General features: G+C 40.2%; 2 protein-coding genes, 1 long non-coding RNA gene and 1 pseudogene across 14 annotated transcripts in view; 2 read left to right on the top strand and 2 right to left on the bottom strand.

The window, feature by feature from the left end:
• LOC122559715 (uncharacterized protein C3orf18 homolog) overlaps positions 1-64,523 on the top strand; it is a 93,937-nt gene extending 29,414 nt beyond the window's left edge. Inside the window, exons 2-9 of one of the 11 annotated variants that reach the window (XR_006314514.2) lie at positions 5,972-6,145; positions 29,560-29,737; positions 31,737-32,104; positions 32,200-32,225; positions 44,764-44,869; positions 49,703-49,812; positions 52,699-52,774; positions 55,566-56,509. Coding sequence is in view for 10 of the 11 variants with exons in the window: in XM_087997171.1 (XP_087853297.1) it covers positions 31,991-32,104; positions 32,200-32,225; positions 44,764-44,869; positions 49,703-49,786 (330 nt within the window). In the remaining variant the exon portion in view is untranslated. The other 10 variants (XM_087997171.1, XM_087997172.1, XM_087997170.1 and 7 more) reach the window with 10 other exon arrangements.
• A 29,146-nt stretch (positions 64,524-93,669) lies between these two features.
• On the bottom strand, positions 93,670-254,900 carry hmga2 (high mobility group AT-hook 2). The gene is made up of 5 exons (XM_043709651.2): positions 254,678-254,900; positions 252,798-252,884; positions 249,980-250,030; positions 129,866-129,898; positions 93,670-96,433 (listed from the first exon to the last, which is right to left on the bottom strand). The coding sequence occupies exons 1-5, from the start codon at positions 254,780-254,782 to the stop codon at positions 96,386-96,388; spliced, it is 324 nt and encodes a 107-aa protein (XP_043565586.2). The 5' UTR covers positions 254,783-254,900; the 3' UTR covers positions 93,670-96,385.
• LOC122559719 (small ribosomal subunit protein uS14 pseudogene) lies at positions 138,549-138,719 on the bottom strand (annotated as a pseudogene).
• A 601-nt stretch (positions 254,901-255,501) lies between the features above and the next one.
• Positions 255,502-261,183, top strand: LOC148146742 (uncharacterized). 2 transcript variants are annotated; one of them, XR_015760419.1, is made up of 3 exons: positions 255,502-255,644; positions 257,240-257,344; positions 257,942-261,183. It is a non-coding gene; the product is annotated as an uncharacterized LOC148146742 (long non-coding RNA). The 2 variants fall into 2 exon arrangements; XR_015760418.1 differs by lacking the exon at positions 255,502-255,644 and adding an exon at positions 256,626-256,782.
• Positions 261,184-288,358: the final 27,175 nt, after the last annotated feature.

Here is a 288,358-nt window from a genome sequence, read left to right as displayed (position 1 = left end):
TGATTTCAAGTCACTTCCCTCAGCTGGATCAGCTATCGGATCACTCCAAGTTTCTGCACGATATTCTGCTCTGCAGGCATTTCTTTCACAGCTGCAGCTGCTTCCCCGGTTGCTGTCTCGGGCCTGCCCACTGCTTTTGAGTGTCCTGAGTGTTGAGACTTGGCCATTTGCTTCCCATTTGCTCGAAAAAGGATTTAAATGATTGTTTTACCGTTTAACAGGAAGTCTTTTCCCAAAAAAACTAAGATGAGGGGTGAAAAAGTGTTACTACCGTGGGTTAGGGTGCAGAGGTCAGCAAGGCTGATCTATTCAGATTGCTGCCATTTTGAATCCCCTTGGGTGTGCATTTTATTGACCATTTTAGTTGTATGATTCATAAGGTGCAATGTATTTGGTATTCCTTAACCATTAATTTGAAGGATGATTTAATTCCTATCTTGACAAGAAAGCATTACAATATTTTAAGTTTGAGATAATGAAGCCAAAATGCAATAGTGTTAATTTTACAAAATATCTCATATATCCTCATGAAAATACAAATTTTAACTTTTTTCTTAAAATCATTAGGCAGCTTACATCCTAATCCAAATAGACCGAATTCCATCTAGGGGGCTTAGAATAGTAGTGATTCTTTTATGTGTACTTTCAATATATTGCCTAGAATACTGTCAGACTTCAGCTAGAGGGCATCATGCCTATGTCATGTCACATATTCAACATTCATAGTTTAAACAAATTTTGGAACCATATTAAACTATATAGTCCTGATTTTACAGGAGTCTTTTGGGCCTAGCATAAATGAATGGGGGTGACTATATTTCACCCTCAACTAAAACGAACAAATGCTAATTTTTATAATGTTATAAAAATTGTTATATTGCCAAAAGATTTTCTAGAATTTATGATGACTTATACATGAAGAAAAGCTCAGAGAAATACAAATTGCTAGCAGAGGTTACAGATTTTATATCCATGTGTGCTGGGAGAAGACAAGCAGAAGACCGCTGCAAAGGAGTCTTTACCCATGGGGATTTTCAGGGAGGCATCATGCATCAACTTCACTGAGTATCAAGGTGTAAGGAATCTGCACTTCAAGGAGTCAATTACTGAGCTGCATCACACTACAGTCTCAATAGGTGTCTTAGTGCCAGCATTCAGAGAACATTGCCAATGGTTGTCAATGTCTTTGTGGCCCAACAGTTTGATTGTGAGTTGTTTCTGGCCACAGCAAGCAGCATCCCTCGGTATGATGTGTGCTCCTACAGGCAAGTCACTGAGTATCTCTGTACCAGGAAGAACATATGTATCACATTCCCATTTTCAGATTAAGTGAGATTGGAGAGTGCAAGATTTTGCATATTTCATAAAGTTCTAAAGTATTAAGGACAGCATTCGCCTTAGCTGTTACGCTTTGTATAACTAGCCTAGCATCATTTTTCAATAGAAAGACATTCCACTCTTGAAGTGGATCGATTATTTGCAACACTGGCTGCATGTTTGGTAGGTATGTGCTCAGTTGCTTGGCAGAATTCATGGCTCACTGATTCCACAATTGTCCTCTTCATCACTTTTATCCTAAACAGGCCATCAGGCCACAGGCTGCATACTCAAGAGAAGGGATATCTCTCCCAATGTGGTCAGTGATCCTCTGTGAGGAACCCAAATACAGACACATGCTTATAATAGGAGTAATTAGAAGTCCTATTTTATGCTCCAGTACGGCTCTTATTGCAGCCCCACCAACTGACTAGCTTATGTAACATCAAAAAACATGAGCCTGTTATGCTGCAACCCCCTCCACATCAACCACGAAGTTTATCGTTGAGTTCTGTTTAATCCGTTGCCATTTTTGCATGACATCATCGCTCCCTTCGTCCCACACACACTATGAGCTGGGTGCCTGCCGTGCACACACACTATCTCAACTGCACCCTTTCAGTGCTAGTTGCTGATGCACCCTGCAGTGCGTATCTGTGCTTCCTAAGAGGCCTGCAAACAGATTGGAGAATTGGCATGATGGTTGCGCGGTATGGCAAATGTCTGATGCCAGTGCCTATGGATGAGGGGTAAATGTGCCTTGTGGACATAGGACTGTAATGCAGTTTGATGCTGAGCAACATGAAGACTGTTCGCAGTCAATGGTGAGAGAGAGACATTATTATCAAGTTTAAGGGCTGAGCTTTGCCTCTGTATTTCTAATTATTTGCTGCTAGATGGCAGTATAGCCATTCACAGAAGGAACAGATTATACTTTTATTACATATACATAATTTTTAATTTGACTTGGGTCAATGGGAAGTCTCCAGCTTTAAAATCAGGTTCAATTTATTATAAAAGCGCAATGTAAACTCATTAACTTATTAATTACATTTCAGGATTTTATAAATGTAACAATCAATTTCTGTTGTAATTTTTTTACTTCTCATAAATATATATTTTGTTTCCAAGAGTACTTGTACTGCAGCAATTTCCATTGAAAGATATAAATAACCAGAGAATGAGGCAAATTTTATTTTATAAAACATTTTGTGAACCATGATGCTTTCATTTATTTCACTTCGGTCCAGTCATGAATATATTCTGCAATGAAATAACTCTCATTGAAAAGAGAAAAAGAGTGCATAATCTCTACATTCCATAATTAACTGCTAGGATATATTATCCTTTTAATACAATATGGAATTCTTAGTAAGATGAAGGAGATTCAGTATAACATGCAAGTTCTTTGAAGAATTGGACTGTTTTCAATTTGTTGGATTCTGCTCATAAGTGATTACTTGGCAAGCCATGTGTGGGGTAGCTGTGGTTGAATACAGTCCATTTCACTCATTCAAAAACATTGAGGTTTAATGAGAATGTGGTCATAATTGTGTTTACTGCAGTTTGACTATGGTAAATATCAAATGCCAAAAATAAATCTGTACAGTAATTGATACTTCCAGTTAGTCTTATCTTTCATAGAATGACCTAGAAATTACAATACTGAAATGGACTGTTCCATCCAACCAGTTCATAGAGTTGTGGACTCATAGAGTCATATTGTATAGAAATAGACCTTTTGGCCCACCAAGTCTATGCCGATTAGCAAACACCAAACTACACTAATATTATTTACCTGCACTTGGTCCATAGCCTACCATTTTAAGTGCTCACCCAGCTGTTTCTTAAATACAGAGGAACCTCAATTATCCAAAAGACACGGGTGGGGAGTATTTCGTTGGTTAATCAAATTCCAAATAATTGAACGCTGGATAACATAGTTTAGGAGAGCATCAGGACCTTGTGATCTTGCTGGATAATCGAATGCCTGATAATTGAGGTTCCTCTGTATTGACTGCTTCCATATCCTCCCAGTTAATGAATTCCATATCTCTAAAATTCCCACTCAACCTCCTCACCTTAAATTTATGCCTTCCGGTCTTAAACAGGTCTGTCATGATGAAACAATTCTCATGGTCTACCCTGTCTGGACCTTGCATAATTTTTTATACCTCAATCATACCACCTCAGCTGCCTTTGCTCCAGAGAAAACAAACCAGTCTCCAGACTTTTCATTCCAGACAACATTCTGGCAAATCTCCTCTGTAGTGCAGTCAAGACCTTCCATAGTATGGCAACCAGAACAGCACACAATATTTCATCTGCGGCCTAATCAATGTTTGATAAACTTGCAACAAGACTCTGCTCCTATTTTCTATGCCCTAGCTAATAAAGACCAGCATCTTGTATGCCTTCACCTTATGTATCTGTGTTGACTTGTACACCATGTTCACATGGACTTGTACTATGTTACTATTCAGCTTTGATGCAGCCACTAATTCTAATTATGTTTGTTTACTATATTTCTATAATTTCGTTATTCCATTTTCCACTGCATTAACTGTTCTAAAAATATTCCATGGTCTTCTATAAATTATTAACTCTGGTGCTGCATTTCCAAATCTCAAAACCTTCTGTATCTTTAACTCTGTTTCTAGGTGAATTCAAATACCTTCTATTGTCAACACAAGTACAAACAAGTGTTGTTACTATATGACTGCATCACCTAATTGAGCTGGTGACAGTGAAAATGGATCCCTCAAAAATCAAAAACGGCCCTCAAGAAAACCTGAAGAGCTCTTGGGGAAGAAAAAATGATTCCTGGGCTTGAACCCCAAACTGTTCACAATATTAAACTGTGGTCCTATCAATGTTTTTCAAAAACTGTGTTACATTTCATATTTAAATCCCTTGTAGTAAAGTTCAATCCTCCATAAATGTTGTTGACATGAGACACTATTTTTTAATATTTTTGAACCTGAGCAGTAAAATCACTCTTTTCTTGCGCCAAATATTAGCCTCATCACTTTCACGATGTTTAAATAAAGCTACAACTGGGAAGTTTTGATAAAGTGACACCTCAAACATTATTGTATAGAATAAAAGCTCATGATGTAAGAGGTAGCTTATTGGTATGGATTAAAAAAAAGAGATTGGCGAGGTAATGTGCCACTGAGATCCATGCTGGAACGTTAACTGTTGAAAATTTATATAAATTGCTTGGAAAAATGGATGGAAATTGGTGCGAAATTTGCTGATGACACGAAGGAAAATAAATTGAGAAGAGGAAATGAGGCTACACAAAGTTATAGATAGGTTAAGAAACTAGGCAGTCATCTAGCAAAGAGTATAATGTGGAAATCGTTCGTTTTGGCATGAAGAATTAAAAAAAAGAGCATCTTATCTAAGTGGTAAGAGACTGGGTGTACTAGTTCATGAATCACAGAAAACTAGCACAGAGGTACAGCAAGTAATTAGAAAAGCTAAAAGAATGTTATCAGTTATGTAAGGAGAATTGAATACAAAAGTAGAGAGGTTATACTTCAGTTATACAGGGCACTGGTGAGACCATGTCTCCGTACTGTGTACTGTTTACGCTGTTGGTCACCTTACTTTAGGACTTTTTAAATGTGTTGAAGCAGTTCAGAGAAGGTTTACTAGACTCTCTCCATAGATACTGGCTGACCTGCTGAGCTTGTCCAGCAATTTCTATTTTTATTACTAGACTAATATCTGAAATGGGCAGTTTATCTTAACCAAGTCTTTAATGAACATTGGTGTTTCAATTGAATAAGCGTTTCTGAATGCCATGACACAGAAACAAGCAAGTGAGTAGGCAACTGCATTATCAGATGTCTATCCAGCTATTTTCTTGGATTTGCTTGCAGAGTACCTAACTTAAAAGTGTTACATTACCAGATAAGAAAGTAGCTCCTTAACTTACTCAAGACTTAAAACAAAGCCCGTTGGAACTTTGACTGACATGATACTCTTGCATCAAGTTATCATTAAAAATCTAAGCTACTGTCTAAACAAACTGGAAATCTTTTGGTTCCAATTACAGATAGTGAGTCAATACCTCTGCTGAAACTAATAGCCATGCTTAGGATCATATGTAGTACTTTCATTTCACATCCAGACAAAGGAATGCTTTTAAGAATGTGGTTTATTACATGTATTTTTTAAATTCATGGCATATTAGGTTGGTATCTAATGTTTTCAATTAAATTGGATAGAGAGGTTTTATGGTTTGAGGCAGGGTGGAATTGTTTATCCATCATTATTGAGAACTTGATGATCAACCCTAGGCTGTATTAGCTACTTTGTCAACCAGGAGGCAGGATTAAAATATGTGTGAAGGTGTTTGTGCTTGTAGTTATGTTTCTTTTGTCTTTGTTAGAAGATTTAGTCCAGGTTAGCAAAATTCAGTCTCTATGGAGCTTGTTTGGTCAATTAAGTCTGGAAAATGGCAGTATGTTTTAGCTCAATGTGACTGTGTTCTTTTTAATTGTACTGCAAAGTACTTTGTCACAGATTATTAAAATTAGATATCTGTTTCATTGTACAATACTGATCTAGCATGAACAGAAAATTAATTGTACAAGAATATTAATAGCTTTTGGTATTTGTAACTTGTTACTGCTTTTAACAGGTGAAGTGGAATTTTCCTTCACATTTCCTTCATGTTCCCTGGATGCTTCAGCAAGTTTATAAAGTGAGAAGCTGGTTTAGATGAAGAAGATTCGTTGCCTGTGCTTCATCAGCTGATCTTACCTTTGGTGGTGGCAGAGGTGATGCAATTGCTCAAATTACTTCTGACAGACAGGTACCCCTTCCTGATCATTATTCGTTGATCTTTGCGGAAGTATGAGTTAGTATACATCAGATAAGGGCAGAACTCCGTTCAATTGCCACCTATTTATGATCAAGTAACTTTCAGACACTGACTGAATAATGGCACTTTGGACGATATTATGTCAACACTCAGAAAGGAAGTGGCTTGGATAAATTGGCATGAAGGCAAAAGAAAAATACAGAAAAAAACTGTAAACCAAATTTCAATTAAAAAATTAGTTCTATAAATAGCTGCTTCTGTAACTGTTTAAATAACTTAAAGGACTGGAATTTTATGCCCTATTTATGTTAGCTTGCTGTTGAAAATACTTTAACTGTGGGTAGACAGCTACCTTTGGAAGGTGGCATTTGTGACCAAAATAAGAGATTTCTGTTACCATTGTGGCAGCACTACCTCAGTTGTGAGTCGAATGGATGATATACTTTTGTCAGCCTCTGGACAGATAATGAAACAATTTCATTACAGCTTCCATTTATGGATCAATGTTACACTGGTTAAGGATGGTGACAACATTGAAAATTCATGGAGGACAAACCAGGGGAAAAAAGAGGGTGTCTGATTATAAACTTCGATTGGACTGCTGTAGAAACAGCTTTGTACTATCAATAAGTAGTTTCTAACAGTGGAACTGAGTGCTAATGTTGGATAAAAGTTGAAGAAAACAGTCCTTTAATCTAACGTAAGAAAGTTTAGGAATAGAAAATACCATTAAGGTCCATTGTTTTTAAGCCAGCATCTCTCAACATAGATCTTCTGCAACTGTTCGTTACATTGGCATAAACCTGATGGATATTTATTGGCTTGCTTTTCCCTTCATCTGTCTAACTGTTCCTATTGTCACCAAAAGAGAAAATGCTGGAAAATCTCAGCAAGTCTGGCAGCATCTGTAAGGAGAGAAAAGAGCTGATGTTTCAAGTCCAACTGACCCTTTGTCAAAGCTAAAAAAAGGGAGAAATAGGGAGGTATTTATACTAGGCTGAGAGGTGAGTCATTTTATTTTATTTTATTTCATTTATTTATCTTTATTTTATTTATTTTTTTCACTGCTCTGTACCTCTTATTTCTTGATTGTCTCTTTCTCTCGCTCCCCACTCTCTCATCACCTTTTTCCTCTCCTCTTCCCCCTTTGCTACCCTTCTCCCCTGTTTTCCATTTTGCCTCTGCTTCACCCATTCCTCCACCCCCCCCCCCCCGCCCATCCCCCACATATTTTGTCACATAGCACTGGCTTCAGCCTTGGTCATTCACAGCTCCTAATCTCCCTATAATCTCTCTCTGCACTGTCATTATCACCTCTTTATTGCTACCTTTGCTCCTGGAGCCATGACTCACTTTCCCTCAGCTCTTTTCTCTCCTTACAGATGCTGCCAGACCTGCTGAGATTTTCCAGTATTTTCTCTTTTTTGGTTTCAGATTCCAGCATCCGCAGTAATTTGCTTTGTTCCTATTGTCATATGTCTCAAAGATGATATCGCAGATGAGGATCTGTGTAGCTTTTCTCCAGATCATTTCTGTAATATCACAGCCAACGTGTGTATTGGTGAAATGTTGGGCTTTCACAGTGCATTTGATCTTCAGAAAGACCAGCTGCACATTAATTTAGACATGGGTGACTCAGTACAACTAAGCTACAAGCTAAGTGCAGTTTTAGATTGGCTGGAATTTGATAGGTACTGAAGAAATGAGATGCTAAACTGATTTATGCAGTTGTACAATTGATAAAACAATGTGTTCAAAGCTGGAATCAGCATTGACACGGGAAGAACTTGGAAACTCCACACAGTCACTCTGGAAGACTGGAATCAAACCTGGGTCCCTGGCACTGTGGCAGTAGTGCTAACTACTGAACCACTGTGTTGCCCCAAATGTAAAGCACTTCACACTTACTTAATATCAGCAGCTGTTTTTGAACTTGCTACACACATGTACAGAGCGCTGGAAAGCCACCAAGCCATTCAATCTTGCTTGTAACCTTTATTGTCCATCTCTATTTGCCCTGGAGAAGGTGGCAAGTGAGCAGTCTTCTTGCAGCACTGCAGTCCTTGGGCTATATCCACAGTGCTGTTAGGAAGGGAGTTCCACAGTGAAGGATCAGTAATATAATTCCAAGTCAGGAAAGGGAACTTTGTAGTTACAGGTATCCTGATGAATCTGCTGCCGTTATCCTTCCAGCTAATAAAGGTTGTAGGTTTTGAAATTGCTTCAAAGGAGTTTTGGTGCATTATTGCAGTACACCTTGCAGATGATATACTCTTGAGTGTCAACAGTGAAGAGAGTGAATGTGGAAGGTGGTAGATGTAGTGCCAGTAAAGTGAGCTGCTTTGTCCTGGATGGTATCAGACTTCATTGGAGCTGCACTCATCCAGTGGAGCTGGAGAGTTTTCTATTGAATTGCTGACTTGTGCCTTGTCGATTGTGGCCAGGCATTGAGGAAACAGGAAGCGAGTTATCCGCTACAGAATTCTAAACCTCTCATTTGTTCTTGTAGCCATAGTATTTATAGATTTAAATGCAGAATTTCTAATAAAGGATTAAAAGCAAAATGAAACAATTCCCTGAACCCTCTGCTGTTGGTATTTACATTGCAAGGGTGGATTCTAAGACCAGTGGTGACAGTAAAGCAACATGCACCAGATTTGCCACATACATCCAACTGAATACTTTGGTTTAATAGCTCATCTAAAAATGGTATCCTCCAACAGTGCAGAATTCACTCTGTATTGTGCTGGACTCTTGGATTATATTCTCAAGTCTCTGGATGGGGACTTGATATCAAAAGCTTCTGATTCGGAGGCTAGATCACTTTCACTAAGCCAGATACTTTTCCTTTTGCTCTAAAGTTACTTTTCCTTCTGGCTGTAGACTCATCATAGTGTTAGCATATAAATATCTGTAATGTCCAAATTAGTGTGTTGAAGATTTGTTAAATACATCTACCCAATGCTTAAAAAAGATTTCTGTTACAGATTGATACATTGCCTCAAGAGGCAGTGGTGAACAATTCCTTACATACTTGTCATTATTCCTGGAGTTATATGGTCTGCTTCTTTCAGAGTATAGTGCTGCTTTTGGAGATAGTGTTCTAATATAAGTAAGATATGATGCAGCAGACTGCAATACAAAAATAAAGTTAAGTACAACAAATCAGGAATGTCAGCTTGAATTTATAAGTCTGCTTTAATCTTTGGAAAGGCTGTTAAATTATGTTCCATAATAGCACTATGACATGCAGTAAAACCAGTTGTAATGATGCATTCACTTTGAAGGAAATTTTCCATAAACCAAATGAGGTTATTTCTTAGCCATAGAACATTCTAAAGCTAGTGCCCAGCTCATCTCAAAAATACGTCATATATTCATAAGACCTTGTTCCACAAAATGTTACTTTTAGCACCAGAAGTGCTTTAAGTACTGAGCAATGCACCATGATAGTCTTCAATCTAGTCTTAATCAGTACAGCATAGCAGGCAATATAGGCAAACTTTCACTACTGAGGCAAGTAATTCAAGTGGGAAATTTCTATGGTAGAACCACCACGATATAAAGGCTCCCATTAGTCCCTGTCTTTGCTCCTTGGTGGCAGAGGCGGGATCGAGTTGGACTACCAATTCTGTAAACAGATCCTGGATAGCCATGGGGGCAAGTTGAGGTGGGTTGGTTGGAAGGTCCATCTTGACTGTACCTTTTCTTCTTATAGAAGCTGCTGGGGCCTTTAATCCTCAAGCAACTTCCACCCACTCACTATGTCCTCTCCATGCCAACTAATGCCCTCCCCGTTCCCAAAATTCCAGTGCAAACTCACTGCCATGCCACAGCATTCTTAAAATTTTGATAGGGTAGATGCAGGAAGGCCGTTTCCCCAGACCAGGGTATCTCGAACCTGGGGGCACAAGTCTCAGAACAAGAGTTAGGTTGTTTAAAACAGAGATAAGGATCTTTTTCATTTAGAATGTGATGAATCATTGGGATTCTCTACTCCATAGAGCTATGAATATTCAGTCATTGAGTACATTGTTACGGACTAGGTTAAACCACTCAAAACATTCTTAAGCAGGCAGTCCAGACCATAACTTTGCAATTTGTTTCCGTAAGCGTACAGTGAAAATTACTCTGATTAAGTTAGCGAGGTTGACTACCAGGTTTAAAACAGACAAAAAATTTGTTCACAAAATTACACAAGGAAACACAAAGAACAGAATAAAAAACCCCTGCAGAACTCAGTCAATTCAAACTAGACTTGAGTATGCTGTTCCGGATATACACAACAATCCCAATAAGCAAACCCCCTTTAAAAACCAATATAAACGAAACACATGCTTACAGGTTGAAGTTGAAGGGCAAAAGAGAGAGAGTTCCACACAGCTCACTGTTGAACTCCCCACCAGTGGACTGAACTAAACTGCTCAGCTAGAGAGTTGACCACTCCCCTTTAACTATGCAGGTCACTTCTAAAACATGACCACTTTGGCCTGGAGTCTCATCTGTTTACTTATAAACAAAAGGCCTCTCAAAATTATTTTCATCTCTGTACCAAACCAGACTGATCGGAGCCCGGACTGGTTTATTAGCCCTCTGAAAAAATCAAGGACAGAGTATCCTTGAGCCAAGGAACGGCTTTTAGCAAAAAAAGGCACTAGTTTTGTGACATATTCAAGACTGAGATTGATAGATTTCTAGATGTTTAAGATATCAAAGGATATTAAGATAGTGTGGCAAAACAGCTTAATGGCAGAAGATCAGCCATGATTTAGCTGAATGGTAGAGCAGGTTGATGGGCCAAATGGCCTACTTCTACTCCTATTTCCTATGTTCAATTACTCTTCGCACTAATCCTGGTTGTTTAGTGAATAGTATTACAGACCTGGGAACAGGGTATGCTGCAGTGTACTTAATTGTTAAGAAACGTGTGGTGACACAAGAGGAAGCTGGATTCTTACCTTTAACAGCAAAAAGGTAAAGCTGAAAAGTATTTTCAATGTATATTTTTAATAAGTAAAAGAAGGAGAGAGAACTTTTAACATAGCTTGTGCTGCAACGTAATACTGCAACCTTGCTTGGTATGTGAAAATTACTAAATTGTTGAAGGTTCAGAAAAGATTTACCGGGACGTTGCTGAGCTATAGGGATGAATTGACTGGGGTATTTTTCACTGGAGCATAGGAGGTTGAGGGGCGACCTTATCGAGATTTATAAAATCATGAGGGGCATGTATAAGGTGAACAGCAAAGGTTTTTACCTAGGGTGAAGGAGTAGCAGCAGTGACATTAAATGAGGCCAATCCTGGCCAAAGGCAAAACATTAGCACAATTTCCAAGGGAAGTTGCTGTCGGACTGCACATCATCGCTTCATCATCTGTCAGTTTAACAATGATCTGTATGGAATGGAATGAGATGTTGAGCAGCTGATGTGGGTCTGAGGTGAAGAAAAGTCTGAAAATACTGCAGGCACTTCCTTTTTTATGACTGCTCACTCAGCCAGTATGCCACATTCACCAAGCTGCTGCACATGCTGAGGCTGAAGGCGGTTCAATGACGGTTACATGTTCTTTGTTATCAGGATGTAGCATCTCACTGTATGTTGAAGTGAATGCAGCTCTTATCTGCATGGTATGCCAATGATGTCTCTTCTGAAATATGAGAATCTCTTTGGCTCCTTGAGTTCTCATGTAGATCTACTGAGAGTGCTGAACCCTGCTTTTGATGGCATGCTATTCACTGTGGGTGACTTTGTAAGAAGATAAAGGTAGATGCAGGAAGACCAGGGCTGATGGAAGCTCAGGTACAGCAGCAAGCGGTCATAGAGGATGATGTGCACCTAACTCAAGGAGAGGTCAAACTGCAGGGCCCCTCAGGATGTAAAGGGCCCGCAGGAGGATGAGTTTTCTGGTCCCGACTGAGTTTCCTGAGGAGGAGCAAGCTGCAGTGTTGCACAGGCTCCGTATGTCCCAAAATACTGTGAGGGAACAATGCCGGTTACTGGAGCAGTACCTGTCCACTGTAGGGATGGGAAGCCAATCCTTCTTCGTGCACACGACTGTATACTTCTTCCAGGGAGCATTGAATGACCTGTTGTTAGGCTCTTTTTCATGAGATTCTTTCACACTTTTACAACTGCAATACACCAACTTCTGTGAACAGTCAAAATTTATTGAACAGGTACAAGCTTTGGAGGATCACTTAACACTCTTCACAATGCTTGCGAAGCATGTCAAGCAAGGTTCTCTGAACAAAGGAACAGTCCTTCCTTTATACAAGATCTCTATATCACAGTCAGTAATGCCCACAAGACAATCCCCAGCCACTCCCCCACAGTCACATTGCCACCCAAGACACAATGCAGTAACCTGATCGCCTCCAGAAACAATGTAAATTATCCCTTAATGGCAGGATCTGTTGTAAATCTTCTTTTTAACTACAGGGTGTGGTCAGAATTTTAATTGCAATGTTCTTATTGATTCTGAATAGATGATAATGTAAATTATTTTACTCTGAATAATGGGAGATGATAATCTTTTACATTACTGGCAAGATAGAGAAACGTACCACCCTACTCCTTGGCATCCAAATTCTTACAGGTCAGCAGGCCAAATTAACCCCTTAATATCTCACTGTGTGAGTTCTTTCAATCATCCTCTGGACAGTGACTGAGTTGAAAACTATGCAAGATCACACCAGTTCATTTCATTTTTCCATGATGAGGTCAATGCTACCACCCAGGTAGTAGGATTTAGGAGCATAACCAGCTTCCCTGAGGTGCAGGTGCCAATATCTACACAAACATTGCACACAGAGGGCCGTATCAGAACAATATGGGAAGGGTTCCATTCAATTACTATTCAGATATTTGTAACCGTTGTTATCCCTCCTGGATGTGTTTACCCACTACCGTGGTAGTTGCAAATGCCACTTATGTCCTAGAGCATTTTCATGTACCATTGCATTTGAGGGTCCAGCTGCCTCTCAAGGCTGGCTTCTAAGGAGTAAGGGCTACCCATGGTGACCATTGCTCATGACACCTTTATGCAACTCCCTGACTGATGTGGAATTCCAGACATAATGCCACCTATGCCTTGACCAGGGCCATATTGGAGCAGACAATAGAGCTGATGAAGATGAGGTTCCGTTGTTTGGTTGAACCATCCAGAATATTTTAGACAGAGTGTGCTGTATCATCCTGACTTGCTGTGCTCTGAATAATTGGAGCAGGAAATGAGGCGATGTGCTGCGAAACATAGCAAGTGGCAGCAGTCTTTCAAGGAGAAGGACAAGGACATCGGGGAGGAGGAAGCTGTCCTTATGCATGCCAAAGCTAAGCTGCATTGTATGGCTCGTAGCGCTCAGAAACTTATTGACTCCCATGTCCAATAGGTACTAGCTGGTTGCAGTAGACTAACATGGACTCTAAAATATTCATTGGTCTTGATGCCAGAATCCAGTATGCATTGTTGAACTGCAGTCTCTATGGGTTTGTTTGTATTTGTCCTTGCTGTCTGTAAATAAAAGCTCATGTTTGGAATTGACTGATTGCATGTATGTGATGATTCCCACTGGACAATGACAAGTTGCAGATATGCAATGGGTGTTGGGACAGGATAGTGCTGACTTAGATGGTGTTCAGATGGGATGTACCTATGGACAGATAAAAATGCAAATTATGTAGTTCTGTCAGTTAACCAGCCACTAGTGTGAGAGAATAGGTGGTTTGTGCGAACCATAACAGGTATGTGCTCTGGGCAGCATGGCTTCACTGTTACCCTATCATGACATTGCCAGTAAGTGGCAATGCCATATTACCAGTGCTTGTTTGATTGGACTGCAGCCTTTCAAAGATGACATGGTTGCAAAGAATACCAGAATTTGAGCACATGAATGGCAAGATGAATTGGAGTGCAGGTTCATAGCTCCTTGAAAGTAGAGTCGTAGGTAGTTAGGATAATGAAGAAGGCAGTTGGTAAGGTTTCCTTTATTGGTCAGAGCATTGAGTATAGGAATTGGGAGGTCATGTTGCAGCTGTACAGGACATTGGTTAGGCCACTTTTGGAATTTTGCGTGCAATTCTGGTCTCCTTCCTATCAGAAGGATGTTGCGAAACTTGAAAGGGTTCAGAAAAGATTTGCAAAGATATTGCCAGGGTTAGAGAATTTGAGCTCTCTAGGGAGAGGCTTAATAGGCTGAGGCTGTTTTCCCTGGAGTGTCGGAGGATGAGGGGTGATCTTATAGTGGTTTTTAACATCATGAGGGGCATGGATAGGATAAATAGACAAGGTCTGTTTCCTGGGGCAGGGGAGTTCAGAACTAGAGGGCATAGGTTTAGGGTGAGAAGGGAAAAATTTAAAAGGGTCCTAAGAGGCAATGTTTTCACACAGAGGGTGGTGCGTATATGAAATGAGCTGCCAGAGGAAATGGTGAAGGCTGGTACAATTATAGCATTTAAAAGGCATCTGAATGGGTATATGAATAAGAAAGATTAAGAAAGATATGGGCCAAATGCTATCAATTGGGACAAGATTAGGTTAGGATATCTGGTCAGCATCGACGAGTTGGATCAAAGGGTCTGTTTCAGTGCTGTACATCCATATGACTCTGAGTAAGTCGTTCCAGGAACAGTGAATGCTAAGATGGGATCAGAATTGGACAAGAAGAATGCTACATGAGCCATGTAGATATTCAATTAGTTGGGTTTGGTAATATATGGTAAGAATCCTCCCTAAACACAGCAGGAATACTATTCCTTATCAAAAACATCACTCCCCTTCCTCTCTTGCCTCCCTTTCTATTCTTCCTGTAGTATTTGTTTTTGTATCCTGTAGTATTTGGAACATTAAGCTGCCAGTCCTATCTATCCCTGAGCCACATTTCTGAAATTGCTTTGATATCCCAGTCCCATGTTCCTAACCATGCCCTGAGTTCATCTGCCTTCCCTGTAAGGCCTCTTGCATTGAAGTAAATGCCGTTTAATTTATCATTCCTATCGTGTTCTCTGCTTTGTTCCTTGCTGCCCTGACTGTTCGACTTGCTCCTTTTCCCAACTGTACCAGTCTCAAATTAATCTCTTTCCTCACTCTTTCTTTCTCTGGGTCCCACTCTCCCATCTTACTAGTTTAAATCCTCCCAAGCAGCTGTAGCAAATTTCCCTGCCAGTATTTTAGTCCCCTTCCAATTCAGGTGCAATCTGTCCTTCTTGTACAGGTCACTTCTATCGCAGAAGACATTCCAATGATCCAAAATTGTGAACTCTTCTCCCCTGCACCAACTCCTCAGCCACACATTCATCTGATCTATCCTACCCTCACTAGCCTGTAGCACAGCGAGTAATCCAGATATTACTGACCTTGAGGACCTCCTTTTTAAATTTCTGCCTAACTTTCTATATTCTCTGTTCAGAATCTCATCCTTTTCCCTTCCTGAGTCATTGGTTCCAATGTGTACAATGATCTACTGCTGGCCCCTCTCCCCTTTGAGAATATTCTGCACCCACTCTGAGATATCCTTGATCCTGTCACCAGGGAGGCAATACATCATTTTGATTTTTCGCTGCTGGCTGCAGAAACATCTGTCTGTGCCTCTGACTAGAGAGTCCCCTGTCACACCCCTTATTACATTAGAGTCAGTCTCGATACCTGAAACTTGGCTGTTCATACTACATTTCCCTGAGAGTCCATTACCCCCTACATTTTCCAAAACAGCGTACTTGTTTGAAATGGGGATTGCCACAGAATACTCCTGCTCAACCTGCCTATCCCTCCTACTTTTCCTGGAGGTAACCCATCTACCTGACTGTATCTGTGGCTTTTCTTCCTTCCTTAAGATGACCAGAGGATTGGATAGGGTAGACAGTGAAAGTCTTTTTCCTAGGATGATGATGTCAGCTTGTATGACATAGCTACAAATTGAGGGCTGATGGATTTAAGACAGATGTCAGAGGAAGGTTCTTTACTCAGAGAGTGGTAAGGGCGTGGAACGCCCTGCCTGCCAATGTAGTTAACTCGGCCACATAAGGGACATTTAAACAATCCTTGGATGAGTACACGGATGATGGGATAGTGTAGGGGGATGGGCTTAGATTAGTTCACAGGTCAGCGCAACATCGAGGGCCGAAGGGCCTGTTCTGCGCTGAATTGTTCTATGTTCTAAAAAAAAGTTAGGCTTTACAGCAGAAATCTGCCAAAAAATACCTGGATGCAACTCTGATCAAAAAACACAAGATTCAACCCCTTGTTTTGAAACTATTACATAATACAGATGTGTTATTCTTTAAGGTAGTATTAATTGTAGTGTTTATCTGCAATAGGAGTTGTTTAATAATTATGGCAGATATGCAGTTGACTTTTTTTAAAAATAGTTTTTTTTAAATCACTCTGTGTGTTAACACCTGTTTTGAAAATAAATTTGAAATGATTAGAATGAGCATTTAATTTCTCTTTCCCTACTGCCCTGAGAGTGAACATTTGTTTAAAAATAATTTTTTTGTATGATAGCCTTTTTAGGTAAATAAGTTTTTCTTAGCTATTTTGGCTTAGTAATGTTCAAGTTGGCATACTGCCGCAAATCTGTGGTTTGGGGTTCCTGTACCACACGAGTCTATAATCAGAGCCGCTCTTCAATGGGAAACTCTGGGCTACCCAAGAAATATTTGAGTAGCAAGCAGCTAGAGTAAAACACTCTAATCCTTTTCCCTGAGCAATAAAAAGAAATCCTGTTTACCTGAGAAATAAAGTCTGCCATAGTGAAATCTGTATTGAGCTGTCTGGTGGTGAAACATAAAAAGATTATAAATTATGTGTTTTGTACAGATTTTAATGACAATCACATAAACTTTTATAAATGCATATCATTCATACTTGTTTCTTCTGGCTTTCCTCTCACTTCATGATTAAAAGCCAGATATATTTTTTCAGTAACTCTGTGATGGGTGTCTTCATTTAGTTAAAACCTATGGTGACCTTTGAATTATCTGATTTTGTTAGCTAATATTTGTGGCCATCTGGTTTAAATTTGGTGTTGTATGAGTCATTTTACTTTGATTTAGTCCCCCTTTTATTCTATAGAATGAGGTCTCAGGAAAACATTTTGTAATTGCAATTCATTATGTGTTTTTAAAAAGCAGTCTGGACATTTGAACATACTTAACATAAAATGTGTTTGTGTGGAAATATTGAAGAATATACAAATTGCTATGTGGATATTAGAATACCAGTTTCTGGAAAATAAAAATTACATTCTTTGCAGTGAAGTATTTAACTACATCCCATCATGTCTTCCCTTTGACAAAGTTAAAGTTTGGGGGAGTAGCTTCCGTTTCTAGGGGAGGAAGGATGAGTGATCTTATAGGAAATGATACACAGTATTTCTGGCATTTAGTGTGCAAACAGACAGATTATGCTATTTTTTTGCTCAGCTTTTTTTAAAAACGAACTTATTTTCAATGCAGGAATTTAATAATTGTGGCCAACTTCAAAGATTTTTGATTTCTTACGATACACTACATTCTTTAGAAATCTTTTTTAATTTTATGTTACATAAGAACAATATCCGACTGGTTTCTCTTGATGACTAATTGGCTTACGTGGTACTGAGTCACCTAGACCAAAACGTCTGTTCTGTCTCTGGATTGTACTGAATGATCTGACATTAGTTGGGACAGTAATTAAACAGTAATTATTCTTATTTAGGGAAAGGAAAAATCAACCACACTTTCTGCTCCTGATTACTACCTCTAAAGGACATCCAGATGCCATTAGATGATGACATTAGTTTTTACTTGAAATTTCCCTTGATTTTTACAACCAAATGTAACGTGTAGGGTACGTGTATGGAATGAGCTGCCAGAGGATGTGGTGGAGGCTGGTACAATTGCAACATTTAAGAGTCATTTGGATGGGTATATGAATAGGAAGGATTTGGAGGGATATGGGCTGGGTGCTGGCAAGTGGGACTAGATTGGGTTGAGATATCTGGTCGGTATTGACAGGTTGGACCGAAGGGTCTGTTTCCATGCTGTACATCTCTGACTCCATGACTCTATGTAGGCACTTACCAGTATCTAAGGATTGCCATGCGCATGAATAGATACACTAGAGGATAGTTGCCGCCATCTTGAGGAAAGTGAGAGAAATGTGTCATGAAGTATTGGAACTACGTGCTCCCTGATCAAAAACATTTATACGCACTTCCATCTTTGGGCTGAACTTGTATAGTATCTTCTTGCTACATCAAAATAACTCCAAGAAGTCTTCTACCTTCATCCTATTCTGGACTAAGCTCCACTTACACAGTGCTTTATTTTCTCGAACCTCCATTTGCTCCTTAATCATCATAACTTTGAATTTAAGACCAGTTTTTATTTATTTAGTATAATCAATGTAATAAAACATTCAACAGTTCACAACAGCATTAAATAGAATTTGATTCTGATCCAAATGAGATAGTAAAGCAGTTGACAAAAAACTTGGTCAATGAGTTGAATCTTAAGGAATGTCTGAAAGTAGAAAAGGGAGGTGGAGAAATGGGAGGTGGAAGGAATTCCAGAGCTTAGAACCTAGGTAGCTGAAGACATGGTCACCATGGTGGAGCAACTAAAATTGGAGATGCTCACAATCAAAATTAGAGAATCAGATATACATCTTGGAAGGTGTGAGGCTGGATCAAACCATTGAGGGATTTAAAAATAAGGCTGAGCATTTTAGAGGTTTGATTAGCTAGGAGCCAATTTAGGATACTGAGAGCAGGGATAATGGATGAACATGCTTTTGTGCAAATTAAAACATGGGCACCAGAGTTTTGAATGGCGACATGTTTATGGAGGGTAGAACATGAGAGGCTGAACAGGAATTGATTCAAGTGGTCTAGTGAACAGGTAGCAAAGCCATCAATGAGATTTTTAGTGGTGGGTGAGTGGAGCAAGGCAAATTCTGTGGACATAGACTGTCGCAGTAATGGATGTGTGTGGTTGGAAGCTCATCTCAACCTCCAATGACTCCAAGATTGCAAACTGTTTCAAACTTTTCACCCTTGTACATAAATTTTGCTATAAATTTGCTCTGCTCTATAACAAGAATCTTTTGCTATATCTGGACTCTTGCTCTCCATTACTCTAATTCTCGTTTAGACATTTTTTTCCTCATTTCAATTTTAAATGGTCAGTCTTTTAATTTCAGACTGTTTCCCAAGGAATTTTTAAAACTTTACTGGCTTTAGTGACTATGTTTGTGTATAAAGATATGTTTATGAATAAAGTATAATTTTGAAATAAAAAATTCTGTAGATTTGCTGCATTTGAGTAAGATAATTAAAGATATGTTTTGGGAAATGTTATAATCTTTTGTTTAGTATACTGCATTGGAGACAATGCTTTGTGTTTCCTTGACCAATGTTCATCGATTTATTCAGTGAAGCAATTCATGTAAACCAGTCAATAGTTTCAGTAATAAATGCTGGAAAAGCGCAGGATCTGCAGTCCTCACTTTCTCCTGAAGAAGGGCTTATGCCCGAAACGTCGATTCTCCTGTTCCCTGGATGCTGCCTGACCTGCTGCGCTTTTCCAGCAACACATTTCCAGCTCAGTAATAAATGTACCATGTGTTAAAATTGGAAAATCTGAGATTCAATGACCCTAATTCTTTTACTGAGTAAACTTATTCCAACCAGAATAATTGGGGGAGTGCTGCTCATTTTTGCATTATGGATCTTGGTTCTGTGAAAGAAGGGGCAGATCACCCAAAATTTCTGTTCACGAGTTGGTAGTCTTTTTTTGAAAACTCTACTTTACATTAGGCTAGGACAAGGCTGAACTAATTTGGGATGGCTGTCATAATTGGATAATCTGAGTACGCTCAAGAGTGAAGAATTTCTACCAAGACATTGCAGCAGAGCATTGTACCTATAGAACAGCACATGATTCTCTAGTGCATTGAATAGAAGGGTGAAAGGGGCAAGAGCTGAAAATGTGTTGCTGGAAAAGCACAGCAGGTCAGGCAGCATCCAAGGAGCAGGAGAATCAACGTTTCGGGCATGAGCCCTTCTTTAGAAATTCCTGAAGAAGGGCTCATGTCCGAAACGTTGATTCTCCTGCTCCTTGGATGCTGCCTGACCTGCTGTGCTTTTCCAGCAACACATTTTCAGCTCTGATCTGCAGTCCTCACTTTCTCCTGAAAGGGGCAAGAGTAATAACTTAGCATGGGAAAAATAAATCAGTAGACATAAGCAAGTTCACTAAATGCTGATCAAACTTTTGAAAGATTGCAATGAATGTTTTGTTTTTTCTTGTAGTCTGATTCTTCAAATGAGAAAATTGACTACAAGACAGCCAATAACAGTGGATTTTATTCAATCACAATTTCATGATCTATATCCTATTGGACATTTTGTTCAGATGACTTGAGTACTAAAGAGATTAAAAATGTTGCCAAATTGGTTAATATGCAGTTAGTCATTGAAGAGTCTGGAGATCAAAGTAAGGCAAATTGCTGACTAATCCATAAGTCATCTCTTAAGTTTTTCCTCAATAAACGTCACCAACTTTATATCCAGCCACACCCTGAAATTACCCCATACAAAACGTCTCTAAGACACTTGTAGAGTGTTGTAGCTTTTCTTGGTGCCTGCAGAATTTTCAAACCCACTCATTCTCTACACCTCCACAAGCAGTTTTATGGAGTTTGTTATTGGAAATGTGTGGGAGAGACTCAGTGAAACGAAAAGCAGGACCAAACAATGGAACTTTCATTGCCTCTGTGCAGTAAAGATCCGGAACTAGATGAACTGGTTTTCATCATGAACTTGCGCTTTGTCACGTGGACTCAGATGTTTACTATTTCAAATATGTAGTTGTTCTGCAAGTAATTACATTGTAGCTTCATTTTTCTCTCTCTTGGACTCATTAGCAGTTCTGAATGAGATTTTTGGAGGAGGAGAAATGAAATTGGAATGCATTCATTAGTAGCATTCTTGTTCATCATTCATTAGAAGTAATTGACAAATGGACAAAATATTCTAAAATAGAACAAATAATCTTGCAATTTGTTACGCATTTGAACACATTGTTTATATTCACTGTACGTACAAAGCATGTGCTGACACAGAAGTTCAGTTAAAATGTGCTGTTGATCTTCAGATTGATGAATACTACAAAGCTTCTGTATTCTGTAGTACCCTTCACACTCAGAACTTGCAATTCCTTAACAGAGTTAATAACTTGCATGTGTTTTACTGTGGATCTGTATTTGGTTAAAGCTAACCTTTAATTAGAAGTCTTTGGATTTGTGCACACCAGACACTGGGATGTTATTAGTGAGAACTGAATGCTATATGTGTTACTGCATGCAGATCAAAACAAACCCAGTGTATTCTGACAGCATTAAACCCCATTGAGACCTGATGCAGGATATGGTTTTCACTTCCAAAAGAAATTTATAATCCACAAGAACTTGCCAGATGTTATAGCCTGATGCTTGAACTTCTTTACAGATTTGCAGAGTAGGTGGTCACTGGATATTTATCCACAAAACTATACAAAACCATCTGATAGTAGGATGTGCACTCTTCTTCAATTTTTTTTTGTTTTACTCCCTCGTAAGTTTTTTTAATTGTCATCTTACTATCTGTAAGTTATGGAAATTTAAAGAATTGCTTAATGTGAAAAACAAGGACAACAATTTATTCACAGTCATGTCATAAAGTTGCAGCGGAGATTGATATCATGAAAGAAGCTATAGAAGTAATTTGCAAACTGTAATTGTAACCATTGAAAATAAAACTTAAAGTTCTATGACTAATTCAAATTGGATCTCATTAAAATTCTTATAGCTGTGTGCACAATTTATTGGATGCCAAAAGTGAACTTTATGTTAAGCTAAGATATATACAATTGAATGTAGCCAGATAAGATTTTGCTTGCGCAGATAAGAATTACTGAGACAGGCATAAAAGTAGCCCCAACTGGGAAGCTATAAAATATAGGAACTCAGGATGGAAATTACTCCAGTTTTACAGAGCATCTGTGGCAATAGTTTATCTTACCTTTCTGGTGCTGTCAGCATCAAGTTCCCCGAATGATCTATCCTTAATGTATCCTCATCCTTACCTACAGAGTCAGCTTTTATGCATACTCGAGATACCTCACTGATCTTCACTCCCACCTTTGATCCCATAATGATGCTGTTAAACTGGTTTTCTGGTGTCAAATCACAAATGAGTTGCCACTGTTTGCAGCTCAAGATCAGGATGATTAAAATTGTTGTCAAAGGCCATCTCCATTTCCTTGTTATTGAACTTTGTCTTCCCAGGCATATTATCAAACTAAACCAGATTGTTGGCAGTCTTGGAATCCTGTACAGGTCCACAACTGATAATAAGTTTTGACCTCCATCACCTGTGTCCATTCTTCCTCCAAATTCTTATATAAGGCTTTGTCAGCCTCAAATATGGCTATTCTAATACTTTCCTTGATTGTTTCCCATTTTTTTCCACTTACCATGAATTACAACTTGTCCATAATGCTGCTCCTCACATCTTGTCCCACACTAATTTATACTTGCTTATCATCTCCTCTCTTATTGATACCACCTTTCATAAAGTTAAAAATCACACAACACTAGGTTATAGTCCAACAGGTTTATTTGGAAGCACCAGCTTTCGGAGTGCTTGAATCACCTGATGAAGGAGCAACACTCCAAAAGCAAGTGCTTCCAAATAAACCTGTTGGACTATAACCTGATGTTGTGTGATTTTTAACTTTGTAGACCCTAGTCCAACACTGGCCTCTCCAAAACTCAAGGCAATGCACGATGTCTTTATGCACCTTCATCTTTACATAAACTACTTCATCTTTAAGTATCTTCTCAATAGTCATTTTCTCCACCATTTTCTTATGCCTGTTTATGATGTGCCTAGAAATTTTTTAAGTTTGAGATGCCATATTTATTATCCACTATTACTGATCAATCAACCACTGGAAATCTTTTGTTTCGTATCTTAAAGTCTTTCAAAGTTCACATTCATTTAGATCTTATGTCAATCTAAATTGTTCTGAAGAATACAACCTAAGCTTTTAATATAGCTAATCTTAACTATGGGAAGAATCTTCTGATCCTGGAGGAAGCACGAAGAAAGGCAGCTGGAAGAACTTAATTGAGTAAGAGTCAATAATTCAGAATCTTGTCGAAGGGATGAACTTTAGCAATTAAATTCTCTGATCTTAAAAGATGAGTCAATCTTCCTGATTGTAGATGTTGGGAAGCTTGTCTGCATGTGTTTGCATCTCACTCTCAAATAGGTTCTCACAATTTCAGAAATGCATGCCTTCAGATACCAGACTCTAGGGTAAGGAGCAGCATGGCCTGCTAAGGATGGGACACTATCCATCGAGAACAATTGGGTGGAAGAATCGGGTAGAAGACTTGGCACCATGGCACGTTTCTGTCCTGTTTGGACCTGGCTCAGGATGTTGACTGGGAAGGTTACTTCACAGAGAATTGAGTATCCAGTGCATCATCAACTATGCTCCAACTTCACTGAAGAAAAGCTGAAGCTTGTGTATGGGAAGGTGTACTAATATGCTTTAAGAACCCGAGGCAATGCACAATGTCTTTATGCACATCGATGTTTGGCTGCAAGGAGGTGTCATCTGAGACCACACAGAATGAGGAAAAGGGCAGGGGAGGAAAAAATGTAAGGTAAAGTGTACTTGTCATTGAGCAGGTTTGGAAGGCAAACCTCAGAGAATGCTGACTGTGCATCAATGCACTGTATTTACAGATCTGCTGAAACTGGCAGTGCCGTGGCACAGATGAACCCAGCCCTTCTGACCTTTCCATAGTTGAGGATGAACCAGTGCAGAAGAGCAGCAAAAGCAACCATAAGCTTCAGACCTGCAATTGAAGAAGGGGAAGATGATGGTCACGAAGGAGGTCACTTATGGTCAGGAAGGAACCAGGATAATTCAAGAGCAAAACTGACAAGCATGGGAAGACTTTACTGAGAACAGACTTCAGGCTGAATGAGCTACGGACAACTGTTTGACCTTTTGAATGGTTTTAAAACTGCCTCACGAGAGCTGGTATAACCTGTTTTTGGATATGCATCTCTCAGTTACCTAAGTTTAACTTCTATCTTTCATTGTAAAAAGGGCAATTTTTTAGCTTAAAATGCTAGTACTGTGAACCCTTTGAGGTGTCTAACGGCATAGAACCACCTAGTCTTTCCACACATTGTACAGAACTACTCATGCACATTAATGTATATTCTGATGACTTCAGAGCAAAGCAGGAATATCGGCCTTCATCAACTGAAGCTGGCCTAGTTGCTGAGGTGTCACCATACCATGTTCTCAACATGTTTACTGTGCTTTGCCGAAAACTTTGTAGGTAGACATAGGCACATACCAAGATTCCAAAGTGAAGTCAGGTTATGCCACTTCACAAATATGGATTATGCTCCACAGTTCATCTACATCATAGCTGATATGAATTGTCACTTTATATCCTCAATATTATACTGTCCCAGAGATCTTTCCATTCCTTGACTTTACTATTGTATTAGTTGAGCATCCTCAGTGGCAGTGTCTCAACCACCCTATGGGTAGAACAGTTCCAAACTCTTCCTTCCACTATCCCTCCTTTATATATCAATAGCGTATTCTCCAGTTTCTATTCTGAAAATGTTTTGCCTGACCATGGAGAGACTTAACCAAGGGAAAGATCTTTCCTTTTTCCGCCCTGCTGAGCCTGGTCATACTTCTTCATTACTCATAATTGAGATTGTCTCTGTCTCTGTCTCTGTGTTTGCATTCTCCACAAGGTAGTTAACACAGGGCTATTCCCTCCACTGTTTCCTCACCTAACAAGGCTATTGCCCCTGAAATCAATCTTTTGAATATGGCTGCAATCCACAAAAGATAGCTTACCCTTCACCAGGTAATGACAACAATGTTGGGCACATCTTTGTTGATGATGTGACACAAAAAAATGGACTGTTACTGAATGACAACATTGCATTCTGATGAGACGAATACTTCACTTCTTTCATTTCAGCCAACCATGTCAGCATCTAATGGCATAATAGAACTACAGGAAACTCACATGCAGTATGAGTCAAGGAATGGAAAGATCTCTGGGGCAGTCAAGATATATTTATAGCATTGCAGAGTATGTACATTGAATGAATACCCATGCCACATATGCCCTCAAAATATCATCTCATTTCTTTACCTACCAAGACTACTAGGTGTTGCCCCAATATCCATAACAAAGGTTGCAGGCAGCTTGTTCGGAGCCTCTGTTGACTGTGACCTTGGCAGGCATCTTCTTGGGGTTGAAGGCCTAGAATGCCTCCGCTTACTAAGGGTCTGGACAGACGGTCACTGTCAGCAGAGTGGAGGGGCAGAGCACCTTTTGTGTGTCAGGAGACAAATCTACCTCTCTATGGAAGACTTGAGAATGAGGGATGAGTGGAGGAAGGATGAGATGCTTCACCTAGCTCCCTTTCATCTTGTCATTGGTGCACTGCATCAATGACTACAGGAATGGACTGTAGATCCAGGTGCATATCTGTCTGCTGCACCTGAGTTGAAAAATGTGGTGCTGGAAAAACACAGCAGGCCAGGCAGCATCCGAGGAGCAGGAGAATCGACGTTTTGGGCATAAGCCCTTCTTCAGGAATCACCTGAGTTTCCAAGATGCCTCCAATCCTTTCCATGCCAGACCCACAACTGCTTTGGGCTGAGCAGGAGGCTCAACTCCAGCATTCCCTCAAGTGTCAGAGACGTTAGCCATTGCTTCCGTTGTTGGCTGTGAACCAATCTCTATTGATAGTCAACCAGATTAGGACTTTAAATATAATAATAGTGCACTCATCTAGGTAAATGACTCTGTACTGCTGGAGGGCACAGATGAAAGTCAAGTTGGGCATGCGCTGAGGTTTTGGAAATTTTATCCTCTGAATTGGTGGTGGAAGAGCTGCAGAGGGCAGAGGGGGACTTGGGGGAGGGTGACTCCTCTCTCTCTTGCTCTTTCGATCACTAGTACCTGGAATGGGGAGGAGAAATTTAGCTTGTGAACGTGCACACTCCTCTATCTAAATAATCCCTCTCACTGTTTGCATATCTGACAAGTGTTTTTGGAGCCTTCTCAGTTTCTGTGAGAGTCCTAGCTCTCCATTGCACAGGCAAGATCCCACCCTTCCCTTGCCAGTTCTGCAGCATCTCTTCAAAAAAGGGTGATGTCTGGTACTAAAAATAACAAATGCTGGCGATCACAGCGAGTCAGGCAGCATCCATGGAGAGAAAGCAAGCTAAAATTTCAAGTCAAGATGACTCTTCATCAGAGTTGAAATGAAATGTAGAGGGGGCAGCATTTATGCTAGAGTTGCGGAGGGGGGAGTGGGGGAGGATTGTGGCAGTGGAGAAAAGATGTTGATCGTTCAGATTAAGTGATCTTTTCTCCACCAGCACTCTGCACACTACCACCACTACATCCCCCCCTCCCACAATTATAACATAAATGCTGTCCCTCCACACTTCACTTCAGCTCTGATGAAAAGTCATCTATATTTGAAACTTTAGCTTGTTATTTCTCCACGGATCTGACCCACTGTGACCTCCAGCATTTGTTGTTTTCAGGACTAATTCCAGCATCTGCAGTAATTTGTTCCTATATGATATCTAGTACTCCAGCAATTAGGGAGTCTTTTTCTCTTGTTCAGAGTTCCTGTCCTTCAGACAGATGAAAAGATGGAATGAGAATCATTGCAATGAGTGAATGAGCACTTTGTAAGTGTGCATTGTCATGGCACGTTCTGAGTCCTCCCCTGTAAGTGATTAAAAGCCAATGGATTAATCGAACAGTGTGTGATAGCCATGTCATGCTGTCATTCTTCCCACTGGTGCTAAGGCTTGCATACAATCATCCTATCTGAGGTACCTCTGCCCTGGCACAGATGTTGTGTGTATGTTCACAGTGAATAAATAGTGCCACGTACTCTTGTACAGCATAGGAGATCATTCATATACCTCCTGCACTGGATTCACGTTCCTCTGTGAGGCTCACAGGCGCTGACCTTCACTACCACCTTGGTCTGGTCCATATAGGTCAGGTGGATTGGCGTCCTGTTTGCATCTCTGAGGAAGAAGAACCCTTGCCTTTCCTGGAAGGCCTGCAGGAGAACCTTGAGCGAGGCATCGTTGCCCTGTGGACTAATTTCTGATTGCTGAGCGACATTTCTAGGGAAGGTTGGGGCAACAACACAGGCATCAGTCATCTTCCTGGTTGGAGTGTGTGAATGCCTGCCCAGGTGTCCTTCTAATATAGCGCTCAGACCCTGGCAAGATCTGGTAAAGATGAGGACATCTTGCCTGTCTTCTGCATCATAAAATTTACCATGTCACTCATGTGAAAACTCACGTGCATATGTAATGAACTGAAACTTGTGTGTGAGATATATTAACTCCACCCCTGAGCAGAAGTGACACACACTTCCACGCCTGCTTCGAAACTAAGGCTCCATATGGAAGATTTTATCTTTTGGCTTTTTTTCTGACTGCAATGAGCCCAAAACTTTCCAACAATAGTACTTCTAAACTGTACATATACTAGCATCCATTGCCACTGAACTTGATGGATGAAATTCTTATGGGTCTTAAATTATGTATGGGAATTATGACACAATCTGTCAGTTGAAAATCTTTTAATTATATTATCAAATTTATTCTGATTACAGACTAATAATTATTTTTCTAAGAAGTGACCTATAAGAGAGAACATATTACAATTCTTTTCATTATATCTTAATTATTATAATAAATTATATATCTTAAATAATTTGAAATACAGCAGCATCAAACTATTGTGAATTATGTATTTTTTTTTCAAAATCTTACACCTTACTCAACTGTAACTCATTACAAGATCATTGAGTAAGTCCTCCTTTACCAACTTACATGTTGTATTCAGATTATGGGATGAACAAAATATTATGAAAATGGTTGATACTGAATGCAGATGTGAAGATGGGAATTATCAAAAAATAGTAACAGTATTATTTGCAAGATTAAATCTGTGTGTAGAATTTTGCTATTCCTTATCAAAGTAAATTGATCTCCAATTATTCAGTGCTGCTTTAGCTTGGATAAATAAATATTAACCTCACATCTGATAAGTAGAGAACTTTTTCTTCTTCTTTCAGTTTTAAAACAACCTTCATTTTCACTTGCTCTACACCTCTTGGATTTTTAGCGTTATTTAGATAAAAAGATAAGGTATAAAGATAAAGTAAACAATCCAAAAAGTCAAAAATGTTCAAGTTTCTCACCTGACCTTCTGTAATTCATGGTCAATCTCAACAGAGGTGACTGGTACAAAGCTGGTCCATTTTGATTTTAAAAACTGATGATCCACAAGGTCTAGTTTATCTATCTTACGTACAGGAGACATCACTGGCTGACAAATAGGCCAGGAACACTCATTTGCACACAGGATATGTCTATTGCTACCTCAGCCAATTTATGCTAACCTTTCAGTCAGACTAAAATTAATGTCCATGCGGTCATCAGCTGGAATAATAAATTGTATTGTAGGAAGAAAATGTGTGCAGAATGGGCTGATAGAAATATAAACTATTTTAATATCCAATTAGCTCAATATCAAAGTACATCTTTCTCTGCTTACTTGGAACTGCTCTTGAAACTGAAGCCAACAAGATTAAATGGGTTACTTTAATATCTGACATTAACAAGCTAATTATGTTTAAAGTTTAATGTTGTGGCATTGTCTTTACATTAGGAGTGCAGCTATATTTTACAAAAGCAGCTCACAGTTTAAATGTTTCAAATTGCAATTTTAACCAGTTATAAATGTACATGCTTGAAATATTAATACAGTAACCTGTGATGGTGCAATATGTTGCTGTAAAGGACACTCTGCACACAACCCAGCATACCATGAAGGCATCCATTTCTCTGTAGTTACATACACAGAGTTTCAAAGATTAGTGTGACAACTGGTGCTTTTTTAAAATGTGGATTGCAGAGAAAGCAAATTAAAATTCAATATCCAGAAAGGGATCAGATATAGTTTACATCACAGAAGAATAGCCAAAGTTGATAGGATAGTTTAGAAAACTGGATAAATATGAGATTCTCTAAATTTTCTATATTGAAACATGGTTATTTAAGAAAATAAAGCAATAAATAGCTCACCCCATCCAGACCAGGAAGTTTCATAATTCCAGTCTTGATATGTGCCACATTAGTTTATCACAGTCAGACAGGAGCTGGGTTCTACAACTAGTTTTAAGAGTCCAGATTTCAATGAGAACGTACTTGCAGTGTTTCGTAATATATAACAACAAAACATTGAAAACTGACCTGAGAATCAATATCAATGTTCACACAGGAATAAAAACCACTTGAAAGAGGTACAGGAACGTGATTGGAATTCTTGGAATCATTTCCCAGCAAAACGTAAATTACAGAGAATTTGTATAAAGTCTACAGCACAAAATTAAGCCATTTGGACCACTAGTCTACACTGGTGTTTACATTCCAAATGAGTGGACTACAATGTCTGCATGGTAAGAGCTGTCAAGATGATGGAGAGAATGACTCCCAGCTTTGTATTTCAGTACTTTCGTAAAGTGATGTGAGGAGAAGAATGAAATAGGGCTTTTATTCTGTTTGTGCATGCATGTATTATTTTCTCTTTGAAGATTTACTTTTCATAGCCAGATATTGGTTTCCACTTTTCTCGAGCCCGTTTACCTTAAAAAAAACATTTCCAGAGAGAAAGAAAACATTTGTTTTCATATTATTGTTCTACTAATTTTTTTTTAAATCAGAGGTTTTACTTCATCTATAATATATGGATTTTACTACCTTTGTCAGGCATTAAACTTGTGAAGGAGCAGGAAATCAATGTAACAGTTGCTTACCACTCTGATCCTGTTTTTTTCTTGTCCCTATGTGAACTTGCTCTTTTCAGCTGTTGAGAAGGATACCCATTGGCAGGTTGAAGGCTACTAATTTAGCAATGCAGATTGGGTCTTATTATGTCATCAGGACCAAGTGTGTCATGCAAGCTAAGGATTGGGGGTTTTGGGCACTGTCACCCCTACTATCATGCAAAACTGGTAGGAGCTAGATCCACTACTACAAAAGGCCCAGATTAATTTTATGTTTTTAATTTAGTTTCTTCTGGGGACAGGTCTCATGATTAAACCTCGAGCTTCTTGGCAGAAAGGAGCAGGAGTAAGCCATACTGTCCTTCAAGCCTGTTCTTTTATTCACTAAGGTCAAGGGCTGTTCTGATCTTGTCCTCACCTCCACCTTTTCCCTAACCCTTCCTTCTTTATGGTTCAAATACGTGTCTAACTCAGCCATGAATATTTAATAACTCAGTCTCCACAACTTTCTACGGTAGAAATTCCCTGGAAGGAGAAATATCTCCTCATTTCAATTTTGAACACATAATCCTTCTTTATAAGACCATAAGACATAGGAGCAGATATTAGGTCATTCAGCTCATTGAGTCTGCTCCACCATTCAATCATGGCTGATAAGTTTCTCATCTCCATTCGTCCACTTTTTCCCCATAACCCTTGATCCCCTTAACAATCAAGAACCTGTCTATCTCCATAATTATACTCAATGACTTGGCCTCCGCAGCCTTATGTGGCAATAGGTTCCATAGATTCACCACTCTCTGGCTGACGTTTTTCCTTATCTCCATTCTAAAAGGTCTTCCCTGTACTCTAAGGCTGTGCTCTCGGGTCCTCGTCTCTCCTACCAATGGAAACATTTTGCCAACGTCCATTTTGTCCAGACCATTCAGTATTTGGTAAGTTTCAATTAGATTCCCCACACTCTCACCCCCCCCACCCCACCCCATATCCTTCTAAACTCCATTGAGTGTAGACCCAGAGTCCTCAAACATTCCTCATACGTTAAGCTTTTTATTCGTGGGACCATTCATATGAACCTCTTATCCGCTCCAGAGCCAGTACATCCTTCCTGAGAAATAGGGCCCAAAACTGTGCACAATACATCTGTGATGCACCCTGGGGTATTTTCCTACATAAGCAGGCTGAATAGTTTCAAACTCATTGAATCATCTGTGGATCTGAGCCATAAATGCCATGCAATCTTGATCTGATAACAAAACGAGTTAGAATCTTCAGGTCACTGTAGTTTCTCTTTTCATTCCAGCAGCACTCCCTCCCCAGATTTCATAATTGCTAATCTATCAATATTATCTCAATCAAAGCCATAAGAATACTGACATATTTGTTTAAACTCTACAAGAACAGTAAATGCCATACTTTAAAACCTACCTGCAAGGCAATAATAAACAATGTGACAGCTGATAAATTTTCCTTTCTTGTTTAAGTGAAAACGTGCATCATCGGAATGTGATCTGTCACTAAAATTTACAGTTTCTCTCCACTTATATGATGGCATTTGAAAGATTGAAATGGATTTAGCCTTGCTCGATAGTTTAACTTTGTTTAATAAGGTTTTTCTTCCAAAATCCACATCTTGCACAAGTCTTAAATTATTTCTATCTTTCATTTTTAGCCTATTTGAAGGTGCTGACTGACCACAACAAAATCATGGGTGAAACAGAATAACAAAGAATCTCAGTCGCTCCATGTTCTGTTTGAATTTTTCCTGAAGACCAGATGACGGATGTTCCAGTACTCAACACTCCAAACAATACACCATGAAAAGATTGCAGGACTTAATTTTGAGAAAAACTTTCAGACACACCACCAATCAAGCACAAGTATAAAAGAAAACCTACTTTCAACACATCAGCAAACTAAAGTGTCATGCCCAATCAAACAGCCAGCAGCCCCCCTGACAGTAACCACGGTGCATCAATCTTAGGATTCATGCTGATTCCTGTTACAGTCATAGCAGTCATTGGCATTGCAGTTATAGTGGTAACATTTTTAAAAAATTCTTTTCAACATGTTCTGCAATTTATGGGTTTACCATAATCATTCTTTTAATATATCTTTATTGCTTTTTTTGCCAGATAAAGTATGTTCGAAAGAGACGCAGGTAAGAATATTTTAAAGGGGAAATTTCCTTAAATTTCACTTACAAGAAGATTAGTACTAAAAATGTAAATATTTGGTGACAGGCATGGCAGCAATGGGCAGGTAGAGGGAAGATAAGGACCTTAGCTCTTCAAAGTAATTATTTATGAATGACGAGCAGTCCTGTTTATCTTTCAAGAAACCTGGGATAGTTTCTGCACATATTATGGAAATAGCCTATATATTTCAGCAGGAATTTGATAGTATTTTGTTATTATTTCTGCTCTGTAGGCTTTCATATGCCGATATTAATTCTACTTTTCAGTTGGAAGATACTGACATGGTAATAGGTGAGGGAGGGGTACCCTTTAAATAGATCACTGTGATGCATGGAGACTGTGATTACCACATGTCGGAAGTAGAGGGAGTCAAGAGCCTGGTGCAGTGCTGACAGCAGCTCCTGCCAGCACTTCCTTCCTGCAGGATATGAGGAACTCTGATTTCCTGATGAAAAGTGATTGAGCTAAACGTGCAGTTAATTCATCAAAGACCAAGTTACTGTTTGTCTTGAATAAAAAAAATCCTTAGTGCATTTTTGACAACTTTCCATTTATTTGGAAGAGCAGTAATTTTTACAAAATTCAAAAATATGTGCAAATAAATTCAATGAGCTTAAAATCGATCTAGTAATAGACGGCTTTAAGTATTGTATTGTTAGTTAATACTTTTCTATCCTTAATTAATCATCCTTGGTAAATTGCTATATGTTTTAATGGGCTTGGTTCTGGCTTCTGTCTTTAGATGTAACATGTTTTCATGTTCCTGCCTAATAATTCTATGGACATGACTTCCTTATGAATGAAACAGGAAAGATCTCATCAGCAATTTGGACACACATGAGTCATTACATTGCACAAAGGGGAAGACATGGCCTGTGATTTTCATTTAGGATGTGGAGCATCCTGTTATTAACTAAACTGTTTATACAAATGTCAAAAGATGTGAAACAGTGTACTATCTACAGCAATTTTAAATATTCACGGCCTGTTAAGGGTCTATATTTAGAACGACAATACAATATTTCTCTGTTTTTATGAACTGAAATTCTTTTAATTTAGAGTCGGAGTTCAAAATAGCTAGCTGTATGACTTCATTCACGAAAGTTAGCTAAAGGTGGCACTCTTGAGTGAGAAATTCTGGTTTTGGTTCAATTTTCTATCTTCTTCAAGCATTGCTACCATGGCTTTTTTCAGCTGGAGAGGTGGTCATCCTTCATTGTATGTTAAAAGATGGTTATCAGGGCCTCATTGTGGCACACGTTTGAGAGCTGTGCTCTTTCACAGTGGTCCTTATCTAAAATTGTAAATGCAGAAATGATCATGTTCTGAGGTCAAGTCATTTTGAATAACAGTCTGGTTGTCAAGACTATGATTTCAACTTCTGATGGTGTAAGCTGATGATTTAGTATCTGACTGTAGAAATAAGGGCAACCCTGAAATATCTCTATCTTAAATAAGCAAAACACTAAACATATGAACTGCAGTCATCATAGGTCAGAAGGTGCTCAACTGGTTAACCGTAAATCATTTCTCAACAGATTAGGTGGTATTTCCCAAATAATTGCTATTGTACTCAACTTATACAGCATATAGTTTATTTTTGGATTTTTTTTTATTCATGGGATGAGGGCATCACTGGCGAGGCAGCATTTATTGCTCATCCCTAATTGCCCAGAAGGCAGTTGAAATCAACCACATTGCTGTGGGTCTGGAGTCACATATAGGCCAGAGGAAATGACCTGGGAGTTGCAGTAGGAGAGGGACTCCCTGAGATTCTTGTAGAGAGAGGAGGAAAACTTCTTCAAGGCAGGCATCCTTGCAAGAGGATTTGCAGTAGGGTTAAAATCAATGAGGTAAAAACAATGACTGCAGATGCTGGAAACCAGATTCTGGATTAGTGGTGCTGGAAGAGCCCAGCAGTTCAGGCAGCATCCAAGGAGCTTCGAAATCGACGTTTCGGGCAAAAGCCCTTCATCAGGAATAAATGCCGGGCTTCCCTCCATAAAGGACATCAGTGAACTAGATGGGTTTTTTCCGCAATTGGCAATTGATTTTTAGTAGTCATTAGATTCTTAATTCCACGTAATTATTAGAGTCAAATTCTGCCAGCTGCCATGGCTGATTTCGAACCCAGCTCCCCAGAACTTTACCTGGGTCTCTGGATTAACAGTCCAGTGATAATACCACTAGGCCATCGACTCTGGTTGAGTAATAATTGATTAAAAAAAAAAGAAGCGCAATAAGACTTCAAGAAAAATTATTTTCTAAGGAAAGTGCAGGATTATTGTTGAGCTGTTGTATCATCATCATCTTGTTGCTTACCATTGACTGGAAATTAAACCAGGCCACCTACATAAAATCAGAGATTACCAGAGCAGGTCAGAGGCTAAGTATTCTCGAGCGAGTAACTCGTTACTTTAGTTTCTATCATTCACAAGGCACAATTCAAGTGTTCAATGTGTCATCCTGCCAAAGAAACACAACTAATTGCATGCAAACTGCTTAATCAACAAGTGATAGGCAGAACTGACCTAGGGTCTGCAGTGCTGCAATATTTTGTTGAGAAAGGTGGTGAAGCTCACTGGTGGAGGGTCCACAATCATTCCCATTCTTAATGATAGGGATGGGGGAGGCCAGCATATAAGTACAACACATAAGGCTGAAGAATTTGCAACAGTTGTCAGCCAGAAGTGCCCAGTGGATGATCTATCTCTGCCTGCTCCAGAGATCCCCAGAATCACAGGTGCCAGTCTTCAGCAAATTTAATTCATTCCACATGATGTCAAAAAAACAGCTGGAGACAGGGGATGCTACAAAGGCTATGGCCCAAGCAGTTTCCAGCAATAGTACTGTAGGCATGTATTCCAGAATTTACCTCATCCCTAGCCAAGTTGTTTCTATACAGTTACACGACAATGTGTAAGATTGCCAGGCTACGACCTGTACACACAAAGCAGGACTAATCCAATTACCACACCACCAATCTACTTTTGACCTCATCAATCTAACCATTACCCCTTGACATTCAATGGCAACACTATCACTGAATTCTCCACTATCTACATCCTGGGGGTTACTACTGACCAGAAACTGAACTCACTAGCTACATCAGCTAGCTTCGCCATAGTCGATATCGTTTTATGAGGCGTAAATCATGTTTGCTTAATTTGCTCGAGTTCTTTGAAGATGTAATAGCAATATGGATAATGGGGATCCTGTAGATGCAGTATATCTGGACTTCCAGAAGGCAATTGATAAGGTGTTGCACAAAAGGTTAACATGCAAGGTAAGATTATATGGTGTTAAGGGTAATTTATTTGTTTATAAAAGTTTAGCTAATCAACTGAAAGCAGAGATTCAGGATAAGTGGATCTTTGGCTATGAGAATTTGTTTGCCTGGATGAGGGCAGCTCCACCAACTAGAAACTTGATTCCATTTATAACAAAGGAGCCTGCTTGAGAAGCACCACATTCATAAACTTCACTCACTCCACCACCAATGCTGTAGCAGTGTGTACCATCCAAAAGATACACTGCAGAAATTCACCAAGGCTACTTAGATAGCACATTCCAATCCTGTTACTAATACCATGCAAAAAGATGAGGGCTGCACATATATAGGGACCCTACCACTGTAAGTTCCCCTGCAAGCCATACGCCATCCTGACTTTGGAAATATATCACCTTTCCTTTAGTATCACGGGTCTTAATCCTTGAACTCCCTCTTTAATGACAGTGTGGATGTACTTGCACTAAATGGATTCCAGCGGTTCCACCACCTTCTCAAAGGCAATTAGGGATGGGCAATAAATGCTGGCCCAGACAGCAGTGCCCACATCCCCGAGTTAAAAAATAAATTAGTATTAGGCTCATGTAAACATGAGAATCTGGATGGAAGTGGGCTCAGGATAAGGGCAATATCCAAGGAGACAACTATCAGAAAAGATTAAAGGACAAAGGAGATGGAAGAGGGGAAACTTGATAGAGGTATACAACATGATGGGTATGGACAGAGTGAATAGAAAGCAGCAGTTTCCCTTAGTCATAGGGGGTACCATTTTCACGTGAAAAATAAGAGGTTTAGAGGGGATTTAGGAAAAATGGTTTTGTTCCCATAGGATGATGGGGATCTGGAATGCACTCCTGGGAGGGTAATTGAGGTAAGAAACTTCCCAATCTTTAAAATCTATTTAGATGAGCACTTGAAGTGTCATAACATTCAAAGCAATGGCTAGTTTCGGTGGTAGTATATTTTTGATGGTACAGACTTGCTGAGCTAAAGGGCCTCTTCTGTACTGTATGATTCTATGATCAGTGGTGATGGAAAATGGGGAGGATGGAGAGTGAAAGACTTGAATGAAAAGTTAACAATAACTTATCTTGTAACACAATTTTCCAAAATAATAATTCTGAAAATGTGCAGTGCAAAGGAGAGGAGCTACAGATCTGATTGCCCATGTTAGTGCATGCCAAAATCACATCTAACTGAGGCAATGGAAACTGAAAGATAGAAAATTTACTGCGTGATCACTCAGTTAAGGCATTTGCAGTGAAAGGAAACTCTTGCTGCAAGATTAGGCAAATAAGGTGTTTAAGCTGCAAACAACCACCTCCCACCAGACCCTGTTGGTCATTAATCTTTGACAAGAAGGGCACCTAACAACCACAATGAGCACTGAAGGGTGAGAGTGTGGTGTTGTGAATTAAACTATGGACGACAATTCAGAGACTGTTGCAAAGAAAGATAAGGACATGGACAAAGAATCATTACGTAGGTTGTCCATTGCAAGATTGTATGGCTACCACTCATGATTTTGCAGGACAAGAGTGACATTGTGCTAATTACCACATGCATCAAAAATTAAAGATAAAACACACTAATATTTTGCATGACAGCATTAAGAAGGGTAATCTTCAATTACTGGTTATGGAGGATCTACCTCATCACATAACCTGCCCTGTAGCCATGACTATCACTCTCCACATGAGCAGCCTGATAAGGGCCCAAAGGATATAGTAACTGTATCAACAACTCAAATGGAAACTTCCCGTTTCGTTACAAATATTTCTTCACAGGTAGTATTTCCATGCCACAGGTTTGACCTACTTAATCCAGTAGCATTGATAAGGATGCAAAGGAAGAAAGAGCAATCACAACAAGTAGAGATGGGCTCAGCAGGCTACAGCTATAGATGAGCAAGCAGCAAATAAAGAGAGGTGTGTTTAGGCCTTCTGAGACATTGACCAGTCTACTGAATTTGTTACATGAAAGGTAGTATTCACTTTCTTCTTACTTTCACACAAGTAATTTGTTTAATTAGAGAAGCCATCACCTACACCGTTAGCTTCGTTCCGACCACAGCTGAGGATGTATGGTATCCCCCAATTGGTAGTTCACAAGTGCATTTGAGAGTTCACAAATGACCCTTACAGAAATTAAGTTTGGCCAGATCATCGTAGACCCAGAGAATCAAGGTGCCAGAGATGTCAGGTTTGAATCCAGCACAAGGTTCCCTCAGGTACAAGTGACTATTAACTATGTGCATATGGACCCCTATGCCATTATCCAACCAGATTCTAGAGCAGAAAGGAATTTCATTTCCTCAATTTCTACTTAGTTTGTGACCAAACCTAACAATTCCTGTCAGTGTGCACACATTATCGAACGAAATGTCACAGTACTTAAATTCTGACAAACCCAATTTTGAATATTTGCCATATAGACGCACAAGCACTCAAAGCTTAGCTAATGACCCCAGTGCTCAAACCGATTGCAAACAGTGCGCACCACCTGTGGCCATTATTGAACAGTTAGCCTTCTGAAGATGTGCATCCATTGCCCAGACCATTTCGAAGAGACATTCCAGAAGTCACCAGGCAGGGTCTCCAGAATATCGATTGGTTGCTGTTCCCTGCACAACCTGGCTCTCAGATGGGTTGGGAACTTAGAACAGGTGATGACGGACCAACCAAATGCCTCTTTGGAGATGGAGAAGAAATATATGATGGAGATGCTGAGGATGCCAGAGTTGATGATGAGGATGCTGAAGCAGTCAAGGCAGTAGTGAGATGAGGAGAAAGTGAGGTCTGCAGATGCTGGAGATCAGAGCTGAAAATGTATTGCTGGAAAAGCGCAGCAGCGCAGGCAGCATCCAGGGAACAGGAGAATCGACATTTCGGGCATAAGCCTGTTCCCTGGATGCTGCCTGACCTGCTGCGCTTTTCCATCAACACATTTTCAGCTCAGTAGTGAGATGAGACAGTCAAACACATAAGAACCTGATAGCAGCTGGAATTAAGGTCAAATGACTTCGCATGAACATTTGTAGAGGTTCTGAAGTAACAGGCAATTTGTTGTGCTGAGGAACTCCTGTATTCAAATGAACTCTTGTCTTATAACTGTGAAACTTAAATACTCTCTTTGTTATAATTTTTGTTCTCTTTGCAGCAATAATGTCTTGGCCAGTGCATCAGTACAGAGTTCTGCAGGCTTAGTCCACACAGATCATTCCTCGATCATAGAGATGTTTATTGGCTAACAGTATGCTGAATGACTTTCTAATCTCACCCATCTTGCTTAAATTCTCACTTCTCAGAATTATGTTCTTCCCAAAGCATAGCGGTGAAAAAGAACCTCACTGCTGCAGATGATGCACGTGAGTGTCTAACATGATCACCAATTCTCAAGGTAGTCAATAAAGGAAAATATCATTGATCAGATTTTTTTACCAGAAATAGACTGCATGAGTGTAGTCTGATTTGAAATGCTGTACAAAAGGATAATGCCCAAAGTGACTTCAATATTTTTTCATCTTTATTTTCCTACCAATAGTTTTTGGTGTCATCTCAGCAGCCACAATTTGCCCCCCCCCCCCACCCACCTTGTTGGTGTACAATGGCATCTTACTCACCCTTTTCAGGGAAAAGGATCAGTAAACAAAAGCATCTATTGCGTGTGCAATAGAGTGAATCTCCGAGGACATATCCAACAGATACCGACTGGTCCTGGCTCTCCACTGTGGCCATTACTATGTCTTTAGAGATAACCATGCACTAACTTGTTGGAGCAACAATATCAACGAAAAGTTGAGCAGACTGCTGTTCTTCACTCCAGTCTGCACGTGATCTTAGTCACTACGACCAGATGTTTCTTTGCTTGTCCCAATATCTCTGTAAGATCATTAATGGCCAAGTGCAGAAGTTCATTATTTGTACTGAGTTCAGTTGGGGCTTGTTTTCCAACTATCCTGAATTGTCAGTTATTATTTCTTCTTCCAGTTTGGGTTCATATCAGTACACTGCTCACCAGACTATGGTTCTGAGTCTACTCTGGATGCATTACCCTCCAAGGTGGAAGTCTCTATGCTGGTGCAGGGTGAGGTGGAGCGTCTTGATGACGTTTCCTCTAATGGTTCCAACTGTTCCTCCTCCGTTTTACTGTATGAAACTGAGAGATTTGCCTGCAGACTCTTTCTTCATCTGGATCTTTTTTTAGATCTGGCGATTGCATGGAAAAACATAAAGGTTTGTCAGTGTTATGAGCTGCCACTGTTACCCAAGTTTAATTATTAAGCTTGATGGGCACCTGGGAGATCTGTAAATAGAGATTTTTCTGGCTAGATGCCGCACATATCCAGTCTCCCTTCATCCTCAGCCCAAGTATGTTACCTTCACATGCCTGCATTCTCTGCAGTCTTCTCCTCAAAGTTGGTGAGCAGTCTTATGCCAGGTATTCAGCACTGGCACTCCATCGTGCAGAAGAAGAGAACCATTTAGAACCATGTAAAGATATTAGCATGCGTACATGAGCATTATTCCTGCATTGATGGATGCAGATAGATGTGTCAGTTCTCTCAGCTCTAATTGTCGATGTGCAATACTGGTAAGCATAATGTTGTATGGAAGAAGTTAGAAATTTAAAGGTTCTGATTGATTGGTAGTTCAGTGTTGTCACAGAACTGGAGTTGATGGAAAGCCATAAAGCTGCGTGATGTGTGTTCCTAATATTTCTGTGAGGTTTCATTCTAAATCTTTTCTGGTTGTGTCCTTGTCCCACACAAGCCTTTGGTGAGAAGCTATCAGATAAGTAGGTAAGTTCTGATTGAAGGTCAGTAAGCTATAAAGTGTTGGAGCTCCTTTTCTGTTTTAAGTGTGAAACCTCGCTGATCTGTGAAATGCAGTGGCGTTTTGCTGCTAGTGGTGCAACATGAGTTGGTGCATTGAATTGGAAGGTGTTGATTGCACATCAGTCATCTGATGGAGATGTCTGTCACCAGTCTTCTATGTGACATTCGTGAGTAATGTTACAATGCTTACTCACATTCTCAGCAGTATTAAACAATGAGGAAACATTAACACATAGCCTGGTATATGCAGCAGATCATTCATCCTCGTCCACAGTGTCTCCACTCCCTTCTTTGATTCCCATTGGGTTCCTGGGTCACTCTGGATAGCTTCCTATTGCCATTCCTTGGAAACATTTGGCCTTGCAAGAAGACCTGTAAGGAGGTGTCACCAAAGCATGTGGCTGTCTTCTGGCAGAGCTCTGAAATTTCCAGGAATGGGTGGAGATGATGACTTGTGGTTCCGGGGAGTGAAAGGCTGCCTGGGTACCTTTTTAAATCTCTCAATTGGGTTTTGGAGCCTTTACGATTCTTGTGGGGATGGTGGCAGAACAAATAACTTGGCATTTTACTCACTCATAAATCTAAAATAAATAAGAATATAATTGCATGTGACTCTCGCTCTGCCCCGGAGCATAACTCCTGCTTTTTCGTATACCTCCACAACTTGGTTTCAAAAAAGAAATTTCTACCCTTACCTATGCAATCGTTAAAAATAATTGCATCCTCATTTCTCAGTAACATCCTTGTAAATCTTTACTATATTTTTCCAATGTTTTAAGTTTCTCTTTGTAGTATGGAGACCAGAACTGTATGCTTAACACAAAGTGTAACCTATTCTTCAACTCTGCACATGCTGTAATCTTTAAGATTAATATGTCACCTATTAAAGGCTCTTTGATTGTCCATGTGCACCACATCCACTGCATTCCCCTTGTCTGTTATTTCTTTAGGATCTGTTTTGTCCCTGAAACATGCTTTATTATTTGAAATGGTGAGGAGGCACCTTGAGTAGGTGTAGTAACAGCAGCAGCCACTGCCTTTCCAGTGGTACTGTCATGCAATGAAAAGCTCATGGTAACGAGTTGGCCAGTCCATCTTGGCTGGGTAGACATCTGTTCCTGGGGTCCTTTATCTTGAGGAAGGCCAACCATTTGCAATTCAGATGGCTGATTGGACTTGATTCAGCTGGTTTTCTAAAAATTAAGTGATGCAGAGTCACTGTCAGGCAAGTTCCCATAGCCTCTATTAAATTCTCCCCAATTTTTGCATGCCTATAGAAGACAGTTAGATTCCCTTTTATCTTGTTGCTAGTCTCTTCACATTCTCTCTCTTTTTCCCCTCATATGCTTTTTTAAACGAAGCCTCTAAACTTCCTATTTTTAGCATGATTCTCACTTGTATTATAAACTTGACATCTGTCTTACATTCTCTTTTTCTGTTTAATTTCATTCTTTATTTCTTCAGTCAGGGAAGTCTGGTTTTGGTTGCCCCATCTTTTCCCCTCATTGAAATGTATCTCAACTGTGGTAGATCTATTTCCTATTTAAAAGCAGTTTACCCAGAATTTATCCAGTCTCAATTCACTTCTACAGCTAGGTACTTGTATTCCAGATCTCTCATTGTCCTTTTCTGTAGTTAATCTAAAACATATACTATGATCACTGATTCTGAAATGTTCCCTTATTGACATTTGATCCTCTTGAACATCTAATTCCACAGAATCAACTCTACCCATTATTGTTTTCCTCATTAGTTGGAACCACACTTCATAATTTTTTCCCATCTCTGCTGTCTGAACTATTACTATTTCATTTTATATTATAACAATTAAAGTATATTAGAATAATTAAGGGGGAAAGATTTAAAAGTGACCTGAGCGTGGTGCGTGTATGGAACAAGCTGCCAGAGGAAGTAGTAGAGGCAAGTACGTTTACAACATTTGAAAAGACAAAAGCACATGGATAGGAAAGGTGTAGTGGAATAAGAGCCAAATGCAGGCAAATGTGACAAGTTCAGTTTAGGAAACCTGGTTGGCATGAACAAGTTGGCCAAAGGGTCTGTTTCCATGCTTACGAATGCTGACTCCCACCATATTACTACTTTTCTTTTGCACTTCTCTAATTTTCCTGTAAATACATTCCTGTGTATCTCAATAGTTGATGACTTTTTATGGTACATTTCAGAGTTTAATGGTACCTCTGTTCCTCAGTTATCTCTTACTTGTAACCAAATACACTCTGCCCTTACTCCTCCAAGACTTTGTCTCTCTGCCATCGTAATAGGTTTCTTAATCCACACTGCAGCCTTATTAATGTTTTAGACATCTAAACATTGAAACAGACACAAGTACTATAAGTGGGATAAACACCTTGAAACTAATGTACAATTCATAGGAAGCTGAAAATAAAAGTTTAACCAGGAATTTGTTAAATTTCATATTGTGAAAGAACAAATTGTTGTGAAGGAATGTGACTGACAGATTGTCTGGCCATTATCATATTCCTATTTGTGAGAGGTTGCTGTGCATGTAAAGGGTGCAGCTTTTCTTATGCTACAAAAGTGACTACACCAGAAAAAAATGGTTTCATTGGCTGTACAAAGTTTTGGAATACCTGCTGGTTATGAAATGTGCTGGATAAATACAAGGTTTTCTTTTAACCAACATATTGATATATTCTTTGTGATGCTAAATGTGTCTAGACTGTTTAAAAGAAAAGGAGTGATTTAAAATGACACAGTGCTGCTTCACTACATCAGTCTCCCAACTGATAAGTTTGTTATAATCACTTGTGTTTTTCCGTTATAGCTAAATCACCAACTGACTATGATTAGAACTCCTGTGTCTGTCCACCACACCTTGTAAGGCAAGGACTGTGGTATTATGTTTTGGACTATCTTGTTGTTCCTTTGCTACTTCGTTCGATACTTCAGCTCTGACATAGCTTGCAGATTATGGATGTCATGAGCTAATTCATGGATTAGTTTATCTGCCTTTTGATGCTGCTTCCTTCATTCAAGTTCCCACTACCCAGCTTTAAGACAATCGCTGCTTGGTTCTCAGCAGTATAGGTAGTATGTTCCCAGATTTGTTAACGTGTTAGGAGTCCTGATCTGACTCCTCTAATAAAAACAGTTAAACACATTTGCTAAATATTGTTTATGAAAATTGAAAAGTGACACAGAAAAAGATAAAGCCAATTATAGTGTTGAGCTGATATTGCTGTTTTCATTACACTTACATTTTGAGGATCACAGTTTTGTATTGCTGCCATCTGTCATGTGCTTTCATCACCTATAGAAAAATTGTGTGGTATAGGGCCATAGACTTTTCTTGGGAAACAAATTTATTTCTAATAAAATAATGAACATATTGCACGGTGTAGTCTCAATTCACTAACAAAGGATGGTTGTTCCTCTGCCATAACTTGTGCTGACAGTGAAATGAGAGGATTGCATAATATAAAATGAGGTCTGCTTACCTTGAATGTTAGATCTGGAAGTGCAAAAATAAAATCAACTCTTCTAGAGCTTCTGCTCTGTCATTTCAATCCTGTAAGTGAAAAGAAGAGAGAAATACAGCAGTAAGATTCTGTGATTTAAAGGTTGAATGTAGAAAAATGCAAAGATTATTGTCCTTTAATCTCCTTTAAAGATAGAAAATGGCTTGAGCAAAATTAGCAGATTCAGTGTTTTCAATATACAGAGCAAACATGTGTTTATATACTGCCTTATCACATCCTCAGAATGTCAGAGTTTTACAGCCAGTGAATTCCTTCTAAAATGCAGCCAACACTGATAAATATGTAGACTGGTAGATATTTTCTACATGAACAAAAATGAATAACTTTATTTGATAAGTTTGATAATCTGTTTTTGGTAATTTTGATACATGATTGCTACTTGACTCAGCCACCTAACTTGTCAGCTCTCCTGCTACCTTAAAAATAAATAATGCTTTCCAAAATCTTCAGAGAATATTTATAGTGATTATTATGTATTTCCTCCAATAAAGATTGTTTGTTAATATGTTAAATCTTAACATATTCTCCCATTAAATAACTGCCTTAAAACTAATAACGTAAGTTCCACATAAATCTATTTGAGAATGAGAAGATTGAAATCAATTTCTCCTCTATGATTTGAATGTGCACAGAAGCCAAGTATTTTGGCTGCTGTAGCAAGGTGTTTCCTATGGTAAAGGTAGCATGAAAGAATTGATGACCCAGAGGTCAGTAGTCTTGCTCAAGACAGCATCTTAACTAAGAGAGCTATAATAATGATAGGCTATATATTCATTGAATGTTTATTAAAGTTTTTTATAACTTCAGTTGTTGAAAATTAATCCTTCTTAAAAGGCCTTTATGTTGTTTCAAAGGTTAGAAAAACTACGCAACAAACTAGTGCCAATTTACTCATATGACCCCAGTGAGGATCGTAATGATGTGGAAGAAGAATCTTTAGATCACAGTGGAGAAGTGAAAGTAAGTAAAATCTATTGGGAATGTATATTTTACCAAGATGAGGTTGATCGCTAAAACAGTCAAAACCTTAAAGAATTTTTTTAAAATTTTAAAGCACCAGTGAGGAAAAGCAATATTTAATAAGAGGACAAAACTCAGACTCAGTTTCCAGTTTCTGAATTTAGCCTATTCTCAGGCAGCAGAGAAATTATGCTACTCGAATTGGACCCATTCCCCTGTGAACAAGGAAAATAAAAAGTCAGCCAGGGTTCTTGCTTCTGATTGCTATCAAACAGTTTATGGTGGAAAGTGTGCATGCATGAACTTGGACAGGGATAGATTAAGCTGAGCTTTGATCTCCTCCAAGACTGCTTAGCCTATGAACACTGCGGTTTGGCTTCCATCTGCAGAATAGCCTAATAAAAATGGTAACAGAGAACAGTTCTTGTACATGGAACTATCCTAGAAAGAGTAGGGATTTTCAGGAAATTAGAGAAACAAAGCAAAGAAAAACAAGTCTCAGTAAACATATTCCATATTTCTATCGTTCTTTTCTTTACATATTTCACAAATAATACTTGAAGATGTTGACATTCTACAATTGAGAATTATTAGAATGTGGCACACTGAAAGAAGCCATTTATTTTGTTATGTCAGTACTGATAACTTTCTCCATGAGGTACCAAATCTTTTACTGTACCTCAATTCCAATGCTTTTTTGTCATTTTACATTTTTGTAAATCTCTCTGAAAATTCGAATACAAAGGCAAAGTACTTTGAATGCTGGAAATCTGAAATAAAGATAGAAAAGTTTGGAAATAAACAAGTCTGGCAGCATCTGTGGAGACAAAAGCAGAGTAAACTTTTTCAGTTAATCACCTTTCTTCAGAACCGGGTTAAGTTAGAAATCTGTTAGGTTTTAAGCAGGTGAAAGCAAAAACAAGTTTAAAATAAGAGTAAGACTGAAACATTTTGAATGACAGTTGCTTCTTGTGCATTTCTTCTATTGCCTAACTTATGTCAAGGATCTATCAGGGTCTCGTTCTGATTTTTTTTCTGTTCTCCCTTATCTAGAAAAGATAAATTTAACTAGCTCTGATGTTCTTATGATTTATCCAAAATTCATTTGTCAAAGCATCTTTTTAGGTGAACACGATTTTCCCAATCTGTGCCTGTCACAACAATTTAGAATTGGGTAGAGAAATTTAATATGTCAATGCCATGCCAGTTTTTATGGATCTGGTTTTTATGCTGGCTTTTCCTCGATGCCTTGGTTAATGTATGCTTTAATTAAGTAATCTGTGCTCATTAAATGAAATAGTTATTACCTCATAGTTATTGACTTAATGATTAAAACTCTACTGTATTGTTTTCTTGCACTTTTACATCTGCTGGTCTCCTGGTGTCATGCATTGTTCTTCAGACAAATAGGTGCTTTGATTATAGGCTGCTTCTCATAACTCTCGTAAATGTTATTAGGAACTATGGTGACTCTTTCTAGTTTCAACTCCGTGGGAAACTTTCTAGTCTGTACTTGCTGCCTCCTTATCACTTCATTACAGATTAGAAACAACATATAAGGAATCATGGTTAGATATACCCCACCCACACCCTGGCTCTTAGCCACTGACATGCCTTAAATTGAGCTATACCCAAATTTGTCTATAAACATAGAAGTTTAGTTGGTCCAAATAGTTCCTGTCATTGTTTACCCTCCATGTGAGCAAATAGTTTTAATCACATTTGCCCACACTGTTCCCATATCCCATCACCCCTTTTCCTTCAACAAACTATTCAATCTAATCTTAAATGTTGACATAGTTTCTGTCTCAACTACTGACCCTACAAGTAAATTCCACCAGCTCAACTTTCAGTGTCAGAAGTTTCTCCTGCCCTTTGTTCTAAATCTATTATATTTAATCTTGGGTATGTGGCCCCTCATTCTTAACTCCTCAACTACAGGCAACAATCTGGCAATATCTGTGGAGCGAGAAACAGAGTTGACATTTCGGGTGTGTGACTTTCCATCAGAACTGAGTATTTCAAGCCTTTCTTAGTATTTTCTTCTGCTGGTCTATGATTGTAAAATAAATACAATATGAAGAAAGACTTAGTTTTCAATCCATTATCTAACAATATAACGATTTGTTATAACATTAAAATGTTTGCTTGTTGGTTGGTGATTTAGTGCATCAATTTGTCTTTGCATGTCAATGAAAACAGATTACCCAGTTGTTATCATATTTGCTGCTTGTAGGAATTTGATGTGTGCGATGTATTTCCTACATTACTACAGTGGCTATACTTGAGAGTATTTCATTGCATGTACAACATTTTGATATACCCTGAGTTTGTGAAAGACAATATATAAATTTAAGTTCTTTTTTATGTAAGCTTCCCCATATTCTTCATTCTGGATCTGTCACTCTATGTTGTGTCATACAGACATATGAATTAGGAGCTGAAGTAGGCCATTTGGCCCCTTGAATGGCAGAGCAAACTCAGTATGATCACGGCTGACCTGTATGTGTTTCACATTCTAATCTATTCCTGATAATATTAGTTTATTTGTTAGGCAATGAAATCAATCTACCATCGACTTAAGTATTCAATCATCCCACCCTCACCATTTTCTGTGGCAGAAAATTCCAAAGTTCCGCAGCTCTCAGAGTAAATCTCTCATGACCTATGCTCTTCAAGAGTGACCCCTAATTTTTAAAATAGTGTTGCCCAGTTCTGAACTAACCAATTAGAAGAAACTTCCACTTTGTCAGCGCCTAACAGGTCTTACCTAACAAATTTGATTGAAATTTTTGTGAAGGTGACTTGGTGCATAGATGGGTATTGCAGTTGATGTAGACAACATGAACTTTAGTAAGACTTTTGATAAGGTCTGTCCTGGGAAACAGATTAAGAAGCTAGGAGCCAATGGGATCCAGAGCAATTTGGCAAATTGGATCCAAAGTTGAGTTACTGGCAGGATGATGTGGAGGTGCCAGTGTTGGACTGGGTTGGACAAAATCAAAAATCACATGATACCAGGTTATAGTCCAATGGGTTTATTTGAAATTTGGAGCACTGTTCCTGCGCACTGAAAGCTAGTGTTTTCAAATGAACCTATTGGACAGTAACCTGGTGTCGTGTGATTTTTGACCTGTAGTGGCAGGAGGCAGGGGATGATGATTGAAGGGGCTTTGTGACTGAAAGTTTTTTTCCAGGGTGTTCTGCACGGTTCAGTGCTGGGTCTCTTGTTAATTGTAGTGTACATTAATGATATGGGCATGAATATAGGAGGCATGAACAGTAGGTGTGCAGATACCACAAAAATTCCTGGTGCAATAAATAGCAAGAAGGATGTCTTAGACTGCAGGACAACATAGACAACCTTGTCAGATGGGCAGAATAGTGGCAAATGGAATTCAATCCAGAAAAATGTGAAGTGATACATTTTGGAAAAATCAATGTGGTTAAGGTGGTTAAGAAGGCATATAGGATATTTGCCTTTATTAGTTGAGGCATTGAATACAAGAGCAATGAGGTTATGATGGATCTGTCTAAAACATTAATTATGCCATGGCTATACTGTGCAGTTCTGGTTGCCACACTATCGCAATGACGTGATTACACTAGAGACAATATAGAGGAGATTAACTGCAGTGGTGTCAGGGTAGGAGCTCTTCAGCTATAAAGAGAGTCTAGATAGACTGGTATTGTTTTCCTTAGAGCAGATGGGGGGACTTCTTTGCTATGACAGAAATATGAGGGATATAGGTAGAAAACAACCTTCTCCTTTAGCAGAGGGGACAATAACCAGATGCCATTGATTTAAGGTAGGAGGTTTAAAAACATTTGAGGAAAAATCCTCTCACCCATAGTGTAGTAGGTATCTGGAATTCACCACATGAAAGGATATTAGAGGCAAGAACCCTCATAACATTTAAGAGGTATTAAAATGATACAAGGCTATGAGCCAAGTGCTAGAAAATGGGATTAGAGTAAATAGGAGATCGCTGACCAGCTTGGACATGATAGGCCAAAGAGTCTCTGTAAAACTCCATCACAATCCAAGATCCTGTATATTTCCTTCAATCCACTCCACATTCTTCTAAACGCAAGTCCCTTTGTTGAACCTTTCCCTATAACACAACCTGCTTATTCCAGGTATACATTTAGTAAATTTGCTCTCAGCCATCTCCAACACATTGACATCCTTCCTGAAAAAGGAGACCAAAATTGCAGTATTCAAGATGTGCTCTCATCAATGCCCTAGATAAGTGAAGCGTAATATCCTGCATATACATTCAATTCATCTTGTAATAAAGCATTGCATTCCATTAGCCGCCTTATTTTATAGCTGTTATTGTATAATAACTTTGTAATTCTTGCACTAGAACATTTAGATATCTATGCACTTTGAAGTAAATTTCACTGCTTGCCATACCAACAAATGTCAGTTCCTGCTTTCCATTCCTTTCTCCTCATGGAAAATGAATCTGCATAGAAACAATAGATGTACTGAATTATTTTACAATTACATTTGTTGCCATTGTACAAATGTTGAAATAAATTTACAGCGTTGAAGTCGCACCCACAGTTTTTAAATAGCTCAGTAGTTAGTTCACCAGTGTGTTATGACTCCTGAACTGTTTTAAAACTGTGGATTTTTAAAAATTAATTTAAATTTTCCACATCAACCTTAATGTTTTGCATCCCATCTCTACGAAAACAGTCATTATTGAGCTTGTTCCTTCCCAACTTTCATTTTAAAACTATGTGCTGTCGATTTTTAAAAGTAATTTTTCTATCTTGTCTGTCAACTTTATTTAGTTTCTAAAATCTTTATTTTTGATTTAGGATAGTCAAGAACCTTCAGATGAGAAAGCAAACAGACTGGATGATAGCCATGTCTCCACCTCCAATACTGACATTGTGATTTGAACCAAATATTGGTAACCAAAATGCAGGTGAATCAAAGTTTCTGAATTCATAGTCTAAAAGTATTCACAAGTTATAGAATGATACAGCATGGAAACAGACCCTTCGGTCCAACCAGTTCATGCCGACCGTAATCCTGAACTAAACTAGTCCCACCTGCCTGTGCTTGGCTTGTATCCCTCCAAATATTTCTTATTCATGTGCTTATCCAAATGTCTTTTAAACATTGTAACTATACCTACATTCACCACTTCACCTGGAAGTTCATTCCACATACGAAGCACACTCTGTGTAAAACAAAAATTGCCCTCATGTCTTTTTTAATTCTTTCTCCTCTGACCTTAAAAATATGTCCCCTAGTCTTGCAATTCCCCCTCCCTCGGGAAAATGCATACCTGCTATTCACCATATCTATACCCCTCATAATGCATGGTTTGTGTAAAAATTTGTAGCTTGGCATGGTGCACCTCATAATTTTATCAACCTCTATAAAGTCACTTCTTAATCTCCTACGCTCTAGTGAGAAAAGACCCAGTCTATCCAGCCTCTCCTTATAATTGAAACCTTCCATTCCCGGCAACATTGTGGTGAATTATTTTCTGAACCCTCTCTATCTTAATAACATCCACCCCATAACAGAACGACCAGAACTGCACACAGTACTCCAGAAGTAGCCTCACCAACATCCTGTACAACCTGTACAATGACTTCCCAACTCCTATACTCAAAGAGCTGAGCAATGAAGGCAAGCATGCTAAATGCCTTCTTAACCACCCTGTCTATATGTGATGCAAACTTCAAAGAATTATGTACCTGAACCCCTAGGTCTCTCTGTTCTATAACACTACCCAAGGCCTTCTTTTAATTCTGTAAGTCCTGCCCTTGCTTGTTTTACCAAAATGCAATATCTTGCATTTATCCAAATTAAACTCCATTTGCCACTCCTCAGCCCATTGACCCTACTAATCAAGATCTCTTTGTAACCTTAGGTAGCCTTCTTCACTGTCCACTATACCACCGATTATAGTGTGATCCATAAACTTAAAAACCATGCCTTCTATTTTCTCATCTAAATCATTTATTTAAATGACCAACAACAGTGGACCCAGCACCATACCCTGTGGAACACCATTAGTAATAGACCCTTTACCACCACTCTCTATCTTAATACTTAGGAATACTTGAAAATCTTGTGCTCTTTGTTGCAATTCATACAATTGTTAAATTATTGAATTACTGACACTTCATGCAGGAACTATTGACTTGGCCCTCCTGTCAAGTTGTTCCAAATCAACTATGGCGCAGGAACCTTCCCAATAATGCAGAAAATCATTCAGGTACCTGCAAAAATACAGAACAAATCTGAACTGTCAAATCTCCATCTTATCATCCTCTCCTAATAATTAGCCAATTGATGGTGTCATCAATAGTGCTATTAATTTACACCAATTTGCCAATCAGCTGCTTGGTGATGTTGACTTTAGATTCTTATGGACCTGAAAAGGGGAGCTGTGAGAAAATAGGTTTAGGATGGCAGGAAATGCCAGTGGAGAAAAATATAGGGGGTTTATACAAAAGAGAAATGGTATTAATAGAGAAAACATGGAATATAGGAAGAGAAGAGTTCAGACAAACAATCAAGAAACAACCACGTGAATGAAAAGTTATGTAAGAGAATTTGAAAAGAGAAAAAGAAGAGGAAGGAACTGATGTAGAGGAGGATAAGAATGAATAGGATGGAATGGGAGGAGAGGGGATTGGAAGGAGCAGGGACAAAAACCTGGATGTTTGTTGGGTGAATGAATGGATGGTTGGAGAAGAAGAAAGTGGGAAAGGGAGGGTAAGTGGAAGTGGAAGAGGAAAGATATAGAGAAGAAACATAAGAGATATAAAGGGGGTGCAGAGAGATGAGCTAAGATTGCAAAGCAAGAGAGAAAAAGAAGCGAGGAGCGTAGGAGAAACCAGGGAAAGACTGGAATAGAGAAAAGGGAAAGTCAGCATAGAGAGTGAGAGGTGGTAGTGGCTGGGGTGCTATAATCAGAGGGACATTTGGTTTGGAATTTGGAAAGTTGGGGGCAAGGCTAGTCAAGATTTGGAAAATGTAGAGTGGGAAGGGAATCTTTCAAAATCAAGCTTAGTAGAGCAGATGGTTCACAGAACTAAAGATTTGCTGTTAAGTGCTGGCAAGGAAAAGGAGGGAAAGGCTGATTGAATGTGCAGCATTGCTCAAAATATAGGAGTACAGTCAAACTCTCTCCCGAAAGTGGCCAAGTCAGCCCAAAAACTGAATAATGGAAGTGATTCATCAGAAAAATTTCCTCCCATACAAGAGACGGTAAAGTTTTAAAAGGAGCTGCTGCTGCTGCAAACACAGGCTGGTACAAATGCAAGAGGGAAACAGACAGTGACTGAAGTAGCAGCAAGAGGACAAGTATTGGGGTGAACAAGGCTGGTGAAACTTGGGGAGCTGAGACAGCAAAACAAAGCCAGTGAGAAAGAGTGAGGAGTGGATGGGTCAAGGCCTGGAGGAATGTACTTCTGGACAAGGCCTAAGGGTGGGAGCATCCAGTTTGCTTAGGTGGGAGCATCCTGTTTGCTTGGGTGAGGTCACTATAAGTAAGAGACTGCTAGGCTAGGCATGAAGTAGACAGCTTGAGCGGGCTGAGTTGGGGGGAAATGGGCAGCAAGTAGCTGCCAAGGGAGAGAGAGAGGAAAGCTGATGAGATTCTGTCAACAAAGGAATATCTAGCAAACTGGGATCCAGGAAAATCTGAACTCACTGATTACATATTTATTGCACAGTAACGTGCACAATATGAAATATGTCCGCTATTTAAAAAAACTTGTGTTGCTAGATGTGCCAATTTAAAACTGATATCTATGAAATTGAAGTTTACCTTGTGGTTTAATGGCAGGTTGGTAGTTGAGGATATGGATGAATTCTTCTGCTTCTGAGAGTCCAAATGTCCCATATGTCAACACAAACAGAAGGTAATATTGCTAAAAGCAAAATGCTGCAGATGCTGGAAATCTGAAAGAAAAATAAAATGCTGGAGAAACTCAACAGGGCTGGCACCTTCTGTGGAGAGAGAAAAACAAAGTAATGCTTCAAGTTAGATATGACTGAATTCTGAAAAGGTTATATCGGACGTGAAACATTAACTCTACTTCTCTCCACAGAAGCTGTCAGACCTCCAGCACATTGTTTTTATTTCAGGTAATGTTGCTACCTGACTGCATCTCGCCTAATAAAGGAATTAGTGAGAATAAAATAATAGCTTGAGGAAATCTCAAGAAGACTCCTTAATAATCAATTATTTTGCCCCCTGATGTGCAAAGCATAGGGGAATATAAACCCACAGAGACTCAGTTTAAATGAGGCTAAAAAATACCAATTTGCATTTGGGCAAACACCACCGTAATACTGTGGGTTGAGGCTAGGAATTAATCAAGTAAAATTTGACAGGATGGTGGATATTTAGCAGAGCTTGTAGATTAAAGTGGAGTGATTCCAGGATTTGACTGTCAATTGGCAATAGTTCAAAGTGAAACTCGTTTCTTATTTTTATGGCAGGGATGGACAGCAGAATAAAAGTAATCTTTAACATGATGCACATCTTGCTGCTGTAATTGAACTGGTGTAAAGCTACACAGCAACAAATCTTAGGAGTGACAATGAAAGTTCAATAATGTCAGTCGACTAACAGTCATGCAGTATTAGAGTTCAATTTAACTTAATGATCCACATTCCAGTAGTGACGCTATACTTTTCAGAGCTTCTTCATTCATTGTAAACTGCTTTGGGACATCCTGAGGTGCTCGATAAATGCCGTTTCTTTCTTTGTTTCTTTAACTTCATCTTCATGGACCTACAATTAATTATTAGAAAAATCACTCACCTTTTTTGATACATAATCTCTGGTATATTACTGGGAAAATAAACGTACAGTGCATAGCTGATTATTTTTCGACTGGTATACCTCTATGCTCTGTTACGACCTGTATAGCTGCTTTAGCATCTTTGCCAGCACCTTTTGTAAGATTCCACTATGGTTTAATTGAAGATCACAGCTGGCGTAGCATCAGAACAGCAACATTGGTTTTACTCCCTGGTCTAGGGAGGGAATGTATTAGCCATGGTTTTTGCATCTGGTTATTGTCAAATGGCCATTGCTGGATAGTACACATATGTGAATATCTGGAAAAAATAAGATTTGGCACAGCAGTAATAACCTATTGTCTGGAATAATACATGAGGATTAACTATTCTGCAAAACTTTAATCCTGTATAAATCATCACTTTCAGAAAAGAGTGTACGCAAGTTTAAAACAAAACCACTCTTTGCGGAGAGCTTTTTCCAGAATTGTCTCAGTTGAGGAAGTTTTAGAATTGATAATCCAGAATCCAATATGTGCATTTGGTGTTCTGTTCAGTACAAAAATGTTGTCTAATACTATGTAATTGGATCTGTGAAGAAGTGTTTTAAAAAAAGAGTTGGTTTATGGTAATGCACACTTGGTCATCTAACTGACCAATAATAAAAATAAGTGGGTGCTTTTGAAAACACTAATTCTGATGACATCTTAGGTTAATCTTCTGGGTCGTTAGAAGCTGTTATGGTGATTAATCAAGCTATTAGATTCTGTTTACGTCTATGTTTTACATATTTCAGAATATTGCATACGCGATGGCACATCTAAAGTAAAAAAGGTTTTCTCATTTAATAACAAGATTAAATTACAACTTTTTCAATGGCTCAGTAAGTGAATCCTATGAGTAGCAGAGATCTTCAAGCTACTATCTATAATTGATTTTGTAATTGTGCTGGACATTGGTGAGGTTGCGTTTAGAATACTGTATTCAATTCTGGTCTCCCTGCTATAGGAAAGATGTTGTTCAACTTGAAACGGTTCAGAAAAAATTTAAAAGGATATTGCTGGGATTGGAGGCGTTGAGCTATAGGGAGAGGCTGAATAGGCTGGGGCTTTTTTCCTGGAGCATTGAAGGGGTGACCTTAGAGATTTACAAACTCATGAGGAGTATGGATAGGGTGAATAGCCAAGGTCTTTTTCCCAGCTTCGGGGAGTCCAAAACTAGAGGACATAGGATTAAAGTGAAGGGGAAAATATTTAAAAGGGACCTGAGGGGCAACTTTTTCACACAGAGCATGGTGCATTCATGGAATGAGCTGTCAGAGGAGATGGTGGAAGTGGACACAGTTGCAACATTTAAAAGTTATCTGGATGGGTAGATGAATAGGAAGCGTTTAGGGGATATGTGCTTAGTACAGGCAAATGGGACTAGATTAGTTTAGGATATCTGGTTGTTGCGGACAGTTGGGCCGAAGAGTCTGTTTCTGTGCTGTATGATTCTATAACTGGGAGGAAATAGGAGATGCTACTATTGGTTTTAGCATTGCTGCATTAAGATGGAGAAGTCAGTTGAGGTCTACATTCCCTGTAGGCCTTGTTTCCAGGGCATGAACCTCCAAGGTCCATGTGTGGCAGCTTCCTCAGAAACTGGATGTCAGTCTGTCAGCACGCCACCTTCTTTTGCTGGATGTGTTTGTGTGAATGTCAGATGAAATCAGAATTAAGCTCAATTGACCCAATTGTTTGGCAACACAATTGCTAAGGTTGGACATGTTTAGCAATCATTTTGTATGGCATTAAAGTTGAACGGCAGCTATGGGACTATTTCTGTATGTAAATAGTGTTTGCTTCAGGTAAAATGCCTTTATGTGTGTGTGATATTTTACAATATATTTATCTCATTCCACAGGTGCACTACATGAAAAACAATGTTTGAACATTTGAGGGTTTGAATTTTACTGATGCTGTCGTCACATAACAGATCACCTGTTAGAATCATCTACATACTCCTGGTGTAGAACTAAACAGCCATAAGAATAACTATTTTTACAATGGTTTTTGAATTAAAATTGCCAGATTGTGGCACTATATTTGTTGCAAAGCTGGATCTTTCAACAATATATTTGTGTATTGAAATTATATACAAGTAAACCAAAGGAATGGAGGTTAATTATGTGAGATTTTACTTGTTTTCTTGTGTATATTTGTGTTTGAAAATGTGTGTATTTTTTTTTACTTCAGACAAAGTTTGTGGCAATATTTGGATCAAGTGGAGTGTTTAGAGATCTATCCTGAAGCCATGTGGGTACAATTCATTGAATGAATGTTCCCATTGATATGTTTATATCTGAAACTGTCAAAACTGGTGAAATCTAGTGCTCAGACTAAGAATTTATTTGTAAATATGATTCTAAACCTACACATCTCAGAGTTTCAAAGATGACAAAATAATGAGCAGGAGTGCAAATAGGAAGTGAAAAGTTTTGTGAGGTAGATTATTAATCTTCTGGGTCACAACTGACATAGTTTAGATATGCCATTTATCACTGATATCTAATTTTACTTCCATAAGCCCCTTGCTTGCTCAAATAAGATGTGTGCATTTCAAATCCCTATAAAACATGTCTGTTATGTCATTCAGTGCAGTTTATCTAATGAGATGCACAATTCCCCTAAATTCATGCCAGCCCACTTTTGAATCGGTAAATTTTTTATCGTTTATTCACAATCTAACTAAACACACCTTTGTGCAGAAAAGAGAGATTTTGCATGCCTCAGTGTGGTCTAACTTGCATGGGAATAGAACATGTTCTAAAAGCCACATAAATCCAATAAAGACTGAAATGAAGCATGTTATTGAATCATATGAAATGCTTTATCAAGACGTATAGTAATATAAACAAACAGTACATTGGATGCAGGGTGATGCTTGGGTATTCAATTTGTTAAACTCAGTAATTATGCAGCTCCTGAGTTGTTTCATTTATTACCACATTGAATGTAATCAAAACAAATAACATCTTTTTTTAAATAAATCACCTTTTGTGGTTTTATGTTATTACCAACAGATTTAAATCAAAATATTTATTTTGGAGGTCATTTTCACATTCTTAACTGGAGTCGTAAACATGCTTGATGAGCTGAATGGCCTTCTGTTTCTACATTTCTAATTTCCTGATCTTGACCAAGGTTAGCAAAGGACATTATAGTTGGATTCTCTTCCCCTATACTAGTTACAGCCATGGCTTCTGCTTACTATCCATTTGGTTTACTAGAAAATACTCAAGTGTGAGTATCAGTTAAATAAAGGAACCATCTTTGATTTGAAACTGAAGTGTATCCAATGACCACAGAACAAATCCATAAGATATAACGAAAATTCACTTGAGGTCCACCAATAAAACGCATATGAATTACAGGGATCAGAGAATGGCCAACAGTTGGTATATCTGCATTGACAATGTAAAAAACAGTTAATGCATGACACTAGTGTGAGTCAGTTCTTTCAAAGGAAGGAGCAATTTGAGGTTGGGTGGGCTATAAGGGGACTATCATGTTATGTGATTTGTGAGCAACATTTCAAAAAGCCCGTCGTCATCTTGGGATATATTACTGCTTGCACGATTCCAAGTTCCACTCAGGGTTATTTGAAAGTTATGAGGCGTCCCAGTTATTAATTACTGATGATGGGGAACAAGAAGATGCATGCAGAAAGATCTTACAGGATATACCTAGATATTTATTCAGGTTTATTGGTTTGTTTATCATTTTTTGCTGCACATTGTAGTAAAATCTAATTCTTAGATACATGCCATTTGGTCTACTAAATCTATGCTGGTATTTATGCTCAAAATTAATCTCCTTGCAGCCAACTTCCTCTAACCAACAAGTGGAAATTAATGCCCTTCCCTGTGGCAGGTTTCTTTTTGTGGGGTTATTTAGTCAGGAAAGAAGGTGGCAGGTGGAGACACTGCACTAGTATACAGTTCCAGCATTAGATGCCTGCTTTTGTATGCTAGATCTCCAATAAAGGAAGAAAATCCCTATTGTTGTGGACCAGACCAAATCCCTTCCAACATATCAAGGAGGTAACCTAGACCCTAATGGTTTCTTATTTAAAGGCAAGTGTAAGTTGCTGTGTTCCACTTTATTCTTACCTTATAGCTAAAATCCAAACAAAAGAAAGAAGAATTGGAATAACTTAACTCTATTTGAAAATGTAGCAGAATAATAGATTATTTAACAACTAAATGGCAACTGTTTCAATATAATAACATTTCATAAACACCCACTTGACAAAGGCACATTCAATAAAATAAAGTTAAAATTCACACAACACCAGATCATAGTCTAACAGGTTTATTTGGAAGCACTGGCTTTTGGAGCACTGCTCCTTCATCAGGTGGTTGTCTGACATTGTATTGTTAGAGAGAAAAAGGTTTAGCGGTGACTTAATAGACATGATTTGGAGATGCCGGTGTTGGACTGGCTTTCTAATCTAAAAAATGGATTTACAGAATCTTACATGGATTCATACAGTTTTTGAGCAAAGTAAAATGTAATTCTGCAAGTACACATCACCCCACAAACTTATATGTGTGTTGGGGGGGGTATGAGTGTCTGTGAGAAAGTGTATGTGTGCAAGTGTAAAAGAGTATAAGTGTGTGAGTGTGTGTGTGTGTGTGTGTGTGTCTGTCTGTCTGTCTGTCTGTGTGTATAGTCCAATGGGATCACCTGTAGTGTGACATGAACCCAAGGTCCTGGTTGAGGCCATCCCCATGGGTACTGAACTTAGCTATCAGCCTCTGCTTGGCCACTTTTCGTTGTTGCCTGTCCTGAAGTCCGCCTTGGAGGACGGTTACCCGAAGGTCCGAGTTCGAATGTCCTGGACTGCTGAAGTGTTCTCCGACTGGGAGGGAACACTCCTGTCTGTTGATTGTTGTGCGATGTCTCTGCTTGGTCTTGCCACTGTACCAATCCTTAGGGCATTCTTGTCTGCAGCGTATGAGATAGACGACGTTGGCTGAGTCACATGAGTACCTGCCACCATTACAGGTGACCCCATTGCACTATAGACACATACAGACAAACAGACAGACAGACAGACACACACACACAGACCCTTTCTCATACTCTCACATATACACTCCCACACAAACCCTCTCACAGACTTATATCCCTTTACACTCACACATACACACACTCTCTCACAGACACTCATGATACCCCCCCTCCACAAGCACACATACACATAAGTTTGTGGGGTGAATTTGTACTTGCAGAATTACATTTTATTTTGCTCAAAAACTGCATGAATATTTGCAAGATTCTTTAAATCCATGTTTTAGATTAGAATCAGTCTGACCATTGTGGCATAGACAGCCTCACACAGGGAATCTAACACCTTCAATATATCATCTGGGCTGATATCACACCAATTATTAAAATTCACTTGAGAATGTAACTTTTAAAAAAATGTTTTGCATTTTACCGATGAAAGAACTGAAACCAACATGGTCATTGTAAAAGATGAGAGACTTAACAAACAATCCAGGTCTTTTTCGATATGTAATTTCAGTTACATCACACTGTAAACTTTTGCTATAAGTTCTGTGTCTTACATTCTTATTCTCTAAAACCACCTGATTAAGGAGCAGCGCTCTGAAAGCTAGTGCTTCCAAATAAATCTGTTGGTAAAAACAATGACTGCAGATGTTGGAAACCAGATTCTGGATTAGTGGTGCTGGAAGAGCACAGCAGTTCAGGCAGCATCCAAGGTGCTTCGAAATCGACGTTTCGGGCAAAAGCCCTTCATCAGGAATAAAGGCAGTGAGCCTGAAGCGTGGAGAGATAAGCTAGAGGATGGTGGGGGTGGGGAGAAAGTAGCATAGAGTCCAATGGGTGAGTGGGGGAGGGGATGAAGGTGATAGGTCAGGGAGGAGAGGGTGGAGTGGATAGGTGGAACAGGAGATAGGCAGGTAGGACAAGTCTGGATAAGTCATGGGGACAGTGCTGAGCTGGAAGTTTAGAACTAGGGTGAGGTGGGGGAAGGGGAAATTAGGAAACTGTTGAAGTTCACATTGATGCCCTGGGGTTGAAGTGTTCCGAGGCGGAAGATGAGGCGTTCTTCCTCCAGGCGTCTGGTGGTGAGGGAGCGGCGGTGAAGGAGGCCCAGGACCTCCATGTCCTCGGCAGAGTGGGAGGTGGAGTTGAAATGTTGGGCCACGGGGCGGTGTGGTTGATTGGTGCGGGTGTCCTGGAGATGTTCCCTAAAGCGTTCTGCTAGGAGGCGCCCAGTCTCCCCAATGTAGAGGAGACCGCATCGGGAGCAATGGATACAATAAATGATATTATTGGATGTGCAAGTAAAACTTTGATGGATGTGGAAGGCTCCTTTAGGGCCTTGGATAGAGGTGAGGGAGGAGGTGTGGGCACAGGTTTTACAGTTCCTACGGTGGCCTCAGGATGCCCTCCAACGCATCTCGTCTACATCCCGCACCTCCGCCCTCAGACCCCACCCCTCCAACCGTAACAAGGACAAAATGCCCCTGGTGCTCACCTTCCACCCTACCAACCTTCGCATAACCCAAATCATCCGCCGACATTTCCGCCACCTCCAAACAGACCCGACCACCAGGGATATATTTCCCTCCCCACCCCTTTCCACCTTCCGCAAAGACCGTTTCCTCCGTGACTACCTGGTCAGGTCCACGCCCTGCTACAACCCACCCTCCCATCCTGGCACTTTCCCCTGCCACCGCAGGAACTGTAAAACCTGCGCCCACACCTCCTCCCTTACCTCTATCCAAGGCCCTAAAGGAGCCTTCCACATCCAAAGTTTTACTTGCACATCCACTAATATCATTTATTGTATCCGATGCTCCCGATGCGGTCTCCTCTACATTGGGGAGACTGGGCCCCTCCTAGCAGAGCGCTTTAGGGAACATCTCCGGGACACCCGCACCAATCAACCACACCGCCCCGTGGCCCAACATTTCAACTCCCCCTCCCACTCTGCCGAGGACATGGAGGTCCTGGGCCTCCTTCACCTCCGCTCCCTCACCACCAGACGCCTGGAGGAAGAACGCCTCATCTTCCGCCTCAGAACACTTCAACCCCAGGGCATCAATGTGGACTTCAACAGTTTCCTAATTTCCCCTTCCCCCACCTCACCCTAGTTCTAAACTTCCAGCTCAGCACTGTCCCCATGACTTGTCCGACCTGCCTATCTCCTTTTCCACCTATCCACTCCACCCTCTCCTCCCTGACCTATCACCTTCATCCCCTCCCCCATTCACCCATTGGACTCTATGCTACTTTCTCCCCATCCCCACCCTCCTCTAGCTTATCTCTCCACGCTTCAGGCTCACTGCCTTTATTCCTGATGAAGGGCTTTTGCCTGAAACGTCAATTTCGAAGCTCCTTGGATGCTGCCTGAACTGCTGTGCTCTTCCAGCACCACTAATCCAAAAATAAATCTGTTGGTCTATCACCTGGTATTGTGTGATTTTTAAACTTAGTACACCCCAGTCCAACAACGGTATCTCCAAATCATGGCTTCAATGAAACAGACTGTCTCACATGCAATTCTGGCAAAAGAGAAAACTCCAGCTTTTAACTGTAGCAAAGAGAGGGATGTGATATCTTTTTCAACTAGCTTCCAAAAGCCAGTAACAACTACTGAAAGCTAAACTAAGTCCCTGGTTCTCTGAGAGTCTGACTCCACCCATTCACACTAGTTCTATTGTTCCTACTTTAAAACAAAACCATAGGCCTCACAAGGTGTTTACCTTATTGGCTTGGAACAGATTGCTTACTACCTCTGTCTCAAACTTTCTTCATTTAAAAAAAGGACAAGATACACTTCTTAAAGCCATAGTATTGTCACAATATATTTTCTTTACCACCTTGTCTATCTGCCTTACCTATGGACTGCATGGACATGCACTCTAATTTCTCTAATTTTCCCACCCCTCTCAATGTCCTGCTGTTCATTGTATATTCTATAGCTTTGATTTTTCCTCCCCAATGCACCACCTCATAGTTCTGCAGATTGAATTTCATTTGCCACTTTTCTGCCCTCTCAATCAAACCATTTATATCGTTCTGGGGTCAACTAACTACCCGGCCAATTTTTGTCATCTGCAAATTTCTCAATTCATACTTCCTACATTGAAGTCCAAAACAATAAAATGTACAACAAACAACAAAGGCCACAACAATTAGCCTTGTGAAACATAGCTGGAAACTACTTTTCATTCACAAAACATTGGCTTGGTGACAAGAAACAAAAGATTGATCAAATTTTGATCTAACTTGCCACATTCTCATGTATCCCATGGGCTTTCATTTTTTTGACCAGCCTGCCATGTGAAGTACAGTACAGAGAAGGCAATGGCTTAGTGGTATTATTAAAAGACTGTTAATCCAGAAATTCTAATGGTAGATGGTGGAATATGAATTCAATTTTTTAAAAAATCTGGAATTAAGAATCCCCTGATGACCATGAAACCATGTTGATTGTCAGAAAAATCCACCTGGCTCACTTATGCCTTCCAGGAAAGGAAATTTGCCATCCTCACCTGGTCAGGCCTCTAGGTGACACCAGACCAGCAGTAATGTGGTTGACTCTCACTTCAACAGCTTCCTCATTTCCCCTTCCCCCACCTCATCCTAGTTTCAAACTTCCAGTCCCCTTGACTTGTCCGGACTTGTCCGACCTGCCTAGCTCCTTTTCCATCTATCCACTCCACCCTCTCCTCCCTGACCTATCACCTTCATCTCCTCCCCCACTCACCCATTGTACTCTATGCTACTCTCTCCCCACCCCCACCCTCCTCTAGCTTATCTCTCCACGCTTCAGGCTCTCTGCCTTTATTCCTGATGAAGGGCTTTTGCCCGAAACGTCGATTTTGCTGAAGCTCCTCGATGCTGCCTGAACTGCTGTGCTCTTCCAGCACCATTGATCCAGAATCTGGTTTCCAGCATCTGCAGTCATTGTTTTTATCCTTTGAAATGGTCTTGGAAGCCACTCAGTTGAATTAATCATTACAAAGTCTCAACAAAGAAATGAATCCAAATGGACCATCTGACATTGACTTAGGCATCTGCCATGACTACATCAAAAACCACAGTCTTTCATCATTTCTTCCCTTCCCTAAGGACGTCATAGATCTATTTTCAACACATAGACTACAGTAATTCAAGAAGGTAGTTCACCACGATCTTTTCAAGGGAAACTTCGGATCTAGCAATAAATGCTGTCAAGCAAGTGATGCCCACTCCTGACTAGTGAATTTTAAAAAATGTGCAAAATGGATATATTTTAAGTTAATATTTGAAATTGTTTCCTTAGGTTGTTGTTGAAAGGTTGCTGTGGATATTAAAGATTTATTTAACAAAGCTTCCTAGATGTCACAGAACGAGAGGTAACTGCTTATTCTGCCACAGAGCCCTGCTGAGGCTGTTTGAATAGTAATTGGTTGGAGAGTGCTTGGATATCTGAAAAACTTGTTGGGGAACAATAATCCTGTGATGAAAGGCTACCCCAGTTGATCTTTCCTATTTTAGAAAAAATCTCTTGAGTTTGGGGTGAAACTTGTTTTTCTTCTGAAAGTAACTTCTCAATATTGTAATTTGCTGAATAAGCTGTTTCCCAAGACCGCAGATGAAAGAGATGGTTTTTGACTTCAGGAGGGCATAGAGCAATCACTCTCCGCTGGACATCGACAGCTCCCCCATGAAGAGCACAAATTGTCTTGGTGTCCACCTGGTCGCTCAACACAAGCTCCATAGCCAAGAAAGCCCAGCAGCATCTCTACTTTCTGCATAGGTTGGGGAAAGCCCATCCCCCATTCTCATCACATTTGACAGAGGCATCACTGCCTGGTTCGGGAATTGTACTGTCTCGCATCATAAGACCCTACAACGGATAGTGAGGACAGTTGAGAAGATCATCAGGGTCTCACTTTACTCATTTGCAGACATTTACACCACATGCTGCATCCGCAAGGCTGAGAGCATTGTGGATGACCCACACATCCTTCATTCAAATTCTTCTCCCTCCTGCCATCTAGCAGAAGATAACGGAGCATTCAGTCTCTCATGGTCAGACTGCAATAGCTTCTTCCCCAAGCCATCAGGCTCCTTAATCCTAATGAAGGGTTTCTGCCTGAAACGTCGATTTTCCTGCTACTTGGATGTTATCTGACCTGCTGTGCATTTCCAGCACCAATCTAATCTTGACTGTATGGTCACACTCTATTTGCAGTTTTTGGACCATGGTTTGAATTGTTGCTAAAACAATGTTTTATTAATGATCATTCATTGTTACGTTGTAATTTGTCCACCACTGTGCCTCTTGTCTTGTCAGGAATGACTGTGATGTCTTGCATGCTTTGCACTTTTCTATGCACATTATGCTGCCCTGGGTATGACTGTACTCTCGTGTAGTCAATGTGTTCATATAGCACCTTGGACCTGGAGGAGCGCTGTTTCATTTTTTTTGTACCAGCTGTATATGGTAGAAACGACAAATAACATTACTCTACTCCAAAGAAAACTGTGCATGAATACTGACTTGACCACATGCCAGAATGTCAGAATAGGACTTCAGACACTCTACACCGATCCTTTTTGCCTTTCAAGAATAATCCTAATGGCCAGGTGTTTTATTCCCCTTTTTTCAAAAGAGAATCCCTGCAGGGAGAAATCTTTTTCTTTTTATCCAGAAGTATGTGTGTGTGTTTTTGGGTTCTTTAGAGGTGTAGATGTTTACTTCCATATTACCACCATTGTATGTTAATCAATTATTGCATCCTCATTGACTAAGTTCTATTTTGATAATAAACCAATAATTGTATTTAAAGGAATTTTTAAAGTAATTCTTAATATAGATGAGACACTTAATTTGTATTTTGGAAACTGTGAAACGTATTTTTACTTTGTGCAGTGACCTATAGGACTAGAGCAACAGTATTTCTCCAGGCTTGGTTATAATATAGAAGTGGAGTCTGTAATGAAATATTCAATGCAAATCTTTAATTGGAAGTGGGTAATAATAATCTGAAAGAACACACCATGTTTCTTGTGCATTATATATCAAGTTGGCATTGTCTGTTGCTACAACCTTTGTGGAGGTGGAAAATTTATCCTTGAATGATTTGCAAAGAATAACCAAGGTTAGGCTATTTGAGTGGCAGAGAAGGTAGTTAGGAAAGCAAATGTAACTGAAGTGTTAGGTTTCAAGGATTGCAGAAAATAAAATTTATATATCAGGTTTTGTGGAAATACCTGGCTGATTTCTTTAAAAGTGGGAGTTGGAAAATCACCGACACTATTTGAGATGTTTTTTAAACAAGGCTTTTTAGAAATCACATAATTGGTGATAATTGAAAGAACTGCAGATGCTATAAATCAGAAACAAAAACAGAAGTTTCTGGAAAAGCTCAGCAGGTCTGGCAGCATCTGTGAAAAAAGATCAGAGTTTACATTTCGGGTCTGGTGACTCTTCCTCACTGGATACAATACTTTAGATTAGATTCTCTACTGCGGGGAAACAGGCCCTTTGGCCCAACAAGTCCACACCGTCCCTCTGAAGAGAAACCCACCCAAACCCATTCCCCTACCCTATATTTCCCTCTGACTAACGCATCTAACACTGTGGGCGATTTAGTATGGCCAGTTCACCTGAGCTGCACATCTTTGGATTGTGGGAGGAAACCGGAGCACCCGGAGAAAACCCACGCAGACACGGGGAGAATGTGCAAACTCCACACAGGCGGGAATCGAACCCAGGACCCTGGGGCTGTGAGGCAGCAGTGCTAACCACTGAGCCACCATGCTGCCCCACTTGGGCCAAATGTATCAAAGACTAATGAGGGAGTTCTGAGGAAGGGTCACCGGATCCAAAATGTTAACTCTGATTTCTCTTGACAGATGCTGCCAGAGCTGATGAGCTTTTCCAGCAACTTCTGTTTTTGTAATTGGTGATAATTGTTTATTCTGAAGTAGATCCCTGTTGTTTGAATGGTGATAGGATATCCATTGGCATTTCGAATTAATTGGGAAAAGAGGACACCTATGAGGAAGGGCTGTCCAGCTGATCGCTCCTATTTCTGAAGAGAAACCCCTCTTGTTGAATTCAGGGTGAAACTCATTTGGTCTTCTAAAAGAGTGGTTGAAGGAGCTTCAAAATATTGTATTTACTATTAAGCAAAGCTTGCCAATATTCCAAAGAAAACTGTCCATAAGTAGTGACTCAACATCATATGCCAGAATACATAATGTCTAATCCTTCTTTGCCTTCAAGAATAACATTAATGACTAGAAAGTGAACATAAAATAGAAAATTGGATGCAAGAATATGCTATTCACCATTATGAGGATCATGGCTTTTCCCTCATATCCTTTGGTATGTTTTGCCCTAATTGTTGTATCCAACTCCTTCTCAAAATCATACACTGTTTTGGCCCCCACTGTTTTCTAAGATAACAAATTCCAGAGACTCACCACTCTCTTGATGAAGAAATTTCTCCTTATCTCAGTCTTAAATGAATTACCCAATATCCTTACACTATTCTAAGGATCTCTGTGAGATTACCCCTTAATTGTCTGAACTCCAGCAAAAGCAAACCTAACCTAGTCAATCCCTCCTCATCACAAGTGGCACGGTGGCACAGTGGTTAGCACTGCTGCCTCACAGCGCCAGAGACCTGGGTTCAATTCACGCCTCAGGCGACTGACTGTGTGGAGTTTGCACGTTCTCCCCGTGTCTGTGTGGGTTTCCTCCGGGTGCTCCGGTTTCCTCCCACAGTCCAAAGATGTGCAGGTCAGGTGAATTGGCCATGCTAAATTGCCCGTAGTGTTAGGTAAGGGGTAAACGTAGGGGTATGGGTGGGTTGCGCTTCGGCGGGTCGGTGTGGATTTGTTGGGCCGAAGGGCCTGTTTCCACACTGTAAGTAATCTAATCTAATCAAATTAGTCCCACCATTCCCGGGATCAGCCTGGTAAACCTTCACTGCACTCCCTCAAGAGCACAAGCATCCTTCCTCAGAAAAGGAGAGCAAAACTGTACACAATATTCCTGATTCTGGACACACTCATCATTGGGAACATCCTTCCTGCATCAACCTTGTCTAATTCTGTTAGAATTATCTCCTATTTATTGTGCATAAATGTCAGGTTATTCACTTTGGAAGCAAAGACAAGATTACTACCTGAATGGCTGTAAATTGGGAGAGGGAAGTGTGTAGTGGGACCTGGGTGTCCTTGTGCACCAGTTGCTGAAGGTAAGCATGCAGGTCCAGCAGGCAGTAAAAAAAGGCAAATGGTATGTTGGCCTTCATTGCGAGAAGTTTTCTGTACAGGAGCAAGGATGTGTTGTTGCAGTTATACTGGGCCTTCGTGAGGCCACACCTAGAATATTGTATGCAGTTTTACTCTCCTTTTCTGAGGATAGATGTTTGTGCTCTCAAGGGAGTGCATCAAAGGTTTACCAGGCTGACTCCAGGGATGGCAGGACTGACATATGAGGGGAGAGATTGACTAGGTTAGGATTACTTTTGTTGGAGTTCAGACGAGTGGGGGGATGGGGGGGGGAGCTCATAGAGACTTATAAAGTTCTAACAGGACTAGATGGGGTAGATGCAGGAAGGATATTCCCAGTGGTGGGGTGCTTCCAGAACCAGAGGTCACAGTTGAGTATTCGGGGTCAACCATTTAGAAGAGATGAGGAGTCATTTCTTCACCCAAAGAGTGGTGAGCCTATGGAATCCATTACTAGATGTAGTTGATGCCAAAAGTTTGAATATATTCAAAAGGCAGCTAGTTGTAGCATTTTGGAGCGAACGGAATCAAAGGTTATGGGGAGAAAGCAGGATTAGGCTATTGAGTTGTACAATTAGCCATGATCATGATGAATGGCAGAACAGGCTCAAAGGGCTGAATGGCCTCCTCCTCTCATCTTCTATGTATCAATAGTTTTGGACTACCAATAAGTAGAAAGCCTTTCCTATTCTAAAGACCACTTAGCTAATTCATCAAAGTTCTCTCTTTGACTGGCATGAGCCTTTCCAAAAGTTGTACCTTCTCAGTCTTGGAATCATGCAACAATAAAATACATTGGCCTAATAAGTCATGAGATCCCAATTGTTAGTACAGGTCATGAACCAAAAGCTGACCAGTCTCATAAAAAGAGACCACTGAAATGTATCACAGCATTATGTGTATTTGTTTTACATTTAGAAAAATGAAAATGTGGGTTAAAAATGTAACTTACTGATCAGCAATAAAATTCCTTACTTAGTCTTGTTGGGGAATTAAACTTCAAAGGAGTGTATTCCTACGTCATTTAGGGAGTGCCTTCATTGTACTCAGGCCTTGGTACTTCTAAATGCCATTACTAGAATTTAAATCCTTTGAGTTGATTGACTATGGGGAGAGAAGCCAAGCCTTCGTCACCAGTTGAAATGCAGTTTGGGAGCTGCCTACCATTTAGACCGACTATACTGCCATAATTCAATCAAATGGTTTAAGTCATTCATTCTGTCTTTATTTCTGTATAATGCTTTGATTTGACATTTATAATTAAGTGAATTACAAGAATTTATTCAACAGAGAAATGGCGTTGATTGGGCATAAGATTTTTTTCTGCAATCCAGCTCAGGAATTGGAAGATTCAGTTGCTGCACAACTCTCATTGGAGGTTTGGGGAGGGATGTAATTACAGAGTGACAAGTTTAAGTAGACAGTTGCACTATAAATTAGGACACAAATTTATAATGGAAAAAGTAACATAAAATGTTAAAATAAAGTGTGGTTTTATAATCAGAACATGAGATTCTGATATATTAGATTCTGAATATATTCTATATAAATAATCTAATCATGTATTTTGCAATATCTTTTTAAATTTCTTTCAATTTTTATGTGATTAACAAAATAGAAAATAATCTGTCTGATCAGAACTCATTCTCCCTGTAACTAGAATATAGGTTCAAAAGTGTTTTAAACAAACTGGTATATTACTTTCAAAAGTTGGGTGCTGGAAAAGCACAGCAGGTCAGGCAGCATCTGAGGAGCAGGAAAATCGACGTTTTGGGCAAAAGTCCTTCATCTGGAGTGCTTTTGCCCAAACGTCGATTTTCTTGCTCCTCGGATGCTGCATGAACTGTTGTGCTTTTCCAGCACTACACTTGACTCTATTCTCCAACATCTGCAGTACTCACTTTCACCTGGTATTTTACTTTGACAGCCTGGAGACTTCCATTAATTATAGAACCTCAACAGTTTATATTCTTTGACAGTTCAGAGGTTTCTATTAATTATAGAATTCCTAAAGCATGGAAAGAGGCCATTCAGCTTGCACCAACCCTCTGAACAGCATCCCACCCATCCCTGCATTTACCTGGCTAATCCCTGGACAGAACAGACAATATAGCATGACCACCTTCACCTGACCTGCACATCTTTTGACTGTGGGAGGAAGCCAGAGCATTAAACAGAAACCCACACAAATGGGGAGCACATACAAACTCCTCTCAGACAGACACTTAAGGCTGGAATTGAACCCTGGTACTGTGAGGTAACAGTGCTAAGCACTGAGCTAGCATATATGTGAACAATATAGAGTTGTCATGAGAGTTTGGTCCACTCTTTCATAGAATCCATACAGTGTGGAAACAGGCCCTTTGTCCCAACAAGTCCACACTGACCCTCCAAAGAGTAACCCAACCAGACCCAATCCCCTACCCTATTATCCTCTATTTACCCCTAACTAATGCACCTAACCTACACATCCCTGAACATTATGGGCAATTTAGCATGTCCAATTCACCTAACCTGCACATCTTTGGATTGTGGGAGGAAACCCACGCAGACATGGGGAGAGTGTGCAAACTCCACACTGACAGTCACCTGAGGCTGGAATCAAACCTGGGTCCCTGGCACTGAGGCAGCAGTGCTAACTGCTGAGCCACTGTGCCATCCTACAGATTCAAAAATAATTCCTTTAAATGTTATATGTTACAGCATAGAATATTCATTAAATTAGGAAGAAAAGGGGTTTGAAGCAGAAAAGTAGTTAAGATGCTAATGAATTAACGTCCCGTAGTAAATAATGCATATATCACTAACTGCATCCCCAGTCCTGGGAGTCCAGCAGAAGGCCTTTCTTATCATAACCAAAAAGAAGTAGAAGTGCTAGAGCTTTTAAACCAATAGAAAACTGGGGCAGGGGTGTGAGAATGGGCTTGAAAGATGACATAAGAAAAAAAGAGCACCTGTGAAGATCTGCAAAATCTTTGTTGAAAGGCAAAGTTCTGAGTGTTTCATTGCGGCAAAATATATACTGAAGGATACTTAAAAGTCATCCTAAAATCAGGTCAGCTAGCTAACTGGATAAAGGCTGACATTGAATGATCTTTATTTTGTATCATTTTGCAAGGAACGGTTCAGCAGATTAAAGAAATCAGTACAATATTCTTATTTTGCTGTAATATAAAATGGTTTAATTTAAATACAGACTTGTGAACAAAAGTAAGTCATTTAGCTATTGGGGCCTGGTCCAACATTCAATAAGATTTGTTATCAGTATTTTAGATTGTAACTTAACTTCACACACCTGCCTGTGTCCCTTATCCCTGAAGACATTTAGGTCACTAAAATCTGTCAATCACAAAGTTAAAATTTACAATTAATTCCAACAGTTAAAATTTGAATATTTTAACCAAGAGTTAAGCAGTGCCGCACTTATATGGCAATCTTGTATCTATTTTTACTACCTTAATGTCATTACACACTTTATGATGATTTATTACTGTTGGAAATCCCAGATGGTTTGGAAGTCTTTGAAATACCTTTGGACCTGGCTCATTGATTAAATGGTTCCTACATTCTGAAGTGAATGTCCTAAAAATAATGATGTAATATGATTTAGGTCCCTGAAGTAAAAATCTGTTCTTTTCAAATGTTAAGGGCCATAACTTGGTTGATAAGTTCTTAAAATAGTTTCCTGAAAAAGTTGGCATTTTGACCTCTGTCTTTCTGAATAACCTGCATTTTTATTCTCTCCTTTTCCCAATTCATTCAATTTAGCAGCTACTCTAGCTTTTCCTCCTCAGCAAGATATTCCATCGTGGCCCCCTGCTCAGTAATTCACTGGTCATGCACAGTTAAGGTTTCCTCCAGTCCTATAAATCTTTGTTGGGTCTGTGTCAGCGTGATAGTAAGAACTTGCACATCAGCACATCAGCTCCTAAAATACTAACACTCAAAGGCTGCCTCAGGGATAATATATCCCTGGTGCACACCACCATGAATTTGACTGCTGATCCACACTAAGGAAGATGGCATGCAGCCAACTGGGTAGAAACACGGTTGAGACTACATCATGCTGAGTATTCTGAGTGCTGTTTTTATGCTAGCTGTGCTGTGTTCTGTGGGAATTATCCCTTTTTTCATTGAATAAGCATCTTTGCTACGATTTGTACATTCATATAAACATCAGGAAAGGTAGTTACTTATAAAAAACTAGCAATTCAGTGGCCTTGAATACAGTAAAGCATTAGCAAATGCCAAATCACTTCACTTCTCTAGAAGTCCTTCAAAGCATTATTCAAGGATAGGGAAACACTGTCATATGTTAGGCCACCAATGTACCAATGAATGAGAGAAGTGCTTTGGTAAATTCTCAGTAAGTGAGTTATTTATCTCAGTTATCTTTTTTGGGAATGTACTGAGTCAGGGCTAAAAGTGCATTTTATAGGAAAAGCTGGTTGGACGTAAGCATTATCTCAGATAACAGATGGGGGACTATGGGTGATTATTATAAAATGCCTGTAAATTAACTATATAATAATATTTTACCCAATGTGAAAGCTTTTCCTATTTTCACATCACAGTGTCAAGTGAGCTTGTTGAATGCAATTAAATTTATTATTCAGTTTTGTGAAGATGAACATGCAAATTTGGTGTGGGAACAGGCTCTTACAGCCTGCTCCATCAATTGACAAGATTTTTGGCTGGTCTGATTATGTAAGAACTTAGATGAGATATTTCATAATGTTCAGCAGAGATACATTCCATGAGAATAAAGTGCACTAGGACACCCAATGAATGAAGTCAAAAGGTAGTATCAAATTGAAAGAAGGAGCATACAATTCTGTAAAGATTAGTTACAGGTCAAAGGTTGGACAGACCATAAAAAGCAACAAAGAATGACAAAGTAAGGAGGGCAAATTTAAAGCAAGAATTTAAAGCTATTTCCACTGTTGAAATACAAATAAAATTCTAGAAACGATCAAAGGAAAAGCCAAACATTTTTCATAGTGAAAATGCTAGAATCAATTATTAAGAAGGTTGTAGCAAAGCACTTAGACAATCTTAATGCAATCAGACAAAGTTAACATGATTTTATAAAAGGGAAATCATGTTTTACTAATTTATTACAAAACTTTTAAGAAATAGCATGCAACTTGAAGAAGGGGGAACAATGTGACTTAAAAACATTTGACAGGGTACAACATCAAAATGTTAGTAAACACAATAAGTATGGATAGTGAATTGATTTTCACCAGGAAATGGGGAGTAGGGATAATTAGGTAACTTTCATGCTTGCAATATGTAATTAATAGAGTGCACAAGGATCAGTGCTTGGGGCTCAACTATTTGCAATCTAGATTAACGACTTGAATTAAAGGACAGAAGTAAGAGGCCAGGATTGAAGGAGTGCAAAGATCCTGGAAGGTTTTAATTCTGGAGAAGTTTAAAAAATAAGGAGTGCTGAGATGAAAGAAATATTTGAAAAGCAAAATGAGAGTTCGAAATTAAATTGTAGCCAAATCAGAAGCCAATCCAAGTGAGCAAACACAGAGGAGGGGAGAATGGGTGAACTGGACATGGAACAGAATCTTATCACAAGATTCTGTCCTGCCACTGGAAGAGGGAAACAAGCTAGGTGGAGGAATTGTGCGAGTGGTGAAAAGTCATATTCTGCCAGCAGAATGAGTGTTTGCAATTAATTTCTTGGAATTTTAATGGAAGGCGAGCTTCCTTACAGCAAACATTGGAGAGTGACCATTTACATGTCGCGCATAATCATTAAAAGGTCAGTTTGCCAGAACTAAATTCCACTTCGCAATAAAGTTCTTTATGAGTGACTAACATGTGTCTTCAAATCACTGACTGCAGATAAAGGGCATGCAGCAGACAAGATGCAGTACTTGCTATACTTTGAAGTGAGTTTTGTCTTCTCTGGTGAATGTTCATTCATGTCTTGCAATGATTGAGTTTGGATGGTAGCTGTCACGTTACATAAAGCTCAGAGGTTGATAGAGATTGGAGTGTAATGATCATGGATCAAGGAGGCTGGCTAAGGGTGTAAATCTGCTGGCCAAGAGAGGCTGACTGACTGTGGAAATGTGGAAGATCCAGAAGGTTTAACTGCTGGCATCCACTCAGAACATAAGTCATACTCCAGGTTCGCAATAATTGAATGCCCTTCTTTAAATATGGTGCCAGGATCTTCAACCCTTTAAAGGTAAAGGTGGGAATGCAATTCCAACTCTGTACAGGAAGATTCCGTCAATATTTCAGTTAAGATGTGGGCAACAGGGTTTGGATGAGTTGAACTGTATAGAGAGTAAAAGGTGTGAAGCCAGTTAGGAGTGTATTTCAATAGCCAAGTCGAGAGGCAACAAACATTTTCTGGGTTAGAGAATTCTAATGATTCACAAGTTTGAGTGGAGAAATTTCTCAGAATCAGTCCTAAATAACTGATCTCTTACTCTGAAACTGCGCCCTCTTGCCAAGTAACTCAATAATTTTATGTGCTCTTCTTTTAATTCTGCTAAACTTCAGGCAATATAAAGCTAGTCTATCTAGCCACTCCTCATAGATTCAGTCTTCTCGGAACTAGTCTAGTGAAACAGAAATGCTGGAAATCTCCACCAGGCCCAGCAGCATCTGCATAGTTAATGTTTCATGGTGATAATCTCTCATCACAACTGGCAAAAGTTAGTGATTTAGTATGTTTTAAGCAAGGAGTGGGCAGGACAAAGAAAAAGTAAGAACTGTGATTAGGTGGAATCTAGAAGAGATTAAGTGACGAAGTTTTGCATTATAGAGCCAGAGGGAATGATAATGGGGCAAGAGACAAAACAAAGGATTTAAAGATGGAGAGGAATGCTGCAATCAAAAATGAAAAGTAAAGGAAAACTGAAACATTAAAAGGAAACAAATAGAATGGGGGTGTTGTTTAAGTCTGAAACGGTTGAATTTATGAAGTTGTACTGTGCCAAATCCAATGAAGAGCTGGCGTTGCTTACATTGAATTTCATTGACATCTCTGTCCTTGCTCTACTGCACAGTTTGATAGCCACATGCTTCCAGTTGATTAACTGGTCTGCCCTTAGGGAATGGGATGTCAAATCCCAGAATCTCAAAAGAAATACCCCACGCACCCATCTGACATTGCATTGCATCTAATAGAATGCATTCAACACACTACAAACTTACGACAATCCCAATTCTTGATGGAGCACCTCCAGCAAGATGACAACGTAATCAAGGTGTGAAGTCCCATGTTTCAATCTTCCAAAGAAAGCCGAGATAAGGCTCAACAGCTCGAGTCTGGACCAGGGATGATGTGATCACTTGCTCCACAAGTGCAACATGATGAAGAACTCAAATTGTGATTGTCACCATCTAAGTCAGACCATTGGACACATATGGAACTTCTGCCCAGTAAGAGTCGTTTTTAGTGGTATCACAAGTTTTCATACTAAAATGGATTTTTAACCTAAGCATTGAACCATAAATGTTTTCCCAGCCATACAAAGAAAAAAAAAAGTAGGACATCAGCTGCTGAACCCACCTTGCATCTTAATGAAAGAGTTATCTTCCAACACCATCATTCTCCATTACCAGTAACGATTGTATATTGATGTGATGTAATTTACTGTATGTTAACCCAAATACCATTTCAGCCTGCATCCTTTAACAAAGGATAAAATTGACAGCCACAGGTCATCAGATACATTAGGGATATTTAAGTGACTCTTGGATAGGCACATGGAAGTTAGTACAATGAAAGATATGGAGGTTCATCTGATCTTAGAGTAGGATAAAAGGCAGGCACACCATTCCCAAAGGGCTGTACGGTACTGTACTGTTCTGAGTTCTATGTTACTGTCAGGATAACTACATACTGCATCTGTTCAGAAAAAAAATTGCTAATCTAAATAACCTTACCTGTATGCAGAGATCAGTTGGTTCCACTATTTCATTTCCTCAGTTCGACACTAAAACATCTAGGAAGTCATCACTTCTTATTTGCACAAACTCTCTCTGATGACTGAAACCTGTTACTACAGGCCTGTAAACTTTAAAGACACAGACACATACACACAGAAATGAGGAACAGGAGTAGGCCATTCAGCCCTTCAGGATTAGGAATCGTCAACATAGCCTTGCGCATGAGAAATCGTCTCACCAACTTGATGGAGTTCTTTGAAGAAGTGACAAAGAAGAATGAAGGCAGATGGTAGACGTTGTATATACAGACTTCAGCCAGGTGTTTGACCAGGTTCTGCATGGTAGACTAGTTAGCAAGGTTAGATTACATGGAATCCAAGAGGATCTAGCCAATTGTATACAAAATTGGCTTGAAGGTAGGAGACAGAGTGGTGGTAGAGGGTTGTTTTTTGCACTGGAGGCCTATGACTGGCCATGTGCTGCAAGGATTGGTTTGGGGTCCACTGCTTTTCATCATTTATATAAAAGATTTGGATGTGAATATTGAAGATATGGTTAGTATGTTTGCAGATAACACCAAAATGGTGGTATAGTGGACATTGAAGATGGTTATCTCAGAGTGCAATGGGACCTTGATCAGATAGGCCAATGACCAAGGTGTGGCAGATAGAGTTTAATTTAGAGGAATGTGTGATGTTGCATTTTAGTAAGGCAAACCAAGTCAGGACTTATACAATAAATATAAAATGGTGAGTGTTGCTGAACAAAGAGACCTAGGCGTGCAGGTGCATAGATCCTTGAAAGTGGAGTCAGAGGTAGACAGAGTCGTGAAGAAGACAATTGGCATGTTTGCTTTCATTAGTCAATGTATTGAGTGTAGGAGGTGGGATATCCTGTTGCGGCTGTACAGCCACTTTCAGAATACTGCATGCTATTCTGAACTCCCTGCTAAAGGAAAGGTGTGGTTTAACTTGAAAGGAGATCAGAAATATTGATAAGAATGTTGTCAGGACTGGAGAGTTGGCTATCGGGACAAGCTGAAGAGGCTAGGGAATTTTTCCCTGGAGCATTGGAGGCGGAAAGGTGACAGTATTGAGGTTTAGAAAATCGTAGATTCAGGGCATGAATAAAGAGAATAGCCAAGGTCTTTTCCCCAATGTAGGGGAATTCAAAACTAAAGGCCATAAGTTTAAGGTGAGAGGGGCAAGATATAACAGGAACCTGAGGGTCAACTTTTTCATGCAGAGGGTGATGTATGCATGGAACGAGCTATCAGAGGAAGTGGTGGAGGTGGGCACAATTACAACATTTAAAAGGCATCTTGATGAGTACATGAATAGGAAGGATTTGGGCCAAATGCGACTAGATTAGTTTAAGATATCTTGTTGGCACAGACAGGTTTGACTAGAGGGTCTGTTCCTGTGCTGTATAGAGCTCTATGACTCTACAACTGCTCCGCTATTCAACATGCTCATGGCAGATCATCTGATTCAGTACCCTATTCCTGATTTCACTCCACACCATTTATCTCTAGCCCTCAGAACTATATTTACCTCCTTTTGAAAATATTCAATGTTTTAGTTTCAAATGCTTTTTGTGTCTGAGAAATCCACAGGCACACCACTCTCTGAGTGAAGACATTTCTTCTCATCTCGGTCCTTAATGGTACAGCCCATATCCCTACATTGTGACCTTGGGTTCGAGTTTCCCTGTTCATTGGAAACATCCCTTCCTGCATTTACTCTGTTATACACAGCCACAAAAACTATTATAGTCATGAAAGGAGCTACAGCAGTAAAAAGAAAAATAATACACAAGATGAAGAAGAATAAAACAAAAGAGCAGAACCTTCAACAATGTAAAAGAAAGGAACAAATAAGCCTTGAACTCTACTTCAACAAAGAAATTCATCAATCTTCAACAAGAGATGGAAGGCAAACTTTTAATTATGGATTGTATAGTGAATGCCAAGTTCACTGAATTACTGCTACTGAAGCAACATCAGAAATAAATAAAAGAGCTCTGAAATTCTTACTTCCTTAAGCAAGGAGGGTCTTCACAGAATAAATGCAGTTGGTCTTTCTCCAAGTAATTAAAAAGATCCAGAGAAGATCTTGAGGTTAGTTAAAGACCAGTTCAAGGTACATATCAACTTCTGGATTAAAGACTCCAACCCTGTCATACAGACAGAAACCCCAAGAGTCTATTGATGACTTTGTTACAAGTTGCTGCAGCAAAGGATATGCATGTGATTTCTTGGAAGAATAACTCTCAGAGTGGCTCATCGAATTGATAATCACCTCTACATTGATTAACATCTACAGGAAAGAACATCTGGACAAGGGTCCATGTCTTTGATATATTACTGCAAGATGGATGCCTATGAGGTCAGAGTGGTAGGCCAACATCAATTACATGCCCTAAGTACAAAAACACTTGCTAGTCAGTAAAGTTCACCAAACTGGCAAGGTCTGTCATAGGTGCAGTTTGTCACAACTCCCAATAGTTGTGAAGCATTCTTTCACATCTGCAAAGCATGTGGCATGAAAAGACTTTGGGTATGCATGTGCAGAATATCTGGTTACAAACACCAACCCATACAACAGAATAAAACCTAGGTGACCTACAAGACGGTACAACATTGGTACCAAGTAAAGTACAAAAACACGTACATACCGACAGAGTGTACAGCCATTAAAGTGAAAAGCAAACTTTGGAAAGTGACCAAGCTTTTATCACTGCCAACTTCATACACCATGTTGATGATATAAAGTGAGTGGACCAATAATTTTCCATTGCTAGCAAAAGAACTTTCATATGTCCCCAAAAGGCAGATTAACATACACTGAAAGCCAAAATTAATACAGGCACTAGTGCAAATGTACTTATCCCAATCTACATGCACCTAACAAATGGTATTCTGTGATATAACCTATAAAAGAGCATCGTACAGCATGTAACAAATTACCGATCCATGCAATGGCACAATCACTCTGTAGTGCCGACATGCAAGTTCAATTTGGATGCCTGAAATTCTCTACCTGGTAGATACCAATAGTCCAGCAGTAGCAGCACTAGCAGTATGTTCAGATCCTAGTACAGTTACCATTCATGAGATTCAAACCGCAGTGGTGGAAATTAAAACCAGGGTGGTGGGAATTAAAGAAGTACAGGAGTTATTTCTTCAAGATCAGAGGAGAATAAACAAGATATACCATCAATAACCAGGTAGAGAATGATCTTAGTCACACGCCGGGCAGAGAGTGTGAATCACAATCATAGATATCTGCCTTCCAGCAAAGATATCCAAAACATACTTCCAGCCCAGATTAAATGAAGTCATAGTGCTATCATGTGGACATACAAAAGCCAGCTCAGACCAATATACTTTGTCCTGGTAACACTTTGCCAAATCACAGCTGTCCTGAATCTTTAATAAATTGTCATTTTTTAAACAATTGTGGCCTCATGTACTTTTTTTGAGAGAGAATGAACTGACAATCATTTCTCCACTGTGGTTGCCATGCTTCAGTGTAATTGTAGTACTTGATCTTGGTTGTTAGATGTGAAACTTCACTCTGAACCCAGACAGATGATGGGTGACTGCTAGAAAAAGTACTTTCCACAATTTGCTGCTGTTTTCATCCTTCAGTACTATTATGGCTAGATTCTAGTGCCCACTTACACCATCATGATGTGATATGCTTTGTTTGTTCACATTTCACATACCATGGAGATTCAAGTTCTTGTTGAGAGAGATATCTGGAAAGTAATTAACAATGATGTACACACTAATATGAGATCTCAGAATTACACACAGCCTGGATTCTTGAGTTACTCATTTTACCAATCCATTGACTAGCTTTTGGCTGTCTGTTTATGGATTGACAAACTGGCTGTTAGTCTAACTGTTGATTGTACAGAAAGTAAGTTGTAATTTACATGAGAACATTGCATGTTGTGAAGGCATCTAGCAGTCTGAAAGATGTGGTGCCTTTCTGATACCTGGGCAATAACAGTACACATATCTGGGCTTCAAAAATGGCAAGTCAGTTCATATGTAGGAGCTTCTGCTTGATGATTTCTCCTTAGCAACATACTTTTGAAAGGCTACCACTTTAGTCAAGGGCTTCGCAAAGTTCAGCAAAGCTATAATGAGATGCTGGTACAGCATGGAGCTTGTACACCTTTGGCAAATTCTCAAATCCTAATTGAATGCTCATTCTTCCTTAACGAGCATCATTTCCTGCTTACTGTTTCTGGGTGGGCGATCATCCGCCTTGAGAAACCTGGCAAAATCTACAAAGCCAATTTAATTTTGGGTGGCCATGCACCAGATTTACCAGGCTGCTTGTTGCCAAACTCACCTTTACCACTGAATCAAAACCCAGGCACACGACCTCTGTAAAGCCCATGGATGTAGGTCATATCCAGAGGATTGGATTTCTCCTTAAACTGAATTCTTCAACTGACATTGGAGTTCAGTTTTTCAATTGTTTAGCTTTCTATGTAAATTATATCTGTAACATGGTGAGATCATACCATTGCACCCTACATTTTTGTATTTCTCTCAAGCAGTGGTAATATGCCTTTACTCACTTCCTCCCAGAAGGAGTAACTGAGATAAAGAATACACCACATCTTGCAAACTATTAGAGTTAATATCACTCAATTGATACTTGACATGTAGATATAATGGGGATCAAAACATGTGGTGCTGGAAAAGCAGGTCAGGCAGCATCCGAGGAGCAGGAGTGTCGACGTTTCAGGCATAAGCCCTTCATCAGAAATGCATCTGTAGGCCTCACTTTCTTCATTTGGATATAATGACCTATATTTCACACTTTGAATAACATTAGGGCTATTAGCATCATCATTATGGAAGCTAGTCAGCACCTTCGAGCATCTGCAAGCATGCAATTAAATGTGGGAATCTAGAAGTTGCTGTCTAATTAGCCCTCTACTCCTTAAGCTGCACTATACTGGTTGTTCAGCAATAATCTCAATGGAGAAATACACAAAGTGTTTAATCTTTCCAATTATACACAGAAAAAAACATTATGGCTGATGCACACAGAGGTAATTTTTTTCTCGAATGGCACAACAGGTCATGATTACATTCAAATAATCTCTCTGGTACTGAAATCTTACCTTTACAAATGTGGAGTTTATTTCTTTGATATATTATTATTGTTCATGATTTTAAAAAATTAAACTAACATTTATTTAACCTTTCCTTTGCCTCACTCTAAATCCCATCTTTGTTTTCTTCTTCATTTTGTCTTCTGCTCAGAATGTTCTACTTGATACTGCCTAGTTTAAAGTTGCTGAAGCCCTACTGGAGCAATGGAAGCCAAAAAACTAGCAGAGAATTGCTTTGGCATGGCTCCCTCTTTCTAGGGTCCAGTCCAAGCAATTATCTGGTAACTGTAAGATGCTTGGCCATTGAATCCACTTTGTCATTCAATGAGAAACCAGGTGCCTGCTTCTTTCAGCGAGTTAGCACTGCTTTCTCACAGCACCAGAGACTTGGATTCAATTCTAGCTTTGGGTGACTGTGTGGAGTTTGCATGTTCTCTAGGTGCTGCGTGGGTTTCCTCTGGATGCTCCAGTTTCCTCCCACTGTCCAAAGATGTGCAGCTTGGGTGGATTAGTCATGCTAAATTACCCTGTAGTGTTTGCAGAGATGTGCAAATTAGGTGGATTAGCAAATATGTGCAGAGTTACAGGGATAGGGTGGTGATATTGGTCTAGATGGGATGCCCTTCAGAGGGTTGGTGCAGACTTGATGGGCTGAATGGCCTTCTTCTGCATGGTAAGGATCCTGTGATTCTATGAGGTAGTCGACTTGGAAATCAAGGCCCTGTTTAGGGACCATGTTGCACTGATGTGGATAATTTCCTGACATGGTTTGACCCCAAACCACCAACGATTTGAGGCTGCCAGCTCAATCAAGCCAGCCTCCCAGTGACAGGCTGGGGGTGGGGTCAAAATGGAAAAGCATTCTCCCGGGCTCAATGACAGGCCTAACAACATAAAAGACTGCAAGTGGGGGAGATTCCTCTCCAAGTTGTTCATCTATTAACTTCTAGGCTCTTTGATCAATACCTCAACCTAAACATTGAGTTACCCTTGCTTGTCTGTCTTGGTAGCGCTCATCTCTTCCATTGGGGTTGCCAGTCTGATATTACTGTGGGTCTCTAATTGGACTTGCAGGCTTGCGAACCCTCTCTGCATCCTCAGTAAGAAATTGAGAGTTGAGGGCAACTAGAAGATCACAGTGCCTTAAGTACAGGAGCTGGGAGGTCATATTGCGGCTGTACAGGGCATTGGTTAGGCCACTTTTGGAATACTGTATGCAATTCTGGTCTCCCTGCAATAGGACGGATGTTGTGAAACTTGAAAGGATTCAGAAAAGATTTACAAGTATGTTACCAGGGTTGGAGGGTTTGAGCATTAGGGAGAGGCCGAGTAGGCAGGGGCTATTTTCCTTGGAGCATCGAAGGCTGAGGGGTGACCTTATAGAGGTTTATAAAATCATGAGGGGCATGGATAGGATAAATAGACAAGCTCTTTTCCCCAGGGTTGGGGAGTCCAAAACTAGAGGGCATAGGTTTAAAGGAGAGAGAGTAAAGATTTAAAAGGGACCTAAGTGCAACGTTTTGAGTTGCACCGAAGAGTCTGTTCCAATCTATACATCTCTATGACCTCCATAATATTGTTGAGGCAGAAGAACTGTTGAGGTGGGCAGAATCCTCTGTAGCCTGTGCACACCAGAAAACTTAGCCCTATGTGTCTCAATGAGGATGCCACAATCCATTTCACTGAACTATATACTTATGTTATAATTAGGTTATACCATTATCACATCACAAATCCCCTGTAGAGGGCACTGTGTTGAAAAAGATCAACAATTACTGTATGATTTTGCTGAAAAGACAACATAATGTCTGCAAGTCTTATTCCCTCACCACACAATCTGATAATCCAACCTGCGTCCTTCTGAAGAAGCACTGACATCACTTGTGCTTCTGTCTGGATGGGTTAATAGAATTCAAGCTTCTTTATGAAAGAAAATCATAGAAAATGAATTTCCATCGTTGTTTTGACCAGTAAAATTCAAGCTATAATTTTGAAATGCCAAGCTCTGGTATTACATAGATGCGCTCTCTTATAAGACAACTCATCTTACAGCTATATGGTATAGGGATTTTGTTTTCATGACTGCTTTATAGGTATGTAGTTAGCCCATGCTCCACCTATTCTTTAAGCTTGATATCATTGGGTATATCAAGAGAAGCCATCTTTAAAAATGCATTTACGAGAGATGGATATTGCTGGTTAGGCAAGGTGGTGATGAGCTGCCTTCTCAAGCTACTGCAGTTCATCAAGTGTTTGACACCCTCAATGCTGTTTGGAAGTTCCAGGATTTTGATCCAGCAACAGTGAAGGAATGATATAGTGCTACAATTCCAAGACAGGATGGTGAGTGGCTTGGATGGTACTTGTCAGGTGATGGTGGGTGTTCCCATATATTTGCCTGCTTTGTCCATCGAGGTGGCAGAGGTCATGGTTTTGACCATTGCGGTCAGAGTCACTGTTGTGCATCTTGAAGACAAGGTCTAAATATTCACCACCAGTAAAACCTCCTCGGATTTTGAAGCAGTCTGTGTCCACGTCAACAAGATCTACACAACACCTAAGTTTAAACTGCTGCTACTATGTGGTTGGCGGTGAATAGAATGAATTTTGAAAATGGCAAATAGGGTGCTTATCAAATGGGCTGTTTGTGATCTGGATTGCATCAAATGTCTTGAATGTTATTGGAGTTGCACCTGTCCAGGAAAATGGAGGATATTTCATCACACACCTGACTTGTGCCTTTTAGATGGTGGGCAGGTATTTGGGAGACAGATGGTTAACTATGTAGCACAGAAATCACAGGCACTGACCTGTTCTGATCGATGGAGTATTTAGCTGGCTGGTCCAAAACAAATTCTGGTCAATAACTCCCAAGATATTGACTGTGGGATTCAGAGATGATAATGCCGTTGAACAATTAGCTAATAATAGAGAATAATGGAGAAAATGGTTAGATTCTCTATTACTGGAGACCGTTAAATGGTACTTCTGTGGTGCAAATGTTACTTGCTACTTTTCAGTCCAAAATTGAATTTTCTCCAGATCTGTTGCAAATGGACACGGACTGCTTCAAAATCCGAGGTGGTTTTACTGGTGGTGAGCATTGTACTATCAGTGAGCAGCCTCACTTCTAACTTTATGATGGAAGAAAGGTCATCAATAAGAAAGCTGAAGATAACTGGGCCCAAGACACTCTCATGAGGATTCCTACAGCAATGTCCTGGAGCTGAGAATAACTTCCGACAACCATAACCATCTTTCTTTGTGCTAGGTATGACTTTAACCAATGGAGAGTGCAAACTAAGCATCAGTAAGTAGATCATCCCTTTGCAAATACCACTTAATGTCATCTTTGATGACCCTTCCCATCACTTTGCTGACGTTCAAGAGGAGACTGATGGTATGATAATTGGTACAAAAGACTTTGTCCTAGATCTTGTGTTCAGGGCATACCTGACTATTTTGCAGTGTCATGTAGATGCCAGTGTTGGAACTGTACTGGAACAGTTTGGCTAAGGGCATGTCTAGTTCTGGAGCACATGCATTCAGTACTCCTGCCAGAAAGTTGGCAGAGCCCATCATCTTTTTAGTATCTTGTGCTTTCAGCGTCGTGTGAAGTGAATGTAATTGTACAAAAACTGGCAACTGTAATGCTGAGGACCTCAGGACAATGCCAAGGTTGATCATTCACTTAGCCTTTCTGGCTGAAGATTGATGCAACTGGCTCAGCCTCATGATTTGCATGGATCTGGTAAGCTCCCCAACCATTTGGGTGGGAGACTTTTCTGGAGAATCCTTCTTTTAACTGTTCACCACCATTCACAATTGGATGTGGCAGTACTACAGAGTTCAGATCTGATCTATTTGTAATAGAATTATTGAGCACTTGCTGCTTATGCTATTGGCAGCAAATAGTCCTGTTTTTCAGCTACACCAAGTTTTTTTTAGATTACATTACAGTGTGAAAACAGGCCCTTCGGCCCAACAAGTCCACACCGCCCCGCTGAAGCGCAACCCACTCATGCCCCTCCATTTACCCCTTACCTAACACTACGGGCAATTTAGCATGGCCAATTCACCTGACCTGCACATTTTTGGACTGTGGGAGGAAACCGGAGCACCCGGAGGAAACCCACGCAGACACGGGGAGAATGTGCAAACTCCACCCAGACAGTTGCCTGAGGCGGGAATTGAACCTGGGTCCCCAGTGCATCAGGTAACAGTGCTAACCACTGAGCCACTATGCAGTTGCATACATTTTGTTGGTGTATGATTTTGCTGCTGATAGCCCACAATGCTTCATGGATGTCAGGTTTAGAGCGGTTAGATCTGTTCAAAGTCTTTCTCAGTTAGCATGGTGGTAGTGCTACACAGCACGATGGAGGGCATTGTCAACGTAAATGCAGAACTTTAGCTCCACAATGACTATGTGGTGCTGCGAGAAGTAGATTGATAAAGGGGAGGTTAAATATGCTGATCGCTCCTGTTGGCTCCCTTACTCTCTGCTGTAGAACCAGCCTTCAGCAATGTCTTTTAGGGGTCAGCCAGTTCCATCAGTACTTGTGCTACTGAGTCTCTCTTGGTGATGAATATTAAGGTCCATTACCCAGAGCACATTCTGTGAACTTACCACCCTCAGAGCTTCCTCCAAATGGTGTTCAATAGGAGGTGCATTAGCTCGATAGCCAGTAAGTGGTCATCAGCAGGGGTTGTCCATGCCATATTTGAAACTTCATGGGTTCCAGAAGCAATGCTGAGGATCGCCAGCATAACTCCCTGCTGAGTGTATACCTCAGCGTCACCTTCTCCAGTAGGTCTGTTGGGCTGGTGGGTCAAGGATTGTGTTGTTTGTTCAGACATGTTAATTTGCATGAAATCAACCCTTAAAGACAATATTTGTCTACTTTCATTTGTTTGTTTAAAGTGCAATGGTTAGCAACATAGTTTTCTAAGCCATTTCTGAGGGCACTTGAGCAAACCGTATTACTGTACATTTGGAATCACAAGTAGACTAGATCAGGCAAGAATGGTAAATTTCCTTCCCAAATTATACTTTAGTGGACCAGCTGGGTTTTTATGACAATCAACAATAGTTATATTGTCAACATTAGACTAGCTTTTAATTTCAGATTTTATCAAATTGAAATTTTACCATCTGCTTTGGTGGGATTCCAACTCATGCCCTCAGCCCGTGACTCTGGATTACGAACCCAGTGACACGGTCACTACACCACCACTTCCTCTCAGGAATGTAATCTGATAACAGCAATCCTTACCCATTACAGGTTTTCCTTTAGGCATATTTAATAAGTGACTATATTATCCAGTCACCTTTTAATAGTATCAGAGTTACTTGTGCACTCAAACCCCACGTGAAAAGAAGGGACCCTAAGCTTCTTATCCTCACTGCAGCTGACTGACTCCCAGCCTTTGGGTCAGTAACATACGAGTGAGCTCATCTGCCTCCACCAGAGAACTGTACAGAACAATCTCGATTATCCAAATGAAATGGGTGGGGAGTATTTTGATCGGATAACTGAGTGTTCGGATAATGGACAGCATTTTTAGAGGGACCTTGAGATCTTGTTTGAATAATGCAAAATTCGGATAATTGATGTTCAGATAATCGAGGTTCTGTATTGGTTTTCTGGGGCAGTATTATTGCTGGAGGAGTGTTAATCCAGAGACCCAGGTAATGTTCTGGTGACCCAAATCCTGCCACAGCTAATGATAGAATTTGAATTCAATAAAAATCTGGAGTTAAAAGTCTGATGACAACTATGAAACCATTGTCAATTTGTGGAAAAACCCATCTGGTTCACTAATGTCCTTTAGGGAGGAAATTGTCATGCCTACCTGGTCTAAACCAACAGCAACATGTTTGACTCTTAACTGTCCTATGGGATGGCAACAGCTGCTGCCTTAGTCAGCAACACCCTCATCCCATGAAGGAAAAAGAAATTGTTTTCAGTAAAGCGGCCAAAGGCCTTTGCTACAGCAATGAAAAAAGGGGGTCTATTTATAGTCTGTCAATAGACAGAAGAATTTGATCAAGGTATTCCTATCTGCATGGCCAGATCTGTGTACTACTATGGTCTGAAAGCACTTGCACAGACAGTACTGGAATACAGCTGCTGCCTCAGCTGGTCTCTGGGTGAATCAAAGCACAGAAGCAGGAGTGGGTCATCAGCCCACCTGCGAAACTCCCTCAGAATCATATGCTTCAGTAAGATCACCTTTAATTTTTCTAAACTTCCATGAGTAAAGGCTCAACTCACTCAATGACAATCCTTCATGGACCTTTCGTCAACTGCTTCCAATAAAAAAGTACAATCGTTTCTGAAGTAAGGGGGCCAAACACTTCACAGTATTTGAGTTGTAGTCTCATTAATGTCCTGTACAGTTGTGGCAAGATGTTCCAACTTTTATATTCCATTCCCCTTAAAAAGGACAACACTCCACTTACCTTCCTAATTACTTGAAAAATCTGCACGCTAACATTTTGCAATTCATGTTCAAGGTCATTCAGATTCCTCTGTACCACAGCCTTGTGCAGTCTCTCACCATATAAATAATGCACTGCTTTTCTATTTGTTCTGCCAAAGTGGCTAATCGAGGCATCTGATTTTTTTTTGCCTACTCACTTAACCAATCTACATTCCTTTGCAGACTCTGCTTCTGTCTGACAATTAGCTTGTACCATCAAGAATTTTGTTTCCAATAGAGTTAGCTCATTTATCCACATCATTAACAGATTTTAAAGTCCCCAAAATGATCCTTGTAGCACTTCATACCAACTTGCAAACAAGAAAATGATCCACTTTTCGTGACTGCTTCCTGTGAAGTTAGCCAATGCTATCTTTATGTTAATGTTTCACTTCCAGCTTGCACTTTTATGCAGTAACCTATTAAGTGGCACGTTTCTGACTACCTTTTGACGTTTCAAATACACTACTTCTAGTAGCTGCCCTTTATCCGCCCTGCCTGTTACATCTTCAAAGAATTTTTAAACCATGATCATCTTCTCACAAAACTATGCTAACTCTGTCTGATTGCATTGAGATTTTTGCATTCCACTGCTACACTCCTTAAAGTCACTTGTTCTAGATTTTATCAATGACAGATGTTCAACTAATTGGCTCAGTTTCCGGTTTTGTCTCCATCTTTACTTGATGATTTTCCATTTGTGGTTTTCCAATGTAATGGGAACTTCCCAAACTGATTTTTTGATCCTTTCTCATGACTGCATTGACCTCATCGTTTATAACCAGAGCGCTCTCATCCTCATTTGCTTTGTTTCATACTCCAAAATGTCAACCCCTCTGAATGTTCAGCTCCCAGTTGCGGTCACTTTACAATCAGGGATGGAAACTTCCCTCTGTGTTTGGTGACATGAAGTTTAAGGGCTTCATTCCATTGCCACTGGTATTCACGCAGTAGCAGGGTGAGAATCTGACTGCAGGGTTGTTTGCAGGCTCCCTTGGCCACTTGGCACTGCTCAAAGGTACCAGCATTAGGAAGAGAACCCCACTGACATCCACACCTCTACCTGCACTATTCCCCCTGAATTTAGTGCCTTCTACTGCAACTACATTCCTTTTTGCTCCCTTGCTTGAATGGTCCCCTATGCCACACTGCTGTGGCCAGCTTTCTTTTCCTCCTTGCAGTCTCTGCTCTTTTTCACACAAGCTGTGAGAACATCCAATGTTTTGGATAACTGCAACAGCTCAGGTTCTTCTAATGCTACCTTCTGGACCTCCATTCCAGACTCCATCAACCAATCCTCCCTTCCTTGATCATGGGCCAGATGTGAGAACTGCACCTAAATGGAGTGAATGCCTCCTGTAACAAAATGATCAGGTAATATTCCGCCACTGTGATGCATCAATGTTTGAAACTTGGGACTCCAGTTCAATAACTCCAAGCAGGGACTCCACTAGCTGCAGGTGTTATGATCCCAGCTGATGTTATTAGTGAGCAAGTCAGAACCCAGACAAGAACCTATTTTTATTTGCTTGTGTGTAAACAAAATGATCTCTCACTGAAGCATGATCAGAAATGCTGCAGATTTTGCTTTAACAATAAAATATAAGTTTATTATACAACCAATGGAAATAAAACAGATTAATCTCAACTATCTACCTAGAAGATAAATTCAAAGATTTCCAACCATACAGTAAAAATATAACCACATGAATCCTCAAACAATCCTTTGTAAATTGAAAAGAAACAATATAGTACTTGTATGGTACTCAAAACACCACACCTGAGATTCACACCAGACTCCTCTTCCTAATACCTAGGTACGTTTAAGTCACTTATGACTTAAACTTTTAGACTGGACCTGCAGAAAGATTCTTCCTGCAGCAACCATACATCTCAGCCTCAACGTACCCAGCTTTAAGTAATCTCTTCAGGATTTTATCCCAACATTTCTGCTCCAGGACTTGCACTTATTCTATTGAGGTAACCTACTTTTCTCCATATCCACCCCTTCTCAGGAGCATGGATCTTCTCAGCCATCCTATTTATATGAATTTGCAAGACTGTGCTACTGAAAAGTACAACTAAATCTCTCTCTCGGCTATGGGTGTCTTCCTCAAGTTTAAAATAAACACTCTCCTGATATTTTAACTGGAACCAGTTTACCTTGTTTGGTCACAAAACTCTACCAATGTTCATAAAAAACAACTACAGGTAATTATAAAATTAATTAATCCTCCAAAAATATTTTTAAAATCACCATGGCTACAGAAATATTTACAAGTCATCTCACAAAGCCAGAATCAAGAGCATATATATCAGCTTATATCACAGAAGACCCTTAACCCTTGTGGTTACTATGGATCTAGATATCCACGAGCTCCAACATACTCCTGCTGCAAATTATTTTGATTCTGTTATCCAATTGGATCCAAAAGTATGGAATATCACTCAATGATTATCATAATTGTATTATGGCATTTACCCAATCATAATATGACATTAACATAACACTTTCACCTCCCCAACACAAATTTCAATCAGATGGGAAAGTGGTTGAAAACTGAAAACTTATCACCTGCTTGAGCAACTAATTAACACTTCAAGGGTTCAGCTGTCAGGTCTGTCTCCGCTTTTTGCACTATTTCTTTCTTTGTAAAAGGCCAGAGAACATCTCCCTCGCAGCACCAAATGGACTCATTTATCAATTTCCCAGATAAAAGTAGTCTCCAGCTGTCACCTTTGTACAACTTATTTTACTCCTTATATTCTACGTTCTGTAACTTAACTTCATTTTCTCACCTATTTCCACACCCTTGATTCCAGTGCCAAAAACCTACTGCTTCTGCCCCTGAAGTTTCAATAGTTTCAGCATTCACAGTATTTCAGATACCTACTAATTTTTGTACAAAATAATTCATTCTGGTTTCACTCTCTACCTCTGTTTTGAAGGTTATACCCTCTTATATAGGATTCTCCCATCAGATCAAATGTTTCTGTGTACCTAACCTAACCCTTATCATGTAGAACATGTCGATCAGATCATCCTTTTACTCCTTGACAGTACAGACTACATTTATGCAACATGTCCACTTGACGTAACCTCAGCGCCAATTAAGTAATGGTGAACTTGCATTATATCTAGTTCAAGGTCACTATATATTTTGAGTCTTCTGGTGCCTATAACTGAACAAAATATTCAAAATTGGGGTCGAAAATTCTGCACCATCATTTCCTAATCTTATCATTTTGACCTTCTTGAAATAAAGAAACTATCCGATTAAACAAAAAAACAAAGAAATGTGGTTGCTAGAAATCTGAAACAGAAATTTAACATCTTCTCATAGCTGTGCTTTAGCTTTTAGTAGGTGTCTACACGTACCTTCCTTTGCTCTTCCATAACTTCTGGTAGCACCAGCCAATTCAACTCTGACTCAAAATGGATAAATCCAATTGAATTCCCTATGCCAGAGTTCCACTTCAACCAGTTTACGTTCCCTTGAAACCTCTAGTTACTATCAATGCAATTTATTGTCATCTGCAAACCCAAATATACAATTCTGATTTTTCACCTAAGCCAGTGATGCCGTATCACAGAGGATATGACTTGTCACATACTGCCATTCAGAGATATTCTCTTTATTCTTACTGTCTTCCACGTCCCATCAAATTGCCAAGTTCTGTCACAACATTAACTACAAAGCTGTACTTTGGGAGGTCAGCATCAACACCATTCATGCACATTCCCCTATAAACAATACCAGAGACCACTTTAAACAAAATACAACTTGATTAGTCCGACATGATCTAGCCTTCACAAATCCATGAGAACTCTTCGATCAACCAATGTTTGTTCAAGTGCTCAATCATTCTGTCTCTGATGATGATGTGGCCGAACAAACAACTCCTTGTGTTTCTGTATTCCTGCAGTGCAAACTGCTGAGGTGGTGTTTCCATCATTTACATGTCTTCAGAAAGCACTCACCACCTTATGGAAACTGACTTGCTGGGGAAGTTAGGAACGAAGCAAAGCGTATTCTTTAGAAGCTGTCCGCATTCCCAAACTGGTGAGGGTCAATATTTTCAATATGAAGTGTCCTGTTTTTATACATTACATGATATAAAGCAGCATTGAATAACCTGAAACATACTGATTAAACTGTTACGTTAAATTGAAGGAAGCAAAGTATTTTTTAACAGCTTAGGAATTAGTACAAATATTACTGACAATATCCATGGTGTTCCTCACAGGAGGTCCGAGGAGAGACGAAAATATAAGTAGTATCACAACCTTGTGTGTGCAATGTATTGTTCTGCTGTTAATGAGCTGTGTGTCACCTCCTGTTCCTTTAAAGCTCGAAGGTCACATTGATGTAAATAGGCACATCCTGTGGTTGATTAGAGGCTAATTGCTGGGGCAATTTCTCCCTAGATTGACAGCTGCTTGTAAAACTCCCCAAAGTCAGAAGACAGCAACAGAAAATGATTTCCCTTACTTTCTCTTTTGAATATATTTTCAAAGTGGAACACTGATGCTCATGCATAACCCAGGGCAACAGTCACATCTTGTTGTTAAAACCTTAACTGTAAGATTGCTTTAATGATTTTTACATTGTACCATTGATCTTCTCATGTGTGACATAAGTATGACAAACAGCTATTTGGTATAAAATTCAGCACTAGCTTTTTGAATAACTAAGCTTTAATAGTTTCTGTTAAAAATTTCCAAACATTTCTTCCTAGCAATCAGATCAATGTGGAATTTCAAAACAATTATTATTGTATCTTATTATACCTTATTGTATGAGCGAAAGCTAAACTAGTGGAAGACTTGGGCACAAATCAGAAAATCTAGCAATTTGCATGATTCTATTCACAGGCAATTCATTTCATAGCTGCAATTTGCAGCTAACTTATAGAAAACAAAAACTAATTAAATGCAGTGCATTACTTTCAAGCCCAAAATAATGGAAGAACTTGGTGCACCATTCAGATTTGATGATTCAGGACATTTATATTTATACTGGATGAATTTCTTCATCATGGCTGTGGTGTTAAGGAGAAGACTGAGATTTCCCTGCCAACAGAGATAGAAAATGTGTATAAGCTCCCCAAATGACATTCACATGCTGTAGCATTTGTCGAACCAAGAGAACAACCATGTTGCAATCTCAGTCAGCTATGCAATAGTAAATAGCATTGAAACAGCATGAAGGGAATCTAGAAAACATCCAGCTGCAACCCCAAGGTAGAGTGGCCACATTGGCAATTTCTCATTATTGAATGGAATGGTGGTCTTCCAGAATGTTTCTGCCTCTGCAACCTCCCCCAGCCACCACACACACAAAATGTATATAATTTGCTCCATGCACAGGTTTTCAGAGTTAACTTCCATCTTGAAGCACCTTTGCATTCCCCACACCTTCAGTGGTAGCACTTACCATTTTAAAATTGTCCAGGGACCCACCAATTCCACTTTCAGATTCCCACGTCAAGATAGGACAATGGAACTAACATTTGGCAAATGTGTATCCTTCATTTTTTTCTTTTTTTTGTTTAAAATTTTGTCCTTTCAAATGTTTTGACTCCTTGTTAGGATACCATCTCCTTCAGAAGCATTTCTTCAGGTAGTGATGCAGGATACGAGATTTGTGTATATTTTAATATAGTTTATTTTTATGTTTGGATGGCTGAATTTTGAATTAAATGATATGAGTTTTTCCTGTATGAAGGGTGCAATAACTAACTTGTGAGTATTTCTGCAGCCAAGCATCTAGATGGATACATGAATAGGAAGGATTTAGAGGGATATGGGCTAAATGCTGGCAAATAGGACTAGATCAGTTTAGGATATCTGGTTTACGTGGACAAGTTTCCACACTGTACATCTCGATGCGTCAATAACTTGATAGATAGGTAGTTTCCAGAATGATTGGATTTGTGTGTTCATCAGGAATGCTTATGGCTGAGCAAGATGAACAACAGTACATCAAAGTTTCTGTTAGAAATTTCTGGACTTGGTTCTTTTGAAGATTAGGGAAACACCCATTGCTGCAAAGTCAAGATTTTTCTTTAGTTTCAGTTTGGGGTCATTCTGCAGAAGTTCTTGGATGAAGATGGATATATAAAGCAGTGCTCCTGAGAAAGGGCGAACATGGTTAAAACAGATTACCTTACAGCACGGTATTAGTAATAATTCTACACTAGATATGTTTGAATAAAAGCCGTAAGAGGTTATTTGAAGCTGAGAATGTTTAAACACAGGTGTATGAAAACTCTAGAAAAAGGCCATCAGACTTTCTGGAATGCAAGTTGAAGTCACAGTTAAATCAACCAAGATGTTAACAAAAGGGATTCCCTCTAGTATGAGTACTATGCACCCTTTGAGACCAGTGGGATTAGGATTTATTGTATTTCAAAAATGTCTAAACTTGGGTCATCTATTATTCATTTGAGCTTATTCTATTTAATTTTTGTTTCTTTTATGAAGTAGACTTCCTTTTTTAATTAAACCAAAACAAAGCAATCTATAATCTATCAATCCATAACTGGGATCTGATCTGTCACAATGTTAGAAGCTCAACAGTGAAGGTGGACTGGCAATTTGACGGCCATGGCACTGCAATTGAATGTAATCCTCTGCTAATGCAATATAAATGTCTGCACGTTTAACAGTGATCAGGAGTGAGAAGACTGCCTTAGTTTTCCATCCATTCTCCAGGGAAGATCATTTTTAAGATGGCAGCGTTACATTTAACAGATCTCCTGACCACATGCCAATGTTTAAAATATGAAGAAACATGAATATTTGAGTTCTTTAATAAATTTGATAGTGTATACATTTTTATTGGAACCTCCCCATAAAAAATTAATTTTTTTTTACATTGAATGATTTACTGATAGCTCCAACTATAACTCAGCTTTAATGAACTGTAACATTGATTGTGTCTTGAGTTTATGAAACTAAGGGAGATTATATTCAAAGGCTTTAAATACAAAGGACTTATTTCAGTTTAAAACTGATTATAAGTGCTATTTCAACTAGTTTGAGAAAAACAATACTAAGGTGGAGGTTCAGAGATTTTGTTCACACACTCAAATTGTTTTGCCAGTATTAAAATGACAAAGTCTAAGAATCAACATGGGGATCACAGAGGTTCTTACATTTATTTGTGCTGAACAGACAGTGATAATCCATGAAAGGAACCTTTTCAGCAAGCAAGCATTTCCAAGTACAATCAGACAGTTTCTCTAAGTGAATAGCAAAGCAATAAAGTTAGACATTTAAGGTACAAGGAGAGAAGGTTTTGCTGTCTAACGTTTTCAGACTCTCCTTGCAAACCAAGACTACAATTTGTAAAATAGCAGAATAGTTAAATGTCCAGTCTTATTTTGAGGTGACCAGTAAGGAGAGAACAGTCATATAAAATTTATCTCCCAAAAAAATAAACTATTTATAAAAAATTTATGATGCTCACTCTGGTCTACTGGCCATAAACAATGGAACAGGTTTTCAGCTTGAAATTGAGGTAACAGTAGGCCCCAAGAGGTAGTAGTGTGTAATTGATTGTTCAACGTACAGAGAAATACATGATAAACATCAGCATTTGAGAGGCTTCGCAGGGCAAAATGTCCAACAAGTAACCAAAGGCTTCCTTAATATGCATTAGACAAAAACAAATTTCAGAAGGTTCTCTTAAGTCAAAATTCATGGAATGACATTTTAAACAAATCACAATGTGTGATTTTTAAAATAAAACATAATGCAGTCTTTGTTGGAGGTTACAATTGAAGAAAAGAAATTGGCAAAAATGCAACTTGTTAATAACACAGCTTACAAAGTACAGACGGATATGCACCATATTGTCTGAACAGCCAGCTGAGAATATGTCAAGGTTTTACAAATTCTGATGGAAGCCAGAAGGAATCAGCTTTGGTTGTACTTTGACTCAACACTAAAGCCTTACTGTCAGAGATTCTCCTGAGAAACTACACCCTCCCCATCTCCCTGGCCTAATAAATGTTAAAAGTAGCAATATTGACAAGCAGAAAGCAAGATAAAACTCTACATAAGAAGCATTTTAAAAATACATCTGGTTGAAACATTATAAAAATGAAAGAGAAAATCACATGTGTAAAATATATGAAAATATGAATCAAGTATGTTTCTTACAATCTACTAATTTAAACACATATTCTTGATTGAATTATACAAAAACTGAGCATGTTGCTTCCTACTTACAAAGCTTCAAGTTTGCTTTGAAGGTTTCAGAATAGAAAGTAATTTAAAATGCTTTTGTAGCCAAGGTTAATTTTTTTTTCCTTTTTTTTTACAAAAATACTTTGATTAGGGATTAGTTGCAGTCCTAAAATTTTAATAATATTTTAAAACTGATGCTGATAGTAACAAGTTCATTTCTTTTTTAATGTCAGGAGGTAGGTTTTGGTCAATTGATTAGTCCATTTTCCTTGAATTCATTTGAGGTACAAACCTGGACAGTTATATTTCAAACATTACTGATAAAAATGAAAAAATCAAAGCAATAGAGACATTTGTTAAAATCATTGAATAATTCAGTTAAAAAATTGTATTCAAGTTAAAAGTATGAACAGAAAATGAGTTGTACAAACTGGGATTGAGAAAATTGTAAAGTTCAGCAATTATATTGCAATATAGAAATGCTATCAGGTATTCTTGTCTCCTCTTTTAATATTTAGACTGTAAAAAGTAAAATGAATTTCAACAAAATTCAGGTATCAGTGTTTAACCGTCCATTAAACCAAAAAAAATTATCCTGCATTGTATGTGTATAGCAGCATGCACCCGAGACACTGTCAAACTAATTGATTTAATCAGAGGTAGTTACAGATAATAGGGTAATATTGCAACTGTCACTAAAAGTGCTGGTTTAACTGAGTATTCATATGGATTGATTGGATGGAGGAGGAATGATTTGAAGATCAGTTACACAGCGTGTGTTCCCAAAAATCAAGAAATGTGTTTGCTCGATCCATCCACATGGCAGTGCATCAGAGGTGAAGTCACCTTTATATGTGGTTCTTATTGGCTGACTGATGAGGGAAATCAGTTCCCTTTTCAAGTTTCAGTGACTTACACTGAAGTGGAATTTCTTGATTTCTGTTTGTATCCCTATGGATCTGTAAAAAAAATGTCAATCTTTCATCCTTCCCTTCAGTTAATGAACATATTTTTTCGGTGTTGAGTCAACAGCAGAATTAAATACATATATAAAAAAAAATCAGCCCTAGGAGTCTTCCTGAAATTAGAGTAAGTGAAAATCAATTTAACAAAAAAAAAATCTACTAAAAGGTTTCTAGAAGAGCAGTGCCTAGCCCTCATCTTTGGTGTTTTATCCAGGCTGTGTACTAAGTCAAGGGGTGGGTGTTGGTGCTGTTAAATCTCATTCGCTTTTAAACAGAAAAGCTGTTTCTCATAAAATGCCCATATTATGTGCAATGTGTCTGATGTTTTCCTTTTGCATTATTTTGTGCATTGCAGTGAAAAATAAACTTTTTTTTTGACCCACTCACCCTTACTTAGCAGCTCAATAAACTATAAGTATGTTAAGAATTAAAAAGAAAACGGTAATTAAAGGTTGTATCAATAATCTGTGTCCCCTGTGTTACAGCAGTTTTTTTTATCATTAAACCTGGGACTGTGAAGGGATTACAAAAAGGTGGATAGCAAAAGTCTTTCAGAGGATGCATTTCTCCCCAGAATAAAGTGGACAGACCAATGTTAACTGGGAAAAAAAAAGTGGTCAAGGTAGTGTCTTCTCCCTTCAAAAGACCCAACTGCTGAATGAGGTAGAAGTAAAATAGTGTGGGTTCTTAATCTTCCTCTGTGGATTCTTGCGAGGACGTTCCTTCACCCTCTTCCTGCAAACAAAAACAAATTCGCATTATGTCAGACAGCTCCTTCAAATAATATTCAAGCCCTCCCCTTCCACAATGACTAGTTCTACAAATAATGCTGTTGTTTTTTTAATTGCCAAGTATTTCGGGAGGCCTAAAACCGGACATGCTTAACCACAGACATGAGAGAAAGTGCATTGATTAAATTCCAGTTAAACCACAATAAATCTTCTACAGCTGATGTCATCACCACGTCTGCAGAGCTTAAAAAGCCTTGAATTTATGCTGAAAATAGGTATTCATATAACTGGACATTATAAATTATTGAATCCATTTATCAAATATTTGCAACATTAAATCTAACGAGCACTCAACATTCACCTAAGATCCTTCACCCAACCTAAAATAACCATGTTTCCAAAACAGCTAAATACTTTACTTTTATTTGCTCTGAAAAAATAAAGCAAAAGACTGTATTATGTGGTTTAACATTTGTCACCTCATAAACTGAGAACTGCCAAAGATGACCACCTTAAAATGGCTGCAACAGTTTCATAGTTAAATAGATTTGATTTTCCACATGGCTTCATTTTGTCTGGGCTGCTAGCTGACACAATTTATAACTCTCTTCCTTTCCCAGGCCACTACAGTACACCATTCAGTAAAGCATGCCTTAAAGCTTGTCTGCATTATATGACCAAGCTTCCATTCATTAGTGTTTGAAACACTTCAGCTGTGAAGGGGCTCCTAAATGCTACCATGTGTGACACTGCTGCACAAGAGCAGCATGGAGAAAAACACTAGGTTTTAATCACAGGCCACTGCTCCGCAAACCCTTTTTCAAAGATTTCCATGATCCCAAAGACCAAATGGGTGTAAATCCAGGAAAGAAATACACAGTATTAAATGAATGGAGGACAGTTTCAACATATTACTTTAGCTGCATCCAGCCATCAGATTTCACACCACTTTTGTTTAGTCTGCTTTGGGTTATGTGGGAAATGTGGAGTGCATGAAGTGAAGGCCCCCTGCTAACCTAAGAGCCTCAAATATTTAATGCCAGTAGGCTAATGCCTCTTGACTAGGCTGCAGGCCATGACCTTGAGAGAGTCTCTGGGGGACAAGTAACAGAGAAAGATGTAGCTTGATCAAAGCTTCAGATGGACTAAAAAGGGCAAAGTCAAGTGTCAGCTGCCCTGTGCCCCAGCCTCTTCAATTAACATTTAGGCTCTAAAAAGACATGATTATCCAATACATATGCATATTTCTTGCCAAGTACAAATAAGCCGACAGGCAAGAAACTGGCTAGTTCACTCAAGTGCGATGAAATCAACTTCAGAATTTCCTCTCGAAATGACTGTACTTGACAGTCAGAGTCTGGTTTGTTTGGCAAACTCTCCAAATACAAAGGGATCGAAGGATCTACGATGGGGTTCGGGCTTGAACAATCTGAACGGTCTTGTAGAATGTTTCTCAGGTGAAAACGAAAGTAGAGATTAGTATTTCATTCATATTCTTGAGCCATTACGCAGCATGCGTTATTAGCAATGTTATTAAAGGAATACCTACAGGCTGAAGGTATCAGTTTATCACTAATAATGTTAAGGGTCTGACAGGCTCCTAGTACAGTTTTTTGGCCAAAGGTTTCAGCTACTCAGGTAATATAAAGCCTCTACCTGGAATGGGTGTAACCAATCATTCATTCTGCCCATCTCAAAACACTGCATTTAAAATAGCTGCATAACACGCTAGTGCCTTGAAGTCTCTTCCAGTTGGCAGGCAAATAAATACTAGCACATCATCCGATATCTGTTTGAAAAGTTACGGCATGCCTGTTGGCACCCACATTATGGATGCAAATTACACGCACTATACAGTACAAAATAACCTTCAGCAATGAACAGAAAACTAAATTGGGGGAGATTTGGCCAACGTTACTGGCAAAAATACCTGGAATAGTCTACATTTGAGAAGAAGTGGTTATCTTTCAAGCCATTAATGTTGAACAGTTAGAAATTATCAGAAACTAGATGAGCTAAAATGATAATAATTCAACTGAAAGTAATAATAGGGATCATGACTATCATAGTTAGAAAAGAAAAATGGCAGACAGAATACCTGCTCTTTTGAAACTGGATTACATTTGAAACATGACAACATCCACCACCACCTTATATAAATTTATCTGACCTCTAAAATTCAGAGTTTTAATGTAATGTGAAACCAAGTACTTTGTGAATATATTAAATACATCTTAATACTATTGTAATGGAAAATACACCTAGTCCAGAAAAGGTTCAGAGGAAGGTCAATAGATTATATTTTAAAGGGCCTTCAGTTACCAAAGCTGACAAGAGAGCTGCAGCTTTACACTTCAGAAAAATGTAGACTTTCAAGGGGTGTGATTCAGATCTTTTAAATAATGAAAGGATTAAACCTGCTGCAAGTGAATAGGCTAATTGAGCTTGATAGATAAGGGTGAAGCAAGGGACATCATTAGAAGTTATGAAAATATAGGAGTAGGTTTGCTGCTGGCTTCTATTTCATTTTGCAGAGAGTTGCTGATTTCTACAAAAAGTGGCATTGATAGGCTTTGGGAGTTGGCAAATTTCCCCAAATTGGCAGAATTGTTCAACACACCAGAATGAAGCAAGCCTGAATCAACCTGTATTATCTTGTCCTGCTGTAAGCATTATGGCTGAGCAGTAGGAATCATCCTGGTTTAGAACTCTCAATGCCACGTCTTCTGCTTAACCTACAGGGATTTAATTCAATTTCTATAGTTTTATTTCCAAATATTTCTTTCTTTTTCCACATTATTTTCCTCGCTAGTCTGTCTAGGTGTAGGATGAGGAAAAGATTAATCTATTTTTGGGTGTTCATCAATAACACAGAAACAGCCTGGTTGAGTAGCACACCATCCATTACCTTTGCTTCATCACTGCTTCAGAGTTGCAGCAGTGTGTACCATGTACCATCAGCAACTCCCCAAGGCTTCATCAATAGCACCTACCACATCAGTGATCTTTATCACCTCAAACAGTTTCCCAAAATGAGAGCTGAAATTTTGGGGCCCCAAATTCTGAGGTAGCAATGACTTTCATGGAGCTGCACTATTACTTTAACAGGCATCTGTCCTTCCACAGCTACTTCTCCTGGATCTTGTTGGTTTCCATTGTGCACTTAACAGTTTTCCACCCTCATAGGTCTCTTGTCGTCTACTCTACCACTAGTCCCTACGCTCTCAAATTTCACTGAGGGGCTGTGACAAAGTTCATGGAGGAAAAACACTGGACTTAGATGGAAAAAGGCAGCAGGGCATGTGGGAAGGCCACAGGCTGCAAGGTCCGCCTCAAACCACATACAACCCTGATTTAGAATTATATCATTGGTCCTACAATGTTGCTGTGTCAAAATCCTGAAAATCTCATAACAGCATTGTGGGTGTACCCAAACCAGATGGAGTGCTGCGGTTCAAGACGACAGCTCACCATCACCCTCTCAAGGGCAATAACATGGGTAATAAATACTGCCCTAGCCAGCAATGGCCACCCTCCATGAAATAATTAAATATACCGGGAAGTGTGTTGGACTGGCCCAATGACAACTTACTCACTGATGAAAACCTCTCATTCAGTTGAGAAATATCAAGTCTGTGCTTGCATGACTCTGCCAAAAACCACCCAAGGTTCCAGTGTCTGATAATTATCCAGTGACCTCAGCTGGAAAATGTGCTTGTATGCAACTCTTGAGAGAACAGGATCTAGCTTGGTTAGTTTTGGAACCGGGCTTGGTTAGTTCTCACTATTGCCTGCAGCATCACCTCCTTAATACCATAATGAAGGAAATAAAACCCACTTTCAATCCTCACATTATAATGAGATATGCATGGCACAGCACAATTCCGAACACTTAATGGAAAAAAAAAACTTATCACTAGTCATCAAAAAAGACTTTTCTTAAAAGAAATGCGCTATCTAAAGAAAATGGAAAAAATAAGTAATTATATTATATGCACGATGAGAAAACAAAATGTAGTGATAGGAGTGCAGATTAACAAAGGTTACCTGCTCTGTGCAGATAAAAATTCCTTCAAAATAAATGTGATTAAAAAGAGACATCATCATCAGATATTTGACTGTGGAGATCATTCATCGATCATAGATGATCATTCATAGATCCCCTACAGTGTGTAAACAGGCCATTTGGCCCAACAAGTACACATTGACCCTCCGAAGAGTAACCCACCCAGATGCATTCCCCTACCCTATTACTCTACATTTAGCCCAGACACCTAACCTACACGTCCTGAACACTGCGGTCAATTTAGCATGGCCAGTTCACCTATTCTGCACACCTTTGGACTGTGGGAGGAAACCGGAGCAGCCAGAGGAAACCCACGCAGACACGGGGAGAATATGCAAACACCCCACAGACAATCGCTCGAGGCTGGAATCGAACCTGGGTCCCTAGCGTTGAGGCAGCAGTGCTAACCAGCGAGTCACTGTGCCGCCTTGGGTATAGATCTGGGCGTTTTGGAAAACATCCAATGCTTCACCCAAACAGTCATTGTTCGTATGTGACTCTAGATTGAGAGTGTGGGTGGGCTATTTAACAACAAAAAAATTACAACCAAGCCTGATTATGTCTTCAAACAACGTTCACATACACTCTCTACTAAGTATGGTTAAAATATGACCATAAGAGACTTTCAGTTCCAAACCAAAGTTGCTAAATTATATCTCTAGTTGACATCAAGCAACTGAATATGGAAGAAGAATCAAACCTGGAACAGTCTGGCCAATAAAGTTCCTGTACCATTCAGGCCACCCAAAGAATTTGGATGCGATTATTTAGTAATAAATTTAAATAGCCCAGCTAATCATCTGATGCACAGCTTTGCTAAAGTATTTCATTAATATAACATGCATGTTATAACAACCATTATTATTCGTATTACTACTAATAATGACAGAGTACCTTTAAAGTAGGAAACTATCCCAAATTTCCTCACATGGCCATAGCCAAAAATTAAAGCAGCCTTGTTAAAGATGGGCATGTTAGGTCAGGTGATCAGAAACTCCAACTGAATGATGGATTTTATTATAGATCCAAACGAAAACTAGGGAAATGTAAAAGTAGAAATGTTTAGAGAGGTAATGTTTAGAGCTGAAAGCTGGCAAAGATGGCATGAGACAAAAATGGGAGAAGCTGCTTAGTGTGATTCGATGGGACCTGGAGGAGGATCGCTAAACCAAAGGTGCCTGACAAAGAAGCTTCCATTTGCAATCCTTGAGTGAAGGGAATTAAGATGCAAGGGAATAAACTAAGGTGAAGTGTGATGATTTTAACATTAAAATGGCTTGTTTCTGAGTGTGTGGAGGAGATAGGAGTTGGTGGCAAACGAATGGAATTGGTGGTGGGAGTTGTTGGTGATGGTCCCAGTTTTACCAATATTTAGCAGGATGAAATTGTAGCACATCCAAGACTGAATGATGGATAAACAAACAAACAAACAAACAAACAAACAAACAAACAAACAAACAAACAATCTTATAACAACCCCATGTCACCATGTAAATTTGGAGAGAGGAAGGAAATAAATAATGCATCTTTACATGATTCCTGAAGAAGCAAAGTAGAGATGGCAGGTAAACAATTAGCATCGAGATACTGCAGCTACAGTTGTACAGGTACCAGAAATTGAAACAGTATGGGCAGTATTACCAAGTTGACCTGCTGGAGAGGAGGAGTTCAAAGAGGATATGCTTCCCTTCCCTAAACAACCTTGCCAAATACAGGACAACTCCGATTATCCGAACGAGACAAGCAAGGAATATTTTGTTTGGATAACTGATTTTTCAGATAATAGATTGTTTGGATAATGGATAACATTTTTATGGGACCTTGAGATCTTGTTCGGATAATCTGAAATTTGGATAATCGATGTCCAGATAACTGAGGTTGTTCTGTAATGTAGTCCGGCAGCAATTTCTAGAAAAGCAAAATTTAGGTTTACACATTGAATGCATCAGATAGAAGTAAAGCAAAATTTTGCATTTCCATGTTGTCATTCAGAAATTCTTTAAGTATGTTACAGTCAAGAAGGTTTTGAAATGTAATCACGTTCTAAGAATGTCAGCAGTTACAGCAAAGCCCTAAAATGGTGATGTGAAAAGGTTCAGATAACCTATTTTAATGGAGGGATAAATATTAATTGTAACATTGGAATAACTACCACTCTCTATTTTGAACAGTGGGTCAGGATGACTTAAATCCATCTGAAAACAGCGTCCATTTAATATCTCTATTAAAAGGCATCTAAACACAGTGCAGTTCCCAATTCTGCACATAACACATGGAAGCAGAAGTCGGACATTAAGCCTATCAAGTCGCTTAAACATTCAATAAGATCACAGCTGATCTGATAATCCTCAACTCAATTTTCCTGCCTTGTAGCTATAACCTTTGAGTCCTTTAGTGATTCAAAATCTATCTTGCCTTAAATATTTTTAATATCCAGCCTAGATAGCCCTCTGGGGTAAAGATTAACTACATTCAGAAGAAATGACCCATCACTCTATGACTTCTGGTCCTAGACTCACCCATAAGAGGAAACAACCTTTTCATATCTACCTTGTCAAGCATCTTCAGAATCTTGCATGGTTCAATAGGTCTCCTGTCATTCTTTTAAGCTCCAGTGAGTTCAAGCCCAACTATCCAACCTTTCTTCACAAGATGATCCGCCTCCAATGCCAGTCTGGCTTTCTTTGGATAAGGACTTCACAGTATGCCTCATATAGTTTAAGCAAGACTTCCATTTATTATTACTCCATTTCCTTTGAAATAAAGATCAACATTCCGTTTTTTTTCCTTGTTACCTGCTCACTTTGGATGCTGGTTTTTTGTGATTTATGCATGAAGACACCCAGAATCCTCTGTGCTGCGGTCTTTCCCTACTTACATAATATTCAGCTCCTCTATTCTTCATGCCAATGTACATAACCTCATATTTTCCCATATTATATTCCACCTGCCAATTTTATCCCAGTCAGCCTAGATATATCTGCTGTAGACTCCGTCACTCTCACCATTCACTTTCAGCATCACCTACTGTCTCATCCACAGACCTGGTAATAGTAAATTCACTGGAAATAATTGTGGGCCCAGCACTGACCCCTGTGGCTCTTCATTAGTTACAGGTTGACACCCAACTTGTGGGTGGCACGGTGGCTCAGTGGTTAGCACTGCTGCCTCACAGCGTCAGGAACCCAGGTTCGATTTCAGCCTTGGGTGACTGTCTGTGTGGAGTTTGCGCATTCTCCCCCATGTCTGCGTGGGTTTCCTCCAGGTGCTCCTGTTTCCTCCCACAATCCTCTTTTAACACTGTAGGTATTCTATTCTATATATCTCCAACCCTAAAAATGCCTCCTTTATCTCAACTTTCAAACTGTATTAGTTTTCCAATCCTTTATCCACACTAATATACTGCCTCCATGGTCTTTCTATCTGATTAATTAGCCTTATATCTGGTATACTAGTGAATGCCTTTTGGCGATCCAAATATATTATATCCATTGGCTCCCCTTTACCTTTCCTGCTACTTACCACAGAAAAAACAGCAAGGTCCTGTTTGATATGTTCATATACTCGGTCATTTCCTCTGGGTATCATTACCTAAATAGCAGTTCTAGGTTCTGTTCAGTTTCTAAAGTGGGGTTTGCAGACTTAATGGTCGAAGGGACCAGCATGACACCATTGAGTAACAGGAGAAAGTGAGGACTGCAGATGCTGGAGATCAGAGCTGAAAATGTGTTGCTTGAAAAGCGCAGCAGGTCAGGCGGCATCCAAGGAGCAGGAGAATCGGCGTTTCGGGCATGAGCCCTTTCCTGAAGAAGGTCTCATGCCCGAAACGTCGATTCTCCTGCTCCTTGGATGCTGCCTGACCTGCTGTGCTTTTCCAGCAACACATTTTCACCATTGAGTTACAGTCCAACACCCCAAACAGTTTCAATGTTTCTATGACTAAAGACAATTGTAAAAGTTGAAATTTTAATATTAGTCTTTATGCTGCTTAATGGACAAAACGTACTGGCTTTGCTAGTGGTGCTCATATTTCATGCATAAGAAAAGGATAAAAGTTAACTTAAAAGGAGACTCTCTTATGGAGCAGTGATATCCAAAGTTGAGATAAATAAACATTGTTATTTTGTTAGGAGTACTCATAGCAAAAGGTAGGGTCCTGAAACAGAGATACAATAAAAAACAGGCCTTAAGTTGACTTTTTTTTAAAAATGAGAACATCTTATGATTAGATCACACAAATCTGTTGCATTACTTCATCAGTGAAAACCAGCCTACGGTTGTTTCTCAGTTGTAAAACCATAGATAGCGAGTGTGACTTGGGCTAAATTTTAATCCAATTCACCTTCAAGAAGAAGGGCAAGTTGTTAAAATGGCAGCTGGAGGTTTGCAAAGAGCATAACCAGCCAACTACCTTTATGATTGCAACTCCCATTCAAGACACACATGGGAAGACCACTCAGCCAGGACAGAGTGTGGAATATTTTATATCAGAAAACCCACAGCCCAATGACTGGGAAGCCTGAACAATACTAAAATCATTAGCCAAGACCGGCAGAAATGGCCAAACGAGGCTACACAAAGTATTTTTCTTTCCGGATAAGATGGAACAGAAATACGCCTTACCCCACAGTAGTTACAGCCTCTTTTTACCTCTTCCTCCCATCTCTGCATTCTCATTTCTTCTGCCGGTCTTCAACTTTCAAACTTAGACACCCTACCCCCCCCACTCCCACTAAATTTTCACCTCCTCACCAACCCCAACACTGTCCAGGTTTCAACAGTTAACTCTCAGAAGGTACCTTCCTCTCGCCCAAAATACCAAACCAATCACACTTTAAAGGAGTTAAATCCAGCACAGTGCTGTTTGAATATCTGGTTTTCCAAAACATTGTTTTGGAAGACAGGTTTAAAAATATATAAGAAAGCAATGTCACCATAAATGTAGCAACATTTTTCACAAATGGGTTTCTTTAAATTTATATAGTCTACAGGGGTATATAAATATGTCCAATGAAACATTTGACATTGACCTTTCTTAATGCTGTTGCAGATGTATACTACATTTACTGTCTTTCAGATTGAGTGTCATTCTTCCCATATCTATAAGCCTCTGGGGATTTTGCATCTGAACTTGTATAATCAAATTGGAATTGTGTGTGTCCATAGAGTCAAAGAAATGAGCTGCGTCTCCAATAGTTCAGCCTGTTTTTTTGGGGAGTGGATGAAACAAACAGATCTTGAATGCCTGTTTGACGTCCAGTCTACCCCAACCAACTGCTTTCTTTTCTGTGACTGTGGCCCTATCTGGCCTCAGTCCTTGTTCACAAAGAATAGACTGATGGGGTTAGGCTGGCAGGAAGTCAAGGGATTCTGCTTCAGTTGGCTCTCTCTTAATTGCAGCCACAAGTGTCTGAATGATGCTGGATACAGATAGGATTGTCCTCGGCTGTGAAGCTCCCCAGGGTCAAAGAGACTGCTAACATTTACCATTAAGGTTTACAATTTACAATAAAATCTGACAGAACTGCAGATGCTGTATTGATCAGAAACAAAAACAGAAGTTGCTGGGAAAGCTCAGCAAGTCTGGCAGCATCTGTGAAGAGAAATCAGAGTTAATGTTTTGGGTCTTGCCTCAGAACTGATGGTAGCAAGGAAAGAGTTGGTTATATGCATAAGATACTGTGGGGGGAGGGGGCAAGGAGTAAACAATAGGTCAGTATAGAGCCCATAGAGAGAGAACAGTTGGACAGACAAAGGAATGGATAACAATCTGGCTGGAAGAGTCAATAGCTGTTAGTGGAGACTGTTAGAGGCTACCAACACGTAGTATGTAATGGCAGACTATGTGATAACAAAGCCTGGCATGTAGATTTTGGGGTTAGGACATGGTCAGGCCCTAAAATTATTGAACTCTATATAGAGTCCAGAAGGCTTCAGGGTCCCCAAGTGGAAAATGAGGTGTTGTTCTTCTACCTTGTGCTAAGCTTCACTGGAGCACTGCAGCAAGCCTGAGATGGAGGTGTTGGCCAGGGAACAGGATGGTATGTTAAAGCGACAGGCAACTGGAAGCTCAGGGTCTTTTCTGCAGGCAGAGCATAGGATATTCTGCGAAGTGGTTATCCAGTCTACACTTTATTCCCCCAGTGTAGAGACAACCTCAATGTGAGCAGCAAATGCAGCAGACATGATTGTGTGAAGTGCAGTTAAGTGCTGCTTCATTGGAAGGTCTGTTTGGCCTTTGGACACTGCAATCGCCGAAGGTGTACCAGCCACCCATTTACCTCCTCCCTTCTCAGTACCTATCTACATTCTGCCTATAAAAAAACCCCTGAGGTTCCAGTTGCCCACCACTTTAACAAACCACCCTGTACCCTGGCCAACATCTCAGTCTCAGGCTTGCTGCGGCCTTCCAGAGAAGGTCAGCGAAGCTGAAAGAACAACACCTTATTTTCCGCTTGGGGACCCTGCAACTCTCCAATATAGAGTTCAATAATTTTATGGCCTGATCTCTCCCATGTCCTAGCCCCCAACCCCACACACCAAGCCTTGTTATCACAGTCTGCTATTACATACTACCTATTGTTATCCACTGACAGTCTCCATAACAGCTATTCTCTGTCTGAGCCAGATAGTTATCCATTCCTTTGTCTGTCCAACTGTCCCTCTCTCTCTTTAGGCTCTATCCCCACCTACCATTTACTCTTTACCCCTTCCTCCACCCTATCTTTTGCATATAACCAACATTTTCCAAGCTATCATCAGTTCTGAGGAAGGGTCACTGGATGCAAAATGTTTACTCATACTTCTCTTCATAGATGCTGCTAGACCTGCTTAGCTTTTCCTGCAACTTCTGCTTTTGTTTCACACTTTGTAATGGCTGGTTGGTTAGATTATCAGCCAGGAGTCTTTATGAATATAACCCAGGGAAGGGACTAAAGTTGTAGAGAGAAGCTAGCTGAATTAGGAAATCTGCTATTTCAGAATTGGTTGTAAAAGGCACAGAGTTCATAGAGATGTATAGCACAGAAACAGACCCTTCAGTCCAACTAATCCATGCCGACCAGATATCCCAACTCAATCTAGTCCTATCTGCCAGCACCCTTCCTATTCACATAACCATCCAAATGCCCTTTAAATGCTGCAATTGTACCAGCCTCCACCACTTCCTCTGGCAGCTCATTCCATACACGTACCACCCTCTGTATGAAAAAGTTGCCCCTTAGTTCTCTTTTATATCTTTCCCCTCTAACCCCAAACCTATGCCCTCTAGTTCTGGACTCCCCGACCCCAAATAATAGACTTTGCCTATTTATCCTATCCATGCCCCTCATAATTTTGTAAACCTCTATAAGGTCACCCCTCAGCCTCCGACACTCCAGGGAAAACAGCCCCAGCCTGTTCAGCCTCTCCCGATAGCTCAAATCCTCCAACCCTGGCAACATCCTTGTTAATCTTTTCTGAACCCTTTCAAGTTTCACAACATCTTTCCGATAGGAAGGAGACCAGAATCGCACGTAATATTCCAACAGTGGCCTAACCAATGTCCTATACAGCTACAACATGACCTCCCAACTCCTGTACTCAATACTCTGACCAATAAAAGAAAGCATACTAAACGCTTTCTTCACTATCCTATCTACCTGCAACTCCACTTTCAAGGAGCTATGAACCTGCACTCCAAGATCTCTTTGTTCAGCAACACATCCTAGGACCTTTCTATTAATTGTATAAGTCCTGCTAAGATTTGCTTTCCCAAAATGCAGCATCTTGCACTTATCTGAATTAAACTCCATCTGCCACTTCTCAGCCCATTGGCTCATCTGGTCAAGATCCTGTTGTAATCTGAGGTTACCTTCTTCGCTGTCCACCTCCAATTTTGGTGTTATCTGCAAACTTACTAACTGTACCTCTTATGCTCGCATCCAAACCATTTATGTAAATGACAAAAAGTAGAGGACCCAGCACCAATCCTTGTGGCACTCCACTGGTCACAGGCCTCCAGTCTGAAAATCAACCCTTCTACCTTTGAGCCAGTTCTGTATCCAAATGTCTAGTTCTCCCTGTATTCCGTGAGATCTAATCTTGCTAACTAGTCTCCCATGGGGAACCTTGTCGATCACCTTACTGAAGTCCATATAGATCACATCTACCTCTCTGCCCTCATCAATCCTCTTTGTTACTTCTTCAAAAAACTCAATCAAGTTTGTGAGACCATATTTCCCACGCATAAAGCCATGTTGACTATCCCTAATCAGTCCTTGCCTTTCCAAATATATGTACATCCTGTCCTTCAGGATTCCCTCCAACAACTTGCCCACCACCGACGTCAGGCTCACTGCTCTATAATTCCCTGGCTTATCCTTACCACCCTTCTTAAACAGTGGCACCACGTTTGCCAAGATCCAGTCTGCTAGCACCTTACCTGTGACTATCAATGATACAAACATCTCAGCGAGAGGCCCAGCAATCACTTCTCTAGCTTCCCACAGAGTTCTAGGGTACACCTGATCAGGTCCTGGGGATTTATCCACCTTTATGCGTTTCAAGACATCCAGCACTTCCTCCTCTGTAATGTGGACATTTTGCAAGGTGTCACCATCTATTTCCCTACATTCTATATCCTCCATATCCTCTTCCACAGTAAATACTGATGCAAAATCCCCCATTACCTGCAGCTCCACACAAAGGCTGCCAAGATGCTTGCAATGTTTGCTTTGTGCTGGATGATATTGTTTGCAGATCCTCGATCAATGTGATGTTCAAACCAAGAGCTTTAGCATTTCTCTAGGTTCACAATGCACTTCAGAACAGATGTAATACCTATTTCATCCAATCCTTGGATGAGCTCTCAAAACTAGGATCCAAAGTATAAATGTCAAAAATGTTTCATTTGAAGAAAATAAATGAACAGATGCCCAGGCTAACAGTTTTCCCAAAACCAACGATACCATAAAGAAAACCAACTGGTTATTTATCTCACTATCCATTTTAAGGAATAGTGATTCATTGAATGGCTGCATGTTTGCCTGTTGAATCTTACAGACTTGGAAAGCTTTGGGCAGTCCAGACTTTCTTCAGGTCTCAGTCCTGTTCATAGCAGCAGCAGAACACCTCCTGGGTAATTTTACAGGAGTCAGGATGTGACTTGCAGGATCACTGCCAAATGTGAGGCTGCAGGCCAGGGGTCGAGGTGGGAGGGCAAGTCTACATGGAAGGCACCTTCACTGCAGTGAGTGTAGTGCGCATTAAGAATGAGATGTGAGGGGTGTGGATGAACAGAGGAGTGAATCAGTTGGAGATTATGTCCATCCCATCGTGGAGTTTGGGAGGAAATACCCAACCCCTGACTTCAAAGCAACTCACAGCTTTCCAATGTGATTCTTAAAGCAGGTTGTAGATTTAATTTATTTCTCAAAAGTCTGATCTCTAGTCCTGCACATGCCTCCTGACCAGCTGTAGGGGTCCCCCTAGCTGGCCAGTAAAGTGCCATTTCCACTGAAAAATGGCTGCCAATTGGTTACCAATGAGCCTAAATTGGTTTCCTGCCATGGATGATGGATTGCCATCACTAAAGCAGCTTCCATGAAAAGTGAAAGGAGGGGGGGACATGTTGGTGAATTGGCACAACTGGTTTTCTGAGATTTTCCTGGGCATCCCCACTTCCAAACGCATGAACTCTCCGCACCCATGAATGAAATTGGGAAAAAAGGTCATTAAATTTGGATGGTCTTAGAAATCCAGTTATGCGCTTTCTAAATGCAAATTCGCTCAGATCAAAAATGTTAGAAATACTTTCCTACCTCACTGCACTCTTGTGTGTTTTGGGTGGAGTGAACACAAAGAACTGGAAACACATATCTTACACATATGACATGAATAGTTTGAGGCAACTAAAGAAAAAGATTCGGAATTAAATTATGTCTATTGTGACCGCAAAGTGCTTTCCAATCAATGTATCTTTGAAGTGTGCTGACTGCTCTGATGTGTGAAAGGCAGTGACCAATTAGTGCACAGCAAGCTCCCACAGATGGCAAAATCACGCCAGATGGTGGTGTTTTTAAAAAGATAAAATTGTCTTCAATGTCAGAAAAAACTCGTAACATTGCTTTGAGAATGTTTAAAGTCAACCTGGGGGGGGAAAGTGGGGCCCTGGTCTGACATCATTCCCTGGCTCCTGCACCGAAGAATTAGCCTGAATTATGTGTTCAATCCCTGGAACGGAGGAATTGGTTGAATGAAAGACTACTGAGTTTATAACCAATCCTTTAAGCAGCCTCTGCATGTATTTGCACGCCATCCTAATGCATACTAAAGCTGCTTCTACTTTACTGCTATCATTGGGAGTGTGCATTCAATCACATCTGCACCCAGCATTCCCACTATACTGGAAACTTGAAAGCAGTGAGCTTGAATCCCAAACTGCAGATCTTATGCAACTTAATGCAAAGCACTTCAAGCAGCTGGAGTTACAAACTAGCACTGCTTTTCTCACATAGCCTGGAACATCATGATATTATGATATCATCTTGATCGAGCTTTGCGATAAATAACTCAAAGCAAACGCTGAGAAGCCTGTATAGATTAGCCCTCATTACCTGCTGCTGGAGTGAAGGATGATTTGATAGCAGGTTGTTGTGTGCAATGTAGATGCAATCATTAACCAGCTGATCACCCGATGAAACTTGAGCCTCAGAAAATTCATTCCCCATATTAGGGTCTCTTGTGTCACAGTGGTCGTGTCCCTACCTCTGAGCCACTGCACATTCCAACTATTTTCAATCTAACAATTTATCTGCGTCAAGAGTTGCCATGCTTATAGTGAAATGGGCTTACAAACTCAAACAGACAAGTCTTTGAAAACACAACTTTTTCACGCAGAGGGTGGTACATGTATGGAATGTGTTGCCAGAGGAAGTGGTGGAGGCTAGTACAATTGCAATATTTAAAAGGTATCTGGATGGGCATATAAATAGGAAGGGTTTGGAGGTATATGAGCCAGGTGCTGGCAGGTGGGACGAGACTGGGTTGGGATATCTGGTTGGCATGGAGTTGCACCGAAGGGTCTGTTTCTGTGCTGTACATCTCTACGACTCTATGACTACCAGCTCAATTGTCAGGGTCAACAGGTGGCTGCAGTGACCATCACTACTTTGATGGGGTTCAACACCAGGCAAAATCCCCTTTATTTTACATACCAGCTCAACACATAGGTGGTGTTGATCAATTCCAATTCTTCTATCATTCTCGACAGCTGGATCTGTTACTGACAAGTATTGGAAGAGTCAGCTTTAACCAAAATAATTAAATCCACTAAAAAAAACTCATGCTATGAAGTTAGCCGACACAATTCCTCAAAAACAAAACAGAATACCAAATAATTAATGAATGTGAATGTTTAGGATCTGTGAATGACCAAATGGTGGAGTGGACTCGATGGGCCGAATGACCTGTTTCTGCACCTACATCTTATTCTGTTAGGATCAGTGACATAGTCCTCACACTTAGCCAAACATTCCATCGACAATAATTATTTTTAGACTTTCAAGAGAGGATTAATTGATTATATTCTGTCAGAATGAATTTAGACCAATATTAGTATCATACACATTTATCAAAAGCACACTCCCTGTGCACTGTTACAAAGTTGTTTCCCTCAAAAACAACTTTGAATTGAATTGCTACTGGATCTGGGAGTAGTACATGCTGGTGTAGGAAACCTGATGGGTACACCCAGCTCCGTAGGTCTACTGGAAATGGAAGAGGCTGCAAACGTTGAACAGCCCCAATTATTCACCAACCAGAAAGCCCCTAGATTCTTATGAATGTGATTTTTACTTTAGTCTTGCCAGGCAGTGTGGCCAAGGTCAGCATTTATGTAGATCAGGATTTGAAAATGACACTGCGCTCTGACCGCGATTTTAACTCAGTCAGACTGGAGCAGGAAAGTTGTTGCAACTTTCCCACCAATTGGAAGTCAGGATCAGGACCTGCCAGTAGACGACAAGAGCATTTGCTTTAAACTTTCCTTGCTGGGGTCTGGTGGCTTCCCTCTCTCTTCTTTCTTCACTGGTGTATAGCTCCAAGGGCCCCAGAATGTCACTTGTGTTTTGCCGAAGGAAAGTTGCAGACACCTCTCCGCTAGTCACCAAGCTCACCTCAAGAGAGAAAGACAGACTCATAGAAAGTCCCTCCCCACTTTGTCCTTCTGGAAGGCAGTGAGAGGAGAGCCACCCAACTTTCCTAAGACTGGCAGGAAGTACCCTGACAACATGCTAATGCAAGACCTCATTTTTATTTTGTCGCCCAGAGAATGCAATTTACACTCACCATATCCATCACACCCTGCAATGTCATTCCCACCCACCCACCCATGACTGAAACCAGCCCAGAGGAAAAGTGAGATCCTGGGGTTTTGCCGCATTCCCAAAAAAGCATTTATTTCAGACAGCAAGAGGGTGTGGCAGGTGATTCAAACATCAGCCGTGATGCCTCTACCCTTGTAATAGCCTGCATTTCAAACAATATATCTGCCAGGATTCTTTAGATACAAGTCATGGAACATTTCAAAGAATTATGATTCATTTCCTTCCCTGCCTTTCTGGTTGTGTTTTGACAAGGAGCATTAATGACATAATTGGGGGAAACTGGTTGGGAGCAGTTACTAAAGCAGGCAGTCAGAGGGAGCCAGATCAGCCCGTCCAGTTGGAATGGCACATGTACGGAAATGCCAGGGCTATCTCACTGGATCTCCAGATGTGAATGCAACTCCCTTGCTGCTGGATTCAGTGACATCCCTCTCTCTGAATGATGGCAGAAGCAGCCACAGCGAACAAAGGGGACAGGTAAACAAAAGCAAAAGGCTGCTCAGTTTCATACATACCCTTCCCCCCTGCCTATCTGGGAAAAAGAATGGTTGCTTTTTTCAATCTCACACCCTTGACTTTTCTTAAATATAAGAATTTCTTCAGAGAGGGAGGTGGGCCCATGGATTTTCCTGTCACAGAAAACAGTTGAGGCCAAAATATTAAATGCTTTCAAGGAGTTAGATATAGTTCATATGGCTAAAGGAATCAAAGGTATGGGGAGAAAAGGGTGCTGATTTGGATGATAAGCCATGATCATACTGAATGGCAGAGCAGGCTTGAAGGGTCTAATGGCCTCCTTAGAACATAACAGCACAGTACAGGCCCTTCAGCCCTCAATGTTGCACCGACCTATGAAACCAATCTGAAGCCCATCTAACCTATACCATTCCATTCTCGTCTATATGCCTATCGAATGACCATTTAAATATCCTTAAAATTGGTGAGTCTACAACTGTTGCAGGCAGTGTTCCACTCCCCCATTACTCTGAGTAAAGAAACTACCTCTGACATCTGTCCTATATCCCTCAAACTTTACTTCACTGAAGAGTGTCAAGCAGTATTTCCCACTTGCCACTCTAACCATGCATTAATGCAATGTTCTGCTGTATCAACTTTGCTGCAATTGTCCAAATTTGTTTGCTGACCTTGCGGCTCAAACTCAATTTTTAACCTAAAGAGAAAATGCTGGAAACTCTCAGCAGGTCTGGCAGCATCTGTAAGGAGAGAAAAGAGCTGACGTTTCGAGTCTAACTGACACTTTGTCAAAGCTTGAAACGTCAGCTCTTTTTCTCTCCTTACAGATGCTGCCAGATCTGCTGAGATTTTTCAGCATATTCTCTTTTGGTTTCAGATTCCAGCATCTGCAGTAATTTGCTTTTATCAATTTTTAACCTTCCTGTTCTGGGTTAGATTTGAACTTAGAACTCATGGGATGAGAGGACTATACTATAGTTCACGAGCCAAGATAACACATTCTTTAGAAACATGAGTGGTGTTCTGATGGATGAATGATTGTCCAAACTTCAACGTCCTTGGCAATCATTCCTAATTTGGATGTTGACAAGGAAGGCACCTTGCTGAGTGTTCCTGAAGAAGGGCATGTGCCCGAAACGTCGAATCTTCTGTTCCCTAGATGCTGCCTGACCTGCTGTGCTGTTCCAGCAATAAAGTTTCAGCTTTGATCTCCAGCGTCTGCAGACCTCACTTTCTCCCCTGAGTGTTATCAGTGTCAGTGAATGGACTGTGGATTTTTTCTCCCCCCATGAATGTCAAAATCATCCAAACGTAACAGGACAAAAAGTAGCCATTTGTTGGGTTACCATGAGCAATGTTGGGTTACCATGAGCCATGTCCTTACTTACCAGGAAAAGTACAATGGGTACTGTTAATGTGATTACCACCAGCACAGCCAGATGGACACACAACAGTAACACGTCAAAATTGTATACTTTTGTAAAGGTATGAAGCAACTCTGTTTCAAGTTATTACTTCTGTGCCTATTTTCTGTGTTTCCATTTAAACCTTGATTGGTAATCGTACCCAAATAGTCAGGGCAAAATTGCTTTTACCATTACTTTGTTTCAATATAAGTGCAAGTGTGCTAGGTGGCAACCAACCTTCCAACCCGCCCACCTCTGACAAAACTCATCCAATCACACACCAGTTAGCTTCATTCCCAGCTGATAGTTAGGGCGTGGTTCTCACCAATCACAATCCTCAACACGGGTGACTCTGACTGGTAGAAGTGGGTCTGAAAAGTCCACCAACCCAGGCCTACTCCTTGGGGGGAATCCAACAGTGATAAATGTCTACACTTTTTAGTTTCATTTCAGGTGGGTCAGGGAATTTGGAATTAAGGGCAGGGGCAGTGCCCCCTACCCACAATACCTCCAGTTGCCCCAATTCAAGGAAATTGATGCAGCCCCAGCTAACCCTGAAGGCAGGTCGCCCTGGTTTCCCATGGAAAATTGGATCCTTTCTTGAGCCTTTGGAGGTGGCAAATTGAGGCCTTCAAGCAACCATCAACTGACCATTTAGAGGCCTTAAATTGGTGTCAGGGTGAGAAGATCATCCTTAGAATTGCAGAATTGTTCTGGTGCAGAAGGAAGCTATTTGGCCAATCTTGTCTGCACCAGCCCTCAGAGCATTTTAGCTATTCTCCTGCCTTTCCCCATAACCCGATATATTGCTTCTTTTGAAACAATCATCCAATGCAGTCTTGAACAGCTCAATTGAAACTGCTTCCTCTTCCAGGCAGTGCATTCCAAACCTAGACCACTCACTTTGTGAAATACGTTTTCTCACCTTGCGTTTGCATCTTTTGCAAAACACTTTAAAACTATGCCCACTGGATCTTGATCCTTTTAAATGTGAGAACAATTTCTCCCCTTCTGCTGTATCCAGTTTCCTAAAGATTTTGAAAACCTTTCTAAAATTTCCTCCTCAGCCTTCTCCTTTCCAAGGAAAACAGTCTCAACTTCTCCAAATTATTCTCATAACTGAGGTTTCTCGTCTCTGGAACCATTCACATTCTTGCACTCTGCTTGCATCGTCTCCAATGCATTCATGTCCTTCCTGCAGTGTGGTGCCAAGAACTGATCCAATACTTCAACGGCGGTTTCACCAGTGTCCTATTCAAGTTCAGCATAACTTCTCTACTCACATACTCTATAACCCTTTTAAGAAGCCTAGTATACTGTATGCTTTATTAACAGCACTCCCTACTTGTCCTGCCATGTTTAATAACTTGTGCACATACATACCTAGGTTTCATGGCTCCTGCACATTCTTTAGATTTGCATTATTTCATACTGTCAGTCCACGCTCATTACAATGTGCATCACCTCCACACTTCTTCATATTAAACTTCATCTGCCACTATCTACCTACCCCACCAACGTGATGTCTTTTTTGAAGCTCTGCTGTGACAAAGGAGCAAGTTTCTCTCCAAGGTAAACCCACCCAATTATTTTCCCTTCTCACTACCCCAGGGAGGGGAAAATTGCGCACTTATGCCTAACGAATGCATGGAAACAAATCAAAATTTCATTGACCTTGATAACCAATAGTTTGCAGCTCCAATTGTCTTTATGAATAGCAGACTAATAGTCTATTTTTCTGTCTGATCAGCTTCTAAAATTTCAAGCATAAAACATTTTAAAGGATTAAAGAAAACATTCTGCATTGTTAATTTAAAGAAATATTAATGATGAAAACCAGTGCACAATTGATCAGACAAAGCTAATGAAAAGGAATAGAATTAAGTCAAAAGCTGATGATGCAGGAACTAAGAGAATTTGTGTATGTCTAACTTACCTACAATGAGCAAACAACCCTTAGCTAGTTATGAACACCAACCCATACAGGTCATTCCTTTGTCACTTCTAGCTACTACTATCAAAGTCCTTACACTCCAGCACAAAGTGCCCCATTTCACTGAGGGATTAGTCTCGAAAATATAAGCTTCATTTATATTTCCATCTCATAAAATAATCGTCTATATTATAAAGAAAACATAACTTGTCTTTTATTTAGCTCCAGTAAAACTTGGTATAACTTACATGATAAAGTGGGGGTGACTGTTTCTATTAATTCCCCACTGACTCCCACTGGAAAGTGTGTGCACATACACCTGGATATCGGGCAAGGACAGAAACTTGGATATCGATGGCTCTTATGGTCAAGTTTCGTTGTCTGAACTCCTCTTTGCTCTGACAAGAGGAGAGGATGTTTGGACAGCATTACATCTGCTTCAAAGCCCATCAATAACCTGACATTTCACTGACAAAACCCTGATTCATTCTCCAATACAATCAGATCCCTATAAACTTAATAGGGGGTATGTCACAAAATTAAAGGCTACAACAGATCACAATTATCCAGTTTTTATGGCACACAATAAATCAAGGTTATCCTTTGAAAGGTAGTGCAGCTGATTTTGTTTTAATGAGGTTTTGCTAGGAAAGAATATCTCAGGGGAGAGAGCATATTTACCCTGATCTTGGGCAGTTAGGATCACTCAAGTTACTTAACCTCCACTGCTGTCACCATGTGCTGGATTTTAACCCGCTTCATTAGGTGGCAAGGGTACCTGCCCACAGTTAGCAGGATACTTTTTAAGACTGGCCTGCTCAGTCCCAATGATGGGATCATGTCATTTACTGCAATGTTTATGGGTGGCTTTGTGCCTGAGGTTAGAAATGGTAAGAGTAACGCTTAAAAAAAAAAGCTAAGAAGACTGTTTTGAAAATACCCTTATGGGGCCAGGATGAGCAAACATGCTTTACTGGGTCCTAGAGAAACATCCGAGAGCTCCTTTGTCATAACCCATGGGAGACTGACAGGCAATCCCATACACGTAACTGCTTACCATGTGGCCTAAGGGCCATGAGAATTGTTGCTTTTTCATTATGTTCCCATAGATTTGAAATTTCAAACAAGTGTGCCGTGCTCCAACCTTTCAGATCCAATCAGGGTTTTGAACATCAGAACTTATTTGTTTTAAAAGTGGTGAACTGTATGAGGCAGCAATTTAAGAAATAGATCTACTTTGTAGGAATGAAAAGGAAACAAAAACAGACTTATACTTTTGTTTCATTTGCAGGTGTTAATGCACTTCCTAGCTAACCCTCCTATCCACTGCTGACATTAATGAGTCTCATTTAATTGCTGGTTGGACTGCCGTTTGCCAATAAGGCCATATCAAAGTAAGAAAAACTGTAAGTAATGAAGATTTCGATTCAGCCAGGTTGTAAGTATGCACATGGGACATCGGAAACACATACATTAATAATACAGTTGAAATGATTCTCCAGGCTTTCCTATATCCACACAGGATACTAATCTTCTTTAAATGCACAAGCATCACATTTACATAAGCAATGATTATTCTGTATGGCAGCATGTGACACCCTATTATTCATTGTCAAAAAGTAATTGTTTTTGCACGACTCTCAAGCCCCCAAATGCTGCAAAATCACACAAAGACTAAAAAATCAAAGTACTGGTTGCACTGCTGGATGGATCAAGAATCAGACCACACAGACTTAAGGTGATTACCGCAAGAGCTAAAGGTGACATGAGTTAAAAACTTACGTTCACCAAAAGTGGTTATGATCTGGAATGCACTGTCTGACAGGGTGATGGAAGTGGATTCAATCAAGGCTTTCAAAGGAGAATGAGGTAAGTAGATGAGGGAGCAAGAAATTGCAGGATTACAGGGATAGGGTCAGGGAAATGGCACAAGCTGGACTGCGTGTGCAAATAGTTGGCATAGCATCAATAGGCTGAATGATGGCCTTCTATGTGGTATGTATTCTGTTAAAGCGAGACTAAAAGGATCAGTAATAATCATTAAAAACATCCTCTGTTATAAAGAAATTTCCATCCATGTACAAATGAAAGCAATTATGGGAACAGTTCATTTGTTCCAATATCAATTTCCAGTTCCTTTGGGCACATAATGAGAAGAACAAAAACTCAGGAAATCTGAAATGTCATCTAAATGTAAGTATGCCGATGATTTGAGGCCATGAAGAATCTACGTAATTTCCTGGAATCCAATATATGTGCATCAAAGTCTGGGCAAATCCTTGCACAAACCTAGACCTGTTGGCGATGTTGAAAATGCAAAGAACAATAAAGTTTTCTTTTGTGTGTAATTCCAGTAAACACATTAGTGAATTTGTACATAAATGTGGAAGAAATGATAAAAGTAACCATGGTTTGGTTCCTCACATGGACCTGAAGACAACAGCAATAGCGCTGTTAAGAACAAGAGATTGGAAACAACAGTTTCTGGAAGGAGTTACCTTAAGGCTAGACAGAAGAACAAAATCACAATATATTTACATCTCAAAGTTTACCAGGATTACATTTCAAAAAAAAAGGGCAAGTCATGGTTGCTGCAACTCTGCAGTTCCAACTGCTGAAAACATTACTCAATGCAGTGTAACAGTACATTCATATAATTCTATTATGAGATCTGTTCCTTATTGTGCTTCTCATGAGGAGCTCCTGGTACCAGGAGCCAAAGGTCAAACCTTAAACTGCCAGCTGTCTAATGATCAACAAGTCATCATCTTCCTTGGGAGGATAAGAGGAGGTAAACTAGATTAACTTTGGGGTTAAGATGACACTAAGATGATGGCTACCTGTGAACATTTGGAATCAAGCCAAAGCCCTGAGGCTGACCCAATAATTGAATAACTATTTCTGGGAACAGAAACAAAGATGTATTCAGATGGCACCATTTTTGAAGATGGGTGGGAGCACAGAGTGGGTTTCAAACAATAGAAGGCAGCAATATAGAAAGGACAAAGTTTGAATTTTAGAACATTGAGTAGCACATTATATTTAATAAGATCAAATAGGATTTGAGAAGGGAAATCAATTGTGTAAGCATTATAGTATAATGGACCAGACCAAAACCCCTCAAAACATATTAAGACGATAGGCTTTTTCTTATTTTAAATATAAATATAAGGTGTTGTATTTCAGATGCAATTCAATTGGTCAAACTACCAGGCTTGAAACTAAACACTTTTTATTCATACACTTTGTATTCATTAAATACAAACAAAAGAAAAAGAAAAGAATTGGTGTAACTGTAACTCTATCAAAATGCTTAGAGATATAAACTGCTATCAATTAACTGTTCTACTATCCCACAAACACAACCTTGGCCAAGGCAAATTCAGTAAAATATATATTGTGTCACATGCAATTCTAGCAGCAGGAAGAGAACCACAGCTTTTAGCTGTAAAAAAAGAGAGAAATAAGAGGTTCCACATCTAGCTTCAAGACCCTAACAACTGCTACTGAAGGCAAAAACTGGAAAAAAATCTTGGTTTTGTGGGAGCATGACACCACCCATTCAGGCCTGCTGCTATTGTTCCAACTTTAAAAAAAAAGCCCAAGGCCTCTCAAGCTGTTTACTTTATTGGCTTTGAGCAGATGTTCAAACCCTCCATCTCAACCTTTCTTCATAAAAAAGCCAGGACAAAATACACCTCAATGTCAAAGCATCATCACACCACACCCACTTAAAAAGCCTTTCATCTTACTTTATTAGTTCAATCTAATACATATGCATTACATTGACACTAAGCATGCAAACATTCTCTGCTACAGCCCATTTCATTCTCGCCTCTGTCTTCCTTTATTAAAGTCACGACATCTCATCAGCAATTGCAGTCTCTTGCCCTTATAAATTGTAAATTGAATGGTTGCAATACTAAGGTCCACCTAAACAGTCTGGAATTTTTCTCCTTAAATATTTCCAAATTCTTTAAGGGGCTGCGATCAGTATATACAATTGTCTCTGACACACTACTGGCAATGTTGCAATGCCAACACCAAACTCAAGGTTTCCTTCCCAATTGTGGAGTATATCTGTTGATGATTATTCAATTTTCTGTAAAAATACCCAATAGGTTTTTCTATCTTCTTGTTGTCTTCTTGCAAGAGCACCGCACCGACCCCCACAGCACTTGCAACAACTGCCACTCTGAATGGCTTTGCACAATTAGGTGTGGCTAACACTGGGACAGTGGTTAACAACTTTCAGGCTGTCAAATGCCTTCAGACATTCCTCCATCCACTGAAAAGTTTCTGCACTTCTTCAACGAGTCAGTCAGTGGAGCAACCAGTCTGCTAAAATTCGGTACAAACCTTTTGCTAAAAACCACTCAGTTCCAGGAATCGTAGTACTGCCCTCTTCATCGATGGTATGGGCAACTCCCCAGTAGCGGTTGTTTTCAGATCCCATGGGGCCATCTGTCCATGTCCAATGACATGGCCTAGGAATGTGACTTACGATTTTTCGAACTCACTCTTAGCCAGGTTCATCACCAATCCTGCCTCCCAAAGTCGATAGAAGAATTTCGATAGATCCTCCAAATGTTTCTTCAGTGAGTGACTAAAAATCACAATAAAAATGGGTAATCCTGAAATGACTTTATTAGTTAGTCTTTGAAATGTGGCTGGTGCATTTGTCATACCAAGTGGCACGACTTTAAACAGGTACAGGGAGAAAGTGAGGACTGCAGATGCTGGAGATCAGAGCTTAAAAATGTGTTGCTGGAAAAGCACAGCAGGCCAGGCAGCATCAAAGGAACAGGAGAATCGACGTTTCGGGCATAAGCCCTTCTTCAGGATTCCTGAAGGGCTTATGCCCGAAACGTCGATTCACCTGTTCCTTTGATGCTGCCTGACCTGCTGCGCTTTTCCAGCAACACATTTTTAAGCTTTAAACAGGTACAGTGCATTCAGTGTCACGAAAGCTGAAATTTCCTTCATTCTTTCAGATAAAGGTACCTGCCAGTATTATCTGTGTAAATTCAATTTTGAAATATAAGTTGCTTGACCCACCAACTCAATACAACCTTCCACACACTGAATAGGATCGGAATCAGATTTTGAAACTGCACTGAATTTGTGATAGTCCACACAATCATTTGGCTTTGGTACCATTACTATAGGTGAGCTCCATTCGCTGCAACTCACTTTGGTAATATTGTCTCTCCATATGTAATCAATTTTCTTTTGAACCTGGGCCAACTTTACAGGGTTAAGCCTATATGGATGCTGCTTAATTGGAATAGTGTTTCCTATATCTACATCATGCATAAGTAGATTAGTACTGCTTAGTTTATACACACATCTCTTTATGGAATTGTAATAACTCTTTTCCATTATTTTGATGTTCCTCTGGAACGTGACTCAATAATTTATCCCAACTTTTGAGAAGTTCCTCATTGTCCAATTTAATTTGAGGAATGTTCAATTCAGAACCATCTGAACTTGGTTCTTCACTGGGTGTTGTAACCAGAAACACATTCTCCATTTGTTTTTCTTCTCTATCAGCATACCTTTTGAGCACATTCACTTGACAAAGAGATATTTCTTTCCATCTGGCATTCTTATCAAATAATTCACTTCAATTTCCTTTTGATTTGATAATGATTTGGAGACACTGGTATTGGATTGGGGTGTACAAAGTTAAAAATCACAACACCAGATTATTGTCCAACAGATTTATTTGTCAACGATCTGATGAAGGAGCAATGCTCCGAAAGCTAGTGCTTCCAATTAAACCTGTTGGACTATAACCTGGTGTTGTGTGATTTTTAACTTTGATTTGATAAGGTCACTAAGCCTTGCCTTTAAAAAATTCACTGCTGCTGGGAGCAAAATTGTGAATTTTTGATTTCTTGTCCGCTTCCTGTCTCATCATATGCTGTGCTACTCTCAAATGCTAGCAAGACAATCACCCGCTCTATTTAATCTTTTTCCATAATTCGACACATAATCCAAATATGCATTCTCTGAACTCTGACTTACCAATTTCTCTTCAATTTCAGTGGTCCTCTCACCTCATATCCAAAAACTAATTCAAATGGACTGAATTTAGTTGATTCATTAGATGCATCCTTAATTCCAAAATCTATGAATGGAATTCCTTTATCCCAATTCTCTAGGCAGTTTTAACTATAAGCCCTTAACATGGTCTTTAAAGTGTGATGCACTGTTCTAATGCTCCCTGTATTTCTGGATGGTACACAGTGGATTTGAATTGTTTTATTCCTAAGCTTTCCATAACTTCCTTGATGTAAAACTTGATCCTTGATCTGATTGTATTTCTGTGGGTAGTCTGTTATCTAGTAAAATATTTGAGTAACTCTTCTACAATCCTTTTGCCTGTGATACTGCATAATGGAATGGTCTTTGGAAATCTAGTAGACACATCCAACATTCCCAAAAAATGCTGATTCCCACTTTTTGTTTTAGGTAGGGTTCCTGTGCAATCAGGTAGGTAAAAACAATGACTTCAGATGCTGGAAACCAGATTTCTGGATCAGTGGTGCTGGAAGAGCACAGCAGTTCAGGCAGCATCCGAGGAGCTTCAAAATCGACGTTTCGGGCAAAAGCCCTTCATCAGGAATAAAGGCAGCGAGCCTGAAGCGTGGAGAGATAAGCTAGAGGAGGGTGGGGGTGGGGAGAAAGTAGCATAGAGTACAATGGGTGAGTGGGGGAGGGGATGAAGGTGGTAGGTCAGGGAGGAGAGGGTGGAGTGGATAGGTGGAAAAGGAGATAGGCAGGTCGGACAAGTCCGGACAAGACAAGGGACAGTCCTGAGCTGGAGGTTTGAAACTAGGATGAGGTGGGGGAAGAGGAAATGAGGAAGCTGTTGAAGTCCACATTGATGCCCTGGGGTTGAAGTGTTCTGAGGCGGAAAATGAGGCATTCTTCCTCCAGGCGTCTGGTGGTGAGGGAGCAGTGGTGAAGGAGTCCCAGGACCTCCATGTCCTCGGCAGAGTGGGAGAGGGAGTTGAAATGTTGGGCCACGGGGCGGTTTGGTTGATTGGTGCAGGTGTCTCGGAGATGTTCCCTGAAGCGCTCTGCTAGGAGGCGCCCAGTCTCCCCAATGTAGAGGAGACCGCATCGGGAGCAACAGATACAATAAATGATATTAGTGGATGTGCAGGTAAAGCTTTGATGGATGTGGAAGGCTCCTTTAGGGCCTTGGATAGAGGTGAGGGAGGTGTGGGTGCAGGTTTTACAGTTCCTGCGGTGGCAGGGGAAAGTGCCAGGATGGGAGGATGGGTTGTAGGGGGGCGTGGACCTGACCAGGTAGTCACAGAGGGAACGGTCTTTGCGGAAGGTGGAAAGGGGTGGGGAGGGAAATATATCCCTGGTGGTCCTGTGCAATCAATTAAGACTCTTTCAAAAAGGTCTTCAAATGCTGGAATGGGTATTAAGGGTGCTGGTTTTATCACTGCCTGAGTTTTTCCAATTACCTAACACATATGACATGTGGCAAAATTCAACCACATTTTTATGCAGTCTACACCAATAAAAGGTTTTTGTATTTTGCCTTAAATTTTCTATACTCCCAAATGACCTTAGTTATTAATTCAATTTAGCTGCAACATGTGCTTTCTATAAGGCACTGGACTTGATAAACCTCTGCCCATTTCTCATCCACCTGAATATGTGATGGTCGCCATTTCCTCATCAAGACTTCATTTTTAAGATAGTAATATTCTGGGATACACTCAGGTTCTTCTGCATGCTTTTTGATACAACTGTTTTAGTTTTTCCTCTCTCTGTTGTAATTCAGCAGACTTCACTGAACTAAAAATATATATTTTGTCCTCCATCTTTTCTTGCTTTTTTCTCAACCATTTGATCAAACAGTTTCTGAATTTCAACTTCTCTTTGATTTCACATCCTGTTTTCACCTGTGGCTTTGCGACCTTGTTATCACAGAGTCAGGAAAAATCCCATGATATACTTCCTGTAACACCTCAGTTGTCTGATTTTCCAACCACAGTAGTCATCACTCCCATCTATGATCCAGCAATATCATTATCAAGGATAAACTGGATTTCTGAAACCAAACATTTCTTTGTTACTTCTCCCACCACTTTTCACCAGACTCTGTAACCCTACTTTACATAACGGATCACTGCTCTTCTCACCATGAATTCCACATATTACCACTTTTCTGGCAACTCTTTCTGAATTACATATCTCAACTCTCATCAAAAACTGACTTGTTCCCACATCCTTTAAAACCTTAATTTCTTTACCTGTTCCCCCTGGCATACATGAGTAAACATTACTCATGCAAGTAAATTCTTTAAAGAGATCTTGTACTTTCTTCTCAACTAACCTTTGATCAGGTTGTACATTATTTTGCAGCTTATTAGCCTCCACTATGCTTTCCTTCACCACTTTAACAAAACTCAAGGGTTTATCCCATTTTCTCACATCTGTTTTCCCAGTGCTTTTTTTAACACCAACACCGATTTCATATGGTCCTCTTTATTAGTGAAAACACCTCAGCTTTTCTACCTGTTTACTTTCTCCTCTGTGGTAAATTCTCTTTACTATCTTCAATGAGATCTCCTTTTTCCTCACCATCTGAGGATTTCTCTTTTCCCCCAATTTCTATCCCTCACAGATTGAAATTGATGCTGGAATTGAAACTTTGATTTAAGAGTCAATTTAATTATTTGCAACTTCCGCTGCTAATCTTGCATTCTTAACTCTCTGCTCTTCCACACGAATTGTCACTACTTCAGGAAATGACGTTTTGAGCTCTTCCAAAATAATTGTCTAAGAGCGTCAAATGTTTGATTTTCGATGATCTTATCAACATACCAAAATTACTTACTTTAATTCTTTCAAACTCAATATATGTTTGACCAAGTTCCCTCCTTATATTCTTGAAATGCTGTTCTGATACTGGCTCATATACACTTAAGATGGCGTTCTTCACCTTCTCATGCACCTCAGATACCTCCTCTGTTGCAAGTACCTCACTAACTCTATCTAGCAACTTTGTTTGGATCAACAATACCCACATGGTCATCGGCCATTTCATTTGTTTAACCACTTTTTCAAATTAAATCAAAAAGGGTTCTACATGCTTCTCGTTGAACTTTAACAACACTTGGACATATTTAAACAGATCTCCACCAGGTCTTTGGCTACAATGGGATTGCTCTCCATCACTGTCCTCATCGCAACTGATTTTTCACCTCTACTTCCACCATTTAAGTCAATTTTGAGATTTTCAATTCCAATCCCTCATGTTCAAAAACTCTCTTTCTCCCTTGTTTCTGCTAGGGCCTTCCTTTCCTTTGTTGTTTTTTAAATCTCTGCTTTCAATCATTGTTCAAACTGTTTCATTTTCTTTTCATACTCAAGCGGCGTTATTTACAATAGAATTTTAGCCATTTCCCAAGATTCATATGGCCCCTGGTGATTATGAATATCAAGTTATTGCTGCAATTACCTCCTCTTTTCACACAAACAAGAAGCAACCCCCAACTCCAGTGTGTCTCCCAATTCCACTTTCTGTAAAACTCCCAAAGTGACTTCTTCCACTTCCAGAAAACTCTTCGTGACTGAACGAGCTATTAGTACAAGGGGCACAACCTATTGAATTTAAATAAATTCAACACCTAAAAAGAGAACACCAACACTCACCACTCATTGCCTTCAAGTCTGATAATCCTAAACCCAACCTGGAATGAGAGATTTTGATCCTGACAAGAGTTCCAAGTTTGTTATGGACCAGACCAAAACTTCCTCAAAATATATTAACGACGATAGTCTAGACCCTACCTTTTACCATTTTAAAAGGTATTATAAGGCATTGTGTTCTGGACGCAATTTGATTGGTCAAGCTCACAGGCTTGAAACTAAACACACTTATTCATATACTATAGTTAAAATGCAAACAAAAGAAAAAAAGAATTGGCGTAACTGTAACTCTATCAAAATGCTTAATAAAATATGATTAACTACTACTAATTGACTGTTCCAATATAGTAACATCCCATAAACATAGGGGCAGCACGGTGGCTCAGTGATAAGCACTGCTGTCTCACAGTGCCAGGGACCCAGGTTCAATTCCAGCCTTGGGCAACTGCCTGTGCAGAGTCTGCACGTTCTCCCAGTGTCTGCATGGGTTTCCTCTAGGTACTCCGGTTTCCTCCCACAATGCAAAGATGTGCAGATTAGGTGAATTGGCCATGCTAAATTGCCCAGTGTTCAGGGATGTGTACATTAGGTGCATTAGTAAGGGATAAATATATAGTAGGAGGATAGGGGAATGGGATACTCTTCGGAGGGTTGGTGTGCCCACATTGAGCCGAAGGGTTGTTTCCATACTGTAGGGATTCTATATATAATTCTATATATACTCGTGGCAAAGATAAATTCAGTAAAATACATTTGCCTCACATGCAATTCTAGCAGCAGGAAGCGAACCCTAGCCTTTAGCTGTAACAGAGAGGGGAATAAAAGCTTCTATACCGAGCTTCAAGACCCCAGTCTTGAAGGCTAAAATTAAAATAATACTTGGTTCTGTGGGAACTTGACCCCACCCATTCAGGCTGCTTCTATTGTTCCACTTTTAAAAAAACACCCAAGACCTCAAAGGCTGTTTGCTTTATTAACTTTCAAATAGACTGCTCAAAGCCTCTGTCACAACTTTTCTTCATTAAAACAAACTAGAAAAAATATACCTCTTAAAGCCATGGTATCGTCATAATAGTTCTAGGCTAAAGAAAAGCACAGGCATGGTTTGGGTGTACTGATGGATAACTTATTGAATCTAAGGAGCAACAGCAGAAAGGAAAGGTGACCAGATCTTGGCCTATAGCTAAAGAGCTCAATTGCTATTTCTGTTTGGCAGGATGAAAGTGTACAAGGAACCTGAATGGCAGAGCTATCCAGCCAAACCCCATTTTTAAGCTCTTGGTTAAGATCCTACAGATTTTCTTTTATTCACTCATGGGAGGCCTTGGGGTTTGGATGTCGCTCTGTGTAGCATTTATTGCCCGCTCCTAGTTGCCCTCGAGAAGGTGGTGGTGAGCTGCCTGATGGAACTGCAACATTTCCATGTGCTACAGCTACAGACAAAATCCCATTTGGGAGGGAATTCCAGGATATTATCCCAATGACATCATAACAACAGTGATATATTTCCAAATCAGGATAGTGAGTGGCGTAGAGCTGAATTTGCAAGTGGTGGTGTTCCCATGTGTCTGTCATTCTTGTTCTTCTAGATGGTAATGGTCATGGGTTTCAAAGGAGCATTTGTGAAATGTTGCAGTGCATCTTGTAGATGGGAACACCACTACTGCTGAGTGATAGTGGTGGGGGTAGTAATGTTTGTGGAGCAATTCAAGTATATATCCAAGAATTTTGTTTTAAATGCAATGAGAATTTGTGCCTCTGTTTCCCTTTCAGGCAGTGATTTTAAGACAGTGATTCTGTGTGACACTGTTTCTCCTCGGCTCCACTCTAATCACACTACCAATTACTTCAAATCTATGTCCCCTGCTTATTGATCTCACTGCAATGGAAAATGTGTCTTTCCCCATGTACTCTATCCAGGCCTCATGATTTTATATAGGCTCAAGCTTCGAAGGAAGGCACTTCCAACAGGTTATATTTAAAGGATGTGAACATGTGGAATGGAGTGCCCAGGGAGACCGATAATGTGGGAAAATTAAATACATATTTAAGTGGGATTGAGAAACATTAGGACTTGGGACTTTCCAGATGGACTACAATTCTTTTTTTGACCCTGTAAATAGGTAAATAAGATTTAGGGCACTTTTGATATTTGACCAGCCACACTGGCTCACTAATGGAGCCTTGAGAGAGGCAGGTCTGCCACAGGGGACTTATAATTCTTTGCGTTTAATTCAGATACCTCTGCACGCCAGTGCTCATATGACTAGAATAATCTCTGCTTGTCAAGCTGGGGAAAGATCAATAGTGCACTGGCAAATTGTGTTTCTACAGGGAGTGTGTATGCACTTTGTATCGCACAAACAGAAAATCTAATCTTTGGAGACTCTTGGATGTAGTGATGGGATTTCCATGTGTCAATTTGGCTAAACAAAATTCACAAAGGTGGCAAATCAGTTCTAAACATGCTAAAGGTGAGCACCCCTAATTGTTTAGTTGCAATAAACAGATACTTGCTTCAGTGTGATATATCTTGGGAGGGAAATGCCAGGGTCTCTGCTGCTAAATATCATCGAGCAATGTTTGCTACAAAGTGCATGTGTGGCTTCTGGTTAGGAACAGATGGACTGTAAGGAACATCATAATTGAACAGTTTGCCAGTTCACCAAGTGCGTTAAATAATGCCTACAAAACAACAGCTGTACATTGGTGTGCAGAAATTAGTGATCACTAATACCAGCACAAAATGTTCCATTAAAAAAGACAAGTGAAATTCTCAATATGGCAGACAAATGCTGAGTGTCGATAGAGGCTTTACCAGAATTGCTGGTGCTGGAATATGGCTTATGGCTTATTGCCAAGAAATTGTAGTAATGCTGATGCTTTGAAATTAATGCAGACATTATGCAGCTCGGGTCCTGTGTGCTTCAGACAGATTCTCAACTGAACGTTATGTTCCTTTAGAAGCTGGATACGTTAACTTCAATAAAGAGGCTTCCTGACTTGTCCAGGCATTTGGATAATCATCGCCACACTGACAGGAATGTGAACCTGGTACTACAGTTCTATGGATCAAGTTCTCTCTTTCTACTCCAGTTACCAAGTCTTCCTACATAAGAAAAGGCTCAAGTAATGGGCCATGCATGTGCAACCTCTAGAAACCCCAAAGTCTACTTCAAGATCAGAAGTTTTTAAACTGATCCAGACCACCACATGGTAAAGATATCTGTTAGGAAACAGTAGAGGAAACAGATGGAAAATGAAGAGATTCCTCAGAATGTAGTGTAAGATTTACATTATCCTCCATGAACTTCCATGTAGTCCCCATGTTTATATAATTTATCACTATTTCCTCAGACAGCTGAGATTAGGAAACCCACATGAGCTCATGTCCTTGTTATTAACTCCAACTTTGAAAGCAATGCAGGCTCATCACCTCCCTATTCCTGATATCTCTGGACTTAAATCCTTATTTGAGGATTCATGATACAATAAAAACACACCCTACCTGAGCAGGCTTCTTCTGGACCTCTTGCTGTGGCTGAAAGAAACAAATTACAGTTAGATTCCATCAAGTATTCATGCTGTTTTTCACTCTCCGTAATTGTAAGCATACCAACATGTCAAGTATAACATAATACGGAACGCCCTATACTTAATTTCACAGTAAAATGCTTTTCCTTCACAAACACTTTCCTGCACATCGCTCATTCCTTGCTAACTTACAAATACCTGTATATCCCCATATCTGTTCACATCAGAAGAAATGTTATACTAAGAGAAAGAATGGCTGTGGTTGCGCAGTTTGAATTCATTTGACTTCTGCATGCTGTGGCTAAAAGAAACACTCTGAGAAAGCTGCCAGCTCACTGACTTTTTTTTTCCATGAATTAGGTCCTGACAGTTCAATGAGGGGAAAGACAATGTCTGAATCAAGGCCAGCACTGGCTCGGAGCCCAGTATGTGTCAAAGTAATTTTACCAGCTGCCCTCCAAAAAGCACTCAATCCTCCCATAATCTCAACAAATGGACCATCGATGACTGCATCCACAGAAGAGGGAGGGGGCAAGAGTTTACTGCTGCTTATTCCCAACCCTTCTCACCCCGGCCCAGAAAACTCCTGGCCAGGCTCCGCCATCTGATTTTTATGAATGGCTTCAGGAAAACAGATTGAGTGTGATATACTTCTAATTGTCATTCATGAAAAAAGGCAGGATTTACACATCGCTCAGAAAGCTGGTAACAATTGAAGTCACAGACCTTATTAACAAGTGCCTCAGGTTGTAGTCAGAGTTATTGGCTTTTTGGCTTCTTCCGAAATATTTAACTCTTTAAATACTTTGTTTCCTTGCATCAAAAGGATCTGGATTTGCGCAGACAACCCCCTCTGGTCATTTTGTATTGTTGAAGTATATTGCTTAATACTGTGTGAGACCAAAAATCAAAATGCACGTTGTACTAATTTATATCAAAAACAAAGAAATGCTATGCTTCAGATTGTTTGAACAGTGCTGTTGTGTTACAGTGTGAGCAACAGAGGATGAAATTCAACACCACACAGTGATAGCTGCATTGCCTCAATTTCATTGAAGCAAAGTTTTGGAAGCTCTTCTGATCATACTTAACGGAAAAGGAATTTTCTGTCAGTACAAAATGACCTCAAAGACCAGAGGCTGTGTAGTTAGGATTTATTTAAAATGCCACATATTTTGTTCTCAACACTCTGCCACTTTATTATTCCAACAAATCTGCAAGAAAACTACTTATGTCTTCAGACCTGGAACCAACAACCATGCAACAAGTGGTGGGTATCCAGCCCGAGGCTGCCTTTTATTGACTGCTTGGCATCCCTCTATGGTTGCTGGGCTCACCAACTTTTCCATCTATTGTATGAGTGAGCCTCCACATTTCCTACGCTTGAAATAAGACACCCTTCCAATTTAATGGATCCCGGAGTTGAAACGTTCAATTTAAATAAGAGAAAAAAACCTCACACACAGAAGCAATAAATTGGAGAAATGCATTATGACGGAGAAAAGTGTTGCCTGTTAAACCATTATAACCTTTTGTGCATTATTGCTAAATAGCACTTGTACCAAATGATTGTTAGGTATCCCGCAGTACAGTGGAATAAACATTTCCTCATTATAAACCAGTATTCCCCTTTACAAAAGTGGTTCAGTGGTGCTGGTTGTTGGAGACTTAAGGCTGTGGAAGGATTCTCTGCACTTCCTCACAATTAGTAGCATAGGATCATTAACATAAATCTGAACGAGGAAAACAGGTTTGGCATCTTGACCAAAGGTTGCCACCTTCACAATGCAGCAGTGCCTTAGAACTGTGCTGGAATGCCAATCTAGATTAAGCATTGAATTCCTGTTATGAGAAAAGAAAAGAAAGATATGCATTGATATCTTTGGCCTCATGGCCTTTGATGACCACAGAATATCCTAAAGTGCTTTACCATCAAACTACTTTTGAAGTGTAATCATTGTTGTAATGTTGGAAACGTGGCATCAAATGTGCACACATTAAGCTCCAACAAGCAGCAATATGATAGTGACCAGATTAATCTATTTGTGAAATTGACTGAGGGCCAGTATACCAGGAATAATTCTTCTCCTTTCCTTACAAACTGCGCCATATTTACATACACTTGAGTGTGGGGATGGGGCCTTACGTTAACACTTCATGCGTCAGTGACAGTGTAGCAGTCCCTCATTATTGCACAGGGGCCTCTAGAAATCTGTGTCCAAGATTTGAACCCATAAACCTCTGACTCAGAATCGAGACCACTACCAACTGGTTGCTGAAAGGGTAAAACCCAGAGCTTTTTGAGCTTTGGGAAAGTGCTGCCAAATGTGGACATACAGCTCAGCCTATTCAGCAAGTTGTAACATTTAATAACCAAATAATTCCATTTACTTATTCTTTCCAAGCACTTCAACTTTACACTGTTTCCATCCAAACCTTTCTTGTCAATTTTGCACTCCATTATGGCCATCAAGACCCATTCTATTTGACTTTTTATTCCCTGCTCAGAGACAACAAAGCCTTCACTCAACACTTGACTGCTTGGCCCAGGTCTCACTTTGCACATGATGTAGCGGATTTTAAACATGCATTCATTCTGACAATATGGCACAGGGTGCTATTACGAGTAATTCCAGCCACCATTTTCCTCTCTGTGCATTGTTGAGTCACAAAGGTACTATTTATAAACATGACAGTGTTTTTTGTCACAAGACTGACACGAGTCTTCTTAAAATTTGCCTGGAATACATTTTTGTACGCCTCCGCCTCACCAGATTCCTTCAACTTTATGATTAAACGCAGTTCATGGAGGTCTGTTACAAGATATGTAGCATAAAATTCCACGCTTCGTGGAACAACTGAAGTGCCGAAAAATACACAATTGATACAACGCAAAAGGACAATTGTTTGCCAATGGAGTTAAGGGACGGAATCATACTGAACAGTTGGGGTCTGAACTGGGTAGCTGCATTGTAGGCAAGTGACCCATATTGACTCTTCCAAGAGAAGTTCTCCAAACTACACGCCAATTAGTGCATGGTGAGCCCACGGTGGGCCTTCCCCTGGATGTAGAACCCAGTGGAAGGAAGTGCTGCCCAATGCTGTATGTGCGCATCTGTATGTGTGCCTGTATGCACGCATGTGCATCTATGTATAAGTAAAGGTAATGGACCTCACTGCTCAGTGAGTCCCTTGATCAGGTGCTTACTGCCTTGGAATGACTCACCACCCCACTAGGTGAGAAGCTACCTGGAGGAAATGATGAATGCTGCATACTGCATGGCAACAGGACCACTGACAGCTCCTTTAACCCAAGCGACAGCAGGCTGAAACCTGTAAGAAGTCGTTACCTGACCACTTAGGGATCTCAGCGGTTCAACCATGGGTCTTCTTGCCCAGATGTCAACTCAAGCAGAGGCAGGAAGGCAGCAGGAGTTAGGTACACCACCCAATTAAATGCTCTCTCATGTCCATGCTTGCAATCTGTGAGCAGAAGATTCCACCCAAAGAAAGTAGGGCTTGCAATGAAAGATATGGATTTGTAAACTTCCTCCTTTAAATGATCAACAGGTGGCACAATTCTTCCAATCTGGGCAGAATTCCTAATTCAACACAGACCAAACAAAATGTTGCCTACTTACCTTCAAGGTTTTCCAGACGTCCTGAGATCTCCACCACGCGGCATGGTGGCTCAGTGGTTAGCACTGCTGCCTCACAGCGCCAGGGTCCCAGGTTCGATTCAAGCCTCGGGCGACTGTCTGTGTGAAGTTTGCATATTCTCCCAGAATCTGTGAGGGTTTGCTCCGGTTTCCTCCCACAGTCCAAAGATGTGCAGGGCAGGTGAACTGTCCATGCTAATCGGTGCATTAGTCAGAGGGAAATGGGTCTGGGTGGGTTACTCTTCGGAGGGTTCGGTGTGGATTGGTTGGGTCAAAGGGCCTGTTTCCAAACTGTAGGGAATCTAGTCTAATCTATCCCAACAGATCCAATTCAGTTAACCATACAAGCAGCATTGGAGTGAATCTTCATATAGTTGTGCCTCCTTTTTACACCAATAATTGTTGTATTCCAATTAAGGAACATAGCTTAAAAGGTCTAAACACATGCTGATCTGCTACTGTCAGAAAATGAGGGGTATTAAGGTGCCAAGTGGCAGAGGGGGTATGGTGGCAGGTAACAGAGAGAAAATAGTTTCAAATATAAAATTAAAAAAACAAGACTTAAAAGGGACCTCAGTGATTACTTGACTAGGCAAGAAGCAGTCAAAACTGAAATTAACATTTTTATCAAAACTGACTAAAACCTCCACCTCTCATTCGATTTGCACTTTTATGAGAGGTTTGCATGTTGGAGATATAATGCCTGCAATCATCCAAGCTTAGAAACAATTAGCACATTCACAGGAATACACAAAAGGGCTGCATTTCAAGTATTTGCATTGGGGAGCGAGGAGGTGGATTTGTGACTAACTGAAGGTGGCACTCTCTCTCTATCCCTCTGGTCTCTGAAAGGATAAACCTCAGTGGCAAAGCACATTGATTTCTTGGTGCTTAAATGTTTCTCCAAAGAAGGACAAGACCTAAATGTATTTGGAAAGGCAAGGACTGATTAGGGATAATCAACATGGTTTTTGTGAGAGAAATCATGTTTCAATAACTTGTTTGAGTTTTCTGAAAAAGTGAAAAAGAAGCTTGATGAAGGCAGAGTGGTGGATGTTGTAAATATGGATTTCTGCAAGGGGTTTGACAAGCTTCTACATGGTAGACTGATTAGCAAGGTTAGATCACATGGAATAGAGGGAAACTAGCCATTTGGATACAAAATTGGCGTGAAGGTAGGAGGGTGGTGGAGGAGGGTTGTTTTTCAGACTGGTGGCACGCTGGCCCACTGCTTTTTGTCATTTATACAAATGATTTATATGTTATGGTTAGTAAGTTTGCAGATGACATCCAAATAGATGGTGTAGTGGACAGTGAAGAATGGTATTTCAGAGTACAACAGCACTTTGAACAGATGGGCAAATGGGCTGAGGAGTGGCAGATGGAGTTTAATTTAGATAAATGTGAGGTGCTGCATTTTGAAATGGCATATCAGGGTAGGACTTGTACACTTTATGATGGGGCCCTGGGGATTGTTGCCAAACAAAGAGATCTTGGGATGTGGGTTTATAGTTCCTTGAAGGTGGAGTCACAGGTAGACAGGATAGTGAAGAAGGTGTTTGATATGCTTGTCTTTATTGGTCAGTGCATTGAGTATAGGAGATAGGAGGTCATGTACAGGCCACGTTTGGAGTACTGCATTCAGTTCTGGTCTCTCTGCTATAGAAAAGATGTTGTTAAACTTGAAAGGGTACAGAAAAGATTTACAAGGATGTTGCTAGGGTTGGAGGGTTTCAGCTATAGGGAGAGGCTGTTTGCCTTGGCGCACTGAAGACTGAGGGGTGACCTTACAGGGATTTATAAAATCATGAGGGACATTGGATAAGGTGAATAGCCAAGGTCTTTTCCCCAGGATAAGGAAGTCCAAAACTAGAGGACATAGATTTTAAGGGGAGAGGGGAAAAGATATAAAAGGGGCGACTTTTTCACACAGAGGGTGCTGTGTGTTTGGAAAGAGCTGTCAGAGGAAGTGGTAGAGACTGGCAAAATTACGATGCACACACATCGCACAAGTATGATGATAAATCAATGCAATGAGAAGTGGAATGGTTCATGTAAATCTGGGATCGGAAGGAGGTCAGAATACAGCAAACACTCCTTGTTGATGGATTGTATTGGCCACTCTACCAGCCATTGCAGCACTGTCATCAAGGTGGTTCAACATGCTGTGAAGGGGACTGTAGTGGGACAGACAATAGGACTTAGAGGTCCAGTTCCACAGCATGGACTGGTCAAGGAGAGCTCCAGTATAGTCTGAAGACTATGGGCTGTGTCTTATTGGCTACTGTGTCCTGCACAATTGCAGCAGGCAATGAGGCAATGTGATAGATGCTGAGGAGCCAGTGCAATAGGTGCAGTCTTCTGAGGAGGAGGAAGATGACTTTGAACTTGAGGAAGCTCTCCTTGTGCATGACAGAATTCAGATGCATCAGGCACTACAGGGCAGTCAGGCCCTGATTGACAGTGGGTTCCAACGGGTGTAAGCCAGGCGCACAAGACAGTCACAGACTGTCAAGGTCAAGATGTCAGCATTTAGTTTGCATTGCAGGGCGAACTGCAGCCTGTGCTTATTTCCACTCTTTGCCCTTTAGCTGGCTGTCAATAAGAATGCACAATTAGACTTATCCAAATTCTTGCCTGCCTGTGGTGTTCCTCTACTGAACAGTAACAAGGTATCGGTGACCCCAGGCATTGTGGAAACAGTAGCAGGACTCGGATGAATCTGAGGACAGGTAAACTGTGTGATTAAACAACAACTAGGGCGAAAGAATGGGGTTATATGTGTGAGGGAGTATAAGTCATGTCACCTATATTTTTTTTCTCATGGGAATTGTGCCTTCATGGTTGCAGTGCCAATATGCTGTTGGTGAGGGGCAGCACTGGATTACCAAAGCTTGTCTGGGTGCAATGCACCCTATCAAAGATGGCGCAGGTTCCAGGGATTCTAGACTTTCAGCAGATATCAGCTGGGTGGAGAGTTGGTCTGGGAAAGATGCATGGTAAGATTGGGCTAAAATGGATGTGAGGAATGGCATTGGGATAAGGTAGATAGTTAGTGAAATGCAATTGGTAAGATACAGCAAGAATCTCTCCAAAAGACCTCAATGAAACTTGGACTAGCCAAAACATTCAGCTCCTTTCTCCTGACTGTAATGAGCCACAAATTTAGTGGTCAAGGCACAGCTGCTATTTCTTCAACATGAATGTCACTACACAGCAACATGGGATGACAGTTTCACACAAGCAAATACAAAACCACCCATTTTGACCGTTCAGTCAAAATAACGGATAACCTGCAGCAGCTTCTGGCCATGGTTTAAATATCATCTAAATACCTTAATGAGATCAGTATCTGTACACAGATAGTGGATACCTGGCAATAGACATAACATTTTTCTTTCAGTCTACCAATTTCCTAATAGCTACCTCAATTTTAAGTATACTCTTTTTCTCGCTCCCTTCTCTGCAACAGCCTGGTTGACATGTGCTTTACAATGGCTCTTGATGACAGCTTTTAAAGCTGTGCTAAACAGTAGCAAATACTTTTATGCCACATTATAGATGGAAATGCATTACAAGGCTGCGCTGAGTTGTTTAGATGTCTTCACAGACGAAGACAGTAAAGATTCTGTGGCTGCAGATAACCAAAACTAACAGTTTGTTAATAGTAATCACAGTGATCATTAAAAAAAGTTAACTGAAAAAACCCAACCACAATCTGGATTACGTTATCTCCAACAAGCTGCCATCAATTTTGCCATAGTGATTGTTATCAAACCACTGTTTCCTATCAGATACCTTGTTTAAACTGAGGTGAGAGAAAGTGCACTCTGAGCACCTTTCAGGGTTTTACCATAGAGGCACATGCACCAGAATGCATGTAATGAACTATGGGCTAGGTCAGCCAATATCTCTCAACAGGACAAGTTCACACGGGAAGACTGTAAAATGAAACCTGTCAAGTCACACCTGCGAACTGAAGTGTGCTTTGAAATTTGGACACATGCCAAAACTCTGCATATATTAACTTACTTCAGTTCTTAATTGGAACAGCACTGGAATGCACTAACTGCTGATAAATGAGCAATTTAAAACATTACATTGCAGTTTCATCATTCAAAAGGAAGACCGGTTACAGTAAACTCTCAAGACTTTATGTTTTTAAGGCAGTGTTAAAATTTGACAACGTGATAGATGGGGAGGAGAGAAAACTAGAAAAAAAAGAGGGAGATGCAAACAAAAGTAGAAAGCATTGAAAAAAAAGGAATTTAGAGAAATTGATTATAGACATTTGGGAAGAATGTACTCAAAGTCTACACTCAGTACCCCAGAAAACATATGTTAATATGAGCCCAGCACAATCCAATGTCCTTTATTGCTACAATTTTAAAAGAAATTTCAATGAGCTGCAGCAGACTGAATCATTGGATGCAGTTTGGTCTTAATTTGCCTGGATGGCTGAAATAAAAGAACCCTGCTATCCAGGATCAAGCAATTTACTCGATTGGCTCTGCTGCCGAAACTTCCACATGCTTCAATACCAGTATGCTGTGGTTGCATGTGTATTGTCTATAGTATGCAACTGTTTCGTCACCACAGAATTCACTAAAGGCCAAAGGTATAATATTAACTCTACATTCTCCTCTAAGCTCCCTATACCTATTCAGACAAAAGTAATGAGTAGCCTTGGGTTCAAAGTGATACCCACTCACAACAAAGGTAATATTTTTTTCACAGGGTGAGCAGTGTGGAAAGCATTGCCTTGAAATGTAGTAGTTACCTGACAGAGCAGTGCTCCGAAAGCTTGTACTTTCCAATAAATCTGTTGCAACTATAACCTGGTGTTGTGTGATTTTATTTTCGGCAAATTAATTTTATTTACAGAAATGGAGCATCACAAAAATCAGCTTCTTCGAGCTGAAAGCAGTAGAAGTCCTTCAACATGTTCAGATTTCCAATTTGTCGTGTATTAGAATGCACTCATGCTCCTTTTGTAATTTAGTCCAACTTGACGAAGCCAATGTCTTTGGCATATTGCCTGAAGCACAGGCAGCGTATGTTGAGGCCCTGTTTCCCAATCATGCCGTGGCGATTTGCACACACTCAGCACGAGCGGGAGTCCTGGCCGAATTTCCTGGGGTGGGACCAGTAAAGTTGTTGGTGACCCATGGCAGACAGAGTTTGAGAGAGAAAGGGCATTGTTTGATTTTTAACTTTGAAATGTGGTGGGATCCTCTTCAGAGTTGGTGTGTACTTGATGGGCTGAATGGACTATTTCCACACTGTAGGGATTCTATGAAAATGTGCCTTCTTGCACCAATAATCAAATTCTGTACTAACAAACAACTAGTGCCATTTGTTAAATTTGTTACCTTAGACTTGGCATTGTCTCACGAAAGGCAGAATGTCTCACATTTAATTAACAAGAAAGCACACTTGGAGGTATACAAACGTACAATACACAGATTCTAGAACAAAGGGTTTCCTCTGTTTGTGTCATGCTATTGTTTGAATAGATATTGGGCAACACAGATAAATCTTTTCAGGGGAATGAACATAGGTTTCAATTATGAGAGATCAGTGCCATTGAATTGAAACGATCATGTGAAACATTTTGAACAATGTAATAGCCTCTTAGCTACAACCATCCCCTGGCTGAACACTTTAACTCCCCCTCCCATTCCGCCAAGGACATGCAGGTCCTTGGCCTCCTCCATCACCAGACCCTGACCACATGACACCTGGAGGAAGAGCGCCTCATCTTCTGCCTAGGAACCCTCCAACCACACGGGATGAATGTAGATTTCTCCAGCTTCCTCATTTCTCCTCCCCCCACCTTATCTCAGTCCCAACCCCCGGATTCAGCACCACCCTCTTGACCTGCAATCTTCCCGACCTCTCCGCCCCCACCCCCTCTCCAGCCTATCACCCTCACCCTCACCTCCTCCCACCTATCGTATTCCCAGTATCCCTCCCCCAAATTCCCTCCCCCCTACCTTTTATCTCAGCCCCCCGGCACACCAGCCTCATTCCTGAAGGAGGGCTTATACCCGAAACGTCGATTCTCCTGCTCCTCGGATGCTGCCTGGCTTGCTGTGTTTTTCCAGCACCACATTTTTCGACTCTTAGCCACAAGTTATGAACAATATACTCAGAACAGCATCGACCAATGAAGGCACAACTTTTTGTTCACATGGACAGAACTTTCTATTGTTCCAGAAGAACAAAGACAAAACTCATCCTCTTAGAGTGAAATAAGAAAACATGTATTTTGTTTAAAACAATCCTTTACACTGTTAAACAACAAGTTTGCTGACAAGGTTGATGCAACAAAAACTTTTCAGGACCGAATGGAAAAACAAAGTCCACAAACTGTTTTGGGATCTTTCTCCCACAGTATACAGTACACATACAGCATTTTGTTTTATATTTCAGGACTTTTACTGTAATACCACTCACTGAAAATTACAACACACTAAAAAAAGACTCATTGAAGGAATCCCTTTATCTCAAATAGATAACAAATGTTTCAGTCCACCATCCTTTGTTAGCAGCAATTACATAGAGATAAAGTAGTCCAAACTGACAGATATGAAGATGTGATGTGAAGGTGCCAGTTTTGGACTGGGTTAGAGAAGGTCAAGAATCACACGACACCGGGTTATAGCCTAACAGGTTTATTTGAAAACACCAGCTTTTGGAGTGTTGCTGCTGCGTCAGAACTTCAACACACACAATTGTCATAAAGATGTTCAGTTCTACAATACTTTAGTTCAAAAAACAAACTAAAATTTAAATGAAACTTTTTAAAAATACATATAACTATACAGAACCAAGTTTAGAATATTTTAAACTGCTAAAAAATTAACAAGAGCCTTAACAAGCTCAAGATTGCAAGCTGGTCAGTTCTTGATGTGCAAAAGATGTTTTCAAAAGGTGAACAGACTCAAATACAAGAAGTTACTTTTGAATCCTGTACTTTTTTTATGCAGGCATTAACCTCACTTTCTCTCGTGTTGCATTAAGTCAACAAGACAAAAGCAATTGAGCAGGGGAGTGGAGAAAAATTTTTAAACTGAGAGGGAAGACATGCACACAGAGAAGACTTTTAACAGTAAGTTTTGAGTAAGCAAAGTGGCAAAGGTAAAGGGATTTTGGGGGGGGGGGGGGGGGGAAGGGCGGTGGGGGCATTTCAAAGTATCAGAGTATAGTGGTCAAACGTAGCGCTTCTAATGAATGCCGAGTCGGAGTGGGGAATGAGTTGTAATCCTATGTCAGCCAGAAGAGTCAAGAAGATGTGCAGCTGGAGAGGATTGGTCATGGAGGGTGAAGCAAGACCCTGGAGGGGTTTGAAAATTAGGCTTTGAAGTCAATTCACTTGGGTCCAGGAAGCCATGGGCCAGTGAGTTCTGGCAAGGGTGGACTGGGAAGGTATAAAGAGAACCAGATGTACGGCAAAAACAGACAAATTCAGAAGTCAGTCTTTGAGGTGAAGAAAGTGTGGATTGAGCTTAGCTACTGGTGAGAAAGGGGTATAGCTGCAGACACGCAATATTTCAGAGATCCTGGTAACAGACCATTGCTGTGTAGGAAATCCGGCACTGAATGAGTAGAAAGTCATTAACAGAGGACAGTGGAGCTTTCCTTTTTGGCTATGGCATATTTCCCATCAGATTGTTCCCTTGTATTAATCTAATATACACACTAGGGGCAGGAACCAAAAAATATATAAATATTAAATAGGGCGGCACGATGGCTCAGTGGTTAGCACTGCGGCCTCACAGCACCAGGGTCCCAGGTTCGATTCCAGCCTCAGGTGACTGCTTGTGTGGAGTTTGCACATTCTCCCAGTGTTTGTGTGGATTTCCTCTGGGTGCTCTGGTTTCCTCCCACAGTCCAAAGATGTGCAGGTCAGGTGAACTGGCCATATTAAATTGCCCATAGCGTGAGGTGCATTAGTCAGAGGGAAATGGGTCTGGGTGGGTGGGTGGGTCTTCGGAGGGTCGGTGTGGACTTGTTGGGCCGAAGGGCCTGTTTCCACACTATAGGGAATCTAATCTAGAGAATTTTAGGAAGTGCTGGTTGAGGGAGTAATCTTTGTTTTGAAGCTGAAATAACATCCAACATTTCTACCAAAAGGAAGATCAACAGGGTTTTTACGCCATCCAAAAGCAATGGCACTTTTTCTAAATTATCAGAGAGCCAGGTTTAATGTTTTTTTTGCAGGTGCAAAGCCCTGTGGACCAGCAAAATCTGAAGTGGGCTTGAATTTGCTAGTGACAACAAAAAAATGCTGGAGATCGCAACGGGTCAGGTAGCATCCATGGAGAGAGAGCAAGCAAACACTGAGTTTAGGAGAGTCATCTAGACTCAAAACATTAGCTTGCCTACTCTCCAAGGATACTGCCTGACCCGCAGTGAACTCCAGCTTTCATTGCTTTCAATACAGATTCCAGCATCTGCAGTAATTTGCTCCTACATTAAACTTACTAGTGTTCTTTAAATACAAGGCAAGCTCCTATGGGGAGGATCTTTCCAGTTATATTAATGATGGGATATTGCATCCTCATTCAGCATTGACTATGAGGATCAAAAAACCGTTAACAGAAGCTTTTTTCCAAAATTGGCCTTGGGATTATTTTCTGGTTGGCTCCTTCAGCAGACAGCACAAGTAAAGGTTAATGAAATGATGTACATTACATATACATCATTCACAAAATATATGCCAATGAGGATGGTTTATCTTTTCCTATCCTTTGTTGGGGTACATGCCATTCAAACTGAATGGCATGTACCCCATTCCTGTCACATTCCTGAAGAAGGGCCTGTGCCCGAAACGTCGAATCTCCTGTTCCCTGGATGCTGCCTGACCTGCTGTGCTGTTCCAGCAATAAAGTTTCAACTTTGATCTCCAGCATCTGCAGACCTCACTTTCTCCTACATGCCATTCAACTTGTGTGGTACAGCTACATTGTTTTTGTGTACTAGCCATCAGCCGATGACATTGCAGTTATGGTGAAACAGGATTGGAAATCAGACATGTATTGGTCTCATACATTCAGATGCATAGTAAGTCTCCATTTTCAGTTTGTATTTTGGTATTTCCATTACGAATCCAATGATGGAAATTTCCAATAGTGTTGGGTGGGGTGAGTCATCTGTTAGCTGGAAAGTTCTGCTCATCAGGAGCTGCGGGCCAAAGATGGCTGCTCATGTGCTCGGTAATGTCATGAGGCGGAGTTGGCCCCAGGGCAAAGTTAAGTGGTGAGAGGAGATCTTGCAGGGTGCGAAGTTGCAGTCATAAGGGGCAGTAAATGTGGTTCCCATTCACCTGTTCAATGTCCATGACCATGATTAGGTACCATCCTCTAACTACCAAAGTTCCACGCACTCATTTTGCTTCCATGAATGCCATGTATTGGCAGGCTTTGACTAATTCCAACAGCTCAGGAAGAGATCCTGGTTTGCCCACCTAAAGACCTCAATTAACGCCAGCAGGTTTGTTGACCCTGGCCTTCCTGTACATAACTTAGGCTGAAAAATGGAAAGGGATCTGCTTGTATCTCACCACTATTGGGATTCCACCCATTATGGCATATTTATATAGGGAAACTGCGTACAGAGGAACCTTGATTATCCAGCAAGATCGCAAGGTCCTGATGCTTGGCTAAACTATGTTATCTGGCATTTGATTATCCGGAATTCGATTTGATTAGATTACCCAGAATGTGGAAACGGGTCCTTCAGCCCAACAAGTCCGCACCGACCCTCCGAAGAGTAACCCACCTAAACCCATTCCCCTAACCTATATTTACCCCTGACTAATGCACCTAACGCAATGGGCAATTTAGCATAGCCAATTCACCTGACTTGCACACCTTTGGATTGTGGGAGGAAACCTATGCAGACACGGGGAGAATGTGCAAACTCCACACAGACAGCCACCCGAGGCTGGAATCGAACCCGGGTCCCTAACGCTGTGAGGCAGCCATGCTAACCACCTAGATTAACTAGCAAAATACTCTCCGCCCACGTCCTTCGGATAATCGAGGTTCCTCTGTACATGTCATGCTATAACTACACACTAACATTCATAGCAACATTACAGCATCTATACAAACAAAACTTTATAACTAATGATAATTTTTATCTCTTTAATCTAGTAAAACCATCCCGAGGTACTTCGCAGAACTGTTATCAAATTCTGACACCAAGCCACACAAGGAGTTATTAGGCCAAATTCTGGGTCAAAGGGTAGATGAGAAGAAGTGTACTTACATAGGCAAACTAGATGGTAAATGTGTGCATTTGTTTTTAATGAAAATATTAACAAGAAATTATGCTCAACATCACGTGAATTGCAGTCAAGAGAAAATGGTTTCACCATTACCCGTTATACAATTCAAGGTTATGCTGTTTAGTGCTGGAAGTTTTACCCGAGTCCATTGTTTCCAAAACCTTTACCTACTGTGACTCCATATTGTTGAAAGTTGTTGCAAACCCTCAGTGGAAGTTGTAAGAATGGAGTAGGGAGGTTGTAGGGGCAGGGAGCACAGCTATTTTTAAAACTCATTCAGAGCTCCATGGTAACCATTGTTGCGGCCAAGCTCAGGACCCCACAATTTCAGCGTGTAACTCTACTTGGGATCCTGACTCATTGATTTTATATGACTCAATATAAATTTTATCTGAATAAAGGTTCAAACAACTGCACCTCAGTCTTTTGCCTTTTACTTTTGTTATTAGATGCTTCCAGAAACTAAATAAATCTGACTGACTGAATGGCACCTGGGAAATTAGGTAAATGCATTTAATTATTTCAACTTAGAGCAATACAACTCTGGGCTAAAATAGCAATTGTAAGCCCAGGCTTTTATTTGAGGCTGTATCTTTCAAGTAAAAAATTATAATGATGAAATTACAAGTCAATTCAATGAGTATATCTTATTTTGTTCCTTTAATGTGGATACTAGAATCGCAGTTTCAAACAACATTTAAAAAGAATCTGGATGGGTATATGAGTAGAATGATATGGGTCAAATGTTGCAAATGGGACTAGATTAATTTAGGACATCTGTTTGCATGGATGAGTTGGACTGAAGGATCTGTTTCCATGCTGTACAGTTCTAGGACTCTGAGAAACAATTCCAAGTAGGATCTTGAGCATGCTTCAAGAATTTAGAAACCAGATTGCACAGATGAACGAGTTTATCTGTACAGTTTATCATCAATACAGATATAGGAATTTAAGTGTAATGGAAAAGTTGACAAAGTGTGACCGCAGTAGCTCAGATGATGATAAATATCTTGCCTCTGCAGAATTTCTAATATGTTCTAGATAGGAGCATTGGAATTATTAATCAATTGCCAAATAAAATATCAAAACTTTTTAAAAACTAAACCTCTCATTGGCAGTCTGCCATATCATCAGATGATTTGTGCTGTGATAGTCAACTGCTTGAAGCTACACCTTGAGGGGTTCGGAGAGCCAGTCTGTTCAGGCAGCCTCCGCCATCTTTGGAGCGGAGATCAACAATGGGTTGAGGCGATGATGCTTGCAGGCTCTTTTTTTTGTCCCCTTTCTGAGATCTCTGCTTGGTTAGTTGTGTTTTTTTGTTTCTGTTCACCTCTTCCTGTACACTTCTAAAAAGACAGTATTCAGAGGTCACAGCAACCGTCTCCTAGTTGACAGGGTCAATATCCACCATATTCCCATCACACATAGCAGAGAGTATGGACCCCCAGGAGGCTATGACCCCGGGCTAGTTCACTGACCTGAATATTTTTGGGTATATAGCAATCATCCATCTGATGAACGTGATTGAGGCAGCACAGACATCACTGGAATGTGTTCTCACTAAAATGAAACATACCTTGTGGTACAAAACTTTTCAGCAGCTCATTAAATAAGGACTCTGCATACTGCTAAGATAAATCTGAACAAGCAAGGTAATTCCACACTGAACACCTGAGAGTTGAACATTCTCAACTTATGCCAAAGTTTGTTCAAATGTTCAAGGGCCTCCATTATTAGCTAAGTGGATTCTCTGAACAACTAAGATTTACAAAAGGATGCAATATGCTTTTCATAATGAATCTGTAGCAATGGATTGCATGTATTGCTGTGTTTATAAACCCCTACTCTCAGATTATTGTCTGAATTTTGCCACTACTACTTTACCCCAGTTGTAAAATATTGGAGAGGTGCTGAACTCAATATTGAAGTTCCTCTTGAGCTCTGAAACTGGAAGAAATTAGATGATTTACATTCTTTAAAACGGTGCTTTCACTTTACAAGTGTGCAGCCAATAGCAATCCTTCCTTTATTGGGTGCAGCCAAATGTAAATGGACATTGCCAACCTTGCACATTAAGAAAATTTGTGTCTACCAAGATACACCAATGTCAGACTGCTATTTCTAGCAGGAGAAGGTGAACTTTGTTTAGAATGAGGTTTTTAACAATACACCAGCGAGGTCCAGTTCTGAGGAAGGGTCACTCGACCCAAAACGTTAACTCTGATTTCTCTCCACAGATGCTTCCAGACCCGCTGAGCTTTTCCAGTACTTTACGTTATTGTTTCTAATTTACAGCATCCACAATTCTTTCAATTTTTATTTAGCAAGGTCCAGTGCTCTCTACTTAACACAGCAAAACTAGGGAGAAGAAAAGTATTTTAAAACATATAGCTTCATTCATTTCAGGTGTTCATTTTTCCATTTTGGGGAGAGTTGGCAATCTTTATGTACTCTGACTTTGTGATGCCTGGATGATCACAAAATAAATCAGTGAATTGGATAGGATTTACAGAATGGCAACCTTGAGATAACAGAAGTCTTAGTCAAGTCTATATCAATACACTCAAAGTGCAGCAAGAAGTCTGATAAGATCACAGTAGAGACTGAATGAAATTGTGATCAGACGCAAGATAATTCTGCTATTTTTGTCCTTTATTTTCAAGATGAAGTAAAACTAAGGACTTTTGCATTTTTGACATTACCCGATCAGGTTTTGACTTTAATCAAACTAACAACATATGCTTTGGTCAAACATGTGAAATCAAAGCTGGCCCTGCCCTAGGACAAATTTGTCCAGTAGAGTGCAGCCAGTTAGATCATGTAGCACATGACTTCATGGGAAGGTTACCAGCTTAGCCAGAGGTATGACACCTCTACTTCAAGTGTAGATTACATTAGATTAGATGGTTTGGATCCAAGCTAAAACAGAACGGTGAAAAATACAGCTACTGTGAATGGACCAAAGTTCTCTTAATCCTAATGCGTTGTCGGGCACTTGAGAAGTATGTCCATTTCAAGGGAAAGATGTTCCACACAGTGTGGAATTCAGTTGCCCAGTCACTTACTCGGTTACCTCCAGAAATTCAAAACTTAATACTCTCAAGCTTTTGCTTCAACATTTAAAGATAGTGCAAGATAGGGCAAAACATATTTGAATGGTCAAGTGTCCGCTCCCCACCCTTCCACTTCCTCTCCAAAATATAGTCGCTGGATTTGATCTGTAAATTAATTGGTTTTTGTCTGCAAATATAAGCATCATCTACTTCTCTATTTTCAAGGACTTTGGCTCCAATTAGCCTTGTTCAGAGATGGATAACTCAGTCTGGAAAATCTTGTTCTATATACTCCAGTGTACTGCAACCAATAAGTTGCAATTTCAGTATAACAGCCAAGAAATCACCACAAGCCACAGTTAGCACTCACTTCACAGATGACAATGGCTAGGAATCCCAGGACTAATTGCCTTATCCAAGTCAAATAACATAGCTGCTTTAAGTTGAATTGGCAGTCAGAAGATTGAAAGGTAATGAATGAGTTTCTGGATTAGTGGTGGTGGAAGAGCAGAGCAGTTCAGGCAGCATCCGAGGAGCAGTAAAATCGACATTTCGGGCAAAAGCCCTTCATCAGTAATAAAGGCAGAGAGCCTGAAGGGTGGAGAGATAAGCTAGAGGAGGGTGGGGATGGGGAGAAAGTAGCATAGAGTACAATAGGCGAGTGGGGGAGGGGATGAAGGTGATAGGTCAAGGAGGAGGGTGGAGTGGATAGGTGGAAAAGATGATAGGCAGGTAGGACAAGTCATGGGGACAATGCTGAGCTGGAAGTTTGGAACTAGGGTGAGGTGGGGGAAGGGGAAATGAGGAAACTGTTGAAGTCCACATTGATACCCTGGGGTTGAAGTGTTCCGAGGCGGAGATGAGGCGTTCTTTCTCCAGGCGTCTGGTGGTGATGGAGCGGCGGTGGAGGCGGCCCAGGACCTCCATGTCCTCGGCAGAGTGGGAGGGGGAGTTGAAATGTTGGGCCACAAGGCGGTGTGGTTGATTGGTGCAAGTGTCCCAGAGAGGTTCCCTAAAGCGTTCTGCTAGGAGGCATCCAGTCTCCCCAATGTAGAGGAGACCGCATCGGGAACAATGGATACAATAAATGATATTGGTGGATGAAATTTTCTGCCCAAACAGGACTTCTAGTTATAAAATTGCTTTTACTTAGATATACATCTTGTGGAAAGGCACAGGAAAGAAAGTGGCTTAAACATTAGAGTTTTAAAAGAGAAATAGAAAAATCAGACAGAAATTTGAGTTCTGGAGTTTATAACTTTGCATTTATATGACAAAAGTACTTTAGAAAGTGTGTATGTAGTAACCTAAGTTGAGGTTGCATTTATATCAGACAGACAATGGATGCCACAGCAAAACTTGGGAACTTCACAACTTAATTTTCTTGACTGGGAGATCTTCTCAGTGACTGGAAAGCTCTCCCATGATATATTTTGAGCTATTAAGTGTGCAGCTCATCTGCAGCCAGAAGAGATGGCCATTTTTAACCTTTTTTCAGTGAAGACTGGTTGTAATTCGTATCATACACATGATGCAGTACAGCAACTTGCCAAGAAGCCTTTGACTGTATATTCCCTCCAACACCTAGGTGCTGCATGGGAACACCATCACTTCCAAATTCCCAGTCAAGTCGCACACTATTCTAATTCTGATTTATATTGCAATTCTTTCGCTGTTTCAGGTCAAAATCCTGGAACACCATTTCATAACAGCACTGTAGGAGTAGCTTTATCATTGATATTGCAGTGGTTCAAGAATGCAGCTTCCTGTGACCTTCTCAAGGACAATTAGGGTTTGACACCAACATGCACATCACATGAATGAACATAAGAGGTGGTCCCAAGCAATACCCCCTCCTTTGCTTTACTATCCTAATAATAAGAACTGCTATCCTTTGTAAGTGCACCAGTTAAGAACAATGTTCTCTTTTGTCAATAATAACCTCAAGCCCTGGCAATAGCAACATCACCCAGTACCACAACTACCAGTTATGAGACTAGTTAAAAGAAAGCATTACACAGCATGTTATCCTTTTTCTCGAAGAATGGTCTCTTGCAGAAAGGCAGACTAGTAAGCTGCGCAAATAGCTGCTTTTGTTTCAAAAAACATTAGACATAACATAATTCTTCCACCATAACTTTAATCAGCCGATTTTTTGGTTGCCCACGGTTGAATATTCAATACAAAAAGGTACATTTTCCTATTGGATTTATGGGACTATTGTCTGCTAATATTCTAGGAGGTCACTCTTCTATAATTAACTGAAGCGACCTTACACACATGCTTCGTTAGACATCTAGAAAGCTTTGTTTGAATGTGAAGTGTGTTATAAAAGATAATTCTAGGCAATGTGTGAAATACAGAAGAGATTTCTTTGTACTGTGTGAATAAGCTAAAGTATATTTGCTACCTTCTGTAAGCCTTCAAAAGCCGACTTGAATGGAATTTTGAATTCCCAAGTTGCGCGTATTATAAAGATTTGTTTTCAGCTCAACATAAATGGTCTTCCTCCAAATAACAGTCAGATCTGAATATTTTCATGCAGAAAGTCTGTCGCTTATCTTTGACAGGTATAAACAGAAAAGCGCAGGTCAGGCAGCATCCAAGGAGCAGGAGAATCGACATTTCGGGCATAAGCCCTTCTTCAGGAATGAGGAAGGTGTGCCAAGCAGGCTAAGATAAGGTTCCTAGCCTAGGAACCCTCCAACCACAAGGGATGAATGCAGATTTCTCCAGCTTCATCATTTCCCCACCCCCCACCTTGTCTCAGTCCCAACCCTCTGACTCGGCACTGCCTTCTTGATCTGCAATCTTCTTCCCGACCTCTCCGGCCTATCACCCTCACCTTAACCTCCTTCCACCTATCGCATTCCCAACACCCCTTCCCAAGTCCCTCCTCCCTACCTTTTATCTTAGCCTGCTTGGCACACCTTCTTCATTCCTCAAGAAGGGCTCATGCCCGAAATGTCGATTCTCCTGCTCCTTGGATGCTGCCTGACCTGCTGCGCATTTCCAGCAACACATTTTTCAGCTCTGATCTCCAGCATCTGCAGTCCTCGGTATATACAGAATCCTATACAGAGACCTATAAATGGCTGCATGTTAATATTATCTACTTCAAGAAACGTGCAGAAACGTGGCCAGTCACGAGCAGTTGGGAAAGGATTTTACTGAGAAATAATGCCATGTATGCTTCCCCTTGTGATATGCAACTGTAGATTTGCAATTGTACTTCAGCCATCCCTGGTCTAAATACTCATCAGCTCGAGGCATTTCTACAGTTACCCTTGCTTCCTTACTCACTGAGTTATGAGCTGAAAATGTGTTGCTGGAAAAGTGCAGCAAGTCAGGCAGCATCCAGGGAACAGGAGAATCGACGTTTCGGGCATAAGCCCTTCTTCAGGAATGAGGAAAGTGTGTCCAGCAGGCTAAGATAAAAGGTAGGGAGGAGGGACTTGGGGAAGGGGCGTCGGAAATGCGACAGGTGGAAGAGCTTCTGTGCAGAGGAGATGACCTGAGGGGCGCAGTGAGAGAGGGACTCACTGAAATCTTTGTAGAGGGAGGAAGAGAGCTTCTTCAAGGAAGGCATCCTTGTAGGAGGATTCGCAGTAGGTTAAAATCTTTGAGGAGAAAGTGAGATCTGGAGATGCTGGAGATCAGAGCTGAAAATGTGTTGCTGGAAAAGCGCAGGTCAGGCATAAGCCCAGGCCCGAAACGTCGATTCTCCTGTTCCCTGGATGCTGCGCTTTTCCAGCAACACATTTTCAGCTCTGATCTCCAGCATCTGCAGACCTCACTTTCTCCTCACTGAGTTATGAGCATTGGGATTAAAATGCAGATGAAACACTCTTGTCTTTCTCCAAATTCCAACACTTCTTGAATATTTTATTTGCAAAAAGGTTCGAACCTGCTTTCATTCACTCGAATTGGCTGCTCTTCCAATTCCTCCCAAAATCAATCAGTGGAACTAACAAAGAAAATAAATCTATACAAAGCTGGAATATGCAGCCAGTAATGCTGACCTCCAGTTTGACCTCTTGGTGTCCTGTTGGAGGCTTGAGCAAAATCACCCAAGAGAAACCCACCTTCAATCATCATTAAACTTGACCTTATGACTGCTCTCCTGCATGCTTTTTACTGCAGGGTTACGGGTTGGTAGTTTAACCACAAAACAAGATGATGAGATGCAATCAAGAAGTGAAGTTCAAAGAGTTGGCTAGTGTCTGCTTATATTACCATATTAGATAGAAAATGAGGCATAATTGTCTGCAGGATTTATCACCTTACTTAGCAGTCCAACCTCACAGCGAGAGCTGGAGGACAATGCATGACTCTATACTTTTGACTGGGAGTGAAGAAAACGTAATGGGGAGACACCACACGAGGATTATAACAAAAATGCTGTGCATTAAAACCTAAAGGAATATGAATTAACAAGTAAAACCCCTTTCCATAGGGTTTCTAATGAAATTTAAGTCTTTGAAAGGGGAAGGTATTTAGCGTCTGAACAAAAAAAGATTTCATCATTTAATGTGCACATTGTGTTGGAGTCTCACCTTACTTACTGAAATGTAAAAAAAAACCTGTTCATTAAAGCCTTTTCTGAATCCTGGATCTTTTGAGGATTTTCACAAAACAGCTTTGTGATGCGAAAGATCTGTATTTGCAGCATTACCTGCAGTTATTATAAACTTCTGAACAACAGCAATTTTGCTTCAAGATTTTCCAAGAAAGCCAGTTTAGAACAGAAACAAAATAAAACACTGAAATTAACTGTTCATTGGTATTTATTAATTTTACACTTTACAACTGAGTATCAATGGTTTGTGTGCATGATGGGGGAAGGACCAACAGTAGCAGTTGCTCTCACTTAACTTCAGAATGGTGTAACTCTGACTTAACCTGCTAGGTCATAATGTCAGTGGGTTTAGTCAACTTTGTGTTGTATACCTTGCCTGATTTTATGACTTACTTCAATTGAGTAACAAAAAGCACGCATCTGACTTAGACCCATCACTTTTCAGTTCATGGCCAGGTTAAAATTTAGACCCGATATAGAAACAACTGTACTAACTTGCATTTACATAGTGCATTAAATGTAGGAAATGCTCCTATGGTGTTTCACAGTGGCCGAAGCGGATGAAAATGGACAATCAGCATATGAAGGGGATGTTAAGCAGTTGATTTAAAGCTTGGTGAAAGAGGTGAATGATAAGAAAGGTCATAAATTGAGAAGTGGAGAAGTACTGATGTTCTGGGAGGGAATTTACCAGAGTGTATGGCTTGGATGGCTGAAAACACGAATGGCGGTGGTAGATCAAAATGAAATGGTAAGTACAATGGGTTAGAGGTGGAGAGAGACAAAGGATTGTATGGCTGGAGGAGCTGATGGAGTTAGCGAAAGGTGAGGTCATGGAGAAACTTGAACTGAGGTCAAGAAACTGAAGCTGATCAACTGGTATTGAACATGGATTAATGTGCAACTAGATGTTTGGGAACTGGTGTAGATTATAATAAAATGGGGAAGAAAGGAAGAAAAATTTGAGTTTATATAGTGCCTTTCACGACTACCAACATGCTTTATAGCCAACGAAGAAAACTTGAAGTGTAGTCACTGCCATAATGTAGGCGAGGTGGCAACAAAATTGTGCACACTATGTTCCCACAAACAACAATATGATAACAACCAGATAACTGAGCAAATTCTTATAGTGTCTGAGTAACACGGGCATGTTTGGTGGTAGAATCAGATGAAAAGCTGAAAATGTGTTGCTGGTAAAGCGCAGCATCCAAGGAGCAGGAGAATCGATGTTTCGGGCATAAGCCCTTCTTCAGAAATGAGGAAAGTGTGCCAAGCAGGCTAAGAAAAATGGTAGGGAGGGGGGACTTGGGGGAGGGGCGTTGGAAATGCGATAGGTGGAAGGAGGTAAAGGTGAGGGTGATAGGTCGGAGTGGGGGTGGGGGCAGAGAGGTCAGGAAGAAGATTGCAGGTTAGGAAGGTGGTGCTGAGTTCGAGGGTTGGGACTGAGACAAGGGGGGGGGGGGAAGGGAAATGAGGAAACTGGAGAAATCTGAGTTCATCCCTTGTGGTTGGAGGATTCCTAGGCGGAAGATGAGGCACTCTTCCTCCAGCCGTCGTGTTGCTGTGGTCTGGCGAAGAGTCGTCCAAGGACTGCATGTCCTTGGAGGAGTGGGAGGGGGAGTTGAAGTATTGAGCCACGGGATGATTGGGTTGGATGGTCCGGGTGTCCCAGAGGTGTTTTCTGAAACGTTCCACAAGTAGGCGGCCTGTCTCCCCAATATAGAAGAGGCCACATCGGGTGCAGCGGATGCAGTAAATGATGTGCGTGGAAGTGCAGGTGAATTTGTGGCGGATATGGAAGGATCCCTTCGGGCCTTGGAGGGAAGTAAGGGGGGAGGTGTGGGTGCAAGTTTTGCATTTCTTGCAGTTGCAGGGGAAGATGCCGGGAGTGGAGGTTGGGTTGGTGGGGAGTGTGGACCTGACGAGGGAGTCACGGAGGGAGTGGTCTTTTCGGAACGCTGATAGGGGAGGGAAATATATCCCTGGTGGTGGGGTCTGTTTGGAGGTGGCGGAAATGATGAATCAGATGAAAAACCAATCTCAACTTTGGGAGCATTTCAATCCATGTTCAATGCTTTACATCAGCGGAGCTGAGAGTCTTTTTGAGGAATTGCTGAATGGGTGTGACCTATGTCGTAAGGACCGGGGCAGGTAGTTAACAAGGTGGGAGTTCGGTAGCAATGGGGAGAAAACGCAACAGGCCTCCATGTATAAATCCCTCTGAAAGACTGGATGCAACTCTGACTTAGCCGGAAAAATACTTCAAGATTCAGCCTGTTGTCTGGAGTGACGCTGCTTGAGCAATGAATATTGGTCAGCACAGTGGGGACAACTCCCATGCACCGTCTGCAAAATAGCACCTTTTACAACAATCTCAGACAGCAGAGAAGCTCTTGGTTTAATGTCTCAGCATCTTGAACCATGTAGTACCCCCTCAGCACTCGACTAACTTAAAAGCTGGATATTCAATCCCTACAGCAACCCCATCAATTTGTGAGATTTACCGAATTTTGGTAAATTCCATCAACTGGCCTGTACAATTAAAATGCCACTTGGTGGATTGATGTATCATTTCACTCCATGAGAAGCAAAAGACAGTGTGGATGATTGTGTACCTCTACTTAAAGAGGAATAATTGTTTATTTTGGAAAAATAAGTGAAGAAAATATTGCAACTTTCTCTTCAAATGGTAAACTCTTTTTTAACTAAAAAAAATATAAATTTTAAGAAATATATTTTAGGAAGCATTTTAATTTCATGCTCCAGACTGTCCCATGTTTCGCTGCGATACACTAACATTTAAAAAGCAGTGGAAACGGACAGGATTATCCTACTCGTTCATTTTATTCAAATGGTGGGGTAGGAGCAGAAAGAACATTAATAGTTTCCTAAGTCTGCAAAAGCTTTACTATCTATACAAGACAGATACTGTAGTGGTAAACAGTAGCCAACCAGTTCCCATTGATAACATCCAGTTACGGGTTATTGACACAAGACAACATTTACAAAAAGGAAAGCACAGACTTAACAAATCTAATTATGTAAAGTATAACCAATAAAAAACTCAAAACTGTACACTAAAGGCTGTGTGTGTATAATTTTTAAAAATAGTTGGAATATAATCATCCGTTCCCTTGTATGAAAGCATAAACCAAAATTTGAAATAAACAATGACTTATTTCCTCTGAATAATACCAACATGCACTGTTATTTAAGAAGTGGAAGTAGAGAACAAGAAATGCATATCTAGAGAAAGCAGCAGTGGTCAAACCCACAACAGCAGCTTTGTGATCTTCAGAGGAATGTTCCTCAAGCTTTGTTCACCATGAAAAGATCCATTAATACTTCTACCCCATCAAATGGCAGGCCATAGCCATGAATGGCACCTATCAGAGCCAAGAGTAAATCCTGTGATTAGAGAGAATTTGCCAAAGAGCCTTTGTAGCCGAGAAAAATGCCTACTCCAGAGTGGAATGTAGAAAATTCCTGGGAGCACAGGCTCCCCTTTGTTGCCAACTCAGGCGTATTCTGGAGCAAAGAAAGGCACAGACAAATTAGATCTCCTCTCTACATCAGCAAGAAAATATATTTGTGAAAGAGATCCATCTCTCTTTTTTTTGAAAACCTACAAATCTGAATGATTACAGTTTGGGTGGTTAGGCCAAAATATTTTAGTGCTAAAATAATGCCACAAAAACAAATGTTCTCTGCTGACCATAAAGTATATTATACAGAGAAAACCCTCCGGTTGTAGGTCCTTGTGAAACAGACAGGGAAATGTTTGTCAGTATGCACATCAGAGACAAGACAGAATAGCTATTTATCTATCCAGGAGATAACAACTAAGTGGTAGTGTGATACAACATTTCACTCCATGCGTGAGACAAACTGCAGACCTCTTTGTCTTTTCTACAAACTCAAAGCACTTTACTAATCATTCACTATTTAAACAATTATTGATATCGTGCAGATGTAAATGTTTACTAACAAAAATGTTTGTGATCTTTATTGCCATAATGGAATACATTCATCACATTTTAATCCTCATTCCGGGACTGCCAATAATTGAGAAAACTCAAACTGATTTTTCAGCCTCTGGTAAAAGTTCCTCCTTCTACTTTGCAAACACAATTGCAAAGTGATATTGAATGGTTCACTGATTGCGATTTCAGCATGGAGACATTTGCAAGACTGAACCTTCCTTGAATGGCATTAGCCCTTAGTTTACCATCCCAGCCCTTTTTTGACTTCCCACAACAATTTGCATTTACGTAGTGCCAATTAATATAGTAATACATCCCACAGTGCTCAACAGGCTTGTTTTTCTCTTCTCCACCTTTAGACCCTCTCTTGATTCCAAATTTCAGTTTAATTTTCTCAATTTTGTCCCACTGTTCATGGCTTCTTTCGCTTGGGACCTCAGTTATGCATATAATTGCAAATTGATGTCACCCTCCTTCCTCCTTCTCTTGAGCAGTTAACATTCCTCACCATTATTTTACATTTTCCAACTCCCAGCAGCGTTATTTCTTTCACTGAAAGAAAATTATGTTAATATGGTATTAAGATTTTTTTTAACAAGTAGTGTTGCTTGGATGTATTTGGCCCATACTCTAGCATGTAGACAATGTACTTAGGGAGTGCATGGCAGGATATTAGATAGCTGGAATTATTTTAAATTGCAAGTGATGGACAGCAATATGTTTCTTCAAATTGAATCAGACTGCACATAAAAGGAAAACATGTTCACCACCACTTTATCAAGAACTAGGGATGGGCAATAAGTGCTGGACAGTCAGTGACGCCCATGTCCCACAAGCGAATAACCTGAGGGTTTGCTATTTACATTGAAAATGATTGGCTTTGAGCTGGAGACAGAAGCAAGACTGCCTAAGGCTGTAGATGACACCACTTTAGTTGGCACTGGCGGGGCATTTAATTTAACTGTCCACCACTAAGGCAGTCCCTCAGGATCAAGGGTTACTTGCTTCCACACCAATTCAATGGGATGATCAGTCACTTTACAATTGCAATGTTTTAAAGAAGTTTGGATAAGTACAAGAATAGGAACGGTCAGGAGGGATATGGGCCAGGAACAGGCAGCTGGGACTAGTTTAATTTGGGATTATGTTCGGCATGGACTGCTTGCACCTAAGTCTGTTTCAGTAGTGTATGACTGTATTAGCAGACAATGCCACATCTGGGATGGTGGTGCTTGAAAGTTTGGATAGATGAGGACTTTGGAGGTTTGCACACTCTCTGCGCTTGAACTTCATCTTTGCATGCTCTCAATCAATTCTCTTGATGTATACAGTGCTGTCCCGAATAAATATTCTCCAGTTTGGTTGGTCACAAGTAAAGTCTCCCATCAATCAACAGCTACGTTTGACCTGGTCCAGGCTGATTTGTGGACATTCTGAAAATGTTTCCATTGCTCTCCCTGGTCTCCCGCTGAGCTCAACTTCCAAGTGGTACTACTGGCCATGTTGGTTTAGGATGGTGCGTTGCTACTGGACAGCCTCCTTGCCACTGTGTTTATAGACTTTGTGAAAGAATCATTGGTGGTAATACGCTCTGTTGCTTTGTGGTGCTTGTTTTACATTGTCAAAGTCTCTGAAGCACATAAGAGTATTTCTGTCACCCAGCAAACCATGGTCTTGGTCTTGGACTTTGGATTCTGGTCACCACATATTCTTTCCTCAGTCAGCTGAAGGCTGAGCTGATACATTGGAGGCATTAAAGAATTTATTTAAACCCTGGGAAATAGGCAGACCAGATACAAAAAAACCTGAATAGTGTTATGAGGTACTGTAGACAGAAAGGAGGGTAATTAATATTTGACCGAAACAAAAGGCAAGATTATAAGATTAGAGAAGGGGAATAAGAGAGGGGATAAAAACAAAATGCCGGAGATGACAGAACACAACAAAGCAGTGGGATGTGAAGCTCATTTAAGGGGAGATGGTGGCATGGTAGTAATGTCACTGGATTTGTAATTAGCAAGGCAAATGTTCTGGGGTCAACAGTTCAATCCTACAATGGTAGTTGGTGGGATTTAAACATTACTAACTCTGTTCCAGGTTTATTAATTAAGTGACCATGACAAAAAAAATCGTTTGTTGCAAAATCCTACCTAGTTCACGAATTCATTTTACAGAAATCCTCCATCCTTACCCAGTCAGACCTACATGTGATTCCTGACCCAAAGCAACGTGGTTGGCTTTTGCCCTCTGCAATGGCTTACCAAACACGGGAGCTCAATTAGTAATGCAAAATAAATACTGAGTTTATCCACAACCCATTAGAATATATCTTTTTTAAATAACCAATACATTGTGGAGCCGCACTAAAGAAAGCAACTTGGACCTTGGAGCTTGTAACTAGAGATGATTATAGGTTTTTGCCACACACTAGAATAGCTAAAGCTGGAATGCAGTACATTAATTCCAATTAGCAAACGTCAAAGAATTTCCAGCCATCAACATCTCTGCAGTTAGGACTAGCACATGTTCGATCAGTTTTGGCTGACAGCTTATGACCTAGAAGCTGAACTACAGATACTGTAACACAACTGGAAGGGGGAAAGATTAACTGGGTCCTTTGCACAAGGAGGCAGTTACACCTTCCTTAAGATTGGGTTGTCTGACATAGACAGTGCTCAGGGACAGAGGAGGGTGAGAGCTAAGAGGAAGCAGAAAGCAGGAACATCAGCCTTTATACTTGTTCAAGAAGACTGGAGCTTTCAGCTTGTCTGGATAAAATGAGAGATTAGAGAGGAGGAGAACTTCTTCAAGGTAGGCATCCTTGGATGAGGCTTCGCTGCGAGGTTAAAATCAACTAGGCAAAAGTGAGGACTGCAGATGCTGTAGATTAGAGCTGCAGCTCTCTCTTCTCTACCCCTGGGCAGCTGTCCTGAACCCTAGCAACAGGCTGGCTACATGGCCTTCAGGACAGCGACCCAGGGCTAGGGGGAAGGATCTGGTTGGCCTGGTGCATGTAGGTATTAATGGCATAGGCAGGACAAAAAAAAGTACCACAGAGTCAGTGAAGAGTCAGGAGCCAAAAGAAGTAGAACCTCAAAGGTCATATCCTCCACATTATTTCCTAAATCATGTGCAAATTCGCATAAGGCAAATCAGTTTAGAGAGATGAATGTGTGGCTCAAGGACTGGTCTGGAGGGAGTGGGTTTCAGTTCATGGGGCGCTGATACCAGTACCAAGGGGGTGATCTCCACCTGAACTATGCTGGGTCAGTGTGTTTGCTAACTGCATAACTAGAGAAGGAGAGATGATTTTAAACTAAATAGTAGGGACAAAGGATCAAAGTTAAGAACATGTAGTGAATCAAAGAGTAGAGTTAAAAACATACAGAATAGTATCATTATGGGAAGTGACAAACAAGGCTGTGACAGGAAGGGATACAGAATACAAATTTAAGAGTAAACCATCAGATAAGACTAGAATTTACAAAATAAAGAAAGGGATACAGTTAAAGACACTGCATCTGAATGCAAGTAGCATTCAAAGAGATTTCAGAGAGCCAAAATAGAAATAAATAAGGTAGATCTGCAGCCACTTCAGAGACTTGGCTATAGGATGGCATGGATTAGACCTGTATCTTCAAGGCCCAGGATTTGTGAGAAGGCTGGGAAGGTGGAAAAAGGTGAACTAATGACTCCATCAGATAATGATGAGAGGGATGACCCAAGTTGAGGAAACCAGGACGTGAAAACTGTTTTGGATAGTATATGTCACTTGGGAGAATAGTGTACAGACCCCCTTAATGTAACCACACGATAGAGAAAACATAATGAGAGCTTGACAGAAAGGAACAATCAAGAAAGATTTCAATCTAAATATTGACTGGAAAAGTCAAATGGCAAAAGTAGACAAAATGAGGAATTCATAGAATTAATTCGGGATAGTTTCTTTCGGGACATAATGAACAGAAACAGACTATACTTGAGCGGAGATTATGGAATGAGATAAGATTAATTATCATAGTGAAAACACCGTAGGTAGCAGCCATCATACAATGACTGAATGTAACATGTGATTTGAGAAGGGAATGACTTTGACACTATTGCTTAAAATTTGAATTTTAGGCAATTATGAAGGCATGAAAGGAGAGTTGGCTAAAGTGAACAGGCAAATTTCATTAGAGGATTGGCCAATACAGAAGCAATAGAAAACTTTTAAGGCAATACTTGAAGATATGTTCCAATGAATAAGAAAAATTTGAAGTGACAGACACCAATCCATGGTTAACGAGAAATGTTAAATGTAGAACAGACAGTAAGAGCTTCTATATTTAGAAAACAAAACAGTTAATAAAGTGAGCACTGATCCTACAGAAAGTGAAGCTGGAAATATAATGGAAAATAAGGAATGCAGATCATTTGAACAGGTATTTTGCATCAGTCCTTACTTCAGTGATTACAAGTAACAGCCCAGAAGCAGCAATAAATCAGAAAATGGAAGGGAGGGAAGAAATCAGAAAAATGGCTATCACTAGAGAAGTAGTACTGAGGAAATGGTTGGAGCTGCAGGCTAACAAATGACTGAGTCCTGATGGATTTCATCCAAGGATCTTAAAGGAGAGGCTGATAAAATAGTTGGTGCATTAACTTTAATTTCCTAAAACCCCTTTGATTCAAGAAAGTTCCATTAGATTAGATGAAGAACAAATGGAACTCCTTTATTGGAAAAGAGAGAAAGACAAAAAGCAGTTTAACTACAAACTTAACATCTGCCATAGGGAAAATGATAAAGCTATTATTAAGGAACATGTAATGGCGCTTAGATAAGTACTAGGCACTTAAGCAGAGTCAAGATGGTTTGGTGAAAGGGAATTCGTGTTTATCAAATTCATTACAGCTCAATGAAAGTCATATCCAAGCAAAAGATGACAAAATAAGAACTCATTTGGACTTCACCCCAATTAGCTTCAGGGTCTTGCGTTTAGGATTCAGAAAATTGTTCATATGCTCTAAATAACTGCATTTATAACCTTTATTGCAGCATTTCCTACAAACGGAGATGTTACCTGTCTGAGTTATGCTACCAAGTTAGCTCGGGTCTTCATTAAATACGCCCAGACTTACAATTTATGGTTGAAATTCCAGTTCCACCGAACTTAAAAAGAGTTGACCCAGCAAGACACAAAAATCATCACATAAAATGGAAGGCTGCCAGAGACTGAGGCCAGTTATGATGTAGATACAAATGTCATGATGAGCAACGCTGAGCGGCTATAATTAAAGGGGAACTACTGCAAACAGATTTTAGGGCGATCACATAGGGCTGAAGAGATAGTTAAAGATCAACAGAAACGTTATTTGAAGTGTCTGTAGCTATTGCAATAAAATCTTATACAACATCTGCAAAAGATTATTAAAACTCCTGGCCAGAAAATGAATTAGAAAATTCACATTACAAGTATGAACTTTCAATTGTTTTTAGTAACAGCTCTCAAAAGTGTAATTATATTCATGGGCAGTTAAGTGAGCACATTTAACAGATCAAATTTTTAAATACTTCAACTATCATACTTGTGGAATACAGATTGAAACCTCTAGTGTAAATCCTCATCTTGTGCTGTCAGATCCCAACACACAACACCCTGATTCATCTCAACCAACTCAGAATGCAAAACTGAAATAGCTACAACTGATAATCTTCTGACCTTGTAAAGGATGGTACTGATGGGAATTTATTTTTTTTTTTAAATGAAAGTCAGCAACGGTTTCTTTTTTATATAATTGAAAATATTGTTAATCCAATTTTTCAGAGGTGGAGGGAATTCGAATGTTCAGATGTAATTTCATCTTCATCTGTGTAAGACCTCACCTCACCTTTAGCAGGAAATGGGGCCAAGTCATTGGAGCTGGAATATAATAGAAGCCTGTATTGTACGACATGAAGCCATCAATAAAATCTGCCACAGGCAGTAAAAGAAAGTATACGAAAGAAAGCTGCGTTACTGATTTCTTTACTCAGAAATATTACATTTCATTGTCATTTTCATGGTAAGTGCATGGAATTTTATTTTCATATTTCTTAGTCAAAGCTTAAGACCCCGTGAATAGGAGTTTTCTTTTGGAGGGAAAAAAAACAAGTGCAGCTGTGTCCTGCACATGCTCACCATCAATGGCAATCATACCATTTCTTTTAAGTTGTCCAAATGTTGAACCTGACAACGCACTGAACTCTGCCTTTACCTTTATTTTGAACATTCTCAAAAATGTAAAATGTATACTTTAAAAACGGATATCAAAATCTATTATTATTCACATTCACGCGGTGGGGAAAAGAAAATGAAAAAAAATCTACTTGTTTATATGCGAATATCCACTTGATTTGTATACAGCTTCAACAGTCAGATGCCAATCATACAATGCTATCATTTTTAGTGTTGGAATAGTTGAAAGACTATTAATAACTTCACTTCAGACTTTGCAGACAAATTTGCTCGGGTGACTCATTTCCTCATCGTGGAATGCTGACTGGAAGGAGGTCTGCATTCTCTGGATGCCCAGTCTAGTTTCCAGCTTGTATCTCGAAATCACATATGACTTAAATCAGTTATTGTACAGGCTGGCAGTACTCTAGTAATCCTAGCATATCCAGTAAGACATCGCCTTCGTCGTGAGCAACATAATATTTTGGTGCTTTTAATGGGAACACAGTTAATGGTTTTAGTCATATATTTTGAGTCACCTTCCTTCACTGCCGGTGCTGCTCATCATGTTTTCAACGATTTCATATCACCTGTTTTCTACCAATATTTTGTACATTAGTAGCAGAGATCACAGATTTAAGATAACTGGCAAATGAAGTAATAGTGATTTGAGGAAAAGCATTTCCATGCAGTGAGTGGTTAAGGGTCTGGAATGCACTGCTGGAGACTGTGACAGAGGCAGCTTCAATTGATGCAGTGAAGAGAGAATTGAAATGCTATACCACAAAGAATATTCATGGCAACAGAGAAAAGATGGAGAAAGGGCAAGAGGTAAATTGATCCTACAGTGTTGGTGCAGATGTAACAGGCTGAATGGGCTCCTTCAGTGCTATATCCATTCAGTAGGTTAGATTCCCTACAGTGTGGAAACAGGCCCTTCGGCCCAACAAGTCCACACCGACGGTCCGAAGAGTAACCCAGCCCCCCCTGACTATTGCACCCAACATTATGAATCGACGTTTCGGGCATAAGCCCTTCTTCAGGAAGAAGGGCTTGTGCCCGAAACGTTGATTCTCCTGTTCCCTGGATGCTGCCTGACCTGCTGCGCTTTTCCAGCAACACATTTTCAGCTCTGATCTCCAGCATCTGCAGACCTCACTTTCTACCCAACATTATGGACAATTAAGCATGGCCAATTCACCTGACCTGCACATCTTTGGATTGTGGGAGGAAATCGGAGCACCCGGAGCAAACCCATGCAGACACAGGGAGAATGTACAAACTCCACACAGACAGTTGCCAGAGGCTGGACTCAAACCTGGGACCTTGGTGCTGGAGGCAGCAGTGCTAACCACTGCTGTAATTCTCAGATCATTTGCGAACAGGATTTGACTTTTTCCAGGAACAATTTTGTAATTGTAAAAGAACGGAGGCATCCAATACACACATACTGATTATCAATGGTCATGCCTTTTAGAGAGATATAGTAAATCATAAGCAAAGCGATTTCTAAAGCTTTACAGCATGGTAATGGGAGCAGAAGCAGAGGTGAGGGAGGGTTGAAGAGAAGAGAGAGGGTGAGAGTTTTTCCAGGCTGTGGGAGACCAGATCAGAAGCAGGACAGGTCAGGAAATTAGCAGGCAAGTGTGTGTCAGGGGGCTTACTTAGGTGTTATCACCTCTAGAGATTTTACCTACATGAGCAATATGTTTGTTGATAGTCGTAGGCTCGCCAGCAGTGAGAAGGCAATTAAAGTGAGTACGGACACAAGGGATGAACATTATTCAAGGAATATGGAATGCTGCCACCAGGGTCCAGCTGTTGCTTTAGCAGCTGACAGGAAGTTGAAGCAAGGTGAGGTTTATTCACAGTGGTCACTTTAGAAGTTCATAGAGTCCCTACAGTGGAGATAGAGGCTATTCGGCCCATCGGGTCTACACAGACTCTCAGAAGATCATCTCAACCTATCCCTATAACCTCACACTTACCACTGTTAACCCACCTCACCTGCAACTACAGGGCAATTTAGCATGGCCAATCTACCTAACCTGCAAATCTTTGGAGTATGGGAGGAAACCATACAGACACTGGGAGAACATGCAAATTCTCCACAGGCAGTCATGCTAGGCTGAAATTGAGCCCAGGTCCCTGGTGCTGTGAGGCAGTAATGCTAACCACTGTTGACAACATGTCACCGACTTAAAGAACAGAACTGGCAAGAGTCAGAAAATCCTTAGCACACACTTGCAATTCAGTTTTGAAGCAGAGTCTATGGCCTTGAAATGTTAACTCTGTTTTTCGCACTCTTCAGATGCAGCCAGACCTGCTGAATTTCTCAAGCAGTTTCTCTTTTCAGATTTCCCACATGTGTTATCTTTGACTTGTACTTGCTTGCCTGGCTACTGCAGAAATCCAACTCGAGCAGTTGGTGGTGGGAGTTAGGCATGGGTATTGCTCCCTACAGCACTATGGTTCCCTCCCACCCCCATCTTGAGCCACCACCATTGGCTCCATTCACTGCAGCATCATACACTCATGGTGTATCTACTTACCACCCACTACTAATTGGCTGGGTTGTGACTCAAAAATCATCTTTGAAACGTGAAGGACAAAATTCAGCACGCAGCAAAAGAAGACCATTCTTATACAACATTCCAGCATCATACTTAGAAAAGGGCATTCACATTTCCAATTTTTAAAAAATGACTTTTATTCCAGCAATGACATCAATCCAGGTGCACTCAGGAGTTTAGGCTATAAAATGACTGGAATTTATGAACTGATCCACTTTCTTTCATCTGGAAAATAGAATAAACAGAATCCTGGGGTTGGAGACACAAAAAGTGCAGTTGCTGGAATTCAAGGTAGACAAACAGGAGGCTGGAAGAACACAGAAAAACCAGGCAGCATCAGGAGGTGGAGAAGTTAAAGTTTCAGGACTGGGTGGTGAGTGTAAGGGAGCTGCAGATGGTAGTGGTTGCGAGAGGGGTGATGGGGTAGGGATATGTGAACATAGATAGAGGTTACGGCCTGGTTGGTCAGTGGGAGGAATGAATTCATTTGATAGCTGGAGGGAAGGGTTGATCAGAGGAATGGAAGGGGGGGGGGGGGGAGCTGAAATGGGAGTTGGGGGAGGGGCTGGAATGGGAGTTGGGGGATGGGAAGGGAGGCTATTTGAAATTGGAGAATTCAATGTTGATTCCTCCAGGCTGTAGGCTTACTAGGCAGAAAATGAGGTGTTGTTCCTCCAATTTGTGGTCTGATTCACTGTGGCAATGAAGAAGGCTAAGAATAGTCACATTGGAAAGGGAATGGGATGGGGAATTAAAATAAGCGGTGACTGGGTGGTCAAGTCAGCCCCTGCAGGCCCAGCTGACATGCTTAGTGAAATGTGTCTCAAGTTTATGTTTGGTCTTCCCAATGTAGAGAAGACCACAGAGAATCCTGGGGTTGGCTGTAAACCATTTGGTTGGACAACATTGTGCAAATTTGGAACTTAAAATGCATGTGGGGCTTCAAACGTATCTGGGGATAAATATGACATACAATGGTGACCCCGGAATCCGAACGCCCTATTGTTCAAACAACTTGGAATCCGAACAATTATTTCGAGAAAATTTTGCCCCAAAATCTGAACACATTTTCAGAATTCAAACACTATGTAGCGTTCAGGTCACACATTATTTGTTCAGTTCGTCCCGGGAAGTAGTCGTGAAAGCATCTCTCGTGTGTCCATCACTAGTTTACCTTGTGTTTTCACCTTGATTTGTGCTTTTTTTTAAATTATCACCCTTGTGCATTCACCATGGCACCCAAGAAGACCAGTGAAGCAAATAAGTGCATTCACCATTAACACTCCTCACTAAGGTAAATGAAGTTATTTTCATGTTAGCACATTTATTTCTTGCTTTTATTATTATTACTTGATATTTAGGTCATTTACTCATCTTATTTTACTTAACCATGTGTATTTGCAGTTAAAAGTGCCTTGAAAAATTTTTTTTTTGGGTCCAGAAACTGATTAATTCACTTTCCATTATTTCTTATGGGGAAAAATAGTTTTGGACTCCGAACTTTTTGCAATCCGAACAGCCTCCTGAACGAATTAAATTCGGATTCTGAGGCACCTCTGTATTAAAGTCTCCCATGGATTACTGTTGAAATAGGAAACTTAAAAAACTTCAGCACTGTTAAAAGGCAGTGTATCTCTCGAAATTGAGCGAATTTTCAAAGCTAGAGTGAAACTCAGCCGAATGTAATGGATCGATACAAACTAAACTAAAATATTAATGGCTAAATACTGGTCAGAACAGATGCACAGATGTAACAAGCTGTAGGTATGTTTAATCAACCTGATCAGACATGTTACAACGCATTCCTGGGGAAGGTGGGACTTGAACCCAAACCTTTTAAAGAGAAGTAGGGACACTACCACTCACAACAACAACAGTTGTATTGAATTAAATCTACATCATAAGTAGCTTTGCATAAAAATGAAAAGTCCTGATCCACTTATTCTGGAGAGTTCTAAAACTGGTGACTTAAATGGTCAGAGATCTGCACTAAGACTTATTTAAAAAGCTACTATCTAAACTGGGTGATTATTAGGTTTATGGGGTGACTAATCTATGGGGTGAAAAATTGACAATTGGTACCACCACGTGCAGTTTACAAAACCACTCACACTCTCTGATAGAGAATCTAGACAGCTGCTCTGAATCACCGGGCTTCCAGACTGAATTCTTTGATTGGAACAGTTCAAACTCAATACCCTACCAAAGAACCTAATGGGCCTCCTCCCCCAGTTCCTAAGAAACTCAAATTTATACACCAATATCTTTCAAAAAGGTGGGATTTGAGTTTGAACAAATTCCTCTCCTGAATGTTAAAAGAGTTAGGCCAAAGTCAAATTATTTCCAATTTGTTGCCTGACTGATGTGGAAATTCAATTATAATTCATCAGCTACTTGTGGGGATTCATTAGAAGCTCATGTTTACGAAATCAAAATAGACAGGTTCAATCAAGATGAATGTGGGTTTTTCAACACAAGTTGGCCCTCTTGTGGCACAGTGGTAGTGTCCCTGCTCTCGGACAGGGTTCAAGTCTCACCTGCTCCAGAGGCATGTAATAACAGCTCTGAATAGATTGATTAGGAAAAACTAAAAAATTTAAAATTCAAACACAAATTGAATGTTCTGTTACGTGATATAATGATTGCTTCTTTTGCCAGTTCTAGTCTAGAGTAAAATTCTCTGCTTTGACAGAGGATAACAAAATATAACCTACAAGCATTTCTATAGGGAACTGTTGTTTATTTTGGAAGAGGGGGCAGACGTACATGTGTAACTTTTCTTTTAAATAAATATTATCTGAAGAGACCTAATGCTACTTTTTCCTATATGTTTGAGTGCTATGACGTACAAGTGCATGCTCACATGCGTCAATAGAGCATTAGGAGCTAGTGTATGAATACAGGAGAAGGCTAGATCTAAAGTAGGCAGCCACAATGTGGCTGCATTATTCAGGACTTGGAAAATAAATAGTGAGATGGTGCTAAATTTCAACCGATATGTTTTAGGAAGAGAAATTTGAATACATCAGCTAAGACTTCTTTCAAGATTAAAGTAGTGGATTCTGTGAGTTCTCTACCCAACAGCAGGTCTGACTCATTGCCTCCAACAAAGGTCACAGAGACTTGAAGTCACCCCAGTCTGAACAGGGATTGTACCGCACCCGTGAACAAAATCTTAGAATCCCTATCGAGGCTATTCAGCTCATTGAATCTGAACCATAATTCAGCTCATTGAGTCTGAACCATACTGCCGAAGTACATCCCATTCACTCACCCCTCCACCCAATCCCTGCTAATCCACCTGTGGGGCACTGTGGGGCAATTCGCCAAGGTAAATCCGCCTAATGTGCATGTCTTTGGACTGTGGGAAGGAACTGAAGCACCCAGAGGAAACCCATGCAGGCATGGGTAGAATCACCACACAGACAGTTGCCAAGGATGGAATCAAACCCAGGCTCATTGGTGCTGTGAGGCAGCAGTTCTAACTACCCAGTCACTGCTCCACTCCAGCTATCTGAGCCACTCACCACTCCCTATCCAGCAACGTTGTACATTGGAGCCGAGAACTCTGGATAGTGGCGACTGAGACTCGAAACTCTTGCCATCAGATAGCTGACCAGGAAACTCTCCTGCTTTTCCCTCTGACCAATGACGTGTATCGGAAGGATTTACAAGTTAGTACTCAAGCTGTTTGGCCACATTATGAGCATACCTTCCTTGGCCATCATGGAATGTAAACTGAACATAGAGCATCTGATTCAAAACCTCTACCCACTGCACCACAAAACTCACTCCTCTCAAAATTAGTGGCCAACAGCTTGCATTTTTATAGTGCCTTTAATATTGAAAAGCATTCCACAGCAATTCACAGATGCAAAGCACATATCTTTGAAATGGTCTCATTGTATTGAAAAGAGAAATAATGCATGTTGAAGGCAATTATTAATAAAAACTAAAGGCAGCAGAGTTAAACATAGAACTGACTGTCCACAAGTAGCTACATATTTAAAATGAATACAGTCAAAGTTACTGGGTGAAAACCAAGAAATTTCAAGACTCCAAATCCAATTTTTCAGCCACTTAGTCATGTCTGAACTGTACAAGAATCTCTGTCAGCTTGGCTCAGCTGAGTCAGAAGGTTGTGGCTTCTTGCTTTCATCAAGGATTTCAGCATGCAATTGAGACTGACAAGACAAATGCAGCATTGACAGAGTGCTGCACTATTGGTGGTGCCATCCTTCAGATGAGGCATTCAACTGAGTGAGTTGCTGTCAGCCTGTTCCAGTGGTTGAATTGGGCGTTAAAGATTCCAGGAAGCTATTTAAAGAGGAGCAGGGAGTTTCCTAATTTGTCCTAGTCAACATTCCGCTCTTTCCTAAGAATGCTAAACACAGATTTACAAATCATTTGTCTCATTTGTTATTTGTAGATCATTACTAATTAAATAGTCACTTCATTTGTCTACCTTACAATATTGATTAAGTTTCAAAGTTACTTGTTGCTATAAAATGCTTTGGGACATTGAACCATAAGTTACAAATAAATGCAAACTCTGTCTGTCAGATACTGAGGACTTAATACGACTGGAGTATTTTTATTCAAAATATTCCAGGATTTCAGAAAACAAACTTTAAAAATATACTTGTTTCAATGTGCTCATCGAACAAAATACAGGAAAGGATTGAGTGTGGGAATATTTCGACCACCAGTAAATACTCGCAAGATATATGACAAGTGGGTCTGATTATGCTACAGTATTTCAAGGCTTATTTTAAGTTGTTTAGACTTCATAGTGACATCAGCTAGAGTTGACGTGCTTCAACATACTGAATTACAGTAATACTGCCAATCTCCCAGCTGGCCAGGGGAATACCTAAATGCTCCAAAATATGGCATCCAGCCCTGACCACCACAGAGTTAAACTATGTATTTTGCTTTCCACGTCCAAGCCTCCAGACAAGAGCCCAGCTTAACCAGAGCGCCAGAAAAAAACCTCCTAAAGTGAAAGAATAAGCTTCAAAATAGCTTTCAGTTTCACAGCAAATTCTAGACTGACCAAGTTTCAGGTTAGCCAGAAATGAAAGTTGACTGCTCTAAGTGTGCAATTTAGGAAAGCACAGCAGTGAATCTTTTAAACAAATTATTTGCTCAGTCTCAAGGGATGAATGTCACATGTGAGGAGATTTTCAGAAAAAAAATGTCTAATTCAATGAAGCGTTCAAAACATTGTCCTATCCACAGAAAGTTGAAAAGGAGTCACCTGGACTCAAAATGTTAGCTTGTTCTCTCTCCATGGATGCTGCCTGATCCGCTGTGATCTCCAGCATTTGTCGTCTTCAGTACAGATTCCAGCATCTGCAGTAATGTGTTCCCACAGAAAGTTATAGTTCTTGTTATTCCTACAAACATAGTTGAAGATTTTGTCTGCAGTAATCTGGCTGTTCTCTGGAAAGAGTAAACACAACTGCAGATAACTGCTTTGAAGCTCTGTTTACTTGTAAAATCAATGTTGTTTTCTTTGACTACATTGTCCTCACAGTGTAATATCGTAGTCCAGACTACCTCCCATCAAAAGGTACAACTTGCCAATATTGGGTAAGTGTAGATTTCATGATGAGTTGGCAGAAGTTTAATAATCAATCTGCAGTTCTGCCAAATAAAGGATTTTAACATGGTTCTTTTATATACCTCATCACTGATGAGTTTTTGCAGTCCAGACTTGATGGACTGAAGGGCCTTTACTGTACTCCATGACTCTACGAATCCATGGCTCTGGCTGTGACTAGTGTATGTTTTGTAAATGAGGAGGAGTTTTGTTTGTGACACCCAGAAATCCAGTCACTGAATTTGGAGGGTCAAGGGACGGTTTGATAGTGGTAGGGATGAAGGCTGGAAGGGAGCATTCCCTTTCATCTTGACCCACAATGCAGTGCTGAAAGGCTCTAAATGTTTCTACAATATAGTCCTTGTCTTCCTTTAGTTGTCAAGCGAAACCTCACAGGATATATATGAGCATAGCTTCCATTAGAATATTTAAATAGACAACTCACTGCCTGGGAATGGATTAGTTGCCCTTCATCCTTCACATGAAGCCAGAGCAGGGGTTTGGTCAGAGTGAGGCTTGAGATGTTTACACATTTTAAATTTCCACACAATGCCAACCACATCCCATTTTTGGGGGTTAAATTTTTTTCTTCTCATGTAGTTCTGCTTGGATTCCATTAAAAGTAGCAGTACATTCTGCACCCATCACCTACTCAACCATCTCCAAAGGTCAGCTCTCAATTCTATTCACATCAGAGTCCAAAGACTTAGAAATATGTTATTACTCTTATAAATGACGCATTCTACAAAGTAACTGCATTTCAGAATAATGTTGTGGTCAAAATAGAATTTGACAGGAGATACTTATGCTTTCCCCAGTTTGTTTAACTGTTGACCCCAACAATGCAAACTGCACAGTTTCATCAGCGTTTGCTCATAGGTGCCTGAGGAGAACCAAGAAATGAAACAGAATATGGATGTGCATTAGTGAACAGATTAATAAATTCAGCTTCAGGCAATCTGTAACTTGTGAAACTCTGTCAGCATTATAATCCAAGACATTGGCTGAAGGCATTCAAGTAGATGGAACCAGTGTTACCAAAGAAAATTTATTACAGTCTGATCCATACCAACCTGAAGTATGGGTTGCATATGAACATGCTTCCATCGTTACACCTACGATCTACTAAGGATCATTTCTGGTAGTTTAACACAGTAAATAGTCGATAGTTCCTATGTGACAGCGCTCATTGGATACATCCCATATTGAGAGTGAGTAAAGGAACAACAGGGACCTTCAAGGAATCATTAAATTTCAATGTGTTCCCAAATAAAAATCCTTTATTGGCTTCCAATTAATCGAGACAACTGGCAGCATGGAAAGTCTTATTGCTCGTCCAATAACTATATCGTAATACACTCGTCATTTCTTCCCAGCAGGGTAGGGGTTAATAGGACAACATTGCCAAAATGGCAGAAAGAGAATCAGCACCAATCAGTTGGAGAGAACACCTTTAAGGTTACTGGCAGAACAAAGGTCAGCCCCTAAACTAGGTTCATCTATAACCATAGTAAAAGCAAAATACTGCAGATGCTGGAAATCTGAAATAAAAATGGAAATAAAAATTAAAATCCAAAATGGAGAAACTCAGCAGGTCTGGCAGCATCTGTGGAGAGAAAAACAGAGTTAACACTTCAAGTCAGTATGACTATTCTTCAGATCTACAAATTGCTCCATTTACCCTCCCAAAACTATAAGTGACCTGGATTTAGCTACAATACTGGTAGCCAATTGACAATGTGAAGAATTGCCCAAACATGATCCTGCACACAAAGAGCCGATCTGGACAATTACCACCCCATCATGTCTATTCTCGTTCATCAATAAAGTGATGGAAAAGGTCATCAACAGTTTGGGTTCCAACAGGGCCACTCAGTTCATGATCTCATTACAGCTTAGTTCAAGCACAGACAAAAGAGCTAAACTTCAGAGGTAAGTGTGGCTGTCCTCTATATCAAAGCTGATTTGCCGAAGTGTGGCATTAAGGAGCCACAGCAAAACTGGAGTCAATGGGAATCAGAGGGCAGAGCCATACTCGCACAAAGATGATGGTTGTAGCTGAAGGTCAAAGTCAGAGAGTGTGGAAAAGCACAGCCAATCAGGCAGCATCCAAGGAAGAGAATTGACATTTTCAGCAAAAGCTCTTCATAAGGGGGTGGCCCAAAGGGGCTGAGAAATAAATGGGAGAGGGTTGGGGCTGGGAGGAAGGTAAATGGGAATGCGATAGGTAGATGAAGGTTGAGATGAAGGTTATCGGTTGAAGAGGGTGGTGGAGTGGATAGGTGGGAAGGAAGATTGACAGGTGGGATGGTTCAAGAGGGCACTCTTCCACTCATTTTCTGCCTTGGAACCCTCCAACCACATGGAATCAATATGGATTTCACCAGTTTCCTCATTTCCCCTCCCCCCACTTATCCCGGATCTAACCTTCTACTCGGCCCTGCCCTCTTGAACTGTCCTACCTGTCCATCTTCCTTCCCATCTATCCGCTCCACCCTCCTCTCCGACCTATCACCTTCACCCCCACTTTCATCTACCTATCGCATTACCAGCTACCTTCCCCCTAGTCCCAACTCCTCCCATTTATCTCTCAGGCCCTTTGGGCCACCCCCTCATTCCTGATGAAGTGCTTTTGCTCGAAACGTCGATTCTCCTGCTCCTTGGATGCTGTCTGATTTGCCGTGCTTTTCCAGCACCACACCCTGACCCGGATCTCCAGCATCTGCAATACTCATTTTTTCCTGTGGCTGAAGGTCAGTCAACTCAATCACAGGACACCTGTGCAGGAGTTCCTCAGGGTTATGTCCTCGGCTCAACCATCTTCAGCTGCTTCATTATATGATCAAGAAGTTCTCACTGATGATTGCACCATATTCAGCGCCATTCACAACTCCTCAAATACTGAGGATCATACTGATTTAAGAACAATGCAACAAAACCTGGACAATATTCAGGATCGGGCTAATGTGGCAGTAGAAGGCTGTCTTTAATTGCAAATCAGAGTCCTGTGTTGGTTGAAGGACGCGACATCAACTCCACCTACCCCTTGAGGCTGCTCATAATAGAAATGCAATCTTTCAATACTTTTGTGGGAACTGAAGCAAATGATTAGTCTTAAGTGCTTGAGCAATTCTGCAATTCCTATCAGAGCTGACAATGTATTGCTGGAAAAGCATAGCAGGTCAGGCAACATCCAAGCAACAGGAGAATCGACGTTTCGGGCATGAGCCCTTCTTCAGGAATTCCTGAAGGAGGGCTCATGCCCAAAACGTCGATTCTTCTGTTGCTTGGATCCTGCCTGACCTGCTGTGCTTTTCCAGCAACACATTTTCAGCTCTGATCTCCAGCATCCGCAGTCCTCACTTTATCCTGCAATTCCTATCATCCATTATTAGATCTTGATTTCACAGCTAAATCACTCCCCCCCCATCCCCACAGCTCTGCCCCAAACCCTCGCCACAAAATGAAATGTGGACAAATGATTGGAACTACCTGGCATTCTTCAGTCTGGCACCTGCAGCTCATGCTGTTGTTTAAATGAGGCTCTTTGTTAAACTTGGCTGGTATTTTCAGCTGGCATCTACCTACGTGCTAACCAATGCTCCACCCAGTGTGTTTCCTACTCACATACAGCACTTTTGAACCTTTGTTAATTAATTAAATTAATTGATTAATTAATTAAGTGCAGTAGATCACTTGGCTCTTTGTGCCTGTATTCAATAAGATCGTGGTTAACCTGATTATGGTCTTGACTTTGCTCTCTGCCTCCCTCGTTACCTCAATTTCCTTGTAGGTCAAAAAACCTCTGCCTTTTTTGATAGGTGCAGTGACATCATCCCATTCCTTACTTCACATTTGGCTTATTAGCCTTTAATGTAAAAGTGACTGATATACAAGAGTAGGAAGACTTATTGAAATTATATAGAGGCTCAGTCAGGCCACATTATTGTGTTTGAAGCCTCGGAGATACAGTATGCAGAAATAATACATTCCAGCTTATGTTTCAAAGAGTTTTATTTACAATGCTTTAAAATGTCTGTCCCCAGGTTTTCAGTGGCTTAGCTTCAGTTCACTTCTCTCTAAGTGACCATGTCCAGACTTAGCTAATCACATGCAATAAGCAATTAACAGACAAAAATAATCAAAAACAGAAGTGAGCACCAGCAATACCTGCAGGACTAGGTTCAGTTTTGACCACCTTACCCAAGAAAAAATATATTAGCCTTGCATGGAAAGCAAAAGAGGTTCACCAGACTGATGCTTGAGATGACAGAATTGTCCTGAAGAGACATTGAATAGTCTGTGTTTTATATTCCCTTGAATTTAGAAGAATGAGAGGTGATCATGTGAAATGAAATTCTTAAAGTCATAAGGCCTTGAAAGGAAGGATGTCGTCACTGTTTGGGGAGTCTGAAAATGACATGGTCCCAGTCTAACAGTAAAGAGATGGTCACTTCAGACAGATGAGGAACATTTGTTCTGTGAAATTTTCCACCCAAGAGAGCACTGTAAATGCTCAGAGGTGGAATTGAGGTGGAAGGTCAGCCGCGGTCTTACTGAATGTCAGAACAGTCTTGGTGAGCTGAATGGTCAATCTGAGCTCTTTGTTTTACCTCCTCTGAAAGAGGTACCTCTTTATTGGTTTCCCTCAAGAATTTCTCTTGACTGAACTTTCCACTTGAGTAAACGGGACTTTGAATAATTGAAAACCAATTTGGCTGCAGGAAGTATCACAGCCATTAAAATCCTAACTCTCATATGACTACACAATTCTCAATGGGAAGGCAGTCAATCGTGTGCAGACTGACTTATCTTTACATAAGCCAGGTTGCTGACGGGATTGACATGTTCATGACCTGGATAAGGTCAATCGCAGAACTGACTTCTTGTGGGATTACTGGGATCTTGTGGCTTACATGGATCAAAGACTCATTGAAAAAAAAAAGTGCCAAGTCATTGAGGAAGCTCCAATAATATATTCAAACTCAATCATGTTGGTAAGTCGCTCCAATATTTTAATTAGTAACCATGGAATTTTTTTTTTTTAAATGCAATATTTTACTGAACATCTTAAATTTCAAGAGTGCAGGAATCACAAAGCAACTTATGCAGCATGTCTCTGAAGTAAATATTTCATAAGGGAACTGTGATGTTCCAGGTCACTATAGTTCGGTGATATCAGTGACTGAATTGAATGGTTCCTGCTTTTTAAGCAACTCTCCTGGCAAAAGTATTGTGCAAAACATTAAGTCTGATAGTGATACTCTTAGGGTCAGACCAGCAAAAATATATTATAAATTGTCAATGCTTTTAAATGTGACACCATTTATATCAGGAGTTCATGTACTAAGCAGGTGACAGAAAGCTGGGTGGGAGGATGAGCTGTGAGGACAATGCAGAAATACTTCAGAGTATTTGGACAAGCTGGTAGAATGGGCAGATGCAGTATGTTGTGGATAAATGTGAAGTAACAACTTTAGTAGCAAAACAGCAAGATAGATTATTATCCGATGGACTAATAATTGAGAGAGAGGAGTATGCAATAAGACCCGGGTGTCCTTGTATGCCAGTCACTGAAAGTAAGTATACAAGGGAGAACTAGCCATTTAGGAACAGAACTGGCTCAAAGATAGAAGACAGAGGGTGGTGGTGGAGGGTTGTTTTTCAGACTGGAGGCCTGTGACCAGTGGAGTGCCACAAGGATCGGTGCTGGGTCCTCTACTTTTTATCATTTACATAAATGACTCAGATGCAAGCATAAGTGGTAATGGTTAAGTAAGTTTGCAGATGATACCAAAATTGGAGGTGTAGTGGACAGTGAAGAAGGTTAACTCCGATTACAACAGGATCTTGACCAGATGGGCCAATGGGCCGAGAAGTGGCAGATGGAGCTTAATTCAGATAAATGCGAGTTGCTGCATTTTGGGAAATCAAATCTTAGCAGGACTTTTACACTTAATGGTAAGGTCCGAGGGAGTGTTGCTGAACAAAGAGACCTGGGAGTATAGGTTTATAGCTCCTTCAAAGTGGAGTTGAAGGTAGATAGGATAGTGAAGGCGACGTTTGGTCTGCTTTCCTTTATTGGTCAGAGTATTGAATACAGGAGTTGGGAGGTCATGTTGCGGCTCTACAGGACATTGGTTAGGCCACTGTTGGAATATTGTGTGCAATTCTGGTCTCCTTCCTATCGGAAAGGTGTTCTGAAATTTGAAAGGGTTCAGAAAAGATTTACAAGGATGTTGCCAGGGTTGGAGGATTTGAGCTACAGGGAGAGGCTGAACAGGCTGGGGCTGTTTTCCCTGGAGCGTCGGAGGCGGAGGGGTGACCTTAGAGGTTTACAAAATTATGAGGGGCATGGATAGGATAAATAGGCAAAGTCTTTTCCCTGGGGTGGGGGAATCCAGAACTAGAGGGCATAGGTTTAGGGGGAGGGGAAAAGATATAAAAGGGGTCTCTTTTTCACACAGAGGGTGGTACGTGTATGGAATGAGCTGCCAGAGGAAGTGTTGGAAGCTGGTACAATTGCAACATTTAAGAGGCATTTGGATGGGTATATGAATAGGAAGGGTTTGGAGGGATATGGGCCGGGTGCTGGCAGGTGGGCCTAGATCAGGTTGGGTTGGACCGAAGGGTCTGTTTCCATGCTGTACAACTCTATGGCTCTATGACCCTAAATGCAGCAAGTAGTCATGAAGGTAAATGGGATGACAGCTTTCATGGTGAGAGGATTTGAGTACAGAAACATGGATGTTTTGCTGTAATTAGACAGGGTAATAATGAGACCACATTTGGAACACTGCGTGCAGTCTTGGTCTTCTCATCGGTGTAAGGATGTCTTTGCTGGAGGGTGCAGTGAAGGTTTACTAGACTGATTCTTGGAATGGCAAGATTGACATATGAAGAGAGGGTGAATTAGTTAGAATTACATTCACTGGCCTTCAGAGGAATATGGGGAATCTCATAGAAACCTAAAAGAATTCTAACAGGACTAGACAGAGTAGATGCAGGAAAGATGTACTCAATGAAAGGGACGTTCAGAATCAGGGATCACAATCCAAGGATATAGAGTAAACCATTTAGGATTGAGATAAACTGAAATTTCTTCACCCAGAGAGTGGAGAGTCTGAAGAATTCACTATCTAAAAGTTGTTGATGCCATATTATTATATAGTGTCATAGAGGCCTGCAGAATGGAAACAGGCCCTTCAGCCCAACTTACCCATTTTCACAATTAAACTAGTTATACTATTTGACTACAAGAAAGAGCTCGATGTAGCACTTGGAGCTAAAGCAATCACAGGATATAGCAGAAAAGCGACAGCAGGCCACTTAGTTGGAGACTGCTCATAAGATACGCAACGCTCACAACGAATGGCAGAGCAGCCTCGATGGATTGAATAGCTTACTCCTGTTACTCTTTTCCATATTTCTATTTTTACAAAGCTTCAAAGTTGTCAGTAGGTTAAATAGAAGAGAGATTTGCCATGGACAGTATTCAGGTACACAACTGCAAACAGACCACTTCTGAACTATCTGATGACATTAATGACTAACTGCTCGTGCCCTCTCATATCTTTAGGCAATTAATGTAAAAACAGGGAAATGGCATTAACAGGACAGATATTTTCAGAAAGCTGGAATAGGCATGATGATCTGAATGGCTTCCTACTGTGCTGTGAGATTCAATGACTGATTATATAATCTCTAACATTAGTGTACTGCCAACCAAATATGCCTCAACAGCCCCTATAAAAGTTAATTTTATTCCCACAATTTAAAACATAATGATTCAAAATTACATTGACTAACATGAGGCAATATTACAGGGAATGATTTTGAAAATGAGCATGCATTATAGAGGTATTTCATTTTTAATCTACATAATTGCCTTATAATGCATTAACTTGTAGTCAATTGCTTTTTTAATGTTTAAATGAAATTACCCACAAACATTCAAAGGAATTTTGAGTTAAAGTTCACAGTATACTATATATGTTGACAAGTTCCTGAATTAAACCATGACATTCCTGCAATTTTTCTCTGCATACCTCATTAATATGCTACTGCTCTTGACTAAAGAACTGTGGTCTGCCAAGTTGCTCATGATTTTCACACTGGAGTAAGTGGAATGCAATTAGTTATCTTTGCCTAATTTTGTCCATTTGTAGCATACACAATTCAGTAACACAGTACATCAAGTGACTCTGTCCAGGACCATTAAACTGCTGAACAATCAGGAATTCCATACAGACAGTCAATCATTTTTTCAATGGAATTTTGTGCTCCAAAGCAGCAGACAGGTAACTCACTCGACAGCTTCTGCCAAGGCTCCTTTATGAAATGCAGGAATTGCAAAAGGGTAGCTTTGGATCACATTCCTACATTGTGAAGTACTACTGGATTTCCATGTGGTAGCTACCTATTGAACTAACTGAGATTGGTAACCAAACCTGTGTCCCACCATATGTTTGAAATCACAGCATCTTGGCAACTTAAAGGCTTGTTAGTGTATAATTTAACAGATGCCACATTTGCCTTTCAGTGCTCAAAAGGCTATGTGAAATCAGCATGCTATCCACCCCAGAAGTGGAGAGCATTAAGGTCAATTGAAGTGACAAACTGCTGGCCCACCTGATGTCAATTAATTCACCACAGGCAGGGAATGCAACTTGCTGGTTGTATGGCTCAGTTATTCCCTGTCTTAATTAGATGAATTGTCTGGGAGAAGTCTTGGAATGCCTTTTTATATTATGCACTTGAAATTAAAACAAAGCTGGAATGTGAGAATATAATCAGGCTTATCAGTTCTCATACATGCCACCCAGCAAAAATCTAAACTTAAATAAAACTTTTATGTGAAGTGATTCTGTATTATTAAAGTGCTAACAAATTAACATTTTGTACGACAAGTTTAATTTGATATTAACCACTGCTACCACTGCATCAGGTATGCAGATAGGATCCAGTGTACCTTGAACAAACACAGGTAGCTCAATAAAGATATTAAAATATAGTTTTTAGTTTTTCAAAAATTCTTTCATGGGCATTTGAACATTGTTGGCAAAGCAAATATTTGTCACCCACCTCTAATTACTTGAGACATTGCTGGTGAGGTGTATTCTTAAATGAGACCATCTGATGTAGGTACACATTCAGTCCCATATGCAGGCCAGTCCTAGGATTTTAACCCAGCGACAGTGACACAATTCCAAGTCAGGAATGTGAGAGACTTGGAGCCAAACTTGCAAGTGGTGGCATTCCTACAAATCTGCTGCCCTTGTCCTTCTTAGGTCATTGAAATTGCAGGTTTGGAAGGGCTTTCAAAGTAGTCTTGGAGTGTTGCTGCAATGCATCTAATATACATGGTATACATATGTGCACAGGATAAAGCAAATTGGCCATTTAGGGGGCACAAAAGATCCAAAAGTACTATTCAGAACAGATGGGTTTTCCAATTGCTCCAAGCCAGCACCACTAAAATGAGTTCTTTCATTACTGTTGTGGGATCATGCTGTGAACAAATTAGCTGCTGCAATTGTTTACATTACAACAGTGACAATTTCAAACATATGAAATTTGGGGTGTTCAAATACGTGACAGGCACTCTACAAACACAAATTCATTCTTTTTTGCCTGCACTGTTTGAGGACAGCCATTGCATTACAGGGTGCTCAGCAATTCTACAGTAGTGTGTGTTTTGAATGAGATACTCGTACAAGTAAATTACACAATGATTAATAGTCAACTACTTTCTGTACCTCTTAATGTTGCTGCATATTCATATAATTAAAAACTGTTTCACGCTGCAATTCAGCAGAAATTATTTTCAAAGGGTTATTTTGAGTTGAAAATTACATTTAAGATTCTGAAGTTTGGGATGAGAAAGTTAATTATTAATTTCAAATATTTTTTTTTTACAATTGTTAGAAAATTTTCATGCTCATCTGAAGTATTTACAAAGTGCATTGCTCTGCTATCATGCCCAATTAACTGCAAAAATTGGGCATCAATATAAGACAGTTGAGCTAGTGATACAGAAAAAAGGTGTTTTCACTACAGTCTAGCTTAATCCTAATTTGATTATATACCCAAATTATCAAGAATAGGAAACCTGCCTGGTTATCTTTTCCCCCTAACGTGAAGTGAATTAAGTTCAAATGTAGCCCCTGCTGGTGTCCTTGCTGAGATTTGGCATAGACCTGGGATCAATCTGCATTTTCATGCTTTTTGTGCTTCAGATTTACGACAGGCAGAACATTTCTCAATGAGCAACTAGAGCAAGTGGCTTTGGCTCTGTATCTATTTCCCAGTAACCTCATTAGTTCTCAGTGTCATATCAAGCTCATGTATCATTGCAACTCTTGGCAGATTTAGATGCAGCACCTTCAATAAACAGATTATGGGAAACCACACTGAATAAATAATGAGTAAATCATTTCATGAACAGCAATAGGGAACAACGCACTTCTATTGTGTTACCAAACTCAACTGTGGCCTTTTAAAAACACAGGAAAGTGGATACTACAACTTTAAATTTTAAAAGTAACATCAAAAGGTAATATATCCATTTCAAGTATGCATTGCTAATGCAAGGCTTCCGTTCTACACTAAGTCACTGATTAAACTAATGACTCATGCCAGGTATAAAATCACAGCTGGATCTGCAGACTCTGGGCCTGAAAGCCAAGTTCAATATTTTGCCTATGATGCATGCTTGTACTATAAAAAGGATCTGATATTTGACTCTAAACATCTTCCTTCAGTTAGTTCACAATTGGAGCTTTTCTTAGTCCTCCTGCTCCATTTCAAGAGTGCAGTATGAATCACAATCATGTGCCTCACCCTCCTTGCCAAATTATTTCCTCCTGCTGCTGTCAAGTTCCCCGAGTCCCCTGCCAATAGTTTCTGTCGTACAGCCAAGGATTAGCCATGTGAGCAACAGAGTGTGTGCTTTCTAAAAAGAGCCATAAAGATATTCTGTATGAACAAGCAGATAGGAAAGGGCTCAGAAATGTAGAAGGGAAAGTCAATGAGTAGGTGAAAAAGCCCAGAGTATGACTGGACATTTGCAAACATTTATTGGATTTGGTCTCAGCTTCAATGCAAATCTGCAATTTGACAACAGCAGTTAGGTCCTCCTCCTGCACAATAAGTATAATAATGATCAGCAAGATCTTTGCTTCAGACTAACGTCTGAAGGCTGAGCAGCCCACAACTCAGATGCAGGACACAATTCTATTCTCTGCATTGTTCCTGATTGGTTAAGCATGAACGGATAGGTGAACAACTGCCAGCTGGCACAGGGAAAGGATTACCAGAATGCTTCCAGTGCAAGAAGGGAAAGACTGCACAGCACACTGATATCTCACACAAAAACAGTTGCTGGCACATGTGACTGCATACAATTCCATGTGTATTTCACTTTTAAGAGTAGATAGTTCCAATTATATACAAAGAAAGGTAAAACAGTACAGTCCAAGTTCTGGCACAGACAACTGTGCACTTAGGAAGCAATGAAGTGGCCAACCACCCAATCAGCTGTAGAGTAGTTCACATACTTGGCCACTTTGTTTTTCTCTCTCCAGAAGTGTTTCTAGGAAGCAATTTGTAAAATAAAAATCCTACAGGAAACAGTGGGCAGTTCAAAAAAATTAAATGGGGAAGACACAAGAAAGAGTAGAAAAGAAAACTTCCGTTTGCTGCTGTTATTCCTTTCTGAATGTTTTCAAAAAGTATTGAACATTGCAGTTCAATTCAAAATATATTTACTATACTTTATTAAATAAGTTGTTCTCTCCCAGGTTTTAGCATTGTATTGTACAAAAAATCTGAATGTTAACACTGTTATAGGTCCCAATATATAGGTTGACCCTGCATACAAAATAAGCACATTTATCTTCACCAAGAATCATATTCAGACCTGCATTGGCTAACACATGCTACATTCATGGAAGAATTAGCCTCAAATGTTCACCTCAAAAATTCACGCTTTACTTGGTCTACTAGTAGATACATGGATCCAGCTGAAGATGTAGGTCATTTTGCCCAGCCGATGTGGGGTAGCTTATCTAATTCCCACAAGCGCACCCAACGGGAACTGGTAAACAGGAATGGATCCTCTGACAAAAAGAATAAAGTATGAAGCTGGTTATAAGCTAAAAGTTGTAACATTTGCTAACTCATCAAATAACTGTGTTGCAGCGAAGGAATTTGGTGTTAGCGAAAAACTGGTGCAAGAATGGAAGATGAAGGAATTCGCTCTGAAGAATATGCCGAAGACCAAATGTATCATGAGATCAGTGTACAGCCTGATCTTGAGGCTGTTTCAGGAGGGCTCCTCAAAAACCATTGGGATGGCTTGTTATGAATAAAAAGACTTCTGTTTTGAGACTGTTTCTTTAATCTTGAGAATGCTGTCCAATATCACTTGGTTGCTATGGGAACATTGTTCATCATGCAGAACCTGATTGCACCTAGATTTAAGAGAAGGAGTTAATGAGGATTTTGAGGAGGCTGGAAAATTCGTCTAGCAAGGGCCGGAAGGAAGGAATCTCCAGTGTACCCTCGCAGTGAAAATCAGTTTGAAGATTAGATTTTTGGGGCCGGGAAAAGAAAACATACCCTCAGTTGTGGAGTATAAAATGGAGACTGGCTCCTGGAGAATATGTAAAGTAAACTGTAAAGGTAGATTTTTTTGAAATGTTTAAAAGCTAAATGGGGAATTTCCTGTCAATAGTTTAGGGTTTAAGTTGCCTTTTCTGAATAGGTTTTAGACTACCTCCCAAACTTCTTCTGACTGTGATGCCATCGAGGCTTGAAAATTCTCACAACAATATAGTGACCATCAAGGAGCGGGAAGAGAAGATTCATAAAAGCAGGCATCACTGCCTCAGAGTTCGCGACCCCAAAGTTTCAGCTCGCAACCCCACTTTGGGAAGTCCTAGCTTAGACAATGTTGCTTCTGGATTGCTAAAGTAAAGCATTAAAACTTGAAGGTTTGTTTTGTAATTCTTTCAACCAGTGATTCAAGTTCAAATGCCATTTTAAAAAGTTTATACGGGGATCATAATATGTTCATTGTCACTAAAATGTAAGGTGTACATAATGCATTTAAGTGAGTCAAATCAAACTTTGAGTTCAGCAATGACTTCAGACCATCAGCTAGTTTGTGGAGCTGCCTTATGGAACAAAATCTTCAAGGGATGTAGCAGAAAACCAAGATTGCTCAGGGATTATCAAATGATGCTAGTGTCAAAATCACCAATTTTCCACAACTGATCACTGACAGCAGCAAAAACACGTGTCTTTTTAATGTTACATCAATGCCGTGGAAGAAATGCCATGAATTTGAATATGCACAGCAGCCGAACATTGCAGTGAAAAATTTAAAAAACATTTCCAGTGAGAACCACAGAACAGGAGAAGACAGAATTAACAGATCTGCATGGCCAACAGATTAAAATTTAAGCCTCTGATTATTTGAAATGTCAAAGCACGTCAAACTTCTGTCAGGAATCTTTGTATATGTCCACGGCAAGTTAAATGGATGACAACACTGTAAAGTTGTGAAGATAAGGTGAAGAATAAGTATCCCAGTGGCTCTCTCAGAGGATGTAGCTTATTAACTTGTGATATCTTCAGATCCTACTGCACGGTGGCTCAGTGGTTAGCACTGCTGCCTCACAGCATCAGGATCCCAGGTTCGATTCCAGCCTCGGGCTCAGTGTGGAGTTTGCACATTCTCCCCGTGTCTGCATGGGTTTCCTCCAGTTTCCTCCCACAGTCCAAAAGATGTTCAGGGCAGGTAAATTGGCCATGCGAAATTGCCCATAATGTTAGGTGCATTAGTCAGAGGGGAATGGGTCTGGGTGGGTTGCTCTTCAAAGGGTTGGTGTGGACTGGTTGGGCCTGAAGGGCCTGTTTCTACACTGTAGGGAATCTGGTCTAATCTATCTGGTCTCATAAAAGATAAGGTCAAAATTTCACTCAAATACCATGAGGTTGAACATTCAGAGAACCATTCAAAAATCAGGATCATGGCAAATGAATTAAGTGCATTGTTGATTGGGAAAAAAAATTTAAAATATGCATGCTGCCCTACTTGATGTCTCATGTGGTTTCATTCTAAAATTGTGGATGTTATTTAATATTAAAAACTACCATCAGATTGTTCAAAAAATGTAGAAAATTCAATGAATGAAAAGGACAATACTTTGTTAGAAAGGATGATTCTGAAACCAGACAGGGATCCTTATGATGATGCTGTAATCAATGTAACTCAGGATGAATATGACAAACTCTGCATTGGATATTGAAGGCGATGAATTTGATGGCACATAAGGCATTCTAATTGTAGTTAAAGGCATGCCTTTAGATTTCATACATTCAATAAAATGTAAAACATAAATTAAATGAAGTACCAGTGGGAGGTTTATTTTTTCACATTTCAAAATGGCAACCGCCTTCACTAATGGTTGATATTTTATACTTGGCATATGAAATCATCCGTATTTTTGGGAGGAATTTTCAAGGTGATAAAGGTCAGTTCATGTACTGCAATCAACAGTAATTATCTGGTCCATGTTAGATGAAATATGAAGAAAGCAACCTGCTGAACAGGCATCTTGTAGTTTGAGCCATAAATCACCCAATTCGAATATTTAAAGGCTCCTTCTAAATCCTGTTCAACTAAGAATTTGGTTTCAGGTTATCAAGTATACATCCATAATTGGCCTAATACCAAAATACTTTGGTTTCTTGAGTTCTGTGAGATTTCATTTTGAATTGAATGGAAGTATTTTAGTAAAATTCTGTATTTATTTGAAAGTGTTGATTTAATCAGATTCATTTTATCATTTTTCTTGTTACAATATTCATTTACAGTCTCTCATTTAAGCTTGGTTTCTTTATTCTCATGATTCACATACAACATAGATACTGCAAAATAGTGAAATTATAACAGTGGGATTGAGTAAACAGTCACTGTGGGATGAATTCTTCCCACTTCTTAGTTAAGTGAGAGCAGCACAGTGAGAGGATCAGATCTGATTTCCACCTCTTCTTACCACACCCTATTCCTGGAACAAGCCATCACTCACTAGAGATCCTAGAATTGACCAGAATTCCTGGTGCCAGTGAGATATTTAAAAACCACATCCATACAAGAGGAGTCAGTCTGGAGCTGCCCTGCACGGCTCTGACATTTGCCCCAGATATAGCAAAGAGAGGAAAATAAGCACCCCACTTTGTGGGCTGGGTCCTGCAGCTCCTACTAGAGGTAGTGAGGATAAGTGAGACTCTCTTCTTCCAGGACCAGCAGTAGAAGCTTTGACTCCAGGTCATCCCAGCCTAGTTTGAGGTTGCCACCCAGGTTAGAATAATTGGTAGGTAGAAAGCCAATGTTCTTCTCCACTCTGCCAGTGCAAGTATCACTACCTAATCTCTGATTCCTCACAATGTCTCTCTGCTACTGCATTTCACTAAAGGTTCATGTTCAATCTTTCTCATTAATACATGCTACATCTTCCCACTCACCCTCACGAAACTGTGACATCGCGTAGCCTGCATGCAACCTATTGACTTGCTTGGAAAACCATCCCACCAACATCAACACTAATAACAGTGCCACCTACGTGCATCTTCTGTAATATTTGGTTTCCATCTCAAGGCTTCCCGATGGCTTGCTTGGATGGCATCTTTGATAAAGTTGCAACCATAGGGTGATGCACAGTTAGGAAAGCACTTAGCAAGTAATAATGAGCATCAGTTGGGACAGCTGCTCCCTAGCAAAATCTTGTCATGCTGCTTGGAAAAAAATAGAAGTACAAGAAGTGGTGAGATGATCTCAATGGCAAAATGGGTTTTACTACCAGTGCTCCTACCACTCATTTAACCACACCCTTTTCACTCAGAACCTGATAAGATTATACCTGATCCCTTTTGCAGCTATTCCTATTCTGTCTGGTACAGTCACACACAAAGACTACTCTCCAAAATCATCATGTCCGTGTATACAAGGCACTTCCCTAAATCTTGCTATGTTAAAGAACAACTGATATTCTTTGAAAAAAATGATATTGTTTAAAGCAATATGAAATGCACTGCTACCAATGTTTCTCATTGGTAATAAACAGAGAAACAGTTAACATTTTGAGTTGGTATAGTCCTTCTTCAGAACTCTTCGGTACTGAAGGGGAGTCATATTGGACTCTGAACATTAGCTCTGTTTCTCTCTCCACAGCTGCCAGACCTGCTGAGTTTCTCCAGCATTCTTTGTGATTGTTTCAGATTTCCAGCATCTGTTATATTTTGCCTGTGTTATAATAGTGTTTTTTTTTAATGCAGTCTTTACAACAGGTGCTTTAGGAATATAACAGTAGCTTTCTAATGAAGGGATATAACTAATAAGAGGTTTGAAAAAAAATTTCAATACCTCTCATATACCATGATAATATCCTTGCATTATCCCTTCTGTCTCTACAGTATGCATTTTACTGACTTTGTTCCAGCTCTGGACTCTCATAGGGCAGCCCAAGCTCTGCTGCCATCCTGTTGACCATTGAGTTATCTATGGAACTCTGCTCTTCATTGCAATCTTCTCTCCCTGTTAATCCAGCAATACATTTTGGGCTAGTTATTTTGTGCCAGATCCCTCATCCTGCTTGACAGTGCATTGTTCCCAGTCAAACACCCTCATCTTTAATTCATTATCTTTTTCTGTTTTTATATGGAATACAAATATGTTGTGGTCACTATTTCCCAAATGTTCTCTGACTCTCATCAGTTATTTGCATCTTGCCAGAATTAAAATCAAGCATTTTTTTTTCTCTGGTTAGAATGGCAAAACACCAATTTAGAAAGCAGAATGAATTTTTCAAAGCATTTGACATTATGATCACATGTATTACCTTTGATCTGGTCTATTTTAGGATAGTTGAAAGCATTTTAAATCATGTTTGTTATTCCTAAATTCTGCCCATATGGATTCTATCTCAACACAACCCCTTAGGACATTCTTATGTTCAAAACACACAGTGATAGATTCCTTGACCAACTTCTCCCCTCACCCAAACCTCCAAGATTTTTTTTCTATTTCCTCCGAGAATGAGGGACTGGTAATATTAAGCTGCATATCCTGTGCAAATTAGTTGCTGCGCTGCATCGCTCCATAGTTAATCAAGCACCTAGCTTCCCAATCTTGTTTTGACTGCTTTGTGCATAGATATTACACAATCCTGACTGCAACTTTCTGAAATGTTGACTCATTGTTTTTCTCCTTTACTTCCTGTACAAGTATTCACTTTGTTCCAAGTGGAAAAGCAGAACATTTTTAAAAGATGTGAAAATATTGGTATTTATAGAGTTTTGAGCCTACTCATTCAAGGAACCCCAAAAAGTTAGCTTTCAGGGTACATCAAGCAATTGGGAAAATAAATGGAATATTGGCCTTTGTTGTAAGGGGATTGCAATAAAGAAGTCTTACTATAAATGTACAATAGGGCTATGGTGAGACTGCACCTGGAAAATGGTGTGCAATTGCTTCTCCATATTTAAAGAAGAATATGAAGATGATGCATTGGTGACAGTATAACAATCGGACTGGATGTATCTGAGGGTCATCTTATGATGAGAGGTCAAGTAAAATGGGTTTGTATTCTGTGGAATTTAGAAGAACGTCAAAAAGTTCAAGATCGTGAAGGGACTTAACAGTATAGAACCCAACAGATAGCTTCCCCTGGCTCAGGATTCTAGAAAAGAGCACAGTTTCACAGAATAGGGGCTGATTTGGGACTGAGATAAAGATAATTCATTTTCAAAGGGTTGTGAATCTTTAGAATATTTGAACCCAGAGGGTTGTGAATGCTCCATCACTGAAGGCATTTAAGGCTGAGACAAACAGATTATTAGTCTCTCAGAAAATCAAGGGAGCAGGAGGGAAGTGGACCAAGAGCTCCATTAGAAAAGTAGACAATCACATTGAATGTCAGAGCAGCTTCAATGGACCTTTTGGTCTACTCCTAATTATGTCCTTCAAAGCCACTTTCATCCCCGTTTTCCTCAGATGGAATTTCAACACTACCTGTTTCAATTTAGAAACAAAGTTAGAATAGTGCACACACACACACACCCTGCCATTATCCTCTGTAAGGATGCTGGTATATTTCCGTTCAGGTGAAAATTGTTCCTTGATCCAGAACAGAATTCAATACCACAGCATGGGCTCTTCCCTTCTGCACCAACCATTCAGTTATGGGTTGGCCCTCCAAATTTTTTAACTGTCAACCTGTCCAACATGTACCTCGTGAAGGAATTTAGAGTTTACTCTTCTTAAGGCTGTGATTTTCAGTCAAATGCCAAACTGCTTAAGAACTCTTAGTGTTTTGAATATTTTTGGATCTCCCCATTTCAGAAGGTCTTTCATTGTTCCTGAATATCCTTCACCTAGTAAACACACAAATCGGGATGTACAGTCATGACTGAAGGAAAAAGCACAATATTCTTCCCAAATCTCCCATTGCGGATACTTTCCTATTGCTCCAATCTAATTGCTTTTTACTCCCCAGTGTAATTCTTTGTTCCACTACAATGCCTGTTTCTGTGTAACTGCCATTGTCCATGTCACATTTGTCCAATACTGTTCAATAGCTACAATTGTAACTAAAAAGTTCACTACAGACAGGAGTTTGGTCTCCTTGCACTACCCTGTGGATTGCTGTCCATTCCTTGTCTTCTATAGCATCATGTGACCTGAAGTGTTGAATGCTATCAATTAAATGACCACAATCTCCAGATCCAGAAACGTATCATCACGGCCAACTGATCCAGAGTGCAGCAAAATCGTCCTCATGTACAAAGACAATTTGTTTCGAAGAGTCAGTTTTCACATACAACATATGCACTAACAATGCAATTGCATGGAGGCTCAGAGCTGGCTTACACTGTGACCCACAATACTCACTCCACCTCCCCCAGCCTTCGTGCCAAATTCAGAAACAATGTTAGCACAGCGCCAGCTTAAATTGCAAATAACCTGAACAATCAAAACCTGCTTCCTCTCAATTTTAGTGAGGGAAGAAAATCTTCTGCCCGACTGCACCTGAAGGCTAATCTTTACCCTTTCATACTTTGTTGGCCTCCCACAGTTTGAGACCGATCTCTCACTGCTCAGCTCAAATTTGTACAGTTTTCAACTGCCAGAGGAAAAAAAACTGCTAATCACACCTCTTTTGTGACCAATTAATTACCTATTACCAGCTCAATCTAGCTCTCAATTAAATCAAGTCAACATATCCAAATGACAGCTTCCTGGTTCAATCCTCAACATACAGCTGAGGGGTTATAGCAACAATAACAGGCATTTAGATTGGCATAAGCAATGTTAAGAAAATCCTAAAAGTGCTAAACACCTCCCATACACCCAGATCTCCAACCTGAATCAGGCTGTATTCTGACTGGTTTTGTTACATCATACCGATTCCTGGGGTGACATATGAGAAGAGGTTGAATCGTTTAGCATTAGATTCATTGGAGTTCAGAAGGATCTCATAGAAACCCACAAAATTCCACTTGGACTAGGCAGGGTTAGTACAGGAAGGATGTCTCCAATGGCAGATTCAGAACCAGGGACTGAAGATGTAAGGGATAAATCATTTAGTACTGGAAGGAGGAGAAATTTCTTTATCCAGATAATGGTGAGCCTATGGAATTCACTACCACAGAAAGCAGTTGAGGCTGAAACATTGTATGATTTCAAGGAGTTGGACATACTTAATGGAGCACAAAGGAAAAGCAGGAACAGGTCACTAAGATGGATAATCAACCATGATCGTAATGAATGACAGAATGAAGGACCAAATGATCTACTCCTGCTATCTTCTATTCCATTAACAGCTGCACCCAAAACTAAGCTAGTCCAGTACGTTATAAAGCACACATGGTTAGCACTGCTGCCTCACAGCACCAGGGGGATCCAGGTTTGATTCCCACCTCGGGCGACAGTCTTTGTGGAGTTTGCACATTCTCCCAGTGTCTGCTTGGGTTTCCTCCGTGTGCTCCGGTTTCCTCCCACATTCCAAAGATGTGCAGGTCAGGCGAATTGGCCATGCTAAATTGCCCATAGTGTTAGGTGCATTAACCTGGAGTAAATAAAGGGTAGGGAATGGATCTGAGTGGATTACTCTTCAGAGGGTCGGTTTCCATATTTCAGTAACCTAATCTAATCTACCCAACATTGTTAAAAATTGTTCAGGTTTGTCCTATACACAAAAAGCAGGACAAATCGAACCCCGCTAATTACTGCCACGGTCTTATTTTGATGATCACCAGAACGGTGGTATCAAGCTGCACTGGCAAAGGAATGATCTGCTCACTGACGCTCAGTTTGGGTTCCGCCAGGGGCACTTGGCTCCTGACCTCACTGCTGCCTTGGACAAAACATGGATAAAGAGCTGAACACCAGAAGTGTGGTGAGAGTGACAACACTTGGCATCAGGGCAGCATTGAACAGAGTATGATGTCAAGGGGCCCAAGCAGAACTGGACTCATTGGGAATTGGGGGGAAATTCTCTGTTAGTTGGAGTCTAACCTAGTGCAAAGGAAGACGGTTATGGCTGTTGGTGGTCAAACAGCTCAGGGTCCAGGACATAATGCTAGAAATACCATCGGCCCAACCATCTTCAGCTGCTTCAATAACCGTCCTTCTATAATAAATTCAGGGAATGTTTACTGATGATTACACAATATTCAGCATGATTTGTGACTTCTCAGATTGAGGTAGTCCATGGAAATATGTTAAAAACCAGACAATATCCAGGCTTGTGCTGATCAGTAATATTTGCCACACACAGACCAAACAACAACCATCTCCAATAGGATAGAATCCTTGCTGTTGTGTGCAGTGATAGTGTCATTGGCTGTGAGCCAGGAGGCCTGGGTTCAAATCCCACCTACTTCACAGGTGTCTAAGAACATCCCTGAACAGATTGACTTAGAAAATATCTTTAATTGCTGAATGTCCCTGCTTCAACAACTGGGAGGTAACCATTGACCTGCAACTGCTACATGAATACTGTGGATACAAGAGCAGGTCAGAAGTTAGGAATTCTACAGAAAGTAGCTCACCTCCTGTTTCCCTAATGCCTGGCCACTACCCTCAAGGCTCAAGTCAAGAATGTGATGGCATCCTCTCCACTTGCCTGGATGAGCATAGCTCCAATGGCCAACACTGTTAAGGACAAAGCGGTATGCTTGATTGGCATCCCATTTACCATCTGAAACATTCACTCCCTTCACCACCAGTGTAGTCACTGCAGTATGAAACCATCTACTCAATGCACTGCAGTAATTCACCCAAGCTCCTTCCAAACCTGCAACCTTTATCACGTAGAGGAACAGCAACAGATACATGTGAATACCATCATTCGCAAGTTCCCCTCTAAGACACATACTTTTCTGACTTGGAATTATACCAGAGTTAAAATCATGGAACTTATTTTCTAAAATGCAACACCTTGTAGCCCAAGGACTGTGGCAACTTGAGATGGCAGCTCTTCATTACCTTCTTCAGAGTAATTGTGGGATGGGGGTGATAAATGCTGACCTAGCCTTTGCCTAAATGCTTATCGCCCATGAACAAATAAAAACACTCTCCCCTTTGGTTTTTGTTTAAACCTAGCGATTGAACCCTCAAAATTTCTGCAAGCACAATAAAAATGCATGAGTTAGGAGTATTCATCATTGTTGCTTGGACCAAGGCTATAATGAGATTTGGAGTTGCATGGCCCTGGTGAAATTCAAATTGGGCCAGTGCCGCTTGATAGGCTTTTGATTATGCCTCATAATCAAAAGCCTATCAAGCTTTGGCTTCTCATTCAGTGAGATCAAATTTGATGGGCCTGTACTTGGACAGATTGCAGTTTTCCCTTTTGTGGACAGGAATTACCTGGGAAATGTTCCAAATGCCACGGTGGCTATATTGGAATAGCTCGGCTCTTGACTGTAATTTAGGAATCGCGACAACCTATTTGCAAGCTCCTGTAAACTGCAAGGTGATCATAAGACCAGAAGACATAGTAGCAGAATAGGCTGTTCAATCCATCAATTCTCTTCACCGTTCGATCATGGCTGATGTGTTTCGCAACCCCATTCTCCTGCTTTCTCCCTGTAACCATTGATCCCCTTACTAATCAAGAACTTAGTCTTAAATATACTCAATAACTCTTCAGCCTTCTGCATCAACGAATTCCAGATTCACTACCTTCTGGCTGCAGAAATTCATCTTTATCTCGGCTCTAAAGGGTTGTTACATTGCTCGGAGGCTGTCCCCTCAGGTCACAATCTCTCTCTCAAGTGAAAACATCTTCCCCACAGTCATTCTATTCTGTAAATGTCAATGATACCCTCATCATGCTTCTCATTTCCATTGAGTACAGTCCCAGGGCTCGCAACCGCTCCCCACATGATGACCCCTTTATTACTGGGATCATCCTGTTGACCCCCTCCAATGCCAGCCCATCCTTCCTTGGATGCAAAGCCTCAAAACTATTCACAATATTCCAAATACAGTCAGACTAGAGCTTTATAAAGCCTCAGCTACTCATCTCTGTTCTTGTGTTCTAGCTCTCTCAAATAGAACGACAACATTGCAGTTGCCTTGCTAAATGCCAACTGAACCTACATATTAACCTTAAGAGAATTCTGAACTACGGCTGCCACATCCCTTTGTGCTTCAGATTTCTAAAGTCTTTCCCGGTTTAGAAAATTGTCTATGCCTCTATTCTTCCATCCAAACTGCATAATCTCACACTTTCCCACATTGTATTCTGTCTGCCACTTCTTTACCCACTCGCCTAGCATTCGAAGTCCTTCTGCAGCCTCTCTGCCTCCTCAATACAACCTGCCCCTCATCTATCTTTGTCATCTGCAAACTTTGTAACATTGCCCTTTGTTCCTTCCTCCAGATTTTTAACGTTTAACATGATTAGTTGCGGTCCCAACACTGACCCCTGTGGAACTCCACAAGTCATGGACTACAGTGCTAAAAAAGACCCAATGTCTGCCTTTTGCCAGTCAGCCAATCCACTATCCATGCCAATATCTTGCCCCTAATAGCGTGATGTCTTAATTATTTGCAGCTTCCAGTGTAGCACTTTGCCAAAGGCTTTTGGAAATCCAATAGTTCACATCCACTGGCTCTCCTTTTTCTAAATTGTTATCTCCTCAAAGAATTCTAATAGAATTGTCAGGTATGACCTGCCCTCAACGAAGCCATGCTGTCTCAGCTCTATATTATCATGCACTTCCAAGTACGCCATAATCTCATGCTCAAATAGTGGACTGTAAAATCTTACCAACAATAGAGGTCAGGCTAACCGGTCTATAGTTTCCAGTCTTCTGCATTCCTCCCTTCTTAAAGAGTAATACATTTGCCATTTTCCAGATCTCTGCAACCCTCCCTAACTCCAGTAACTCCTGAAATAGCACCACCAGTGTCTCCACAATTTCCTCAGCTATTCCCCTCACAGCCCTGGGGTATACTCCATCCAGTTTGGATGATTTATCTACCTTCAGACCTTTTAGCTTCCCCAGCACCTTCTCCTTAGGTGATGATCACTACACAGCTCTGCCCATTGACTGTCCTGAAGTTCTGGTAAATTATTGGAGTCTTCCATGAAGAAGATTGATGCAAAGTACCTATCCTGATCCTCCACAATTTCTTTGTACCCCATGTCAATTGTACCCCATTACTATTGCTTCAGGCTCACTCTCTTAACTTCTATATAATCTTAAAAATAACTCTTGCAATCTTCTTTTATATTATCAGCTAAACTACTCTCATGTTTCATTTCCCCCCAATATTGCTTTTTAAGTTGTCATCTGTTGGTTTTTAAAGGCTCCCTAATCCTCTTGTTTCCCACTAACCTTCACCATGTCATCAGGTTAATAACAATGGTGCATTGAGCAACTGCTCGTCAGGGATGCTGAATAGGTTATGTCATTTAAAACAGCAAAAGACATCATAAGTTATGAAGCAGAATTATAGCAACCAGTGACCTCTGTGGTATGTAAACCTTGAAAACCCAAAGCAGACCAACTGGCAGGCAGAGTTACCTCATTGTATCAATGCAGCACAAGCAGTCCTTAAAAAGGTGAACTCTTCTAAAGGTAACAATCGCATACAAAATTCCTGTCTTTTTCAAAATCAAGTGTAACCTCAGAGGGTTTGATAATATCCAAGCAATTTGCTGATACATCCAGATTCCATGATGGTGATTTGTCAGGAGGTGCAGTTATCATTAATATTGCCTTTTATTCATGCTGGCGTGGTCAAGTGTTCCTTTCATAGAATGATGTTGCTGTATGCTTATGCTGACACTCTATAAACTAGGTTTTGCTCCAGGTTAGACTTTAATTCTTCAAAGTTATGTTGAGTGGTTTGAATTTTTTTTGTTTTGTTCCAGGAGCACTTCAAACTCATTTTGAAGTTTCTCGTTTTACACACCAGATTCGTAAAATTCACCCAAAGATCTAGCCTTCTGTTGGTTCAGCATCTTTTTCATATCTGCTCTACTGACTGTCCGGCCACTTAACTTTTCTTTTCCTCATTTTCTTTAAAGCTAGGACCTCTTCCACATGCTGTTTCAGTGGTTGTTTGGTTTCTTTTAAGTCCTGCTTAAATTCTCCCACTGGATCATTGCTGGCATTAATTTCTGTAAGGACCGTTACCTCCAAAGTTCCCTCTAAGCACACATGCGCAGCCACGCCAAGGTTCTGCCCATAACAATCAAGCATTGAAATGCGATTGCGGCATTGACACCCAGTTTAGGAAAAACTGAGGACTGCAGATGCTGGAGATCAGAGCTGAAATATGTGTTGCTGGAAAGCACAGCAGGTCAGGCAGCATCCAAGGAGCAGGAGAATCGACATTTCGGGCATAAGCCCTTCTTCAGGAATGAGGAGGGTGTACCAAGCAGGCTAAGATAAAAGGTAGGGAGGAGGGACTTGGGGGAGGGGCGTTGGGACTGCGATAGGTGGAAGGAGGTTAAGGTGAGGGTGATAGGCCGGAGAGGGGTGGTCCTTTTATCTTAGCCTGCTTGGCACACCCTCCTCATTCCTGAAGAAGGGCTTATGCCCGAAATGTCGATTCGCCTGTTCCTTGGATACTGCCTGACCTGCTGTGCTTTTCCAGCAATACATTTTTCAATCCAGTTTAGGAAGCCTTACAAAGCCCGAATGAAAATTAGAGGGAACGCTGACTGACTATCTCATGAATGACTTGCAGTTCCTTTATTGCCTGTGCTGTGCACCTTAACATGTTTCTGCAGGTCCACCATTTTGTCCAGCGTTTCTTTGAACTCAATGTTCTTCACCTGTTCCTGCTGAAGTTCTGTTTTATGTATAAGTAGCTCCAGCTTCCTGTTAAATGGCAACCTTTTCATTGGATTGGTGATACACATCATGTCTGCCAACCAACTACCTTTCTTTCTCTTTCAGCTCTTGATACATCTTTATAAGCTATACAGATGTATCACTAAGATTTTGCCATCTCAAAGATGATATTCTCCAAGTTTGGATTTATCCTGAAGTAGTTGCTTAGCTTGTCCCTCTATTTTTTGTTTTTCTCTCCATAGCAGAGAACTCAGGTTTTACCTCCACTGATTCCGAAGAAAGTTCTTTGTTTATAGTGAATTTTGAGAAGATTTGTAGCTCAGGTTGAGGTTCTGGATAGAAGTTTGCTTGTGGAGCAGGAAGGTTCGTTTTCAGATGTTTTGTCACCATGCTAGGTTAGCGTCATCAGTAAGCCTCCGGTGAAGCACTGGTAGTATATCTTGGTTATCAGAAATACGCACAAGAATTCCTAAAAGCATGGCATTCCAACCAGAACTCTATCAACAAACACACACTGATCCCATTAACAACCGCCAGAAAGAGACCAAAAAAAATGACATCACCACAGGAAATGACTTCACCAACGCAAGGAAACCTAAACACAAATAAAAAGCGGGCTATACCACTAGTGCTTCATCAGAGGCTCACAAATATTACCTAGCATGGTGATGAAACGTCTGAAAACAAACCTTCCAGCTCAGCGAGCAAACTTACATCCTGTTCTTCGTTCATGTTCAGTTCCATTTCCAAAAACATGTACTGCAATTTCTGTTGTGTTTTGGATGTTTGACCGATTTCATTGATAATGACTTCTTCAAGGTCATGGTATTCTGGAATTCCTGCATTTACTCATCCAACAATGTCAATGTCCACATCCGTAATGTCCAGGCAGACTGATTGTACTTACACTCCAGCATTCATGATTCTGCTCATGAAATAGGTGGATTACTGTACGCAGAAAGCTTCTAAATACTTAGGTTTCATATTGGCTTCCTGTGTCCATGGAGGCGTGTTCTTTAGAATTTTTAGGGTTCATATATTGACACTTACCCCATGTCAATTTTAGCCAATAACAAATAATCACCAGTTTTCGGAGGACAAATAATATGAATTTTTGCAAACACTTTGGACAGTGTAAGGTATTAATGTTCTCCACAAGATTAACAGCACAAAACATTCATTCACCACTTTGTTTACATGGTCAGATTCTAGTTTGTCAATGAGACAATCATTTCATGTATCTGCCTCTAAATACCAGATGAACTTTGGTGTAGAATGAGGGCATTCCTTGTGTACCATCTATTGGGGGTCACCGTATGGATCTTCGTAGCTGCATCAGTCTTTGCGTTGTGCACTGCAGCTGACAATGGCTTTTCCTGCCAAATGCTTTGAAAACTTGATGGAAAGCTGGTCATTTCCTTGGTGCATGCATTCCACATGTATTGCTAGGCTTGTGTTCTCTATGATGGTGTTAACCATTAAAGTTTTACTTTGGACCTATACCCTTCGACAACCTGCAAGGATCACTTTATACTTATGAAAGTTTTATCCAACTCTGAATTGGTTTTCTGATATGGGCAAGGGGATCTTCTAGCTCTTCGCCTATTAATCCTGACACGTCAAGGCCTTTGTTCCCAATTGCTAAGCAAGTCTTAATGGCTTGCTTTTCAACAATGGATACACCTGAATGTAAAAACCATAGCTCTAAACATTGTTCAAAAATTTTAAATTCTGTTAGGAGGTCTGCTGTAGTACAGTTGAAACGTGTGAATTTTGTGGCCATGCTGACAACATACCTTTGACCTTTTTTTACTTCCTATCTGCACACACCTCAATTGCTTGCCCTTCTCAACTGACCCTCAATGTGGATTTGCCTACTTACCAGCAAGCTGGGTTTTCAACACTCTCCAATGCTGTAACAAAGATATTGAGGGTTGTCTCGTGCAATTTAGCACAATTTAAAGAATGTCAACCATATGCTTCACCTGTAGGTTAGCTTGTTTGCTGACTGTTCAAGTTCAATTGCATGCTGTTTTCTACTACTGTTCACTATGTCATGGTTAATGACCATTGTCTCGAATCGATTCTCATCAGGGACTGGTTTAAGATGAACTTTCTTTCAGGTACACATACAACAGTCATGACCACAATCTTTTTTTTGTGATGTTAATTTTAGGGATAAATGGTGACCAGGAATCTTCTCAGTTCTTCTTTAAATTAGTGCCATTGGATGTTTTACAGCCAAAGGTGGCAGACAAGGCTTTGGTTCAGTAACAGAACTGCAAATGGAACCTCTAGCAGTGCAGCAGTCATCCAAAGCTGAGCTGGAGTGTTAGCTTTGAATTTGCGCTCAAGCATCTCAAGAACATGAGATGAGAGTGCTAACAACGAAACAACAGCTGATATGAGGTAAGAGATATTAAAAGAATGGAGGCCAAGGAAGCATAAAGGAAAACACAAAGAATAGATGTTGAAACAGAAACATTAAGGAAGAAGGTGCATAACTTTATTTGCGTTTGAACGTTTTACCATTGATAACATTTCAGGCCATTGCCACCTTGACATATTTATTTCTAAGGTTTACAAATGATGCAATTGGAAAAAAACATTGCACCTAGAGAAAGAGCCATTTTTATAATTTCAACAATTGATCCTACACCAAGAACAAAGTAGAATTTTATTTTTGGTTATAATGTTCACCATAACGTCAATGTCTCCCACCTTCGGTCGGACAAATCAGGGGAGGATTTATACACTTAATGGTAAGGTCCTGGGGAGTGCTGCTGAACAGAGAGACCTTGGAGTGCAGGTTCATAGCTCCTTGCAAGTAAACTCACAGGTAAGCAGGGTAGTGAAGGCAGGATTGGTCCACTTTAGATTAGATTAGATTACTTACAGTGTGGAAACAGGCCCTTTGGTCCAACAAGTCCACACCGACCCGCCGAAGCGCAACCCACCCATACATTTACCCCTTCATCTAACACTACGGGTAATTTAGCATGGCCTATTCACCTGACCTGCACATCTTTGGACTGTGGGAGGAAACCAGAGCACCCGGAGGAAACCCACGCAGACACGGGGAGAATGTGCAAACTCCACAAATCAGCTGCCTGAGGCGGGAATTGAACCCGGGTCTCTGTAAGGCAGCAGTGCTAACCACTGTGCCACCGTGCCGCTCTTTGTCTTTATTGGACAGTGCATTCAGTACAGGAGTTGGGAGGTCATGTTGCAGTTGTATAGGACATTGGTTAGGCTATGTTTGGAACAGTGTGGTCAATTCTGGTGTCTCTACTATAGGAAAGATGTTGTTAAACTTGATCAAGTTCAGACAGGATTTACAAGGATGTAGCCAGGGTTGGAGGGTTTGAGCTATAGGGAGAATAGGCTGGGGCGATTTTCCCTGGATCATCGGAGGCTGAAGGGCAACCTTAAAGAAGTTTATAAAATCATGAGGGGCATGGATTGAGTGAATAGCCATGGTCTTTTTCCAACAGTATGGGTTCCAGAACTACAGGCCATAGGTTTAAGGTGAGAAGAGAAAGATTTAAATAGGACTTAAGGGACAAATTTTCCACGCAAAGGGTGATGAGAGTATGGAATGAGCTGCTAGAGGAAATGTTGGAGACTGGTATAATTACAACATTTAAAACGCATCTGGATAGGTATATGAATCGAGTCAGAAATGTACAGCACAGAAATAGACCCTTCGGTCCAACTCACTCATGCTGATCAGATATCGTAACCTAATCTAGTCCCATTTGCCAGCACCTGGCCCATATCCCTCTAAACCCTTCCCATTCATGTACACATCCAGATGCCCTTTAAATGTTGTAATTGTACCAGTCTCCACCAGTTCCTTTGGCAACTCATTCCATATATGCACCACCCTCTGTGTGAAGAAGTTGCCTCCACGTGATTTTGTAAACTTCTATAAGGTCACCCCTCAGCCTCCAACCCACTAGGGAAAACAGCCCCAGCCTATTCAGCCTCTTTCTATAGCTCAAATCCTCCAACCCGGGCAACATTCTTGTAAATCTTTTCTGAACCCTCTCAAGTTTCACAATGTCCTTCCAATAGGAAGGAGACCAGAACTGCGTGTAATATTCCAAAAGTGGTCTAATCAATGTCCTGTACAGCCGCAACACAACCTCCCAACTCCTGTACTCAATGCTCTGACCAATAAAGCAAAGCTTACCAAATGCCTTCTTCACTATTCTATCTACCTGCGACTCCACTTTTGGCTAAAGCACCTCTTTTTGGCTGACTGCAGATGTCCCTCAGGGAAGGGGACTCTTCATAAAATTCTCTTCACAGAGCAATCAAACATACTGGATGGCTCTGCAAAAGAACACTGTCTCAGGTATACAATGTCAGGACTTTCTGTAACAGTGTGCAGGAACACATCAACAGATTTGCCCATTGAAAGTGACATACAGTTTCTTCAAACTGAATTAGCTACAACTGCACACTAGAAAAAATTACATTTATATAGGGCATTTAATGTTCTCTGGATGCTCTGAAGTGCTGCTCCTCCAATGAAGCAATTCTGAAGTATAGACAAATATGGAAAGCAATTTAGGAAAAATAATGAGTAAGGTGAAAAGCAGACTTTAGTTGAAGGATTGCTCTTATTCGACACAGAGAGAGAGAGAGAGAGAGAGAGAGAGAGAGAGAGACACAGACAGACAGACAGACAGAGACAAAGAGTGAGAGAGAGAGACAGAGACAGACAGCCAGACACACAGAGAGATACAGACAGAGACAGAAAGAAAGAAGCAGAAGAGAGAGGGGACACTGGTGGTGGTTTAGCTTAAGGGTCACCATACTATAGGTGAGGCTCAGAAGGAGAGACCTCCTCAGTAATCTCAACCAGGAATTGAACCCATTCTCTTGGGATCAATATACATTGCAATTCATCTCCACACCCAAATGAACAAATGAACCCTTGAATAAAAGTAAACAAACAAAAAGGAGTGAGTCAAGATTTCCAGATGATCTCAAATACGAAAATAACACACTATTTTGATCACCCCTGACTATATTGAATGGTGGAGTTGTTTGAAAGGCCAAATGGTATACTCCAATTTTCTACGTTTCTATATACTGGAAACCTGAAAGCAAACAGAAACTGCTAGAAACACTGAGCAAGGCAGATGGCATTTCTGCAGGGGAACAGAACTAACAAGCAGAAACTTTTTTTGAGAAGTCTGGAAGCATGGGTAGGGAGGTAGGAACTTCTGCCTTTGTGCAGGGCATGTTTTCCCCATACGATTACATTTTTGACTTGTGTGCAAGTAAAACACCAAATTATACAGAGGTCCACTGGGGTCTTGCGGATACTCACATCCAGAACTCTTCAATTTCTATGATCCTGGACCATCCATCTCTACTCATTACCCCTGAACACTCAGAGCTCCATCAACCAGGAGTGTCATTGTTGAGGGTTGCCTCACTACACGTTTTCCTGAAGGTTGTCCAGGAGAGAAGGGAAGTTCTTTTCCCTAACGTATGAGGCAGTCAGGACAAAGGTACCTGTAAAGGGCAGCACCCATGGGTGGCTCAAGAGAAACTGGCTCCAAAGCTGCTGGAAGATAAACGACCTGCTGTACGCCTCCAGGGTGTGTAATACCGCCTACTCAATGCTGCCCATCCCGAGGAGTCAGAGTTAGGTTGACACTGTTAGAGGAAAGTCACACAGGAGGTTAGATGTCAGGCATCCCCATCAGATTCCTCATGTGCAATCAATGTCTGATACTTCATCACAGCTACCAATGTAGCTCTGTTGTCAGCCAGGTAGTATTACCTCTCACTTGTAACACAAAAGGAGCTACATCACTCAGCAGCTCACCCATCATCAGGTCGCTGACTTTTTCACAACTGAGAATATTCACATCAGATTGCTTCTCACCAAAAGCTTCCACAGGACAAGGACACAACTACAAAGGTGGCCATTTGAGGTGCACCCCCTTTTGAATTCCACTGGACTCGCCCACTCCAGTTAAGTTTGCTAGTGTTCCCTTGCTTCGGAAGGTTTGGTGGCCCCGTCAGGCTTCAATGCAACAGTGTACGCATTGAAGAATAACAAGCTAGACTGCACAATCTCAGGACTTTCACAAGACTGAGACGCCTTATAAGCTGATCAACATGGAGGGGCTGCACCTCTTATACTAAGTGATTGCGCAAAGAAATACCTTGGTTTTGAAGGGACCAAATTATTGAAGAACTTTAGAATCATCTAGTGTAGAAACAGACCTGTTGGACAAGTCCACACCGAATCTCCGAAGTCTCTTCACCCAAACTCATTACTCTATATTTATCTAACCCCTACACATCCCTGAACACTATGGGCAATTTAACATGACCAACTTACCTAACCTGCACATCTTTGGATTATGGGAGGAAACCGGAGCAAACTCACGCAGACACGGGGAGAATGTGAAAACTCCGCACAGTCACCAGAGGTTAGAATCGAACCCAGGTCCCTGCCGCTGTGAGGCAGTAGTGCTAACCACTGAGCCACTGTCCCGTCTAGTTTGTACTCACCAGAACTTGAATGAAAAAGCCCACCAGGCCAGTTAAATGCCTCAATATACATACATAGATACACACACATATTGTTACTTTCGTAAACATACTTATTTGCCATTTTTGGCTCACAAGATTGTGCCTGTGAACACAATCCCACAGGCTGGAGGGTTAATCAGTATTCATTGCATGCTAATGAATGCAGAGTAGGTTCCTGACTCTGACTTTCAGGAAACAAGTCGGTTCTGAAATGTCCTGAGAATGTAAAAGCAAAACCTTAACCTTCCAATGAGAAAACTGAGTTTTTTGTCTCCTGCCCTTCCAAAAAGCTCTAGGCGGGCAAAAAATGATTCCGGTTGATGACCTTTCATTCATTCTGAAAAAGGGCCGATTAATCGAAAACGGTGACTTTGTTTCAGTCACCACGGATGCTGCCTGACCTGCTAAGTATTTCCAGTAATTTTATTTTATAAGCACATAATCGGTTTTAGTGAAGTTAGTCGAATCACGCTCTTTGAATAGTGCCATGGGATGTCTAACTCCACCAGATAAGACAGTTAATGTTTCAGTTTATTGCTCCATCAGCAAAGCAGCACCTACGACATTATGCCCTTCATTTAAGCATCCTTGTCGTCTTACCATGCTATAAATTTGACTGCCAATTTTAAGTCACCAAATTAGTGGTGACATTGGATAAAGCATGTATAGAATTTTTTCACCTGTTCACAACTGTCGAGTTCTGTTGACTGCTTGTCTGATTGGTAGTTTTCACTCTCACTGTTTAGACTTTCAATGGCATATTAATTAAGTTTCTTTGCAGCCAATCAAGTGAAAGGCTGATGCTGAAGGGCTATGAATTGGACAATGTGATGCTGAAGTCAAAAAACACAGGTTAGGCAGCATCCACAGTGCAGGAGAATCAACACTTCGAGCATAAATCAGCCATCCGGAATGGGGGAGCAGGGGGCAGAGGATAAATAGGAGTGAGAGGCTGGGCTTGGGGGGGGAAGCTGGGAACACAGTAGGGCGATGCAGGTGGGAGGTGATGGTGATAGGTCGGAGTGGACTTGAGCACATAAGTGGGAAGGAAGATGGACAGGTAGGACAGTTCAAGAGGGTGGTGCCAAGTTGGAGGGTTGAATCTGGGATGAGGTGGGGGAAAGGGGAGATGAGGAAACTGATGAAAGCGACATTGATGCCGTGTGATGCTGAATTCTGGTACAGGATGATTAGTGGACAGCACATGTTAAAAATCTGATGTCAAATTCATGACTAGTGGGTATCTCACAAAGGGACTCAAGGTTCGGTTATAGGATGCAATGTTTTAAAAGGACAGGAATAACATACCCTGCAAAACTATTATTTTGTTGCTTGTTTCGTAGTGACTCCTTTTGAGGCTACAAAGTCTAATTGCTATTAAGTAAACGTTGTACAAGTTCATCAATCTGTTAAGAGACACAGACTGCAATATTGGGTCTTTCTGCATAGTTCTTCAGTATATTTCAACTGACATCACCTTTGTTTCTTTATACTCCCTGTGCTTCCACCAAAATTAACAGACATTTTCATTCGTTATGCAACTTTGACAAATAAACAAAACATGCATATACTTGCATTTTATGATACAGATATTTTATTCCAGTCAGCCTACATCCCTACTACTTGCATTTGTTTCAATATGAATAAAGAAACTTAAGTAGCTATATCTCCATTTTAATTTCCTCATCAATTCTTCTTAGTCACACTAGGGTCAGTCAGATAATGTGGTCTCTTATATATAGACATGGACCCTCAATGATATAGCAGTTCTGTACTACCAAGTAAACTGCATGAATTAAGACATTTTAGTTATTTACATCAAGTTTAAAATGAAATACATTTAAAGTTTCAAATCTCCATTTGCGCATATTGTTTTAGGTGTATAACATTAAGGATCCTTTTTGATTAAAGCTCATCATTCTGTGAAAGGCATTACACCATCACCACTTAAAGTAGATCAATTTAGCCATTCAAATATTTGAACATACCTTGTAAATGTTATTTTCTGAACAGGTCTTCTAAAAATCTAATTGTTCAACACCAGCATACATCATCTGATGATTACTGATGAGTTCATTACATTGATGGTTCAGTTGGTAAAGTTGCAGATGCAAGAAGTAGAGGTAGAAAGGAATCAATGATAGAATCGACAAGTGGTGTCAAAAAAAGGATAACTTTGGCTGGTGGACAATAATGGTTGCCTGGAGGAGAAGGTGAGTAAAGATATAAGGCAGACAAGGAAAATCATAAGGGCTAGTTTGGGCAGATGAAAAAAAAGGAAAAATCAGCAACTACTATTTGTCCATACAGGGAACATGGTTTAATCAAAGAGGAAGTTATTGACTGGGACAAGGAAAGCAAGTGGTGTGTGAGGTTTTATTAATATAAGACCAAAAAAGCAAGTCTCATTGCAATTATATAGAGCCTTGGTGAAACCACACCTGGTGGTCTGTGTACAGACATGGTTTCCCTCCAAAGTAAGGATGTGCTTTGATATTCACCAGACCAATTCCTGGAGCGGGCGTGGGGGCAGGAATTAGACTATCCACTGAGGAAAGTATGACAGCAGAAGATTGAGTAGATTAGGTTTATATTCCCTAAAGTTTAGAAGAATGAGACATGATCTCATTTGAAACATAAAATTCTTTAAGGCTTGACAGGGTAAATGCTGAGAGGATGCTTCCTCTGACTGGGGAATCTAGAATGTGGATTAGAATCTCAAAGTTAGGGTCAGTGATGTATGACCCAGTTGAGAAGAAAATCCCTCACTCAAAAGTTGTTAACCTCTGGATTTTCCTGGACCAGAGACCACGGATGTTCAGTCATTCAAGGCAGAGACCAATACATTGAGAATCAAGTAATACAGGAATGATACACCAAAGTACACTTGAGGTAGAAGATCAGCCATTAGCTGGTACAACCAACCTGAGGACCAAATGGCATTTTCTTGTACCTATTCCTTATCATTAAGTATGAAGTACACTCAATATATTTAAATGCAGAATGAGAGCTAATTGATATATTTTTAGTTTAACTCCAAGGGCATTACATTCAATTTCAGGAAAAATACAATAAAATTATAATTAGTGTCAAATCTTGTCCTCCATTTGCAAAACAACAGCAGTCTAATGGATATTGATAAAAAGTGAGCGAGAACTTATAGCAATCAATGAAGGGCTGTCTAACTTTAAGTGGTCATATTGTAACAATGTGCACTTTGGATCCAAGTACTTGGATTGGAAATGGCGTAGGGAACATCTCCGGGACACCCGCACCCATCAACCACACCGCCCCGTGGCCCAACATTTCAACTCCCCCTCCCACTCTGCTGAGGACATGGAGATCCTGGGCCTCCTTCACCGCCGCTCCCTCACCACCAGACGCCTGTAGGAAGAACGCCTCATCTTCCGCCTCGGAACACTTCAACCCCAGGGCATAAATGTGGACTTCAACAGTTTCCTCATTCCCCCTTCCCCCACCTCACCCTAGTTCCAAACTTCCAGCTCAGCACTGTCCCCATGACTTGTCCAGACTTGTCCTACCTGCCTATCTCCTTTTCCACCTATCCACTCCACCCTCTCCTCCCTGACCTATCACCTTCATCCCCTCCCCCACTCACCCAGTGTACCCTATGCTACTTTCTCCCCACCCCCACCCTCCTCTAGCTTATCTGTCCACGCTTCAGGCTCTCAACCTTTATTCCTGATGAAGGGCTTTTGCCCGAAACGTCGATTTCGCTGCTCCTTGGATGCTGCCTGAACTGCTGTGCTCTTCCAGCACCACTAATCCAGAACATCTGGTTTCCAGCATCTGCAGTCATTGTTTTTACCTTTTTAACTCCACAGTGAGGCAACTGGGTGATTATGAGTGGACTAGGGTAGAGAAAAGGAAATAGAGAATTCTAATGTAACTGCTTTCTCTGCAGATGTCGGCAGACCTAAACATTATTAGCATTTTCCTGTTTTTATTTTAGAATTCTATCACCTCAGTATTTTGGGTTTGTGTTCTGGAAAGGAACTGTCCTTGATCTCCTATGTGAAACAAAGGCTAGTAATAGCAATGAGGCAAAAATGCGTCTCAGAAAAGAAGTATTTTTGTCTGTTGTGCACAATGCTATGGATTCCTTCCCCTGTCACTGTAAACATGAAAACAGTATCAAGGATTATCTATTCAATCCTTTATGCAAATTATTTGAGCATTGAGCAGTATCAGCACACTTTGGATTATTGCAAGTGAAATTTTGCCAACAGGAGGACACTGTAATACTGAATTGAAGATTATTTAATGTTGAAAAACATTTGAGTTAAATTTCTGCATTGTTTGAATTTCAGGTTCTAATTCTGAAAGACCTAACTATGAAATCACAATGCTTACTCACTGGATGGAATACCTATTGAATCCTCAAGGCAAAATTGCACACAAACCAAACTCTTCCCCGGATGCCTGCGAGCTTTTTCTCATTCAAAGTATTATTTTAAAGCAGTCTCTATGCATACTAATATCTACTGGAGAAAGGTAAGGATGTCAAAATTTTCCACTGTCAAGATAATTAAATCATCAAGTAACCAGAACACAAAACGTTTTTTCAAAAAATCATAACTATTTGTATGAAACATCAATTCAACAGATTGAAATACACAAAACATTTTGGGGCTTCCACTGCATTGCAGGAATCCCACTGCACTCAAAATTTAAATGCTGAATTTTTACAGTATCTCAACAGGACACAGGATATAATTTGTTAGTTAATACAGAAATATTAATGTTATTAACAGATTAAAGCAGAATAGTTTGCACTGTTGTGCTGCAAGGTGCAGAAATGCTTTTAATGTTTGGTTTAAATATATCAATCTTTGAGGATTTTAAAGGCAATACATATACATAAAATTCTCTTTCAGCTGGGAGCCAAAAAACTTTTAAAATTCTTGGATTTAATTTCCTTCCTATATGTTTAGTGCACACTTAACATGTTTTCCAAATTTCCGCTGTAGTATTTTTAAAAAATATAATTATAGTGAACAAGTTAACTAAAAAAATTAATAAGGGTTAACAACAGCATCAAAACAGCAGAGACAGGAAATTAAACCATTTTTGAGTCTGAATCATTTCAACTTCAAAATGCATTTCTTAATGGATGAAAGCTTGCAATAATTAGAGTAATGTGAAAAGGCTGTTGCTCTTCCTAAATAAGCTAAAAATCCTGTAGTATTTTGCATTTTGTGCTTATTTGTTTTCCATTTTGTTACAAACTCGTCATTTTCCCATTAGTGAGATTTTGATCACAAAGTTCTATCATGCCATTAATCCATAAAATTTTGATTTAAAATGATATATAAAAAATATTAAAAACTTTCATCCTGCACACTAGAAGAGATTAAAGATTTGCTTTAAAATTATTTACATTTCTTCATTGCTTGCCCCTAAAAGCTAAAAGCACATTTTTCCCTATTTAAAACAAAGAAAATCTAATGAGCAAAACAATTAACTGCAAATTCTAATGCTTATAAATCTAAGAAATCTACCTAATTGTCATTCATGCTCTCCAAATTACTCTTTACACCTTAAAGAAAAGTCCAATCAAGAAGCCGCCTTTATCTTCTGCCCTGGGCTAGGTTTACCGCATTGTTCGCAACCTTGAGGTTTTTTTTGCAACTTGCAATCTGTAGCAAAAATCAGCCTGCATTCCTCTCCATTTCCTTTCTGTATTGTTGACAAATTTTACTGCCCATCAACCTCTCTCAATTACCAGTCAAAGACAGCACGTTCTTTACAATCCGATGCGCGAGAGATTGACGGGATTGGGGTGGGTGAAGAGATTGGTGAATTTTTGGCCTGCAGTGCTATATTTACATTAGAAAGAAATGAATTTGCATTTTAATACAATTACAGATGCATTTCAATTTGTGTGCCTCAAAACAATTCAAGGCTAACAGTGGTGCGCTGGTTCAAGACGCATGTTCAATCTGATTCGTTTTCACATGCTTGGGTTTACCTAAGTAAAAATAAGGTGTGTACGTTTAACAAAGTCTCATTGGTTTTGCTATTTTTGCCATTAATCTCACTTCTAACATCTGGCCAATTTTGAGAACTCTGAACACAGCTTGTCAGTTAACTGAAATGGTAGTATTACCAGTCCATGAACCAATTACTATATACGATCTCTTGTGCCTCAGCGGTAGTTTCCGACACCAGGGGCTAGGAGGTCTAGTTTCAAATCCCACCTGTCCTGGAGGAGAGTCATAGCATGTACAAGCCAGTTTTAAATTTGTTTTTACACCAACACAAGCAAATACCCACCACCCATTTTAGATTTTGGAAGTTACATGAGTAACTGTTTACAAACAGCCTCCAACTGGCATCATCATTGATCGCCATTATAATTCAGTGGCTTTTGGCAGCACCCGGTTCATACTATTTAGCAGTTTTTATAGTTTAATTTTAAGCTCCCACTTTAGAAAGTTTCATGGCTTCCTTTCTATTAGAACTGAATGGAAATGGATGATGCTGTCCCATGAACAGGGTTTTTGCTTTTGAAGAATTAGTGGGGAAAAAATCTCTCAGGCAACATAAACCAACCATTTACTTCCCAGAATGCTATGGTTAATTTACAAACTAAGGGAAAACTCAGTTATACAGAGAGAATCAGAATATACATGGTGAGATTGACAGTGGCGAGTTTGTAACAGAATGAATTTTTGGTAATACAAATGTAAATGCATCTTCCTGTATAAATAACCAACAATGCACTAAGATGATAGAAGAGCAAGTCACCATTCACATGTACTCAGATTCTGAAGCAGTTCATGTACATATACAGCAAAACCTGGACAACATCCAGGTCTGGGTTAATAAGTGACTAGTCACATTCATGCCACGCAAATGCCAGATAATGACTATCTCCAACAAGATAGGATCTAGACACTGGTGTTTCATGGCATTACCATCACTGCATCCCCCATTATCATTAGTTTGACCAGAAATTGAACTGGGCCAGCTAGATAAATACTGTGGCTACAGTTCACCAGGCGGTCTTCTTCAATGCATAACCAACCTCTCAACTGCCCAAAGAGTGTCCACTATCTACAAGGCACAAATCAGAAGTGTGATGGAATACTCTTCAATTGTCTGGATGAAAGTATTTCGAACACTCAAAAAGCTCAACAAAATCCAGGACAAAGCAGCCCACATTACTGGCTGCTTACCCATCACCTTAACCATCAGACCTTCAGTGCACAGTGACAGCACTGTGGACCATCTACAAGATGCACAAAAGCAACTCAGTTATCGGGATGTACAACACAGAAACAGACCCTTCAGTTCAACTCGTCCATGTTGACCAGCTATCCCAACCTAACCTAGGCCCACTTGCCAGCACTTGGCCCATATCTTTCTAAACCCTTCAGGACGTGGTGTTCTCATGCAGCTGCTGCCCTTCTAAATGCTATTGGTTGAGAGTTTGGAGGGTGCTGTCAAAGAAACCTTGATGATGAGTTTGAGGGACATTCATATTTCGAATGTTGTAATTGTTCCAGCCTCCACCACTTCCTCTGGCAGCTTATTCTATACAAGCACCACCCTCTCTATGAAAAAGTTGCCCCTTAGATCCCTTTTAAATCATTCCCCTCTCACCCTAAACCTGTGCCCTCCAGTTCTGGACTCCCCCACACCAGGGAAAAGACCTATTCAACTCATCATCAAGGTTTCTTTGACAGCAGCCTCCAAACTCTCAACCAATACCATTTAGAAGGGCAGCAGCTGCATGAGAACACCACGTCCTGAAGTTCTCCTCAAATCGCCATGCCTCCTCGATATGAAACAATATCACCATTCATTCAGTGTCACTGGATCAAAATCCTGGAACTCCCAACATTGTGGGAGTGTTTACAATCTTTTCCAATGGCAATTAGGAATGGACAACAAGTGTTGTGCCTAAGCAGCAACACCCATATCTATGAAAGAATAATGAAAGTGACCCACACTCAATCCCCACATTAAACCAAATTCATAGGCACTGCCACCATTGCACACAAACATTCCAAACAGGAGATTGGATTTATGGTCGATACAATGTTTACTGATTTCAATCATAGCAATAATTAAGAATACAACATTTGGCTTCAATACCCCTGGCTCAGAGACATTGCGAATGTCTGAATAGTCAACGTGACTCGTGAATCGAATCAGGACGAACTTTGACGTAGGGTTGGCATTTCCAACTTTGACACGAGCTAGTCATATATGGCAGTGCTTACATAGAAACATAGAAGAAAGGAGCAGGAGGTGGCAATTTGGCCCTTGGAGCCTGCTTCACTATTGGCTGATTGTCCAACTCAATAGCCTAATCCTGCTTTCTCCCCATAACCTTTGATCCCATTCACCGCAAGTGCCATGTCTAGCTGCCTCTTGAATACATCCAACAAGTAAAATTCAGCAATACTCGCTGCACTTATCTGGAGAGATAGTCCCCAAACCTAAGTACTGTCAAGCTATACGCTAAGATTTATTTTGCTGAGACATTTTTATAAAGGGACAGTATGTACAGACCATATAAGGAACAAATGAACACTCCCGCTATGTGGAATCTTTTGTACTTTGGTTTAAAGTTGCAAATAGTTTTCTGCATGTGCTAGATACATGTCATCGATAAAACAATGGACAGGCAGAAAGTGAAACAGGGAGCTTTGTACCCTAATTTACTAATTCCAAGATTCAGGTTTTAAACCACACATGCCTGAGATTAGGTTAATCTAATCATAGTTTACCTTGCTGTTTCTTTTACTCTTTTCAACTTTAGTCATGCTCTAAATGATGGGTCTCCATCCTCACCTTGGTTTCTCTTTAATAAAAATCACCACAGGGCTCAGGAGTGTGAAATGAAGTTCATACAAAGGAAAACTGTCTATAATGACCTTAAAGGAAGCATTGTTGTGAAGAATTTCTGCCCTGCAACCAGGAAATTCCTGATTTAAACAAACCACCCACTCTGCAGCAGGCAACATTGTAATACGATGTGAATTCACCAGCATTTCACTTCAGTTCTGCTGTTTTTTGAAGAGCTTGGGAGTTGAGAATTTGAAAGTGGTATTCTCTAAATCTTCCAAGTGTTTAGCAGTCCTAAATTCTAAATAAATTGCATAGTTCTGCAGGTCCTGCTGCAAAACATTTGTACTGCAGTGCTACTACCTCCATCTCATTGAAAGTGATTTTTTTTTGATCCACCTAGAAGTGGTGGTGCCATTGATAGCAGTCTAGACACTGCTGCTGTACAGTGAAACTGCCACTTTCTAAAACTAACAACTGTAATTGTCTGAGTGGTTCAACTGCTGAATCTTGTGGATTTTATCTGCTTGCTAGCTGCTCACATTTCTACAGGAAAACTTAACAGCAAGAAATAAAATCACAAACTGCAACTTCCAAATATTCTCAGGATTGTGTCATTTTCTTCCCTTCATTGCTACGCTATGGAATCTGTTCTGCATTGTAACAAATAGAGCAGATTTCAAAGGATTGAGATCATGAGGTAATACTGTGAAGTCTGCTTTTCATTGATACCATAAGGGCTAACGTCCCCAAGAGGATGACAATACTGCTTTAAGTGATTTGGAAAATTATATAATGAAATAAATCAAAAGCAACTTCAACGGATTTCTCCTTCAACCAATTCAAATCAAAGAGAAGCACATTCTTTCTAACACAATATGTATCAAATCCAGATAGTTCAAAGTCTCAGTATTTCCTATTTGCAAGTCTGGTTAAAAAGAAAAGGTAATGATACGGGTTCCTAGTGGTTTTTGTCTGCAAAAAATATCTTTCCAATACCTTTAAAATTCAGTTTCATTTATTCTTCATTTCAGAAAGTGAAATGAGAATGGGGCTTCATCAAAAGGATCAGCCTCAGTAGCTATTTTTCTCTAATTGACAAGACTTGGCTCAATGCTTAAGGATACATTTTTATCTTTGAGACTGGAGTAGGAAATTTTTCCCATTTCTACTCCATCCTGGTTGTGTCCACCTGCTGTATTTTCATCCAGGGGAGGAGCACAAATAACAAAGCATGACCTTCAACCATTGGGACAATAGCATAGTTGTTAGAGTGCCTGGCTTTATTCCTTCACCGCACTTACAAACCTAGAAACCAGGCCTCGTCCACCTCCCTCTCAACACCTCTTAATCTTGTCTAAATAAGCACCAAAGTGTGAGAAAAGTCTCTTCAAATAAATATAAAAACTTATTACAAGATCATAAATCTGTAAATTGCTCAACGGTAAAAAGTTATCTTCATAGCTGTGTAAATAATCCCCTACAGAGTTGAACCTTTCTGCCTAATTAAATGGTTAATTTATTTGAATGTCAGATTGACTACATATTTATCTCTAGAGTTCTTACTGGCATAGCTATTTGATTGAATTGGATTATGAATGCTTGGCTTAGCTCAACAGACTAATTAATCATTACTTTGTTTACTCAGCTAAGTAGAAGACAAAGTTAAAAATCACACAACACCAGGTTATAGTCAAACAGGTTTATTTGGAAGCACTAGCTTTTGGAGCACTGTTCCTTCATCAGGTGGTTGTGAAGTATAAGATCATAAGACACAGAATTTATAGCAAAAGTTTACAGTGTGATGTAACTGAAATTATATATTGAAAAAGACCTGGAATGTTTGTTAAGTCTCTTTTTTGTTTTGTGAAGTTAACAAACAATCCAGGTTTTTTTTAAATATAGAATTTCAGTTACATCGTACAGTAAACTTTTGCTATAAATTCTGTGTCTTATGATCTTATACTCCACAATCACCTGAAGGGGCAGTGCTCCGAAAGCTGATGCTTCCAAATAAATCTGTTGGACTATAACCTGGTGTTGTGAATTTTTAAACTTTGTACACCCCAGTCCAATACCAGCATCTCCAAACCAAGTAGTAGACAATTAGCATGTTTGATTGACATCTTTATGAGGTTTAAATGAATATATCTTTTCAGATTTTTAAAAATGTCTGCAAGTTAAGAAAGATAATACTCATTTGATTGACAGCTTTATGAACTCCAACAATAATTGTTCCTTTGAAGCAGTTTTTTAATGCATGTTTATTTTCATAGTTTTACAAACATTTCAAAGTTCTCATTGAATGGACCAGCATTATGTAATGAGCACATGCATTTAAGTACTTCACCTGGTGGAAAAAGCATTCTTTTGCATGCAATATTATTGAAAATATGACTCAATCATTTCATTGACCTCCAGTGTTATTATAGGGCTCATTGATTTGGCGCATCACATGCCTAGAAGAGTACTTCAAAGGCTTAATAGATTCTACTCTTTAAATTAATCTGCAAATGAAAGTGCAGTGCCCCTGAAGAAACAGTTAAATCATGCATTAGCTTGGTTTGTGCCAAAACTGGGAGAACTGTCCAACAGACGACTGAAACAACTTCATAGGTTAGGGACCAGTATTCTGGCAGGCAGGTTTTCTACTGCAACACCGCTACATTTAAACTAAGTAGCGGGGGAGGGTACAAGCTGGATGTTTAAAAAGGAAATTGAAGGCAAAGTTGGAACAAGAGAAGTCAAGAAAGACAACTGTATTAATGAGGCAGAAAACTCGGAAAGGCATCACGCTGTAAGGTTGAGTGAAATAAGGGTTGATGGGAAGGGTGAGAGCAGTAACAAATTAAAAATACTATACATGAATGCACGAAGCATTAGACATAAGATGGATGAGCTTGAGGCTCTTTTGGAAATTCGCAGATACGATATTGTGGGGATAACTGAGACGTGGCTTCAAGCGGACAGGGCCTGGGAAATGAATATTCAAGGATACACGTGTTATTGTAAGGACAGACTGACGGGCAGAACGGGTGGGGTGGCCTTGTTGGTAAGGGACGATATTCAGTCCCTTGCGCGGGGGGACCTAGAGTCAGGAGATGTAGAGTCAGTGTGGATAGAGCTTCGAAATACTAAGGGTAAAAAGACCCTCTTGGGAGTCATCTACAGGCCCCCAAACAGTAGTCTGGATGTCGGATGTAAGTTAAATCAGGAGCTGAAATTGGCCTGTCGCAAAGATGTCACTACAGTTGTTATGGGGGATTTTAACATGCAGGTAGACTGGGAGAATCAGGATGGTATTGGGTCACAAGAAAGAGACTTTGTGAAGTGCCTCAGAGATGGATTCTTAGAGCAGCTGGTACTGGAGCCGACCAGGGAGAAGGCAATTCTGGATCTGGTATTGTGTAACGAACCAGAATTGGTCAGAGACCTCGAAGTGAAGGAGCCATTGGGAAGTAGTGACCATAATACAATAAGCTTCAATCTGCAATTTGAGAGGGAGAGGGTACAGTCGGAAGTGACAGTACTTCTGTTGAATAAAGGGAACTATGGAGCTATGAGGGAGGAGCTGGCCAAAGTTCAATGGTGCAATACCTTAGCAGGGATGACCGTGGAGGAACAATGGCGGATATTTCTGTGTATAATGCAGAAGTTGCAGGATCAGTTCATTCCTAAAAGGAAGAAAGATCCCAGGAGGAGGCATGGGCGGCCGTGGCTGACAAGGGAAGTAAAGAAACATATAAAGTTAAAAGAGAAAAAGTATAACATAGCTAAGAAAAGTGGGAAAACTGAGGACTGAGAAGCTTTTAAAGAGCAACAGAGGATTACTAAGAAGGAAATACGCAGAGGAAAAATGAGGTACGAAGGTAAACTGGTCAAGAATATTAAGGAGGATAGTAAAAGCTTTTTTAGGTATGTGCAAGACAAAAAAAATGGTTAGGACAAAAATTGGGCCCTTGAAGACAGAAACAAGGGAATATATTACTAGGAACAAAGAAATGGCAGAGGAATTAAATGGGTACTTCAGATCTGTGTTCACTTGGGAAGACACAAGCAATCTCCCTGAGGTAACAGTGGCTGAAGGACCTGAACTTAAGGGAATTTATATTTGCCAGGATTTGGTGTTGGAGAGGCTGTTAGGTCTGAAGGTTGATAAGTCTCCGGGGCCTGATGGTCTGCATCCCAGGGTACTGAAGGAGGTGGCTCGGGAAATCGTGGATGCGTTGGTGATTATTTTCCAGAGTTCAATAGATTCGGGGTCAGTTCCTGAGGATTGGAGGGTGGCTAATGTTATACCACTTTTTAAGAAAGGTGGGCGAGAGAAAGCAGTTAATTATAGACCAGTTAGTCTGACCTCAGTGGTGGGAAAGATGCTGGAGTCTATTATAAAGGATGAAATTACTGCCCATCTGGATAGTAGTAACAGGATAGGACAGAGTCAGCATGGATTTATGAAGGGGAAATCATGCTTGACTAATCTTCTTGAATTTTTTGAGGATGTAACTATGAAGTTGGACGAGGGAAATCCAGTAGATGTGGTGTACCTGGACTTTCAGAAAGCTTTTGATAAAGTCCCACACAGGAGGTTAGTGAGTAAAATTAGGGTGCATGGTATTGGCGGCAAAGTACTAGATTGGATTGAAAATTGGTTGGCTAGTAGGAAACAAAGGGTAGTGATAAACGGCTCCATTTCGGAATGGCAGGCAGTGACCAGTGGGGTACTGCAGGGATCCGTGCTGGGACCAAAGCTGGGTGGCAGGGTGAAAAGTGATGAGGATGTTAGGAGATTGCAGGGTGACCTGGACAAGTTAGGTGAGTGGGCAGATGCATGGCAGATGCAGTTTAATGTGGATAAATGTATGGTTATCCACTTTGGTAGCAAGAACAGGAAGGCAGACTACTACCTCAATGGAATCAATTTATGTAAAGGGACAATACAGAGAGATCTGGGTGTTCTTGTGCACCAGTCAATGAAGGCAAGCATGCAGGTACAGCAGGTAGTGAAGAGGGCTAATAGCATGCTGGCCTTCATAACAAGAGGAATTGAGTATAGAAGCAAAGAGGTGCTTCTGCAGCTGTACAGGGCCCTGGTGAGACCACACCTGGAGTACTGTGTGCAGTTCTGGTCTCCAAATTTGAGAAAAGACATTCTGGCTATTGAGGGAGTGCAGCGTAGGTTCACGAGGTCAATTCCTGGATTGGCAGGATTACCTTACACTGAAAGACTGAAGCGACTGGGCTTGTATACCCTTGAGTTCCGAAGATTGAGAGGGGATCTGATTGAGACGTATAAGATTATGAAAGGATTGGACACTCTGGCAGTAGGAAACGTATTTCCACTGATGGGTGAGTGCCGAACCAGAGGACACAGCTTAAAAATACGGGGTAGACCATTTAGGACAGAGCTTAGGAGAAACTTCTTCACTCAGTGAGTGGTGGCTGTGTGGAATGCTCTGCCCCAGAGGGCAGTGGAGGCCCACTCTCTGGATTCATTTAAGAAGGAGTTGGATGGAGCTCTCAAAGATAGTGGAATCAAGGGTTATGGAGATAAGGCAGGAACAGGATACTGATTAGGAATGATCAGCCATGATTATATTGAATGGCGATGCAGGCTCGAAGGGCTCAATGGCCTACTCCTGCACCTATTGTCATGACATTGTCTATAAAGTTAGACAGAGTATGTCTGTGTCCCAGGTATGACCAGCATCATCCATGGTGTAGGTCCCATTCTACCACCAGGGCAGATCACAGGAGGTAAGACAGTTCTGAGGGAATTGCCCGAGAAGTCCTCAAAATTGATTCTAGACCACTTTACATCTGAAAGCCTGGTGAAATGACAACTTATGACACAAAATATGCGAAACAGGGAAAGCATCTACCAGTTTTAATTGTTCCCATAGTCAAACGATCAGATATAAACTCTGCAGTCCTGCCACATTCAGTCATGAATGTTGGTGGACCATTAAACAACAACTTCGGAGGTGGAGGCACAAGAAATATCGCCAATGGTGGGGGAGCCCAGAACATCAGTGCAATAGATACAACTGAAATACTTGCATCCATCTTCAGCCAGAAGTGCCAGTTGTATAATTGATCTCAGCTTCTCCCTGACATCCTCTACATCACAGATGCCAGTCTTCAGCCAATTAGATTTGCTCCATGTCATATCAGAAGTAAAGGTGACCCTGGTTACTGCAAAGGATATGGATTCAGACATTCTTGGAACAGTACTGAAAACTTATGCCCTCAAAACTAGCCACATGACTATCCAAGCTACTCGAGTATAGTCATATTGGCGTCTTCCTGACAATGTGCAAAATGGTCCAGGTATGTCCTGTGCACAGAAAGCAGGATAATTCAACCACTAGTTACCACCCTTGCAGTTTACTCTCAAAGTGAAGCTGGGGTTTGTCAAATATGACATCAACCATTTGGAAAGAGATAACTTGCTCACTGCTGCTGTTTGGTTGCCTCGTCTCCTACCCCCATTATAGTCTTCCTCCAAACATGGACAAAGGAGCTTGACTCCAGAGTTGCAGTGAGCGTGACTAGCCTTGATATCAAGGCCACATTTGACCAAATATGGCATTACGAAGCCTTAACAAAACTGGACGCGATGGCAACTTACTCTCCGTGGTTGGAGTCATACTTAGTGCAAACGAAGATTATTGTTGCTCCTAGAGGTCAATCACAGCTGCAAAACTTCACTGCAAGAGTTCCCAGGCCTAATTATTTTCAGTAGCTTCCCCATGACCTTCCCTCATGGTCAGGTCAGATGTTCACTGATGATTGCTCAGCATAGAGAATGGTTTGTGAATTCCCAAATACTGAAACAGTCCTTGCCCATATGCAGCAAAACCCATATGCAGACATATCCAGGGCTGGGCTGAAAAGTGACAAGGAATATTTATAGCACACAAGTGCCTGACAATGATCATCTCCAATGAGAAAACTAAACTATGCATCATTATCGCTGAAGTCCCTATCAACATCCTGCAGGTTAATTATCAGAGTAGAAACTGAAATAAATCAACCATATAAATGTTATGGCCACAAGAGCAGGTCAGAGACTGGGCATCCTATAGCAAATAGCTTACTTTGAGCTCCACAAAACCTGTTTCCATTTTCTATGAGGCACAATTTAGCAGTGGATGAGGGAAATATCATGCTGGAATCAGGACCCACAAAAAACCTGGGCATTTTCCCAAAATCAAATTCATAAGGGCTTTTGCCGATTGCACCCATTTGCAGAGCTTTGAGGAGAGTCTTCAATTATATGAATGTTCTTTTGACACAAAAACATTAATATACAATATTTTAAAGTTTTTAAATATTAAATACTTGATTTACTAAGAAGTAGGCAAGTGTACACCAATGAAATTACTGAGCAACTGCACCATATTTTTGCTTCACTAATGTAGTAAAATGTCTCAAGCCCCAGAAGCATTATTAAGATAGATTTGATATGGGTCAAATAATGGGTCATTAGGACAGGTCACCAAAAGATTGGTCAGAAAGGTCAAGGTCAAGAAGCATCTTAAACAAAGGAGGAAAGAAGGAAACATAAGAGCTGTAGAGAGAAACTTCCAGAGCTTCAGGCATATCCAGCAGTAGACAAGGGTGCCCAACAGTAGAGCAATTTAAATCAGGAATACTCAGGATGCCAGAATTGCAGAAGCACAGACATTGCACAGTATTGAATAGGAAAGAGATTGAAGAAAGCAGTCCTGCTTACATCACCTCTGGTGGTGTACTGGGAAAGCCACTGGGACTAGTAATCCAGTGGCTCAGGTTAATGCCCGAGTAGCATTGGTTGAAATCCCACTGCAGTGCATGTGGTGTTTAATTTCAATTAATAAAAAGGTCCGGAAGTGAAATTTACTCTTAGTAATGATGGGCATGAATCTATCATCGATTGTTCTAACAATCTATCTGCTTCATTAATGGCCTGACATACAGTCCAGATCAGATGTGGATGTAACTCCTTATCTACAGCAATTTGAATGATTCTTAACCACCCTCGGAAACGGCCTAGCAAGCCGTTCAGTTCAATGACAATTAGAGTCCGGTAACAAATACTGACAAGATCAGCCAAAAAAATACAATCATGTTCAAGCCATGGACCGGTCCTCTCTAGTGGCAACATGTGCCACCTGGATGAAGCTTCAGAAGTTCTACTTTTTAAAATTCCTTCCCAGCTCCGGAACATCTGACTGTCACAGCTCAATATCTGCTCTCTTTTTGTCATGGATATTGACACGGGTCACTGTTTCTGGCTCACTCTCTTCCCCCACCAGACTCTATATCCTCTGTGATTTCCTTTACCTTTATACAAGGGAGACTACACAACAAAGAAAACTCACTATGGTACTTATACACAAACGGCTGTCTGTTCTCCCAAACTATGCAATCTCCAATAACAACTGCATTTCTAAGAGGTTAATGTTCCTACATTATGTTGTAGCACATTGTTTCACTTATAGATCAAATTAACATTTTGGCTTGTTTTTTGTGATGTATTAATTTAGCAGATGGGAGCAATACATTTCAGAGATCAGTTTAAGGCTGGGGTTCAAAGCTGTGCATCTTTGGTGCATGTGAACAGTTTAACTCACAGCATAACAAAAATTACTTCGGTTCCTCAGGGCTCCCAAACAGGATCTCTGAAGCCCATACCAGAATTTAATGCTACCATCTTCTTGTCCATTGCTCTTTGCCCTCATGGGATGGCCAAAGCCCTCAGACAGTGCTTAATGCTCCACTCTTTTTACACCTGAGCCAATACCTCCACATACCAGTGAAACAAGGTGAAAGCTTGGGAAAGTACAAGACCTATTATTCCATGTCAACATTCCATCTCACCGCTCACCAGGGCCCCTCACCCACCTACATTTCCCAAGCAGAAAATCCTTTTTGTTCTTATCAGTTCAAACAAGAACAATGAATTCCTCAAGCCTACAGGAATGTGACAAGGTGACAGCAAAGCCAACAGGCAAGGTGATATATGGTCTATTTGCTGCAGCCAAATAAGTAGTTTCACAAATGAGTGCTGCAAGGAATGGAGTTGGGCAAATAGAAAATAATTTTTGGCTCTGTGTCAGAAATTTTCACGTTCCAGTCCCCAGTGGAAAATGATGTTTAAAGGTGGTGTTGCCTGGCCTCCAATCTTGAACTGTGATAAAGCAAAATCTGCATAGGTTTTGACAATAATCATCACTTTGATTTCTTCAGACCTTCCAATAATCATTAGATTTTAAAGTGAGTGGGCTACCATCTTTGACAGAGCTGTAAGTGTTTGAAGTAGGAATTACTTTAAGCAGTGATAATGGATTTTAACTTGGAGCTTAGACTGTTATTCCGCAGTATTTAAGTTATGGTTTCTATGAAAAACTTTAAAAATAGTAGCTTTTGAAGGTAGTTCTGAATATCTATATATGGAAACACTGACATAAACAAATAACCATGCTTTTGAAAAGTGGACCATTTTCCCAAAGCTTTGTGAATGGTGTTTGAGGATTAAGGTATGTGCATTGCATAAAACAGACACTACTGATTACCTATTACATATTCTGCACCAATTAAAGTTTATTTCTAAGTTGGTGCAAAGGAAATTTCAATGACAGTCATAACAGGCAATCAGATATTGCCTACTTTACAGGCAAAAGTTCACTTGAATGGTGGAATTTCCCACACTGTCACCTGAAGAGTCAGCAGAGCTGCTAGTGTGGCAGCAGTGGCGAGGAATTGGAAATACAAGCTGTCCCCATATTTTAAGTCCCAGAACCAAGGGTAGGAAAGAAAGGGTTGGGGTCTTGATGGTGAAGCTAGAACAGATTGGGTGCTCAACACAAAGGGCACACTTGAATCATGCCCCTGCCCCTCTGTCCTGTTTGAGGCCCGGACAGAGTGACCTGTCAGGCTTTGCTCCTGTCCCTGAACTCCTCTTACAAGCCACAAGATTGAGGCCAGACAGGAAGTGACTCTTTAGTGGTCAATTAAGGGCCTCAATTCCTGTAAGGCTAGATGGGACACCTTAGGCTTTGCTCACATCCTATAAAATTTCGGACAGTGAAAAGATTGCAAATAAAATTTGTATGGTCCTTGCCCCTCAAATCCACCAGTAGAGACTGCAATGTTTTGACCTGGGAGTGCAGGCTCATAGCTCCTTAAAAGTGGAGTCGCAGGTAGACAGGATAGTAAAGGCGGCGTTTGGTGTGCTTTCCTTTATTGGTCAGAGTATTGCGTACAGGAGTTGGGAGGTCATGTTACGGCTGTACAGGACATTGGTTAGGCCACTGTTGGAATAGTGTGTGCAATTCCGGTCCCCTTCCTATCGGAAAGATGTTGTGAAACTTGAAAGGGTTCAGAAAAGATTTACAAGGATGTTGCCAGGGTTGGAGGATTTGAGCTATAGGGAGAGGCTGAACAGGCTGGGGCTGTTTTCCCTGGAGCTTTGGAGGCTGAGGGGTGACTTTATAGTGGTTTACAAAATTATGAGGGGCATGGATAGGATAAATAGACAGTCTCTTCCTTGGGGTGGGGGGAGTCCAGAACTAGAGAGCATAGGTTTAAGGTGAGAGGGGAAAGGTATAAAAGAGATCTAAGGGGTAACTTTTTCCACGCAGAAGGTGGTACGTGTATGGAATGAGCTGCCAGAGGAACTGGTGGCGGCTGGTACAATTGCAACATTTAAAAGGCACCTGGAAGGCTATATGAATAGGATGGATTTGAAGGGATATGGGCTGGGTGCTGGCAAGTGGGACCAGATTGAGTTGGGATATCTGGTCAGCATGGACAAGATGGACTGAAGGATCTGTTTCCGTGCTGCACATCTTTTTGACTCTGACTGAAAGTTAGATTATCCTGAGTTGTCACATGAAAGGCTATGAAGTATGCGAGGTAACTGGGCTTAGACAGCAGATAGAATATAGTCTGTTTTAAAGTCAAATATTCGGTCTTCATTTTATGACTATCTCCCAAAACATGCAGCAATATGAGAAGTAGAGCTTTTCTGGAACATAAGGGGTTCTCTGTCGTAAAAACTGGAAGTTGAAAACGAGGCACTACAATGCCACCACAGGCAGAAGACTGGAATTACGCGATGAGAAGTTTACCTGTCGACAGTTTCCATTCTAAATGCAGACATTGGAATGTAAAAGTTAACAGAGGAAATATACACAGACATAACAGTTTTGACATACCGTAGAAAGAAATAGTTATCAGAAGATACGTAGCTCTCCATCTATGAAATGTACTCCATGTGAAGAAAAAAAAACTGTTTCAAGCATTGATAGCATTAAACATGGACTTTTTTAAAAACATGGTTATGGTAGGTAACGTCAGGGAAGTTAATGCAAAGAAGTGGTCCATCTTTCTGCTGATTTGATCTATATTTAATATCAAAGGAAAGTGCAACTTGTCCCATTTTTGACACACTGACATTACTTCTCCCAGGCAGAGGACAAATAGCTGAACAATAAAACTGCTTCTTAACATACACAACGCTGTTCTTAGAATAACACATGGAAAAAAACTCTTATCACATACTGTTGTTAGGATTTCTCATATCTTTCTCCATTCCCATTTTGCTTTCTGGTGATCTTAATATGGCATCAGATTTGTAATGTCTTGATAATTACCGTGAGAGGAGGCACGTCAAAGCCAACAAATGCATTTTATACATCAAACCCCAAATCAATCAGACACCCCATTCTAACCATCAAGACATCTATAGAAGAGGAAGGGCTACATACAACTTAAGGACTTTAGATGTAAGTTTGCTCACTGAAGGTTTGCTTTCAGACATTTTGTCACCATACTAGGTATCATAATCAGTAAGCCTCTGGTGAAACGCTGGCATTATGTCCCGCTTTCTATTTGTATTTAGGTTTCTTTGGGCTGGTGATGTCATTTTCTGTGATGATGACATTTCATGTGTTGGTGATGTCATTTCCTGTTCCTTTTTCTCAGGGGGTGGTAAACGGTGTCCAAATCAATGTGTTTGTTGATAAGAGTTTTGGTTGAAATGCCATGTTTCTAGGAATTCTCGTGCATGTCTGTATTTGGCTTGTACTAGGATGGATGTGTTGTCCCAGTCAAAGGGGTGTACCTCCTCGTCTGTATGTAAGGATACTAGTGATAGTGGGTCATGTCTTTTTGTGGCTAGTTGATGGCTAGTAAATGACATTACCACAGGAAATGACATCAGCAGCCCAAGGAAACCTAAACACATATATAGAAAGGGGGACATAACACCAGCGCTTCACCGGAGCCTTACAGATGATGTTATCGTGCATGGTGACGAACATCTGAAAATGAACCTTCCAGCTCAGCGAGCAAACTTACATCCAGAACCTCAACCTGAGCTAAACATCTTCTCAAAACTCGTTATGGACTTTCTTTGCTCATTTTTGCATCGTCTGGGAATGCCATATTGGCACTTATATCCAATGATATCTTCATTGAAAGCATCAATTCAGCATTCTAAATGGACACTGGACCTCTCTGGATGATGCCTTATACAGCAAGTGTGAGTTACAAAAACACTCAACATATGAGCAAGATACCATTTGATATCATAATACTGTAATATATTTTGCATTCAAATATACATTTAATGCTGAAATGCAAATATTAAATATGTATGCATATATATTTTAAAAGATATATACTGACACTATGCAAATTTTTGTCTAAAGTAATAAATCCAATGAATCGTGCACAACAGAAATCATCAATTAATATCAGTAACCATAGTTAGTCATACGTAGAAGAAAACAAACCCAAGTATTATCATTTACTTGAGCCAACAGGTCAGAAATTCTACTTTATGATACTGAAGGGACATTCTCACAGCTGCAATTCAGAAGATTACTATTTTGTATATCCCATAGGCTAGTACTCCACCTTTAAAATCAGATATCCTCTGATATGCCATGCTTAAAGCCATGGGGAATCTGGGAAAAATACGTAAATAAAAAAAACAGAAATTTTGCACAGACACCTACATTTTGTACAGATCGTTCTGCTGTAACACATTCTGCTTTAAGTGCAAATTGGCTATAATGTGATTGACGAATTGTGGATGTGGTTTGGATAATGCAAACTTACTATTGAACGGGTATAGTCATTTTCTATTTGTGATCTTCTACAGAGCAATTTTCTACAGCGGTTTTCCATAGTGCGATTTTCTATAGCACAAGATTGCAACGGAATACAATTGTCGGATGGTAGCAGAGCAACTTGTACAACAAACTTCCTGAGATAACAACAACTTGCATTTATATAGTACCTTTACTGGAAGAGGCTGCATCAGAACATAACACAAAATATAGCACCAAGCAGCGTAAGGAAATAAAAATCAAAAGAACTGCAGATGCTGGAAATCAGAAACAAAAACAGAAATTGCTGGAACAGCTCAGCAGGTCAGGCAGTATCTATGCAGCAAAATCAGACTTAACGCTTTGGGTACAGTGACCATTCCTCAGAACCAAAACAAAAGTAGATATCTGGTCAGGTGACCAAACGATTAGTCAACAGGTAGTGTTTTTTTTAATTTGGAAACTGAAAAACAAATTTCTATGGAGATTTCAGTTAAATATAGGAATAATAGGGTAGGGGATTTTAACTTTCCAAACATAGACTGGGACTACCATTGTATTAAAGGTTTAGATGGAGAGGAATTTGTTAAGTATGCAGAAGAAAATTTTCTGATTCAGTATGTGGACGTACCTACTAGAGAAGATGCAAAACTGGTCCTACTCTTCAGAAATAAGGCAGGGCAGGTGTCAGTGGGGAAGCACTTTGGGGCCAGCGACCATAATTCTATTAGTTTTAAAATACTACTGAAGAAGGATAAAACAGATCTACAGGTTGAAGTTCTAAATTGGAGGAAGTTAATTTTGATGGTACGAGGCATGAACTTACAAAAGCTGATTGGGGGCAGATGTTCATAGGGTAAAGGGATGGCTGGAAAATGGGGAGCCTTTAGAAATGAGTTAAGAGTTCAGAGACAGTACATTCCTGTTAGGGTGAAAGGAAAGGCTGGTAAGGTGTCGGGAATGCTGGATGACTAAAGAAATTGAGGTTTTGGTTCAGAAAAAGAAGGAAGGTATATTGTCTATATGTCAGGTATAGACAGGAGAGAGATCAAGTGAATCCTTAGAAGAGTATAAAGGCAGCAGGAGTATACTTAAGAGGGAAATCAGGAGAGCAAAAAGGGTACATGCGATAGCTTTGGCAAATGGAGTTAAGCTGAATCCAAAGGAATTTTATAAATTCAGAGTAACTACGGAGAGAATAGGGCCCCTGAAAGATCAGCAAGGCAGCCTGTGTGTGGAGCCACGGGAGATACTAAACGAGTATTTTGCATCAGTATTAAATGTGGAGAAGGATATGGAAGATATAGATTGTAGGGAAATAGATGGTGACATCTGAAAAAAATCCATATTAGAGGAAAAAGTGCTAATGTCTTGAAACACAAAGAAGTGGCTAAATCCCCAGGACCTGATCAGGTGTATCCTAGAACTCTGTGGGAAGCTAGGGAAGTGATTGCTAGGCCCATTGCTGAGATATTTGTATCATTGATAGTTGCGGGTGAGGTGCCGGAAGACTGGAGGTTGGCTAACGTGGTGCCACAATTTAAGAAATATGGTAAGGAAAAGCCAGGGAACTTTAGACCAGTGAGCCTGACGTTGGTGATGGGCAAGTTGTTGGAGAGAATCCTGAGGGAGAAGATGCACATGTATTTGGAAAGGCATGGACTGATTATGGACAGTTAGCATAGCTTTGTGTGTAGGAAATCATGTCTTATGAACTAAATTGAGTTTTTTGAAGAAATAACAAAGAGGATTGATGAAGTCAGAGCGGCGGACATGATCTATATGGACTTCAGTAAGATGTTCAACAAGGTTGTTCATGGGAGACTGGTTAGCAAGGTTAGATCTCATGGAATACAGAATTTGGATACAGAACTGGCTCCAAGGCAGAAGACAGAGTGTTGTGGAGGAGGGTCGTTTTTTCGACTGGAGGCCTGTGACCTGTGGAGTGCCACAAGGATCAGTGCTGGGTCACTACTTTTCATCATTTATATAAATGATTTGGATGTGAACATAGGAGATGTACTTAGTAAGATGACACCAAAATTGGAAGTGTAGTGGATAGTGAAGTAAGTTACCTCAGATTACAATGGGATCTTGATCAGATGGGCCAATGGGATAAGGAGTGGCAGATGGAGTTTAATTTAGATAAATGTGAGGTATTACATCTTGGAAAGCAAATCTTAGCAGGACTTATAGAATTAATGGTAAGGTCCTGGGGAGTGTTGCTGAACAAAAAGATCTTGGAGTGGAGGTTCATAGCTCCTTGAAAGTCAAATCGCAGGTAAATAGGAGAGTGAAGGCGGCATTTGGAATGCTTTGCTTTATTGGTCAGAGCATTGAGTATAGCAGTTGGAAGGTCATATTGCGGCTGTACAGGACATTGGTTAGGCCATTTTTGGAATACTGCATGCAATTCTGGTCTCCTTCCTATTAGGAACACGTTATAAATCTTTTCTGAACCCTTTCAGGTTTCACAAGGACGTTGTTAGGGTTGGAGAATTTGAGCTATTGGGAGAGGTTGAATAGGCTGGGGCTGTTTTCCCTGGAGCGTCAGAGGCTGAGGGGTGACCTTGTAGAGGTTTATAAAACCGTGAGGGTAAATAGACAAACTCTTTTCCTTGGGGTGGGGAAGTCCAGAATGAGACAGCATACGTTTAGGGTGAGAGGGGAAAGACCAAAAAAGAAATGTTTTCACAGAGGGTGGTGTGTGTATGAAATGAGCTTCCAGAGAAAGTGGAGGAGGCTGGGACAATACAGTATTTAAGAGGCAACTAGATGGGTTTATAAATAGGAAGGGTTTGGAGGGATATGGGCCAAGTGCTGGCAAATGGGACTAGATTAGATTAGGATATCTGGTCAGCGTGCACGAGTTGGACTAAAGGGTCTGTTTCCGTGCCTTACATCTCTCTAGGAGTCTAAGTTTGTTAAAGAAGGAAAGTGAGCTGGAGCTGCAGGTAAGTGCTGGAGGAAATTCCAAAGCCATGTGTCTAGGCCACTTAGGCACACTCTTCAGAAGTGAAAAGACAGTATGAATTCTCTGGTCTCCCCTCCACTTAGCCTTCTCCTTTTCTAAAAACCATCAACTCCAGTTCTTACATTCATATAGATATTGTGTCAGAGTGCAAGACCTATGCTGTCTTCAGTTTGAAACATTAAGAGCTAGGGTTAGGTGTAGTCAGGCCAGCAGCAATGCGTTCCAGACTAAGACTAAGCAACAACAGAAACAAACTTTTTCAATTACATTTACATGAGTGCACAATCAATGAGTCATGATGCTCACCTCTGCTCTGGAAAAACACATCATCTCTCAAGGTCATGACTTCAAGCCCTTTTTGAGACAACAGCATAATATCTAGGCTAAACTTTAGGCAATGCTACAATGTTGGAAATGTCACTTTTCATGAGATATTAAACTAGCTTGCTTCTCAATTGGGTGTTAAAGATCCCATGGCACTACACAATGAACAAGAAAGGAGTTTGTCCCAATGTCCTCAACAACATTTATCCCTCACCCACAATTAATAAGAATAGCATTGTCATTTGAGAATCGTTGAGTGTAAATCAATGGTCTTTTCTATATTACTTCAATGACAATCCTCTAAAAATATTTCATTAATTGTAGCGATTTGGAAAAATCTGATGTCAAGGTAGTCACTACAAAACTGCAAATTCTTCCTTTTACTTGAGGTTGCGCTAATCATTAGCCAGTTTCTTGAACTGATGTGATTAATGTATGTGACTACACACACACACACATGCAGTGGTGTGAGGAAGGACTCCAAGATTTTGATTTAGTGATGGTGGAGGAATGGTGATATATTTCCAAGTGAGGATGGTGTGAGATTAGGAAGACATCAGTCTTGATTGCTGTTGAAGTTGCATTCATTCAGGCAAGTGAGCAGTAAACATTTCACCATACTCCTGACTTCTGCCTTGCAGATTGTAGACAGGCTTTAGAAAAGCAGGCAGCGAGTTACAGAATTCCCAGCTTCTGATCACAGCATTTTTATGGCAGTTCCAGTTAAGAATTTAGTTTACGGTAACACTCACTTATATGGATAGTAAGAGATTCAGTGATGGTAATGGGAATGACAAGCAAGGTTGTTCTTGTTCTTTCTTCGAGTTGGAGATGGTCATTGGCATTATGTGGTACAAATGATACTGCGATGTTCCCTCTGGTTACATATCCTTCCAATATTCACTGCCTAGCCTCAATATGCAGAATAACTACAAGGAAAGATACTGAAGGACGTGTGACATTTGCAGAACTGGACTACTGTATGAGCTGCCAACTTTTAGGAGAAGCAAAGGAAACAAAATTATATTCTCCTTTGCCCAGTTAAGCCTGAAATCTGGATTATATTGGCTCTTTGTCCAAGGACAGCAAACAGACACAACATGGGAGACCAAATAGATACAACATGAAGTAACCAACTCAAATCTTAGCACTTCGAATTCTTTCACTTAATAGTGCATAATATCCCATGAGTCTTTCCACAGCAGTTTAACACGCACCAACAGTTTTGCATTTAAATGTCAGCAAAGAATCTCTGGCACTGTTTCCTGAAATATGTCTTAGGAGGTGCAGAAGACCTGCAGAGAGTAGAATATTCTCTTTTCCTATTCACTGCTGTTACGCAAATAATGGTGAATACAAAGGAGGTGAGTCAGCTCCTGGGTAAATATTAGTTTCAAAATCGATGCTCTCATTAACAGTGTAACCATTAATTGGCGTATGTGTGTGTGATGTACAATCAACCTGAAACTATTTGAGTACAACTACCCACCCACCTCATACCAGAACACCCTGTAAAGAATATCATTCTACCCACACAAAAAAAACTTGGCTTTCCAGCAACGTTCCTAGAAGTTTTGTGGCTTTAGCTACCTGAGACATCTGAGGAGTATTTGTTGCTGCAAGTTTCGATTCGCAAATCACTGTACCAGCACAAAAGAACCAACATTGACCTATGCATCAGTTAACACCTCTGCAAACCCAAAATGGTAACTTGTTAAAAGACTAGGGACATTTTCAACTCAAATATTTTAAATATGGGATTAGTTTCTATTGCAATTTTTATTCATTCAGGGATTAATAGTTATTTTAAAATGATTTTCTCTCAGAGGTTTTGGATGTTCAGCAGCACAAAATTGAGAAGCCAATGCTTGCATCAGTAACCAATAGTATCCTTCAGTTCTGTATTGCTTTTATTACGGTTCCTCTGTACAATGTAGGAAACAAGATTCTCATCAATTTACGACACAGTAAGGAAGGAGGGGAGAAAATAGAGGCCATGTCATTACTTTCAACAGCTCAATAAATATTATTTTACCCACTTTAACATGTCTTACCACTTCTGGCCCCATTTGACTCATCCCTGCTGTGGGACCTTTCTGGGCAGGATTTCATGAAGGTGTTAGGGATCTTACATGCTGATTGCAGAGACAATGAGACACTCAGATTTCCACTGGCCAATCAACCTGCACTCCAAGGTCTCTTGGTTCATCAACACTCCCTAGGACCTTACCATTAAGTGTATAAGTCCTGCTAAGATTTGCTTTCCCAAAATGCAGCACCTCACATTTATCTGAATTAAATTCCAGCTGCCACTTCTCAGCCCATTGGCCCATCTGGTCAAGATCCTGTTGTAATCTGAGGTAATCCTCTTCGCTGTCCACTACACCTCCAATTTTGGTGTCATCTGCAAACTGACTAACTGTGCCTCTTGTGCTCGCATCCAAATCATTTATGTAAATGACAAAACGTAGAGGACCCAGCACCGATCCTTGTGGCACTCCACTGATCACTGGCCTCCAGTATGAAAATCAACCCTCCACCACCACCCTGTCTTCTACCTTGAGCCAGTTCTATATCCAAATGGCTAGTTCTCCCTGTATTCCATGAGATCAAACCTTGCTAATCAGTCTCCCGTGGGGAACCTTGTCAAACACCTTACTGAAGTCCATATAGATCACATCTACCACTCTGCCTTCATCAATCCTCTTTGTTACTACTTCAAAAATCTCAATCAAGTTTGTGAGACATGATTTCCAACACACAAAGACATGTTGACTATCCCTGATCAGTCCTTGCCTTTCTAAATACATGTACTTCCCTCAGGAGTCCCTCCAACAACTTGCCCACCACCGATGTCAGGCTCACTGGTCTATAGTTCCTCGCTTGTCCTTACCACCCTTCTTAAAGAGTGGCACCACTTTAGCCAACCTCCAGTCTTCCAGCACCTCACCTATGACTAACGATGATACAAATATCTGAGCAAGAGGCCCAGCAATCACTTCTCTAGCTTCCCAGAGTTCTAGGGTACACCTGATCAGGTCCTGGGGATTTATCCACCTTTACCCATTTCTAGACATCCAGCACTTCCTCCTCTGTAATATGGACATTTTACAAGATATCACCATCTATTTCCCTACAGTCTATATCTTCCATATCCTTTTCCACAGTAAATACTGATTCAAAATACTCATTTAGTATCTCCCCCATTTTCTGCGGCTCCACAAAGGCCGCCTTGCTGATCTTTGATGACCCCTATTCTCTCCCTAGTTACCCTTTTGTCCTTAAATGTATTTGTAAAAACTCTGTGTATTCTCCTTAATTCTTTTTACCAAAGCTATCTCATGTCCCCTTTTTGCCCTTCCGATTTCCCTCTTAAGTATATCCAACTTCCTTTATACTCTTCTGATTCACTCTATCTATCCTGTCTATACCTGACATATGCTTCCTTCTTTTTTTTTTAACCAAACCCTCAATTTCTTTAGTCATCCAGCATTCCCTATACCTACCAGCCTTTCCTTTCACCCTAACAGGAATGTGCTTTCTCTGGATTCTCATTATCTCATTTTTGAAGGTTTCCCATTTTCCAGCCGTCCCTTTACCTGTGAACATCTGCACCCAATCAGTTTTCAAAAGTTCTTGCCTAATACAGTCAAAATTGGCCTTTCTCCAATTTAGAACTTCAACTTTTAGATCTGGTCTATCCTTTTCCATCACTATTTTAAACCTAATAGAATTCTGATCGCTGGTCCCTAAGTGCTCCCCCGCTGACACCTCAGTCACCTGCCCTGCCTTATTTCCCCAAGAGTAGGTGCAAACCTTGTTCTGGATCAGTGGTGCTGGAAGAGCACAGCAATTCAGGCAGCATCCGAGGACAGGCAAAATCAAAACCTTGACCTACTCTAGCATGTACATCCACATACTGAATCAGAAAATTGTCTTGTACACATTTAAATTCCTCTCCATCTAAACCCTTAACACTATGACAGTCCCAGTCTATATTTGGAAAGTGAAAATCCCCGACCATAACCACCTTATTATTTTTACAGATAACTGAGATCTCCTTACAAATTTGTTTCTCAATTTCCCTCTGACTATTAGGGGGTATAAAATACAATCCCAATAAGGTTACCATCCCTTTCTTATTTCTCAGTTCCACCCAAATAACATCCCTGAATGTATTTCCGGGAATATCCTCCTTCAGCACAGCTGTAATGCTAGTCTACAAGAGGAGTGACCAAGGCATTATTGGGAGGGATTTCACGGGGTTGGAGTCAGCATCAAGAGCAAGGGATGTGGTTCTCAATGCGAAACCATCCCAGTCACATTCCACACTCCCTTTGAACGAGGGAAGTCTAACCATAGGCTTTCCCACCTTGACTGAATTCTGGTATAGAGGAATTCAGGCACTTCTCCACATCAGCAAATCAAATGTTCTTCCCAACTCAGTAACATTGCTCAACTCAGTGTATCCAATGTACTATCAGGTCTTTAAGGCATACATTCTTTTTTGATTTCTTTCTTTTTGTTTACTGAAATCATTTTTATATGGAATATATATTTTTAAATCTAAACATTAATGCTAAACTATTAATTATGGTTTTAAAAGAAAAAATGCAGCTAGTTTGAACATGTGAAAATCTCATTTTCAGCAGATGGGTCTCCCACTAATGAATGCAGTCACAAATGTTACCCTACACAGTCTTGCTGGTTTATCTGGTAACCTTGGACGATGATTCTGCCAGACTAATTACTTCCCATTCATATCTCCTAAAGACACATAATAATTCCATCCGTCTACCTGTTTAGGTCATAATGCTATCCCACATAATAAAAACTAAGTAGACTTAAAATCAGTTCTGTGCTCTACCTATGTTTGCAATGGAACTTGTTGACTTGTGATAGAATGGGTGCCACGGTGGCTCAGTGTTTAGCACTGTTGCCTCACAGCATCAGGGTCCCAGGTTCGATTCCAATCTTGGGTGACTGTGTGGAGTTTGCGCATTCTCCCCGTGTCTGCGTGGGTTTCCTTCAGGTGCTCTGGTTTCCTCCCACAGTCCAAAGATGTGCAGGTCAGGAAAATTGGCTATGCTAAATTGCCCCATAGTGTTAGGTGCATTAGTCAGAGGGAAAGGGGTCTGGGTGGGTTACTCTTCGGAGGGCCGGTGTGTGGACTTGCTGGGCTGAAGGGCCTGTTTCCACACTGCAGGGAATCTAACCTAATCTAATCTACTTTTATGACATGGCTTGATCGCTCAAATGAGGGAGCTTCTGCCAACCAGGTAAACCAGGACAATGCATAAAGCTTGACCTTGGGCAGGTTTCATTTGGAGCAGAGGAATAAAAGTAATGCGTGAAAGGGATACCACAGATATCTCCTTTTCCCCACTGCTCGCTATGGGCTTTAACTTTAAAAAAATATGAAGTGTTTCAAAGAGTTAGTTCCATTAATTAAATCTAAACAATTACCAACCAGAGTGGGAGCCATAATGTAGCTCTACAAGTCCATCCAGCCCAAAGTTATTGAGTGAAACTGGCAGTTAGGCTGCACCAAAACAATTGAAAGGTCACTTCACTGCAGAGGAATTAAGAGTACATTAACAGTTGGACAATTCAAGTGAATAATGACAAAGCCCCAAATACAGTAAGTAACAGTCTTCCAGCATTATAAGTGAGGAAATTGTACTCTCTCTCTCTCTATCTCTGCAGTCTGACATTGCAAAATCACTTTGTGCACACAAAGATAAGGAGATTTTGAAATGTGAAAAGTACACAATGAAAAGTATCAAGAGGAATAGATTTTCCTCACTAGAGCCCAATACATCCATTCATCCATGGGCCTGTCACTTTGTGGGGTACATGAAGCATTCCTTGTTCTAGACCTACTTGGGTCCTTAGCCACAACATTTTGTCCAGCACATCGATGATATCATCTTCCCTCCCTCATCCAGAATTGGAGAAACTTATCAATTTTGCTTTAAAAATCCACTCTACTCTCACCTTCGCTTGATCGATCTCTGCTTCCTTCCTTCCCTCGACATCTGTCTCGATGTCTGGGGATGAGCTGGCCACTAATATCCGCAAACCCATCAACTCCGACAGTTCGACGAGATTCCCCATGGGAGACTGATTAGCAAGCTTAGATCTCATGGAATATAGGGAGAACTAGCCATTTGGATATAGAACGGGCTCAAAGGTAGAAGACAGAGGGTGGTGGTGGAGGGTTGTTTTTCAGACTGGAGGCCTGTGACCAGTGGAGTGCCACAAGGATCTGTGCTAGACCCTCTACTTTTTGTCATTTACATAAATGATTTGGATGCGAGCACAAGAGGTAAAGTTAGTCAGTTTGCAGATGACACCAAAATTGGAGGTGTAGTGGACAGTGAAGAGGGTTACCTCAGATTACAACAGGATCTTGACCAGATGGGCCAATGGACTGAGAAGTGGCAGATGGAGTTTAATTCAGGTAAATGTGAGGTGCTGCATTTTGGGAAAGTAAATCTTAGCAGGACTTATACACTTAATGGTAAGGTCCTAGGGAGTGTTGATGAACCAAGAGACCTTGGAGTGCAGGTTCATAGCTCCTTGAAAGTGGAGTCTCAGGTAGATAGGATAGTGAAGGCGGCGTTTGGTATGCTTTCCTTTATTGGTCAGAGTATTGAGTACAGGAGTTGGGAGGTCATGTTGCGGCTGTACAGGACATTAGTTAGGCCACTGTTGGAATATTGCATGCAATTCTGGTCTCCTTCCTATCGGAAAGATGTTGTGAAACTTGAAAGGGTTCAGAAAAGATTCACAAGGATGTTGCCAGGGTTGGAGGATCTGAGCTACAGAGAGAGGCTGAACAGGCTGGGGCTGTTTTCCCTAGGAGCGTCGGAGGCTGAGGGGTGACCTGATAGAGGATTACAAAATTATGAGGGTCATGGATAGGATAAATAGACAAAGTCTTTTCCCTGGGGTCGGGGAGTCCAGAACTAGAGGGCATAGGTTTAGGGTGAGAGGGGAAAGATATAAAAGAGATCTAAGGGGCAACCTTTTCATGCAGTGGGTGGTACGTGTATGGAATGAGCTGCCAGAGGATGTGGTGGAGGCTGGTACAATTGCAACATTTAAGAGGCATTTGGATAGGTATATGAATAGGAAGGGTTTGGAGGGATATGGGCCAGGTGCTGGCAGGTGGGACTAGATTGTGTTGGGATATCTGGTCGGCATGAACGGGTTGGACCGATGGGTCTGTTTCCATGCTGTACATCTCTATGACTCTAAGTCACCTTGACTATACATTCTCATACCCTGCTTCCTGTCAAGACTCTATTCCACTCTCTCAGTTTCTCCAACTCTATTCCAACAATTCCAATGATGCCAGCTTCTACAAGGGATCCTCCGAAATGTCCAATTTCTTTATCAACTGAGGATTCCCTAGCATGTGGTTGACCAGGCTCAGCCGTGCCTGTCCCATCTCCTGCACTTCAGCCCTCTTCCCCCTTGCTTCCCTTCCACAACAGCAATAGGGTCCCCCAGTCCTCATTAACCATCCACCGGCATCTACATCCAAAGGGTCATTAGCCGCCATTTTTGCCACCTCCAGCTGATGCCGCCACCAGATACATATTCCCCTCACCTCACTTATCAGCCTTCCATTGGGACCATTCCCTCCGAGACACCTTGGACCACTCCTCCTTCATTCCCAACGCCACCCCACACCCCCATATGGCACCTTCCCTTGCAATCGCAGAAGGTATTACACCTGCCCATTTACTTCCTCCCACCTCAGTATCCAAGGCTGCAGACACCAGTTCCATAGACACAGTGATTTACCTGCACTTCACTCAATCCAGAATGCAAACTACCACTTGCTGCTCACAATGTGGTCTCCTCTACATTGGGGAAACGAAGTGCAGACTGGTGTCCATTTTGCATAACATATTCTATCCATAAAAATAACTCTAAGCTTCCAGTTGCCTGCCACTTTAACACATCACCGTGCTCCCTGGCCAACATCTCTGTCTCTGGTTTGCTGCAGTGCTCCACTGAAGTTCAGTGCAAGCTGGAAGAATAGCACTTCATTTTCTATTTGGAGACCCTGCAGCCTTCAGAACTCAGTATCAAGTTCAACAATTTTAAAGCCTGGGCACCTTCTCCCATGTCCTTACCCTAACCCCTATACACCAGGCCTTAACATCACATAGGCTGCTACTATAAAGAACCCATTGTCAGCCACTAATGGTCCCCATTAGCAGCTATTGACTCTCCCAGATTGACCTTTACCCATTCCTTTGTCTGCCAAATGCTGTTCTCTCTCTGTCTGGGTTTCAAGTCCACCAATTGCTTACTTCTCCCCCCATCCCACCTTCCACATGGTAAGCAACCTTTTCCTGGCAATAATAGTTCTGAAGGAGGATCGCTGGACCCAAAACATTAACTCTGCTCATTCTCCATAGATGCTGCCAAACATGCTGAGTTTCTTCAGCAACTTTTGTTTTTTGCTATACATTCATTCACTCTTATCGTATCAGTTTGGTTTGGCTTTTTCCTTTGAGGATTACAAATGTATTTTTGATGTTGTTAAAAAGACCTTACTCGATTTGGCTTTCTCTTCAAATTTCTTTTTCTTTAAAAAAAATCATATTAATCTATTGGTCAACTATAGCCAGCATCATAGTTTTGTCTAAAATAACTAACAGCCAGTAAACTGCAACTGTTGCCAGACACAGCTAAGTCTCATTCGGAGATGGTATTAATGTGCAGCAATGAATAATTGTTTAGATATAAAATAAGTTGAATGTTTACACCAAGCTAAATGGGATTGCTTCAGAACAGATCTGAACATCCAAATGTACCAGAAGCAGAATTGTTGTAAATTCAAGCCCTGGTTTCTTTCTCACTACTGTCAAGCTAGGAATAAATTTTAGTTCAATGAGGAGTGTAGGAAGGCATGTGAGAAACAGCATTAGGCATACCCACAAGTAAGACACCAACTTGACATGAAGAGACAGGACCATACATGCCAAACAGTGGAAACTATGGCACAGATAGAATGAAATGATCCCACAGCTATCAAGCAAAAGCTCTTAAGTAGTGACTCGCATTAAACAATTAAACAACTAATCAGAGGTGCCGGCTCCAAAAACAACACAATTCCCAATGATGGAGGGCATTTGCACATCAACAAGGACTTCCACATGGATGGCCTCATCCTAAGCATCACTGATACCAATTGCCAGCCAATGTAATATTAAAAAACTGAAGACGTTGGATACTGCTGTGGGTCCAAAAGACTAGTCCTGTTTCATTCTTTTGGAATATTACAAATACATTTCTACTGAACTTAAGACTTTTTGTGCCACAATTAGCCAAGCTATAAATGCAGCTACAACACTGGCATTCTCCCAACAATGTATAATATTTTTCAGGTCTGTCCTGTATTCAAAAAGCAGGATAAATCCAATCAAACCAATACCACCATGTCAGTCAATTTTCAATCACCAGCTAAGTGATGGAAGATTTGGTGATGGTGCTTTATGTAGCACTTACACAGCAACAAATGCTTGCTGCTACTCATTTTCATTTTCTCACTCAGCTCCAGATTACATTACAGCCTTGGTCCAAACATGTAGAGAGGCCTAAATTGAGGTGAGTGACTGCCCTTGACAGAGGCAGCATTTCATTGTTTGGGGTATCAAAGATCCCAGCAAAATTGATGACTCTGGGAATCAGGGGAAAAAAGCCTCCACTGGTTGGAGTCATATCCAACAAAAAGGAAGATGGAAGGTCAATTGTCTCAGGCTCAGGACATTGTTCTACAGGATAGTGTCCAACTAGCTTCATGTATTTCATCCTTAAGGCCAGAAATGGAGATGTTCAATGAAGACTGAACAATGTTCAACACAACTCTTTAGTCCTCATCAAGAAACAGCTGATGCCCACATGTGGCAAGACCTGGATTAGAATTAGGCTTGGCTAATAAGTGGCAAGTAACATACGCAAATGTCAGACAATGGCAATTTTCAGCAAGATGGGATCTAACCATCTCCCTTTGATATTCAACATTACCATTGCTGAATTCTCCCACTGTCAATGTCTTTGGATACCATTTACCAGAGACTTACTAATCCAGCCATTAGTACTATGGCCACAATTACAGGTCAAAGATTAGACGTTCTGTGGCCAGCTCATGATTCTCAAGTACCATCTACTAAGGCTCAAGTCATGGGTCCGATGGAATACTCATCATGATCCTGGATAATTGCAGTTCCAACACTCAAGTTCAATATCTCCTACGACAAAGTGGCCTGCTTTATCTTAACAATACCACAAATATTCACGTTCCTCATCACCAACACAGAGTGAATGGGAAATAATTATGCACAATAAACAAGGTGCATTGCAACAACCCACCAACACCTTGCAAACATGTGACCTCCACACCCTAGAAGGGCAAAGGCAGCAGATGACTAGGAATATCACCACCCTTTCAAACTCTACATTTTGTTCAGTCTGCTGTTCAGTCATTGGTCAAAAGCCTGGAACTCGCCATTAAAGTGCACTTCGAGTAGACCTATCTCAGGTGGAGGGAATCAGTAATAAATGCAAGCCTTACCAGAAACTTTCACATCCCCATGAGCAAATGAATAACAAGTGATCAAATCATGTGTCATGAAATTCTGGAATTCTCACGATTGCAAGTAGAAATGTAATACTGAGACAACATTTACAAGGTCAATAAGAACCAAAACTGGTTAACCACAATGAATTAAAACAAACCAGGAATTCCCCATGTCTGGATATTTAAAAGAATATTGAGATTGTATCACCAGAATCAAAAAGAACCAAAACTGGTTAACCAACTCTAGTTATGACAAACTGATGATCTGCGATTTTGGTTCTATGATTAGATTAGATTCTCTACAGTATGGAAACAGGCCCTTCGGCCCGACTGGTCCACACAGAACCTCCAAAGAGTAGCCCACCCAGACCCATTCCCCTACCCTATATTTACCCCGACTAATGCATCTAACACTATGGGCAAGTTAGCATGGCCAATTCACTTGACCTGCACATCTTTGGATTCGTGGGAGGAAACCGGAGGAAATCCACGCAGACACAGGAAAAATGTGCAAACTCCACACAGACAGTCACCCCAGGCAGGAGTGGAACCCGGATCCCTGGTGTTGTGAGGCAACAGTGCTAACCACTGCCTCAGTGGCTTACTTTAAAGGAAAGTACCTTAGGGAAAGTAATTTTCAGTACTTTAAGGAAAATAATTTTATGACATAAATGTAAGGGATCCCTCCACACTGTAGGGATTCTATTGTACTTAACAAAATGTGAGGTGTTCCATTTTGGTAAGGTAAATCAGAGCAGGACTTATACAGTTAATGGTAGGGCCCTGGGGAGTGTTGCTGAACAAAAGGGACCTAGGGTGCAGGTGCATAGTTCTTAGAAAGTGAAGTCGCAGGTAGATGTGGAGGGGTTTGGCATACTTGCCTTTGTTGGTCAGCGCATTGTGTATTGGAGTTGGGATGTTATGTTGCAGGTGTACAGGACATTGGTTAGGCTATTTTTGGAACATTGCATTCAATTCTGGTCTCCCTACTATAAGATAGATGTAATGAAACTTGAAAGGGTTCAGAAAAGATTTACAAGGATGTTGATAAGATTGCAGGGTTTGAGCTACAGGGAGAGGCTGAATAGGCTTGAGGCTTTTATCCCTTGGAGCACTGGAGGCTATGGGGTGACCTTGTGGTTTATAAAATTATGAGGAGCATGGATAGGGCGAATAGCCAAAGTCTTTATCCCCAGATAGGGAAGTCCAAAACTAGAGACCATAGGTTTAAGGTGAGAGAGAAAAGATTTTAAAAGGTACCTAAGGGACATTTTCATGCAGAGGGCATTGTGTGTATGGAATGAGCTGCCAGAGGAAGTGGTTGAGGCTGGTACAATTACATGATTTGAGAGCATCTGGATGGGTACATGAATAGGAAGGGTTTAGAGGGATATGGGTCAAAAGCTGGTAAATGGGACTAAGTTTAGGATATCTGGTCGGCATGGATGAGTTGGACCAAAAGGTCTGTTTCTGTGCTGCAAACTTTATGACTCTATATGTTAGATTCACTGAATAATTCATGATTGACGAGACACTGTACAAGAGTCTCAATGCTTAATTGTAAATAAAGACACTAGAATCAGAGAGAAAAACACAAAAAACAATATACTAATTATTCAGATAGTGTTGGTGACACAACAATGTCACATTTGTTGCTCATTCCTAGTTACCCTGAGAAGGCTATTTCATAGGTAGCTTGTAGAACTGAAACAACATGGAAGATAATAGTTTTTTTTTATTACAACTTCACTGGCAATGGGCCAATAGATCTAGTGAAACCCTCTCCCCAAACATAGCTTTATCTGCAAGCTTTAAGTCATCCCCTTGACAACATTTAGTTTGTTATTTCACCTCTGAAGTGCTACAGGACACTTTTCCATGTTAATGGCTTCGTAATTAACACATACCATTGTTTCCTTTACACAACTGAAATATTATAAAGTATTCCTTGCACCGAATTATTTTTAAAGTATGTCATTTATGAGAACAGGTAAGTAGTATAACCAACATTAACACAACAAGAAACTGCTTCTGGCCATTTATGGGAAGTCTGAAATTGGGCTTTATGTTTCATTTACTTAATTTGGGTCAACTGCTGCCTCTTGTCATGTCTCCTGAGATAGCTCATCTGACCACTGCATCCAATTTCAGGTCATCTGCCTCCACAGCAGTAGTCCTCAGGTAAGTCTTCGATTGTGTAACAAAACAAGTTTTTGAAGGTAGTGTAATAAATCTTGTACACAGACTTTGAAAGTAATTTGATGAAGTGTTGCATCATGGACTTATTTGAAAAACAGAAGCACACAGAATTAAAAGGATGGTGGTAACTTGGGAATGCAATAGGCTAAGGCTAAGAGATAGCAGGCAGGAACTAACAGTAAAGGACTAGGTGCTGACTATAGACAAGTGTGCAACAAAGTCTTCCACAGTTGGTATCATGAACTTGGCTTTTCTTGGCAGATATCAAGGACCTAGACTCAAGTATTGGGAGGACAGTTTGCAGATGACAAAACATGACAATGTAGTAAATTTTGAGGATAGTAACAACCATGAGGTGGTCGTGGATATGGTGAAATGGATAGGAAGAGCAGACATAACACATTGCAGTTGAGTATAAAATTATGTACTTTGAGGGGAATGTGGAGAGGCAGTATAATCAAAATAATGCAAGTTTAAAAGTGATGCAAAAGCAAAAGAACCTGGGGTACAAATGCACACTGCACAAATGTGGTAGGCAAGTTGCTAATAAATTTTAAAAAGTGCATAAGCTATTTGTCTTTGTAAATAGGGGCTCTGACTAGTAAAGCAAGGAAATAAACCAAAATCTTAGTCTGAATTGGCCCCAGCTGAAGTACTCAATTTGGAATACTGCTTTTTCGGAAGGATTTCAAAGGTCCTAGAAAGCACATACATAAGTAATTGAGCACCAGGAATGTGGGACTTCAGGACTGTGGAAAGATTGGAGAATTGATCCCTTTAGAGCAGACAAGATGAAAGGGGGTCTGATAGAGGTGTTCAAAATCATGAGCAGCTTTGCTAGAGAATTACAGGACTAACCATTTCCTCTAGCAAGCTTGATCAGTAATTAGAGGTCACAGGCTTAAGAGTTGGAAAAGAATAGAAGTTAAATTCAGAAATCTTTCATACACACAAGATTTAAAATTCAATACAAGAAAATGGGCAGCATATTCCCTTAGAACTTACATAAACTAACTGGACATATACTTGATGAGGACTTATTTGTAGGGTTATCAGAATAAAGCTGGGATGTGGGACTAAATTGGACTCAAAAGATATTTTGGATTGAACAGCCTCCTTCTGTGCTTTAAGATGTTATGATTCTTAATGGTGGAAGGAGAGGTGCTGTGAAGGCGAACATAATGTGAACAGATCACACATCAAAAGGCAAACTGTAGATTCCCCTACTCCTCCCGAAACCACAGAATTTTTTTTTAAATTAAAAGAGAGATATCTTTTTAATGGCATTCATAGCTTAGGCATCCAGGAGTCACAGGTGTCACAGATCAGCACAATACAACAGGATCCATAAAATAATTGGAAGAATCCTGATAACTGCAGTAGCAGAGCACCTGAAAATGAGCCAGAGTTGCCTTTCAGGAGTCTTTAGGTTGAGGACACCGATGAAACTAGTCTTCACTGATGCTTTTTATACATCTAAATGACAAGGCCATGTTTCTGTATTGAGTTATTAATTTACTCAAGCAATTAGGTCATCAGGAATCTGCAATTTTACTTGTTATAAGTAACTAGCTTCAATACCCCAATATGCGTTTTTGGAGAAAATGCAGTCTTAAGGTGATAATGGCGACTTCTGCATCTCAATTTTCTTTTAGCATTCCTGACAACTAGTTATATCCAGCTACAAACTCAATATGAAATAATTTCATGAGCATCAAAAATGTAGGAGGCTAATTCTTTTGTTACTTGCAGATCAAGTGGCATTGTGCAGTGTACACTTTAGCTGCAATTTTAAAGCAGTGTGGTAGCTACTTTATGAGACATAGTGGCACCAGGAATCTTTGATTTAAGGAGAAAGTGCAAACAGTTTTCAGATTGGTCCAGCTACGTCTGTCACAGCCCCATGAGAGCAGTGCACCAAGAGACATCTCAGGAGCCTTCACGCAAGCACTCAGCTCCTTCTCTAAGGAGCAAAGATAAATAAAACCTAATGACTCTAAAGAAAGAGTTTCAAGATCAGAAAAGACTTAGATCACCCCAAGCCATTACTGAATCATAACTCGACCAGCGCTCTGCAGCCAACATTATGTTGTTACTATTACTTACCAAGAGGACTATGAGAGTTAACTCATCCTATCACTGTGATCTGGACTTTGAGCTACAGAATTTGCTTTTCCTTGTCTATATCTTTCCACCCTTGATAGTTGTGTCATATCGTTTATTTTGGTCTGTCTTATCTGTGAATGAATATGTGCTAGAAAGTATAATTTAAGTCTCACAGCAGTAAATTAACATTTTTGCCATTTGTTGAAGAACAAGTTTGCAATGAATAGAATTATTTTCCTATTAATAACAAAACCTGATACAAATAACTTTGGTCCTGAACTTCAGTACATCAGGGAAATTTATAATCTTGGCAGTTTAATTAGGTATTTATACATTTGTGCTAGCTTGTGGAATGTGGGGCTTAATTATCAACACACTCTTCCAATTGAATGACGACACCACAGAGAGTAATGTGCTGTCAGTAATGTTTGAAGGAAGGGTCACCAGATCCAAAACATTAACTCTGATTTCTCTTCAGAGATGCTGCCAGACCTGCGGAGCTTTTCCAGCAACTTCTGTTTTTGTTGTCGAATGTTCTGTTGTCTTTGTCCTAACTAAAAATCTTAAATCCTAAACTATGGCTGTATTTCCTCTTCCATTATCCACACACAGGAAAGCACAATTTCAGTTTGAGTTTCATTATGAATTTATGTACAATTAAATTGTTATGATGACATTCTTGCAAATATATTTAGCTAAACTGACCTTTGTTCATTTCTCACTTTGTAATATGAATTTACAGATTTGTACTGAGTTTTTGTTGAAGACCATGTGTGATTTTAGTTTAACACAGCAAAGGAAACAGGGCCCCGGAATGTGTGTTTCTGAAAGTTAATTTCAAGCAGTGAAAATTACTACGGTTTCAATCTGAGTCAGAAGCAAACATTTTAGCACTTCTAAATCCAGGTCTGATAATGTGTCCTGACCAATTTAGCTCCCAAAGTCCAAAGCAGGAATATCATAATTCAATTTGAAACTGTAATAGCACACTGATTCTTAACTTTTTGCACTACTAAAAGGCTCACATTCATGCAAACTGGTCTTTCAAACATTTCAGAGCACTATGCACAGTGAATCACTTTGCAACGTATTCATTTATTTTTAGCTGAATAAGGCAGCAAATTTGAAAGCGAATGACCAGTTACTCTTTCCAAAGATATTTCTTGAGGGGGGAATATTAGGTAGATTTGTATTAGGAAATCACTCCGTTTTATTGTTTTGGACTTTACCCGTTAATTGAGAACGCAAGATCATCAATTTCCTTAGTGATAGTCCATTAGAAGTGCAGCAGAAACTTAGCTTTATGCACGCAAATTAGATAGCGATCACGTTTCTGGGCAAGTTTTGACAGTGAATGGACATTAGGTCTGAGGATGTCTAAATTGGAGATGCTAAAACCAAAGGCTCCTCAGCAAAGGATTTGAAACCAGCAAGTTTGGTGGTCAGGGCAGTGTGTGTTATCTGCTGATCCTCTGCCTTTTATTGCTCTTGAACTTCTTCCCAAGTAGGCAGTGAAGACAGCAGCACCTCCTCTCTCCCAGCTGGTGCCTTGTTGCTAAAATGGAACGAACTCTCAGTCTGATCTAATCTCTAAACCATTTTTCAGTTTAATGTCTTCACAATTTTTTTTCTGGTACAACTTCAGATGCTGCCTTCATTCCCAATCTTTTTGCTTCCTTTGAGAATGTAAGAATTGCGCCCATGCCATTCTATGTTCACAAACAACCCATTAAAATTTTCAGGAAAATAAAAAAAACAGTGAATGCTGTAAATCAGAAACAAAAATAGGAATTGCTGGACAAACTCAGCAGGTCTGGCAGCATCTGTGGAGAGAAATCAGAGCTAAAGTTTCACGGCAAGTGGCCCTTCCTCAGAATGATTTCTTTCCACAGATGCTGCCAGACCCGCTGAGCTTTTCCAGCAATTTCAATTTGTGTTATTAAAAATTTCAGGTCAAGCTGTGGTCTCCCCATCTTTACACACATCTGAGGACTGGAGGTAAAATTTCAACTCTGACTTGGTCGTGAATTAGCTGTTCATTACATATCTTACCCAAAGTTCCTTTCATTGGCTTCAATTGAAAGAGAAAAATCAGGTATGTGTACAAAAAGCAGCTAATCTGGCAACACCTGTTTTACATCCTTGTGGAGGTTAAATTTTACCCTGAAGTTTTCAGCTGAGAAGAAACATCAAAGGAGGATTAATACCAGGGATTGCACTGTTTTAGAGCCTGCACAACTGTGGGGAAGAATTCCACATATGGATGCTGGTAAAACAAAATTAAGAAAGTTTGTTACAGGAGCGGTCTTTAAACTCAATCTTTTAATTTGAAAGCAACTGTGCTACCACTGAGCAACAACTGACAATGGAAGATTTTCTTTATTTAGTTTACTCAACATTAAAGACCTGGTTTCAATTCTTTGTGATGTGGTCATTCCTCATCAGGTTTTAGCCACAAAGTAATTAAAACATTAAATTACAGTAAGTTTTCTGTTACATTGCACACAGTCTTTTTATCATTATTAGCTCTGAAATTAACATGCAAATTGTCATTGGAAACATTTCAATCTGTTGAACTTTCAAATTCGACCCGAATGTTAACTCTGTTTCTCTCTCCATAGAAGCTGCCAGATCTGCCGACTGTTTCTCGCACTTGTTTTTTAAACATTCAATATAATAAAAATTCTGATTCTCTGATGTTGAGCACAAAATCCAGTCTAGTTCATCATTCTGAGTAAATCCACAACAAAAATTTCTAACATCAAAAATATTTCACTGAATAGCAAGCACCCAAAAGGACGTTTAATTCATTATAGACAAAAATATAAAACAAATTTTCTGATTTATTTTGTCGATCATACTCTCTGGAGTCAAGAAAATATGATGCTATTCTGTAACTATTGGCTTAAAAATTTTGAATTGTAAAACTTAAACGGATTCATTAATTTAGGTGTTACATCTCAACTATATCACTATAAAGAGACACACATACACACAGGTGCAAATATAGCATCTTAGCTTGCCATCTGCAGAGTTCACTTAGTGTGCTTGCCAATGGATCATGGATAAATCCATTCACAATGAAAGCAGCCTACAAACACACAATTCTTCATATTGAAAAGAAAGATTTTATACGTCAAGGAAAGCACAAGAGCAAAATGTCATCTGGTAAAGCTTAGTTCACTTCACAGCAATGCACTGAATGCACTCTATTGGTTTAAGTTCTGTAAAAACCATTTTTCAGCAGTTGGGTTGCTGAGTTATGTCACAAATACAAAAATGTCATGTTACAGATCACCACAGTTTTATAGTTACACTTGCCTGAATACCTAGAGTAAATAAAACTATCAATGTGAATGGGGAACTGGAAATGTAGGTCAGAGATCAACCTTAAAACAGCAAGACTGTTGCATTATCCTCAGCAGCTGCAATCCAAGCTTTTTTTTTAGGTTAGTGCATTATATTTCTGCAACAGAATTGTTCTACATCATATTTGCAAATGCCACAATCATGGGAATGGATGTTAAGCTGTGAAGCCATAGAACAGTGTTCTTCAACAGAAATTGCTGACTGGCACTAAGAGTGGCCACAGAGACAGCATTCTAGCCACAGACATTAGTTTTAATAGAAAATGGCTTGCATGCATTCTCATGATACAGGTTAATGCACTTAACCATATATTACATTCAGGAAGAAAAGCACTAAAAAAGATACTAATGCCTTTTGTTGCATTGTCTCATTTTACCAACACAAACATTGAAATATTAAAAGTAGATACACAAACATTAGGTGAATGAGTATCAAAGTCACAATCCCATTAAAATGTGTTACTCTTTTTTTTATTTAATTAACCAGAAATGCAATTAGTCACACTTAGATACTAATGCGTGACTCATGAGCTGAATGGTTTCTCTCTATAACAATAGTTGTTCAACAAGTGTTCTGTCAATGTTGTGTCGTTATTTTTGAAAAGTGTATGATTTATCATTGATTTCAGATCTTCAAAATGACCTTTCCAGTTTAATAAGTTTTAGACTGCTTAGGTTTGTATTAGAATTTAATTCTTCATAATGTACAAGTTAGGGCCACTTCTCACATTGATATAGTTGCTCTTTTTCAGTAATACAATTACTGTGGCTTCTTTCATACCTCAAGCTCAGGACATAATAACAATGTTATTTAATTTGTTTGATAAGCACCCACCCAGAAGAGATATTCATTCCCTTAGAATTAGATGGGTGCTCCATTATTTGCAATGGAGCTTTCAAGACAAAGCTCAAGGGGCTAAAAAGCCGACTCATGATCTTATGTTCCTAAATTACACAATTGTAAACACACAATTGTATGTCAACATCTAGTTCATGGAAATGGCAAATCAATTAATTAGGAAAAAATGACAAACATGAAAGTCAAGTACAAATAAGTGTTATAAAACTGGTAGTGCTTGACATAGCATGTTAGACATTCTTATCTTGTGGATGACCACCTACAAATTAATAGTACACAGGATCTACATTCAGTCTCAAAGTAATCATTCACATTTATGTGAAGTATATTCTGTGACTGTTACATACTGCTAAGGTCTTAATGAGGGTGACCAAAAGGACATTTCAAACACAAAAATAAGCCACTGTTATGTTATTCCAGCACATTCTTCATTCACAACAATTACAGAATTACTCATTATTTATGTTTCTAAATACCCACTGGAGAACAGAAAAACTTCATCACTTGTTCAGGTACTAAACACACAGAACTATAAAAATAATTTTCTTATGGAACATCTATCTTGATTTATTGTTTCTTTTTTTTTCCCCCTCCAAAACAGAAATTTTTGACTAAGAACAGTTGCACAGGCAATCGGAACCTTCTGCGCTGTTATCAAGTGGCCATTCTTCAAGCATTAACAGTGACAAGTTAACTGTAAGCACATTACAACTGTACTCATTCAGATTTTGCCTACTGGCGTATAAGTCATTTTGAGTCGATTCAATGAAAATCAGGAGTGGTTATTTTTGCTATTTCTTCTGCCCTAAATGACATTTACTAGAGTTATCTGCTGAACTCTTACCAATCATGTTAATTTCGAGTTACCGGTCTCATAATGGTCAAGATTGAAAACTTGTGATTATGCATGACACTAGAAATTGTGGCTTAATCTTTTTCTTCCCTGATCTTAAAGTTGAGAACCAAATAATTATCATGTGCTGCAAAACTGTGGATATCTTGGAAGAGAGAAAGTGATAAATGTTATTAAAAGCTGCTGAATTGCAGTGGAATATTTGCAAAAATAATCAGGAGTTATTTTCAGGTTAAAATAGCTTTTGTGATTCTGGCAAACAAACATGTTATATTACACACAGGGATTTATACAAAAAAAAAATCAAGATTGACAGAATGTACACAAGTTACGAGAAAGGAGTTTTACTTTTCAATTTAAATAGTGTAGAAAAATAATGGGAAGTGCAGTTATTAATGAATGGCAGGAACAGAAGAAAAGATAGGTTCCTTTATCTCACAGCTACCAAACACTGAATGAATAAAATCAATTTCATACAAATCAGTTCCAAATTTACTACAATTGACAACATTGCACAATGCTCCTAACAACAGGTAGAAGCTTGCACGGTCAGTTCCTTCCAAATAATGTAGTACTTTAAAAAGAAATCATGTAGTGTTGAACTAAAATTCAGTTAAGCCTTCCCAGCTGTGAAGATGGACATCAAAATGGACAGAGTAGTAGTAAATGTCCTTGGTAATGTTTGTCACAAAAGCAGACAATATAATTTTCTACTAGAATCTGCATTCCAATGTTGCTCAGTTTACCCAACATGTGCAATCACAAAAGGAAAGTTAGGAGGTAACACAATTGAAATAACTGAATTACTGAAATTAAATTCAGGAAAGCTCAAGCTTAGGTTCTGATCTTTCATTCAAACAAATATTTTCATGATACCTTAAGTTTAAGATATTCTGGCCAGCTGTAATTTTGTCAAAGATGTTACGTACTGTACTGATGTGTACAGAGCAACATTACTGGATGGCATTAGGAGTCCATCATCCATACTTCCTTGTCAAGTGATTGAAGACACCATAGAAATAGCAATGTAATGAATTAGAGATTTTAAAACGTAAAGTTAAATGAAAAAGAGCAATTGCATCAATTAAAACAATTTGCCACAATTTTATAAAATCAATGACTGAACCTGGATCTACTACACATTTCTGGTCTTCATGTTCTCAAAAAAGGATGTTGAGGAGAAGATGTAAGAAAGATTTACAATAACACCAGAGGTTAAAGACTGAACACTGGAGAGACTGAAAGATGGGGCTCTTGACTGAATGATGATCTTGTTGATGTCTTACAAGTTTAGGCATGGAGAAAATATTTCCATTTGTGATGTAGGGCTGTAAATATATGATCATCAATAAATGTAATGTGAAATTGGGTAGTAACTTCCTTATCCAGAGGATGGCAAGAATGTGCAGTGTGGAACTCACTATCACAAGGAGTAGTTGAGAAGAATCACATTGATGCATTTCAGGGACAGCTAGATAAACACACAAAGGAGAAATGTAGAGGAGATTATGCTGATAGCTTTAGATAAAGAAGGATAAGAATTCTTGTGGGAAGGAGATTTGTGTGAAGGATAGACATCAGCATAGACCAGTAGGACCAAATGGACTATTCATGTGCTGTAAGATGTAGGTAAATTTAGCATTTTAAAAGCAATCATTACACAGCATACTACTTTTCACATATTGGTGATCGTGAGTGTTTGCACTACAGGAATAAATCCTTTCAATAACTGCATGGAATAATAAAAACTGTTTATTCTTCTACACTGATTTATTTCAACAGCAAGTTTTGATCACTATAATTATGTTCGACAGTCATTTTATACTGTTAGAGTTGTATAAATTTACTATACATTCACAATACCTGTTAAACCATGTTATCAATTAATGGGTTACCAGCTCCTCTTTAAAATTATATATATAAAGCTTTGCTTCATCACTCATTGTCCCCAAACATTTCCTCTCACTAAAAAAGCAATTTTCCCCTTTCAAAATAGAGGAATAGCTATTTCATTTTGCAACCTATTTTATCTATCTCTGGTTGCTTTCCATATATGGCACTCGCACAAAATCTGCAGAACAGGACCATCATATCTTAATGGGCATTTGTTACATATTAATCTCCATAACTTCAATATTGCTTGTAACAAAAACTTATCTAATTATTTAATGAAAGAATTAGCAAATACAGTACCATCATTATCTCCTTGCTATTAAAATAATAAGAAAATAAAACTTTTTTTTTTAAACTTCTATAACCGATATATACATAGAACTGGGGTCACATTACTTGGATTCCCAGATTTAAGTTTCCTTTAAATCTTCTTCGTCCAAAGTAAAGAGCTTTGATTTTGCAAGATTCTTTTGAAAGTACCTGAAGGGAACAGATAACTGAAGTACACAAACCACAGAAAAGGCAAATGTAGCCTCAACTCCGTACTGTATCAGGCAAAAGTGAAGATTGCAGACGCTGGAGATTAGAGTCAAGTGTGTGGTGCTGGAAAAGCACAGCAGGGCAGGCAGCATCTGAGGAGCAGGAGGATCTACGTTTTGGGTTTTGTCTGAAACATAGATCCTCCTACTTCTCGGATGCTGCCTGATCTGCTGTGCTTTTCCAGCACCACACACTCGACTCTTGTACTGTATCAGTTGATCTCAAGTGGACTATCAACATGGGCATGACTTTTTTTCCCATTTTCCCTTCTCTAAGCCAGCACAATCACTCATGGTTGATTAATATTCGATGATCCTAGCTGGAAATGTAAATGCAGGGACATTTGTGAAGGGCAGTATGGAGTTCAGTGGTGATGTATCTCCAGTCCAATATACAACTAAACTCATATGAAAAATGGAACAGTTGAGCAATGTACTAAGAGGGTTCTTTGATGGAAATCAATGCCTCTGCATTCAGGGGAAAATATATAGAGAGAAGGAAAAGTAGTTCAACACTAATGCGATACATGAAAAAAAGGGGCACTTACCCATTTTCTAGGTCTACCCCTAGGTCGTTTCTCACCAGAGGACTCAGCTTTCTAACAAAAGAATTGGAAAACTATGTTACCTCCATATTCTGAAGTCCTAACACAATCTCATACATAAGTTGACATGTCTTTATTATAAACATAAAACTTTTGATTATTCTATTAAACTTGTGTGCGCTCACAACTCAATTTCACCAATTCCTAACAAATGGCTTATTAATTGATCAGGCCACTAAATTTAGCAAAAGAAAAGGAACTGTATAATAACTCATTTCCTACAGTAACTATGTTTACAGTCTACTTTTGAGCTATTTTCAGGCACAAACAACACACAGACCCCCTATGCAACAAGGCACACTTGATGCTGTATTTATACACTGTACACTAAAACGTATACACTGTACACTAAAAAATGTTGTATTGCTGATCAAAGAGGGGTGAAACGTTAGTTGAAATTGCATCCAATGTCTTTTATTATGCAATAGGCTAAATTGCTCAGAAGTAATTTTACTTTTAAAATTAAGGAGGAAAAAAATCATTGGCCCCAAATTATCATTCTTATAGTCAGTAAGTTAATAAGATAAATTCAGCTAGTGATTAATTTTCACAGTCCAACCCAAAGATGTCTACAAAAATATGGATCTTCGAAACAAGTCTCAACTTAAATTATTGACAATTAACATTTGGATTTGCAAGTTACCTGAACTCCAGGGTTATTAAAGTACTTGAAATAAGGAGACAATTGATATGGGAGCTGAACCAAGAAAGGTGGAGCTTTGAGCTGTACTTTTGTATGTTGCTATGTTGGGCGCAAAGGAAATTAGACCTGTGCAGTTGAAGGCAATTAACAAGACAAGGCCTGTTTAAATAATTTAATGGATATAAAGTATTCCTTAGGCACCCATCCTTTGTTGAGTAATAACGTAAGTGTAACAAATATAAACCCTGGAAAAGATATCTGACCTTTCAAAATGATACTGTTAGACATCAAGATAGACTGTGTCAAAGGTTCAGGTCGAGGGATTAATTGATGATGTACAGGACAGATAGCTATTGCAGAGATTATGTAATACCATCAGAGCGGTACATGGATTTAAATTTTACCAAGGTGGTCAAAAATCAAAGGGAAGAACTTGAGTTGAGTTATTAAATACAGTGTTAAAGAAAAATGGACTTGAAAACATTATAGGACAAAAATAATTTTCAATATTTCAGCTTTTGAAATTTTTAACTCTGCCTTTTATTTTATTCGGTTTGGAAGTTATTTGCTATTGTTATCATTTTTAAAAGGTGATGCTTAACCAAAAGAACATTGTGCCAAATTTCTAATCTAGAAAACCAAAAGCAAAAAAAAACAATCACAATATCTTCCAATACAGCGCCTAATTTCAGTTATTCCTTTTATCTTTTAATTATTAAACTAATCACTGTAATAGCCTTTTATCAGCAAAGGTAACACAAGAATGACACATTTCAGAAAAATCAGTGTTGTAGTTAATGTATTGCTGTCAAATTCTTGTCATGTTTTATACTACAGGTCTCCTAATAAATGTTTTTTAAAGCATATACCCTAATGGACAAAGTCTCAAAAACGAGATTTCTCTAAGCTTTCTTTGAAATTTCCCACTTTTCCATTTCACTTATAGGAATTGTCACAATGAGACATACAGATCAATACCCCATTTTGCTCTTTTAATTTATAAACTTTAAGTATTTCAAGAGAAGACTCAATCTGAAGAACTCTTCAGGCGTCCTAATTTCTGGGGACAGGAGTTTTATGTAGACATCAATGGAATAACATTTTCAGGATGAATTAGCCAAACATTGACCATAGTTGCAAGAGATTTTCAGTGTATTAGAAAATTTGCACACCTGTTTTATCTTAAAAAGCTTCAAACAAAACAATCAAAAACCATCATCAACCCCCAAAGTTTGCAGAACTTTACTTCCATGTCAATATTTAACGAGATGAACATGCTCTTATGATTTTTGGAATTAACAAGTCTATTTTGGAAAAGCACAAATTTAATCTTAGTACTCTTGATCAAAACTCTTCTGATCTATATTTTTCCCTCAAACTCAGAATAAATTTTGCGCAATTATAACATTTCTGTTAACATTAAAACAAACTTTGGCAAATATTTGTTGCCATAGAACTGCTCGTCAATATGCACCACATGGATTTTGCAATAAATTGAGTACTGAGAACTTTAACTTTTATTCTGCTAACATTTCAAATCGATAAAGAACAGAATTAGAGGTTTTTTTGAATGTTCAAATAATCATTGTTTTCAACCTAGCCATGCCCAAATTTAAATTTAATAAAGTGCCAAACATATGTGTAGAAAAACCACAAAATATTGCTCATTAACATTTGATAATAGCGATTCAACATATTGAAATTTTAAGACAAAAGCATAGGTCAAGCAACGATAAGTCAGAGGTTTCTTCAGATGGAATTAAGTATGATGGCATCATTAAATGTTGATAATTAGTACTACACATTCTACGGTAAAATATAACAAGAGAAAAGTCTCTCCTTCTCAAAACTACTTAACTTCCTCAGACTAAAGCAGAAAATGATCCTTCCTATAGGAAGCGGTCATGGTCTCAACACTTTAAACCTGGACTCTACTCTGACACAGCAGGAAATGTGATTCAAACAACACAAATGACTAAAATGGTGTAAATCCTCTGATAATCGGGATGAATGATGGAACTCATTTGTAAACTGGATTCTGATGAATGATTGAACTAGTTTGTGAAGTCGTCTTCTAAGTGCGGTTAATGTTCAGAAATGTTTCCACGTTAATCTCACCTTTTGAGCTGCTTTGGAGGGACCCTTGTTTTTGCTTCCTTTTGGTCTTCCCCTCGGTCGTTTAGGCGTAGGTGGTCCAGTCGGTTCCTATAATTTAATATGGAACAGTGACCAGTTAAGGGCAGATTTACGGAACTTTAGACTTCAATGCATTAAATTCTTTAGAAAAAGTGCACAAACAGAACCTCAAGCTCAATGTATAAAGTTGGGTCTTGGTGACATTCTGCAGTTTGCTTGGATTTATTGGAATCATGTTATCATTTTGGAAAATATTGAATGAGATACTGGGTCATTTTTAGCTGATAACTTTTTTAAAAAAGTTTTCCCAAAGTTTTAGTAATCCCAAAGTATCATTTGACTTTCTGAAGCCCTTGTTGTTATTATGAATCTTCACTATACCAATTGCAATTTAAGAAGTCTAATTGTATTATTGGCAAAATAGATGCGACCGGCATACAATATGCACTGGACTTGACCAAATATGGCAAACTTTTAATCGTTTAAAGCTTGTGAGGGGGAAAGTTATTGTTTTTAGGTTCATTGAAATCCACTCCAAATTTTCTAACAACGTGCGTTCTTTTGAAAACTGAATGATGTGCTGTGACCATTTACCAAACTAATAGTGTTGGGGGGGGGGGGGGGATATCCAGAGTCAACAGGCAATCGCCATTCAAACTGAAGACATTCAAACTTTTAGCAAACAGATCCAATGAAAAACTTGCTGGTTGAATGGGCTCAGGTTCTTAAATAACCATGTCTCGAAACAAGCGCGTTTCAACTTCGATTCCCAAATCTTGGAGGAGGGGGGGGGGGGGGAGTAACACAAACTTGTGCGCTTGGCAAGCTGTATTTTCAACCATTCGGAGACATTTAATAAAAAGCGAACGTGTCAAATCCAAACGGAAGGAAAAGTCTGTGCAGATATTTGTTTGCTTTTTAAATAAACCACTGCCCCGCAGATTCATGATCCGGGCACACACCATATTATTAAATAGCCTTGTAGGATGTCTTGCTTAGAATATAAAGCAAGAAAGAGGCAAAAAATTTGGGATCACTGAATCAATTCGGACGCGTGCAAAATCAGTTATTTCACTTGCACAGAGTGATGCATGAGCAAATAGCAATGACTGTGCCCAACACTGTATGGGGGGGGGGGGGGGAGAGAAAGCGCCTCTGTTTTGTAGATAATCTGGAATTACCGCATTTACATTACATAACGTCCATTACTACGGTCCTGAAAGTGACCAGAATTTTGGGGGGGGGGGGGGGGGGGATGATAATCTCATGCACTTTTCAACGCTGGAACAATGCAGGGATTTTTAAACAGCGCACAGTGCTGGAGATTTTCATCAAAACTATGGGAAAATAAACCTTTACTGCAGCCACGTAGAGAGAGAGAGAGAGGGAGGGAGGGCGAGTGTGTGTCCCACAAGACATCAAATTAGGCGGGATTTTCGGATCACATTTTTTAAATGGGTGCAACTTAAAAAACACAAACGAAATAGCCGGGAGTCCCAGAAGTCTTGGAAGCCGCGAATATGCGACAGATAGCTCCGGTAACCGAGTATCATTCAGTTTATTGCAACCCCTTTTGAACGCTGTGTTCTATTATTGATATCACTGGCAGCGTTTAACGTTACCGTCACCCGGAGATCATTGTTTGAAAGCGCTTCCGAACCTCCCATCACTGAGCGTCCCCATCGCTAACACTGGCTTCCAGCAGGCTGAGCAGCATTTACTGAAGCCACAGGATTGTGAATACAAGAGGGTGGCAGTTTACAAACAGCACACACAACCCAACGCACAAAAACCTAAATTGTCCCATTCAGTTAAAATAAAAATTTAGTTTACCGAAAACGAAATAAACGCATGATACTGACTTGCTGCTGTTTCTTGGGTCTTCCCCGACCTCTCTTCTGCGGTGTCTCTGCAGGTTGTTCCGGGGGAGTCGATGACTGGCTCGGTCCTTCACCTCCTGTACTCATTGTGGCTTCTGACACTCCTGGCTCTTTCCAACAGGTTAACACCAAGAAGCAGAAACACCGGACGTCCTGCTGTTGAATGTGATGAGGAGGAGGCAAAAAAAAAGAAATGGAGGCAGGGAATGATGGGGGGGGGGGGGGGGGGGGGGGGTGAGATGGGGGGAATAAACTAGGGCAACAAAGTCCAGGATGCTACGAAAAAGATGCGCTCGTTCTTGAGGTGGGTACCGCTGTTGGGGCTTTTGTTTCTTTTAAATACCCTTCTGTCGTTGTAATTTGAATGGGAGTTAGGAATGAACCGAGCCAGTTATAATCTACCGGCAATGAAATAGGTGTACTATAGTTTGCTGCCAAGTTTACAAATAATGACCATACTTTATATAAACCAACACACGGAGGGGAGAGAGAGAGCGCGCAGCCGGTGTGGAAGAGTTTCAATTAAAGGAAAGGAATTACTAGGGGCTATAATTCCCGTCCAGCCCTCGAAATGAGAATGAGTTTTTTAAAAAAAACACCTTTCCCCGTGGTTGGAATAGAAAAGCAGGGAAATGTTTGGGGGAGGGGACGGTGGGGTTGAGAAGGGGAGGGGGCTGGGGGATGAAGAAAACGAAACGATCGGCTCGGACAAGAGCCAGATAAAACATTAGGACTTTGGTGGGGGGGGGGGGTAGAGCCTGCAGTCAAGGGAGCTCACGTGTCTCAGACTCGGGCACTCAGTAATAAAGCTTCCTGTGAATGGCTGGAATCCAGCAGGTTATTTCAATACACACCGTGTGAGCAACACAGCAACATTCCGAGGCTAGGAGTGCTTACGAGGTGCTCCCACTTTCTCTCTGAGGCATAGCGGAGCACCTCATCCATGAAGGTATCGGTAGCCGAACTGCAACTCCCTCCCCCCACTTCATTGTAGTCTGCTGCTGAGTAAGTCAGCACTGGGCCCTGCTAATCGCTGTACAAAGGGCAAATGTGGGGGGTGGTGGTGAAGAAGCGTCTCTCTCTCTCCCAATTTAAAACCAGCTTGGTATAGGAAATTGGCAAAAATAAATGGTCCACATTTTACACTGAGAAATCTGCTAATTTCACTCTTCCCCCCCCCCCTTTGCTGTGTATTTTTAAATAAAAGATGTCTTTAAGATACTACTTTCACGAGCAAGATGTAAGATTCCGAATTGCAACAGGGGTTGGTGGATTATTTTGAACGATTAAGCGCACACACAGCTTGCACAAGAGCAAGGAACATCTTCGCTTGCAGTGTGCGCCTCTCCGTAGAAGCTGCATGTGCTTTCTCGACCTCCAACAGCCAAGCGCGCCTTTGATGTGCGCCGCTCAACGACATAAAGTGAGATCAATTACAGAGGAACAACAGTGACAAAGAATTCCCTGCTTTACGTGCAGGCAGTTTCCCACGATCGCCGAGTCAGTTCTGAACAAGGAATTTAGATTTCTCCCTGTCCTCTCTTGTCTGCCACACAATAGGGAGAGAGAGAGAGAGAGAGACATGAATTTCTGTGCTGGGTAGTGGTGGTATTGGGGGGGAGACAGGAACAAGTTTACAGTATGTGAACTTTACGCGTTGATTGTTGCAAAAAGTAAACGCGTTTCGCAATTTGCACTCGGCTGAGAGAGCAGCAAGTTTTTTTTAAAAAGAAAGGTTAAGTAACTTTGAAAAGAAACTGCAGTGCCAACCTACCCCCCCCCAAAAAAAAACACATCTACGCGGTTAATCTGTCATTCGCAGATCAACTTCATTCACAAAAAAACCCAGCAATGGGGACCCCCAAGATGCAGGACGGGAAAGTTTGCCCGCCCGTCTGCTGTGGACTCCTCCCCCTGTAGACTGCATGGCGTCAGGTCTTGAAACGAATGAAATGATCATGCTAAAAAAAAACCTAATCAATAGTCATTGCCGTAAATTACTGCAGGAAGTGCTAAAAAAAACACAAATTCCTGAAAGAAGACCGATTGCAACCTCAGGCATGTAGGGCTCGGGAAAACGACAATGGGTAATCCATATATATATATATATATATGTGTGTGTGTTCTCCCCAGTTCGGAAATAAAAATATTTGCAATTGGAGTGTTTCGGTGGGGAAGCTTCAGTTCACCTCCGCCCTTACCACTGACGCATTAAATGACTCCCTATCCCTGTTTGATCGCTCTGATTAGTTAAATCCAAATTACCTGGGTATGGAAATACAAACTTTTAGAAGTGTGATCTATTGCCTGGTGGTCAATGGGGTTTCGAAATGAATCCGCAGTTTGCAACATGACTGCTGGAAATGAACAGTTGATTTGGGGGGGTGGGATGGGGGAATTGAGAGTGGGAGTTAAGCCACAGTTTAAAACCCTGAAGTTGGGCGGCTGCCCGAGAGTGGTGGGTTGTTGCCTTCATTTCTGTCAGGGATGGTGGAGTATGCTGTCACATTAAATGTGTTTATATCCTGTGTTTTCGCTCCGTAGGGATGCCGAGGGAATGTCAGCATAGGCTGTGTAACAGGGGGAAGGAGGATTTGGAAGCATGGTGTACCACAGGCATAGACACTGAAAGATGGGACCACACCAATGGTAAGCAACCTTCCCCCACCCTAACACACCTCAAAAAAAATGTTTGGCGTTACACGTAATTCCTGAAGGATTTTAACATTATATTATTAAGCTCTTTCACACGTATATATGTGTGTGTATGCTATCATACACACATATAAGCAGTTTTCTTTTCTAGACATCCAATTCCCGATTTTTAAAATATCATTGCAAACAAAAAAGCCACTTCTTTTCTCAATCAAATCTCACTCATTCACAAAGTCTTGGCCTCTCAGCTGGTACTGTAACGGCTTGCCCCCATCCCCCAGTCTTCAAAGCACGTTGCTGACCTGGAACACGTTTTACCTCATGGTAGAAACAAAGACAAAGGCACAGTTTAGCTCCTCGCGCTTACAATTAGCCTAAGAATTTATCTGTAAACATACAAACGTGGTTCTCTCTCGGGTGCAAATCTGCAGACGCATTGGGGAAGTGAATGGGTGGTGTGTGTATTTGCTGGGGTGGGGAGGATGCTATTGGACCAGGGATGAGGGGCACTGTTTTTTTTAAAGTTGCAAGTGTGCCTGCTTTTATTTCCGTCAATGGTAGTCTGAAGCATTTTGTTTTTATCTGATGAAGAAACAACCCGAGGGATGAACAAAAGAAACCACACACGGATTTACACAAAGCACAATGGGACCATCTACACACATTACCCGAGAGCCAGGGAGGAGCCAACGTGTTCGAGAAAATTGTCGCTCAGATGGAACTTCTAACCCTGAACTTTTTGTTTGCATTGTCAACTAACTTATTTGTTCGTAAACAAACCCATACTGAACGTTCCCCCCCCCCCCCATTCTCCTTCTTCCTTGCTTCAATTTCTTATATTTCCTCATCGTAATGGAGTGATTTATATACATGCACGTTTTCATTAATCCATTTTTAATTTTTTAAAGTTACCCAGCAACTACCGTGCTCGATTAAGATTGCCCGTTTCAAATTGACATTGTTATTCATTTTTCATTTCGCCAATGGATGGTGTGAATTTTAATAACAGTACGGAAAATGCAACTTTGGACTTCTTTTTCAAAACGAAAACATTGATGTCTGATGGCGATGTGTTTTTATGGCCATAATCATTTCGAAATTGAATTAAAATTAATAATCGTAATTAGTAACCCCCTCCTTTGCAGAACTTTGTGCATGTTAAAACCATCAACAACCAATAAATATACCATTCTTTCAATACGGCTCGGCTTCCTTTGCAAAAAAAACCTCCACGTGGTATGTTTTTAAAATCATAATGTATTGCTACAAAGACATTTTTTCAGAGTCCCTGGAGAGAAGGCCGTGGACAAAAACCTTAGTATGTCTAATAATGCTCTTGTTGTTTTGAGAGTTCCCGTTTCTTAAAGATCTTTTCGGGACTCAGGAGAAAGGGAAGGAAAAATGCTCCAGTAGCGATTTTTTTTTGTAATTGTGAAATTGGCTTGAAAAATTCGCCAAATGAATTGTTCACCTTTAATATGCTCAAAGATTGCCTGTAATTAGACATGTAACCGGACTGCTTTTCAGTTTATTTTGCAAAGATCCTTTTTTAATATCAATACCTATATCAATCAATCTATAGATAGCTTTTCCTGTAGGTACAGTTTATTGTGCATGCACACGTATCTTCTTGTGCTGCAATTGCTGCCCTTTATAATTAACCATAGTAGTAGGGTCAGTTCCATTTAAGTGAATATTTATGTTAACTGAATAGAAATTGGGGAAGCTCGTTTTCTGCCTAAGTCTGTTTTCTTAAAAAAAGTTAAATGAATTCCTTTATTTCAAACAGAGTTTGCATTGTGAGTATTCTGAAAGTAAGAAAAATAAAACAAAACGGTGTAAATGTTTCCTATTTTATAAACCTATTGCTGTCAAACATGGAGGAAAATTATTGCATTTGAACATGGATTTTAATGTGGGTTTCTGCTGTGTAAATAAATTGCCCCGTGCAAATCGAATTCATAGACTTGTTCTCTATCCCCTGTATACTTTGCAGCCTCATACTTGAATTTGTTGTCAATTTCCATGTAACTCAAAGTTACATTACTGGTGTAAGTGAGGGAAACACATTTCTTAATTTGATTGGAGTGCAGCTCCCTTTGGCTGGTGGTTTCTAGGGTATAATATAAATGATTTGAACAGGTACATTACAATGGCAGAAATACTAATAAAAGATTGGCGAAACTAATAACTAGCAATCCCCAGTCATACTCTAACTTGACAAAATTATAGTGATTGACTGGTAACTTGATATGATCCGGTAAAAGCATTGAATTAGGATAGACACGCATGTGAATGCAGCATCATTTCCAGTTTGCTCAAATTGACAGTGAATGAATGTGATTTTGTATTGCAAATGTGGGTAAAGGAATAACCTGTGAGTGAGCGCTGAGTGTTACAAAGTTTCCTGTAGCAACTCAGCTAGTTACCCTTAATTCCACAACTCTTGTTCAACTCGCGATTAGACAACAAATAGATAACCCATTTATATTTCTCTGCCATAACTCCAAGAAGTCCTAGTAACTCTGCTCAGTTCCTAATGGCTGCAATTCCAATCACCCATCTCAGCTGCTGGCTCAGGTTGAACTTAATGGGATACAATACCAGAGACCTCTGTAATCCAGTGCCAGAGACCTCTGTAATCCAGTGCACATATTTAAATCCCACATCTTACCTTACATCTAGAAGGTCTATTTCTGGCTTAGCAATACCACATGCTTTTGACTGTCCTTACGCCTTTCCCAATTGGAATTCTCATCAATCCCATCATTACCTCTAGATTCGATTTCTTTGTTTTCTCCAGCTCCATCACACATCACTTTCTCCAAGATTATGTTGTTTTCATTCATGCTGTGCCCGGATCTTTCATCATTACTATTCCCAACACTTTAGAACTTTATCCCGATTTGCAATCTCATTCATAATCATTTTGTCTCATGCTGTGTGTTTCAGGCTACAGCATTTGGTTTTCTGAAACTGGCCTACAAGTATACCTTTTTCTTCTGCTTCATTGTGATCTTTTTGGTATTGCGCTGTTAAATGTGTTTCTCAAATGAAATGTTTTGCTCCATCTCTCCTAAATTTGCAAACCCTGTAAAATTTGATCTCATGGTTATATCTTTGCATAATTGTTCTGTGCACCCATGTTTGGATTGTGTTCTCTCCCCCACCTTGACACCATTAAGCACTATTGAATTGAACGTGCTGTAAAAGTGCAAATTGCATTTATGTTTCCTTTAAATAGCTGGGCTAGCGTTAATGTAAACCTCAGATATTTGAATGTAAGGCACTTTATGTTGTCTAATTATTTTGCTGCTGTCTGCAAAGAACTATTTTGTACATCGCTTGTTTGTGCTGACAAATACAGAGAATCAGCTGCTGCATCAACAGACATGAGAATGACCATGTACCCATATTTATTTTCTTGAATCTGAGCATTTTAATTATCAAAATAATAACATTGTTTGCATGGTCATCACTCTGCAACATAATATAGACACACATCTTTAGATTTTTATAGTAGCTGTTGAAGAATATTATTCAGTGCTTGCCAGTCACCACATTTTGTTAGTGGTAGGCACATGGAAAAAATATTCTATTGAAGAATATCTGTAGTTACACTATTACAATTTGAACATTGAATAGCTGTGTGAACCCAAAATAGGACAGTTTACACTGCATATTTCTGGAGAGGCATAGATATTCCCATTGTTAAATTCGTACTATGAAGCTGATAATATAAAACATTGCAGAATCAAGATGAAAATGGTTGTGTTTATTTGTAAGTGCACATCAGCCAATACGACAGATTAAAATGGTTCAATCAAATGGAATTTTCACACTCTTTCATATTATTGAAAACAAATTGGATACTTTTGGGTTTATTTGTAGAGCTTTCTATTTTATATATCGAAACATTTCTTAAGCATTTTTGATAATTATTTCTGGCCTTTTGAAACAAGGTAAAAAGTGATAAGGAGGAGAAAGCAATAAGATAAAACAATTATGTTACTCTTTTTTAAGTGAGAAAAAATATGAAACTCCAATTACTTAATCCTCTCCTACAGTTGGTTTTGGTTTATTAAACAATTTTAAAGCCTTTTCCTTATATATCTTATGCATTGCAACTTTCTATTTTCTCCCTGTGGTCATCGCAAGTGACTATACTTCAGAAAAGATTGATGAGACCACAGATTTTAGTTCACAACTAAAGAGACCAATAGAGATCATTCTGCTATAATGCGCGTTCTGTTAACACAAATTCACTATAACACAATTGATGAATTGAGGACACTGTTTCCAAAGCGCCAAGCTTTAAAGTGTGTATTGGTTATAATGTGATTCCGGCCCCATTAGTTTAAATGGTGCTGCTGTTACATGATTTTCTTATAGCATGGAATTGAACAAGAATGCAACGACCGCATTATAGCAGAACTGACTGTATGTAAATTGCAAAACGTCAGTGTCATAGAAACTTGTCAGAGACTGAATGCAAGTTTGCTCACCAAGTAATACAATTATCTAAGCTGTGAAAATCTAACTATCCAGTTTGAACGGTTGCATAGTTCACAATGTATAAACATTGTTACACCAATTATGAAGCTAAAAACATGATAAATAAATAACCTGTGTAAGCACTTAATTTTAGATAACAAAAAGCTCAGCAATAAAAGCCTGCGATTTCTAAATTGACTAAGTTTAGAAAGTGAGGACTGCAGATGCTGGAGATCAGAGCTGAAAAATATGTTGCTGGAAAAGCGCAGCAGGTCAGGCAGCATCAAAGGAGCAGGAGAATCAATGTTTCGGGCATAAGCCCATCTTCTTTCCTGAAGAAGGGCTTATGCCTGAAACATCGATTATCCTGCTCCTTTGATGCTGCCTGACCTGCTGCGCTTTTCCAGCAACACATTTTTCAGTTTTAAAGTTTAGGAACAGTAATTGATTCTTAGGGTTCCACAGCAAAGTACACTAAATCGAGAGTTGAAGTTTTTGCTTAGAAATATGGCAGTATCCTTTCAGATAGATTATTTTCAGGGAATTCAATTTTTCAATCTCATAAAAAAGATGAGAAAATAATTATTTTGCCTCCCTTAATGTTAAGTTCTACTTTTCATTAGTTCGTGGCAAGAGTGAATGAACTGGTAATTTTCATTTATGCTAATTTGGGATGTTAGACCAGGTATAATTTTCTGCCTCTTTAGCCTGTGGTGTCTTTGATTGCAACTGATCATTCTAAATTTACAACTGTTTATTATATTCAATACCTTAGGAAATGTGTTTTGTAAAAGCACTATAATGGGAGAATATAGTTTACAACTATATTGGTGCTACCTTTTGTAGCTTTGAATATATAGTGATAAGACCTATCTTTTCAACAGTGTTTCTGAATTAGAAAGCATTTATTAAATAATTTATGATAGGAATGATTAAGTTAGTGGGCAGCACGGTTGCTCAGGAGTTAGCACTGCTGCCTCACAGCACCAGGGACCCAGGTTCGATTCCAGCCTTGGGCGACTGTCTGTGTGGAGTTTGCACGTTTTCCCCATGTCTGCGTGGGTTTCCTCCGGATGCTCTGGTTTCCTCCCACAGTCCAAAGATGTGCAGGTCAGGTGAATTGGCCATGCTAAATTGCCCATAGTGTTAAGTGCATTAGTCAGAGGGAAATGGGTCTGGGTGGGTTACTCTTCGGAGTGTCGGTGTACTGTTGGGAATCTAATCTTATTCTCTACAACTGAGTTATCAGGCTTAATCCAATCCAATGTCTATTAGATTGAAACAGCATATCTGGATGCTGGGGAGAGGGTGGGGTTGCAGTGGGTAGTGATTACATAACTTGTGGAAATTCCTATTTCTGGCAGCGACAGGGATCTGAGAATATCTTTTCTGTCAAACACAAATAAATTAAAGACATGAATTAATGATTAATCAAGAAAACATCTTTATTAACTAGTGAAATTCTAGCAGCTTTTATGCTTTAAATGCTTTGAAGAAATAGTAAAAACAACTTATTGTCACCTTTTGATAACACTTCAAAACAGATATTCAAAGATAAAGTATCTTAGCAAATGTTCTCAGAATACATGGCCTGATGTAAACAATTGAAAACGTTGCAGAATCTGTTCTTGTGAACAGAATCCAATAGCTTTACACTGAAACTTCCCTGCAAATGGCAAGTCATTTTAGGTGCACAATTGCACAAAAATGTTAGGTTCTAAAGTCAATTAGTGTCAAGACCTCTGCTGGGAACTCGCTCATAAATACAACAAGGTGAAATAGTTAGCATTTCATGGACAATTAAAAAATTTTATATAGGATGTACGACAACAAGCCAATCATACACATTACTGCATCCATCAATCTCGATTATACATATTTCTGTGGTATATTCTTCAATAATCTGCTGTGGGGAAAAAACTAGAATAAAAGGAAAGTGTTGTGATGCTGGAGACCTGAAATAAAAAGTCAGAAAGTGCTGGAGAAACTCAGTAAGTTTGGCAGCATCTGTGGTAAGAGAAACAAAGTTAAAGTTTTATGTCTGAAATGACCTCTTCAGAACTATGTTTTATATATGTATATGTTTTATAGATACATATGTGCAATATAAATGTGTCTGACTCTGTACCTAAAATGAGTGAAAATGTCTTCATTAAGGCTATTGTGCATCTTTAGAATTGGATGTGCAGTGTTTGAGTATATTGAGCTTTTGGATATATTCAGAGCTAAAATCGCGAGATTATAGGGACATGAATGGATTAAACAGGAAAGTGAAATTGAGGTCAAGGTTCAATTTGGCTTGAGAGGCCATTTACCCAACTACTATTCCACTATCGTATGTAATTATAAGGATTTGAACTAATAAAGGAAAGAGAAACAGTTGACAGTGATTAGGGTTCAAACTGGAAGTGAAGGAATATTAAGTGGTGATGATAATGAAAAAGTAAAGAAATAGTGGAGACGTTAGGACCAAAGTTTGAAGGAAAGCTTGAGTGATGGGAAAGGTGATGAGGTGGAGCAACAAAGGCCTCCAGGTCACAGGATCCGGATGCACAACTTATCCCTGACGATCCATATTTAGCTTCTACTGCTTGCAATTGTGCACCGACCTGGAATGCAAAAGGGGAAATGTGTCAGTAAATGTGTATGTTTCACATGGATGTGGTCCAGTGCTTTTTGCCATTCTGCTAATCCACAGTGCTGTAAGGAAGGGGCTTCAGGAGTTTGACTCAACAGCTGTGAAGAACAGCGATATAATCCCAAATCAGGAATATGTGTGGCTTGGAGGTCAACTTGTACATGGTGATGTTCCCATTCTCGGCTGCCCCGTCCATCAAATGGTAAGCAGTAGGTTTGGAAAGTGATGACGAGGGGGCCTTGGTAGGTTATTGCGGTGCATCCTTGTAGATGACACACCATACTAATACTGTGGATCAGGAACAGGTGTCTAGACAATGCTGGTGACTGAATTCAGGTCTTAACAGAGGAACTCTTTGGAGACTGCTGTGCTCAGGTTCGGGGACTATGTCATTGAGCTCAGGTCAGTGGTTGAAGTTGGAGCTGGGATTCTGGGTCAGAAGCAGCACGAGGGCCCATGATCGTCCCCGTTCTTGGTCAATATTGGAGGGAGTTAATGTTGGAGGTGTAATACAGGATGCCAGTCAAACAGGCTGGTTTGCTCTGGGTGACATCCAGCATCTTGAATTTTCCAAGAGCTGCAATCATTCAGGCAAGTGGAGAGTGTTCCATGACACTTCTGACCTGTGCCTTGTGGATGCTGGGCAGGCTTTGGGGAGTTATGAGGTAGGTTGCTCACCTCAATTTTCCAGCTTCTGACCTTTTTCAGTCACAGTATTTATATGGTTTGTCCAGTTCAGTTTCTGGTCAACGGTAACCCTCGAGGATGTTGCTAATTGGGAATTGAGAGCTGGTAATACCATGCATTTGAGTAATTGTGATTTTATTTTGAGAAGATTTGTAGCTCAGGTTGAGGTTCAGGTTGTAAGTTTGCTCGCTGAACTGGAAGGTTTGTTTTCAGATATTTCATCACCATGCAAGGCAATATCATCAGTGAGCCTCCGGTGAAGCGCTGGTGTTCTGTCCCACTTTCTATTTATGTGTCTTGGTCTGTTACGGTGGGTGATTGTTTGTTATTGTCCTTGCACAGTATTTTGTAAATTACATTCATTTTGCTGGTTATTGGTATCAGGTCCTTTAGGTTCATCAGTAGCTGTTTCAGTGTGTTGGTAGGTTTGTGGGCTACCATAATGCCAAGGGGTCGGAGGAGTCTGGTAGTTATCGCTGAGATGTTTTTGATGTATGATAGTGTGGTTAGCGTTTCTGGGTGTGTTTTGTCTACTTGTTTGGCCTTGTTGTTTAAGAATTGGCAGACTGTGTTTATTGGGTACCCGTTCTCCTTGAATATCTATGAATATCTAGCTAGTGAATAACTAGCAACAAGCTGTGAGATATGACTGTGAGATTAGTGGTAGTGGCAAGTGTGTGAGGGTGAGGTGTAGCAATGAATGATAGGCTTGAGTTGTGTTTGATAGAGATTGTTGGCAAGTGTGTGATGGGACTGTGGTGAATTCAGCAGTGGGTAATGTTAGTGTTGAAGTAGGTAACACATAACATTTGAAGATGCATTCACTGACCTTAATCACTTTCATATGGTAAAAATAAAGATTGTTGTGGCACTATGCCTTCCGAGGGTTTGCCTGATGGGGCTCTGGGTACTCAATGGCTAAATTACATTACTCTTCCTTTTCCAAAGAAGAGTCTTCTGAAGAATGGTCACTGGACTTGAAACATTAACTCTGTTCTCTCTACACGGATGCTGCCAGACCTGCTGAGTTTTACCAGTGATTTCTGTTTGCCACGTATCCAGCATTCGCAGTGCTATGCTTTATTTTTGAAAAATCCTGAAACCTGCCCTCTGACATCTTGTAGAATTCTTGTGCTTTTCTCAAGTCAAACTTAGTTTTATAACAACTTGCACACCCTGCTCCAGCTGAAATGCACTGATGGTTTGCAACAAACATTTGAGTGAGCAGGCAGTACGAGTTTGTCGGGAAGCTACATCAACAGCAATGGATAGAGATTAATCCGAAATCACGATCCCTGCACTTGAGTTCTGCTTTGATGACATTAGGGGGCAAATTCCCAGCAGTCCCTTTTCAAGCCTTGCCTGAGAGAATAGAAAAACAGAGAGAACACTGGAAGATATCAGAGAAAAGCAGTAGATAATAAATAATTAGTAAAGAGCAACAAAAGAAAATAAGAGGACAGAATTCAAAAGAGAGTGGACTGAGTGTTATCGCAATGCAAGAAAAATCACATTCTCTCAGAGTTGGCATGTTCGATGCCACATAGGATCTAGTGAACATTTATATAATAGTATGATGCATATTATATGGATGTACACTGAAAATCATATCTCACATTTGGAATGCTGCTTTTGAATTCAGAACTTCCCAGTATCTTGTATGGGTGATTAAATATAAATTGATCAAAATTGAAATTATGCTTTGGTAACAATTGTTAAAAAATATTTCTGGATTAAACCTTGTTTGAAACACATCAGTGTATGTAAACTCAACCTCTCTTCCAGTTTAGCAGAAGAAAAAACAGTTAAATACATCAAGGTGACAGAAGGTCCTTGGTATTCGATGGAACTTTCACTGAATACATTTTTTTCCCCTTTGTACAGTGTTAAAATCTCTATCAAGATTGGGAAGTAATCTAAAATCTTACTTATTTACTGAAAGAAATATGCCACAATCTAAAACAAGAGAACTGAAAGAACTGAGGATGCTGTAAATCAGAAACAAAAACAGAAGTTGCTGGAAAAGCTCAAAAGGCATGGCAGCAACTGTGAAGAGAAATAAGAGTTAACATTTCAGATCCAGTGATCCTTCCTCAGGACAACAATTTCCTCAGTTCTGAAGAAGGATCACCGGACCCAAAACGCTAACTCTGATTTCTCTGCACATATGCTGCCAGACCTGCTGAGCTTTTCCGGCAACTTCTGTTTTTGTTTCTAAAACAAAAGAAGTCTTACTGTACCAGAGTCAAACTAAGCAACTACTAAGTATTTATTTTAGGTAACCACCTATATTCTAAAATCCAAAATTAATATCTTTTTTCAATCATTTATGGAATATGGGGAGAACTGGCACTATTTCCTGTTGGAAAGGTAGTACTAAGCTGTCTTCTTGAACAGCTAAAAGCCATCTGCTGTAATCCAACAGTGCTTGGAGGGAGCTCTAGGATTTTGACCCAATGTTAGTGAAGGAGCAGCAGATTAATTCGAAGCCAGTTTGATCTGAGGCAAGCTGAAAGGAAAGGCTGATAAGTGTGGGGAATGCTGGATGATGAGAGAAATTGAGCGTTTGGTTATGAAAAAGAAGGAAACATATGTCAGGTATAGACAGGAGAGACCAAGTGAATCCTTAGAAGAGTATAAAGGCAGCAGGAGTATACTTAAGAGGGAAATCAGGAGAGCAAAAAGGAGACATGAGATAGCTTTGGCAAATAGAGTTAAGGAGAATCCAAAGGGTTTTTACAAAAACATTAAGGACAAAAGGGCAACATGTGCGGAAGACACAAAGCGGTTTCACGGGAATTTAATGTTGAGTGGGCATAAGATGGCAGATGGAAAACAATAAGGATAAGTGAAAGTTAACTACTTTCTTAGGAGGAATGGAGTTGAGGGTATTTCATAAATTATGAGAGATTGGTAAGTGTTGATATCCAAAAGATCCTGGGTGTCCATGTTCCTAATTGACTGAAAGCTAGCATGAAAGTGCAGCAAGCAATTAAGAAGGCAAATCATATGTGAACCTTTATTGCAAGATGATTTGAGTACAGGAGTAATTGTATAGGAGTTTGCTGAAACCACACCTGCAGTATTATGCACAGTTACCAAAGGAAAAATATACTTGTTACAGAAGGAGAGCACTGGAGGTTCACCAGAACAATTCCTAGGACTGTGGGACTGTCCAAAGTAAAGAACTTGTAAGGAGATCTCAGTATCTGTAAGAATAATAGGGCAGTTATGGTAGGGTATTTTAACTTTCCAAACATCGACTGGGACTGCCATAGTGTTAAAGGTTTAGATGGAGAGGAATTTCTTAAGTGTGTACAAGACAATTTCCTGATTCAGTATGTGGATATACCTACTAGAGAAGGTGCAAAACTTGACCTACTCTTAGGAAATAAGGCAGGGCAGGTGACTGAGGTGTCTGTGGGGGAGCACTTTGGGGCCAGCGACCACAATTCTATTCGTTTTAATATAGTGATGGAAAAGGATAGACCAGATCTAAAAGTTGAAGTCCTAAATTGGAGAAAGGTCAATTTTGACGGTATTAGGCAAGAACTTTCAAAAGCTGATTGGAGGCAGATGTTCACAGGTAAAGGGACGGCTAGAAAATGGGAAGCTTTCAGAAATAAGATAACAAGAATCCAGAGAAAGTATATTCCCGTCAGGGTGAAAGGGAACGCTGGTAGGTATAGGGAATGCTGGATGACTAAAGAAATTGAGGGTTTGGTTAAGAAAAAGAAGGAAGCATATGTCAGGTATAGACAGGATAGATCGAGTGATAGATAGATGGAAGAGTATAAAGAAAGTAGGAGTATACTTAACAGGGAAATCAGGAGGGCAAAAAGGGGACATGAGATAGCTTTGGCAAATAGAATTAAGGAGAATCCAAAGGGTTTTTACAAATACCTTAAGGACAAAAGAGTAACTAGGGAAAGAACAGGGCCCCTCAAAGATCAGCAAGGTGGCCTTTGTATGGAGCCACAGAAAACGGGGGAAATACTAAATGAGTATTTTGAATCAGTATTTACTGTGGAAAAGGATATGGAAGATATAGACTGTAGGGAAATAGATGGTGACATCTTGCAAAATGTCCATATTACTGAGGAGGAAGTGCTGGATGTCTTGAAATGGTAAAGGTGGATAAATCCTCAGGACCTGATCAGGTGTACCCGAGAACTCTGTGGGAAGCTAGAAAAATGATGCTGGGCCTCTTGCTGAGATATTTGTATCATCGATAGTCACAGGTGAGGTGCCGGAAGACTGGAGGTTGGCTAACGTGGTGCCACTGTTTAAGAAGGCTGGTAAGGACAAGCCAGGGAATTATAGACCAGTGAGCCTGACCTCGGTGGTGGGCAAGTTGTTGGAGGAAATCCTGAGGGACAGGATGTACGTGTATTTGGAAAGGCAAGGACTGATTTGGGATAGTCAACATGGCTTTGTGCGTGGGAAATCATGTCTCACAAACTTGATTGAGTTTTTTGAAGAAGTAACGAAGAAGATTGATGAGGGCAGAGCAATAGATATGATCTATATGGACTTCAGTAAGGCATTCGACAAGGTTCACCATGGGAGACTGATTAGCAAGGTTAGATCTCATGGAATACAAGGAGAACTAGCCATTTGTATACAGAACTGGCTCAAAGGTAGAAGACAGAGGGTGGTAGTGGAGGGTTGTTTTTCAGACTGGAGGCCTGTGACCAGTAGAGTGCCACAAGGATCGGTGCTGGGCCCTCTACGTTTTGTCATGTACGTAAATGATTTGGATGCGAGCATAAGAGGTACAGTTAGTAAGATTGCAGATGACACCAAAATTGGAGGTGTTGTGGACAGCGAAGAGGATTACCTCAGATTACAACAGGATCTGGACCAGATGGGCCAATGGGCTGAGAAGTGGCAGATGGAGTTTAATTCAGATAAATGTGAGGTACTGCATTTTGGGAAAGCAAATCTTAGCAGGACCTATACACTTAATGGTCAGGTCCTAGGGAGTGTTGCTGAACAAAGAGACCTTGGAGTGCAGGTTCATAGCTCTTTGAAAATGGAGTCGCAGGTAGATAGGATAGTGAAGAAGGCGTTTGGTATGCTTTCCTTTATTGGTCAGCGTATTGAGTACAGGAGTTGGGAGGTCATGTTGCGGCTGTACAGGACATTGGTTAGGCCACTGTTGGAATGTTGCATGAAATTCTGGTCACCTTCCTATCGGAAAGATGTTGTGAAACTTGAAAGGGTTCAGAAAAGGTTTACAAGGATGTTGCCAGGGTTGGAGGCTCTGAGCTACAGGGAGAGGCTGCACAGGCTGTTTTCCCTGGAGCATCGGAGGCTGAGGGGTGACCTTATGGAGGTTTATAAAATTATGAGGGTCATGGATAAGGTAAATAGGCAAAGTCTTTTCACTGGGGTCAGGGAGTCCAGAACTAGAGGGCATAGGTTTAGGGTGAGAGGGGAAAGATATAAAAGAGACCTAAGGGGCAACTTTTTCACGCAGGGGTGGTATATGTATGGAACGAGCTGCCAGAGGATGTGGTGGTGGCTGGTACAATTACAACATTTAAGAGGCATTTGGATGGGTATATAAATAGGAAGGGTTTGGAAGGATATGGGTCGGGTGCTGGCAGGTTGGACTAGATTGGGTTGGGATATCTGGTCAGCATGGACGGGTTGGACCGAAGGGTCTGTTTCCATGCTGTACATCTCTATGACTCTATTACTCTAAATTGAGGAAACTGTTTCTGTTTTCCTTTGAGGTTAGAAGAATGACAGGTGATGGCTTTGAAGCTTACAGAATTCTTAAGAGTTAGACAGAGTGGATGCTAAAGGTTGTTTCCCCTGGTTTGGGAACTAGAACCAAGGAACATTGTCTCAGAAAGCCATTTAGGACTGAGAGGAGGAGGAATTTCTGAGGTATTTTTGGCATTGTCAGTCCCAGAGGGCTGCAAACTCAGTCATTGATTTGTTTAAGATAGAGATTGATGGATTTCTTGGTACTAGAAAGTGCTGGCATTAAGTGAAATGGGAATACTATGGAAAAATGCTGTTCAGAGAGGTGATCAGCCATGATCTATGTTGGGGGAAAGGTTTGAGAGGTTGAATGGTCTACTCCTGCTCCTATACTGCTATGAATCCTTTCTCCAAGGCAGTTGCCCAACCTATTTGTGTGTTTCCACTGTGTTATGATTTTTAAAAAATTATTTTGCCTTTGGCATTGTACTTGGCTTGTGCTGTACCTAATATGTGTGTCCTTCATTCTTTTATTGAGTAGAAAGTGGAATAACTGAGGTAAGTGCCAGACGTTAGACTTGCCTGTTGTGAGCCCATTTTTCCAATGATAGGCAATTCTCAATTTCTCAGCTATTTGTATAGCTAATAACTATAAAAGGCCCTTTAAATGTCCTGGCAGTTATGTGAGTGATGAATAAACTGACTACATAGTAAATAAATGATAGCTTTGAAGTTGTCCTTTAGTCATTGATGAAATAAAACTTATTTAAATATATCAATGCATTTATTTGTATTATATGCAAAATACTTTGTGCAAGTAATGTGAAAACAGAAAGTTTTATGTGCAATGATAATTTACAACAGTATTTTAATGCAGCAATCTTTTAGATTTCTGCAAAACATTTCATCCTTTGGGACTAGGTTGCTCCATGTCATAAAAAGAGAAATCACGTGCCATTCAATACACATTTTAAAAGCCCTCAGAGTGTAAAGGTGAGTTATGGCAGCTGTAGAAATTAGATGAATCTACAAACAAGAAAAAGAGTTCATAATGAAGTGGATACTGCTAAGAATACCTCACTCTCTTAAGGTGAAGAATCTCAATTCCATCCTTTGTTATGATAACAGCTGACATTATTACAAGTAGGATTCCTGACAGAAACCTGGCTTGACAGACCATATTTTGATTTGTGTTCTTTTTAACAAGGTGTCTCTCACTGAAACATAAGCTTACAATGTTGCAGACTTTGTTTTGATAATAAACAGAAGCTAATTAACAAAAGAAATTAAGCTAAAATAGAATAAATTAAAACATCAATTTATAGTATAAATTCAAAGATCTTTAGTGCATTGTAAAAGTATAATCACAGTAATCCCAAAACACTCTTTTATAAATAGAAACAAATAAAGAAAACAGGTACTGTATTGTACCCAAAGCACACCCTGGTATGGTACCCAAAAACACTATTCATATAGTACTCAATCTCTATATGGAACACCTAGCAGGTTTAAGTCACTTGTGACTTTTACTTTTAGACTGGAACTGCAGGTAGCTTCTTCCTGGAACTATCATATATTTGAGTTTCAATATATTCAGCTTTAAGTAACCCCCTCAGGTTGTTACCTTTACATTTCTTGTCTAGGGCTATCACTAACACCTCACTGTAATGCAATCAAGTCCACTTTATCTTTACTTTCGCAGGAGCACAGATCTACACAGCCAACCTAACTGAAGGACTTAGATTACTTACAGTGTGGAAACAGGCCCTTCGGCCCAACAAGTGCACACCGCCCCGCCGAAGCGCAACCCACCCATACCCCTACATTTACCCCTTACCTAACACTACGGGCAATTTAGCATGGCCAATTCACCTGACCTGCACATCTTTGGACTGTGGGAGGAAACCGGAGCACCCGGAGGAAACCCACGCAGGCACGGGGAGAACATGCAAACTCTACACAGTCAGTCACCTGAGGCAGGAATTGAACCTGGGTCTCTGGCAGTGTGAGGCAGCAGTGCTAACCACTGTGCCACCCCGTGCCGCCCACGTGATTCATGTGATTCACGTGATTGCCCCAGTCGGCATAAAACTGAAACAAGAGTTTCCCTCTCTAATCTATGAGTGTTTCTACTAAGCTTAAAGACAGAAGTTCCAGAAGTCTCTAAGAAACGTTGAGACATCATTATTTACTTTGCCGAGTCACAAAACAATCTAAGATGAACAAGAATCTCTTTGTGGTGCACAAAATCCCATTCACTTTAAACCAGGCTTCAAATACTGTTTTAAAATAAATCACCATGGCTACATAAATACTTACAAGTTATTTATTAATTTGAGAAACACAGAATATCCACAGGTTACAAAGTCAAAAACTAGAAAGACAAATCTACTATAAATTAGATACATAAATCTCACAGCCTACATCACATATTTACCTGACCAGCGTTTCTTTTTTTCTGTTTACATCCCAAAATAAATTTTGTACACTAAAGCCAATTCAAAGTGACCTGAGACATAACTCAATGTCAGGAATTTGTAACTTCCATACATAAACAGTGCAATCTTGAGGTTCAGATATAACATAGTTAATTTGCTTACATTTTGATTTCTGGTTCTTTTTAATTCCTTGATCTCAGGAAGTTACCTCCCTTCTATCTGTCCATTGCTCTTTTAGAAATTAAATGATAAAAGTCAAATCACAACAGCTGCACACAAGACCTAGAAAAAAAGCACATTTCCTGTTCTGTATTTTACTTGTACTGGAGTTCAAAGTCATTTTAATCAAAGGAGCTTAGCTGGAATTTTATCTATATATTCTTTATGCATATTACAAATACTTTTGTATTTAAGCTGACTGCATTATGTATGATGGATAATGGTAAATTGAAGTCATATATAACAGTCTAAGGAGAAGATTAGGTTCAAGCTGATTTATATCATATAACATCATAGAATAGTAGAATGAATACCACACAGAAGGAGTCCATTCGGCCTATTGTATTTGTGCCAATTTTCTGTGAGAACATCTCAGTTAATCCTACTCCTTTGCCTTTCCTTATGATCTTGCATTTTCTTTCAGAGGCTTATCCAATTCCTTTGGAAAGCCACAATTGGCTTTATGCCCTCCACATTCTCAAGCAGTGCATTCCAAATCTGAAACTGTGTAATAATGAACTCTTCTCCTTCATGTCAACAGTTGTTCTCTGCTAATCACATTGAAATCACACCCTCTAATTCCTCATCTTTTTGCCAAAGGGACCAGTTTCTTTGTCTTCTTACTCCAGACTCCACGTGATATTGAACAGTGTCCATTGTAGAGATACTCTAGTTAGTGTAACCTTTGTCATTGATCACTACATAGGTCCAAGGCAAAGCAAAGACAAAGGAATATTGGTGGCAGCAAACTGCTTTAAACAACCCCGCCAAGTTCAACATATAGATAAAGGTAATAAATACCACAAGGTACCAGGAGTGATCATCTAGGAAGATACCAAGCTCTTAGTTTCTCTAAGGTAAGTAGCTGAGTTTCTCCAATCTATCTGTATAGTTGAAGTTCCTCATCCTTGGAATCATTCATGTAACTTGTTTCTGCAGCTTTGAAACATTTGAGGTTGGACACATCTTGGTGAAAGTGCTGAGATTAATCCGTAGTGGATCTCCGGTCTGATCCAATTGGTCTACTTGGACTTGGTGGTAGATTTCCCTAATTTACATCCAATGGGAAATATCTGCACCTCAGATATCAGCAAGCAAAGTCCAAATGAAAACTGAAAGAACTGCAGATGCTCTAAATCAGAAACAAAAACAGAAATTGCTAGAAAAGCTCAGTAGGTCCGGCAGCATCTGTGGAGAGAAATCCGCCCAGAGTTAATGTTTCGGGTCGAGTGACTGCTCCGAGGAAGGGTCACTTGACCCGAAGCGTGAACTTTGATTTCTCTCCACAGATACTGCCAGACCTGCTGGGTAAGTCCAGATGACATTTGATTATGTGGGAAGGAGGATTCAAGGTCCACATCTATCAAGTCAATAATGATGTTTATAAAACATGCAAGTTTTAACATCAAAATTTCATTAAAAAGTTTCATTTTTTCTTCAGGGCCTGGACACTAGAAAATACTGAGATTTGTGAGTTGTCAGAAAGCTATACTTGGTTTGATGGGATACACTAGTACACAGGCTTTAGAGAGGGTGAAATTACTGTTTGCATGCTCTCCCCTGAATGAGATTCAATTCCAAACCTGCCAACTTTAAACAAGGCTGCCCTGCAACTATGACATACTGTGGGTGACTTTAGTAAGGTGAGGATTGAACTTCTGCCCCTCAGTCGGAGGAAGTCCTTTTCTTGAGAACTGCCAACGGCTTTAACAAGTTCACTAACATGAGAGGTCAGTACTGGGTTTTATTAGGACTGCAAGATGGCTCTGGGAAGAAGAAGGTGTGACCATCAGAGAGAGGTGCTTATGCAGCTTTGGATGGTGCATGATTGGAAGCCTCAGGTAGAAGTTGAGATGAATGGGGAGATAGGCTTTAGCCAAGTAGGGAGGAACAACAGGATGTAGTAACTTGGGAATGGGTGCCCTCAATGCACACTTGATACATTCCAAATGATGTTTCCCCTTATCATTCCATCTTTCCAACAAAGTTGCTTAAAGAATGGCCATCTCATTCTCATGTGCCTGCTACAGCTTGGCATTTTAAGGCATTTGAGGTAGATTGAAATTCTCAAATGGGCAATAATTGTCTCTTTATGCCCTTTTCAGGCTTAAGGACCAGTGAGACCCTCACTGCCCTATTTTATGGAAACTATGTTGAGGGTGAATGAGGAAGTGATGGATGAGCCTGATATATTTTACCTGTCCATCATACCAATACATATGCCTGGTGAAGAACTATAAAATCCAGACTCACATCTTTGCTGCCTACTCCTCCAAGTTGTTCTGATCTTGAATCGTGATGGATGCAGAATCTAATTTGATCTTTCTTTGGGTGAGCCACCAAATAGACCCTCACCTTGGAGATTGTGTGAATAGGAGGCTCTGGGACTTCACTCCCAGCTCATTAGATGTTTACCTATTATTAACTTATCTATGCTACTTAACTCTGTGATCTGCCTGTATTGCTCACAAGACAAAGCTTTTCACTGTGCCTCGGTACACGTGACAATAAATTCAATTCAATCTGATTTCAATACTTACAATAAGTAAAAGTACTGTCTCTCTCCTTCAGGGATTCTGAGGGAGCTACTGTGCCTGTAAGATGTTACAGAAATAAAATGGGGGGAATTCTCCTCTGAACAACATGTGCAATGGAGAGTCAGTAAAATAAAATGGCAAGATTGGAAAAATGAAATTTTTGAAATCAGGAAAATGAAGTTCAATTTTACACCCAAGGTTTGAATGGCAAGACAAAAATCTTGGCAGCATCCAAGGAGCAGGAGAATTGACGTTTCCTGACGAAGGGCTTATGCCCAAAACATCAATTCTCCTGATCCTTGGATGCTGCCTGACCTGCTGTGCTTTTCCAGCACCACATTCTCAATTCTGATTTCTAGCATCTGTGGTCCTCATTTTCCCCAAGATAGGAACTTGCTTGTCAGTGGTGAGGGGCCGATTTAAATGCATTAACATCTCAATATTGTTTAACTTCCACTCATTTATATGTGGTTTTCTATTCTTGAACATGATGTGGAGGTGCCGGTGTTGGACTGGGGTGGACAAAGTTAAAAATCACACAACACCAGGTTATAGTCCAACAGGTTTATTTGGAAGTAGAAGCTTTTGCAGCACTGCTCCTTCATCAGGTGTTCTGTGATTTTCACCATTCTCAAACATGGCAGAGAGAAACTAAATGGTGACAATTCCTGACACCAAAGTCAGTAGCAGATACCTGACAGCTTTAGCTCACCCCTTGCTCCTCTGGGCATCCATCTTGGTCAGAATTCCCCAATGCCTCTTGGCACACTCCATAGGCAGCAACCACCTGCGCTCCCCATTCACAAAGGTTGGCACTGGGCATGCATCAGCTTCATCACATCATCGTGATATGTCACTGTCTCATGTAGGTTCCAGTTCTCCATTTCAAATGCTGCACCTCTGAGCACACCAGCACCTTTCAGTGGAATGCTTCTGCCGTGCTATTGGAAAGGCAAAGTCTGAAGCAAAAACAGAAATGGCACAACAAACTCAGTAGATCTGGCAGCATCTATGGAGAGAAAGCAGAGTTATCGTTTCCAGTCCAGTGACCCTTCATTACTTCAACAGACATCTTTGCCAGACCTACTGAGTTTCTCTAGGACTCCCTAAATTAGATGATGGTGTTAAGCGTACCCCTCAAGAAGTGAAGGATCTTCCTGCTGTCATGTTTGGCCACACTAACCCTCAGTAAGTCACAGTTTGGATTTCTTGGGTCAGACTTAACCCATCCCAATCCATGTTTTAACTTCTCCCCTCCCCAACTCCCCACACGTTCCACTCTCATTATGCTTGCTGCCAATCTTATTACAGTTAAAATTAGCAAGTGATGAACTGAGACAAGAACAGTTCATTAGTTACTTAGAGTAATCATTTTTAATTTGATCAGCGTAAAAAGACATTTATTGACTCAAATAGTGAGTTATTGTAGGGTCAGGAGCTATATATTTCTAAAATCTCACTTCATGAATAAATCTAAACCTGGTCTCCCTCAGCTAGTTGCAAGAAGTATAACATTATAATCCAAAGAGAGAAAACCATTTACGGTAACTGTTGACACGGAGCCAGGAAGGGAAGGTGAATGGTCAGATAATTTGAGGGAATAGATTGGAGGAATCAGGACGTGGGTCTCACAGACAAGATAAGCTTGGAAATTCATGAGGGGAGCCAGAGTGAAAGATTCAAATTCATGACTAGAACGGGACAGAATCTTTAGAGAAGCTTTTGGAAGGAGGCAAGTGGCAGAGGTTTCGAATCTCAGTTTTAGTGACAGGGAATTTCATAAGGTCATCATTCTTGCTAGAGGTGGAGGTGGAGGAGATAGGAAATAAGGGTGCAGATAGTTTGCTGTAAAGAAAAAAGACTGAGACTTACCTTTGTGTCTGAGAATGCTTTATGTGGTCCAGCCAGATCTGGAAATAAATGGCTAAATCAGTTGACTGCTGGATATACTTAAGTCTGAGTCTCTTAACATACAAAGAGAGTAGAGACAAGAGGTGTGTGAAAGTGTAATGGTTTTAAAGGAAAGAAAGAGTATCCTAAGTGATTGAGAAGATTGGTAGTTGCATCAAGCTTAATAACCTTGATTGGCAGAAGGGAATAATGGAGGGGCTGTTGATGAAGTTGAAACATTAATCTGTTTCTCTCTATAAATGCTGCCTGACCTGCTGCAGATTTCCAGCATTTTCTATTTTGTTCATAGAAAGTCTTCCCAGGGTATCTCTAAGAATTCAGTGTTTTAACAAGCTGCACCCCTTCAGCAGGCTGTCACACTGATTTCTGCAGGTGACATCAACAAGAATTGCTACCTGCTAAATCACGCAGCCATCAGATTAAGTTAACAACAAACCTCAGGCTCAGAGAACCTGACCTGCATCATTCAATCCACAACACCCAGCAACTAGTCACTAATGCTCTGTAATAAATACAGAAAGTGCTAAAAATACCTAACAGCAATTGTGGAGAGAGAACAGAGGTGAATGTTTCAAGTTGTAAGGTCAAAATGAGAAAGCCCTGGAGCTCTCAGCAGTGACTGATTTCTCTCATTATTGAACATTATTTTTGTCATTGGTAGCAATAAAAGCTGGAATCCAATTTGGAAACTTTTGTCAATGAAGAAGGACTGACACTCCCTTAATATCTGGCTAGTGTGTGGTCACTGCAAAAGAGTCATTCAAATCTGTGCTGGTTTTGTTGGCAGCTGTCATGAAGCTTTCATCCTGCGACACTCATCTGACGCTTCCATTATTCACCCTTCCAAAAGGCCAAGAAGATGGCAACCTGGAAACAAGGGCTGCCTCCTGTATATATTTTGCTGTTGACACTGATCCAAAACCCTACCAAAACTGAACAGTCCAAGGACAATAACAGTCATTGAATCATCAGAAACAACATTGATCTGCACTAGTAAAGCGAAGTTTCAGGTGCCTGAAAGGCAGTAAAACCCTCTGAGCAGATGGTGCATCATTGTGTTACTGCATGGTGCACAACATGGCAATCCAGTTGAAGGAAGCAGAATAACAAGAAGAGTTATCATTTGATGAAGACTAATTGGGTGAAAGGGAGGGAGAAATTGAAGAAGGAAGATCAACTGCCACACATTACAGCAAGGGAAATAAGAGACCAGTCGATAGTATAGCACTTTCCATGACCTGCTCATCTCCGTCCAAAGAAAAGGTACACAATGCCGCATTAATTGTCTTTGTTTCACCCGTCACCACTCCTTTAATCCTACATCAATGAACCCTGAAACCATTCAGTCAATTTCTTTATCAATTACATATAACAATGTATACTCTGAACCTGCAATGAAATGGTGCCAAATTTGAAAAAAGATGATTAAATTAATGTCAAACACAATAGTTAATTCTAATTCATCTCTCACCCACATGTCAACTCCTAGTGCTTTTCCTATAAGAAGGGTTACTAGGTCCACTACATCTCAGGATATCTCCCACACTGTCTTCATTGAGGCTGGTAAAAGGCTGCACTTAGTTGTAATGAAATCCCTGTATACGAAAGACCTTTAGGTGCTTGACTCTGTGAGGGCCGAGCTGCTGACTACTGCACTTGGTTTGCTGCAGGGGTTGACATAGCTGTCTTTTTGGCATCATTTTGGGTATTGTTTAAGAAGAGAACAGACAAAGCGAAATCCAGGGTGGGGTCACACATAAACCTATTGCCCCACTGCTGCTCCACCATGAGCCTGAGGTTTATCACTTCCATCAAACTGCAGGAAAGTGCATGACAAAGGATTCAGTGACATCTTGAAATTCCCTGACTACTCAGTCCATCTATCTCCCCAAGCTGGATCTGAAAGGCAGAATTGAGTTTTCTGAGGAAGTAACAAAGAGGATTGATGAGGGCAGAGCGGTAGATGTGATCTATATAGATTTCAGTAAGGTATTCGACAAGGTTCCTCATGGGAGACTGATTAGCAAGGTTATATCTCACGGAATACAGAGAAAACTAGCCATTTGGATACAGGACTGGCTCAAAGGTAGAAGACAGAGGGTGGGGATGGAGGGTTGTTTTTCAGACTAGAGGCCTGTGACCAATGGAGTGCCACAAGGATCGGTGCTGGGTCCTCTACTTTTTTTCATTTGCATAAATGATTTGGAGCTGAAAAATGTCTTGCTGGAAAAGCGCAGCAGGTTAGGCAGCATCCAAGGAGCAGAAGAATTGACATTTCGGGCATAAGTCTTCCTGAAGAAGGGCTTATGCCCAAAACGTCGATTCTCCTGCTCCTTGGATGCTGCCTGACCTGCTGCGCTTTTCCAGCAACACGTTTTTCAGCTCTGATCTCCAGCATCTGCAGTCCTCACTTTCTCCTCATAAATGATTTGGATGCGAGCATAAGAGGTTCAGTTAATAAGTTTGCAGATGACACCAAAATTGGAGGTGTAGTGGACAGCGAAGAGGCTTACCTCAGATTACAACAGGATCTTGACCAGATGGGCCAATGGGCTGAGAAGTGGCAGATGGAGTTTAATTCAGATAAATGTGAGGTGCTGCATTTTGGGAAAGCAAATCTTAGCAGGATTTATACACTTAATGATAAGGTCCTAGGGAGTGTTGCTGAACAAAGAGATCTTGGAGTGCAGGTTCATAGCTCCTTGAAAGTGGGGTCTCAGGTAGATAGGATAGTGAAGAAAGCGTTTGGTATGCTTTCCTTTATTGGTCAGAGTATTGAGTACAGGAGTTGGGAGGTCATGTTGCAGTTGTACAGGATATTGGTTAGGCCACTGTTGGAATATTGCATGCAATTCTGATCTCCTTCCTATTGGAAAGATGTTGTGAAACTTGAAAGGGTTCAGAAAAGATTAACAAGGATATTTCCAGGGTTGGAGGATTTGAGCTATAGGTAGAGCTGAACAGGCTGGGGCTGTTTTCCCTAGAGCGTTGGAGGCTGAGGGGTGACCTGATAGAGGATTACAAAATTATGAGGGTCATGGATAGGATAAATAGACAAAGTCTTTTCCCTGGGATCGGGGAGTTCAGAACTAGAGGGCATAGGTTTAGGGTGAGAGGGGAAAGATATAAAAGAGACCTAAGGGGCAACTTTTTCACACAGAAGGTGGTACGTGTATGGAATGAGTTGCCAGAGGATGTGGTGGAGGCTGGTACAATTGCAACATTTAAGAGACATTTGGATGGGTATATGAATAGGAAGGGTTTGGAGGAATATGGGCCGGATGCTGGCAGGTGGGACTAGATTGGGTTGGGGTATCTGGTTGGCATGGACGGATTGGACCGAAGGGTCTGTTTCCATGCTGTACATCTCTATCACTCCATAACAACAGTTTATACTTCCATCAGTGGGAAATGGTATCCCTTTGAGGACCTAACTATAACATCTCTGGAACAGGCCACAAACCTCAAGGTAAACTTTAAAGTCCTCATGTCATGTGAGATTATCTCCCATTATTTGGAAATTGCTTTCTCAATACTTCCATCCACGGGGCAGGCATGTTGAAGCACACATGGCACATTGCATTGTTGATTTTTTTTCGCTTCTAAAAAATAATTTATTCATAGCATTTGTGGAAATCCTTTAAGCACCATTCAAATGTGTCAGTACACAAAATGCAGTCGAGATCAATTGCTTTCAACACAATGCATGACACACTGTGGTATCCGGCAACACTTTACAGGGTTGATTAACAATCTATATTTATATTTCCTGTCAAATGTTCTCACAGAGTACAGCCAAGGGATTTCACATATTTTACAGTCTCTGTGTGCACACAGTTGGGAAGCTCTTAGACTGTAGATGTTCCCCATTGAGCTTTTGAGCTGACTATCTCAAACCTAATTGTGTCTTGAAGTCCTGTATCTTGAAATGTGCCAGTCTGCAACACTTAGCCATTGATGGCTGTTCGGTGGGTGGCACGGTGGCTCAGTGGTTAGCACTGCTGCCTCACAGCACCAGGGACCCAGGTTCGATTCCGGCCTTGGGTACTTGTCTGTGTGGAGTTTGCACATTCTCCCTGTGTCTGCGTGGGTTTCTTCCAGGTGTTCTGGTTTCCTCCCACAGTCCAAAGATGTGCAGGTTAGGTGAATTAGCCATTCTAAATTGCCCATAATGTTAGGTGCATTAGTCAGAGGGAAATGGGTCTGGACGGGTTACTGTTCGGAGGGTCAGTGTGGACTTGTTGGGCCGAAGAGCCTGTTTCCACACTGTAGGAAAACTAATCTAGAGACATAAAGTTATAGAATTATAGAGTCATACAACACAAAAACAGACCCTTCAGTCCAACTCATCCATGCTGACCAGGTTTCCCAAGCAAGTCCTATTTGTCTATGTTTGGCTCATCCCCATCTAAAGTTTTCCGATTCATGTACTTTTAAATATTGTAACTGTACCTGTATCCTCTGGCAGTTCATTCCACATATACACCACCCTCTGTATGAAAACGTTGCCCCTCAGGTCCCTTTTAATTCTTTCCCTTCTCACCTTAAACCTATGCCCCTAGTTTTGGAATCCTCCACCTGAGGGAAAAAACCTTTGCTAGTCACCTTATCTATGCCCTCACGATGTTATAAATCTCTATAACGTCATATCTCAACTTCAGTGAAAAATGTCCCAGCCTATCCAGCCTCTCCTTATAACTCAAACCCTCTAGTCCCGGCAATAGCCTGGTAAATCTCTTCTGAGCCCTCTCCAATATAATAATGTCCTTCCTATAGCAGGATGACCAGAACTCTTTTCTCTGGAAGACTGCCAAGTTCCAAACAACTGAAGAGGTTATTTTACTGAGTTGATGGTTCTCCAGCAGCAGTTGATATTTGTCTTGGTGTGTGTCTCTGAGAATAACCTAAAGAGTATAGAGAGCTACTTAGGATCAGCCATGACAAAAATCATTACATCTCTTCCTATACGTGTTTTACAAAGACACATTACAGAAAGAGATGAGCAGCAGTCATGGAGACGTGGAGCAAATGCCTCTTTTTATAGGGCATTCAAGGATGAGAGGTCATGGCTTTAGGATAAGGAATAGCGAACTTAAAACAGAGTTGAGGAGAAATTACTTCTCCCAAAGTGTGTGAATCTGTGGAATTTGCGAGCCAACGTATGGTGGATGCTGGGACAGTGAGTAAATTCAAGGAGGAGTTAAACAGATTTTTAATTGGTAATAGGTTGAAAGGATATGAGGAGAAAGTAGGAAAATGGGGGTGAGGAGCATATCAGCCAAGATTAAATGGCGGAGCAGACATGATAGGCTGAATAGTCAAAAGTAGGACTGCAGATGCTGGAAACCAGAGTTTAAATCAGAGTGGTGCTGGAAAAGCACAGAAGGTCAGGCAGCATCCAAGGAGCAGGAAAATCAATGTTTCGGGCAAAAGCCCTGCCCGAAATGTCGATTTTCCTGCTCTTTGGATGCTGCGTGACCTGCTGTGCTTTTCCAGCACCACTCTGATTTAAACTCTGGTTTCCAGCATCTGCAGTGCTCATTTTTGCCTAGTTGATTTTAACTTTACTGCGAATCCTTTTGCAAGGATGCCTACCTTGAATAAGTTCTCCTCTTTCCACAAGAATCTCAGTGAGTCTCTCTCTCTCTCTCTCACTGCAACCCCCAGGTCATCTCCTCTGCCCTGAAGCCGTTCAACTATGATAGGCCAAATAGCCTAATTCTGTTCCTATATCTTTTGAGCAGTCTCTTTCCCAACATACAGTTGGGAATCTGGGTTTGCTTTGAAGGTTCTGACAGGAAGACCTCTACTCACTACTGGCCAAACTATGTCTTGGCATTTATTTGAAAAGTTCTATTTATGTGGCATTTCACCAAATGTTTTTGATGGTTTCTCAAGGAATTATCCAGCAGGATACACCATCACCTTCTCCTGCAGAGCCTTGAGGACGTTACATATAGATCGCCATTAGCAGAGCGCTTTAGGGAACATCTCCGGGACACCCGCACCAATCAACCACACCGCCCCGTGGCCCAACATTTCAACTCCCCCTCCCACTCTGCCGAGGACATGGAGGTCCTGGGCCTCCTTCACAGCCGCTCACTCACCACCAGATGCCTGGAGGAAGAACGCCTCATCTTCCGCCTCGGAACACTTCAACCCCAGGGCATCAATGTGGACTTCAACAGTTTCCTAATTTCCCCTTCCCCCGCCTCACCCTAGTTCTAAACTTCCAGCTCAGCACTATCCCCATGACTTGTCCGGACTTGTCCTACCTGCCTATCTCCTTTTCCACCTATCCACTCCACCCTCTCCTCCCTGACCTATCACCTTCATCCCCTCCCCCACTCATGCATTTTACTCTATGCTCCTTTCTCCCCACCCCCACCCTCCTCTAGCTTATCTCTCCTCACTCCAGGCTCACTGCCTTTATTCCTGATGAAGGGCTTTTGCCCGAAACGTCGATTTCGAAGCACCTTGGATGCTGCCTGAACTGCTGTGCTCTTCCAGCACCACTAATCCAGAATTGTGGTCAAAGTTGCTTTTCTATATAATGATTTCCACAAGTGACAGGTGTTAGACAGACAATGTTCAACTGACTGTTGTGTTCCATGTGAATGCCCCATCTCTTATGACATTGTGAACAGATAGCTCCTCTGGACATCTTGAATCGTTGACAAGGATTTTACCAACTTATGGTGATAGGCAGGGAATTAGAGGGAGGGGCCATAAACTGTTGAGGTAAGAAAAGAGTTTGGAGTTTTCCTGTTGCCATATCATTTCACCAGAAAATGCGGTTAATAATCCTATTTACCAGAAACAAACTGAACCACTTAAAAGACCAAATAAGGACAGCTGCTTGCATTAGACCAGCAGCAGTTATCCTTTGCCTTCATGGAGAGATTGCCTTGATACCTTCACTGCAGCTTTGAGATGGGCATCCTCGATGGGAATTCTTTGGTCCTCAGTGGGACACTCAATGGTATTGGCTGGCCCCGTGGCAGTGCCATTGCCTGCTCTTACGAATCAGATCCTTACTTTCATAGGGATTTGAATCACCCTGACCATAGTTACTTGGATGGAGTGCAGCATTCACCCATGGCATCCTTTTGTTTTACCAGACCCAGTCTTAACAGAGGCTACTTTTCTTGATGGCTCTGTTGGGATGATTGAACTGATAGTCCTAATGATTGATTGGCAGCTGCTGGAGGTGGGTAGCTGTCCTTAGTGGGTCACTTCATGTATTGGCAACCCCCTATAAAATGAGGCACAGGGTCCCACAAACTGTGCACACCCGGCTTTTGGAACCATTGCTGGAAACTTCTGTCAGAAGCACAAAATTCTGCCCTCAGTGTTTTTGTGATGTGGATCTATACACAGTCAGAGGCAAAGTTGGTCACCAGGAGGAGGGTGATATTGGGTGTGGATGCTCTCAATATCTACTATAAAAATGAGCAAGAGTTTGCATGTCTGGTTCATATATAGTTGTGTGCCCAGGTGATGGGCGTTGAAGGTTTTTAGTGAGTGTTGGGAATTGTTGTGAGTGTTGGAGCAGATTTTATGAATGGAAATGAAAAACTCAAGTCTGCTGCTGTCTCGACAAGTCATTGAACTGTTATCACACTTCTACAATGTCACCTAACCCTGTAAAATGGGAGAAAATATTGTTTAAACCAAGGAAGCTGAATAAGAAGATGTTTATAATTTTAAAAATAAGTTACCAATGTGTGTTGTGAGTTGTATATACAATGCTGCCTTGTTGGAGTGATGAGAGAGAGAATTCAAGACAAAACTGCACTGCCTGTGTGTGTTCAGGGCAATTCTGCTCAGATACAGTCTTTTGACTAAGTCTTGAATTGGCACCAGTTGATTTTGGCTCAGGAGGGTTCAGCATATTAGCAAAGTCCTGATTGGTTCCTGGGCAGTGAGTTGCAGCATAAATATCTAACCAGAGAAAACATCCATCACTTTCATTCTCTTCTGTGCTAAAAGAGAGTTAGCTACTTGCCCTCATATTTCCTATCTGAGCTGCTTTCCCTACTCCTGTTGAATGGAAAAGGGGATAAACCACTTCAGAGACACTGGAAGGATGAGATTTTAACCAGTAAATGAAAGATTGAGATTTGGTGCTCACACAACATGGGCATCAGCAACAAGTCAAATGGAAATGAAAGGAATACAAAAAAAAAATCAACTCGTTGACATTTGTGTTCTGAACATGTTTCCCTCAGTTTTTTTTCCACTCATAATATTTGTCTTACTTCGCATCTTCAGGTGTCTGTACATTATGGGAATTTTAAAAGGGTCAGAGTTCATGTTATAGAATTATAAATCAGCAATGGATGTTTACTTTTTGCCATTGGTTTTAAACAGGTTGATTACAATAAATAGTTGAGGAGAAAGTGAGGTCTGCAGATGCTGGAGATCAGAGATGGAAATGTGTTGCTGGAAAAGCGCAGCAGGTCAGGCAGCATCTAGGGAACAGGAGAATCGACGTTTCGGGCATTAGCCCTTCTTCAGGAATGAGGAAAGTTGGTCCAGCAGGCTAAGATAAAAGATAGGGAGGAGGGACTTGGGGGAGGGGCGTCGGAAATGTGATAGGTGGAAAGAGATCAAGGTGAGGGTGATCTTTTATCTTAGCCTGCTGGACCAACTTTCCTCATTCCTGAAGAAGGGCTAATGTCCGAAACGTCGATTCTCCTGTTCCCTAGATGCTGCCTGACCTGCTGCGCTTTTCCAGCAACACATTTCCATCTACAATAAATAGTTACTTTCTTATTGGAAGAAATAAGACCTGGTGCATATAGTTTAACCTGAGTTAGACAGTTTCGTAGAAATGGGCAATTCAGTGGTTTAGTCAAATTTTCACACTTGTGCTGACTTTGAGAATAGTAGGGTTGGATTTCCAATACACGACTACAGTGGATTGTGACAAGGTGGCAGCTGATTATACTAAGAAACATGTAAAATAATCAAACTTTTCACCATTGAGTCTGAGGCAGTTGCTATAATATCATTAGCAGGAGACTAAATATTAATTGGGAGATAAGTAGTTTTCTGAAATAATTAAAGGGATTTTTGACCTAGAGGTCAAACATTCAGTTTTGTATGAAATATCCTTACTCTGCAAACAGTGAGGAATGTTTAAAATCAACTCCACCTTGGCAGTGCCAGTAATTGTTGTTGTAACACATTGTTTTAATCACCATATTTTGTCTAATTGGTATTTTAAGTAAATGCTGCTTGGACAGCTTTTCAAGGACTAGTTCATTGGTAACTGGTGAGTACAATTGGGTAAATTTCCTTTGGATATTCACATGTCCCATTCAGCAGGCAAAAGGAATAATGCCCAGATTGATATGGATATAATTAGCTTGAACTAATTTCTAACGTTTGCATTTGTTTCCATATTAACTAGCTACTGTTGATACAGCCACAAAGTATTTATGGATCAACCAGACACCACAAAATTGATGGCATGTGACTAATGCAGAGAGATTCACGAAGTTATGGGATAAGGAAACTGGGTTTCTTTGTCTGACTTTTTACAGAGAAAAAACAGTCATGAACATGAGAAAAAGAGTCATTTTCAGTGAAGAGATTGTTATGATTCCAGAACTTTAAAAGCTGATTAAACATTAAGTATTGGATGATCTACTACAGCATTGCTCATAATGAGTCAGCTTAGATTCCAGAACTTTGAAGACTGATTAAATATTAATTATGAGATGATCGACTGTAACATTGTTTATAATGAGTCCGTTTAGATTTCAGAACTTTGAAAACTGATTAAATATTAATTATTTGATGATTTGCTGTAGCATTGCTCATAATGAGTCAGAGTTTAAGGTGTAGCTCTGGGAAATGTGCTCATAACCAATGAAAGAAGTTTGCAATCGATCATCCCAGGAACATTGACACAGCGTGTTTTAGATTTTGATCTTGTTCCTTGAATATAAATAGCATCCCTCTTCCTCACTGAATAAATACTATATAGGCAATATTGGGTAGTGTTTCTTTGCTGTCCACCTGTGGTATTTTTTTACAAGAAATATATACAGTAGCTTGGTTTATTTCCATCCTTTCCTATTTGCCAAATATCTGTGTAACACATTAAATAGACTCTTTGCTCTAATACTTAAGGTTCAGGATTTTTTTTAACTTCCTCCAAACTTGAATCCTTTAAATTTTTCTGCAAACTGGAACTGAGCGAACGTCATCCCTAAGTTGTGTTTGTTCCTGCTGGTAAACTCCACTCCCAATTCTGACAGATGAGAAAGAAAGGGTTGCTTATTATAAAGTACCTTTCTGGGATTTATATTGGGATCCGTCCCTTAAGTTTATATATTTGAGGGCAAAGTTTCTTCTG

Source organism: Chiloscyllium plagiosum, unplaced genomic scaffold (genome assembly GCF_037043375.1).
Source record: "Chiloscyllium plagiosum isolate Xiang-an unplaced genomic scaffold, Cpla_swu_hap1 HiC_scaffold_19, whole genome shotgun sequence".
Taxonomy (NCBI): Eukaryota; Metazoa; Chordata; class Chondrichthyes; order Orectolobiformes; family Hemiscylliidae; genus Chiloscyllium; species Chiloscyllium plagiosum.
This window is presented reverse-complemented; position numbering and strand designations above follow the sequence as displayed.

Bases quoted from the DNA above. Each gene is read 5' to 3' on its own strand.
- hmga2 (XM_043709651.2), bottom strand. From the start codon at position 254,782: ATGAGTACAGGAGGTGAAGGACCGAGCCAGTCATCGACTCCCCCGGAA. The intron at 129,899-249,979 runs GTAAGTGCCCCT...TGTTTCTTTCAG, and splicing joins GGGGTAGACCTAGAAAATGG to CCACAGCAAGAGGTCCAGAA. The intron at 96,434-129,865 runs GTAGGGTGTGTT...TTTTGTTTGCAG, and splicing joins TCCAGAAGAAGCCTGCTCAG to GAAGAGGGTGAAGGAACGTC.